The 288,358-nt window shown below is 43.0% G+C and overlaps 2 protein-coding genes and 2 long non-coding RNA genes across 10 annotated transcripts in view; 1 reads left to right on the top strand and 3 right to left on the bottom strand.

The window, feature by feature from the left end:
- The window catches only part of grik2 (glutamate receptor, ionotropic, kainate 2), a 369,970-nt gene extending 364,843 nt beyond the window's left edge, over window positions 1-5,127 (bottom strand). Inside the window, exons 1-2 of one of the 3 annotated variants that reach the window (XM_037784201.1) lie at window positions 4,843-5,127; window positions 1,238-1,630 (exon numbers count right to left, since the gene is read on the bottom strand). In XM_037784201.1, coding sequence (XP_037640129.1) covers window positions 1,238-1,355 — 118 coding nt within the window. In that variant the 5' untranslated portion in view covers window positions 1,356-1,630; window positions 4,843-5,127. The remainder of the gene's footprint in view (window positions 1-1,237; window positions 1,631-4,842) is intronic. The other 2 variants (XM_037784199.1, XM_037784200.1) reach the window with 2 other exon arrangements.
- A 67,091-nt stretch (window positions 5,128-72,218) lies between these two features.
- ascc3 (activating signal cointegrator 1 complex subunit 3) lies at window positions 72,219-278,813 on the top strand. Of its 5 annotated transcripts, none has more exons than XM_037784195.1 (42): window positions 72,223-72,323; window positions 73,131-73,265; window positions 85,327-85,477; window positions 95,647-96,224; window positions 103,503-103,620; window positions 125,316-125,517; window positions 127,099-127,234; window positions 129,775-129,900; window positions 154,774-154,977; window positions 158,186-158,326; window positions 173,349-173,513; window positions 189,758-189,934; window positions 190,602-190,673; window positions 196,296-196,430; window positions 212,496-212,687; window positions 214,312-214,536; window positions 215,444-215,563; window positions 216,206-216,370; window positions 219,255-219,341; window positions 219,618-219,794; window positions 223,387-223,612; window positions 224,685-224,839; window positions 228,307-228,405; window positions 228,521-228,689; window positions 233,900-234,120; window positions 235,019-235,104; window positions 235,197-235,363; window positions 236,603-236,748; window positions 238,758-238,878; window positions 239,988-240,130; window positions 243,980-244,117; window positions 244,556-244,676; window positions 245,189-245,321; window positions 248,301-248,426; window positions 255,269-255,380; window positions 255,482-255,616; window positions 264,028-264,252; window positions 269,211-269,362; window positions 271,232-271,382; window positions 274,810-275,013; window positions 276,288-276,463; window positions 277,527-277,674. In XM_037784195.1, the coding sequence occupies exons 2-42, from the start codon at window positions 73,176-73,178 to the stop codon at window positions 277,672-277,674; spliced, it is 6,615 nt and encodes a 2,204-aa protein (XP_037640123.1). In that variant the 5' UTR covers window positions 72,223-72,323; window positions 73,131-73,175. The 5 variants fall into 5 exon arrangements, with proteins under 5 accessions (XP_037640126.1, XP_037640123.1, XP_037640125.1 ...); XM_037784197.1 differs by having other exon boundaries at window positions 72,296-72,323; window positions 73,135-73,265; XM_037784196.1 differs by lacking the exon at window positions 72,223-72,323 and adding an exon at window positions 72,362-72,508.
- On the bottom strand, window positions 94,715-106,673 carry LOC119496705. The gene is made up of 3 exons (XR_005208782.1): window positions 106,661-106,673; window positions 103,064-103,068; window positions 94,715-95,129 (listed from the first exon to the last, which is right to left on the bottom strand). It is a non-coding gene; the product is annotated as an uncharacterized LOC119496705 (long non-coding RNA).
- Window positions 278,814-280,110: 1,297 nt separating the features above from the next.
- Window positions 280,111-281,359, bottom strand: LOC119496707. Its single transcript, XR_005208783.1, has 3 exons — window positions 281,349-281,359; window positions 281,301-281,307; window positions 280,111-280,570 (listed from the first exon to the last, which is right to left on the bottom strand). It is a non-coding gene; the product is annotated as an uncharacterized LOC119496707 (long non-coding RNA).
- Between the last annotated feature and the right edge of the window lie 6,999 nt (window positions 281,360-288,358).

The following is a 288,358-nucleotide window of genomic DNA, read 5'->3' as shown; positions in this document are numbered from 1 at the left end:
GGATCTGTGCATTATGTGTGTTTGTGTGCCCGCATCACTATATGTTTTCTTGATAAAATACATGACTGAGAGGATAAATTAAATCAAATATTTTACATTAATGATTTTGTTCGTACAGCGTTTTTCCTTCTTTCTGCTGTTCCACTCTGTGGTTGCAGCTCCACTGTGTGACATACAAGTCAGTGGCCTTCACCTCTAGCCAACCGCCAGCCCCAGCATTACAAACGTCCACTTATTCAAACCCACCGACCTTAAATTGCGTATAAAATGATATGTAAGACATCTGGAATATTTCCATTGGATGAAATGGTGGCGCTATGAAAACATGTGGAGCTGGGGTGGAACAATTCCTGTGTAAGCATCATATAGCTGCAATGTGTTGGGACGAACATACCGTATCCCCATATTGTGATGAAATATGTTTTTTGGAAGTAGAAGTGTAAAGAGGAAAATTACGGTTCAAAAGGCCATCCCAAAATTTCCCTTAAAGCATATTCATCACATTTCTGAAATATGGATGAGGCATGTAGGAAGAGTAGGAAAAATTATACAGCTAACTATTTTTAAAATTAAAAATAATTAGCTGTATGAAGCTGCTGTAATAAATAACATTTAACTGTCTCTCTCTGTTTTTCTCATACACACACACACACACACACACACACACACACACACTACCACATTTAAATATACGGTAACACTTTATATAAGGGTACAAATCATATACTTAAGTAATGCTTATTTAATGCATGACTCATGATGATTTAATGAATGAATGCAGGATGTAGCATGAATTCCTGTCGCTAGTTGAGCATTACTTTAGTATATAATTTGTACCCTTATTATAAAGTACTACCAAATATACTGTACACCACACAGACACACACACACACACACACGGGATAGTGTGATGTCTGCAAACCTTTAAAATGTGAAACTTTCCAAATAGCAACAAGTCTCCAGGCTGCCTCCTCACTGATCACTCCTATATTCATCTGTCTTTCTGGCAGCTCTGGATTCTAGCAGTGCCGGTCTGTGCCAACTCTTTGGATACACTAGAACTCTCGTGCTATTGCTCCTAAAACGCCGCAAATACCACTGGGAGCAGCAACTTTCCTACAAGTGAGGAACGGGAGGCAAAGTGAGTCTCCAACAGGTCGGGGTGAGAGCAACGCACTTCGTGGGGACGAAAACACACCAATCAAACTTTTAGGGGGAAAAAGAAGAAGTAGCTCACCAAATCTCAGGACGTGTGGCATCCCATGAGAATATCCCACACAGTGTAATAGCAGCAGTAGAAGCCTGACGGTGCACCTGACTCTCGAATTGAGGATCAGCAGGGAGGTGATCTTCATGGTGCTTGTGTGCTGCACAGGATTTTTATTCCCTGAATCGGTATATTCCCCACAAATGTTTTCTCTTTAACGTGAAGCAAGGCGGCTGAGCACCACCGGCGGGCTGGGCAACGGTTTCCCCACATCCATTTAGCAAAAAAAACACTGCGTGTCCAGATCACTGCGCCAAGAAGAAACAACCCTCCGACTCAGCTGAGGAAGATGATGGTGGAGGTGGTGCTGGTGGAAGTGGCTGGGCATCCATGTTAGGCAGGGCAGAGCACGAAGAGATCCATCTAGTGAAAGACAGGCAGAGATTGGAGAGAGGGGAGGGGGGGGGGGGGGGGGGGGGAGGTGAGAGGGTGAAATCCAGCGTGACCAAGTGAGAGTGTGAGTGAGTGAAGCGGCGGTGAGAGCAGCTTCGCCAGCCCGAGCTCCTCCTGCTGCACTGCCGCACAGTATCTGACGTCGAGCCAACACTAGTAGTGGGGGAGCGCACGGGCTGGATCGGGCATGTTTCTCTGTTTCTCGGCTCCTGCTGACCACACTTCGCCCCTTCATCTAGATCTCCTGCCTCCCGCTCTCCTCCCCCCTTCTCCTCCCCTAATGTCCCCGGCCAGCTAGCCGCCGCTCTTCGCTCTCCCTCAGATTGTCCCTCGGTTCGGTTCAATGGCCGTTTCAGGCAGCGGAGCGCCGCCGTGCACTGCCGTGTAAGAGCCGAGCTATGAATCTGAACAGATCGCCTGTGTTTGATCGCAGTCAGTGAAGCTTGGACTCGTGTGAGGGCTCCGTGAAGCAAAGCTGTCACTGTACACTCAACATGATGAATAGCCTCGGTTGTATTTCACCACCGCTCTCTATTCTCAATTATGACTTTTTGATTTCCCACTTTTCCTGCGACTGAGACTGCTCAGCCTGTTCGATAAGAGCCAACCCAAAAACATCACATTCTAATTTAATGTGTGTGACTTGTAATCGCAAGAAGAAGAAGAAGAAGAAGAAGAAGAAGAAGAAGAAGAAGAAGAAGAAGAAGAAGAAGAAGAAGAAGAAGTGCCTTATCGGCTCCTTTATATGACTATTGAATTACTGACCGCGCTCTGAAAGGCGGAGAAATGTAACTGTCAAATTCTATATTTTCCCACGGGCTGGACTGTGGCCTTTCATCTGATAGTTACAAATAAATAAATTCCATAAGGATTTTATATATACTGTATATATATGGTTTGTTTTACTGGATTTCTAGATATAAAAGCACAGATTTTTGTGTATTATTTCCAAAGTCGCTAAATGTGCGTGCAGAGTTTTCCGCCTAATTCTGGTTGGTTATAGTCTGATGCATCATTTCTAAATCTTATTTATTCAACTATTTATAAATTTATAAAAAAATATATATTTTCTAAACTTCACAATTTAGACAGGGTCAATAATGATATTGCATACATGGAGGTCAAGCTGATTTAAACATTGAGCCAATAAAAAGAGTCTATAATGTAAGTTGTCAGCACTAAATTAATATTAACAGTATTTTCAGGAAAACATGAACAATATCGTCAGCTGTGTTATTGAGATTTAAGAGAGCCGTTTACTGAAGGAGTAAATGGACAATTCACATGTAGGCCACAGCTGATGGAATCTGTTTTAAACCAGTCTTTGCTTTTAGGAGGTTTCAGCACCACAGACAGTGATCCTACTTTAAATATGTCTTAGTATTGAGGGTTTTTCAGCACCATGGACAGCAACTCTATTTTAAATATTTCTTAGTATTGAGGGTTTTTCAGCAACTCTATTTTAAATATGTCTTAGTATTGAGGGTTTTTCAGCACCATGGACAGCGACTCTATTTTAAATATGTCTTAGTAATGAGGGTTTTTCAGCATTATGGACAGCAACTCTATTTTAAATATTTCTTAGTATTGAGGGTTTTTCAGCAACTCTATTTTAAATATGTCTTAGTATTGACGGTTTTTCAGCACCATGAACAGCGACTTTATTTTAAATATGTCTTAGTATTGAGGGTTTTTCAGCACCATGGACAGCGACTCTATTTTAACTAAGTCTTAGTATTGAGGAGATTTCAGCACCACAGACAGTGACTCTATTTGAACTAAGTCTTAGTATTGAGGAGGTTTCAGCACCACAGACAGCGACTCCGCGGCCCCGTATGGCCTGTGTCTTCTGCCAGCTCTCGTGCTCTTGCCTCCTTAATTAGCGGCGGGGCATTCTGTTTGGACCGACTCCATGAGATGATACAGTTTATGCCTAAAGGTTAAATATTGCTTCACTATACCTCCTGCTTATTTGTGGCCACCATCCAAATAACTCCCCTGACCTCTCAACATTTTTGGAAAGCTAAAATGAACTAATAAGTAAAGTGTATACACAGGCTAAATATGATTTTAAAAATGAACCAAGGTCATAATTATAATTAAATAGTGAGGACATTTATAATGGGGTACAGTTCACACCTGCACAACATGCAGCACAACTTACAAGTTGATTTATCGGTTTCTAAAACACGGTTTACTTTGATTTCTTCTATATTAAACGCATATTGTAGAGGTTGTCAGTAGGTTTCCTGAGCCAATATGTGACTAATGAACAAAACGGAAAAACACACGTCTGAGATTGGTTTGTCTCTCCGAGTGCAATCAGTAAATCGGCGCACTATTTTAAGGCGCACAGAGGTCATAATAAGATATCTAATATCTAATATCCAGAACACCAAGCCGCAGTTCGGATAGGCGTGTATAGCGGCCAAAAAGGTACGGGGCGGGCAGGTGAAAAATCACAGTTGGCCCCAGTGCATACACTCATCTGGATTCTTTATATTCAGCTCTTTTTACAGATGGAGCTACAGCTCAACAAATGCCCCTGTGAACATGTGAGAGGGCTTTAAAGCGGCTGAGCGGAGCCCCTCCACCGAGCACCACTGCCTGATGATAAAGTTGATTTAAAGCTAATGTGCTCATCAACTATGGAATGTATATGCGCGGCTCGTCTCTGCGAGTTCCCGTCCAGCCCCGTGAACTAGAGACGTTATCTACGGATCATTCATAAAGCCGATCATGGTGGCATTTAACGAGCCTCATAATGTCTTTCAAGCCAACAGTGAAGGCATCAGCATCAGGAGGAGGAGAAGGCGGAGGGACCCGAAGAGGTGACAAGCGTCTCCAAATAGAGGTCGGGCAAAGACGCGGGAGGTCACACATCTCCCAGGCTTATTAAATCACAAGTCGGAGCTTATTTCTGACACATTTAGCCTAAATGTTATTTAGGTTCTGGGTGCGCAGCTTCAAAACGGCTTTGCCCCTAAACTCACGGATGAACTTCAAACCTACCCAGTGCGGTGCGTAACGGTGTTCTCTGCGCGTTTTGCCGGCTGGAAACGATGTTAAAAAATTCTCCTACTTCGGCCTCTTCTAACATGTTCCTGAAAAGATGTAACTCGCAAAAAAAAAAGAGAAGTAAAACATGCAAATCAATGTAAAGTTTTAAAGAATGGTCTTACCATAGGTAGAGCTGGATCCGGGGAGAGTCACCAGAGCAGCACAAAGAAGTTGATTTGTTTCTGTTTCTGTGGAGGAGCCGAGGCGCTTCCCACGCACTTGCATCTGGTAGCGCTGCTCTGCGCTGCGCTCCGCTCCGGCCGTAGGGGAGACACGCCTCCTGTCGGACGGCAGGACTCACTGCTTAAAGCAACAGGGGGGCACACACCGGACCAGGGGACTCACCGACACCCAATCTGCACTTCTCCCCGGCGGAGGGTCTCAGGTCGGACTGAGGCACACTACAATCCTATTCAGCACCGACAGCCCTGTGGACATCTGCATTCCGAGTAAACAGGCTCCTGGTAGGCTTTACCATTGCAATGCACCATTACAATGTGTTAATCAGAAGCGCTAATTGGGTGTAAAAGTGTCCTACTGTCCATGTACAGACCGGGTGAGCCCCGAGCTGATCTGATCTGTCAGGAATCTGAATAAATACGCCACATTGTGTGATATAAGATCAATGTTCCCTCTATTAGATGAGCTTCATCAAACAGGAATGTGGTCATGCCACAGATTTCATTTTACATATTTAATATAAGCAGAAGTTTAATTTGCATTTGTGACAAGTCAAATAAGCGTTTAAACAGAGTTTACCGGGATGTCCGGAGAGGTTCAGTGTAAATGATATTAAAAGTAACAGATCACATCAGAACCTACTGAACTTGCCTTGGTGAACCCAACTACTTCCTCAGTTCCTCAGTCAGACTGTTACTCTACATAGGACGCATCTGTGGTGAGCTACAGACTGTGAAACACAGTTTATGTAGTGTGTTCGAAAGCAGTTTGAAAACAGTTTACCGAAGTAATGAAGTCAATATTGTGTCAAAAGAGAAGCAAGAGGTGTTGTCAGTTCTCCAAACTGTGTGCAGTTTTAGAGGCTTGGTGGCTCAGATAAAACGTACAGGTGTGAGCACAGCTCCCAGTGCTGGGGGTTTAGTAGTTAACTGTTCTAGAACTATTAATTCATGTTTATATGAGCAGGAAATAAAGGGCCTCTGTAAACCCAGATATATTCTTTCCCATCACTCATGTTCAATATTAAAACAATCTTAGAATGTCACATCCAGAACATTTCTGTAAAAAAAATGAAATAATGCAAGAGAGCTCTTTGAAATGCTAATAACGTTGTATGAATGTTGCAGTTCACAGGTCCCCATATTGTCAGAACGTAAAGGGAACATTATGAGATGAAAACATGCTCAGGTAGCAGAGAATAAACCTGAGAGGAGGATCAATGTTGCTTCTGAAAATGGCTTTTTAATGATCTTTATCAACTATCTGCTCAGTCAGCCGTCTTCCCTCTGAAGACTGAATCAGTGTACACAGGACGCAGGTCATTTTGCATTTGTGACAACAGCAATTCACTCACAGTTTATGAAGTGAATTGGATGCAACCTGTTTTTCAGACTATTTCTTTCCTGTCAGAAGATTTGAAGCAAACAGACGCCAAAGAACATGCATATCAGTTGTACAAGCTGTAAGCAGAGCTGAGATGTTTGCTGGTAAATGATATTAAATGTACAGACTGTATGCCATTCCTTTCTAAGAATGTCACAGTTAGAACATTACAGCATTGTAAAAATAGAACTGATATTTGGGTCTGATCGAAGGTACACACAGGCCTTTGTATTTGAAAGCAAATGCAAATATCAATACGTTGTTGTGTGTTTGTGTACTGATGGTGTTCACAGCTGACAGTTAGAAACTCTTAGAGTTAAAACTTGATTCTTTAACTGTCAACTTTCCCTCAGAACTGTCTTCCTGTTAGGGTGGAAACAACAGTTAGACCATTAAGGGACACCAGAAGCTTCATTCATAGTGGGCAGGGTTAACCTGTTCAGTTTCAGGGATACATTAAAACTTTGGTACATCATCACAACATCCAACATCCAAGAAGCAAGATGATGTCAGAATGACAAAATATGGCCATACAGAGTACAGGGGCAAGGGCACGGACACAAGATGTTTCCTAAAGGGGACATATTATAAAAAAGTGAGATTTTCATGTTTTTTTTATTATAAAGCAGGCTTAAGTTCTATATTAATACTGTGAAAGTATCTAAACGCTCAATCCACAGGGAAATACACACAGCCCGTATTCAGAAACTCTGCATTTGAAGCTGTCAGGATTTCTGTCCATTTGTGATGTCACAAATATACAATATTTAGACCCTTTACCGCAGTTTTAAACATAAACATTCTAAATGTGTCCCAGTTTATTCCTGGTTGCATTGTATGTGAATGTCATCAACACACAGGAAGTACACATGGACCCAAGTTGTTGCTTAGCAACGCAATCCTGTTGCAATTCTGTCGCAATTCCGTCGAAATGCGCTAAAACGGAGCGTTTCAGAGAGAGGGTAAATACAGGCATATTCAGGCCGACAGTATAAGGAAAATAAAGTGTTTTTTTTAACATTACAGCATGTAAACATGTTCTAGTAAAAACACAAAATACAAGTATGAACCTGAAAATGAGCACGATATGGGGCCTTTAAAATATCCAATCATAATGGAGAAATGTTACTTAAAAAACTACGATTTGTTTTGTTGTTGTTTTTTAAACTCAAATAGTTTGAATGGATATAAAATAGAGAGACAACTCTGTTAGCTCCTTACAGTTGGCCAGAAGGTGGCGCTAGAATGCATTTTTTCATAGCCAGCATTAAACTATCAGTAGCTTATATCTGATGATGTGCTGGTATCGCTAGATGAAGATTTCAGTCCTCATATTTGTTAGTGTTTCATGTTGGACTCTGTTATTATGATTTACCTCAAACCACCTGACATACAATATACATATAAATCGGTGGCTAATGTTGTAGGAACATGTGTTATCGCCAGTTCTCCATCACAAACAAGGTGTCCAACTTTAATGGGTTTTCAACTGCAACTTTACTGTAACCTAAATATTACATAAATAGAACACAATTATTAAAAAAGAATTGCTGGAAATGCAAAGAAAATGAAATGTCCCTCCATACTGATTTCATTTCTGTGTGGTCAGGCAGGAAGAGGCAGATGATTGGATAATAGGAAAGCCTAATATCAATACATGAATTAGTCGAACCAATGTTTGTCATAACATGTAAGAAATGTTTCCTCAGAACCAGTGAGAAACTGTGTGGTAAGAAGCGTATCTCTGTTTCAATTAGAGAAGCAGGTGACAATATCTTGACATTAGCTGAGATAATGTCTTTCAATTTTGAATAATCTTGACACATCTTGATTTGCATAGAAACAACTGAAATTATCTCCCAGCAAATTCACTTCTCTTCAGATTCAATGCCTGAATAAGTGGCTTGTTAGGATAGAAAGCCTTTATTTTTGCAGTTCATCACTAAACACGAACACTCCTCTCATTTTTGTTTCAGCATATCGGGCCAATCAAAAGGCAGGATCAGAAATACGGGGAAAAAGTGAGGCCATCAGACAGAAGGAGCTGCAACGAGATCTACAATTTAGTGGTGAAGGAGCACATCCCTGCAGTAATGGAGGCCTGATCTGAAGCCACAGTCTGGATCTGAAATGAAAGGGAGCTTTGATCGCACCCACCCCCCTATCCCCCCATCCCCACAGTGTGCTGCATGAAAAGTTGAATTGTGGGGGCTACAAATAAATAGTCAATGACAGCTCTGTGATTCAACAAGCTCTACTACTCTCACCCACGGGACATAAAAGGGGCTGAAATCCCTGTACACATAAGATAAGATAAGAAGATAAGATAACATAAGCTAAAATAACATAAGACATTTTAGAGATGAATTGTTCGGTGTGACTGGGAGTGAGTGATGTAAATGTGGATTGGTGATGGTTTTTGAGTTGATTTCAAACATATTGTCTGTTCCACAGAGTCTAATAAAGACCTTTTCAAGACAGAATACATTCCTAATGCAGATCCTGCTGTTGTTCTGTTTTTATTTATTCAGGGGGAAGTTCACTGAGAGCTTACACATTCACACCTGGAAGCTGCCCAGTACCACCACAGTCTGATCTGCTGGCCACTGAGCAGCTCCACTGGTTAAGGGCCTTACTCAAGGGCACCTCAGTGGTGGTAATGAGAGCGGGGCAAGCTGCTTTTCACTTTTTTGAAACAGCGACCTTCTCTAACCTTTAGGCCACCACTGCCCCAGGTTCACTTTGTAATGGTGATCTGGAGCACATGGTGAAAAGAGTTTGAGATTAATACCAATAATAATAATAATAGAAAGACATAATTCAGAAATGGGAGATTTTTGAGGAGAGGTTATAATTCTGTCATAAAGGTCAGCATATCAAAGATTGAAGTCATTAATCGAAACAAAGAGTCAGTTCTTTAAAGGTTAACTTTGGTATTTTTCAACCTGGACCTTATTCCCCCATGTTTTTGTGTCTAACTGACTACTAAGGACAATCATTTGTGAAATAGGTCCAGTATTGAGGGAGAGCGCTGCAGACGGCAGCTGTTAAACGAGCTGTAATGTAATTGCTCGAGCAATTCCTCACCGTCACTACGTCCACTAACAGTGTTTGTTTCTGCCACTGACATGCTCACATTGTTATTAGTGTCTGACAACATTAAGGAAAGGAGCCTACAGAGGAATACAAGGTTTTCTTTACCTTTTGCTTGATTACATCTGTCCCTCCTTTTATTTCATATAAGATAAAAGGCCCAGCTTCTCTTCCCTATCCAGTCACACTGCAATTAATATACATGTTATGTCCTGTACATGTAACTGATACAACTGATTGTGTAACCTAGTTTTAAACAGATCAAACAGGAAGTGAGTTCAGTGGGTCATGATGTAACAGCTTCACATACAAATGACCAGGTGCTCCTCAGGACAGCGACACTGAGCACTGAGGACTGACAGCTCTGATAAGATTGTGATATGATCATTAATTAATAAGGCTTAATCGTGGCAGAGCCAGGAACCATTCAACTTTACAGAGTCATACATACATACATACATACATACATATACAACCATGTCATACTAGCTTGTCACTAAGAACGTTAAATAACGCTCCAAACTTACACTAAATGTTTTCTGACTTTCTGATAATCACATGCAGTTTGGGGCAAGTCATAGTCAAGTCAGCACACTGACACACTGACAGCTGTTGTTGCCTGTTGGGCTGCAGTTTGTCATGTTATGATTGGAGCATATTTTTGATGCTAAATGCAGTAGCATTACACAAAACAAAACAATGACAATATCTGTCATTGTTTTGTGTTGTTCATTGATTTACAATAATATATATATATATATACATATGCATTTTTAATCCCATAATCCCCAAAATGTACTCCCAGCTCATGCTAAAGTTCTAAATGTGAAAAGACAAGAAACAGAAAAAGACATGTTTAACTTACTGATCCCACATTGCAATATCACGGTGCAATATTAGCATAAAAAATACTGTATAATGCACATGCCCCCCCCCCCACAAATAAGTATAACATTCACACGTAGCTAGAAAGATTCAGACTGACTGTATTTATCTGACAGCTTTATTTAAAGCTAGGGTTGGTAATGTTGAGAAACTAGCAAGAGTATACACTAGATTGGAAAAATGATCCAAGTGAAAAGCCGAGCCCAGTGTTGCCGACTCTTTTCCAGTGAAGAACACTACTAACCAGGGCCTGAAATTAGCACCCGCCACCCGCCTAATTCAGGTAACTTGTTGGCAGTGGCGGATAAAATCGTCAGGCCATCCACCACTTTGGAAAACACTGGGGATGGGAATAGAGAACCGGCTCTCGTTAAGAACGGGTTCTTAGTTGTTTGATTCCTTGGCATCTCATGCCTCTGTGACTATCACTTCCTCTTTGATGCTTTCCAACAGTTATGCATGCACAGAGGGGAAAAAAAGCGCTCAAAAGCATGGCGTTACTACTACTAAACCTGAGGGGACGCACCCTATTTTTTCCTGCAAATGTAACACTGTGAACAACAAATCTGTGTTGAAATCAACAGGAGGAGAGTTCGTAACGTTAGCTGTTAGCAGCAGGTGGGCAGCACAGTCCTGATTGGATAAATACCGGAGCTACTAACATTAACGGAGGTTCCACTGAGTTAAATTAGCTCTGCTCAGTAAAAATGACCATTGGGTGAAGGTATATTGCAACGTTATCATGATGTGTTGAAATGTAATATCGTAAAATGTAGTTTTTATAAGAAACTTGAATAAATCCAGTTGTTTGACGGAAACGTTTTCACAGTAATATAAAATAGATTATGACCTGTTTAACCTCCTAACACTAGCTCTAAGCAGCTTGCCTGTCATGTTCCTGGGTTTTTGTAGTTTGTTTCCTGTTTTATTGTGAAAATTCACTCCTGTTGTGTCTTGTCTTACTTCCTGCCTTTGTCTGTTTCCCACCTTTTTGTGATTGTCTGCTCTGCCCTGATTTGTTCCACCTGTGTCTAATCCCCCTGGTGTATTTAGTCTGTGTGTTCCCCTCATTGTCTGCCGTGGTTCTGTTGTTCATGCTGCCTTGTTGCTCTTGTGTCTCCTGCTGTCCTGCCAGTGTTCCTCGTGTTCCTCATGTCCTCTGGTTTGTAACCACTTCAGTATTTTTTGTTCTCAGTTTAGTTTTTTGGTGTTTTTTCCTTTGTACTTTGTACTTGTACTGTTCCCTACCTGCATTCTTGTTTTTTTTATGCCTGTTGGATTTGTTTTTGGACTTCAGCGTCACTATTAAAGCTTGCTTCTTATTTGAATTTATCTGTCTGTCCAGTCACTCTGCGTTTGGGTCCACCCTGTAAACCATAACCGTGACATTGCCAAGATTTTTAATCATAGCAAATATTTAAATGATCATAATCATTTGAATTGTATGTTTTTCTGCAAATAACCACTATAGATGACAATAACACAGTACAGTACTGTGTACAGTAACCTCCCTCCCCAGAAAAATAGGGATCTCCCAGAAGCTACGGTGTAATTCCAACACTGTAATCTAGCATGCATTTAATGTTTTTTTATGTAAAATGTATTGAACATTGAATGACATCAGATCTAAAAATGTTATCCCTTCATTTAGCGCAGAGATGTCAAAAGTAGCAGATACAATTTCTGAGTGGCAGACAAAAAATAGAAAAATACTAGCCTGCCACAGTGGCAGGAAGTGTAAAAAGTTAATCTCAGACCCTGCTACTATCTTTTATGACCAAGATTTTATATACAAAGCCTAAAATCAGCTTATAATTGTGACATATAATAAATATATAATAGGAGCAGTTTATCTGCATTAGTACAAGTACTTTTACTCTTGATACTTTCAGTCAATTTTGCTAATAAGACTAACATTATTAATTATTATTAATTTTGAACTTTTACCTGTGATGGGGTATTGCTACAGTACTTCAGGTTGTGAATGCCTGCGCCACCCCTGATGGGAAGATAAATGTTCAGTCCACAGGGGTTGGGCTGCACTGTGCATCCATTTGGATTGATGTGAGCCTGTCAGATGATCACACTGAGTGAGAGGTGTTGTACAAACTGGACAGGTCACCAGTCGATCAAATCACAGGGCTGACACATAGAGACAGATGGACTGTAGCAGGACACCAGAGCACCCAGAGAAAAGCTCACAGGCACGAGGACAACATGGAAACGTCACTAAGTCAGCACTTTGAGCTCCAGGACCTGCTTGCTGTGAGGTTCACCGCTCTGAGAGAGCAACATTCATTTGAATGAAGGGGCCACCAGCAGGGGACTAGAGCCCAGTCAAGGTCAGTTTCACACACAGGACATGTACAGTAAATGCTAACACACACTGCATGAAAATACACTTACATACACACACATGGAATGATTGTGACTCATTGAAAACGGTTTGATTCCTTCTTCCTTCTCTGTGTGTCAGTGTGATGGAGGTGTGCTGTAGTGGAAATGAAATGCTGCTGGTGTGTATTTACAGAGAGGAATGAGCCAGTTAAGTGCTCTTATTGCACGCCTTTCCAGCCCATCTCTGATTCAGCCGTGTCACTGCTGCAGTCACCAGTGCACTTCTCTCAAGCTGACACCCTGACATGTAAAAACCATCAAGTGTCAGACTTAAAAGGGTCACTTTTTAATATATTCAGCTGCACACAGAATTGGTCCATGGCGCTGTCAAAGTACTCTTATAATTGCTTTAAAAACTCTCACAGCTGGAAGTAGAAACAGAATAGAATCATTGTTTCAACCCTGTAGAGTCCATTCTGCCAAAGACCGTAGCTGAGAGTGATTTACTGTTTCTGAAAACAAATCAAGAAGCTAATGAAGTAAGCAGACCACTAAATGGAGCTGGGATCTTCACAGTTCTTTATTCAATGAAATCGACTTAAATTTCACTTTTTCCAAAGACATTTCAGATGATCCTGAGGCAGCTTTGAGGTATAGATAGCAGGCAGCTGCAGGTTAAATGATGAGCTGAGAACAACCTGCTTCAGAACAAGGCTAAGTAAAGGTCCACATGTGCTCAACCGACGTGAACAGAGATGTTGGGTGGTTCTGTAAAACTCCCGATTTTAATAATAAATCTTTTACATCCAGCGACATTTTTGAAATTCTTTCTTTCTCAAGTATCAGTGCATGGCAAACTAATGATTAAGCTTCGGGTAAAGGAGCAGAGAGTAAACTATGGTTAGGGTTGGACAACCAAACCACGACTGTATCTCATTTACATAATCTGTACACAAACTGAAGTGTAAAAACAAGATGTTGGGCTTTTACAGAGAGTTCATGCTGGGACTATTTTTTTGCGACCAGCAGCCGTGCGCAGTGACTGACTTACTGGACTTACTTAATGGTAACACTAAACAGTACAACAGTAAACACTGTTTATAGACAAGGTAATACTAGAAATGATATCAAAATTTACATAAACTGTCATACTACCATTGCAACTATGGATACTGCTAGAAAAAGATCAAATCAATTTAGCACCAACATCTACCAATGGTCAGTTCAACTATAACATCATTACAGAATCACTGTAAACATACAGTATGTCAATTAAATTTAGAGATAAGTGTGAAGCACTCACTTAGAACAGTCCTTGGAGTATTCTCAGGTAAAGTACAACGAGCCATCATCAGTAACAATCTGGCTGTAGGTACATTGGAATAACTAATCATGCTTTTGCTGGTGTATCGTGCAATATTCATGCAAGTATAAAAGTAGGGCTATTTTCAGGGCACTCTGTCTTGCTTGTTTGTTTTCCTTCTCACATCAGTGAATCCACGAACTATTCTGAGATTTGGATGCCAATTATAGTTCAACATCAAAGTCCAGTTTGCTGAAATGATGACATTTAGGAATGTTGCAGCAAAAGTTAGAATGACTCGCTGTCCTGTTCCCCTATTCATTCCATATGAAGAACGTATATCTGGTGTGTCTCACACAACAAAGACAGCATCCATTCATGTCCTTGGAGTCAGGCCTGTCCCCGCTGACTGTTCCAACATCTAACAGCAAACTCCTGATGACACTCACGTCTGTGCTTGCGGCGACACCGTACTGTCCCCAACACTGGGCTTTTATAGCCCATCAGTGAGGAAACAAATACTCAGTGACCATATAAATCAGCCCCAATACTGAGGTAAACAACTGTCTTTCTTCTCTGGAGGGTTTCTCAATGTCACTGCAAATTCACTGCCAAGTCATCTGTTCAGAGCCTCCCAGACAGTTTTGATATTTTGATAGTTTGTGGGTTTACTGTAATGCAGACTGAGGGGTGTCAGTTGTCTATGGAACTAGAATAAAACCCCAGTAGACTCCCCTAGTGAGTACAGTATCTGTTACATCCCACAATACCAAAGAGTTTGACTGGAGCATGCACCATGATGATGAATGTGCTGTTTTAAAGCATTACCACTCTTGTGTTGAGGATCATTTTTAACCAGAATTAAAATTCAACAGGAAGATTAAAAGAGAAAATGTTGTTAAATGTATTACTTAGGATAATCAGGTCATAATTAAATGTGAAAAAGAAAAGGCAAATTGGACATTGAAATGACAAACTGATATTGTGAAATGGCAATTCCCCGTTTGCTAGTTCCCGCCCCTCAAACGCAGACAGGCCAATCATAGCGTAGCATCGGCCAGCTTCGACCAGGTTCCGACCACTAGCTGGCTCTGCTCCATTTCAATCGATGGTCATGGTTAAAGATGCTAAATTCAAAATTCAGAGCATATCTACAATTGATATGCTCTGATATGATGTGTTAGCATTTGGTTCAAAGCACTAATGTGCCTAAGTACAGCCTCACAGAGCCACTAGCAAGGCTGTAACTACCTGTGTTTAAGGTAACATTGCTTCCAATTACGCCTGTACCAACTTCTCCTTGAACTTTGCTCTCCATGCTAATAAACTACACAATAAACAAGATGACATTTGGATTGAGGGAAGAATATGACACTGATTGGCATACACAGCACATGTATGTACCCGTTCATTCTTAACATGAGAGCGAGTATACAGAGTTTCCTAGATGCTGTTGTTGCATTTCACCTTTATTACGCACAGGATTTATAAGATCTAAGATCTTTTTCATATGGAGTCCAAGCAAATTGGACCATCACATATAAATGCTATCTCTCTCTTTCTTGTCAATCTGGTGGTCTCTCCTCTCTTATCATAGGTGGTAATGAGGCCTGGAGCACAGCCTTGGCGATTACAGGAGGACCTGAACACCCAGAGCCAGAGAAAAGATTACCTTAGAGAAATTCAGGATGAAAGGCTCTCGCTGCCCCCACACCCCCACCCACACCATTTTAACACACAACACCAACATCCCGGCCCCTTCAGCCAAAATAATTATGTGAAATTGCAGGTTGTGAAAAATATATTTGTGTTGTTGCTGATTGCAGACATGTCATGTCATTTCAGGCACACAACACTCATTTCGTAAAGGCAAATCAGCAGACAGACAAATAGACGGTGCTTTGGGAGTTGAATTTCAGCTGATGAGTCACTGCCACTGAGAATACAAACAGTCTCCTCCTGGAGTCAAATCTTTTGTTCTGTTTCAAAGCAAACCCAGACCTGCACTTGACAGGTGTGTAAGTGGTAAACTGTATGGCTATGGTTGTCTATGAAAATGTTACAGGGATTTTATTTTTACATATACAATAGTGAAATATTGTAGCTAGCATGGCAGTCAGACTAATATATAATTGTACTGATATAACAGATCAATAATGGTGTTGGTTAAGAATCCCCAAAAATAATATGATGGTTGAAGATGTTGCTTGTCAGTCTTTTGTGTGGCATCCACACACGTGGCAAGTCTCTGCTGCTGCTGCTGTCAGCCCTTTCTTTCTACATAGAGTTTGCTTTTCATAATGGCCATTTCATTTCATTATAAATGTCATTTATGTTTATTTCAGACAGTAAAAGGTTAAGAAACGTGTGCTCATTTGTAAATAATAGTAATAATACACAATTAAAACCCCATACTTTATTCATTCATGGAGTTGTGCAAGTCACTGCATGTTCTACAATACTGTCCTGCAAATATTTCAGAATAAAAGCCTTGTGTTGACAAATGAAGGAATTCTGTCCACAGAAAAAACGCTTAAGGGCTTTTATTTTGCTTGTTTAATGTGTCTGAATGTTGGATTGCTTGCGTTGCTTGCTCTCATGCACTCAACTGTGAAGGTGTCTAGCAGTAGCTGTGTGGTGTCATCAGATATCCAGATGACTAAAAAGGATGTTACCTCCAGCGTTTTCTGATCCGCCACCTCTATGGCTGAGGTTTGGTTAGTATCTGGTTACAGTGAGGGAAAGATGGCGGTCACGGTTAAAAGAAACCAGTTTTGACTTTTGGTGGGAGACGAGCCGTCACCACCGTCAAAGTCAGACACCCAACCGTCCACCACGACCTCCTCCTGAGGAGTTTTTGTGGCCCTGTGTCAATGTCCCACTATTTCCACTACTGCTTCAGAGAGACAACAGTCACTACGTTTCACTTATTCACTGGTCCCACTAAGGTTGGAAGCTTTTTTTGCAAAGAATACCTGGCCAAGATGAGAGGATAAAAAGTTACTGAGAACACAGAGAGTTTAAAAAGGACTCATTAACCATATCATTTACAATAGTTTTCAGTTCAGCCAGAGATATCAAATTCCTCAAATTCAGTTCATTTCGCAGACTTTTCCAAGAGGCTGGAGCGGAAAAATGAATCTCTGTTCTTACATCAGGACCAGACAACAGATACTGCATATGACTTGTGATCTGAGATAATGATCACAAGATGAACTCTGTGAAATACGTTTGTAGATACTGTATATAATGTCAATTTGCCCAGAGTGGCTTTAAGAATAAAAATATATGATTGACTCAGTCAATGTAGGTAGACAGCAGAGTGTTTTCATTTGGTAACTCATTTCAGCATGCTGTGATAAAGTCCAACATGTGAAGACACTGCTGATGCATTCAAAAACCACACCATAATGGAGATCAGTGTTAAAAATGCACAATGGAAGAGTTAAATCAAAGTGAAAGTAACACAGGGCAGCTCCAGTCACCGTCAGCCCCCTGCCTGCTTTTAATCTGATGGGATGATCTCTGTCTGTCAGCACACACTAGTCAGTGTGTGAGAAACAATGTCCATGTGGACCTGGATGGAAAACCTGGTGGAAAGTGCAGCTAAATGCTGCAATATCACAGATGTGTTCACAAGTGAGGGACAAAAAAAACATGTAGGCAGGACAACCTCAGAACATCGTAATATCACAAGTGCCTTCTCTTTTAGAAAACACTTAATCGTGACAAAGGAAAGTGGGAGATGTGAATGCATGGAAATAATAATAAAATAATGATAAATAAAAATAAAATAATATTGAAAATAAAGAGCTGTAGGAGCTCCCTGTCAGGTGGAAGTACCTCCAGTTACTCAGAGGTAAATTCACAAAAATGGTTGTGCGGCTTTTGTGGCCACTAAATCTGCACGAATAAGACAAAAAGAAACTGTGTAATTCTCAAAACACCAACAAAGGGTGAAATGCACCTCTAACTACGGTGCTCCTGAGCTATTTAACTATTTAAATTAGGTAATATACAGATATTTGGCGCAAAATTGTCCCCTTTCTATGCAAATTAGCCTCATTGCTAAAACTCCAATTCACAAAGATCAGCAATAATAGCCACATGCAGGTTCACATCTTTGTCACCTTTTATTTTATTTTTTTTTACCCCTGATGAGTTTGCACCCCTGTTATACTAGAATAAAATAATAAAATTGAATAGAATTCTACCTTATTAATACCCATGGGGAAATTGATCACAAACACACAGCCGTAACCTGTAGAGGCCTGAGGGCACAATGGCAGGAGCTTACATCTGAGTTTGACTCTGACAAGCTTCTGGTTACCAGCTGTCATTTTGTCAGATTTTTGTGCCATCAGGCCATGGATTTATGATCTGAGTCTTCTCATCTCCAAACTGAACATTAAAGGGACTGTTTGTAACTTCGTACACGTATAAATCATTGTGGGTCGGTGTCCCATGCGCGCTCGCGTGTGGCTACGCTGTTCAGACTCAGACTCCAACACAAACTGCAGTGAAGCACCAAAACCTCTTGGTTGTATCTAGTGAAGCCCGTCTGTTAAACAGTGTTGGCCGCGGTCGGAGGACGCAGGGGAGACCGTAGCTTTGGTTTCCAGGACCGGAGTCTCTGCTGTACTCTGCTCCTCTGCCTGCCTTCACTCACACACCGCGCTCATTCTCACTCTTTCGCTCCACCTCACGTGCATGCTGCTCACTCCACACTGCAGAAGAGTTAGTTTAGCTCTGAGAATATCTAGTGAATGTTCAGTTGACGTTTGTGCAGAAATAACTGCTGCAGCTCCTCCAGACCAACAGAGGTTTCCCGTGTCTTGTGAAGTGACGGGGCTCCGCAGAGAGAGACATTATCGTCTCTGACCAAAACTCCAGCGTCTCCCCTGTTCCCTCCGGCCGCGGAGGCTGAAGCAGGAAAAGCCAACACTAGGATCAGCATTGATTCATGGAGAGACCTTCGTCTGGTCAGCTAACATTACTGCCAAGCAGCTGAAATATAGAGTGATATTATGCTTTTAGCTGATGTGTGTCGCCTCACTGTTTTGAGCGATGCTATGTCTATGTAGAGCGAGCACAAGCGCGAGCGCGAGCAACAGGACGCTGACTTTCGTTGACTTAATGGCCACAGGTGTTGCTGTTAACAAGACATTTCTGATTCTTACAAACAGTCCCTTTAATGATTCTTATCTCTGAAACAGATCACATGTGCCCTCCTCTCCTGTGACATGAAATACAGTGTCATGGTATTTCCATCCACAGAGGTCATAGAAAACAGCCACTCGCTCCTCATCCGCTTTCATTTCTACCTGAGGATAAAAGATTGTTCTGATTGTTAACTTTCAAGTACCAGAGTTTGATAATATGCCCCAACTTTGAATGATTGAATTTGAATTTGCTCACTGAGTCTGAATCTTTTAGATCACTTACTGTATATCTTTACACCGTGTCCTAACTGCGACAAAATCAGCTTGATTACACTGTTTTCTTTTTGTGATCTATTTCTATATATACTGGAAAAACAAAGTTCGGAAACTTGTATTTGGTGGAATATTTCTCTGTTGTATCAATGCTAATGGTCATTGTATTTTACATCGTTGGAAAGCCTGTTTATTTACCTTCGCAATGATGTCCAACTTGTAAGGATCATGCATTTGTGGGATGAGCAGCACAGCTGATTATGTGGGTAGCGCCCAAGAAAAATTTGCCAAAATGCTCTGCCAATGGTAAACAGTGTATTCTCATAAGGCTACCAGGAAGCCTGCAAGCCCTTCACCGTCAGGCCCGTTTGCGCTGGTGTCGACAACACAGACAATGGAACCTGAACATGTGGGGGAATGTCATGTTCAGTGATGAGTCCAGGTTCTGTCTGCCAAAGTTGGATGGCAGGGTCAAAGTATGGAGACGACGTGGAGAACGCTATGCTGATTGTTGCATCGATGGAGTAACAGCTTTTGGTGGGGGCAGAGTCATGGTGTGGGGCGGCATCTTCCTCACTGGCAAAACAAGGCTTGTCATTGAAGGCCATCTCAATGCAGGGAGATATCGGGATGAGATTCTGCAGCCAGTGGCGATCCCATATCTCCACAATCTGGCACCTAACTTCATCCTCAAAGAAACAACGCTCGCCCCCACAGAGCCAGGGTTATCACAGACTACCTCCACAATGTGGGAGTAGAGAGAATGGAACGGCCTGCCAGGAGTCCAGAGCTCAACCCAATTCAACACTTGTGGGATCAGCTTGGGCGTGCTGTACGTGTTAGAGTGACCAACACAACCACACTGGCTGACCTGCAATGAATCCTGGTTGAGGAATGGAACGCCATCCCACAGCAACGTGTGACCAGGTTGGTGACCAGCATGAGGAGGAGGTGCCAGGCTGTTGTGGCTGCGTATGGATCTTCCACCGCTACTGAGGCTCCTGACGGTGTATTAAATGAATAAGGTGTAAAATAGCCAATATGTTTTGTTTGTTCCTTGTTACTGATAGAGAGTTCAATCATCCAATCCACCAAACAACTCAAAACAAGAGTCAACACCAACAGGAGAATACACTGTTTACCATTGACGGAGCATTTTGGCAAATTTTTCTTGGGCGCTACCCACATAATCAGCTGTGCTGCTCATCCCACAAATGCATGATCCTTACAAGTTGGACATCATTGTAAAGGTAAATAAACAGGCTTTCCAACGATGTAAAATACAATGCCAATTAGCATTGTAACAACAGAGAAATAATCGACCAAACACAAGTTTCCAAACTTTGTTTTTCCAGTTTATATATTATTTGTGGAGTGAACTGGCCGTGAGTTAGGCTGATGCGACGTTTTGAGCTGAACTTCTGTCAGACGCCCTGTTCCTATTTTTCCTGTCCCTGGCGTTGAGGACGCCGCTACATGGACGATGAACGGCTGATTAGTTTAGATAAAATGAGCCGTCAGCCGACAGCGGGAGGAAACCGGGTTAGTTGTCCTGGATGTAGATGAGGATATTACCTTGATTATTGTCACTTTGAGCACAAGCATTGATACTCGTAGTAATGTGTGTAGTGTCCACCAGAGAAACATTATTATGAGTTACCTGATGTCAAGAATGTAACAGCCCCCTCTCTAATGGTTCAAACTAAACACAAACACACAAAAGAGACAACTATGGAACTATGGGAATATGAGCCCTCACTACAGTATTTCAGTACGAAGCCTCGTTTTGATCCGCTCCCGTTAAACGTTTGTGTTTTTAATCTAGCGTTAGCTTAATAAAAAAACTGAGAGAAAGTTGGCCTACAAACTGGGTGTATTAAAACACAACAGAGGACCAAGAGAGTCAGAAAAGCATCCTGTGATCCTCTTACATCTCACTTCTTCTACCTGTTTGGATTATTTTGTTCAGTATTGTTGAAAACACAATGGACTAATGTTACACAATACAGCAGGCTGAGCAAGGACAAGAACATCCACATTTAGTTTTTATTAACTTTATGAAGACATCAGTGATAATGTGAGATTAATGTGTTGTTTAACAGCCTGTTTACTGCATCTCTGCACCTGTCTGTGTCACTGCCTGTGGCATCTTGTCCCAGACACGAGCAAGACGCACGTTGAGCTATATTCTATATCATTTCTATTAAATATCATAATATAAAACATGTGTTTTCTGTTTCAAAAGTAGGCTACAAACATAGATAACAAGTACTACTAACCAATCTTTGAAATGGTTACTTCTCCAGCTCCAGTCTGATATGGAGCACACAGCTGATATGTACGTGGTTTGCTTACATGACGTAGAACAGAAGTGCATAATTTAACGTATTCAGTGTGGACAGAGAGCGTCCGATGCTGCGTGATGCATCCAGTTAGAACACGGTGTTAGTCTCGGAGTAGTGACCAACCATCTTGAAATGAATGAGGGTTTCCTCTGTTAGCACGTCATCGATCCCTTCCAGGCGGCCAGTGACTTCATTGGCCCAATCGTCCTAGCGACCCTGTGCTGTCTTCAGCCAGCTTGTCTTCATTCCATCCACAGTCAAATTATCAGGAACTCTGTATCTCTCTCTATCAGTCTCTCTCAGGGAGTGGAGAGGGCTCAATACCAGATCATGTGATCCCATCCCATACTAAATGTGACTACTTATAATAATAACTGTATTGATTCATCACTACCCATAAACCCATCACATACAATATCACCAGTTGCACGGATTATTGCTGTGCATATGATTGTTACACCTTTCAACCTAACCTGGATGATTTGGGAAGAGATGAGCGGGCTTTACATTGTCATACCGCAGCTGAACAGAACAGAAACTCGTAGAACTGCCTGCAGTAGATGCACCAGATAAAATGTGTCATCTCTTCATCTGTGGTGACTCTTTCTCCACATCTGCTGCACCTACAATAAATGAAATGTGAATTATTCTATAAGTTTTTTCACATGACATATCACCAGTATTTTAAAGTCGAATGTTCCGGTCAGTGAATCATTATTCCCTGCTCAGTAAAACAGGTCACACTCACCAGTTGACATCGTGGTGACCTTGACAGACTTGTTGTACAAATCACGTTTATACTCTAAGTGGTATGTCAGCCTTATGATAATCCATGCCTCCTTCATCCACTTCTTCATATGCCAACAGGTTGGGGTTGGGGCCTTTAGGAGCTGCCTGCGAGAGCTTCTGAGCTGGCGTCGTCAGAATATGTCTACGTCCATAATGTTAGACTGTAATGCCCCACAAAGGAAAAAAACTACAACAGTTACCAGGAATAATAAGTAGTTACCATAGCAAATAAATTAGTAAATAAAATAATAAAGCTGCCTTTTTTTTGCACCCAACAATATTTAATCTCACAAACAAAAAGGGTTTGCGACGAGCAGGAAGAGTGGACGTTTCCACCAAGGAGTAGTTTTGGTACAAAACAAATGCTCGCAATCGATTCAGAATCATGAAAAAAAAAAAACTAGATTGACCCTTGAAGCTACTTAAGGCAGAATCATACTTTACTTCTGAGTATCCCAACTTTCAGCAGCTGTCACGGATTACCCTACAGGGGCTGAAATGTGTTAGTAGTCACCTTTACAAACACATTTGTGAAGAAATTTCTTGGTACGGATTTGTTCTCTAATTTTAGCAATATTCCCTGACTATAAAGAGAAAATGAGGGCAGGAATATAGCTCATTTTAAACATTTGACATTGTTTTAGTGGTCAGCTATGAGGGTTAGCAAATGTTAGGCTTTGGTAGGCTTTTCTGCCCTTCAACACTGAGCATCTCACAATAAACTGTATGTGGAGCATTGACACATGGAAATTAAAACAACTGTAATAACTACAAAAGACTTGATTTGTGTAGACCATCAACAGCCCATACTGGAACCTTGGCCAGCAGCTCTAGTTGCACAACCAGCCACTTGTCAAGTACAATGTTCATTCATGTTTCACAGCGAGGTGTAGCAGTCTACATACATTGGCATCCAGGAGCAGGGAGAGGTCACGCAGCCGGCGAGGAATGCCGTGCCCCGTCCCTCTTTGATTACCAATTACTGCTGTGTTCTCCAGAGGAGGTTCAAGCCGAGCAGCCGGCTCCATCTTAATGAGACAGAAGGCCACCGCTATGCATCTGACGTTAGCTTTCCAAATACCAGAGCAGATCAACCACACAACCCGTGCTTTGTCCCCAACTGACAATATCAAGCAGCCACGGGATGAAATGCAACCGAAAAAGGGAAAAGAGTGAGAATAATAGAGGAGAGGTGGGAAAAGGTTGAATGGAGAGAGACAAAATGGACAAAGAGAAAGATGCTGTTACCAGCGTTACCTGTCTTCATTTGTCCCCTGCTCTTCCCTCTCATTTGTGAGGAATCAAAGGTTTTTGCTGATTTATAATTAGCTGACCCTGACACTAATTAGAAATGCTCTGCACGTTGCCACTTCAGATTAGAGTGAGCTGAATATTTCTCTACTGTGGTCACCATGCTAATAAGTGGAACAAGACTTTGTTAAAGAGCAGTTCTGCAAGCTCATCAATATGCCATCAGGAGAAGTCATCTGAAGAGTGACCCAGCCGCCATGTTGAGACCAGTTGATGAAATAGCACCACCAGCCGGAGCAAACATTCTCATTCTACAGCTAAACAGTACACTACAACATGTTCAGGCATTACAGTAACAGAATATTGATTCATATTTAATCAGTACTGCCTAGTTTGACTGTTTGATCAGAGTTTGCGAGTGATTGACAGCTGCCTCCGTTGAATGAACAGCCAATAGGAATGCTCTCTCTCTGAAATGACCTGTGATTGGTCAAAGTCTCCCGTCACGGGCTAGATTTTCTAAAGCCTGAAAACAGAGCCATGAGGAGGAGCAGAAGTCTAGTTTTCTCTCAGAACACTTGAATTACAATATGCTGAAAGGTTATTATGGGATTTTTGCCCAATGTTGCCAAAAATATACTGACTACTGCAGGTTTAAGTCTTTAAATAAAGGCTTTATTTATAGACTTTATATACATATATTGAACTGTTACATAGCCTACATATTTGACTGCGCGCGCGCGCGCGCACACACACACACACACACACACACTATCGCTCCGTCTTTTTCTCTCTGGCATTTAAATACTTCTCTTACTCTTGTGATAAAAACATTGACCTGAAGCTGAATTATGAGTTCTGTAAGTAGTTGTTGAATAAATAATAAATATAGCAACTTCTGATCAACCCAGATCAATTTCAGGATTAAAATAACAACTTCCGATACAAACCACACCCACGTCCTGTTCAAACCCCGCCCACTCTGAGTACAGATACTGATACAGATAATCTAGTTGGATGAACAGATACAGGTTCAGATAATGGTATACTCACTCATCCCTAGTTATGAGTACACCATCCAGATACTTACTTACTTATAGACACTTGTGTATATCACCTGCTTGGTGAAGTCTGACAAGATGATCAAGTTTGGGCAGAGTCTTGTGTGTATGATGTGATCGGGGAATTTTTGTTGTTTTCCGAGATCCACTCTCAGCTGCCAGTCTGGGGCTGTGGACAGTCGGCATGGTCTTGTCTGTGGTAGGGAATGGGGGTTCTCTCCAGCCTTGAGGAACGGAATGGTTTTCTTCCTGGGGCTGTGTTGCTGGACTGAATGGCTGTGGTGACTGTTTCTGCAACTGCCTTGAGCACCCGGTCGTGGCACCAGCGATAACGTCCATCAGCCAAGGCTTTAGGGCAGCTGCTGAGGAGATGTTGAAGGGATCCTCTACCAGCACACAGAGGGCAGGAAGATGGCTCAACTTCGCCCCATGTTTGAAGGTCTACCAGACTTGGTAAGGTGTCATAGACCGCCTGGACCAGGAATCTGATGCGGTAGATGTCAGCCCGCCAGAAATCCGACCAAGTGATCTTCCGCTTCAGTGTGTTTTCCGACCTTGTCCAGGCTCCTTGCTTACTGAGTCCCACCATTTTACACCTGCACGCACTTCTTCCTGGAGGAGCTGTTGTCGCTCCTTTCCTTTTGTGTTGCTGATCTGGCAGCTTGGAAAGTAGCCCAGGCGTGATCGCCCTGTTGCCACTGTCACAACAAGGGCCTTCTGCCTTAGCCGTGCCTCCGCCACCTGCAACTCTCTAGCAGCACTCCACTTTCTGCCTGTGCGGACCTCTATGCCAGTTGCTGCTACTTTGGGGTACCTGGAGTCTCTATACTGCATGGCTTCTCTTGTTCGTTTCTCCACAAATTCTCCTGAGAGGCCGCTGAAGGGGAGCTGTAAGGTGTTGGTGGACCCATACAGAGCAGCACTGCTTAAGCTCCTTGGCAAGCCAAGCCACCTTCGCAGATAGCTGCTGATCTTCTTCTCCAGAGCTTCCACAGTTGTCATGGGAACATCATACAGTAGCAGCGGCCACAAAACCCTGGGCAGAATGGCATGCTGGTAAATCCACGCCTTGAAACGACCAGGCAGCCCAGATTTATCTATCTTGGCAAGCCAGGCCTCAAGGTCACTGCTGGTTTTGTGGATGGCAGCTGTGTCCTGCAGTCGAAGAGTTTCCCCAAGCTCTTGACTGGCTGTTCTGACAATGTTGGAATGATTGTCTCGGAAATTGTGAAGCGGAACTTAACAACTTTCCCTTTCTTCAGCACAAAGGACCTTGACTTTGATGGTTTAAAACTCATCCTTGCCCATGAGATGAGCTTCTCAAGTCCTTGTAAGATCCACCTGCTGCCAGGGACTGATGATGTTGTAACAGTCAGATCGTCCATGTAGGCTCTGATTGGTGGCTGCTGCACGCCAGACTTTGTCAGGGGTCCTCAACACACTGACTTGACCACCATATTCATGGCGAGGGCGAAAAGGATGACTGAGATGGTGTAGCCAGTTATGATTCCCTTCTCAAGCCTTTGCCACTCTGATGTTGAAGATCAAAATGTTACTCTACAGTAATCCAGAATGAGGTTGTAATAAACAGTAAAACAACATAACATGGAAAAATGTACAACTTCCAGGTTTAAAGTTGAGTCACAGACACGCTGAGCTTCAGTTTTGAAGTGAATCCTGCTGTGTACATACCCTCGTTGAGAAAGACTTTTCCAGTTATTTTAGGGACATTTCAGTCCAAAATACATGTAACCCAATGGGAACAGAACAATACAATGTTACCAAGTCGGCATCATGACGTATGCACAAGGATAAAATGTCACAATAGCCACAGGGCCAAAACATATGCGGAAGAACTATCTCTTTGCTTTGCTTCTTACATTGCCAAAATAACAATAACATTTCACCATTCATCTAATTCATCTTCTCTAGGCTATCCAATGCAGCACATTAGAAAACCCTTAAAACATATGTATTTTCTCAGTTTCTTACTCTGACTGATGGGAGTAAGCCAGTGGGCAACCTCCGCGTCTGAAAAGTGAAGCCAATGCCAAAGTGCCTTAAACCTGCATTCTTTCTACCAGCCAGCAGGGGGCGACTCCTCTGGTTGTATGGAAGTCTATGAGAAAATGAGCCTACTTCTCTCTTGATTTATTCAATTCAATTTATTTTTATATAGCGTCAAATCATAACAGAAATTATCTCAAGATGCTTTATAGATAGAGCAGATCTATGACCGTACACCATAGTTTAGAGACCCAACAAGATCCACCAAGCGCACTGTGGCCAGGAAAAACTCCCCGATTACTGGGAAGAAACCTGAAGCAGAACCGGGCTCAGGGTGGGCAGCCATCTGCCAAGACCGGCTGGGGAGAGAGAGAGAGAGAGAGAGAGGGGCAACCACAATAATAGCCCAGCAGCTGTAATAACTAATACAAATAGGACTAATAACAAAAACCAATAGTAGTGGATGTAAAAGAGTGATAATACAACTATCGGAATTAATATCATTGGGTCGTCCTCAGACGGGCTTTCAAGCGGAGCTTCCAGCTGTCTCAGTCCTCCATACATCCGTCTAGCTCGCCAGCACTGTCCAGCATCTCTCCTCAGTACGTCCATGTATGTTGGTGTGGGACGTCCCTGTGATCGATGCCCGTGCGTTGGTTCCCGCAGCACCAGCATGCTTGCTGGGAGTTTTTGATGTCTTTGGCAGTGACCGAGAAGTCTCATTCTCCAGGCTGCCACTTTGTCACTAAGTGTTGGTAGTCCCTCGTTAGCCTTGGTAGTCCCTCGTACAGACGGAATTAATGAATGATGGTAGCAGTTGGTGTCAAGCAGGCAGCGGACGCGGTAGCAGATGCAGCCACAATCCCGGTGACATCCAGATCCAGGTAAAACCCCGCTCCAAGTGTACCCCTGCTCCAGGTATAACCTCGCTCCAGGTATGACCCCGCTCCATGGTTACCTGCGAGACAAGAAAACACAAGGACTCCGGGGAAGAAATTAAGTTAATAACAATGAATGAGACATGAATATATCCAGAAGGAGAGAGGAGCTCAGTGTGTCATAGGAAGTCCCCCGGCAGTCTAGGCCTATAGCAGCTTAACTAGGGGCTGGTCCAAGACAACCCTAACTATAAGCGTTATCAAAGAGGAAAGTCTTTAGCCTACTCTTAAATGTGGAGAGGGTGTCTGCCTCCCGGACTGAAACTGGGAGCTGGTTCCGCAGAAGAGGAGCTTGATGGCTGAAGGCTCTGGCTCCCATTCTACTTTTGGAGACTCTAGGAACCTCAAATAACCCTGCTGCATTCTGGGAGCGCAGTGCTCTAGTGGGGTAATAGGGTACTATGAGCTCTTTAAGATATGATGGGGCCTGACCATTTAGCGCATTGTAGGTGAGGAGGACCTCAGTAAATATTGTGAACATGAGTTTATGGTCTCAATCTCTAGTTTCAAGTCTCCTTCAATACAGCATGATGTTCATTTAGTAAATGATGGTCCCATTTAGAGTCAGATAGACCATAAAGCAGGGGATGCTTTAGGGCAGGGCTACCTTGTGATTGACAGGTCGCTACCACAGCGTTGTCTGGTCTCGCAGTTGTCCGTGTTTCTGTTTTACAACTTATCTCCTTTACAGTGTGTTTTCAGTTCATCAGAGTTAATTATAACATTTAAGGTTGCCTGAAAATGTCTTATTCAGCATTCAGTTGTACTTAGCTCCACCCTCTCTGTTACTTCTGGTTGCAAAGAACCAAGATGGCGACGGCCAAAATCACAAACTCGTAGCTTCAAAACGGCAGTCCACAACCCAGTGAGTGATGTCACAGTGACTACATCCTCTTCTTATATATGTCTATGGATTATGCATGAGCACACAAGAAGAATAGTTTTCATTATTTTAATGAGATTTCTGTGTAAGGGATTTACAAATGGAACAGGTTTGGTTATTAGCTAATTTAATAAATAATATTCATAGAATTATTATTATTAATAAGAATTATTAATCAACATTAATAATGAACGGGGCACCACCCTGGAATCAGGGACCAATAACCAAAACGTTAATCCAGTCTCAAAAGGGAAATATTCCCTCCAAAGGCCAGTATTTTAACACTACTTTACACTTAGGAGGTGAATAGCGAAGGGTGAATCCGAGCACTAACTCTCATAACCAGCTGTTATTACAATATGAATGCACAATAAACACAGACAACTGCTATTTAAAATAAGACCATTTATTTAAATACAGTAATCTTAATCAATAATAAACACTCTAACAACATTAATCTAAATCAATATTTATCACAGCAGTAATTACTAATTAACAACACTTAATAAACAAATGGATGTCCTACAATGCAGCTCTAAGCCCTAAACTAGAATTAAACAAAACACAAAGCAAAAGAAAATGTGTGTGCGGGAGAGAGAGAGATGTGTGTGTAAGAGAGAGAGATGTGTGTGTGAATGCAAATGTGTATGTGTTTAGGTGTGAAGGAAGAGTGTCTATGTGTGTGTGTGGTGTGGGAGGAGCAAAGGACGCCCTAAGTGGACGTCACCACGTAAGCGGTTACGTCACGTAAGGGGGGGGGTTTTGCTCGAACGTTACAGATCACGCACAAACGGGGGTGTGAATCCCACGTGTCCTGTAAGGTAATGGGTGTGAGCCTATGTGAGGAGGCGTGTCTATGTGTGTGTGTGTGGTGTGGGAGGAGCAAAGGACGCCCTCAGTGGACGTCACCACGTAAGTGGTTACGTCACGTAAGGGAGGAGTTGCTCTGGTGGCGGAAGCGCCACGGAAATTACCGACTGCGCACGAACGGGATTTGATCCCGCGTGTCGGCAAAGTGTTTGTTTGTGTGTGGTAGAAGTGGAAGAAAAGAAAGGCGGGGAGCGCCTCAAAACAGTATCACAGTCAAAACAGTAAAACAGTAAACAGTAAACACCGCAGCAGCAGGAATCCTAACTGCCGCGCGAGAGATGTACTAGCTGGGTTATTATTACTCAGATGCTCGGCCGGCAAACTCACGTTAGTCAGCCGTGCACTGGTCTTTTAATAATAAACTACAGCTACAGATCTTCACGTTTGGCAGGAGCTAACACAAGGAGCACACAGTAATCAGACAGTCAGCAACAGTAAACAAAGCAACATAAACAAGCAAAGCAGAGCAAAGCAAGTTAAATAAACAAAACAAACAGACGGACTCGGCGGTCCGTACGTTCAGTATAAATCAACAATAGTTATTAACTTATTGGAATATACAATCTCACTAGTCTCTGCCCAGACACAAGCCTCTTACTTGAATCGCTTCTTCGGAGCGATAGTGGAGTATATCGTCGTTAATTGGTCCGGCGGCGTCGCGCTGGCTCGGACAATAACGGGCCGTTATGATGCTCGTCAGCGGGGGAAGAACGGCAGGGCTGGCTCTCCATGTGGCAGCGGATGGAAGCAGCTGATGTGAAGACGGCGGGGCGATCGTCTCTTCCTTGGTGAAGGACGCGGATCCGGGTCTTCCTTCTATAGGTATGGTGGTCTGGACGTCTGATGACCGGCGGGCTGGACCTCCGTGTGGCAGCGGAGGGGAAAGCAGCCAGAAATAAAGGAAAAGGCGGTGCGCTCGTTTCCTTTGATGAAGAACGGTTGTCCTCGGCTTCCTTGGTGAAGCCGGGCTGTAGTCTTCCTTCTGCAGGGATGTGGATCAAAGTCTGATGGACACAACATTATCTTAACTCGTCCAGCGAGGTCAGAAAATGTGGCTCGGTCTTTAGGTGAACGCCGCAGCGTTGGGTACCTCCTGTAGCAACGTGAGTCGCAGTGGAAAGGGGGTGAGATTCAGGTGAGCGTGCCTATATCTCCTGTGAGAATAGTGGGCGTTTCACCGGAAAGACCCCACATTTCCTGTTAGCCTCATCCAATGGGAGCCCTTGTTTGGGTTCAAAATGAAATTTCACATGTAGATGCGAAATTTTAAGAGCTGGGCAGTTAGGTCCCCTGCTGTGATCAGGTCTCTGGTTTCCCATGTAGGCCAAGGCTCTTTGTCTCGTGAGGTCCCTACATCTGTATTTCTGTTCTTTTGGAAAAAGTTGATGTCATGTATTTCCATGCACTAATCAGAGCAACACTTTAATCAAAATGTGATGAAAGTTGTGAGGTTGTTAGTTTATGTAGCCAGTACCAAAAACAAAACACACCCACAGAGTCCTGATGAAGCAGCTGAGCTGAGTTTTTGAGTGTTAAACTTGTGGATTTAGAAGAGAGCTGGATACAGCGTTCGTCCCAGTGGCCTCTTACAGTAGGCTGTTCCACCAGTGTAGAAGAGACATCTGTAAAACAGTTTGTTAGGTTTTGTTTTTCAGGTTGGACCCCAAAGCAGAGACTGGCAAAGGCAAGTAAAAAATTAAACAAAGTTTATTTGCTAACAACTAGGAAAAACCCCAAGCAGGAGGTGCAGGGGGCTGGCCGGCTCGTGGCTAGTAGAGAATGGAACACGAGGACCGAGTGTGATAGGTAGAATTTGATTGAAGAAAGCTGATCAGCTATAAATAAACTTCTAGTAATAAAAACAGTTATAGTGACATAAAAGATTAATTCATTGTTAAATGGGTCATAAAAATAACTGAAATCCATGAAGGGTTAAAAACATTTAAAAGGTTTGAGTGTTGAAAATAACGTATTTTTAAAAAGATTAAAAACACTTTAAAAACATTATTTTGGTTAAAACCTCTTTAAATGTCAGAATATCTCCTGTCAGTAGCTCATCTGGGCTCTACCTGCTAAGTCTGTTCTGAGATTGATTAGTGATACCTGCCGAGGCCTGAATGGGAAGCTCGCGACTACAGTGCCTCATTCTCATGAGACTGCCAGAGAGTAGGCATCGTGTCACGAGTCTCACTACAAATATTCCCCCATTCAGGTACAGAAATACGTATTTCATACTCAAAACGTTCAGATATGTTTACTAAGCTGTTGAGTTCTGTTTTATTAATATGCTAACATAATGTGGAGTGTTTTGTACGTTTTATTGTCATTTTACGAGCGTGAAGTGAAATACTGTTCAAGCTAGTTAGCTCTGTTTGATCTGCCGCTTTAATAGCGCCACAGGATGGCAGTGTGGCGCGACTCATCGCGTGTGTATGTGTGAAGACATACAGGTGCAGCTCAAAAAAATAGAATATCGCGAAAAAGTTCAATATTCTTCGTCAGTTATTTAAGAAAGTGAAAATTTAAGATATTCAAGACTCATTACACAAAAACTAAAAAGTTTCAAGCATTTTTTCATTTTCATTTCAATAATTACAGCCTACAGCTCAAAAAAGAAAGAAAAAGGTATCAATCAATACTTGGTATTGAGTGAATAAATGCACAAATTATTGCATCAATGCGGCGTGGCATGAAGGCGATCAGCATGTGGCACTGCTGAGGCGTTATTGAAGCCCAGGTTGCTTTGATAGCGGTCTTCAGCTCATCTGTATTGTTGGGTTGTGTGTTTCTCATCTTCCTCTTGACAATACCCCGTAGATTCTCTATGGGATCCAGGTCAGGCGAGTTGGCTGGCCAATCAAGCACAGTAATATCATGGTCAGCAAACCAGTTAGTAGTAGTTTTGGAACTGTGGGCAGGTGCTAAGTCCTGCTGGAATAGGAAATTGGCATCTCCATAAAGCTTGTCAGCAAACAGAAGCATGAAGTGCTCTAAAATTTCCTGGTAGACAGCTGCATTGACTTTGGACTTGATAAAACACAGTGGACCAACACCAGCAGATGACATGGCACCCCAAATCATCACCGACTGTGGAAACTTCACACTGGACTTTAAGCAAATTGGATTCTGTGCCTCTCCACTCTGCCTCCAGACTCTGGAACCTTGATTTCCAAATGAAATGCAAAATTGACTTTAATTTGAAAAGAGGACTTTTGACCACTGAGTAATGGTCCAGTTCTTCTTCCCCTTAGCCCAGGTAAGATGCTTCTGACGTTATCTCTGGTTCAGGAGTGGCTTGATACTAGGAATGCGACAGCTGTGTCCGTTTCCTGAAGACGTCTGTGAGTGCTGGCTCTTGATGCACTGACTCCAGCCTCAGTCCACTCCTTGTGAAGCTCTCCCAAGTTCTTGAATCGGCTTTTCTTGACAATCTTCTCAAGGCTGCGGTCATCCCTGTTGCTTGTGCACCTTTTCCTACCACACTTTTCCCTTCCAGTCAACTTTCCATGAATTTCGATAGTGCTTCGATACAGCACTCGACGAACAGCCATGACCAATGAGCTTCTGTGGCTTACCCTCCTTGTGGAGGGTGTCAATGATCGTCTTCTGGACAACTGTAAAGTCAGCAGCCTTCCCGATGATTGTAGTTACGTGTACTAGACTGAGAGATACACTGTATTTCTACTGTACGAATAGTAATTTACTCAAACTCAAAATGAAATATTCTAATATTTTGAGATAGCTTTTTCTTTCTTTTTAGAGCTGTAGGCTGTAAATATCAAAATGAAAATGAAAAAAATGCTTGAAACTTTTTAGTTTTTGTGTAATGAGTCTAGAATATATACAATTTTCACTTTCTTAAATAACTGACGAAGAATATTTAACTTTTTCACGATATTCTAATTTTTTGAGCTGCACCTGTAGTATGAGCCAGTGAAGTGTATATGTGTTTAAACATAAAGATGATGCATTTGTGAGTTAATTATAAAGTGATTGTTTAAGACAAGAAATTGACAGAGGAAATTTAGAGTAATTTATGTCTTATAGGATATTTTTGTTTAATTATTTTTGCTTAGATATTTAATGGTTATTGATTTATAGACTTGTTTGCAGTAATATTTAATCTGTTATATTGAATTTATCCTGTTTGATAGAAAGAGTGACAGATGTGAATTTGTTTATTGTTTGTTTATCTAAAGAAATGTTAAGTAATAGAAGTAATTGATATTGTTAATTTGATCTAGTGTGAAAACATAAATGCAAAGCATTATAAATTATAAGAATTTATGTCACTGTTAATATTGTTTAAGTGAATTAAAGATTCTCATGAGACTACCAGAGAGTAGGCATCGTGTCACGAGTCTCACTACAAATATTCCCCTATTCAGGGCACAACACGAGCACATGGGAAATCTCAGTCACTGGAGACACGGAAGCGGAAGCAACAGCAGCGAGGCAAACCGGAAGATCTGCCAAGAGGACAAAAAACCCAGGTAAGTCACAAGTGAACACCAGAAAAATCTCAATCTATAAACAACACTCAGAAGGAGGAACGTGGTGCACTACCGAACGAGATGGATTTATCTGTCAACGTAGTGGAGAGATGACCAGGCTTTTATGGGGAGGTTGATGAGGTGATAGGAACCTGGTGTGCCTCGTCTGCTACTGAAGGCGGAGCCAGCCACACCCCCTGCCACACACATGCCCTGCCATGAGTAAAATACAGAGGGGAAGGGAACAGAGAGAGCAAGCTACACAAAAATTCAACAACCTAAAACAAAAACTAACAGAATCATCACACAGTTGATAGGACCTTTAACTGCAACGTCAATTACTCTTTGTATTATGACATTTGAGTCCATGGAGGTTTTATATTTGTAAAAGTTTACCAGAGCCTAGATCAGCTATTATAAAGTGGCATCATCCCAATGGAAAGTCTACTAGTACAAAACACTAATGTGTATGAGTAGTGGGCTATAAACTGGGAAACTTTGTTGGCTTGTGACCTCAGTGAGTGGACACCATCTTTGAGTCCAGTTCTTTTAACACATCCCTGGTTTATTCTCAGTAAGTAATAACTAAGGATGTGTTTTTTTTTTCAAAGCCATAACTTTGACTGTTGCTTATTTAGTAATGAATATTTAATGTTAGAGAAGAAAAGTTTTCAGGAGCTTTAAGGAATTTCTATGTATCTGCATACAACTGAGGAAGAATTACTGTGATACGCCAGGACCAGCTTTACACCCTACCACAACGTTGTTCAAAGTGTGAAAGTCACCGCTTTATGGAGTATTTTCATTAAGCAAAAAGGTCGACAGAGACCTTTTCAGTGACCTACATAGTAAGCATGAAGTTATTAGCTTCTGCTACACTGAGAATGTACAGCATCTGCTTCAGCCATTTCCCACCACGCAGCAGGGAAATGATGCTTATTTATTCTACCTTTCATATAAAAACAAGGCCAGGGGGTGTTTGGTTAGCTGAAGCGGTGGCTCAGGTAGCGACTCTAGAGGCCGGCCACGACTGCGTACAAGTAAACACGGTAAGCAGGCAGACTGCAGTTCAAGAGCGAGCACACCGACACTGTTTCTCAGTCTGAGGTGTCCTTTTAAGTACACGCTACGTGGAGCTCACACAACACAGACACAGAGGCTGAATAACAGCGACTACAAAGCAGCCGCCTCGGGAGAACAGGACGACACCCAGCAGTGGCAGAGAGAGGGGCCGAGGCGAGGGAAGGATGAGAGAAAGAAAGTGTTTAGCCGGCCAAAGTGGTGCTCTAAGAGAGAAGGCTTGAAGGACACTGAGATGAGAGTCACCCTGTATTTAGCTAGGAGACTAAAACTACAGAATGGGGATGAGAGGAGAGCAGGAAAGGGATTAAAAGCCTATCGACCGGCCTGTGCAATCGCCTCTTACATTATATGAAGCCATGTTTAATTCAGGCCTATATGCTGTGAACAGGCAGAGATGAGATATGGGGGCAAGGAGGAGGAGGAGGAGGAGGAGGAGGCCAAAATCAGAGGATTGTGCTGGTCATTCAGTTTGTAGATCTAACCACTACAAAGAGCTGCTGCTTCCTACACAACTAGGGCCTGTGTTTATCAAAAAAATATACTACAAATATACTAAAGCCAATTTAGGAGTAAAAAAGTTACTAAGAGTAAGAAAATACATTCATAAAGTGACGCAGAGATGTAGAGAGAGACATATCTCTCTCAGGGCTATAGTTAGTGTCCAAATTACTTTAGTGGAACTTCAACACCAAGACATGTTTGTCTGACTACCATAGAGTTTAATTTCTCTGGTTATTTTATTATATTTTTACATGTTATTGATTTATTTCCCTGTTGTTGTTTTATTTTATTTTCTGCATTTTATCTCCCTAAATGATAGTCTAAATACTATAGCAAAACCTTCTTCTCAATGAATGAATATAACATTAGTATAACATAGCATTTTAGGTTCAAATACATATGATGGCTTTTACTCTTGTGTTTGTACGTATGTTTGTAATAGGGCTGTCAATCGATTAAAATATTTAAACGCGATGTCCATAGTTAATCACAATTAATCGCAAATTAATCACACATTTTTATCTGTTCTTAAATGTACCTTAAAGGGAGATTTGTCAAGTATTTAATATTATGCAATATTATGCAAATGTATGTATGTATATATTTATTATTGTAAATCAATTAACAACACAAAACAATGACAGATATTGTCCAGAAACCCTCACAGGTACTGCATTTAGCATAAAACAATATGCTCCAATCATAACATGGCAAACTGCAGCCCAACAGGCAACAACAGCTGTCAGTGTGTCAGTGTGCTGACTTGACTATGACTTGACCCAAACTGCATGTGATTATCATAAAGTGGGCATGTCTGTAAAGGGGAGACTCGTGGGTACCCATAGAACCCATTTACATTCACTGATCTGGAGGTCAGAGGTCAAGGGACCCCTTTGAAAATGGACATGCCAGTTTTTCCTCGCCAAAATTTAGTGTAAGTTTGGAGCGTTATTTATTCCTTACGCCCGGGCCAGACTGCCCGTATGAGCAGTACCTGACGGCTGCCTCGTTGAATTGCTGCGTGTCTCACGCGTGTGGTCTCCACACCGGCTGTGTTTCTGCTGCTGCTGTCAGCCCTTTCTTTCTACATAGAGTTTGCCTTTCATAACGGCCATTTCATTTCATTATAAATGTCATTTATATTTATTTTAGACAGAGAAAGGTTAAGAAATATGTGGTAATTTATAAATAATAGAAATAATACACAATTAAAAGCCTGTACTATATTCATTCATGTAGCCCTGTCAGTCCCTGCATGTTCTACAACACTGTCCTTCACATATTTCAGAATAAAAGCCTTGTGTTAACAAATGAAGGAATTCTGTCCACAGAAAAACGCTTGAGGGCTTTTATGTTGAAATGATAGCAGGAAGTGTTGATTTAAAAATAAATCTTTACTATTTTTCATGTCCGTGACATATTCTACAGATACAGACATTAAAACTGTAGTAATGTTGCTGATATGATGTCAATATACTGTCAATAGATCACTTTCACTGTCTGTTGTTGCTCTGAACGCTTGCAGTAAAATAGGCGAGACCTCGGATCTCTAGAACAGACACAGCTGACGCAGCCGAGCCGCGCTGCTCACGTGGGCAGTGTGGCTGCTCTAACCTGTTAACATGGACGCCGAAATAAAAGAACAACAGGTTCTGCAGGCTCCACGCATGTCTGGCCCAGCCATTAAGTTTTCTAGTTTGATATGATACCAGTATCTTCACTCTCGCTTTAAAACTGAGCCTGTTACAACCTCTGAAAGATGGATTGTGTTAATGCGTTAAAGAAATTAGTGGCGTTAAAACTAATTGGCGTTAACTTGTTATTATCACGTTAACTTTGACAGCTCTAGTTGCTACGTTTTTTTTTGTGTTTCACTTTTGGCAGTTTGACACATACAGTCCTCCTCTTGTCCTTAACTTTCCTCGTCTCACTCCCTATTGTCTCCTCTTCACTACGTTTCCATTTCTTTTCTTATATAGGGCCCTTCTGAGGGTTTGAATTAGCATCATACTGCTCCAGAAATTGCTCTGACAAGAGAGCAGCATGTCACCCTGTGATTATCCTTTCATGATTATGGCAACTAGGGCTTAATGGTTCTCTGGAAATAGCCACTATTTGAAATGTCCACAAATATCTTGAGCTTAGTACAGCTGTAATAATGAGCCTAACCGTAATCCCAAAAGGTCCACTGGTACAGATTCTGTTTTTCTTTGTGTAATTACAATTCACCTCCAGGCACAGAAAGTTTGCTTTGGATGAAGGAGTAAGATCACTGATCAATCCTCCACAGATATCCTTGTATTGACGTAACAATGGACTCAGTTCCAGACAGAGCAGAATATCAGTCAGTGACAATACCCTTTTAGTTGGCAGGCAGCAAATCCTCCAGTCAAATGAAGGTTAGATGCATTACACTGGAGCTCCCCAGTGCATGAGCAAAGTCAACTGCTGGTGTTTAGAGACAAATGTAATACCTAACATTTGATCCAAACTCAGTAAAATGATTATAGACAGATTATATTGACTTCCTTCTTATATGATACTGACCACAGCAACATTAACTGTCTATAAAAGCCTGGCCAGGAACAAACTTTCTTTGCATGTATTGTTTATTTGAAGTGAGTTTCCCTACTATGTGCTTTTTTCTCCGTGTTGCCCCGGGCATGAAAGGTTTGGACACTCCTGGTCTAGGTATTTATTTATGCGTTCAAAGACTTTTCTTTGCTAGGACTGGGGTTGGGACATTATTTATTGATGGGGCAATGGAATTTGCAGATATGCTGCAGTTAAAAGTAAATTTCAAATATTAAATGCCTTCGACAAACATCTCTACTGATTCATTACCACTGCTACACACAATAGATTCAATTAGAAGAAGACGAACTCTATTAATTCCTCTTGGGGAAATTCTGTTTTATTATTATATTTATTAAAGGTGCTAAATGTGAAATTGGGAGCAGTTCTATTGCCTCCACACAGCTCTCAACATGGCAATGACTGAGCCGGCGGTTGGCAGCTAGCAGTGCTAAGAGAGCTAACAGTGTTAACCTGAGGGGGAACTGGAGAATCTTAACAGATGTGTAAAATGTGAGAGAGCCCACACATAATGACATGTTATGATCAATTTAAAAGTTTTGTTCCTATAGTGTGTGGAGAGAAACAATTTGGCCCAAACATCCAAAACACCAGAACAGATTAATTCATCAACAACAAGAGTCACACTAAAAAATAAAACAGAAATCTCACAAAATGTCTGGCGATAAAACGTGACTTTAGTGTAAATAAACATGGCGGACGACAGGCAGTTACTACTACGTTATGCTTCGCGTTTAGCATTAGCACATGCATTAGCACATGCATTAGCCGCGGCCGCCATAACGGCGATGGTTGTCCTTCCTTCTTCAGTCAGCTTGGTTCTCTATTGGCTATCGTTCTTTACCACGTGACTGCGTCATCGGCTGTCCTCGGGGTTCCCCACACACAACAGGACATCAAATCATAGTAAATATTGAACATGTTTAATATTTACGATTTGAAATCGGTGCGACCAGGATGGACTTCAGAGCAGATCCGTGGATGTAAAAAAACACTCTTAACATACCTCACACCACAAGAACATCTGGTAACATAATCTGTAGAACCATCAGAAAATCATGGCTTTACTGACGATTGCCAGGAGGGGGGAACCGGGCCAAAAATCGGCTTAATTCTTGTTTAGTGTGTACCTGGCATCAGGCTTAGAACATCAATGGGCTCCTGAGTAAGCTTGAACAGGAGAAGGTGTTGCGATGGAGAAAGACCAAGATATAGTAGTGCTGACAGAGATCACAAGAGCCTGACTGAATGATGTCCCTCTTGTAGTTAAAACAGCCATAAGAGCCGAACAGGGGGAGTGGCGGTTCTGTTCTGTTCTGAATCCAGCAGGACAGCCCTGTCTAGTAAAAAATACGGCCCCATACAACTAAACTGTATTCTCAGTTATGTTTGGAGGGAAACGTATTTTGTTGCAGATTAAAGTGACGTGGTATAATAACGTTACAAACTAACACAGGACGTTCCCCCAAGAGGCTGCTGTTCATGCCCAGTGGGAAACTGGAAGTCAACGTACACTTATTATCAATAATACAACATACGTAGTCATTTTAAGCCAATCCATGATGTTTTTTTACTAAACCTAAACAGGAAGTTTTGTTTCCTAAACCTAATGAAGTGGTGATGTTGAGTTTTTTTGTTTTGTTTCAATTAACCACGTGTTTAGACATACATACTAATAAGGATGCTGAAACAAGGATGTAGAGAAGATGGTTTCCTATAATGGCGTCATGTTTTAATGCTAATGGTTGTCATTTTGGCAACATCAAAAGGAAAATTCACTGAAAATACTTGAATACCTTGAAGCTTATTGTAGGGACCCAGCATCTGGCTGGTTTCAAGTGACCTCATGACCTCAGTAACCTGATCCTTGACCACAGGACTCATCTCAATCCTCATTGGCTACAGTAACATTTCACACCTAGGTGTGAAATTCACACAGAACAAAACCAGAGGAATGTTCTTTGTTCCTCCTCTTTCGACTCTTTCTGCTTCACCTTCTCATCCAAGCTGACCTGCTGGAGGTGAGATGCTGCGCTCCAGACCGGAAGCAGCTCTGCTCTCTGATTCTATGTCCTGTTAGGAAACAGACATAGCCACAAGGAACCAAACGGCAGAAGACGCGAGTGCTCTGCCCTTTTCACCAGCTAACTTCAAGCTATCAAGCTACTGGAGAGTTAGCACCAAACTAACAGCAAAGACGACCTCTTTGACTTGGAACCACAACTTCAACACATGGAATCACGAACCCTGTTCTTCCATGGATCGGTAACGTACTGGGCCTTAGCATTAGCAATCGCACAGGGCTGAGCAAGATTGTCCAACTTTGATTTCTAGAAAGTACTTGTATTGATTTGGTTTAATGTTATTCATTGAGTTTGACTGCGGTGATTTATCTGTATTTGATTTTTGGGTAACTGGCTTCGCCACATCTGATGTGTTTAGTTTATGCTTCACATAGACAAGGTCTTGCATGCAACTAACCATCTTTTCTAACCCACTGCATATCTAACACACATTAAGATCACATACAGAAACTGTGAATTAGTTAAACATAAACATACAGCTTCAGATAATCTTAACCCCCACATCACCCCCCTCTCTGTCCTTCTTCTCAGAAGAACAAAGAGGTCATGTGGTGACATGCTGATGGCCATCTTTGATTCCGCCATCTTTGATTCAGCCATCTTTGTAGTTTTACAGTGCCCGCCATTTTGTTTGTAGGCCATACAGACATTTTGAGACAAGAACCCATCTTGTCTCCCCCCCCCTCTCTCTCCCTCTCTCTCTCTTACACACACACACACACACACATGCTTACACACTGTGTTTGGTTTGTTTAGTTTAGTTATTTAGTTAGATTAATATTGTGTTTTGAACCTTTATTATCTTGTAAATAAATGTTTGTGGAATATACATGCTGGTCTCTTTAATGTTGCACAAGAGTGAATAATGCCAACCTCTGCTATGTCAAGAACTCCGATATCCTTCAACCTTTACTATCTATTTTGGTTATAGTTATTAATTTAATTATTAATCAATGTTCCAAATTGATAGTTTAGCATATATAATGAGACTATATTAACGTTTTGGTCATTGGTCCCTGATTCCAGGGTGGTGCCCCGTTTATTATTGATGTTTATTGATAATCTTTATTAATATTAATAATTCTATTATTATTTATTAATTATTTTGCTAATAACCAAAACCTACTACAGTAGAACCCCTACATTATTGTAGAAAACATTGTGTAAAGAAAACCAAGTTCATGGGTTCTGATGGAGATCAGAAGGAAACTGACTTTGATTCTGTTACGTTCTCCGCCATTTAAGGTCCAGGGGATGGAGGGAGTAACTAAATAAATTTGTAAACCCAGGAATGAGAGACGCTGGCAACAGGATTGTGTGAAAAATAATCATACAATTTATTAATAAAAAGTATGATAACAAAAATGTACAAACACCAAATGAAAACTACTCTCTAACCAAAAACGGGAGGTAAGTACACAACTAAATAATTATGGCCGTAACCAAGAATAAAACAATCAAATTAAAGCTACTGCTTAAAACTGCAGCGCAAAGCAACCCGAAGGTACTCAACTTAAATCAACTGCTCCACAGACGCAAACACGCAACACACAGTCTCGGAGATACCGCAGATTGGCACTGGGCAACTTCTCCTCCATTCTCCTGCTCTTTTATACTCTCCGCCTTGATTACTGATCAACTGCAGCCGTGTACTTCCCTGGATTGCAGCTGCACAGGGGAGGAGGGCGGCACTTGAGGAGACAGAGGAAAGGGCAGAAAAACACAACAAACATGCAACACAGCACGTAACAGATTTTTTTGCAGGCATTGTGATCTTGGTCTTATCTTTACCTTCCATGGAAGTACCCTGATCTCACTGACACTACATGTAGAGGAAAAAGCAAAACCAACTCACCTTTTTTGACAATAAATTACGACACACACCATTTGTCATTAAAGAAAAGCTGCGTTCTCTTGTGCTGTTTTGATTGGATGTTAGACTTCAATTGTCTCTAAAATCCATTGAGACTCTCTACATGGCAGGGGTAAAAGCTTTGTGTGGAGTGAGGACCTCCACACCCAACTTGACCTGTTTATTAGAGGCAGAGCTTCCATCAGTGCAGTAGTACGAGAAAAACAAACCTATTTAAGAGGAAGATTGATATGCATGATGATCTGTTGGGTTATGCACTCAGAATCATGTCATGAAGTGACAGATTATATCAGTGCTGTCCGAGGTGAGATGATCAACTACTTAAAAAAGGTGCAAGAAAGGAGGGAAGCAAATATAAGACATATTGTAGCTGAACCCTGAACTAACTATCCATCCGCCATATACAAATAGTAGATCATATATTGAAGATTATTTGGGAATTACATTTACAAGGTTACGCCTGTCATCACACAGTTTGTATATTGAATTAGGAAGATTGAGTCATATCCCACCTGAACAAATCTGTGCACGTGGCACTGGCACACAGAATAAAATACATATACATTATTAGCCTTATGAGATCTATTCATGAGAATATCAAACTGATTCTTAAATTCGATATCCCATTCTGCCCAAGCTTGTTTGTTCTGAGTGGTCCTCTCCCTCTAAAAGCCCTCCTTGCAGCGCAGGCGGACTGGGTCCAGACATCCCTTAGGCTCATAGACACAGAGTGGAAGGCGATCACCCCACCACCAGCAAGGGTGTGGTTCTAGTTCTGGCTTTCCATTAACTACGATGTAAACCCATCCGCAGCAACAGTAAACACTCAGAGAAAGTGCACCGGGAGTGACTGTGGTGATGTAGTTTAGAGAGCTAAAAGACACACATAGGATGGGTGGGAGGGGAGTTAGGTGGGTCCAACAAACACAAGGCTTTCTTCAGCTGTTTGTCTCCCATGTGTCACATTACAATCAGCTGTTCGTTCATGTCCCGTGTTCAAACGTTCAGTTTCATTTTCACTGTTCAAACGTAGTAGTTTTAAGCCCAACCATGTAGTTCTCTCCTAAATCTAACTGTAGTGCTTTTGTTGTGTAATCCTAAAGTGACGCCAAGGGGCGCCACACCAAAGAGTGGTATGTAAGGAGTTGGGATAAGAATGAGTTGTCCGCAGATATGATATTGGCTCAGATCCCTAAAGCCTCATCCATACCGGAACGTCAGGAGCGCGTGGCGGCTGCGTAACCTGTTGTTTTTTATTTCAGCGTCCGTGTTAACAGGTTAGAGCAGCCACACTGCCCGCGTGAGACGCACGTGAGTGTCAGCTGCATCTCTTCTAGAGAATAGAGGTCTCGCCTATTTTTGACGCGTGCCGCTCGCGTCTCACAGCAGCAACAGACGTTGATCTAGTGATCTATTGACTGTATACTGACATCATATCAGCTACATTATTACAGTTTCCATGTCTAGACATCTGTAGAATTTGTCACAGACAGTGAAAGTGATCTATTGCCTGTATATTAACATCATACCAGCAAGAATACTACAGTTTCGATATCTATCAGTAGAACACTTCCTGCTTTCATTTCAAAATAAAAGCCCTCAATCGTTTTTTCTGTGGACAGAATTATTTCATTTGTTAACACAAGGACTTTATTCTGAAATATGTGCAGGACAGTGATGTGGAACATTCAGTGACTTGGAGAGCTCCCTGAATTAACAAAGTACAGGGTTTAAATCAACACTTCCTGCTTTCATTTCAAAATAAATACTCTCAAGCGTTTTTTCTGTCGACAGAATTCCTTCATTTGTTAACACAAGGCTTTTATTCTGAAATATGTGCAGGACAGTGTTGTAAAACATAAAGTGACTTGGAGAGCTCCATGAATGAATATAGTACGGCGTTTTAATTGTGTTAATATTATTTACAAATTACCACACGTTTCTTAACCTTTCTCTGTCTAAAATAAATATAAATGATATTTATAATGAAATAAAATGGCCAATAAAAGGCAAACTCTATGTAGAAAGAAAGGGCTGACAGCAGCAGCTGCAGCAGCAGAAACGCAGCTGGTGTTAACACCTGACACATGAATCACGGAGCCACCACGCCACACAGCCGCCACACGCTCCTGACATTCCCTGTGTGTACCGGCGTAAGAATCATCTCGACCTGTGACATGTGATACTCTATGACCTCTTCATCTGCCAGTATTTTCAGTGCTGTTTACCAATGAAGATATTTATTTTCTATTGACTTCTTTTTATCAATCTCAGTCTCAGTTGTCTAGACCTAAAGGTCAAGCATATAATTGTGTTACCTTGTTTGTATTGCATGTGTCCTGTCTCTCACTGCCGTAGAGTGTATCTGATTTGTTGTCCCATCCTGTTCAAAAAGAAAAACAAAAGTGTCTTTGTGTGTTTTTGCTGGGATTGTATAAGGCAGTAGTTTTAGGGTTTGAACATCTTTCTTCCTACAAAGGGGGAATGGCAGAAAAAGTTTGAGTTTGACTTGTATAAGGCCAGTGTGACCCTGTACACTCTGTATTTGTCACAGTTCTACATTATCAGTCACCTGCTCATTTCTACATGTCATCCACCTCCCATTCAGTCATTTTCCATTCACCCTGGTTTTCCTGCTCCTCAGCTTCAGTCAAGCCCACCTCATCAAGGCAACTCTGTTCACCTGATCTTCATTGCTCACAGCCAGTATATACTGTATATACTCCAGCCTCACAGATACACTTTGCCAGTTTGTCCCTCACCACCCATTCAAGACTCTCCAGCACTTCGTTCCAGACTGATTTCCTGTTGCCGACCCTGCCTGCCTCTGACCGACCTGCCTCGTCTGATTCTCTGTAAACCCACCAGTCTTTTGACCCCGACCGTGAGATCTGCTTCTGTATTCTTGGTTCCTGTTTGCCTGTGGCTGCTCGGTGTTCCCGTCCGACGACGACGCTACAGTGTGAGTGTTCCCGTCTACTTACCTGTGGTTCCCGGAGGTCCAGAGACTTTCACCATTTCACCACACTCGTCATCATGTGTGTTCTGTGAGTACCTACCTGCTGGCTTCCTGATCCTCTGCCTGGCTTCGATTTACCTTCTGCCTGTCCCCTACTTTTTCGTCTGCTGGACTGTTTGCTGACCTGGTTTCAGATCCTCGGCCTCCACGACTACGTCTCCTGCCTGCTCCTCTACGGTACTGTATCTTTACCTGAACTGAACTGTGTGTGTGTGTGAGGGCAAACGTCACCGCCCACTCACCTGTTTCTCGCTCCAGTTCGGCCTGATGAGCCCACCGGGTAGTCAGAGACTTTGTTGGATTGTTAAACTGTTCTGTGTGCTGCTTTACCTGCCCTGCTGTGTAGCTACAGAGTTTACAGTATTACTTTGTGTCACTTAAAATTCCAACTACATTTCTTTTCTCCCTGCCACCTTTGCAAAACACGTCCCAACGCTAAGCGTTGTACAGGCAACAGACCTGTAAGTTGGTTCATGTTCCACTCCCTTAAACATTTATGATGCTGGAAATGGTCATTGGAAGAACAATTTTGTTTTCAAAGTGAGTTATACTTGCAGCAGTTAAAAGCTAACAGCCCTATGGGTGTACATTTTATATATCTTCATAAAAGTTAGAAAAGAAAATCAGATCAAATGACTCACACACGCACATTCACATCACTCTAGAAGATATTAAAATATATAAATATATACTCAGTCCAAAACTGTTATACTATTACCACTTTCCATGTCAAATTTGAATTCTAGTAACAAGAGCAATGTTGGGGAAAGGATTCTTTCAAGTTTAATCTAGTTTTATTATATTTCATAGGCATGTGATACACTTTTCATACAGTAGAAGAATTCTAGTATTTTCTGTTTTTGGAAGGAGCAGGGCTTCACAGTGATGGCTGCAGGGAGAAATGCCAGTTGTCTATCTAATTGGCAGGGGTATTTTGTTTATGCAGATGGGAGACTCACTGTGACAACTGATGCATGACCGTTGCTACATGAAACATTATTAATCTAGAATAAATTCAGTCTTGTGTTCAGTCACTCACATTACAAATTTGTTGCAGGAGGAGTACACATATCTGAGGGCCAAATTATATGTTGAAATTGATATTTTTGTGATTGACAGCTGTAAATTGTGCTCAGTTGCACAGCAGTTCAGTAGTTAAGTCAAATATAAAGAAAAGAAACTATAGACTGTATAAAACCCATGTGTACTCAGTGTAAAGCACAGGTAGGTTTACCTGCTGGGCATTTCTGCTTGACGCACCTCCGACGGTGCCATTGTGCCGGCTGCAGGGTTGTCAGCCGGGAGCCACCCTTCACTGATGTTTCACTCCTTTAGTCCATTTAGAACATCTCGAGGTGGTGGAGCAGCGGCAGGGATGTCTCTCTGCAGCCGGCCTTAGGATCCTTGTTTTCCCCACGCCTTGTCCTTTCTTCAAAGCCAGAGCCAGAAGCTCCCTTGTTCTGCCTCCTCCACCAGGTCTTTGAGAGCCTTCTTCAGCCTGGAGCCTGTGATCCCCAGCGACTTAAGGAGCCGTTGGGTGGATGTTCCAGTGTAGCCTCTGCAGCCAATCTCCACTGGGTAGATGAATGCCTTCCACCCTGCCTGTGAGCACACAGCTGCCAGCTGTGGTTACTTCTCCTTCTTTCTCTCGAAGGCAGCCTCCTTCCCCTCTTCCCATGGGACAGTCAGCGCCACCATGATGACCGCCGTGGTGGGGGTGGACCAGAGCACGATGTCAGGCCGTAGGGAGGTTGTGGTGATCTCCTGTGGGAATTTCAACTGGCGGTCGAGGTCAGCTCTCATGTTCCACTCGCCTCCAGGTGACGAGAGACCACTCCCTCGTGTTGCAGCTCTGAGCCTAGCCCCCTTGTCTGACAAACCGGATCAGCTGCTGTGATGTTACTGGGCTGGCCCCGTTTGCCTCCAGCCTGCGTGCCTCCAGGATTTCTGCTAGCTTATGCAGGACTCGTCGTGTACCGGCCCTGCGCCAGGGCTGCCTTGCACCCGGAGAGGATGTGCTGTAGTCTCGGGTTCTTGGAGTTGCAGAGTTGGCAGTTCTCCTCTGAGCCATACCAGAGGTGCAGGTTCTGGGGACTGAGAAGGGTATCGTACGTGGCCCTGATCAGCAAGCTGAGCCTTGCTTGAGGCATCCTCCACATATCCGCCCAGGTAACAGCCCTGTTAATTAACGTCTCCCAGGTTGTCCATCTCCCTTGCTCAAAATGCTAATAGAGTTCAGTAGTAGAAGTTACACACTAGTAGAGGTGGTAGCTACCAGCTCTTATTTTGTCAATGCAAAATGATTTTATCATTAACAGTTTGCCTATTTGGCCTTTTTAGAAAAGAAGCTTTGAGGTTGTGTTTTAACGCGTCCCCTAGTGTCCTCGCCGGACCTGGTGGACATGTATGGCTGGATTTAACATTATAGACATGGCCACTGATTATTTGTGTAAAAATTTAGCCACAAATTCACAGACCGACCAAACACGGTCCAGACATATACTCGGTTTTGACCGAATCTTGATTGAAACTTGACCTCCCTATATAAAATGACCTGTGGTGACCTCTAGGATAATCACAGCCTCATGAAACTTTACAGCGACAAACTAGAGACCTAGAGCATTCAGAGGATGGATGGATCAAATTAGAGACCTAGAGCATTCAGAGAATGGATGGATCAAACTAGAGACCTAGAGCATTCAGAGGATTGATGGATCAAACTAGAGATCTAGAGCATTCAGAGGATGGATGGATCAGACTAGAGACCTAGAGCATTCAGAGGATGGATGGATCAGACTAGAGACCTAGAGTATTCAGAGGATAGAGGGATCAAACTAGAGATCTAGAGCATTGAGAGGATAGAGGGATCAAACTAGAGACCTAAAGCATTCAGAGGATGGCTGGATCAAACTAGAGACCTAGAACATTCAGAGGATGGATGGATCAGACTAGAGACCTAGAGCATTCAGAGGATGGATGGATCAGACTAGAGACCTAGAGTATTCAGAGGATAGAGGGATCAAACTAGAGACCTAAAGCAGTCAGAGGATGGCTGGATCAAACTAGAGACCTAGAGTATTCAGAGGATAGAGGGATCAAACTAGAGACCTAAAGCATTCAGAGGATAGAGGGATCAAACTAGAGACCTAGAGCATTCAGAGGATAGAGGGATCAAACTAGAGACCTAAAGCATTCAGAGGATGGCTGGATCAAACTAGAGACCTAGAACATTCAGAGGATGGAGGGATCAAACTAGAGACCTAGAGCATTCAGAGGATGGATGGCTTTCCTAGCTAGACTGACAATAAGGGGGTTTCTGAGCAGTTTACACAACACAAGTGTTCGCCATCCAATCACAGAAAAATGGTTAAAGGTCTTATTGATAAAAGTTTTATGTAGATGAATATTTTTTTTAAATAATACATCCACAGAGCCTTTAGAAAGGTGACAAATAAAAATATGGCTTATTATGTTGGTGAATTAATCATTTTAAGAATTTTGGTGGGTCCAAAATTAATGTTTTGTTTATATCTGTGGAAGATATTTCACGTTTGGTTCCCACTTCTAACAAGGCTTTATATGGATATGTAACTGGCCTAATGTGTTAGCTTGATCCATTTAGTGCTTGATGAAATAAGTTCCCAAAAGGCTATGATTGGCCCGATTTAAGGAATTGAAAGTGCTGATAATATAGTCATTATGAACCCAAATGGGACCTGGATCTTACTTTTACTGGACCCACACAGTTACCCCATGCCTACGTGTTATCCAGCCCTTAGTGTGCTGGCAGGGAAGTGACACATTTAAACTGGAAAATTCAGTATTCATAATGTGAGGCTGCCCTGGTACAGTGGCACTTTGGGCTAAATGTTAGTGTCAGCATGCTACCATGCTTATAATGACAAAGATGGGGCTAACTGAAAAGTTAAGGGGATCACCAAAGTCCTCTGGGGACCATGAGCATGAATGTCTGTATACAATTTCACAGCAACCCATTAGTTGCTAAGATCTTCAACTTCAATCTTGTGGGCTGACCAACTAACCACTAACATTGAAATCCCTAGAGCTGCAAGTGTAAAATTAGCATCCTGATGGTTTAATGCAAGTGAAAATTTCAATAAAAGGCCCCATATTGGCACAATATCACCCCCATGTATTGGTTTCACCATACAAAACAGAGCATTTTGAATGCGTGCCTTCCCATGGTCGAATGTCAGTGATATTTTGAATCTTTGTAAATTGTGGTTTAATGAATGACTCAGACATTGCTTTGATTGTGCAGTCTGTCTGAATCCCAGCCAGTATCGGGCAGTGTGGAGTGGGTGCACCAGCCTGCAGTTGATAGTGTGACTGCTCTCTCTGTGGCAGGTGATGGAGTGTGTCTTACCTGTGACACGCAAAGAAAGCAATTGTGCCCGTTGATGGATGAAGTTTCTCAGTGCAGTGGTGTCTGGCTCAATCTGTTTATTTAGTCTCTGTCAAATTGATCATCTGAAAATGCAAACAGATTTCTCCTCAGCAATACATTGCTATTAAATCACAAGCACGGTGACTAGCGTCACAGCGCTACCTCTGCTTTCAGAGGCAGTCACGCTAAATATGTCAGATAAACTGTCACAAAAGATAAGCACAGAGAAAACTTCTGATGCCAGGCTTTTTGTCTTGGCTGCAAATCAATTACATTTAAGGTCATTTTGAATACATTTTTTTCTCCTTTGGCCATCCATCAATCAAGATCTTTGTTTAAACTGGGCAGTAACGCAAACAGACCTCAGCTGCAGGACACCAAGGTCATCATGTCCTCTATTCTTCCTGGAGATTTGGGGTTTACAGATATAATATGCAGGGTTTTCCTAAAAAAAACAATGTATAGACTGATACTAAAATAATCCCTCTCAGTCATCACTTATGAACAACTAGGAGAACCTGCAGCCCTCTGCTTGGATTTTCTCTTTTCTTCTCATTTGCTGTGTTTGGGACGTTTCAGGACTTCAGCAAACAGCCTTTGGGCTCCATGTGGGGGTGTAACCCCCAGCCAATAACAGAGCGCAGGGTGTGCAGCCCGTTCAGGTGGTCAAATACCGCTGCTTTGTCACGCCCCTCTGTGTCTGATACCGAGGCACAAGTCCCCCTTTAGATCTGTCAGATACAAAGTGGCCGTATTTGACAGATGAGGACGGGTTGTTACGTCGTTGCCAACGAACCCACTCTATAGAGCTTTCTAGCCTCGTTTAGCTCGTTGTTTTGATCACTGTTTTTGTTAATTCCCAATGCCTCATCAACCTGGTGAAACAGCAGCAGCAGGCAGCTGTTTTGAGTGAAATAGCTCTGATAAACCCACTGTACTCTAAATCTCCTCAGCAGCTCACAGCAGATAGACAGTGAGACTAGCTGGTGAACATAGTGGAGCATTTAGCAGCTAAAGACACAGATATTTTCCTCAGGAGTTGGTAGAGACTAAACCAGAGCTAAAAGTAGAGTGAATATCGGACTGACTTTTATCTGGTGGTCAGAAACACAACTCCAAATGATTGGAGCTAATGCTGCTCTGTGTCTGCTGGATGCGTATATTCAAAATGACTTGCTCACGTTAGCCAAGCCATAAGAATTACCGGACCTTTGCCCATGAGACCAGTGTCCATGTCCCGTGTGAAACCAGAAGTCAACGTTGATTTATTTGTCATGTAACTTCCATACTAAAGTTATGCCATTTCCAGTGTTATTTGAACCCAAATCATGATCATTTACGACACCTAACTAAGTCGTTTTTGTAACGGAAGTTCCCCACTTAAGTTTTGCCACTTCCAGTGTGGCGTAACTGAACCACAATCTTTATCTAAACCTAACTAAGTCGATTTGTTGCCTAAATTTAATCAAGTTGATTCCTGTGAAGATGTACGTTTATTTTGAAAAGACTGGAGCGGGAAATTGACGCTGGACATTCATAGGAAATCACACGAAAAATGAGGAATAACTTCTGAAGATATCATACGAACTGTTGTATGAGAGTACGTAGAGCGGAGTGGTGCTGCAGCTGTGATGGCTGTGTGTGAGCAGCAGATGGCAATGAGGCAATGTTTTGGCCCAAAGTGAGAGAGGAAGCATCTTGCACAAGGGTGAGATGTCCATGTAGGTTGGACAGAAATACCTTATGAGTAAATGAAGGTTCCTGTGATTGTCCATAATCAACATCAAGCCTTTGAGAGGAAGGGTTAAAACCCTACCTGTGAGGGTTTAACCCTTCCTCTCAAAGGCCGTCGGCGTGTGATACCGACACACAAGGCACCCTTTAGCATCGGTATGAGATGCACCAGGCTTTCCATTAACTTCTTTCCAGGCTTGTAAAGAACTTTATTTTTTGACCATACCTCCCAGCCTTACTTGAAAGCTCAGAAAAAGCTAAAAAGTGGATGTAGAATAGGAATTTCATGCTTAGACACATGTGGACATACTTCTGGCCATATAGTACATTTCACTGTTGTAGTTTGTTTGGTTTCATAAACTGGCATTCTATGTCGATGAGACTAAACGGAGAACAAAAGTGAACTTCAATCAAGTGGTGATGTACAATACAAAAACCGGCCATCAAATATTCTTTGTCCTAAAAGGCATATATTTTGACCTTGCACACTGTACTTGAGTTTACCCCAGTCTATAGACTGCACCAGAGGCCTGTACTACGAAGCGAGTTCAACATACCCAGGGTATCTTCTCCTTATCTGGCTTAACTTACCCTAACAACAAAGATCTCGCTAAGCGGTCCTACGACGGTGGTTATCAACTCGGTAAGGTTTCTCAATCTGGATATGAGCATGTTCACATAAATGGGGCGGTGTTTGTAGCATCTGACCAATCACAGACATGGACAAGTCTACTTTCAGCAGAGCGCCATATTTTACAAACCAAGAACAAACTATAATATCAGACAAATATGAAGAAGTTAAACACATAATCACTAATAGTAACACAATTGAGGCTGCCAAATGCAGGAAGAACAGCTGGCAAAAGAAAATATTGCCGATGTGTGAATGTGTAAATTAACAGACTTTAACGGAATACTCAAAAGTCAGATATAGTCGTCTAGATGGGGCAGTGATATATAAATAGCTATTACTAGTGTAATGGGTGAATGGATTACACTTCATTATGTCCTTAAACAACAATGTTGCGTGTGTGACTATTTCAGCCTTCTTTCAGCTACATCTCCGTCTCCGGCGGTGTGAAACTGACTTGAGTGCAAGTAAATTAATGAATATAAAAACATAATTCAAAGCAGTAAACACCCACAGCATACAGTAGTAGTACAGTAGTCCACGAACAAAACCTTGCACCTTAAGGCCTATAGCTTTCAGTACACAGTATATGATGTGTTGTGTAATTGATCTTCCATTTTGGAAGACTGAAGATATGATTTCCCTTATTGAAATGTCTGTCGTTGGAGGCTGAGCTAAATTAAGAATACCTTTGTCATCCCGTGTGTCTGTGATGAGGACTGAGCACCAAGAGTCTCCTCACAAAGCTTTGGCACACTGAGTCATATCGCATTGCCTTCCTTTTTATTTTACTGCACTGATTGTCATATTAAGTTCTATCTGAAATAGATTTTCCAATATATTAAAATATCCTCCAGTCGAATCAAGTGCTCCCACAGAGAATTCAATTTGGAAACTAAGAGCCAGGAGTGGGAAAAAAATCCCTCTTCACAGAGAAAAAGTGAATAATTCAGAGCCCATTCTTTTGAACAAGCTGCCAACAAATTACCGAGAGTCCAGAGTCAGAGAGAATTAACACACACACACACACACACACACACACACACAAAGATGCCCCCAAAGATATACAGCATTTGTGCACATACAGTAGCATAAAACCTGGTTGATGTTCAGCATTATCACCTTTACTTCATAGTTCAGCTGTGATAAGTGATCCGGTATCACAGTGCAGTACTTTGAATGTGTTTTTGTACATTACCTAAATGACCTAACAGTATATGGGATGCTGCTGACTACAACCATGTAGAAGAGGAAAATAAATGAAACAGAAGAAGCTGGATGATACTACATTCCTCTACACGCACACAAACACACACACACACACACACACACACACCTTTTTACAGTAAGAGGATCAGGTGAGGCCAGATGTGACTGATCCACATCTGATTCAGTTTCATTGTCGGTGCCATTATTCAATTCTGTGTTGTGCTGTCAGTTACACTCGTCCAATCACAGCAGTCCAATGACTCAGTTCTTAGGACGGCAGCATCCCTGGTCTTGTGTTGCCTTACATAACAAATATCCTATTGAGTTCTATGCAGTTTTTAATTTGTGGACTGATATCAGATGGACACTCAGTATTAGCGGATATTCTCAGTTATGACACTAAAATTGGTACCAGGTTAAAACAAGTTGGATTGGTATACATCCCAAAGAAAATTTAAAAAAAAGTGTGATTCTGTTTTGTTTTTTTTTAAATGAATTGGTTCTGATCTAATCTAGATTTTATGCATGTAAAATGACGATTATACTACACTATTACTACTATTTTGTTGTTGTTGTTTTTTGATGGTATACCTGGTTATACAGACGTAGGCAAAGTTGTTGGTAACGTTCCGTTAAAGAGAGAAAAACCCACAATGGTCACTGAAATAACTTGAAACTGACAAAAGTAATAATAAATAAAAATTCACTGAAAATGAACTAATGAAAATCAGATATTGTTTTTGAATTATGGTTCAGCAGAATCATTTAAAAAAACAAACTAATGAAACTGGCCTAGACAAAAATGATGGTAACATTAACTTAATATTTTGTTGCACAACCTTTTGAGGCAATCACTGCAATCAAGTGATTTCTGTAACTCTCAATGAGACTTCTGCACCTGTTGACAGGTATGTTGGCCCACTCCTCGTGAGCAAACTGCTCCAGCTGTCTCAGGTTTGAAGGGTGCCTTCTCCAGACTGCATGTTTCAGCTCCTTCCACAGATGTTCAATAGGATTTAGATCAGGGCTCATAGAAGGCCACTTCAGAATAGTCCAATGTTTTGTTCTTAGCCATTCTTGGGTGTTTTTAGATGTGTTTTGGGTCATTATCCTGTTTGAGGACCCATTACCTGCAACTGAGACCAAGCTTTCTGACACTGGGCAGCACATTTCGCTTCAGAATGCCTTGATAGTCTTGAGATTTCATTGCACCCTGCACAGATTCAAGACACCCAGATGCCAGATGCAACAAAGCAGCCCCATAACATAACCGAGCCTCCTCTATGTTTCACATTAGGTACAGTGTTCTTTTCTTTGGATGCTTAATTTTTGCGTCTGTGAACATAGAGCTGATGTGACTTGCCAAAAAGCTCCAGTTTTGTCTCATCTGTCCAAAGGACATTCTCCCAGAAGCTTTGTGGCTTGTCAATATGCATTTTGGCAAATTCCAGTCTCGCTTTTTTATGATTTGGTGTCCTCCTGGGTCGTCTTCCATTAAGTCCACTTTGGCTCAAACAGTGACGGATGGTGCGATCTGACACTGATGTACCTTGACCTTGGAGTTCACCTCTAATCTCTTTGGAAGTTGTTCTGGGCTCTTTGGTTACCATTCGTATTATCCGTCTCTTCAATTTGTCATCAATTTTCCCCTTGCGGCCACGTCCAGGGAGGTAGGCTACAGTCCCATGGACCTTAAACTTCTGAATAATATGTGCAGCTGTAGTCACAGGAACATCAAGCTGCTTGGAGATGGTCTTATAGCCTTTACCTTTAACATGAAGGTCTATAATGTTCTTTCTGATCTCCTGAGACAACTCTCTCCTTAGCTTTCTGTGGTCCATGTTCAGTGTGGTACACACCATGATGCCAAACAGCACAGTGACTACTTTTCACCCTTTAAATAGGCAGACTGACTGATTACAAGTTTGAAGATATCTGTGATGCTAATTACAGGACACACCTTAGTTTAATATGTCCCTATGGTCACATTATTTTACATCTTTTCTAGGGGTACCATCATTTTTGTCCTGGCCAGTTTCATTAGTTTGTTTTTTAAAATGATTCTGTTGAACCACAATTCAAAAACAATATCTGATTTTCATTAGTTCATTTTCAGTAAATTTTTATTTATTATTACTTTTGTCAGTTTCAAGTTATTTCAGTGACCATTGTGGGTTTTTCTCTCTTTAACGGAACGTTACCAACAACTTTGCCTACGTCTGTATATAGTCCTGCAGTAACCCATTTTTGCCATTACTCCCCATCACCTGACCTCCCCCGCCTGCCTGCACACCTGTTTCCTCTTTCTGCATCAGCCCTGCAGTGTAAATAGTGGCCCATTCCCATTCACTCTTTTCCAGATTTCCTTACCTTTCCAGCCATCTGTTCTGTCTGTTTGACTTTCCCTGCATGATCCCCTGCCTGCCCATCTGACTTTTACCCCTCAGCCTGACCCCTTTTGGATAAGTCTATTGTTTTTATCTTCCTGCCTGGTTTTGACTTTTGCCAGACCATGAGTAAACGTGAACATATCCAGTCCGTCTCCTAATCGTGTATCTGGGTTCAAAGCTATTTCTCTGCTGAGCTGTTACAGTACAAACTGGCCAGTAAGGACCCAGAGGACTCCAATCCGGTGCACAAAACAACTGGCGGTACAGGCCCATCTCTGATCTGTGGGCAGATCCAGCAGCTCTCTGTCCAGGGCCAGTGTCCATCTCCGGCAACCATGTTGTCTCAACATATTCAACTCTTCTCTGCTGGTTCATCTAACACAACGACAGAAGCTATGCCAGCTGACGCTAAGCTAACAAAGGTTACATGTAATGTAACATCTCTCTGTTAACGTAACGTTAACTGGGCATTAGCAACAATTAGCTATGACAAGAACTTCCAAATCCTTCAACTTTAGCTATTGATGATTTTTGGTTATAATTATTCATTTAATTATTAATAATTAATTAAAAGTTCCAAATTGATAGTTCAGCATATTTTATGAGACTATTTTATGGGACTACATTAATTGATTTTCTCTTTGTTACAAAGAGTGGTGCCCTGAGGTTGATTTGATGCTAATTAAATAATATTATTCAAGATATTTAATAATTATCTTGCTAATTACTGATTACTTTTGATAGCCATTTAAATGCCTTTTTGAGCTATTGCACCCACATAATTTGGCGCCCTGTTATTATTGATATATATTGATAATTGTATAAATATAATTTTTATTGATATTAATAACTATCTTTAATATTTGTGAATAACCAGTCGTGCTCATACCTGCATCGCCAGCAGCTTGGTGGAAGCCCCCTTCAATGTCCACACCTCCCAGAATCCCCCTCCCCGCTTTGTGAGCTTCATGGTCCCCATCTCCAAGGTGGTCCACCTGGCTGCAGAGTCCCCCAACAGCCTTGTTCCATACAGATCCATCCAACCCCCCATGGTCCCCATCTCCTTTTTTATTATTACTTTTTAAGTTAAAGTGCAATACAAGTGGGCAAAGTGAAAACAAATAGTGCATTACACGCAACCTACAAATAGAGCAGTACAAGTGATCGACATGGAAAGAAAAAAAACAAACACAAACAAACACCTGATATAGCAAAGGACAAACCAGTGAACTAGAATCACATTAGTCAGAAAAGGAAGTGGCAACAATGACTTGAGACAACAGCATCCAGATAACAACAACAACAAAATAGGGATTCAGTTTCCTTATTATAGTACGCTAGTGTTAAGTTGTGTGTGCGTGTATGTGTGAGTGTGTTTGTGTGTGTGTGTGTGTGTGTGTGTGTGTGTGTGTGTGTGTGTGTGTGTGTGTGTGTGTGTGTGTGTGCGTGCATGTGTGAGAAGGATATAGTAGAGAGAGATGACAGAATAAGTGGATAAATAAGTGTCAGAATAGAACACAGGGGGTTGGGGCACAGCAATAATCAAAGGTAAATGGGAAGAGAGAAGTGAAAGTAATTAATAAGTGAATAAATAAACAACATAGCTACAATGCTCTTGAAAGATATCATTGGTTGGTCCCTGAGGGCCGAGGCGCCGGGGTGGATCTGGGAGTGACCAGGACAACTGGGCCATGGAAGACTTTTATGTATCTATTTATTACTTCTTTCTTTTTGTCTGCTTGATTAATCCATTTTTTTTGTCCCTTTCCCCTCTTTTGCTCCTTCACCTCTTTCTTTGATGTCCTCTGCTTTAGGCCGTCTCTAGGCCCATAGGAGGGGGCTGGCCTGTTGCGGGTCAGATCTACTTTAGAACAGCCCCCACCCCTACAGGAGGGGACTGATCAACTGGGTCTGATGAGTAGCATTTATCAACATGATCCACCTGGCTGCAGGGTCCTCCAACAGTTTTGTTCCATGCAGATCCCCCCCCCCCGCTCCTCCCTCTCCTGTGATATGCTATTCTAATAAAGTGTTGGGGACGCAGATAGGAGCTAGTCTAGTTCTTAGAAAATATGAAAGATAATTATTAATATCAATAAAATTCATATTAATAAATTATCAATATATATTCATAATAATGGGGCACCAAATTATGTTGGTCCATATGCACAAAAGACATTAAAATTGCTATCAAAAGTAATTAATAATTTTCAAAATAATTATTAATTATATTGAATAATATGATTTAATGTATATCAAATCATCCTCGGGGCACCACTCTTTGAAAGAAAGAGAAAATGATAGCTAATTAATACAGTCTTATAAATAAGTAAAATATACTGAACTATCAATTTGGAACTCTGATTAATAATTAAATCAATAACTATAACCATAATTCACCATATCAATAGCTCGTAAAAGTTGAACGATTTTGTGGTTCTTTCCGTAGCAGAGGTTGGCATTATTCACTCTTGTACAACATTAAACAGACCAGCATGTATATTCCACAAACATTTATTTACAATATAATAAAGGTTTAAAGTTCCGGTGTCAAAGGATGCAGTCTTTGCTGTGTTCAAATGCTGTTGTGCAGATTGGAGGGAAACTAGTCACTAACTTGCTTTGTTCCTGTGCTTGTTAAGTCAGCTGGCAGACTTTGTTGTAGCCCCGGTCGCTAAACTTGTTACTAAACTTGCAGGCAGGCCTTCGGAGAAGAGAAGAGAAGTTCTTGTGTTTCTATGTCTGTTGGTAACAGGACAACAGCTTCTGGTCTGGAGGTGAAGAGAAGAGAGAGAGAACAAAGGAGTGCCCTTTGCTTTTATTGAATCCATTTTCACACGTAGGTGTGAATGAGTCATAAGCTACAGTAACCATGGTTACTGAGTCCATGGGTGGAGGTTAAGGACTCAAGGATCCCGGGAAGCGTAGTTCATTGTCATTGCCACCATCTTGAATGGTGAGTTCCAACAAATGGGTAACTGAACCACTTTAATCGTACCTTGAATGTAATAACTAGAAGTGCAACGGACAAACCAACAAACCAACGCTGGTGAAAACATAACCTCCTTCCTAGGCCTTCGGCTTTGGCGGAGGTAACAATTCACTGCGGCTCATTACGATTCATGGTAATTAAACCACTTATGTCCACATTTCACATCTGCAAACCAAGTATGTTCATTTTAACAATGTAAATGCAAAATTAGTTTTTATGTTGTGATAACTTTAACATGTGAATCTGAGCAGATTGGATACTACTACTACTACTACTATATACATTACTGTAATGGAAAACCAGGAATGCTTTTTCCTGTTTCCTTGGAGATACTTGGTTTTCATTGGACAGCGACAATATGCAAGTATGATAATAATGTATGTATTCATGAATATAATACATATGTATGTAAACTAATGAACGTTTATGAGAGGATAGTGGAAGCAGAGTGAGTACAGTAGAAGAAACAGAGGCTGTGAAGCCGCAGCAGCTTCTGGTCCAGTTACCTTGGAAGGAGGAGATAGTGAGATACTGTATCAGGGTCTTCTGAGATGTCAAGAGAGATGGAGACACCAGGACTGAACTGTTCTCAGGCCTGCTTCTTTTTCTTAGTAAACACTCCAATGTGTTGACAGTTTGCCTATTGTTTTGATCAAATCTTGAGTTTGACATTCCAGAAGAAGTTTGAATGTGATCTTATCATCAGTTTTGCAAAGTCCTCTCTCTATGTCTATTTCTGTAGATACTTGACTTTGTTTGCCATGTAACCCTTCAATAAAAAGAATTAAAAAGAGAATCAAATCATGATCAGTTCTCCACTGGTTCAATCCAAACATTCCGGACCAGTGCATTGTATTTAAGGAGAAACTATATCATTGTTCATGAGGATTTCCTGTCCTCAACAATTAAGAAGAAAATGGTATTTTGTATGTCTCCTATTGTTGACTGTGATCTTTCTTTGTGTGTTGGGTGTTTCTATTATTTTGTCCACCCCATTTATATCAATGAGGGTAAGCTAAATAACAAAAACAGCTGTCAGTATAATGTAATACAGTTCCACAGCACCCCACACCTCCACAATGATCATAACTGTTGGGATCAGACTGCATTCGTTTTAGCTAGGTGGACCTAATGAACCGCTAACCGGTGTGTGTGTGTGTGTGTGTGTGTGTGATTATATATGACTAAAAACTGAAAATATATGGGTGTGAGAATATAGTGTATATGTTTATGAGTGGATGAAAATGTATGAGAGAAGAGTGTGTATGTGAAAAATGAAAATACATTAACATAAAAGTAAAGTCTATATGAGGAAAGGAAAATGTATGTAGAAGAAGAAGAAGAATGTGAGAGGCCCAGAATGAATTATGGCTGAACGACCTGTCATACATGTGGCCAGACACACACTTACCCAGTTCCTCTTGCACACTATGTTGTTCAATTTGTCATGCATGCATGTATGCACACACACACACACACACACACACACACATGCACACACACATCCATAAATAGACAGTACACATACTGTAAAGAGTTGTAGGGAGTGTGTGGCAGATTGGCTGCAGTTTTCAGGGAGGTGAGTTATTAAGATGTATGTGACGCTGGCTGCACCGTGGGAGAAGGTCTTCACCATGGAGCTCACTTCAAAATGTGAATAATTAGGATGGATTTCCGCCTTGAGGGAGAAGCCGGTAGCAGCATCCTGGAAGCACATTAGCAGGGTGTCGAGCAGCCTTCTGACAAAAACAAATGGCCCCCGTATGCCACAGGAGATACCGAGGAGCTCCTTTATTGTTTCTGCTGAGAGCCAGAAGTGCTTCTCAGTTAGACTCTATAGCACCAAGTCTCCTTTAATGTGCCCACATACCCTGCACGCCCTGCACACAGCGCTTTGTGTCTGCGGGACACAGAGAAATAATAGGACTGTACAGTAGGCAGGACTGTAAATACACACCACTGGAAAACTTTGCACCTGGAAATAGACACAATTTTATATCCGCTTGTTCTCATTATTATTGAGCTATCTAGGATATCTAGTACTGTACAACAACTGGCTAGATTGACATGATGTTTGTTTCAGAGGATGATTTCAGATGACCCCCTCAGTATTTTCAGGGTTAAGATAGCAGTTTTGCTCGCCCAGTGGCTGTAAATAGGAAGACTGCTTTGAATTTTGATTTTAATGACACTTTACTTGACACATTACTTCCTTTCGGGACTGTCGCGGGGTTCTACTTTAAAACGCCGTGCAACATGAAAACACTGGTGTAGTCGGAAAACGTTGTATTAGTCCCTTTTATGATGTCGGCCTCCCAAAGTGCACTCAGTGCTTAATATTTACAAAAGGTGAAAAAATAGAAAATAAGCTATGTACAAAAACATCAAATAGCACTGAAAATTTAGTTTTTCAATAACTCCATACTTTTCTGTCAGAAACAGGCAAAAAAACAATCCAAAATGCAATCTGTACATTCACTGAGTGTTACCTTCTCTGTAACCACTTCAAGATAAGACTGACTTCACCAGGCCAAGATGACCCCCTTTTAAACTAATAGCCCCTCCCCTGGGCGTATTACTTACATAGAAAAATAACAATTAACAACATTCTTCAGCCGAGAAGATATTTATATCCCCTTTAACCTAGGCATATTTTACATATAAATTCTATACCTCTGTCTAATCATTCCCCCCCAACCAAAACAAGTCAATTTGCAACAAAATCACAATTAAAAATAATAAACATATTTAAACTGATCACATGATCTCAAAAACGCGCGAGATCGCCTTTTTTAATGGGGGGACTTGTTACGGCCCTGTTTCGCTCGTCAAACCCATGAATGGGACATGACAGGATGGACAGGCAGCGTTTCAGCAACTGGTGAGTGAGAATAATGTTTGTGTGAATATATCCGTATAGGAAACAGCAGAACAATCAAGTGTGCACCTTTGGTCGCATTACTGACAAACAGTTTAGGGGAGAGGGATATGTCGCGATGTATTTTAACTTCGGAGTGAATCAGGAAGGGAGCGGAGAAATGTTTGGCGTGTGTGTGTGTATGTGTGTGCTGCCTGCAGCCAGTGGGCCAGCGGCAAAGAAATGTTGGTGTGCGGCCTGAGGTGATGTGTGTGCGCTGCCTACAGTCAGTGACGGCTACTCCGTCACAGGGACCCCCAGGACAAACACTGTATTCCAATGCAAACATTACTGGTAGTTACACTACAGATAATAATGCTTTCATTCCCAAGTTTGGCACAGAGCAAGGTTATTATTTCCAATGAGCAGCTGCACTCTTTTAGACAACTGCACAAGAAATGGTAAATGGTAAACGTACTTGTATTTATATAGCTCCTTTCTAGTCTTCTGACTAGGGATGTCCATAACTAACCGTTTAACCATTAACTGACATTAAGTATTTTAACCAATTAACGCTATCAGTTAAAACGGTTAAAAGAAATGCTAATAATTAACTCCAAAGCTGAGCGGCTCAGAGGAGCGGCTCGTCACTTTAAGGAGAAAAAGCTGGTCCACCTTAACAGCCCACCTTAAGAGGCGGAGCCGGAGTTGCAGGATACAGGAAGTCGGCTCCAGTCTCTGGCTCGCTTGAAAGGAGTGAAGGAATTTTAGTTTCGTAGAATTTATTCATCGACAAATTAACTGTACACACACTGCTACACCTACGTTCACAGCTAGAACACCACCAACAACCTCACACTCAGACACAGCCGGGCAGACACACAGCTGACAACCTGCTAAACTAAACTAAATTTGCGGTGGAGACTTTTACTGGGAAAGTGGCTGCATGTCCGCGACACTACACGCAGCATCGTAGCTGCTAAGTTAACGCTCCCGGACGCTGAACTGGAGACTCCCGTCAACCAATATCTGTTGAGCTCCTGCAGCTGGTACACCGCTGCATGCGAGGCACAAATGTTGTCGGTTAACGGTTAATAATCGGTTAACAAGGGTCGGTTATCGGTTAAGAACATTTTTCAAAATGAGCATTCCTACTTCTGACCACTGAAAGCTCTTTACACTACATGTCACCCATTCACACACACATTCATATACTGATGACAGAGGATGCCATGCAAGGAGCCAACCTGCCCATCAGGATCTAATCTAAATACACGTTAATACACTTGCTTGTTTCTTGCTCAAAGACACTTCCACGTGTGGACTGGAGGAGCTGGGGATTGAACCGCCGACCTTCCGATTGGTGGTCGCCCGAGTTCTTACATCTCACTCCTTCCTCCACCATCTGCAAAACATTTGTGCCATTCTTTGGGGACACGAACGGCCATAAAGACCGTCGCAATCTAAATCTTATCCAGATCTGGAATATCCCCTGAACTATATGGCGGGCATTCCTTCTACATCCAAGCAGCCTCCTCCATTTCTAGTCATGGAATCTGCGTCCACATCATTAAACGTCTTAGCCGCCGGTCCTCTCCAGCATACCTCTCATACACCCGCAATGATTCAAACGACATCGGAAACGCTTACACAGAACCTTTCCTCCCGAGGGTTACTCTTACCTTTCCTCCCGAGGGTTACTCTTACCTTTCCTCCCGAGGGTTACTCTTACCTTTCCTCTCGAGGGTTACTCTTACCTTTCCTCCCGAGGGTTACTCTTACCTTTCCTCTCGAGGGTTACTCTTACCTTTCCTCCCCAGGATTACTCTTACCTTTCCTCTCGAGGGTCACTCTTACCTTTCCTCCCGAGGGTTACTCTTACCTTTCCTTCTCAGGATTACTCTTACCTTTCCTCTCGAGGGTCACTCTTACCTTTCCTCCCGAGGGTTACTCTTACCTTTCCTTCTCAGGATTACTCTTACCTTTCCTCTCGAGGGTCACTCTTACCTTTCCTTCTCAGGATTACTCTTACCTTTCCTCCCGAGGGTTACTCTTACCTTTCCTCTCAAGGGTTACTCTTACCTTTCCTCCCGAGGGTTACTCTTACCTTTCCTCCCGAGCACTCTTAGGGGCTTTGAGACGACTATCCCTCTCTGAGTCTTGACTCCCCCGGTTCCCTCCGCCTCGAGCCGACACCGATCTATCGTCACTCTCCTCCATCCATCCTTCTACAACACCTCTTCCCCTCATCATACACCTGCAACCCTTCATACGTATCCCCTCAGCCCCTCATCCCTTCATCCCTCATCCCCTCATCCCTTCATCCCTCGACCCTCATCTCTTCATCTCTTCATCCCTCGACCCTCATCCCCTCATCCCTTCATCCTTCTACTCTCAACCTTCATCCCTCATCCCTCGACCCTCACCCGTCATCCCTCATCCCTTCATCCCTCGACTCTCATCCCTTCATCCCTCAACCCTCATCCCTTCATCCCTCGACCCTCAACCTTCAACCCTCGACCCTCACCCTCATCCCTTCATCCCTCAATCCTCACCCTCATCCCTTAATCCCTCGACCCTCAACCATTCATCCCTCGATCCTCACCCTTCATCCCTCGACCCTCACCCTTCATCCCTCGACCCTCACCCTTCATCCCTCGACCCTCATCCTTCATCCCTCATCCCTTCATCCCTCGACCCTCATCCTTCATCCCTCATCCCTTCATCCCTCGACCCTCACCCTTCATCCCTTGACTTCCATCCCTTCATCCCTCAACCCTCATCCCATCATCCCTTCATCCCTCAGCCGTATACCTTCATCCCTCGACCCTCTTCCCTTCATTCCTCGACCCTCATCCCTTCATCTCTCAACCCTCATCCCTTCATTCCTCGACCCACATCCCTCCACCCTCATCCCATCATCCCTTCATCCCTCACCCTCATCCCTTCATCCCTCCACCCTCATCCCTTCATCCCTCAACCTTCATCCCATCATCCCTTCATCCCTCGATCCTTACCCGTCATCCCTCAGCCCTTCATCCCTCGACTCTCATCCCTTCATCCCTAGACCCTCATCCCTTCAACCCTCACCCATCATCCGTCATCCCTCATCCCTCGACCCTCATCCCCTCATCTCTTCATCCTTCTACCCTCATCCCTTCATCCCTCGACCCTCACCCTCCATCCCTCCACCCTCATCTCTTCATCCCTCGACCCTCATCCCTTGACCCTCAGCCGTCATCCCTCGACCCTCATCCCCTCATCTCTTCATCCTTCTACCCTCATCCCTTCATCCCTCGACCCTCAGCCTTCATCCCTTGACCCTCATCCCTTACCCTCACCCTCATCCCTTCATCCCTCAATCCTCACCCTCATCCCTTAATCCCACGACCCTCACTCTTCATCCCTTCATCCCTCGACCCTCATCCCTTCATCCCTATCCCCTCATCCCTCAACCCTTCATCCCTCGACCCTCATCCCTTCATCCCTTGATCCTCACCCTTCATCCCTCGACACTCACCCTTCATCCCCCATCCCTTCATCCCTCGACCCTCACCCTTCATCCCTCGACCCTCATCCCTTTATCCCTCGACCCTCATCCCTCGATCCTCACCCTCATCCCTTCATCCCTCACCCTTCATCCCTCGACCCTCATCTCTTCATCCTTCTACCCTCATCCCTTCATCCCTCGACCCTCACCCTCCATCCCTCCACCCTCATCTCTTCATCCCTCGACCCTCATCCCTTCATCCCTCGACCCTCAGCCGTCATCCCTCGACCCTCATCCCCTCATCTCTTCATCCTTCTACCCTCATCCCTTCATCCCTCGACCCTCAGCCTTCATCCCTCGACCCTCATCCCTTACCCTCACCCTCATCCCTTCATCCCTCAATCCTCACCCTCATCCCTTAATCCCACGACCCTCACTCTTCATCCCTTCATCCCTTCATCCCTCGACCCTCATCCCTTCATCCCTATCCCCTCATCCCTCAACCCTTCATCCCTCGACCCTCATCCCTTCATCCCTCGATCCTCACCCTTCATCCCTCGACACTCACCCTTCATCCCCCATCCCTTCATTCCTCGACCCTCACCCTTCATCCCTCGACCCTCATCCCTTCATCCCTCGACCCTCATCCCTTCATTCCTCGACCCTCATCCCTCGATCCTCACCCTCATCCCTTCATCCCTCACCCTTCATCCCTCGACCCTCATCCCTCAATCCGTTCATCCCTCGACCCTTCATCCCTTCCTCCCTTGACTCTCCTCCTTTCATCCCTCGACCCTCACCCCTTTATCCCTCAACCCTCACCCTTCATCTCTCGACCCTCACCCTTCATCCCTCATCCCTTTATCCCTCGACCCTCATCCTTCATCCCTCGACCCTTCATCCCTCAACCCTCATCCCATCATCCCTTCATCCCTCGACCCTCACCCTTCATCCCTCGACCCTCACCCTTCATCCCTCATCCCTTTATCCCTCGACCCTCATCCTTCATCCCTCGACCCTTTATCCCTCAACCCTCATCCCATCATCCCTTCATCCCTCGACCCTCACCCTTCATCCCTTATCCCTTCATCCCTCGACCCTCATCCCTTCATTCTTTGACCCTCATCCCTTCATCCCTCGACCCTCATCCCTTCACTCCTTATCCCTTCATCCCTCGACCCTCATTCCTTCATCCCTCGACCCTCATCCCTTCATACCTCATCCTTTCATCCCTCGACCCTCATTCTCATCCCTTGACCCTCATCCTTTCATCCCTCATCCCTTCATCCCTCGACCCTCACCCTTCATCCCTTATCCCTTCTTCCCTTCATCCCTCATCCCTTCGACCCTCACCCTTCATCCCTTCATCCTTCGACCTTTACCATTCATCCCTTCATCCCTCCACCCTCATCTCTTCAACCCTCGACCCTCATCCCATCATCCCTTCATCCCTCATCCCTTCAACCCTCGATCCCTAGCCTTCATCCCTCACCCTCATCTCTTCATCCTTCGATCCTCACTCTTCATCCCTCCACCCTCATCCCTTCATCCCTCACCCTTCATCCCTTGACCCTCATCCCTTCATCCCTCGATCTTCGCCCTTATCGCTTCATCCCTCGACCCTCACCCTTCATCCCTCATCCCTTCATCCCTTGACCCTCATCCCTTCACTCTTCGACCCTCACCCTTCATCTCTTTATCCCTCAACCCTCATCCCTTCATCCCTCGACCCTCATCCCATCATCCCTTCAACCCTCGATCCCTAGCCTTCATCCCTCACCCTCATCTCTTCATCCTTCGATCCTCACTCTTCATCCCTCCACCCTCATCCCTTCATGCCTCATCCCTTGACCCTCATCCCCTCATCCCTTCATCCCTCGATCCTCGCCCTCATCGTTTCATCCCTCGACCCTCACCCTTCATCCCTTAATCTCTCATCCCTTCATCCCTCGACCCTCATCCCTTCACTCTTCGACCCACACCCTTCATCCTTCGACCCTTAACATTCATCCCTTCATCCCTCCACCCTCATCCACTCATCCCTTCATCCTTCAACCCTCATCCGATCGTCCCTTCATCCCTTGACCCCTACCCTTCATCCCTCACCCTCATCCCTTCATCCTTCGATCCTCACTCTTCATCCCTCCACCCTCATCCTTTCATCCCTCGACCCTCCCCCTTCATCCCTCGACCCTCACCCGTCCTCCCTCATCCTCCCTCCTGACCCATTCCTCCTACATCCTCCTTGCTCCCCTCCATCTCAGTATGTAATAAACTATTCCAGACCCATACCCTTACTGGCGTGGTCTTTTTTAGTGAATATGCATACTAACATGCTAAACTGTGATGTTGAACATTGGAAACATTTTCCCTGCTAAACAATGGACCCTGCAGGTGCCAAGCAATCTGGAGCGGATCGTGTGAAGAGAGGTTTTTATATCAAAGAGAAATTTTAAAATGATTTAAAAAAAAAACATTTGTTCAGTTTGCTGTTTGCAACAATCCCCAGACAAAGCATTTTATGGTGACTAACAACAATTTCAACTCTTGATTGGATACAAATGTGTATTATTACAGAATAAACTGCAATGATTATGAATATAACAATTTTCAGCATAATAGCATGTAAATATAGTGTACCCAAACCTGATTGCAGAATTCATTATTTGTCATTAAATTTCTCATTCATTTTTTAACAAAATGATGTCCGTTTGTTTCCAATGTAACCACTAACTGCTGAGCTTATATTAGCACTGCATTTCTTAGTTCAGTAATGCTCTATACATGACATGTAGATCCAGTGGTTTTTCTTTGCAGTTTGGTTTATATTACTTTGTCTTTGCCCGTGGTAATGTCATCCACAAAATATTCACTTGGAATGTGGTTTATGTTGGATACAACAATATCAGGGTGACAAGTCAAACATGAGAAATTCACATAGATAAAACTCAAAGTGATGCATTGTATTTTACAAGTCATGCCCTTTAGTGTGGCCTAAGGGACTTGTGTATGTGTGTTGTTGTCGTGTATGTGTGTGTGTGTGTAAAGGAGAGAGAGAGAGAGAGAGAGAGAGAAAGAGACACAAAATGAGAGTGAATCATTCTCTCACTCTCACTATTCTCTGAAGCAGAGCTCTCTTGCGGCATACCCAGAGTTCAGTGGACACCACTCATGCATACAGTGCATGAAGTGGCGTGTGTGTGTGTGTGTGTGGAGGGGGAGGGACCTGGCCAAGAGGACAAATCGCAGAGAGGAATAAAGCAAATGAAGTGAGAGAGTTGATAAGACACCTTCTTCTCAGGTTGAAGTCACAGTAGGTGAGTTATGAATTACAATGAGGTTGACTAATTGAATGCAGATTAAAGGCTGCTTTTAAAGGACACATGTCATGCTCATTTTCAGGTTCATACTTGGTTTCTACTATAACATGTTTACATGCTTTAATGTACAAAAAACACATTATTTCTCTCATCCTGTCTGTCGGAATATTCTTGTATTCACCCTCTGAAACGCTCCAGTTTAGCTCCCGTCTCTTTAAGACCCCTTCCTGAAAAAGCCCAGTCGGCTCTGATTGGCTTAGAGAACAATATGGTTCACCTTTGTAAAGGTAGTTCTCTCCGCTGTGGGCGGTATATTCTAATGAGGCTGCATGTGACATAGTGTGACATAGGAAGGGGAGCCACATCTGATTGGCTAGTTGAATCACGTTTCCTGATCTAGACAGTGGGTTGGTAGAGACTCCAGATACCTATAGTTTTTCACGATATGTCCCTTTAATCATCAATGTGTGGCAAAATACATTATTAAAGGATATGTAGCATCCTTTGAGAATCTGAAATGCATGTTACTAAATATCTGCTAATGGCCTCTATAATTTGCAATGTTTATTACATCCCACAGTATGGATGATCTGCCTGTAAGACAATGAGAGATATGGCCCTATTTTCATGGTGGTGCAATGACCAGCACAAGCAGCGCTTCGACAGTCTGGCATTTTCCTGATCTTCTTAATGGCTTTGTCCGTCTATGTGGTATTTTGCGTAGTGCAGAGTGCACGATGCTCAAGTGGGAGGAGAGGTGTAAACAGGTGGTTGGCGGTGCATTCAGATTAAGCACCACAAAGTGAATTATTGGTATTTTGGTGGAAAATGGGTCTTAACCTGAGAATAGCCATCTCAGAACCACGCCCGTTCCTGACAGTGTCAATCTGCTGATGATTTTGTCAACAAGAGCAAACTTAATGGAAAAAGTATCCGCACAGTAAATAACAGTCAAATCTGTGCAGAAATCTTTTTAATAAGCAAGCTTTCGGGCAGAGGCAAGAACAGGTAGCAAGTGAATATACAGTAGCAGTATCGACAAAAGCACACAAAACAGCCTACTTGTGTGCAGCAACAACAGAATAATGCTCAACACGTGAATAAAGTCATTTGACAGTACAGCCAGGGATCAGCATGAAGAAACATTTAATGTAGATAAAGCAGGAAACATAAATTAACATGAGTGATTCTTACAGTGTCTGTTATTCACACTTGCTTTCATTTTCCACCAAAATACCATTGTCAAACTATATGAAAAATGTCTCCTTCAGTTCATTAAATCCCTGCAGCCAGAAGGCAGCAGAACAGATAGGCTACGTTGATAACTCTGCAGCCTGTGATTTGAGAAGTGCTGCGTCAAAGCGCAGTGCCATTACGCACGGCTACACAGATGGCAGCGAGCTACCTGATCAGGCGCAATGTGTGTGTTCTATGTGTCACAGCCTCCTTTCTTACTTAAAGGGACTATTTGTAACTTTCAGAAATGCTTCTTAACAGCGACACCTTTGGCCGTGAAATCAACGAAAGTCAGCATCGAGCTCGCGCTTGCTCGCTCTAAATATACCTGAACGAGCATCGCTCAAAACAGTGAGGCGACACACGTCAGCTAAAACCACAATATCACTCTATATTTCAGCTGCTTGGCAGTAATGTTAGCTGACCAGACGAAGGTCTCTCCATGAACATGATTTAGATCTGATCCTAGTGTTGGTTTTTCCTGCCTCAGCGCAGGCTGATGCAGTGGGGCTCTGCGGCGTGTCTCCCTGCTCTCTCCGCCCACAGCCGGAGAGAGCAGGGAGACACCGGCACCCGGTAGGTAACGAGACGGTAATGAGACGGTAACGAGACGGTAACGAGACGGTAACGAGACGATAACGTTACTCGCTGATGAGCTCTGTCACTTCACAAGACACGGGAAACCTCTGTTGGTCTGGAGGAGCTGCAGCAGTTATTTCTGCACAAACGTCCCCTGTGCATTCACTAGATATTCTCAGAGCTAAACTAACTCTTCTGCAGTGTGGAGTGAGCGCGCGTTCACGTCTAGAGGTGGTGCGAGCTGAACGAGAACGCGCGCGCTGTCTGAGTGATGGCAAGCAGGCAGAGGAGGAGAGGTAGCGGACACATGCGAACACGCATATGCGAGCGTGCATGTGTGGCGACCCGCTACATTTACACACTTAAAAAGTTACAAACGGTCCCTTTAAAAGAAAATCAGTGCCTCATGTTTTATTCTTGAAATGCATTACGAAGCAAACGCAGCTGTCACATTTTAAAATATGATGTGATCATGTAGCTACAACATGAGACACAGTAGAATTATGACTGAAGTAGCGTTGGATTGATGTGATCAAATAAACAGCCTCACCAAACTTTTTTATAAATTAGTGGCAACGCTTTAGAATACGATACGCAACATAGGCCAAGGCGTAATTCTTCCCAGTTTACAGTAAACATTTTACACTAATGGTGTAGCCTGAGTAGGCCTACAGTAAGCCCTACGTAGGCTGCAGCATAATTCTTCCCAGTTTACAGTAAACATTTTACACTAATGGTGTAGCCTGAGTAGGCCTACAGTGGGTCCTACGTAGGCTGCAGTATAATTCTTCCCAATTTACAGTAAACATTTTACACTAATGGTGCAGCCTACGAGTAGGCCTACAGTAGGTCCTACGTAGGCTACGAGGGAACAAGATGGGAAGTTGGGGAATAGGGGGTTGCATATTGTCTACTTCCACTTAAATGATTGAATACCGTAGCGGGTACTGTATATGGGTCACAGCTTGCTGTCTGCAATAGAAATGCTCCCAATCTTGTATTGAGCTCCTTTAACAATAGCTAGCCGAAGGTAAATGGTAAATGTTTGTCTTCCAACCACTCAAAGTTTTTACACGTCAGCATTCACCCATTCACACACACATTCATACACTGATGGCAGAGGCTGCCATGCAAGGAGCCAAATTGGGTTTTCTGCCAGAAAGTCCTTACTAGCAGAAAGATTTAGTAGTAGTAGTAGTAAGTAATAGTATTAGTAATATAAAGAGTGACAAAGTATGTGCAGGGAGTAGGTCGTGGTGGAGTATTGAGTCAAACTCAGGATTTTCACCCACAAATCTCATAAAATGCCTGTTTTTACACTTGACTTATTATTTTCTGTTTTTTTAAAAATTATTATTATTTTCAGTTTTCAGTTTGGTTAGGTTTAGGCAACAAAACTACTTGGTTAGGTTTAGTAAAAATAGGCTACAGTACTTACACACATAGTATCTAATATGTGCCCGCGGGTCGGCTGCAAATAGCATATTATGGGAGGAAAATACATTTCATGGCAACTCAGTGGATTTTAATATTTTATGTTAAGTGAAGAGTTTGATCTGACAGTAAAGATATAGTGCTGTGGATATTTATTGTCCTCTTTCATGAAAATTCACCAATATACTTATAAAATACCTTGTCATGAATTAATATGTTGGTGAGAAATTCTAAATTGCTGGTAGCATAAAGTTCATCATGAAACCAGATTACTATCCCTGCACAACCCTGCTCTGTAAAACGACTGACAACATCCTCTGTGGATAAGGTATTACAACATTCATGAAAAACATTTATGCAACATCATCTCAGCATATGTACCGTATATGACTGCAGTATGTTCAACAGGTAGGGGCCTACTGGCCTACTGGCCTGATCATCAGCAGCAGTCGCTCTCAATAACTTTCATTTTCTAGCACCTACAGCACTTTGTGGTTGCGCTCGTTATATCCACCGGGGCGCTCGGGCTGTGTGGAGTTAGTAGTTTTAAGGATTGTGTAAAAGGACCCTGGGGCTGCGAACAACTCCACAACACGGAGAAGACTTCGACGCGCAAAACCCGGTTTTGGTGGCACCGCATCAACTCCAGCAACCACTGGCGTTCCCTGTTTTCATTTAATACATTCATGGTGTAGCGGCTTCGCCTGTCTGCTTCCGGTGTACGCCGTTTCACTGTGTGACGTAACACTCCTGTGTATACATGGGTAATGTAGTCATTTTAGGCTGAATCGAGACATGTATTTGTCGTATAAACTACAATACCCATAGTTCCTAGGTTACACGCGACTTCTGTTGACATCTGCCGGTAGGCCAGTCTCACGCGCCTCAGAGTCCACTCTGCGGAAGCTTCTGAAGGTTCAGTACACTGTTGACATATAGTTTATATATATATATAGTTTAACATCTCCTCATGGTCGCTGTTCGTTCATATGAACAGTTCCTCACAGTGCCAAAGCTAACAGTACAGTAATACAGTGCTACGGCTAGGGAAGTGGAAGGCAGCTAACATTAGCTAGCAACAACACCGACTCTTCTCCAACGTTAGTGAGCATCTTTCATGTTCTCATGTTTGAAGTTAGTAAAAGTGGCGGAAGATAATCCAATCTTTAGTATAATAATAATAATAATAATAATAATAGTAAGTCATGGTATATTAGCTCTGTCGAGAGAATGACGTTAGGTGGTTAAAAGCAGCTAGTTTGATCACATCATTGCATACTAGAAGATTCTGTTTTTCAAGATGATTTGGGGTCTTGGATGAATCGATAGTATCCAGTCTTCAATCTACCAAGCAGTATTTGTGTCCCAAGTCATGCGACGTTTATTCCAGATATCCCAGTTACTCTTCAACCAACACAACGTGAACTCTCCTCCTCGCAGTGAGCCTTCCAGCTAGTCCACTCAGATCTTTAACTCATGTTAGGTGTTTCTGAGGGGTTCATTGTATGCCAAATACAACACAAGACCCCAACGATATGTAACGTGCTAATCATGTCCTACCTTATGTGTGTGACTCTCGTTTAGAAAGACAACTTTAAACTGACAGCTTTTTAGCATGTATTTAGATAGACACGTGCTGTGAAATTGATAGGCTTGTCATGTAGAAACCATATTGCCATGAAAGTTCCGTTCACTATTTGTAACTGTATGTGTCTGCCATAGAAAGAAGCTGGAGAAGGCGTGTGTGGATGAGAGCATCAGAGAACAATGTCTCCTCCCCGTCTCACAGGTGCACTGCGCTCCTTCTCCAATGTCAGCAAGAAGGAGGACTTTACTGAGCAGCTCTATGATCTGAAGGTGAGGCCAGCTAGTGGATCATTGGGAATTCATATTGTCACAACATTGATTTCAACGTTGAGTTTAGTTTGCAACCCCCCCAAAGAAAAAAACAACAACATAACGTTTCACAGCAGTACAGTGTTGTTTCTTTATTCTACTTTTATGTTAAAATTCTGTTCCACCACTAAACAGCCACTGGATGTGATGCTGGAATTTAATTTCTCCTTGCAGGATGGAGGTAACCAAAGGTGTATGAAATTGATTACATTCACCATTATACCAATTTATTCAAACATAATCTCTTAGAAATATATGACAGGAATTGTTTCACTACTCATTGCTTGCTCATCTTTGCTTGCCCTTTACCTCACCATTGCAGGCAATGGCTAATGTTGAGGTGTTTTAGGAATAAAGAGATATGATAAAATCTCAGTTGACAAATTTCTATTACCTCACAATATATGTTGTGATATTAAATACCAACCCTAAACTGAAGTACATCAAGTTTTTGTAGTTCTGAAAAAAGAGCTGAGGGAGAAGTTCAAACCCTGGCTCCTTCCTCACCTCCCCACAGTTGACCAATCGCAGCGTGAAGTGGGTGTGAATGTCGGATCGTTGGTTTGGTAGAGTTACAGAAATGGTCAGACACAGACCCCTCCACACAGGTGTGGGGTTTCTGAAGCCATTCAAGCATCGGAGAAGTAGTTCAGACTAGGGTTGAAAAGGGTTGGAAATATTCTGGAAAATTCCTGCTGTTGGTGATCGAAATATATCAGACACTAAATGTATGCCAGATGTCTATTGAAAAAACTCCTTCTCTCTTAGATGCCTGAAGTGTATATAAAGCTCAACTCATACAAAACTGTGTCAATACTGGATTTATTATCCGCTGCAGGGGATCATGACAAAAGAGATTCTGCACACCTGTTAGTGACTTTATCTTATTTTTCTCTGAATTATTATACACATTACAACGTGATGCATTTTCCAGCCAAAGCCAACAGTCTGCCACCTCTATGAAGTCACACACTTAAACTCTGAACACATGTCAAAGCTAAAAGACTAATGAGCTTTAAAAATGTTTGCACTCTTCATTAAACTTGTCTTAAGAGAGATGAACGTAGATATAAATATCTATGGACTGGAGACACATACATTGCAGTACATAAGTAGCCACAATGCATAGACAGCTAGCGCTATTTTACACAATAACATGCTGAGATTAATAACTCAGATCAATCAGCTGGTGACTAGTAACTGTCCTCGTACAGTCTCTCCACCGTTTATATGTTGTTACCTCTGATTGAGGGCTGACTGCTCACTGTGGGAGGAGTTTTGGTCCTGCTGCCCTCTGTGGAGGGAGTCAGTGGCAGACTAGCGTATTCTGGATGGTGAGTTTTAAGATGAGCGGAGATTTGTGGCATTTCCATCTTTAGTCCTGACTTGTTTATCACACAGTTTACAAATCACTTCATTCATTCATGTTCTCCGGCTCTCCTTTTTTGTTTGGATTAAAACTAAAGAATAGCCAACGACCCCCTTCTCCCCCTCAACCAGTGTGCAGGAGACCAGAGAGAAAGACGTTGTGTGTTCAGCTTTCAATACTTTTGTAGCTTCTAACTGAATCTCCTGCTTCCTGTTTGTATCTCTGCTTTATTTTACCGTTTCGCTTTTCAGCTGCATAGGAGTCGTGTTAAGTTGCTGCTGATGAAAACCCAACATTTCCTCATTTTGCTGCTTCATAATAAAAGCTTTTAAATAACAAAATAACAGGGGACTTTTATTGTGAAGAATAAACAGTAGGAAATTAAATGTGTTTATCACCGGTTTACAGCCGCTCCTTTGAGTAGAGGGTAACTGTTGTAATGGAGACGTAAACTCCTGCCGTGACACGGGGACTTGGCTTGTGTCTTGAGGAGTTGTAGCATTTATTCACCGACAGTCTAAACTATACACACTGCTACGCTACCGCTAGTTACAGCTGACTTCATCTCACCCCCACTCCATCACACACACACGCTCCCTCTCTCTCTCTCTCTCTCTCTCTCTCTCTCTCTCTCTCTCTCTCTCTCTCTCTCTCTCTCTCTCTCTCTCTCTCGACCACAAACACAGACACTCGCTAACGTTAAGCACACAACCTACGTACTGAGTTATTCCTTAAAGCAGTTCGCTACTTGTATAACATCTTTTAGTTTAAAAAAACATCTTAAAGATACATATTTCCCCAATGCTTTGCCCCGGCAGGGAGTCATTTCAGGCCTGATTTTATTGTGAAAACTTGATCGTATATTTGTGAATGCTGCCTGATAAAGCCTGATGGAGATCTCTCTGACATCAAACTGGTGCTTTGTTAAATGTATTGGGAGCTATCGTCAGAGTGTGCATATGCTGTTTATTTTTTTTTATTTTTAAAGTTATTTTTTTGGGGGCATTTTCCATTTTTATTGAGAGGACAGTGGATAGAGTCTTGGAAAGGGGGGAGAGAGAGAGTGGATGCGGAAAGGGCCACAGGCCGGATTCGAACCCGGGCCGCCGCAGTCAGGACCAAGCCTTGATACATGGACGCCCGCTCTATCAACTGAGCTAACCCAGGCGCCCTCATATGCTGTTTATTTATTACTATTAGTATTATTATCAAAAATGTTAGTAGAATGGGTGTAAGGGTATTTGGTGAACATCAGACTGTTTGTGAGGAGGAGGTTTGAGCGCCGCTGCTCTCCTTTCAGCTCAGTTTTCTGTCCTGTATCTTGTACCTGTCACACAATGTCCACTGCTTGCCGATGGACAATATCTGGGTGAGGTTCTTCTGGGTTTGGTCCATTTTTAATGGTTTGCTTTCAGAGGTTTTTACCTGTTTCATACCCTTTTTTGGCTTTTGCCATTTTACCACCTTGCCAGTCATTATCCCATCTTGCTCATATCCTATCTTTTCACTCCATGTCAGTGATTTGTTTCTCAGATGAGTTGCTTCTTCCTGAGACTTGAAATGAAATTGGGAGCCATATTCAGCCGTTCACTTTTACCAGGCTCACCTCCAGTTAAATCCTCTCAGCATAAAAAGTGCTTCTCCAGGGAAAAGATGTCTGAAGTCACTCTGAGATTATCTCTCAGCTTGTGTTGGAGATGCGGATTGTAATGGAGTCATTGTGTTAATGCTTCTCCTGACCTCAGAGCCTGAACTGTCAGACCTGCTCAGATTTAATACCTCAATGCTTTAATGGCAGAACATAAAAAACGTTATTCTTATTAACACTGACTTTTCTACAGAACTACTGAGGATGCATGTGTAACTACAATGTGAAAAGCACATTATCAAAAATAGCATCATTTCAGTGTCAGTACCAAAAGTCAAGTGTTGTATTAGGCACTGGTATGAAAGATGTTCAAATGACACACAGCCCTTCTTCTGATAATGGGCCTCCCCTCCTAAGTGAATCTGTTTACTTGTTAATTGTTGGTTGTTTGCTGAAAAAAAAAAAGTTGTCCTTGTTTTTGCACAAGCGATTGCGCTACATGACTCCATACATCTATTAATGGATAATATAATACTGGATAACAAATATTCAGTGTCAAAGAAATTCTATGGCTATTAGTTGACTAATGCCCGGGCCACAATGCCTGCCTGAGCAGCACGTGGTGGCTACCTCACTGAACCGCTGCGTCTCTAATGCGTGTAGTGTCCACACCGACAGCGTTGCTTGTGACAACACCGGTGTTACCGATTACACTGGACCTTTTACAAAAAAAGATGTGGTCAATATGAGTAGCGCGCTTACTTTGATCTTTAACGTTGGATGGCGGTGTGTCTGGGCTCTCTGTTAGAGCTTTCGCTGCGAGGCTGCAGGTTTCCACCCGGCGCTGCCCCGCTGCGCACACCGGCTGGGACCGCTCCATCTTCCTCATGGCGATTACCCCATAAACATTATGGTTCCCTTACAGCATTGGGTTTATATCTGGAATATTGCCAAATAGGCGCTTTTGCTTTTCGCTTCGACACCAAATCCTCTGCCATCGTTTTGTCGAAATGGGTTTTATTTCTGTAAAAGAAGCAAAATGACGGTGGGTACGTAATGTAATCGGTGTGTGCCCGACCACCGTGTAACACCGGTACAACCGACCACCGCAGCAGGTCTACTAGGGATAGAAATTTTAAGCCCTTTCCTTAATCAATCATTGGTAACACCAATGATCAATCAATCGATTAATCGTAATTGCATTTTTTTTACAAATTGTGCGTATACCACACAATACCAGATGCGTTTTTTTTCCTCAATCAAAGCCTTATTTCCACATAAACAGATTGAATATCAGATTACATGCGGAGCGCGCTCATAAAAGTAATCTACCCTAACATCCTTGCCTAGTTTTATAAGAGCTGCTCAAAAACAACTAAATGTAACACTGCAACAAGAGAGTAGAACCTAACAAATATGTCAGACTCACAGTGTCCCGACGGTGCTATTAGATTGCTGCTAGACTGCCCCGTTTATACAGATAAGGGATGCTAATTTAGACTTTTTTTTTTAAATTGATAACTGACCGATTATTAACCATTACCCGACAAGATAAGTGTGGCACGAACAAGTGTTGTATGAGCAAAACAGATAACCTAGTCTCCAGATCACCCGTCCGGGAGAGTTAGCAGCCACGGTGCTGCGTGTAGTGTCGAGGATACATGCGGCCACTTAACCGCACTATTTAGTTTAGTTAAGAGGTTGTCAGCTGTGTGTCTGCCCGGCGTAATGTTAGCGAGTGTTCAACAGACCCTGTGTGTTTGTGCTACGTTCACAGATGTAGTGTTGCTTGTGGCTTCTTGCCCTCGTGCCCGCCGTTGTCAAATACATACGGTCTGTCAGCGCTGCCTAATGTTAGCGAGTGTCCGCCAGACTGTGTGTGTGTGGCGGCGGTGAGTGTGGGTTTGTCGGTGGCGTTCTAGCTGTGGACGTTGGTGTAGCAGTGCTGTGTGTGTACAGTTTATTTGTTGGTGAATAAATGCTACAACTGTTTAGCTCAAGACACGAGCTGACTTCCTGTATCTGCAACGCCGGCTCAGACTCTCTTAAGTTGGGCTGTTAAGGTGGACCAGCTTTCCTCCTTTAAGTGACAAGTCGCTCCTCTAAGTTTTGTTCAGCTTTTTAATTAATTATTAATATTTGTTTTAACCGTTTAACCAATAGCATTAATCGGTTAAAATTCCTAATGTCGGTCAACGGTTAAACGGTTAATTATTAACATCCCTAATGCAGATGTGTACTGGTAGAAAACAGTTTTTGACCACAGTGAATGTTGTTTTTGAAAAACTAAACACCAACAAATATGGCTTAAAGCGATGACAGCGCAGGGCTGACAAACTAAAATCACAAAGTGCTTTACATTAATAAAAATAATACATCAAATATTAAAGGGACTGTTTGTAACTTATTAAGCATATAAATGTAGCGGGTCGGCACACATGCGCTTTCGCATATGCGCGCTCGCGTGTGGCCGGAGCCTCGTCTCCGCTGCCTGCTTACCTTCACTCAAGACAGAGCGCGCGTTCTCGCGTACTCGCTCCACCTCTAGACGTGAACGCGCGCTCACGCCACACTGCAGAAGAGTTGGTTTAGCTCTGAGAATATCTAGTGAATGTACAGGGGACGTTTGTGCAGAAATAAATGCTGCAGCTCCTCCAGACCAACAGAGGTTTTCCGTGTCTTGTGAAGTGACGGGGCTCCTCCACGTGTTACGTTGTCGTCTCGTTACCGACCGGGTACCGGCGATAACGTAACTCGTTGAGGAGCCCCGCTGCCTGAGCCTGCGTTGAGGCAGGAGAAGCAAACACAGTATCAGCAGTGATTCATGGAGAGACCTTCGTCTGGTCAGCTAACATTACTGCCAAGCAGCTGAAATATAGAGTGATATTGTGCTTTTAGCTGACGTGTGTCGCCTCACTGTTTTGAGCGATGCTCGTTCATGTCTATTTAGAGCGAGCAAGCGCAAGCTCGACGCTGACTTTCGTTGATTTCAAGGCCACAGGTGTCGCTGTTAACAAGCATTTCTGAAAGTTACAAATAGTCCCTTTAAGAGTCGCGATGACAGCGCAGGGCTGACAAACTAAAATCACAGCAAAACAAACAAATGAGGACAGAGACACATAAACAAGTAACACATTCAGAAAACAGTCAATAAAAGGCCAATAAAAGCAATAAGTAAAATGGAGCAGTTATATATAGTCTAAATATAAATGTTTTCAGCTGCTTCATAAAAATGTCACAGGACTCTAGGGAACGCAGCGATAGGGGGATGGCATTCCATAATTTGGTGCAACAGCTTGAAAGGCACGGTCACCTCGGGTTTTGTAGTGGTTTGGGGGACTGCCAGTAATTTTTGGTCAGAAGACCTAAGAGCCCGATTTTGTGTGTACGGGAGGAGGAGGTCAGTGATATACTGGGGTGTTTGACCATGCAAGGCTCTAAAGGTTAGAACCTTTTTTAAATGGATGTGAAATTGCATTGGAAGCCAGTGCAGAGAGGATAAAATAGGGGTGACATGGGATCTCTTGTTATGTCTAGTTAAAAGCCGAGCAGCTGCATTTTGGACCGATTGAAGACGATTCAAAGAAGTTTGATTTAAACAGGTAAAAAGAGCGTTACATTAGTCTAAACGAGAAGAAATAAAAGCATGAATGATCATCTCTATCTCAGCCTTGGTCACCAGAGATCTTAATTTAGTTCCTCAGTTGGAAGAAACAAGAGCGAATAAGCTGGCTGACATGATTGTCCAGCGACAGGGATTGGTCAAATATGACACCTAAATTTCTGAGGTTAAGCTGGACACAAGCACTTAAAGACCCCATATTCTGCTTTATATCCGGAATAAGATTTTCAGGAGCAATTATACGTGCTTCAGTCTTTTTTGAATTTAGCTGAAGGTAGTTGTCAGCCATCCTGACATCCAGACATTCGATTAAAATGGAGAGTTGGTTTCTCTCCTCAGGTTTAAAAGAACAATACAGTTGAATGTCATCGGCATAAAAATGGTAAGAGATGCTGCTATATTGGCTAATAATCTGTCCAAGAGGCAGTATATATAAAGAAAACAACAGAGGACCCAGAACAGAACCCTGTGGGACACTGCATGACAGAGGGGCTGTGTCTGACCCACTGAGACCGAAAGCTCCTATCAGCAAGATAGGATGAGAACCAGTCCAAGGCAGACCCAGAAATACCCACCTGCTGGTTTAGCCTATTTAATAAAATAACTTGATCGACGGTATCAAAGGCAGAGCTGAGGTCAAGTAACACCAAAAATGAGCATTTCCGATCATCTGCATCCATCATAATGTCATTAGTGACTTTAATAAGAGGTGTTTCTGTTGAGTGCAGTTTACCAAAACCCGATTAAAAGGGGTCATGCAGGCTACGTGTGTCTAGGATAGTTGTAAGCTGCTCGGCGACAACTTTTTCCAACAGTTTGGACATAAGAGACAGCTTGGATATAGGCCTATAATTAATTGGGAGGGAAGGGTCTAAATTTGTTTTTTCCAACAAAGGCTAAACAATGGCATGTTTGAAATGGCTAGGGACAGAGCCAATTGAAAGGGAGAGGTTGATCATGGCTACAGTAGCGGGGCCAATTGAGTTAAAAACATTTAAAAACAAAGATGAGGGAATAATGTCAGGGGGCCAGATGGAGGCTTAATTTTGTGCAATAATGTAGTGATATCTTCCAAGGAAACAGGAGAAAAGGAGTTCAGGATTGTCGAGCAGGAAGCACCAATGGAGTGATGGATTGATGATGGGAGGATGTTTGCTCTGAGATCGCTGACTTTTTCCACAAAACATTTAAGAAGGTTATTGCAATCAGTATTAGAGAACACCGGCATTTGTGGGGCGGTAGGAGAGACAATAGTGTTTATAGTCTCAAAGAGAAATTTTGAATTTATCTTTTAACTGAAATAAGATTGGCAAAATAAGTAGACCTAACAGCCCTCATCATTTCATTAAAATTGATTGAAAGTTCTTTAAGATGCAGCCGATGGACATCTAGTTTGGTGGCTTTCCATAAGCGCTCTGTCTTCCTACATTTTCGCTTAAAACTGCGGGTTGACTCATTAATCCAAGGTGAGGATTTGACATTGGAGACTTGTCTGGATTTAAAGGGAGCCACTATATCCAATACAGAGGAGCATTGTTCTTTAAATAACTGGACCAAGGTCTCCACATCAAAACAGTTTAACAGCACATCAGGGTCAAACATAGCTGTGAAGTTTTCAGCTGTGCTATGGTTAAAGATGCCTTGCGCCTGCAAGACAAACGTTTATCGGGCAGAAGTTCCAAATTACAAGAAACATCAAAAAGAACACACTTATGATCGCTGACAAGGAAATCTGCCAGGCTAACATTACCAATAGTTAGACCATGTGAAAAAACTAAGTCCAGAGTATGCCCCGCTGTATGTGTGGACCCAGAAACATGTTGTACAAAGTTAAAAGACTTAGTAATATCTAGAAATTCAGATGCAGCCTTAGAGGTAGCATCATTAACGTGAAAGCGTCTCGAGATAACTTCTGTTATGATTTGACGCTATATAAAAATAAATTGAATTGAACTGAATTGAAAGTTAAAATTACCCATTACAGGTACTCACTCTCTAGAAGTGGGAGTCCTGTTTTATTTATCAGAGCCACGCTGCCAGCTAGAGCCATGGCGGAGGCCTGATGCACAGATGCAGCTCCCGACGCTGCTCACTGAGCGTCTCTGTCGGGCGCATCACCTTCAACATGTGGGTTCGGGGAGGCCACCTGCACCGCCTCACCCAGCGCCCCCTGGTTGCAAGTACGAGTCATTAAAACATGCTTTGAAAATACACCATTCAGCTGATATTAGGGATGTTAATAATTAACCCTTTAACCATTAACCGATAATAAGAATTTTGACCAATAAATGCTATCATTTAAACGGTTAAAAGAAATATTAAAAATGTATTAATAAGGAGAAACTCAGAGGAGCAGCTTGTCACTTACAGGAGAATAACTGGTCCACCTTAACAGCCCACCTTAAGGGAGCCTGAGCTGCTGGCTGGCCAGCAAGACTCAGGAGCATGGCTCGGGTCTGAGGAGTTGTAGCATTTATTCACCGACAAATAAACTGTACACACACTGCACTGCTACGTTCACAGCTATAACGTTACTGATAACTTCATACTCACCATCGTCACACGCGCTCTGTCTCTCGCTAACATTACGCTGGGCTGACACACAGCTGACAACCTGGAAGCTAAACTAAATGATGCGGTAGACACTTTTACTGGGAAAGAGGCTGCATGTGTCCACGACACCTCACGCAGCATCATGGCTGCTACAGTAACTCTCCCGGACAGGTGAACTCTCCCGGTTGTCTGTTGTGCTCAAACACTGTAGCTGGTGATAAATGATGGTTTAACCTGTTTGTGTATCGGCTTATCGTTGCAGCTGGGCGGCTTGTTAGACACTACAACCACAGCACTTATGCATAACCCGGTTAATAATCGGTTAACTAGGGGTTTGTTATCGGTCTGAAAAAGAATTGTAAGTGAGCATTCCTAACTGATATCTAGAATGTAATTACACGTTGTTTATATTTCAGATTTTTATTTGATAGTAGATGGATTAAATTTCATGTGCTCGATCAAATTCGATCATCGATTAATCGTTAACAGCCCTATATACAACACTTTACTATCGTTTGTATTTTCACAGTAAAGGTTGTTTTATCACAGTGACGGTCTGTCAGCTCGTTGAACGGACGGTGAGAGTCACTCGCGATGCTCTCAATGAACCATTCAACATTTAGGCTACTTCTAGCAGGTATTAATAATCTAGCTGGTCGTACTACTATTCCAGTTGATTTACTCTGCTTGGTAACCATAGCAACCTCTCACCACATCCTCTATTCAACGTCTGACACAAACAGACCTCTGGCCTCGCCTTTTATTACTTGATCAAAATGAATTTGTGTGTATAAAAACATCACAATGCAGATTGAAGAAGCAGTCACACACATTGTTGTTTTGAACTTATTAATGTAGATATACAGTATATTTCTCTACACAGTTCTTGTAAGCTACTTTTATTTCAAATATTCCCTTTGAAAACCTTATGAAGGATTTGTCAATTTGCCATTGCACTCTTCTTTGAAATTCTCTTATGACTTTTGAACTCATATATATAAATCTACTAGTAGTTGATAGTTGCTGTGCACTTGATTTGTTCAAGCTTTTCAAAACATTAAAGGAGTTACCAGAGCACTCCGACACCTGTTTGTATGTGAAGCCTTCTCAACCTACAGTTCAAATAAATTGCTTTGGAATACATTTAATACAAAATTCATTGCAATGCAAATTTTAAGCAAAAAGAGCTCTGATATCGGCAGATATCCAAATTCAGGTATCGGAATTAGATCGGAACTGAAAAAAGCGGATCGGTGCATCTCTATTCATTAATGAAGCCGTACAAGTCACTGCATTTTCCACAACACTGTCCTGCAAATATTTCAAAATAAAAGCCTTGTGTCAACAAATGTAGGGATTCTGTCTATAAAAAAAATATTTTGAAAAAGAAACAGGAAGTGTTGAGGTAAAAATACATTTGTAACTGTTTTAAGAGATGCAGCTGACATGCAGCCGAGCTGTGCCTGAGCCGCGCAGCTCAGGTGGGCTGTGTGGCTGCTCAAACCTGTTAACATGGACGCCGAGATAAAAAGGAAGAGGTTCCGCAATGTACACGCACTGGGCATATGCTGTGGCCGCCTAGAGAGAAAACACTGCACCCATCGTCTTCTTTTAGTGCGCTCCAACTTTTTTGTGCGTCTGCTCTGACCGCTTGTAGTTGAAACTGTTGAAACTTTAGTTGAACTTTTCAGAAAGGTGCTGGTGTCGTCACCGACGCTCCTTTTCAGGCAATCCTCCGGTTGATGCTCATGGTGAAAAAACAATGTCAAACAAAGATAATAGCCCAAATACATAATTTACAGCAAAGGGGTGATGCTAGTCTATCACACAATGGCAGTTAGAGTGGTGATATGTTGTCAAGATATTGTTGTCATAGAAACAAAACCCACGCGCAGTGGGAATGCTTTTTGATGAAGGCCTGGGTTGAAGCGCTCCCCTTTTCTGCCTGAGAAAAATGCCATATTGACACAAATGGTTAACTGTGATAATACTAACTAAACATCTATCCTTAGAAGTTGTCATGTTAGACATGTTTGAATGAAATCAATACATTAACACAAATCATATGAGACCCAACTTCTATTCCTTGGAGCCCCTAACGTTTCAGTCCCATCAGGGGCTCTCTAGGTTTGTTGGGATGAATATCTGCCCTCAATGACAACAAAGCTCAATTTTATAGGGGCGTATTAGGAGCACTCCACCAATTTTACACATTATGATCAGTGTGTACCACTCAACCTGTAAAAGCAGTTATGTAATGTATTCTGTGGCTCTGGATGACCTTTGTCATGTCTGAGAAAATAACCCTGATGATGTCACCAGGTTCTGTTTCAAGGTTTTAACAGAAAGCCAGAGGGGTGTAGAGTTTAGTGAAGACTTCAGCATTTACCAGGCATTGGGGGTCTAATGAAAAGAGGCTATTGAGTTGCATTACAGGAAAGCATCCAGTGTTTTTGAAGCCTGGAATTTGCCGGCTGGCTAACACCAGCTCATTTACAGAAATGCTGCTGTGCCTTGTCCTTATGGATAAAGACATGAAATGAATGAATTAAGTGGGATAAACAGCAACAAAACTTCTTCAGTGTGATCAAAATGATGTACAAGAATCATTTTGGGTTGAATACATGGCACAGAAAGCAGGTGTAGTCTGGATTAATTTGACAGGAATACATGTCAGATGAACTACACTATCTCACTGACTTATCACACTGACAGCACCACGTCCTGCTTTGGTAAAATATCTGCACAATACATTGGCAAACTGTCGGGGAACATTAGTCTTATCCAAGGCTATGTGGGCCATTAGAAATGCCTGTGATTGTAAGAGCACTAAGTGCTGCTGTTCTCCTTCTTGAAATGTAATTGTATTTCTCTCTGTCGCTCATGTTAGACCAAACGACTGAAGAGACAGGAGCTGTTTGCCAGAGAGGGTCTGACGTGGCAGAAGATTGTCCATTTCTGCTCTGAGCATCAGGACAAAGCTGAACAGCAAGCTGCCAGTCAGGAACTGAAGAGCCTCCTTCTGGCAGCCAAGGAAATTGGTAATTAACTCCTCAGCCTCAAATCCATTTTCATTTCTTTCAATCTATTTTCATATGTTTGTGTTTCACTTTAACACGGTTAAAAATAACAGACTGCCGTTTTCTGTTTTTAGACTGCTTGATACACTTAGCAGGTGCTGAAATGATCATGTTATTGTTTTGTGCCTCTGGTAGATCGGGATTAGAAATCATTGTGAGTTTAAAGGAAGAGCACTTTGTCTGGCTTTAATAATGGTCCACTTAAAAGGACAGGTCACTCAAATTACACATGAGATTTATTTTCTATATGCTCTGGAAAAATCATCTCAGATTTCTAACTATATTTTAATTATTATGTCTAAGAACATATGTTAGGGCTACGAACCTTTGTTACGACTCGTACTAGTCTATGTTTTCAATGATAAAATTCAACACTGGATGCTGAACTGCAATATAATAGGCTAGTATAACTTGACATCTAAAATATGGCAATTTGTTGATTAAAATAATCAATTTAGTCAAAGACATTGAGGAAAGCAGCAAGATAACATTTAGAGAAGGTGCCCAAAGATTCCCTGGCCTATGCTACACATCAGGCTAGTTGTTCATTTCTTATGTCCACATATAGTATATATACATATATATATATATATATATATATATATATATATATATATATATATATGTATATATACTATTTATATATATCTTAGGTGGGAACCTCCCTATGATATGCCAAAATGAACTAAATGGGTATTTTTTCTGTAAAAAAAGCAAAACGATGGTGGGGTGGTGTGTACGTAATGTAATCGGTGTGTGCCCGACCACCGTGTAACACCGGTAACACAGACTACTGCGACAAGCCTAGTGCCGATTCCATATGTATTGCGATTTTACAAGTATTGCGATTCGATATTACGATTTATTGTGTGTTTGATTTTTCCCTCACAGATTAGTGGTATTTTCTTTTTAAATTATAAGGGACATGTAATGTTTTATACATATGTTGAATATAATCCAATCAATCTTATTTCCATAGATGTATTTTGTATATACAGTTCCTTTTGTTAACACCTTATTTTGAAAAGCGGACGTAGTCCCACGTGTCTACTTCCTCTAACTTCTCCAAGGTGGTCTCTAGCTCTCCAGTCAGCTCTGTTCTCTTTATCCATCCATGGTCAGCTCCATCGGGGCCATTTGAATGCAGAGAACACAAATGTCAGTATATGGGTGTTCTACAGTCGTAGCGTCGGCCCATTTGACCACGGAGAGGAGAGCGACGGCCGGCTCCACCGCCACGTTACCGCCATACCATAACGTTTCCTGTCCGTGACAGAGTTAGCATGCAGCTTTAGCCATGACGTCTAGCTCTGCTTTTCCTGTCAATGTGTGAAACCCAAAGTGTTTCCATCCTTTACTGGATGTGTAGTGTTTACCACGCTGGATTTAACATGGGAGGGTGCAGGTCGTATCCACGCTGACCCTCCAACGTTTTATACTTTCTAGTTTTGGCTAGCTGCTGCTGGCTACGGTTTGTTTTGGTTGACGGATACGGAACAGATATGATGTCACATTACTCAGACTACAACAATAAATGCAGTAACTTCCTTCTACCTCCACATAGACTCAAATGAAGCAAATATATCCATTCTGGCATTAATGGATCAATTTCAAATTTGAAAAAAAAAAACAATCTTGATTCATAGGTCAATTGATTTTTTTCCCCACCCCTACAAGAGCTAATGGATTTAATTGGAAAATATTACAAATAAGGTGCTTGTGTTTTTCTCAATGCAGATGATGAGATTGCACAACAATTTAAGAAGTTCTTCTTTTTTCTCTCAATTAAATTGTTTTGATATTTTTTGGTCATAAATTATATTTGTTGAGGTTTTAAAAAGGTCTTAAAAAGTATGGAATTTTAAATTAAAAATGGTGCAAGAACGCTGAGTTCCTATGAAAACCTCTCAGGGAGGTCTCAAGATTGTCCAGAATAACTTGGACATTGTTTCTACAATGAAGTCTCAGAGACAGACATCTCAAAACCTGTACAAATAGAACCAAAACATCCTGCGTGACAATCAGTATGTGATTTTCATAGTTTGGGCGAACTGACCCTTTAACACTTAAGTGAAAGCAAAGATGTATGTTTATGTCTTTTGGTGTGCAGAGCTATTATCTGGTTCATCATTGAATTAATGGACAATACTGATACATTCACCTTTCTTTTCACTTTCCCATATTTAATTTAGGTAATATGGGTATAAAAAGCCTCATCTTCTTATGTTATAATGCCCCAAGCCGTGTCTAGCAAGGTCACATTGTCCCAGTGTCTCTACCATTAAGCGAGTGAGTAAAACTGATATGAATTATTGATAAAAGGGACAGTATGTTATAAACCATTCTGTTTAAAAAAGCACTTTCTTTAAAGGGTGGAATCTTTTAAAAGATCATCAGGGGTTTTAATTATGTCTGATCTATGTGGACACTCTTGGCATCCAGTAGGTCTCTGGCACTGACCCACTCTCTACTCCCAATGTTTAACCCATGGGAGTGAGACACACATTTCTGCAACTTACAAAGTGACAGTTGAGTCAATGATGTTAACCAGAAACCCTATTAAACCTAAATTATAACGGTGCACTTGACATTTGGCATTAGTAATGATCTGGTAACAACCAAAAACATTGGATTGGACATTGGAAAAGGAAAAAATAAAACTAATGTTCCATGTGTTGATATGTTACAAACTGCTGAGAAAATGAACTTGACGTTCTATATACTGTAAATACCAACCTTTGAGTGTCAGTGACCTACCTTAAGCCGTAGACACACATGGAACGTCAGGAGCGTGTGGCGGCTGCGTTACCTGTTGTTTTTTTTTCGGCGTCCCTGTTAACAGGTTAGAGCAGCCACATTGCCCGCGTGAGACGCACGTCTTCTAGAGAATAGGTCTCGCCTATTTTTGACGCGTGCCGCGCGCGCTTCACAGCAGCAACAGACAGTGAAGGTGATCTATTGACAGTATATTAACATCATATCAGCAACATTAATACAGTTTCCATGTCTAGACATCTGTAGAATATGTCACAGACAGTGAAAGTGATCTATTGCCTGTATATTGACATCATACCAGCAAGACTTTACTACAGTTTCGATGTCTATCTGTAGAAAATGTTACGGAGATGAAAAAAAGTAAAGACTTATTTTTAAATCAACACTTCCTGCTTTCATTTCAAAATAAAAGCCCTCAAGCGTTTTTTCTATGGACAGAATTCCTTCATTTGTTAACACAAGGCTTTTATTCTGAAATATGAGCAGTCAGTGCTGTGAAACTTGCGGTCACTTGGAGAGCTCCATGAATTGATAAAGTATGGGGTTTAAATCAACACTTCCTGCTTTCATTTAGAAATAAAAGCCCTCAAGCGTTTTTTCTGTGGACAGAATTCCTTCATTTGTTAACACAAGGATTTTATTCTGAAATATGTGCCAGACAGTGTTCTAGAACATAAAGTGACTTGGAGAGCTCCATGAATGAATTTAGTACGGAGTTTTAATTGTGGATTATTACTATTATTTACAAATTACCACACGTTTCTTTACCTTTTCTGTCTAACATAAATATAAATTATATTTATTATGAAATGGCCATTAAAAGGCAAACTCTATGTAGAAAGAAAGAGCTGACAGTAGCAGCAGACACGCAGCTGACATGCAGCTGAAATGCAGCCGCCACGCGCTCCTGACGTTCCATGTGTGTCCACGGCTTTAAAGAGAAGTAGCAACATGTCATGATTACAACAGTAGGACTTCATTAAAGTGTGTTGGACATAAAGCCAATATTGCCATCATCTGAGGTATTTCATACTCAAACATTTGTTGAAGAATCATGCAAAAGCATATGTAATGTTGTACAACCAACATGTGTTGGCTGATAACGAAGAAAACATGACATTTATTGTGCTAAATGAAGAGTTGTGATTCTTAATTAAAAATCTTGAGCCTCGCCACATGCACACGCTGCCAACAGAAAGATCTGTCCACATCAGCACAAGAAGTCAGTGAATTTGTTTCAGAATGCGTCTACAGCCTTGAACTTCAGCTCTTCCAAGCTGCAGAGCAGGTCTGTAGAAGAGGTGGACGTCTGAAGTACAGAAGGCTTACAGATAATTCTTCCAGTCTACCCACAGTACAGTATGCTGTATATCTGCTGGATTAAGAGTTTAAGGAATTTTAGTAAAAAGTTGGTATGGCTCCAGGAAAATGCTTGAGTATGAATCCCATTTCTGCTTGGTGTCCTTAAAGGAACACACCAAAGACCTTTTTTCACAGCAGATATTTTGACTTGCCATACAGTAGAAGGAAAAGCACAGGGGAAATTAACATTAATTACATCAGAGCACATTGCCTTGCCATGTTGGATGTAGTTCCCTATGCAGTTAGCCATGATGGCTATTCCAGGGGACTACTGTGTTTGTTTGCTTTTGGTCAGACTCAGAGACAAGCGTTTGAAATGATTTATATAAAATGTATTTGGAAAGCTGTTTGACCCGTAGAGGCATGGACTCCACTAGACCTCTGAAGGTCTGCTGTGGTATCTGGCACCAAGCCGTCAGTAGCAGATCCTTTAAGTTGTCCAGCACATCCCACAGATGCTCGATTGGATTGAGATCGGGAGAATTTGGAGGCCGAATCAACACCTGGAACTCGTTGCCATCCACATGATGTATAAGAAAACGTGATTCATCAGACCTGGCCACCTTCTTCAATTGCTCCGTGGTCCAGTTCGGGTACTCGCATGCCCATTGTAGGCGCTTCTGGCGGTGGACACGGGTCAGCATGGACACCCTGACCGGTCTGCGGCTACTCAGCCCCATACGTAACAAAATGCTCCTCACTGTGTGTTCTGACACCTTTCTATCAGAACCAGCTTTAACTTGTTCAGCAGTTTGAGCTCCAGTAGCTCTTCTATTGGATCAGACAACACGGGCCAGCCTTCGCTCCCCAAGTGCATCAATGAGCCTCGGGTCTGACCCTGTTGCCGGTTCACCGGTTCTCCTTCCTTGGACCACTTGTGGTAGGTCCTGACCACTGCAGACCGGGAACATCCCACAAGAGCTGCAGTTCTGGAGATGCTCTGACCCAGTCGTCTAGCCAGCACTATCTGGCCCTCGTCAAAGTCTCTCACATCCTTACGTTGGCCCATTTTTTCTGTTTCCAAAACAAAGTTCAAAGTTCAAAATGTTCACTTGCTGTCTAATATATCCCCCCCCACTGTCAGGTGCCATTGTAACGAGATAATCCATGTTATTCACATCACCTGTCAGTGGTCTGAATGATGTTAATGTGATGGCTGATTGGTTTATATTGTTATGCACCAGTCCTTGTTTCCCCAAATCTCTACAACGGACCCCAGTCACACAGCTGCTGGTCAGTAGATAATCATGTTCCACCATTTGGGTGAGGAAAAACAAGCAAGAGGCCTTCAGCGAATCAAAACCTTCAACAAACAGTGACGGGACCTACAGCCAATCAAACTACTTCAAACAACATGACAAGAGACACTATGTCTCATCATACCATATGGAGATTTCAATTTTACATCCTAGTTTTTGGTGATGTATTCAAAAATGTGTTGAGAGACAACACATTGAATGGATTTTTAATAGATATATTGCAAAAGTTCAACATCCGCTCTAGATGAATATCATAAACAGCTTTATCTAAATATTTAATAAGTAGAGGTACATTACAGAAAACACCTCAAGTCATAATCTATATTCAATCCATGAGGTGACGGGTTCTCAGACGATGGATCCAATAGTGTTCCCTCCTGGAAAGTAAAACTTCCAAATGACCTCTTCTTGGGGGGAGTGATACCTCCTCAATCCCAATATATCTTAGAGAGGAAATAGAATGATAAAATTCAACAAAATGTGCTGCTACTGGATAATTGATGTTTTTACATCTATGTTCAGCGATATGAGTTTTCAGTGCTCTAAACGTCTTTCCAACATATGACTTAACACAAGGGCAAGTGATGAGGTAAATGACAGACTTAGTGTGACATGAAATAATTCCTTTTATAGAGATCTCTTTACCCATGTGGGATGCTTAAAACTGTTCCAACAGTAAGTATAATTACACTGACTGCAGCAACCACAGTGGCGGTTGCCTTCAGGGATAGGTGCTAAAGTAGCTTGAGCTGGTACTGATTGAAGAGACGGTAAATACAAGTGTGTACCAGGTGGTCTCTCGGGTTTTTACTTTTTTTATATACCATGAGAAATCGTTCTGTGAATGCATCATTGAGTTGACAACAGAGGCAGCGTCTGGACTGATGTATTGTATCGTCTTTGTTGAAAACAGTTTTCCATTTCCTGTCAAAATCCTCAGTTTTCTGGTTTCTGTTTTTTATCTGCAACACTGACTAAAAGGAAGACTTTTGTAATGGTAAGGGATGATCAGAGTCTACACTTAGTAAAGTATTTCTAGCAGTACAGATCTGTATATAATGTAATATTCTCTCTAATGATCCATAAATCTAGAAAATGGATGCGTTTGTAGTCATAGTGAGATCCATTTACAAAGATTTAACATATTGCTTGGCCCCTGAATATTACTCTTTTGGAAGTTATGCTACAGCTTGCTACAATGACTTTTCGGTTGCTTTTTGATTGCATGGTCCTAAAGGTGTTTCCTAGCAGTTGATTTACACATTATTAAAGTTTTTACCAGTTTTAATGGTGCTGTCTGATTTAATGAATGACTAGTTTGAAACTAACAAATAGTCGCTAAGAATTTAGGAAGGCCTTAACACACACCCTCAGTGGTGGATATAGGAATAGCTGATGCAACCCAATCCAGTTCATTATATCACCTGCCCTTTCTCAGATGCACAAAGGTAACACTTTTTCAATTGGTGTGTACAGTCAGTGCAGTACCCATAATGTTTATCATGTTTGCAAGCAACCATTAAGTACTTGCAGCCATTAATGGGACATGGTAACCCAGGTAGGCTTACAGCTGGCAGGACAATGCATTTTTCCCAGTCAGTACAAAATGCTAGTTCATAGTTTTAATGGACGACTGTACAGCGACTACTGGCACAGACCGGATGTCCATATAATTTGCTCATAAATGTGTATTTAACAATACAGAGATAAATGTGTGTTTTTTTAGAAGTATCATCTCATTTGAAAATGCTCCCCAACAATTGCAAATCTGGTAGATTTCCTCCAGAAACAGGTGTTTGACAGCATGCTTTACATGCTACAATCCTCCCTCTACCACTTCAAGTGTTAGCTCAAGTTCATGAGTCAGTTATGGAGCTCTCTCATGAAAGCCTGTGAAGATTTTCATTTGGTTTGCTTTCCTCTCCGTTTATGGCAGTATATTTTCTTCTCATTGGCCAGTCAATGTAACAATGTTTGGTGTTGTGATGATCCACCAATGCTTTATCTGTTGAACCTGCCCTCAGACAATGCGGCTGGATCCAAATAAAAAGTAACTCTTAAGCACACTCTGGAGAGGATGAAAGCAGCCATTCTGCTCTGCTACGTGCAGCAACCAGTCTGATGCTTTTAGACTATTTTAATTGGTTTAAATCCCTTTCATCTGTTTTCACTTCTCTCTGCCTCTCCAACCTTCCTCACTCTATTCTCCCTCCGTCTCTCTGACATTTTTTACTATAATTGGACAATTACTCTGTATTCCTTTTTGTTAAGTGCAGTTCTGGTTAAGCATGAATTGTTTGGAATATTATTTAAATAAGGTGCAGGGACCCTAAATTGTGAGCTCATGCTGTAGCCGTTACTGCTCAGAGGAATGGTTGCTGATTCTTCTCTGAAGCTATGAATAGTGTGTACAGCCCAGATTTAATGGCCATGCAAACAGCACTGTTGTTATACATATATACAGTATGTATATGTGTGTGTCTGTGTGTATTATCTATGTATTAGGGCTGTCAAAGTTAACGTGATAATAATGCGTTAACGCAAAGTCGTTTTAACACCACAATTTTTTTAACGCATTAACGCAACTTGCAACTTTTATTTGACCTCTTAGAAACCCGACGGGCCGACTTGTGTTTGGTGGAATATTTCTCTGTTGTTACAATACTAATTGGCATTGTATTTTACATCGTTGGAAAGCCTTTTTATTTACCTTCACAATGATGCCCAACTTGTAAGGATCATGTATTTGTGGGGTGAGCAGCACAGCTGATTATGCGGGTAGCGCCCAAGAAAAATGTTCCAAAATGCTCTGCCAATGGTAAACAGTGTATTCTCATAAGGCTACCAGGAAGCCTGCAATGACTGCCCTTCACCGTCAGGCCCGTTTGCGCTGGTGTCGACAACACAGACAATTGAACCTGAACATGTGGGGCAATGTCATGTTCAGTGATGAGTCCAGGTTCTGTCTGTGAAAGTTGGATGGCAGGGTCAAAGTATGGAGACGACACGGAGAACGCTATGCTGATTGTTGCACCGATGGAGTAACAGCTTTTGGTGGGAGCAGTGTCATGGTGTGGGGCGGCATCTCCCTCACTGGCAAAACAAGGCTCGTCATCATTGAAGGCCATCTCAATGCAGTGAGATATCGGGATGAGATTCTGCAGCCATATCTCCACAATCTGGGACCTAACTTCATCCTCCAAGATGACAACGCTCACCCCCACAGAGCCAGGGTTATCACAGACCACCTCCACAATGTGGGAGTAGAGAGAATGGAACTGCCTGCCGAGAGTCCACACCTCAACCCAATTCAACACTTGTGGGATCAGCTTGGGCGTGCTGTACGTGTTAGAGTGACCAACACAACCACGCTGACCTGCAACAAATCCTGGTTGAGGAATGGAACGCCATCCCACAGCAACGTGTGACCAGCATGAGGAGGAGGTGCCAGGCTGTTGTGGCTGCGTATGGATCTTCCACCGCTACTGAGGCTCCCGACGCTGTATTAAATAAATAAAGTGTAAAATAGCCAATATGTCTTGTTTGTTCCTTGTTACTGATAGAGAGTTCAATCATCCAATCCACCAAACAACTCAAAACAAGAGTCAGTACCAACAGGAGAATACACTGTTTACCATTGGCAGAGCATTTTGGCAAATCTTGGGCGCTACCCACATAATCAGCTGTGCTGCTCATCCCACAAATGCATGAATCTTACAAGTTGGACATCATTGTGAAGGTAAATAAACAGGCTTTCCAACCATGTAAAATACAATGCCAATTAGCATTGTTACAACAGAGAAATAATCCACCAAACACAAGTTTCCAAACTTTTTTTTCCCAGTTTACTTAACAAATCTCCCTTTAGGTACATTTTGAATGGATAAAAAATGTGATATATATAATCAAATCATCACTGCATTGCAACTCAGGAACCTGGGCGGGAGTAGCTCAGTCCATAGGGACTTGGCTCGGGAACCGGAGGGTCGCTGGTTAAAGTCCCCACAAGGACCAAGTACTGAGTGTGAACTGGTAGCTGGAGAGATGCCAGTTTGCCTCTTGGGCACTGCCGAGGTGCCCTTAAGCAAGGCACCAAACCCCCAACTGCTCGGGGCGCCTGTCAGGGGCAGCCCCCTTGCTCTGATATCTCTCCATTAATGCACGTAGGTCCTGTTTGTGCATGTGTGTGTGTATTTCGGGCCTGTGTGTACTATGTACTGTGTAAATAACAGAGTGGAAAATTGAATTTCCCCTCGGGGATCAATAAAGTACCTTTCTTCTTTCTTCTCTTCTTCTTCTATTTTTTTATTTTGTAGGTCCCAAAGTGAGGAGGAAATATGTTCTCAGCTTTGAGTTCCATTTTTAAAACCAAAATACCAAATTGTTCCAAACTATTGACTCTGAAGTAGGATTCTTCTTTAGACCTCTCAACCTGGCACAAAAGAATACTGACAGCTGGTATTACAGTTGCTAAAAAGATGCTGATAATGCGCTTTTCCTTCATCTACTTTCATTTCATCATGATGCATACTGTACGTAAGGGATAATTTACAGTGAGCCGGTCATTGTTGTGAAAGAATCCCCGACAGGGCGATGCTGTTAGGGAAAGGCTGAGAAGAAGCCACAGAGGGAGGCCCCATGTGTGGGTTTGCCAAGAGCCCACAAATCACTAAATCTGCCTGTGGCTGCTGCAATCAGGATCTCAAAGTGTAAACAGGTTGTTTTGTTTTACAGTGGGGACTGAACATGGTCAGGCGGCCATCCAAAGTGCTGCTGTCTTTCTGTTTGAGACCTTCCACAACAAAGACCATGTGGGCACAGAGGAGACCCGGGCCATTAAACAGATGTTTGGCCCCTTTCCATCATCGGCAGCTGAAGTCTCCTGTGCCTGTGTCGCTCGGCTGGTGGCTCCACTCGGAGACTCCCGAGTTGAGAACTTTATCCAGAGCCTGTGCTCCCGTAACGACCCCCAACGAGGCTCTACTTTTGGACGCAATATCGCCTTCTCGTATGACTTCTATGCACTGGACCCGCTGGAGGACCTGCCCTGCTCTGGCATCCAGGAGGAGGACGTGAGTCTCGACTTTATCAACTTCCTCAACAACCAGCAGAGCGGGAGGAAGGTCGCCAGTGAGGAGGGGGTGTCCAGCTCAGGAGGGTGTCTGAGCTCTGGGGATGGAGGCATCCTTAGAACAGAGGTGGAGAAGTATCTGAATGGAGGCAACATGATCTCATCCAGCCCAGAGGAGCTGTGCACCTCCCTGTTTGAAATGCTGGCCTCTCACAAGAGCGACGATGAGCTGCAGAATGAGGTATGTGTCACTGGGAAATGCAATCTAATATAGAGATACTGTATCAGATAAGTTATTCCTGGGAATCATTTTACACATGTTAAACACGCTCAAATGTGCTTAGTGCGGCTCACACCTGTTTTATCTGTAACATTGAAAAAAAAAAACATCATAGCTTAAATCAATTCCTGACACAGAATTTACACGACTTACACAGGGGTGTAGGTTTTTACTAACTTTTTTTTAATAACAATAATCCTTTATGTTAACATTATTACAAACTGGAATAAGTGAATTGAATCAGAATCATAGATAAAATAATCTTGATGGGAAAGAAAGATGGCTGTACCAAAGTATGCTTTTGGCTGAATATTCCAATTTTCAAAATGTCTGTGTTTTAATTTGTCATGTGTTTGCGCTTCTTGCCTTTTCCTATCTATAGATATATTTGATTTGTTTTTACATTTTATTAATGTCACTCATCTGCCCAGTTACAGTCCAGCCCAGCACACCTGCAGAGCAGCAGCTCCACACTTAATCAAGTCTCATGTTCTACCTGTAAGACTCACCTTTTAATGCCTTTGCTCATTATCTGTGATGTGAAAACATCAGATTTCCAGGCAGTCAGAGAAGTAAAAAGTGTGTGCTCTGGTCTCAGTTCACTTCTAAAATCTCCTGGCTGATTGGCTGTGGACAGCCCTGTGTGGACTGCAGTGGAGGAGTTTGTACCAGGGTCTAGTTCAGAAGTGGTTTAGCTAACACCATGGCTAACAACGAGTTGAGAGAATTGGAGCAGCCAACAGAAAGGAGACATGCTGCCCTCTGTTTCCTTCACACCTCTCTATTTCCATTACAGTTAGTTTTGCAGTCAAGTAGTTCTGTCTAAGTCTTGGTTTGTAAAGGTTTATAGCCGTGCTGTTATCCTTTGTTAGTGAACAAACCTTGCATTGATTCTGGAATCATCAACGTTGAGGGGGCAGCCCTCCTTCTGATAAAGACCTTGGGAAGAACTTTAGGGATCAATTTGAAATTGAACTTAAAAATGAGGAATCAATTCTTCACATGGTATTTCTATGACCTGAAGTTTGACCTGTCTTAATGGCCCCTATTGATTCGGTGACCTTGACCTTCAACAGCAGGTCTTCTGGGTTTGATCCAGATGCTGGACTTATCATGTCCTGGTCATCCTTGGCCTTTACCTCCAGACCTTTTTAGACATCCAACGTCCTGCCTGGCTTTGACCTTCATTGGTAATAATGTACCTTTGGGGTTATTAGCAACTCAACAACATGAACACATAAAAGCAGAGTTCAACCTTGAAGACAGTGTCGAGGATAGAAAGGTAAGATGAGATGGTGTTAATACTCTGTGGGGAGTGGGCAGTGAGATGGGCTGGGGCTGGATAGAGTAGGGCTGGGTGCTAATTCAATAATATTAATCACTTCACATATGATCATTTTATTTATCTTATGAGTTATTTTACATTGTCTAATTATTCCAAACAAATGCAAGAAAAGAAAAAAGCAGAACCAGTTTTCTTGGCCAAGTACGTGTACATGCACAAACAAGGACTTTGACTCCGGTAATTTGTGTCTCTCTTGATGATCTTGCATCTTGAAAAACTGAAGGGATGCCAGATATTTATAAGTATAACATGTTTATATGTCTTTGGGTGAGGCAACGCTGACAGTCAGCAGCTCACAAGGAAGCTTTCAGACTGGAGAAAATAATGGAAGGACAAATATGTTTTGCCAAATGTGAGTTTAAAAAAGGACAGCTACCAATAAAGCATTGCTTTTTTTATACATCTGCATATGCTCGAAAATGACACTACAGTATGATCAGTAAACATCCTGCTGGATAGAGAGGTTTAGAGGAACAGTAAAGCTAAGAGAAGGCTGCCTCTTCTGTTTTCATCTGCTTCTACCACCATCATCTCCCTGTGTGAAGCAGAGAGAACAGACAGATAGACAGACATATAAATGAAGGTCAGGCTCAGGATCACTGTAGACCTTGAGACCTCCAGCAGTTATTTGCCATCCTTTACATTTACTTATGAATTAGGAGAGTGCTCCATCATTCTGTCCTCCTGCATTTTCACCCACTTCCATTCTCTGTCTCCCTTTTACTCCAAGGCTGTTATATTGTCCATATTGTTCCTCTGCAGCATCTCTCTCTCTCTACAAAGACATAGAAGTTGTGCAGAATTGTACAACTTCAGCTGGTTACAGTTCGTTCCAATGTTTCTCACGTAGCTGACATTTGGAAGCGAACTCTCCCACTGACATCTTTAGATGTGGAATTCCCTGTGTGTGTGTGTGTGTGTGTGTGTGTGTGTGTGTGTGTGTGTGTGTGTGTGTGTGTGTGTGTGTGTGTGTGTGTGTGTGTGTGTGTGTGTGTGTGTGTGTGTGTGTGTGTGTGTGTGTGTGTGTGTGTGCGTGCGTGCGTGCGTGCGTGCGTGCGTGCGTGCGTGCGTGCGTGCGTGCGTGCGTGCGTGCGTGCGTGCGTGCGTGCGTGCGTGCGTGCGTGCGTGCGTGCGTGCGTGCGTGCCTCTGTGTGTGTGTGTGTGTGTATGTCTGTGTGTGTCTGTGTGTGTCTGTGTGTGTGTGTGTGTGTGTGTGTGTGAGACAGAGAGCACCTGCAGACTCTCCATGCATCTCCCTCTGTGTGACTCCAGAGTCCCCAGTAGAGAGTAAAGGTGTAAACTCGGTGCCATTAGAGCTGAGAATGGAGACAACCTGCTTCTTATTATTTCTCATTGCTGACCCTCCGTTGCTGACTGGGGTTGGGCGATCGTTTGCTATTTCATATCGGCCAATCGTGGTTATTCGAGATCGTCTATAGGCAATCTGACTCGCCGCGGGGTGGAGGGAGGTACATGACTTTAAATTTCCGTAGAGGAGCTGTCCTCCGTAGAGGGGGGAGCACAGTGAAAACAACAGCAGAACCCGTGACCGGCTACACCTTAAGCTACGACACGTCAAGGCCCTGTGATGGAAAAGGCCTATTTGTTGTTTGGAAGGGTTGCAATTCCAATTTTTTATTACATATATTTGAGTTTGGATGCACTTATTATAAGTTGTGTTGGACAAAAGCATCTGCCAAATAAGAGTCAGGTAATGGAACCTCATCCTGACTCCTGACATACTGTATAACATTTTAAAACATACTGTAGCTAACATGACAATTGAATTCTAGTTCTGCTCTCAGCAGATATTATCTGATATAAGCCACGATTTTGTTCATTTTTACTACATATATTGTTGTAAATTGTGTTGCATCTGAAATATTTGAGAAGTTTGGCTCATTTTGTTAAATGATCGGAAATTAAAGTTTTTTAGGAAAATCTCATTTGTCAGTAACAGCTGATCTACACAGGCTGCATAGAGAAAGCAGCATGTCAGCCTCCATCATGGTCCCACTGGAAGTGTTCGGCCACAGGACAGCTGTGGACTCAGGAGCACTCACAGACCAATACACAACCACTGTATTATGCACAGAAAAAAGCAAGTGAAGCCTTCATAGACAGTTCTATTGATTAATGGACTGATTGATTAGTGTCCTGTGTAGAGCGTCTCAACACTGAACAGCTGGTTGCTTATATTTAGACATTTAACATTTGAATCATCTCTCTTCTTTTGTTAAACCAAAACAAGAAAAAAGGGCTTCTAGCGGGGCAGTTAAGCATAACAACTGTGAATTTTGCGATTAAAAGCAAAAAAAATTGGTACAGATGTAGGTTTTCTATGTTATGAAAACATATTGATATCGGGGCGTTGCCAATTTGGCCCCTGAGGGCTGTGGCAGCCATTTTTCAAAATGGCTTTCAAATAGGCGCTAAATATTCCTAAATGTTGCAGAGAACTGATTTTATGAGTCTTGATGATGTCGAAGGTGTGTTCAAGCTGATCAGATTGGATGTCAGAAGATCACAGGCAGGTTTCTTTACTTCTTTATTTTTTAGGAGTGCTTGTTGAAAGCTTTTAACCTGAGAAAAAACACAAAAACCAAATAAAAGGAGAAAGGTCACTTCAAGGTCAAACTTTACCTGCTTACCTTCATGATAGAATGACAACCAATACACCGTTAGAATGGCAAGATCTTCAGCTTTTCATTAGTAGTAAAATCGAGAGAGATATTGCTGGATACATTTCTGGGTCGCCAGTAACCTCCAATCACAGTTAAAGCGATACTGAACTTTGATAGAATCATCTCTCAACATCTGATCTAATCAGCTTGAACACACCTTGGACATCATCAAGTGTCATAAAATCAGTATTCTGCAAAATTTTGGAATGTTTAGCGAAATATGGCTGCCACAGCCCTCAGGGGCCAAATTGTCAGCGCCCCGATATCTATATCTTTTCACAACAGAAACCTACATCTGTACCAAATGTATTGCTTTTATCGCAAAATGCACAGTTGTTACAAATATCCGTCCGTCCGTCTGCCCATTCTTGTGAACGTGAAACACATAGAGGGAATTTCTTCATATTTGGCACAAACATCCACCTGGACTGAAGAATGAACTGTTTGGATTTTGGTGGTCAAAGGTCAGGGTCACTGTGCAGGCTGAGTGAGTTGGACAAGGGCTTTAGCATTGTGTGTATAAGATATGTTAATAACTCATCACAAAGTGTTGTAATTACATTTTGGCATGTTTAGTCAAAAGCCTAGTTAGTTTCCTCTCAACTCAAGAAATATTAAGACATTCAAATATGACAGTAGTCAGCTCTGTAACCAGCATCTTGCACTGAGGGACCTGTGGATGAGCAGAGACGTAGCCCATTATTTATAATAAATGCTCTGTTTGAAAAGGTTATTCATATATTTATTTTTATACTGTCATAATGAGATTCCACACTGAGTTTTTGTTATTATTGTTTTCCATTTTAATGTACTTTATGCCTAAACATTTCTTTTCACAAACACTGGCCAATGCATGGTAGAAACAAAACAGAAAACTTTATTTCTACGGTAACACACTATCGTACACAGCACAACGCAGTGACATGTGACCTCTGCATTTAACCCATCCTCAGCATTACAGCTCGGACACACCAGGAACGTCAGGAGCGCGTGGCGGCTGTGTTACCTGTTGTTTTTTATTTCGGCGTCCGTGTTAACAGGTTGGAGCAGCCACACTGCCCGCGTGAGACGCACGTCTCAGCTGCGTCTCTTCTTGAGAATAGAGGTCTCACCTATTTTTGACGCGTGCCGTGCACGTCTCACAGCAGCAACAGACAGTGAAGGTGATCTATTGACAGTATATTATCATCATATCAGCTACATTACTACAGTCTCGATGTCTATCTGTAGAATATGTTACGGAGAGAAAAAAAAATAAAGACTTATTTTTAAATCAACACTTCCTGCTTTCATTTCAAAATAAAAGCCCTCAAGCATTTTTTCTCTGGACAGAATTCCTTAATTTGTTAACACAAGGCTTTTATTCTGAAATATGAGCAGTCAGTGCTGTGGAACATGCAGTGACTTAGAGAGCTACATGAATTGATAAAGTATGGGGTTTAAATCAATGCTTTCATTTCGAAATAAAAGCCCTCAAGCATTTTTTCTGTGGACAAAATTCCTTCATTTGTTAACACAAGGCTTTTATTCTGAAATATGTGCCGGACAGTGTTCTAGAACATAGAGTGACTTGGAGAACTCAATGAATGAATTTAGTACGGGGTTTTAATTGTGGATTATTACTATTATTTACAAATTACCACACGTTTCTTAACCTTCCTCGGTCTAAAATAAATATAAATTATATTTATAATGAAATGAAATGGCCATTAAAAGGCAAACTTTATGTAGAAAGGCAGGGCTGACAGCAGCAGCTGCAGCAGCAGAAATGCAGCAGACAAGCAGCTGAAATGCAGCTGGTGTTAACGCCCGACGCGTGAATCACGCAGCTGCCACGTGCTCCTGACGTTGCTTGTGTGCCCGAGGCATTAGGGGCAGTGGGCTGCTGTGAAGCTCCCAGGGAGCAACTCGGGGTTCAGTGTCTCGCTCAAGAACACTACGACATGTAGACAGTAGGAGCCGGGGATCGAACCACCAACCTTGTGATTGAATGATGACCCGTTCTACCTCCTCTGCCACAGACGTCCAAATCCTAGTATATTGTGCCTCGTCATATGGCGTATCATGAATGTAACTGCACTGAATATTTGAATACTTATTAAGGATCTAAGGTGCATTTTTCCAAGTTGGGTTTCATTTTGCACTGGTCTGAGGACAGATACAGCCCTGCCCAGTGGGGACTCAGTTCAGATAATGCTTTAGTCGTTCCATTTACTGGCTGAAAAACTGAGTAGGCAAGGCTGAATATTTAATCACCGATGAAGGAGCAGAGGACACAGACATTTACACTCCTGACCTATGGCCTTGCCGATGTGGAGTTATTATACAGTTAATGCTTTGGAGCTGGGCTTGCCTGCAGGATGGTGGACTGTACAGAATCCATCTGAAGGAGAAACTCTGCCTCTCCGTCCCAGCGGAACCCACACCTAATCAGTCAACTCCAAGGACAGAATTCATGAGAGTTCATTAAAAAAAAAAAATCCCTTTGAGCAAGTGAAACCCTAGCCCTCCCTAACACCTCCCACCCAGTCCTGGCATACAGTCCACCCAACTCTAATAAAACCGAGACATTCAGGGAGACCGATAGAAGTTTAGAACAGATAAAAAAGAGACCACCGAGGGAAACAAAGATAACCCCAACAAAGACGCTGGCTGACCTGACATCAAAGTGTGTCTGTTGTTTTAGTTCCCTGCTGTGCTAACTATTGCCTTCCCAAGGGAGGACAGACTGAAAGAGCAAGCCGAACCTCTATCCTGAAAGGAGAGGTAACAAATACTGCATTGTTTTACAGGTTCAAATTACACACCCTGGGCCTTCAGGTCTACTATTTTCCAATTAGAGAGCACAAACTTGATCATCACTTCCGTCTCACAATGATATTGATGACTGTCTGTGCAGCGCTGTCCCCACTAAGGTTTTAATTGTGTGCTGCTGCTGCTGCTGCTGCTGTGCACAGGATATCTAGTTGTTGTTGTTTTTCTGTCACTTGCTAAGTGCCAGGTGGCTATGTTTGGGAGGCTAAGCGGCAGAGCATATTCTGTACCAGGCGGATGGTAATTACCAGGTGCTCAGCCTTGGCAGTAGCAGTGTGTTTGGGGGTATTGGTGAGCCATAGGATGTGTATACATGTTTGGATGTGTGTGTGTGTGCGCAGTGGTATGTTTGCTGCTGCTGTAGATGACTGTATTTTTGACACTCTCTCCCTCCAGCTGTTCGAGCTGTTGGGCCCAGAGGGGCTGGAGATGATCTCCACCCTCCTCCAGCGAAGGGCGGCCATCGTCGACTCCCTCCTTAGCATCCCACCTGACAGGACTGGCTACCCACCAGGTGAGACGGCCCCATGGCAACCAGGTCATCTCCATGGTAACACAAACTCCCCTTGGATTGACTATTTGAAATAGTCATGAATACCAAATATACATTTATGTAGATAAAAGAAAAAAAAAGAGATTCATTTGAGCTGTACAGACTCGCTGCCTGAAGGTCTGGAGGTTATTAATGCATTTCTCTTTTTCTATTGTCATACAGAATCAAATAATAATTTGTGTATGTTCTAGCTTGGCTGCCTAGACCTTAAAGAGGAAATGAAACGTTTAACCAAGTTAAGCTGGTTTACTAAATGGATTTCCACTCTAATGAACTATAATATAACAAACATGACAAATGTCAGCGTTTAAGAGAATAAAGAAGATTTGTTTCATCTTTTGTGACAAGAGAGCTGCCATGTTGTAGTCCTCTAGTCTGTGACGTCACAAGGTTGGTTGGCTCGGCTGAGCGAGGGGACAGGACGGGGGATGGGGAGACAGAGACAGGTGATCAGAGAGCGGAGAGGACGGGGGATGGGGAGACAGAGATAGGTGATCAGAAAAGGGAGAGGACGGGAGATGGGGACACAGAGACAGGTGATTAGAGAGGGGAGAGGACGGGAGATGGGGAGACAGAGATAGGTGATCAGAAAGGGGAGAGGACGGGAGATGGAGAGACAGAGAAAGGTAATCAGAGATGGGGGAGGACGGGAGATGGGGAGACAGAGACAGGTGATAAGAGAGGGGAGAGGACGGGAGATGGGGAGACAGAGACAGGTCACAGAGAGGGGAGAGGACGGGAGATGGAGAGACAGAGACAGGTGATCAAAGAGGGGAGAGGATGGGAGATGGAGAGACAGAGACAGATGATCAAAGAGGGGAGAGGACGGGAGATGGAGAGACAGAGACAGGTAATCAGAGAGGGGAGAGGACGGGAGATGGAGAGACAAGAGACAGGTAATCAGAGAGGGGAGAGGACCGTAGATGGAGAGACAGAGAAAGGTAATCAGAGAGGGGAGAGGACGGGAGATGGGGAGACAGAGACAGGTGATCAGAGAGGGGAGAGGACGGGAGATGGGGAGACAGAGACAGGTGATCAGAGAGGGGAGAGGACAGGAGATGGGGAGACATAGACAGGTGATCAGAGAGGGGAGAGGACAGGAGATGGAGAGACAGAGACAAGTGATAAGAGAGGGGAGAGGACGGGAGATGGAGAGACAGAGACAGGTGATCAGAGAGGGGAGACGACGGGAGATGGAGAGACAGAGACAGGTGATCAGAGAGGGGAGAGGACCGGAGATGGAGAGACAGAGAAAGGTAATAAGAGAGGGGGGAGGACGGGAGACTGGGAGACAGAGACAGGTGATCAGAGAGGGGAGAGGACGGGAGATGGGGAGACAGAGACAGGTGATCAGAGAGGGGAGAGGACGGGAGATGGAGAGACAGACACAGGTGATCAAAGAGGGGAGAGGACGGGAGATGGAGAGACAGAGACAGATAATCAAAGAGGGGAGAGGACGGGAGATGGAGAGACAGAGACAGGTAATCAGAGAGGTGAGAGGACGGGAGATGCGGAGACAGAGAAAGGTAATCAGAGAGGGGAGAGGACCGGAGATGGAGAGACAGAGACAGGTGATAAGAGAGGGGAGAGGATAGGAGATGGGAGACAGAGACAGGTGATCAGAGAGGGGAGAGGACAGGAGATGGAGAGACAGAGACAGGTGATCAGACAGGGGAGAGGACGGGAGATGGGGAGACAGAGACAGGTGATTAAAGACGGGAGAGGACGGGAGATGGAGAGACAGGTGATCAGAGAGGGGAGAGGACAGGAGATGGGGAGACAGAGACAGGTGATCAGAGAGGGGAGAGGACGTGAGATGGGGAGACAGAGATAGGTGAACAGAGAGGGAGAGGACGGGAGATGGAGAGACAGAGACAGATGATCAGAGAGGGGAGAGGACAGGAGATGGGGAAACAGAGACAGGTGATCAGAGAGGGGAGAGGACAGGAAATGGAGAGACAGAGACAGGTGATCAGACAGGGGAGAGGACGGGAGATGGAGAGACAGAGACAGGTGATCAGAGAGGGGAGAGGACAGGAGATGGGAGACAGAGACAGGTGATCAGAGGGGAAAGGACGGGAGGTGGAGAGACTGAGACAGGTGATCAGAGAGGGGAGAGGACGGGAGATGGAGAGACAGAGACAGGTGATCAGAGAGGGGAGAGGACAGGAGATGACTGATTTCTGATAGCCCGTTGACTGATTTCTATGTAAAGGACTAGGGATGGTTTTTCGGGGAACACCCAAAGGATGTGACGTCTATGAGCACTCCCAAGTGCCTTGCCTCTCTTCAGCTCCCCTATAGCACCAACAGTGGGCATCTGTAACGTCAGCTGTTTCATTCAGACTCCCGGGGCTGGTCTGACTGGTAAATTGGATGGCTTGTCGTTTGCAAATGAATTTATTAGCAAACGATAAAAAGCAACCAACGCCAGATCCATGCAGCGGAGCTAAGTTACAGCTAGCAGGCTAACCTTAGCTTGCTTGCTTGCTAACATTATTGCTAACAAAATATATGATCTTTTTGAGTGGATATGTTAGTTGGATAGCTTGCCAAATTACATAGATGGGGAATATGACTTGGCCAGAATTTGTATTTATTTATTTATTTTTTTGTTGCTTTAATCCCTGTATACTCGACTCTCGCTCCGTTGCTGTTGGTGCTGACTGGGACCCCGCAGGTGGGTCTTCCAGCTCCGACATTTCATTTGCTCTTGCCTTGGCTGGAAGAAATATGGTCATATGAGTTGAAAAAGAAGAACCTGTCTGGTAAGATCTAGACAACCAACCAGTTAAACACTTTATTTACCCAGCAGATGAATATGCTCATTCACTTTGTATTTGTTGCCACAATTGTAACATTGGCTTTACATTGTGGAACCCAAAGATTATACAAAATGTTCGTGGTCAGCTCAAGTAATCACGATCAGGCGAGGCGATGATGTAATAATTGCGACAAGCCTACTCATGAATTAGAGAAATGATAGAACATCATGCCATACTAAGAGTGAAAAAGGCTGGCACGTGCATGGTGTTGCTAAGGCCCAAATAAGCACAGGCTCTTGTGAGGAATAGGCTTACATTGGTTTTTGCTATAGTTATCAGGCTCTCCCAGCGGCTTAAAGCTGAGCTTATTGATTTTGTATGAGATAGTATTTCAGGAGGCTTGATAGTGAGCTGTACTAAAGCAGCCCACCTATTGATGTACCTGCCTTCCATGCCAGTGTCATTTAATGCCTCCGTGCCGGCGACAGCTGCGGCTGGAAGCATGATGTTTTTGGGTTGTCCATTCATCCCATTCTCATGAACATGATACCTCAGGAACGCCTGGAGTGAATTTCTTCAAACTTGGCACAAACGTCCACTTGGACTCAAGGATGAACTGAAGATTTTGGTGGTCAAAGGTCACTGTGACCTCACAAAACACATTTTTGACCTTAACTCAATAATTCATATGCTAATTATCCCAATTTAACATGTCAAATGTCTAATAGGATGAAATGATGAGGTGATGACATTTAAACTGCAACTCAGCTGGTTGGCGGTGACATACAACTCTGAGGCAGTAATTCTAGTTTTCATTAAATGCTGTCCTCCATCCTGAGCCAGCATTGTGTCTCGACCATGCCCCCAGGAGGAGCGCTGGGCTTTGAAGCAGATTTTACATAGTGCCCAAACAGGGGTACTACAACTTCTGTGTCTGTCATGTGATGCATTGGGCCCAAAAATACTTGTTCCCATAGACTTACATTGGGAAAGAGACTTGTAGCTCAGAGGATAGTTTTTTTTTTTTTAGGTGAATCAACTTCCCAGTATGAACACTTGAATAGCCTTTATTTAATCATTAGGTCCTAAAAGTTATAAAATGCATGTAAAATATTTTATTTATATGTTATTTCCCTTCATCGGTTCATGTGAATGAGCACCAGACCGAGGCTGGACCGAGGGCAGTAGGCGGGGCCCAACTGATGCGGTAGATCGCTGGAAGATCCGGGTAAATTTATACCCGTGCGCCACTGAGCAGCTTTCATAGGAATGAATGGGGCCCTGACTCCGAGGCTGTATCCAGCCCTCTTTATACATCCGTGGTTCCGACCCCCTGTTTCCTTCATCCTAAGGTGGCAGGTTTTCCTCTCCTCCATGTGTAGAGCGTACGTATTTGAAGATATTGGTGGAAAGATGGGATGGATAATATTTCATTGCTAGAGCTCTCTTCTGATCCATATGCACGGTAGATATCAAAGAGCGGCTGAAGATTAGAAGAGAGAGCTCCTGCTTTGTCAGAATAATCCTGCAACTATTTAAAGTCATACGAACTCATCCTTCAGAGGTTTTGGAGTCATTTGAAATTCACAAATACAGATTTTAATGCTGGGTGTGAAACAGTGCATGAGCTAATTAATGAAGACTAGTAACTCTGTCAGGTTAAATCATTGATGTATACCATCGACTCTAGTTCAGTTGTAATATTAGACAATGAAATCATTAGTGTAGCCCAATGGTGTTAAGTCTATTTTAAAGGGTTAAAGTCAGGCCTCAACAGAAGAGCTCAATCATTATGTCATGAATTAAATCTATTCAAGTCAATAGCTAATATTTAAACATTCAGATGTGTTAACTTATTATGAGTGTTGAAAAAATGTAAAGGTCCTTGTTGGATAATATACATCTGTCTTATACACATACTGATGACAACATTTTATTCTTAAAGGGACGCTGTGGACTTTTTGACAATCAGTGGTGCTTTTCATGTTTATGTGAGCAGGGCCCCGTTTTGTCCTTCACGCACACAAGGATGCACATGCATCGACACAAGCATACTGTATGGTTGACATGATACACACAGTAAGTGGCTGACACTAGAGCTAGACCAATATATTAGCTGATATTAGCTTACAACAGAGGTTGATACACAACAAGAAATGTCACCACAGAAATGCTAAATTATGTTTAAGGTCATTTAAAAACAGTATCACAAGCACATAGTTTGTCCACCAGAGGACTCTGATTTTTACACCGCTCACTACATATATTGGTCACAAGTCTTTGAAAAATCGAATATAAAGGATCCTTACCAAAAATGTATGTTTATGTTATGTGCTTATGAAAAAAAAACCTACTTTCGTTAGATAAATCATTATTGGATTTTTAAACTCTCAGATATCAACGTTGGTTTCGGCTGAACGTTCATTGACTGACATTTTCTGAGTCTATATATATATATATATACATATATATATATATAAACTGGAAAAACAAAGTTCGGAAACTTGTGTTTGGTCGATTATTTCTCTGCTGTTACAATGCTAACTGGCATTGTATTTTACATGGTTGATAAGCCTGTTTATTTACCTTCGCAATGATGTCCAACTCGTAAGGATCATGCATTTGTGGGATGAGCAGCACAGCTGATTATGTGGGGAGCGCCCAAGAAAAATTTGCCAAAATGCTCCGTCAATGGTAAACAGTGTATTCTCCTGTTGGTATTGACTCTTGTTTTGAGTTGTTTGGTGGATTGGATGATTGAACTCTCTATCAGTAACAAGGAACAAACAAGACATATTGGCAATTTTACACTTTATTCATTTAATACACCGTCAGGAGCCTCAGTAGCGGTGGAAGATCGATACGCAGCCACAACAGCCTGGCACCTCCTCCTCATGCTGGTCACCAACCTGGTCACACGTTGCTGTGGGATGGCGTTCCATTCCTCAACCAGGATTCGTTGCAGGTCAGCCAACGAGGTTGTGTTGGTCACTCTAACACGTACAGCACGCCCAAGCTGATCCTACAAGTGTTCATTTGGGTTGAGGTGTGGACTCTTGGCAGGCCGTTCCATTCTCTCTGCTCCCACATTGTGGAGGTAGTCTGTGATAACCCTGGCTCTGCGGGGGTGAGCGTTGTTTCTTGGAGGATGAAGTTAGGTGCCAGATTGTGGAGATATGGGATCGCCACTGGCTGCAGAATCTCATCCCGATATCTCCCTGCATTGAGATGGCCTTCAATGATGACAAGCCTTGTTTTGCCAGTGAGGGAGATGCCTCCCCACACCATGACACTGCCCCCACCAAAAGCTGTTACTCCATCGGTGCAACAATCAGCATAGCGTTCTCCACGTCGTCTCCATGCTTTGACCCTGCCATCCAACTTGGGCAGACAGAACCTGGACTCATCACTGAACATGACATTCCCCCACATGTTCAGGTTACATTGTTTGTGTTGTTGACACCGGCGCAAACAGGCCTGACGGTGAAGGGCAGTCATTGCAGGCTTCCTGGTAGCCTTATGAGAATACACTGTTTACCATTGGCAGACCATTTTGGCAAATTTTTCTTGGGCGCTACCCACATAATCAGCTGTGCTGCTCATCCCACAAATGCATGATCTTTACAAGTTGGACATCATTGCGAAGGTAAATAAACAGGCTTTCCAACCATGTAAAATACAATGACCATTAGCATTGGAACAACAGAGAAATAATCGACCAAACACAAGTTTCCAAACTTTGTTTTTCCAGTATATATATAAATATATATATATATATATATATAGAGAGAGAGAGATAGATAGATATATGTATGGCTCCCTCCTATGTCTATATATATATATATATATATATGTGTGTGTGTGTATATATATATATATATATATATATATATATATATATGTGTGTGTGTATATATATATATATATATATATATAATATGTGTGTATATATATATATGTATGTGTATGACTCCAGTCGTGGGCGTCCTGAGGTTTAGGCTCCTGTGCTTCTCGCTTGGTATGGAACTCAGTGGCATCCAAATCATCCCTCTGAAACTCTGAAGGTGGTGCTGTGGTGTCACAATGATGTCAACGCTAGTTAGCAGCACAAGCAAGATTATGAAACTGGGTGTAGTTTTTCTTAAAGTCTTGAGTTAAGTTAAGTCCTATAGTTGATTATAGTTCATTTTAGTAGTCAAAGAGAAGCTGCAGACCATCATGCTGGTTTAGGGTCCTATACAGTTTAGACTGCCAACAGACAACTTCAGTTGTATCAAACTTCTCAATACTTGATGCATTTGTCATTAAAACAAATGAATCTGGGACACATCAGCAAAGATGTGGTTAATATAATATACTGTATCTTTGAAATATATGGGCCAATGATTGTGTATATTTTAGTCGGTAGAAAACAAGCTTCAAGCCTCAGCTCATGTTATTCCCATTGTGAAGAACTTTTGATCAGCGTTAAAAATTTCACTTGCCAGACAGCTTTTGAGATTAGTGTTGCCTTGACGACTGAGGGTAAAGTCAGGAGGGGTTAAAAAAAGACTGATTAAATTTTCCACTATTTGCATGCCATCAGGAAGAGTGGGATTTAGTGGGAATGCCTGTCTCTTGCTGATTAGCTTTTAAATTGCTGTTTGCAGCTTGGCACTTGCATGTTTATCAAAGAACAGATTCTCTTGGTGGCTCTTTTCCACATTTCAATGGCTGATAGAGGCAGTGGTATGTGGAACGGACAATTAAAAAGACAATATGTCTACATATCCAAAAAGTTTAGAACAGGTGCTGGATACATCAAGGGCTATGCAAGGCCAAAGTACAATAACATGTATATACTGCAATATATTAATCTCTACTGTATGTCTTCCCCTTAAACGGTGATCACCTCATTCTAACCTCATGCTGTCAGTTAATCTGCCCTTCACTGCTGTGTCATCGTACACAGAGCAACACAAGACAACTGTATGGAGGCCTGACAAACCTCTAACTGCAGACCTACTGTACATTTAATGGAAAGAGAGACGGTGATGGAAAAGCAACATTTTCTGACGGTAAACTGGATATTCAAGACATTTGAAGACATCAGCTCTTAAGTTAGGCTCTAGGACATTGTTATGGTTATTTCTCACCGTTGTCTGATGTTTTATACAGACGTGGACAAAATTGTTGGTACCCTTCCGTTAAAGAAAGAAAAACCCACAATGGTCACTGAAATAACTTGAAACTGACAAAAGTAATAATAAATAAAAATGTACTGAAAATGAACTAATGAAAATCAGACATTGCTTTTGAATTATGGTTCAACAGAATCATTTTAAAAAACAAACTAATGAAACTGGCCTGGACAAAAAAATTATGGTACCCTTAACTTAATATTTGTTGCACAACCTTTTGAGGCAATCACTGCAATCAAGTGATTTCTGTAACTCTCAATGAGACTTCTGCACCTGTCAACAGGTATTTTGTCCCACTCCTCGTGAGCAAACTGCTCCAGCTGTCTCAGGTTTGAAGGGTGCCTTCTCCAGACTGCATGTTTCAGCTCCTTCCACAGATGTTCAATAGGATTTAGATCAGGGCTCATAGAAGGCCACTTCAGAATAGTCCAATGTTTTGTTCTTAGCCATTGTTGGGTGTTTTTAGCTGTGTTTCTGGTCATTATCCTGTTGGAGGACCCATGACCTGCAACTGAGACCAAGCTGTCTGACACTGGGCAGCACATTTCGCTCCAGAATGCCTTGATAGTCTTGAGATTTCATTGCACCCTGCACAGATTCAAGACACCCTGTGCCAGATGCAGCAAAGCAGCCCCAGAACATAACCGAGCCTCCTCCATGTTTCACATTAGGTACAGTGTTCTTTTCTTTGGATGCTTCATTTTTGCGTCTGTGAACATAGAGCTGATGTGGCTCCAGTTTTGTCTCATCTGTCCAAAGGACATTCTCCCAGAAGCTTTGTCGCTTGTCAATATGCATTTTGGCAAATTCCAGTCTCGCTTTTTTATGATTTGGTGTCCTCCTGGGTCGTCTTCCATTAAGTCCACTTTGGCTCAAACAGTGACGGATGGTGCGATCTGACACTGATGTACCTTGACCTTGGAGTTCACCTCTAATCTCTTTGGAAGTTGTTCTGGGCACTTTGGTTACCATTCGTACTATCCGTCTCTTCAATTTGTCATCAATTTTCCTCTTGTGGCCACGTCCAGGGAGGTTGGCTACAGACCCATGGACCTTAAACTTCTGAATAATATGTGCAACTGTAGTCACAGGAACATCAAGCTGCTTGGAGATGGTCTTTTAGCCTTTTTACCATTAGCTTTCTGTGGTCCATGTTCAGTGTGGTACACACCATGATACCAAACAGCACAGTGACTACTTTTGACCCTTTAAATAGGCAGACTGACTGATTACAAGTTTGAAGATACCTGTGATGCTATTTACAGGACACACCTTAGTTTAACATGTCCCTATCGTCAAATTATTTTCAATCTTTTCTAGGGGTACCATCATTTTTGTCCAGGCCAGTGTCATTAGTTTGTTTTTTAAAATGATTCTGTTGAACCACAATTCAAAAACAATAGCTGATTTTCATTAGTTCATTTTCAGTACATTTTTATTTATTATTACTTTTGTCAGTTTCAAGTTATTTCATTGACCATTGTGGGTTTTTCTTTCTTTAACGGAATGGTACCAACAATTTTGTCCACGTGTGTATTTGAAATGATAGTAGACAGGTTATTTGATAATAACATAGTTGCAGCCCTTGTAGTAAAGTTGAGTACTCTTCAGAACAGATAAGAAAAAGCAGTAGCACAAGCAAATAACAAAATAAAATAAAATAACACTTTTCACTTTGAGTCATTTTATTTTATAGTTCCATTATTTAGTTTAGCTTGTAATCGGGAGTCTTGAAGTCATTGAGGTTTTCACACTACATGACTGACCGCTGACGGGGGGGCACACACTACAAGATAATCCCTGATGAGTACGTCTGGTCTCCAAACTACATTTGTAAATGACGTATACCTGCGCAGGCTGTTCTCACTGTTCGTTGTTATACTTACGAAAAGTAATGCACTGTAATTCATATACATCATCACGTAATTGTGAACCAGGAAGTATAAAGAGCGACAAACGCTGCATAGGGAGGAGGTCGGGGTGCATGGGTTGGTCAAAAGATACCGGACTTTCAACCACGAAACCGGGTTTCATGTCAAGTTTATTTATTTTTCACGTAACTTCCGTACTGAAGTTATGCCACTTTATTTACAGTTATTTTTAACCCAAAACACCATCTCTTCCTAAACCTAACCAAGTTGTTTCCTGTAAAGATGGAAGTATATTTTGGCCGTAGCTCCCTGACAGAGTCCCTGACAGGTGTTGATGCTGGATATCTGGGATGTGTCTGCAGTGCACCAGAGAGCCTCGCGGCTCTCGTCTTTCAACAGTTCACACATAGCGTTCCAGCGCAGATTTGCGAGCGCCAAGACAATAGCGATTTGCCTCTGATCTGGGGCTTTTGTCTGGGAGCTCTAATAACTGTTGGTGATTGGAGAATCAGGGCTAAAGCTGTAGTGTGAACTAGGCATAAGGTGGAAGGTATCAGTTGTCGCGAGAAACCCACAGAGAATTATCACCAATGTTGAAGTTCCACTCAGCTCTATGAAACTTTTTAGCTCTTTACCTCTTCGAGCTTTATCTCTCAGGTGTTAATGTTACTCCATACTGGATGAGTGAATAGAATAGGCAGCTTTTGCTAACATAGCAACGGCATAGCAACTATACATTTTATTGTAGTAGTCTGTTTACTGTGTTGTTGCAGCCCTAGCAGAGGGAGAGCCGTTGTCTAGGTTACAGTTGTGTTGTCTCGCGCTCTCTCTAAAGCAGCACGGAGACACACAGAGAGGTGGAGGTGGAGCCCACTGGGATGCTGACTGGTAGAAATAGCCTCCCATTGAGTGTTTGTGTGTACAAATGCCTTTGACTGGGTCATTAAGCATATTTTTTTTTCTGTTCAAGTGTTGTACAGTAGGTGTCGAGGAATATGTGACGAGAACTATGCAGAAATAACTTTCCCAGACTTGATGTACCGTAGCAAATGGCTCTGCCATGAATTGAACAGGAATATGATGCCGGTGCTTCTCCGACAAGCATTTTGTACCGTTTCCGTTTCCTCAGGCCGTGATCAGAACATAGTCTTTTCTCTGCTGCTCAAGTACAAACTCCGCTGACAGCTCTGAGTGTGACAACAACTACCAGAGAGAACAAGAACTCAGAGTGTTGCATCATCCTCATTGCTAAGAGAGTTTGACTACAAGGCTATTATAGTCTGTTTGGCTGCCTGAAGTACTCGGGTCATTCATAGAAGTCAGTACTCAAACACTTTCACTTTCTTCACAATTACAGGACTTAAATGTTGGTGAGAGTTATATATTGAAATTATTGAACCACACTTTGAGCAGACATTATCAGAGGGTGGATTATGGAGTGCTTTGTGATAGCAAAAATATATAATTAGCACTAGAGCAGTTGTTTAGCTGTAGCTGCATGCATTTTTATGTTAATACTATGTTTATATATACCACAAATGTGCATATTTATGCGCTATTCTGCAATTTAACTCAGGGATTAGATTGCCAGCCAATGTTTTCTAGTCTCACTAGTCATCACCTAGTCTTGTAGGAAGTCTTACACTCAGTAACTGCATGTTCACAAGGCTAATGAGGCTGTGCAATAATTCAAGATTTTGTTGACATATTTGAGTCAAAGGTTTTTACTGAGGGGATTAGTGATATCTTTTTATCACTCCATAAATCAGAAAATACTGTCAACAACCATAAAAAAATAATTTCATTGACATGCTTTAAGGAATAAAATATTCTATAAATCAGGCTCTGAATGTTATATGAACAAACCCCCTCAGTCCAAACCTTCAGAATATAGATAGGAATGAGAGTGGAAAGTTTAGTGGATGTGCTGCTGAAGTGGAGATTTCTGGCTCAGAGTCAAAGAAAAACCTCATTTTGACAAAACGGCCTTTAAAGATATGGATTGTAAAGTTCCATACATTTTACAAGCCACACAGGTGAATAAGGTAAAACATTTAATCAACAGATATCACCTTGAAACTAACCCAGTTCATTACTTACATTAAAGGAGAACTACGGCCATTTTCAAAATTCATACATGTTATTCATATGGTTTAAGCAAAAACATGAACAACTCTCTCCCAAATCCACAAACTAGAGTGCTGAAACTCCAACTAGTGATGTCATCGGGTATAAAGAGTGGAACTGTTCTATAGACAATGAATGGGGAGAGGTGTTCTAGAGGACACTGAGAGCACCCAGAGGAACGTTCTGAGTATATGGGAACATTTTGTGTTTCACAGCTGACAACACTACAGTAGAATAAAGAGAAAGAAAACCTCCCATTCATTGTTCTATGGAGCAGCTCCACACGTTATACCCTATGACATCACCAGTTTGAGACTTACTTCTCTGGTTTCTGGCCCCGCCAGCGCCCTGCCAGTGCCCCGCCAGTGCCCCGCCAGTGCCCCGCCAGTGCCCCGCCAGCTCTTTTCTGCCAGATTAAAATACTATACTGACACACGTCCTTAAGTGGTGGACACACTACCAACGTCAGGAGCGCGTGGCGACTGCGTGGCGTGTTGTTTTTTATTTTGGCGTCCATGTTAACAGGTTAGAGGGGCCACACTGCCCGCATGAGACGCGCGTCAGACGCTATTCTATTTTATAGAATAGAAGGCTCACCTATTTTTCACGGGAGCCGCGCGCGTCTCAGCTGCGTCTCTCAGCAGCAACAGACAGTAAAGGTGATTTAGTGACAGTATATGGACATCATATCAGCAAGACTTTACTACAGTTTCCATGTCTAGACATCTGTAGAATATGTCACAGACAGTGAAAGTGATCTATTGACAGTATATTAACATCATACCAGCAATACTTTACTACAGTTTCCATGTCTATCTGTAGAATATGTTACGGAGATGAAAAAAATGAAAGACTTATTTTTAAATCAACACTTCCTGCTCCGGTTTTTCTGTGGACAGAATTCCTTCATTTGTTAACACGAGGCTTTTATTCTGAAATATGTGCCGGACAGTGTTCTAGAACATAAAGTGACTTGGAGAGCTCAATGAATGAATATAGTACAGAGTTTTAATTGTGGATTATTACTATTATTTACAAATTACCACACGTTTCTGAACCTTCTCTGTCTAAAATAAATATAAATCACATTTATCATGAAGTTAAATGGCCATTAAAAGGCAAACCCTATGTAGAAAGAAAGGGCTGACAGCAGCAGCAGAAACCCAGCAGACACGCAGCCGACACGCAGCTAGTGTGAACACCAGACGTGTGTATCACACAGCCAACACGCCACGCAGCCGCCACGCGCTCCTGACGTTGGATGTGTGCCCCAGACTTTAGGCTCTACAGCATCGCCCACCACAGGATTTATAATAAACTGCATAAAACTTGAGCGTCTGTGCTTTGATCACCGTCTTCCATTTTTATAGTGCCCACTGTCTGCATTTACTTTGGTGAAAGTAATGCAAAGGTAGTGTAATCAGTAACACATTACTCTACACAGACAGTAACAGTGTAAAGTACCTTATTACTGTCAAATAGAGATGTCCATAATTAACCATTTAACCGCTAACCAACATTAAGCATTTTAACAGATTAACGCTTTCGGTTAAAACGGTTAAAAGAAATGTAATAATTAACTCAAACGCTGAGCGGCTCAGAGGAGCGGCTCGTCTCTTTAAGGAGAAAAGCTGGTCCACCTTAACAGCCCACCTTAAGAGGCGGAGCCGGAGTTGCAGGATACAGGAAGTCGGCTCCGGTCTCTGGCTCGTTTGAGCGGAGCGGAGGAGTTGTAGTTTCATAGCATTTATTCACCGACAAATAAACTGTACACACACTGCTACACCTATGTTCACAGCTAGAACGCCACCAACAACCTCACACTCACCGCCAACACACACACACGGTCTGTTGGAAACTCACTAAAGTTACGCAGACTACGTGTGCGGCGGCGAGCACGAAGCCTCCGGCAATGCTAGAGCTGCTAACGTAGCACAAATACACACACTGTTTGTTGGCCACTCGCTAAAGTTCCGCCGGGCAGACACACAGCTGACAACCTGCTAAACTAAACTAAATGTGCGGTGGAGACTTTTACTGGGAAAGTGGCTGCATGTCTGCGACACTACACGCAGCATCGTAGCTGCTAAGTTAACGCTCCCGGACGCTGAACTGGAGACTCCCGTCAACCAATATCTGTTGTGCTCCTGCAGCTGGTACACCGCTGCATGCGAGGCACAAATGTTGTCGGTTAACGGTTAATAATCGGTTAACGAGGGTCGGTTATCGGTTAAGAACATTTTTCAAAATGAGCATCCCTACTGTCAATGAAAGTAACTAGTACTATGTAATGTATTACATTTTGAAAGTAACTTGCCCAACACTGGTGGTAAGTCGCTACTATATGTTGACTCTAAAAAGACCGCTCTTAAGAATCCTTTATTGATGTTAAAGGTGTGAAAACACCTTGAAACCATCTTGTAAGCAAACCAAATCTTATTATGGAGATGCTCCTTGCAATGATTATGGCACCAGGATCACTTGTGGAAATGAGAATCCTGGAGATTTGGAGGCAATCACTGTTGGAGACGCATAACAAGGCACAATAGCTCCCAGAGAGAGGGAGAGTAAAGGATGGGGAATGGTTCAGGCAGAGGAATTGGTGCATAGAGGGTGACAGAGTTAAAGGGTTTGGGAGTGGGAAAGGTAATGGGAGGGAGGGTAAGAGTGACAGGAAGAGGGGAGCTGCTACAAGGAGAGGGAGGCTGTGCAGCAGGTAGAGCCGCTAGACGAGATAAAGAAGAAATCATTCAGTCAATCAGCCCGGGCCGCGGTGCAATCATCACATCTCATCTGTTTTCAAGAGCAATTCTGCCTTTTATTGAGCTGTTGTGCCTCAAACAGGGAGGCTGCAATGGGGAACATTAACCCGTGCAATGCCACATGCACTTGCATCTGACATCAGTGGGCAATCCAGATTACTGCTGAAATCTGAATCTGTCTGACATTGGCTGACCTGACGTTGTTTTCTCAATGTGAACACTTCTGTTGTTCACCCAGAGATAAAGACTCATTCAGAGCCTGGAAACTCTCACAATATTAGATTATTATTATTATTACATCAAACATTGTTCATGGACTGGCAGCTGCTTATTTCTCTCTTAGATGTTATTTTGGTTATTGCTATTTTTAAATCGTTTTGATTATTATTTTGTTGCTGTGTATTTGTGACAATTTAGTTTTTGTTTCCATGGTGGGCCATTATTTTATTATTGTTTCATATGTGGAACCATTTCACTGATGTTCTGATACGTTTTATTGATACTGTTTGATTTTATAGTTTTTTTGTCATTGTTTCTGTGTGGACCCGAGGAAGACTAGCAACAACTGGAATTAATGGGGTTCCAAGTACAATTAATAAATAAAAAGAAGCAATGTATTAGACTGCAAAGGAATGTAACTGACAGAAACCAAAGCTTGCCAGCACTAAAACAACATCCAGCGTATCATCAAGAGTTGGACTGATGAATCAGCTTATTGGCTGATATTAGCTTATTGCAGATATATCGTATCGGTGTCTCAAAGCGGAGTTAGATCTGGGGGAGGATGAATGAGCGGGTCTATGTTTTATTTCACAGGCATTTTATATCCCACAACAATGACCATTTCACAAAGTCCAATACCTATTAGTGTGTACGTTAAATAGGTAGCGTGCACTCCTCTTGGTAGGCGGCGTAGTACTCTCTGTGTGGCTGTGATCCGCATTTTAAGAACAATGTGTTTATCCAGCTTCCAATTTGAGGGCTGCGGCGGGGAAAAAGACAAATAAAACCAAAACAAGAAGTGGATGCAGTGAGCAGGCAGTGCAGGCGCAGCCATCCAATGATAGAGGGTCAGAGGACGACAAATATCGTGGTTGGCCCAGACGCAAAGTGAACTTTGTCGCAAAACTTTCAAACTTGGGACAATAGGTTGTAAAGCACTGGAATGCACATGAAATCTGAAAAGCACAAGCGCTGTATGCTAGCATTGGAAAAAGTAGTATGTCTGTGGAGTCGTTGGTTGCTGCTGCTATCGCCTGTGCGTACTACAGAAGATTTATCTTCCGCTCTGGCAAAGCCTTCGAGCCCTGCTGCCAGTCACTAGACAGCATTCAGCACCTTTCCTCCTGTGGGTTCTGAATGCAATAAGTCGACATCACTCGTACACACAGGAAATGTTTCCTGATACTGACAGTGCAAAAACAATCACCTGTGGGCGTTTTATTTTCGTTAATGAGAAGGCAGTTATGTTAGCTAATGTGCACTGAATATTTCATTAAAGGGACAGTTTGTAAGAATCAGAAATGTCTTGTTAACAGCGACACCTGTGGCCGTTAAGTCAACGGAAGTCAGCGTCCTGTTGCTCGCGCTTGTGCTCGCTCTACATAGACATGAAGGAGCATCGCTCAAAACAGTGAGGCGACACACGTCAGCTAAAAGCACAATATCACTCTATATTTCAGCTGCTTGGCAGTAATGTTAGCTGACCAGACGAAGGTCTCTCCATGAATCAATGCTGATCCTAGTGTTAGCTTTTCCTGCCCCAGCCTCCCGACCACGGCCGGAGGGAACAGGGGAGACACCGGCACCCGGTTGGAGACGATAACGTTTCTCTCTGCGGAGCCCCGTCACTTCACAAGACACGGGAAACCTCTGTTGGTCTGGAGGAGCTGCAGCATTTATTTCTGCACAAACGTCCACTTTACATTCACTAGATATATTCTCAGAGCTACGAAGTGTTCTGCAGTGTGGAGTGTGCGCGCATGCACGTGAGAGTGGAGCAAACGAGCGCGGTGTGTGAGTGAAGGTAAGCAGGCAGAGGAGCAGAGTACAGCAGAGACTCCGGTCCTGGAGACCAAAGCTACGGTCTCCTCCGCGGCCAACACTGTCTAACAGACGGGCTTCACTAGATACAACCAAGAGGTTTTGGTCATTCCGTGTAGTTTGTGGTGGAGTCTTGTCTGAACAGCGTAGCCACAAGCGAGCGCGCATCTCCTCCAGTAATTCAACAAACAAACAAACAAACAATTGTACAAATAAACAAGTAAGGTGGACTAAAGAACATCCACATCAAGGCTCTACCTAATTCTACTATGTTTTGACAGAGCAATACATACATCACTAAGTACAAAAGAGATAAAAATGACCCATGTAAACACAAGGAAATCAATAAAACAAAAATATTACATATAAATTATATCAGCAAAAATTCAAGGCAACCAGGCCTCTGTATCCCCCCCACCCGCCCTCCTAGAAACTCTAGAGAAACTCCTAGAAAGATCTCCATATTTTCTCAAAGGTAGAGTATTGTCCCTTAATTGTCAGGGCAAGAGAGAGTAATAGACCCTCGAGCCACATCCATAGGCTTGGTCTGTTAAATGATTTCCAAAGCTTGGCTATGGTATGCTTTTCTTGTAGTAAACAAAAGACAGTCATTTTCTGATCTGCATTGCTCAGTTTACAATTAGCAGAAAAAAATCCAAGGATACATAGTTTAGGACACACCGTCAACCTCACACCTGTAACATATGAAAGAATATCCAGAAAGCTTGGATAATTGGGCAGTTCCATAGGCAATGAAATAGTGTGCCCTTTGTTCCACATTTACTACACAAATCAGGAATATAGGGATTACATTTATTTAACAGGATTGGTGTTATATACAGTCTCATTATCCATTTATATTGTAGAAGTTTAAAACAAGTATTTATGGATTGTGTTTGAGCATTTAGGCAGACCTGTTGTCAGTCCTCGACTGTAATCTCATCGTTTAGGTCCTCACACCACGCAAGTCTTTTATTTTCTGAGGAGACCTCGGAGCTATCCATCACTATTTCATAAAAGTGAGAAATCTGTCCTCATGGAGTTTTGGTTCACTGCTATCTTTTCAAAGGAGGTGAGAGTAGGTAAGATAGAGAGTTTTGTGTTTTAGATATGTTGCTTCTAATCTGCAGGAACTTAAAGAAGTGTTTCAAATGAATGTCATATTTTTGTCTCAAATCTTCAAAAGACATAAGAATGCCACTATCAAACAGATCTGCAATTATTAGTAAGCCTTGGTTGGCCCAGATTTTGAAGCCCATATCTCTCGTTCCAGGTGTGAAGCCACTGTTACCCCAGATTGGTGTAAATTGTGACAATACTGGGGTTTCACCCCGATATTTATGTACCCCAAGCCATACCTGTATTGTATTGTTAACAAATGGATTATTTGTAAATTTCTTTAGTTCTTTTAGTTTAGCAGAGTACAGATATTAATTAAGTGGTAGATGAGATGTAGTACACTGTTCAATGCTCACCCAGGACCTTGGTGGTACTAATGAAAACCAACAGGAGGCTGTTGAAAGTTGGGCTGCCCAATAATACCACTGAAGGTTAGGAAGTTTTAATCCACCTCTTTCATAGGTAGGTATAGCAGTGATAAGCGAAGCCTAGATCGCCTGTTGTTCCAAATAAAATTACAAAACATGCGTTTCATTCTTGTGAAGAAATGAGCAGGAGGACTAAGGGGGATGAATGAAAGAGATAAAGGAATTTTGGGAGAACATTCATTTTAAGAATATTAATACGTCCAATCATAGAAATTGGCAACATTGACCATCTATTAATTGATTCGGACCCAGAGTCCACCATTGGATCATCATTTTCTGATATTAAATTTTCAATTTTAGGGCTAATTTTTATACCTAGATAAGTGAAACTATCTGAGACTATTTTAAATGGTGTTTGTACAGGCGGGTTTAACCTCTCAGAATATTTAAGGAAAAGAATGGCAGATTTGGATTCATTAACTTTATAGCCTGAGAAACTACTAAAGGCTTGAATAGTATCAAATAAATTATGTATAGACCGTTCTAAATGCGATAAAAACACTACAATATCATCAGCATAGAATCCAATTTTATGTTCATGTATTATATATCTTAATACCAGTAATACTTTGATTATTCCTAATAGCAATTGCCAAAGGCTCCACTGCCATCACGAATAATAGTGGCGAAAGGGGGCAGCCTTTGCGGGTGTCCCTGGAGAGGTCCAAGGGTTTGGACAACATATTATTAGTCGTCACAGATGCTACTGAATTGTTATACAATACTTTAATCCAATTAGAGAAGTAACTACCAAAACCAAATCGAGGAAGTACATCAAGAAGATGGCGATGTTCGACTCTGTCGAATGCTTTTTCCACGTCCAACGATAATACTTGTTCTCTAATAAGTCTTTTCGTGAATAATATTTAAAACCCTTCGGACAATGTGGAAAGCTTGGCGTCCCTTTACAAAGCCATTTTGATCAGGATCAGAGAAGAGAGGCAGGTACTTTTCAAGCCTACGTGCTAGTATTTTGGCAGTAAGTTTCGCATCTGAATTTATGAATGAAATTGGTCGATTGTGTGATGTTGGTGATTTCCCAGGTTTTAATATTAGGATTAAAAGAGCATTTCGCAAAGATGGGGGTAATTCACCTAATTGAAAGCTAGGGCTGCATCTAACGATTATTTTTTTAACGATTAATCTAACGATCATTTTTTCGATTAGTCGATTAATCTAACGACTAATTCATCAATTATTCGAAATAATTTTTTTTATAAATAAATATCAAAAACTTGACTCATTATTATTTCAATACTTTATTCAAATATCTTCTCTTATAAACATATACATAAAACAAGAGTATTATTATGGCATTATTTCACAACAAAAAATAGCCCAGTCTTTACTGGTAATCTGTTTTCAGTCCAACATACAATTTCTCCAAAATAAAATTAAAACAAGAGCTTGTATTGTAAATTCATGTAAAAGGAATAAAGTGCAACGTTCTTTTTGTGGAAAAAGTCCTCCACTCTGCTTTGTCTTATCCTGAAAAAGAGACACAGAAAGCCTTTAGAATAATGATAATAGTGGCACATTTTAAAACAGGTCTAATTTCCACAGCACTGTTGTGTTATGACATTAGGCTAATAATAATAATAATAATCCTCATCAGTATTTTTACTTAAGTACTTAACTTAAAACTTTAAATGGTTTAGAAATGGATTTATTTCATCACTGTAATAATATGCAGTTAAGATAAACACTAGCAAATGTACTTTTGCATCAGTGTGGAGCAAGAGAGAAATAATTGAAACTATTTACAGACTAACAGTCACAGACTGTAGAACAATATGTAATGTTACTATAAGCCATTTTCTCACTTATACATCGCCGTTAAAGTAAACAGAAAATATATAACGGACGAATAACAACGTTAGATGACACGTGGTGTAATGTTACGTTACGTTACGTTACGTTACGTTACTATAACAGTGGTCCATAAAATACTTTTAACATGGTGGTGATGAAGAAACATTTTAAAAACAAACTTTAAATGACTACTGCTAACAGAAACACGCCCGCGTTTTAGACAATCTTAGTAGATCATGCCTGGGTGATGAAAAAGTAAACAGGACTTACAGTGGTGTCTTGTTGCTGTCTTCTTCACGCAGCGCTCTGGGATGCCTTCTTGTCAGGTGCTCGTGCTATTGTGAAGTTACCTTAAATAAACTTAAGTAAACTTACAAGACAGGGTTGATTCTCCTAAATGTCTCTCCTTAACAAATACACTTCCAGCGGGTTACTATGTTAGAGTGAAACATTGATGGACTTTTTCACAGTCTGTTAACTAACGTTATCGTTACCCGACTTTCTGCTGACGAACTCGCCGGATGAAATCCTCCACCTCTGCGGGGGTATGGAGAAGGTGTCGACTGCCCCGATGAAAAATCCTCATTTTAGCCAGAAAGATTAGTCCAAAGTCTAGGATTAATTCCCGAAGCTGCCGCTTCACACCGTCATAAAGTTTCCGCTGTTTCTGTACCTCTGCTGACAGGTCTGGGAAAAACATGATGTGGTTGTTCCGATACATCACATACACCCGTTTGGCGAGCTGCTCTCATCACCCGCACCTTGTCTTGATAGTTAAGGAACTTCATGATGAGAATTCGGGGGGGATGCGTTCGGTGCTTACCGGCCTGGTAGTCTGTGGGCTCGTTCAATGATGACGGGCACCTGCACTTTGTTTTGAAGAGCAGTTTCCCTGCTAGAAAGCAGAGAAATGTCGTCTTCAGCTTTGCTAATGCGGGTCTCAGTGGAAGTTAGCCTCTCAGAGAAGACACCAGTTGCTTCTTTTATCTCTTGATTAGACGAGACAGCTTCACGTAGTTGAGTGGAGAAGTCTGATCTCATGGACTGTATGGCTGCTAGAATGTTGGCCCCGTTAGCTTGGCAGCTAACGTTATCTTCTTCCTCCTCCGTTTCGCCATCTAGTGAGGGCCGGTCCATGCTAACGTCATCTTCCTCGTCAACTTGGTCCGTTATTTTTCGGCCTGTTTTTTTGTCTGTTTGTCATTTTTACTTTACAAAGTGTTTAAGTAACAATTCTGAAGCATTAAAAGTTAACTGGGTGACATATAACCGCAATGGAAGTGCAAATTTAAACCCAGTTGGTCGGAGCTCAAACTGGTGCTGCTACTCAGGTAGATGCCATAACCGGAAGCCTCATTAACAGGGTATACTCTAGTCTAGGTTGTCTTTTTATTTTAATAATTTTTCCTTTTAGAGGTATTAAAAAGGTTTGATAACCCGGGTGTCTTGATAGTCATGGGACTTCCATTTAAAGAAATATAATGATTTAATCCTGTCTAGAAATGATGTAGTAACATTTAGCCTTTTATGTACTATGGATTTCCTCCAGATGTGAGTCGAAAGGTCAGTGGAGAAGTGACCAAGCCCACCTTTGGGTGCCAGGTGACCATCCAATCAGAGCAGGAGAAACAGATGATGAAGATGTACCGCAGGGAAGAGAAGAGAGAGAGGAAGAGAGGCAAAGGAATAGATGACAGCGACTCAACAGATGCTGTCATGACCTTCGACCCTAGAGAGATGAGAACCCAGAGGTATATCATCTCTTCAAACCTTCTCTCGGTCCTTTTTCCCTCATTTGTTCTGTGTTTGTCCATCTCCACCTGTGGCTCAGGTATCTGCACCAAAACCGAGAAGCTTCTGCATTTTTCATGACAACTTGGCTCGAACTTTACAAAATAAAATAAAAAGAAAAGAGCACAGCGACACTGCAGCTCGTCACATCTTTTTTTGTAGAGGATTTTACTGAAAGTTTAATTTCAGAGGATGAAAAAAAAAGAGCAGCGATCTGTTTAATTAAAAACTTAGCATGACCAAATCCAGCCCAGCGTGAAGGAAAAGATTAGCAAAGAGGTAAGCCACTTTAGGAAGGAGCATAATGCCTCACATCTGTGCCTCTCCATGTGAATCATCAACTGCACTATTCATTCTAAAGCTAAATATGGATGATACCAGGGTCCATGTATGGAACTGAGTCTCTGCAGATGTGACACTGTGCTGATGATTTTGTTTGAAATGACATTGGCATTTATTAATTTCCTCCTTTGTCCTTATCTTGAAGTGCTTAAAGCTAGGGTAGGTAATGCTGACAAACTAGCAAGAGAACACTAGATTTTAGAAATGATCCAACCAAACAACCCAGCCCAGTGCTGACTACTCTTCCCATGACAGTAGCTAGCAGCACTAGCTCCATATGTCCCTAAATATAGAGAGAGCATCACCAAGTCATCAACACTGACAGTCCGTCCCTTCAGACCTCCCTCCAAAGACACTCCCCCAACACTATCATTAGGTAGGTAGACAGGTAGGAGGACAGGTAGATAGACAGTCCGTCCCTTCAGACCTCCCTCCAAAGACACTCCCCCAACACTATCATTAGGTAGGTAGACAGGTAGGAGGACAGGTAGGTAGACAGTCCGTCCCTTCAGACATCCCTCCAAAGCCACTCCCCCAACACTATCATTAGGTAGGTAGACAGGTAGGTAGAGAGTCCGTCCCTTCAGACCTCCCTCCAAAGACACTACCCCAACACTATCATTAGGTAGGTAGACAGGTAGGAGGACAGGTAGGTAGACAGTCCGTCCCTTCAGACATCCCTCCAAAGCCACTCCCCCAACACTATCATTAGGTAGGTAGACAGGTAGGTAGACAGTCCGTCCCTTCAGACCTCCCTCCAAAGACACTACCCCAACACTATCATTAGGTAGGTAGACGGGTAGGAGGACAGGTCGGTAGACAGTCCGTCCCTTCAGACATCCCTCCAAAGACACTCCCCTAACACTATCATTATGAACGTAAACAACCAACAAGACTACTGTTAGAACTCACAGCTGTCAAGCCAGCAGCTGGTGGAAGACTGATGACACGCAGTGAGTGCACGCAGGCATGTGTGTAGACCAGCAGGTAGCCTGTATAAAATCTGAATCAAATTATTGGACAGGCTTCTTACAGTCCTGCTACACTCACAGATAGAGATTTCTTTTCATATTTTGGTAATTTCAACAAATATAACATGTTTTTGAAGAACCCTACCAACCATACCTTTGTTTATCCTATCCAGATACTTTCTTTTATGTGTTTTTCATGTTCCATGTGTGTTGGGTTTGATTGCACAGGGAGCAGGCCCTGCTGACTGCACGACGTGAACCTGTATGGGGCAGAGAAAGAGTGTATGAACGTATTCGATATCCCAACGTCTATGACTGCTACGCAGAGGCCGCGAAGATGCCTGCGTTTGTTGGAGGAGCCAGGGTGAGGCTTGAATAACTAGTAACACACACATTACCTAATATAACCTAGTAACACACACATTACCTAGCATTACCTAGTAACACACACATTACCTAGTATCACCTAGTAACACACACATTACCTAGTATTACCTAGTAACACACACATTAGCCAGTATTACCTAGTAACACACACATTACCCAGTATTACCTAGTAACACAGACATTACCTAGTATTACCTAGTAACACACACATTACCTAGTATTACCTAGTAACACACACATTACCTAGTATTACCTAGTAACACACACATTACCTAGTATCACCTAGTAACACACACATTACCTAGCATTACCTAGTAACACACACATTACCTAGCATTACCTAGTAACACACACATTACCTAGTATTACCTAGTAACACAAACATTACCTAGTATTACCTAATAACACACACATTACCTAGTATTACCTAGTAACACACACATTACCCATAAGCTTTTACTGGTATCTTAGTTGTCCATCTCTTAAAAACCACAACCTCTTATCTGTTTAATGTTTGGTTGTATCTTCATTTTATATTAATTCACTTTATATATAAACTGGGAAAAAAAAGTTTTGAAACTTGTGTTTGGTGGATTATTTCTCTGTTGTTACAATGCTAATGGTCATTGTATTTAACATCGTTGGAAAGGCTGTTTATTTACCCTCACAATGATGTCCAACTTGTAAGGATCATGCATTTGTGGGATGAGCAGCACGGCTGATTATGTGGGTAGCGCCCAAGAAAAATGTTCCAAAATGCTCTCCCAATGGTAAACAGTGTATTCTCCTGTTGGTATTGACTCTTGTTTTGAGTTGTTTGGTGGATTGTATGATTGAACTCTCTGTCAGTAACAAGGAACAAACAAGACATATTGATTCATTTAATACACCGTCAGGAGCCTTAGTAGTGGGTGGAAGATCCATACGCAGTCACAACAGCCTGGCACCTCCTCCTCATGCTGGTCACCAACCTGGTCACACGTTGCTGTGGGATGGCGTTCCATTCCTCAACCAGGATTCGTTGCAGGTCAGCCAGCGTGGTCTTGTTGGTCACTCTAACACGTACAGCACGCCCAAGCTGATCCCACAAGTGTTGAATTGGGTTGAGGTCTGGACTCTTGGCAGGCCGTTCCATCCTCTCTACTCCCACATTGTGGAGGTAGTCTGTGATAACCCTGGCTCTGTGGGGGCGAGCGTTGTCATCTTGGAGGATGAAGTTAGGTCCCAGATTGTGGAGATATGGGATCGCCACTGACTGCAGAATCTCATCCTGATATCTCACTGCATTGAGATGGCCTTCAATGATGACAAGCCTTGTTTTGCCAGTGAGGGAGATGCCCCCCACCCCCACACCATGACACTGCCCCCACCAAAAGCTGTTACTCCATCGGTGCAACAATCAGCATAGCGTTCTCTGCGTCGTCTCCATACTTTGACCCTGAACTTTGGCAGACAGAACCTGGACTCATCACTGAACATGACATTCCCCCACATGTTCAGGTTCCATTGTCTGTGTTGTCAACACCAGCGCAAATGGGCCTGACGTTGAAGGGCAGTCATTGCAGGCTTCCTGGTAGCCTTATGAGAATACACTGTTTACCATTGGCAGAGCATTTTGGAACATTTTTCTTGGGCGCTACCCACATAATCAGCTGTGCTGCTCATCCCACAAATACATGATCCTTACAAGTTGGACATCATTGTGAAGGTAAATAAACAGGCTTTCCAACCATGTAAAATACAATGCCAATTAGTATTGATACAGCAGAGAAATAATCCACCAAACACAAGTTTTTCCGAACCTTTTTTTCCCAGTTTATATATAGTCCTGATATCTCAAGAATGCCTAGTGGAAATTTTTTCAAATTTGGCACAAACGTCCTCTTGGACTCGGGGATGAACTGATTAGATTTTAGTGGTCAAAGGTCACTGTAACTTCATAAAACAAGTATTTGGCCATAACTCAAGACCTCATATGCAAATTATGACAATTTCACAGAAATGTCTACCAGGATAAAATAATGAAGTGAGGACATTTTGGACAGATGTGGATGTAAACTGACACTGAGAATGAGACATACAAGCATGAGGCGATGATTCTAGTGTGCCCCATATAATCCCTCCCTCTTTACTGCTCTTTACCCAGTCTCCCAAAGTACCACAAAGCATACTATGCTCATAGTAATTCATATCACAAACCACAGTACCATAAAGTATAACAAAATGTAGTACAAAAAACACATCCAGCCATGCCATGCATATTGCATTGCTACGTAATTGGGCCTTTACATGGAGTACATCATATTTATATTTAAAAAGTACTGATTAGATGGTCCAAGTGTGTTTGAAAAAAAGATAGTGAGAAATATAGCTGAATAATAATAGTATATTTTGTGACTTTGAATATCCTTTCCGATTGTTTTTTTAAGATCCAGTTATCTTAATCTTTAATCCAGAGTCTCTGAGGCTATCTGTGAGCTCTGGACTTCCCTCATCTTGTGTGTGTGTGACATTCAGATGCTGCTACCCGAGGGAATCCGCAGAGACAACAGTAAGATGTATGAAGAGGTGGAGATCCCACCCACCGAACCCATGCCGATCGGCTTTGAAGAGAAGCCCATCTACATCTCTGAACTAGATGAGGTAGGAGCCACTGTGTGTGTGTGTGTGTGTGTGTGTGTGTGTGTGTGTGTGTGTGTGTGTGTGTGTGTGTGTGTGTGTGTGTGTGTGTGTGCGTGCGTGCGTGCGTGCGTGCGTGCGTGCGTGCGTGCGTGCGTGCGTGCGTGCGTGCGTGCGTGCGTGCGTGCGTGCGTGCGTGCGTGCGTGCGTGCGTGCGTGTGTGACATCTCTGAGGTCAGGACGGGTTAGTCTAAACAATGAATATGCCTTTATTGACTTTGACATACTAGATTTAGCAGATCTAGTATTATTATCACTGTGATTATATAGAAACATAAAACACTTGGCTCTCGTTTTCTTTTTCTGCCTCGAAGCTCCGTTTCATTATGGAACCATTATACAGTGCACACGTCCATGGACAATTATTGCTTGTTTTCACATTTGTGTTTGTGTGTGGATTAAACCAACAAGATGAACATGTTAATTAGTCCAATTTAGAGGATTTTTAATATTTGGACAGAGCTGGCTAGCTAAGTGTACAGATAGGAGAGCGGAATCTATCTTCTCATCTCAGGCTTTGCAAGAAAACCAACAAGCATATTTCCCAATATTTCAAACATTCCTTTAAAGGGACTATTTGTGACTTTCAGAAATGCTTGCTAACAGCGACACCTGTGGCCGTTAAGTCAACGAAAGTCAGCGTCGGGCTCGCGCTTGCTCGCTCTACATAGACATGAACGAGCATCGCTCAACACAGTGAGGCGACACACGTCAGCTAAAAGCACAATATCACTCTATATTTCAGCTGCTTGGCAGTAATGTTAGCTGACCAGACCAAGGTCTCTCCATGAATCACTGCTGATACTAGTGTTGGCTTTTGCCAGGGCTGGTGCCAGGGCTGAAGCAGGAAGAGAACGTTATCGCCTCCCGACTGCGCCCGCAGGGAGACACTGGCACCCGGTCAGAGACGATAACGTTTCTCTCTGCGGAGCCCCGTCACTTCACAAGACACGGGAAACCTCTGTTGGTCTGGAGGAGCTGCAGCATTTATTTCTGCACAAATGTCCACTTTACATTCAATAGATATTCTCAGAGCTAAACTAACTCTTCTGCAGTGTGGCGTTAGCGCCGTGCTCGTCTAGAGGTGGAGCGAGACAGCGAGAACGCGCACTGTGTGAGTGAAGGCAAGCAGGCAGAGGAGCAGTGACTTGGGCGCATGGGATCCCGACCCGGTACATTTATACGCTTAAAAAGTTACAAACAGTCCCTTTAATACAGTAGTTCGTAAGCTTCTAAAGTCCGAAAACGTTGAAGCAAATGTTCGCTTCGCCATCAATTTACAGAAAACGGTCAATATTCTAAATCTACACAGTTGATTTCTCATCTCAAAAATTCTCAGAAGTGAATTTAGTGATGAAATAGCTACGAAAAATGTTTTTGTCTCCTGTTGTTGTTTGTTGTGACCATAGACCTGTACCGTTCCAGCGCTTTGCATTGTGGGATACAGTACGCGAGGTAGACTGGTCCGATGCATACTGGAGATTTTTTCCAAATCCGTACGACATCCGGGTCTTTATGGCGTACTGTAGATTTAGCTTTTGTTCGCATATACTGCATACTACATAGTAACACACATACATAGTATGAGGTTGTACTACTAGTATAGTATTAGGTTTCGAGTACAGCCTGTGACTTGCCCCAAACTGCATGTGATTATCATAAAGTGGGCATGTCTGTAAAGGGGAGACTCGTGGGTACCCATAGAACCCATTTACATTCACATATCTGGAGGTCAGAGGTCAAGGGACCCCTTTGAAAATGGCCATGATAGTTTTTCCTCAACAAAAGTTTGGAGCGTTATTTAACCTCCTTCGAGACAAGCTAGTTTCATATGGTCCTTTTGCCATGTGACATCCTATTCTGTAAATCAATAGAGCAGATTCAGAAACTAACATCAGTGTGTAACATTGCGTTAGTCCAAAACCAGCTCTGCCCCGGCATGCCGAATGACTGCTAGATGATTTGCTCTCATCTGTGATATTATTGTAGTGATATTATTCACTGCTTCTGCAGGACGTGAACATCATATGGATACATTACAGCGCCCTTGTTCTCACCCCCATGCCGTGCAATGCGTTGGGAAAACCGCAGCCACAGCTACACATGCAGTCAACAACTGGCAGCTAAAGCATGAGAACTGAGAGGAAGAGGGAGGGAGGGAGGCAGTGAACAAGGTTACTGTAGTTTATAATACTGCAGGACAGTGAGGATACAGCCATGTGAGGATCAACCGATGCACATTCATTCCCAAGGTTCATCCACACACAGTGTTAAACATATTTGAATCATTTATATATATTTAATTTCCATTGCAGTTAATCACTAGGCTTACAGAAAACACCCCCGCGTCCATGTGTGAATCACCTGTGTTTTGGAAGTGTTGATGTGGAAACCTTGTTGTGTGTATTTTTTGGATGTTATGTGTTGTGATATTTCAGTTGAATCTTATTTAAAACTTTGATTACTTCCACATGTTGAAAGCTGAGCCCACATTGATCCGATAAGGGATTTGATGAGCAGGTTCCAGGCTTTAGATTTGATAGAATACTTTCATCAGCATGTTGATGTACATCTGTATGAACAACAGGCCTACATGTCAGTCTGTTGAGCTGCCAGGAGAGTCTGCTGATGCCCCGGGCGTGTATATGCTCCCTGTTATCCTCCATCCCAGTGAACAGGAGAGGACTGTGGCTGTGATGGCCACTGAGTGATGTTCCTCCTTAATGGAAGCGCTGTAGCTCTCAGCCGGCTGTCAGCCGACACAATGACCCGTCAGTCTGACTGACACCTTGACTGACAAACCCACACTCATATTGGTATATACACCCCCCCTAGCCTCTGGCAGCCTTTACACAGCCACCTCTGGGCCGTATTAGGGGGCAGCAGGCTGGAAAAGCAGGAGTTGGGTCTGCTCCGGCCCTCGGGGAGGAGGTATGGCAGGAGGGCGGAGGATACTCCACACACATCATTGTCTTTGAAAGGCTCTGCTCCCATCCTGTCTGCTGAAGAGGACTTTGTAATCCATCATTACTGCATCACTAGTGAGGATGCAGCAGTGCCAAAGGTCAGCCCTTCTTCTCTGAGTCTGGCCTTCTGTTGATGAAGGCCCTAAAGTACAATATCCGTAAAGCTGCAGGAGACTAGTGTACCTGCTCACCTCTCTTAACCTTCCTGTCACTCATGCTAATGGACATCATAATAAACAAGATCTAGCTTTGGTGTGTGTGTGTGTGTGTGTGTGTGTGTGTGTGTGTGTGTGTGTGTGTGTGTGTGTGTGTGTGTGTGTGCGTGCGTGCGTGCGTGCGTGCGTGCGTGCGTGCGTGCGTGCGTGCGTGCGTGCGTGCGTGCGTGCGTGCGTGCGTGCGTGCGTGCGTGCGTGCGTGCGTGCGTGCGTGCGTGCGTGCGTGCGTGCGTGCGTGCGTGTCTTGTACCATGACAAACTGATAAACGGATGGTTTAATCACATCTACACTGTTGCTCTTGATGCTTTCACAGTTTCTGATACTGGCTCAGGTGTGTGTGTGTGTGTGTGTGTGTACACACACAGAGTGCTGAGGTCTCTTCAATGCCTGTCATTTTCAATCCTCATCAGGGTGATCTGTGAGGATTTGACCATTAATCCTTCCATTCGGCTCAGGGATGTGTCCATGGAGAGTGTTATACAGTCCAATAGCATTCTGTGTGTTTATGTTTGTGGCTTCATTCCATTTTATTTAGATCTTTTGTTTCTAGTGCTGACAACTTTGGTACAGTAAAAGTCACTGTAAAAGGAGCAGAGAGCAGGGAGCAGGGAGCAGAGAACAGGGAGCAGAGAGCAGGGAGCAGAGAAGAGGGAGCAGAGAGCAGGGAGCAGATAACAGGGAGCATGGAGCAGGGAGCAGAGAACATGGAGCAGAGAACAGGGAGCAGGGAGCAGAGAACAGGGAGCAGAGAACAGGGAGCAGAGAACAGGGAGCGGAGAGCAGGGAGCATGGAGCAGAGAACAGGGAGCAGAGAGCAGGGAGCAGAGAACAGGGAGCAGAGAGCAGGGAGCAGAGAAGAGGGAGCAGAGAGCAGGGAGCAGAGAACAGGGAGCGGAGAGCAGGGAGCATGGAGCAGAGAACAGGGAGCAGAGAACAGGGAGCAGAGAACAGGGAGCAGAGAACAGGGAGCGGAGAGCAGGGAGCAGGGAGCATGGAGCGGACAGCGGTGCGGACAGCAAGAGCAGAGAACAGGGAGCAGAGAACAGGGAGCATCGAACAGGGAGCAAGAGCAAGGAGCAGAGAACAGGGAGCGGAGAGCAGAGAGCATGGAGCGGACAGCAGGGAGCAGAGAACAGGGAGCAGAGAACAGGGAGCAGAGAGCAGAGATCAGGGAGCCGAGAACAGCGAGCGGAGAGCAGAGAACAGGGAGCAGAGAACGGGGAGCAGAGAACAGAAAACAGGGAGCAGAAAACAGAGAACAGGGAGCAGAGAGCAGAGAACAGGGAGCAGAGAGCAGAGAACAGAGAACGGAGCCGAGAGCAGAGAACAAGGAGCAGAGAGCAGGGAGCAGAGAACAGAGAACAGGGAGCAGAGAACAGAGAGCAGTGAGCAGGGGGCGGGGAGCAGAGAGCAGAAGAGAACAGAGAACAGAGAACAGAGAACAGAGAACAGGGAACAGAGAGCAGAGAACAGAGAACAGGGAGCAGAGAACGGGGAGCAGAGAGCAGAGAACAGGGAGCAGAGAGCAGAGAGCAGGGAGCTGGGAGCCGAGAGCAGAGAGCAGAGAGCAGGGATCAGAGAGCAGAGAGCAGAGAGCAGAGAGCAGGGAGCAGGGAGCAGGGAGCAGTCCCTTCCCGTAGGGAGAGAGGGTGCAGTGGAATCTAACAATAAATAATAGTATCAGTAAGAATCTAAGGGTGTTTCACATGCACCTGTAGTTGGGTTCACGTGGTCCGGATCAAGGGGAGAAAATTATTAATTGTTGCATTTTAGCTCTGGTCCGGTTCCTGTTCACAATGACTATTAACAAACAAACCAGAGTGAACAGGACATTCTACAGACTGACTGGCATCCTGCACCATCAGGACCCATGAGAGGAAATCAAATTCTGGTGATTGACAGAAGTTTATGCAGCACTTTAATGCTTCTGGTGTGTATATTTATGTTCTTTGATTAATAAGTGATTAATAGCATTATTAGTATTATTAGACTGTAAATTGATTCATCATGTTATGGTGAATATTAGTAGAAACAGGTCTGTCCCATATACATGATCTTAAATGCAGATCAATAAGATCACTTCCTGAACAGATTTCATGAGCAGCAGATGGATTTATTAGTAGTTTACCTTCTGAAATCCCATATCTGCTTTCATAAAATCCTGTGGTTGGTTCGTTTGCTTTCATAACACAAACAAACCGCACCAGAGTCCACTTGGAAGCGAATCGAGATCCACCTTTTCAGGCGGTCTCGATTCTCGTTTGGTCCGCAGCAGGATTCGATTGACAGCTTTCACACCTGCCCAAACAAAACTGACCTGAGCTTGTTTTAAACGAACCAAACATGGTTAGGTGTGAGATAAAAGCGTTCTGGGACCAGTTCTACTGTTTGGGTATCGCTTGGTTTTCCATTAATTGGGATAATTTGGGATAGATTAAGGAGATGCACCTTTCTCCAGGGAGCTCATAAAGGAAACACAACTATTAATGAATATCACAGGAATGATTCTACTGTACATACATTTAGTTCTATCAATTAACTGTTTTTGTGCTGTCTATCACCCATTCAACCATGACTGGATTCATCTCCTAGCTTCTCCTGCAAAGAATTCAACTTCAACAATCTGAATAGGAGATGAAGTGAATTCTCTGAGGCTCCATCTCTGTCTTCTCTCACTTTCTAAAGGGCTTATCTCTTTTTCTCTCCGAGTCTCTCCCTAGCTCACTAGCAGTTTTCCCTTCATCTTTGAAAGTCCCTGTATAACTGATATAGATTGATATGGAACCTCTTCTGCTGAGCGATGTGAATTAGCCTCAGTCAAGCAACGGCTCTATTCATTAACTTAAGCCTGGGCAACTCTGGAACAAAGTGCCTCACTCCTCTAAAGCACCGGCACACAATGCCTAATAAGTCTTTACGTGCTATTAGGAAGGCTTTGAAATGCAGGCTGAGAAGTCTACCGCTCCCCCCCCCCTCCTCCTCCCGTGTACACTGAGTGCCGATTGTCATTTATTGAAAGCTGTAATGGGAAACAGGGCTGTGCGAGCCTCTGTACGCCTTTAATAGCTCTTTGAAACATTAAAAGTGGGGAATTTATTAGGGTGCTTTTTAACTAATGAATCAGGGTCTAGGCGTCCCACGCATGCTACTGTGGTAAAAGCCTTCCTAATTTATCCGAATAAATATGTTACTCAGTGTGTTGTGAGTGAGAGCAAGTGCCAGGCTTTAGTAGTGCTGATGGACCAAACACGCACAGAAATGTACATTACTGCTAGCACATTGCTGAAAGCAGAATGGACACTGGGACTTGACTATAGACAGAAGCCTTAACAGCACACAACTGAACTACTAATTGATAGGGATCCACTCAGGCTGCTAACACATTCTGAGACATGTCCCATTCCACAGGGAAACAGTGTGTAGAGGGAGAAGGATTAAGAGACACAGATCGCGTCAGTCTTTAGCTGCTACAGGAGAGCCACAGTGGCCATGGGTCAGGTCCCTCCCCGTTTGTTCTGTATATCTTTCAGCTCTGCACTTTCTTAGTGCACCATTTTCTTTCTCCCTTATCAACAGATATAGTGTTTTCATTCACTAGTTAATATCTACTTTCCCATTCTTTTGGCTGTGTTAAGTTGCCGTCAATGAAACCCAAAACTTCCTGCAAAAAAAAAAGATATTGGTCGACTTATTGAAATTCAACCTAATCTTCAACCAATCGACCAGAAAAAAACCTGCTCCACGTTACTGTAGATGAACTAAATAGCCACATCGCACTGAGTGACCTCTACCTGGTTGACTTAATTAATTATAAATAAACTTAAAAAGTAGACCTGTAAATCAATTCAAATATTTAATCGTGATTAACCGCAAATTAATCCCACATTATTTATCTCTTCAAAATGAACCTTAAAGGGAGATTTGTCAAGTATTTAATCCTCTTATCAACATGGGAGTGGACAAATATGCTGCTTTATGCAAATGTATGTATATATTTATTATTGTAAATCAATTAACAACACAAAACAATGACAGATATTGTCCAGAAACCCTCACAGGTACTGCATTTAGCATAAAACAATATGCTCACATCATAATATGGCAAACTGCAGCCCAACATGCAACAACAGCTGTCAGTGTGTCATTGTGCTGACTTGACTATGACTTGCCCCAAACTGCATGTGATTATCATAAAGTGGGCATGTCTGTAAAGGGGAGACTCGTGGGTACCCATAGAACCCATTTACATTCACTGATCTGGAGGTCAGAGGTCAAGGGACCCCTTTGAAAATGGACATGACAGTTTTTCCTCTCCAAAATTTAGCGTAACTTTGGAGTGTTATTTAACCTCCTTCACTACAAGCTAGTATGACATGGTTGGTACCGACGGATTCATCAGGTTTTATAGTTTCATGTGATACCAGTATCTTCACTCTAGTTTTAAAACTGAGTCAAGTCGCGTTAATGTGTTAAAGAAATTAGTAGCGTTGAAACAAATTAGTGTTATCGTGTTAATGACAGCCCTCATAAAAAGCTATTTGCAGCAACTATTTAATGATAACTGACTCCAAGCTGACCAGCGCACACCTGCCTGTATTCATATTTATATGATTTATGATAATAGAACGAGACGTCGAAGCTGCAGTTGTATATATCCACCGCACCCACCCAACCCGTTATTAGAGCCGTCAAAAATGGACAAAATTGACATTTGTATATTTGTTCTAAAAAAACACGTAGGTTTGAACTCTTCAAATATCTATTCACATTCAAGTTTAGAATATTGGTTGACAGCCGTACCCGTTAGAGAGCTAATTCACACCGCTCAACCCGCAAAAATACCGTTACGCATTAATGAACCGATCCCGACCTGCAAACTGCCAGCTTTATGCATTATAGTATTATAGCTACTGATATATAGAATATATACTCTGTGTATACAGTATATATGTTATGGGATTCCATTGATTGCAGTGATTCTATTCTTTTTTTAATCATTTAGCTTAGAGCATTACGTCCCTCCTTCTCTTTTACGTCTACCTTATCCACCTCTCAGAGGGGAAGGTTGATATGTCCAAACATGCGGGAAAGATGCAGTTGGATGTGTCGAATGATGTCAGCTGATGGTAATGGGTGAGCAGGCCTGGTTCTGTCTTCATTCCAGTATGTTCCACCATCACAACCCTCACTCAACACTTCCTTTGATTCTCCGGGCTGTTGACAGCTTGCCCTCTCCCTTCCTGTGCAGGAAGCAGCCAGTGTATAAGCACAGGCCTGCAAAGATGAGGCAGAACTGAACAGCCCTCCATCCATAATTAATCCACCTTAATTGCATTTCCTAATCCAGTTTTGATGTGGCTCCCCCACAGCACACAACTATGGCTCTGTGTGTTTGCTTAGACTTGCTAAGCACAAGCTGCAAGTCTTCAAGGCTTCTTTGAAGGATTCAAGGGTTCAAGACTTATACAATCCTCTCTGATTGAGAGGCAGTAGATCACCTTAAAAATCAGCCTATTGTCTGTCAGCCACTGAAAACAGCTGTTTGCATTCTGCTTCTTTCAGTCCATAATTAAAGTACCAAATCCACCATTCCACTTTTGATTTTAAGGTCACGATTTGAACTGATTTTGGATTTAAACATGCCACTGTCATTTACACTTTACAATTCTTCTTCAAAAAAGAAAACTCAACTCCCTTTTTATATAGAAAGTGTTTCAAAAATGAGACTCCAACAGTCTACAATATAAAAGGCTGCATGTCATTAATATCAGTATCTGTGTGACCCCCCTCTGCTGGTTTATAGATTTAACCAGGAGTCAGAAGGCTGTTACATTTCTGGAGTCCAGCTGTATTTCTCATTGGGACATACGAGAGTGGGCGGGGCCAGAGAGAAAAATAATAATCGATGATGCTACTTTTGATTTCGATGGTCGACATCGGAAGCTAATTTCTGGTGATTTCAGATTTTGAATCAAAATCATGACACCACTATAAAGTACACGTGTTATGTTTAACTTCATTTGTACATCTTGGTGCCTGAACTTAATTTAGTTTTTCATCTAAATTTAGTCTGTTGATTATTATTAGTTTTAGTCCAAGCAAAAGAAAGACACTAATTAATATAAAATGATATGTTTTATTATATACCATAGTATTTGGATTTTGCCATGTTTTTTTTGTCAAGTGGTAAAATGAGTAGTTTCCTTTATCAGGCAGCCTGAAAGTTTGAGTTTAGTTTGGTTTTAGATTTTCCTCTGTAAAAACAGTACTATTATTCTAATATCAATTATTATTCAATCATGTGAAGAAAATTGAACCAACTGAAACACATCTTTGAGTGATCAATAACACTGGAAACTATATCATTGCCCACATCTGCAAAAGTAGGCTGTCTCTTTGTAAAAGCAGAGAGGAAGGACTCTCTAATGACCTGCAATAGCCGCTGGGATAATCAGCTGTTGCAACAGATTTGTTAGGATGTCTGAGAGTTGTTCATTCAAATCTATTGACAGTTATTATAAGGTGTCCCTATTATTTTATCCGTAATGATTTGTTATATAATAATGTGAATGAACTCTGAGCTCCTACTTTAGTTATTTACAGGTGAGGTTTCTACCCGCTAAACGGGGAGTATCCCTGGCCACAGCGTACTCCAATGCAATGCTCTTGGTGGGATCTCTTGTTGGGTCTCTGAACTATAGACTACGGTCTAAGACCTGCTTTATATAAAAAGCGTCTCAGGATAACGTCTGTTATGATTTGGCGCTATATAAAAATAAATTGAATTGAAGTTGAATTGAGGTACAGGGACCATCAACGATGTCCAAGCAAGACCGCTGCTTTCAAAAGAATGGTTAGAGTAAATATATATTTATGGTGAGTGCATCAAAATACCCTCCTACCCTATACAATAGGTCCACAACATTTACTCCTGGGTAGAACTTCTTAAGTCCTTTCTTACTAGTAACAATACATTTTTAGAATCTTGAGAATGGCAGCTTTTAATCTTGAATAATAAATTAATCAATCAATCAATAAATAAAAAAAGTATTAAAGCATTAACGAGGCCTGAACAGTTAATCACTTTTATATTAAAGTAATAAGTAGTGTAATTTGAATTGTAACAGCCATGATTTAACTATATATTACATTAGTAACACTGTCTTACAATGCTGTAGGAAATGAAAGTGTCTCTGGCAGATTGAATTAGCTGTTGCTAATTAAGGTGTTAATGATGCCGATCGGCTGAAGTACAAAATGATGCTCTTGGTTGTTGTATAGTTCAATGCCATTGCCTGCTGGTGTCTGAGTTATTTACACTCGGACAAAGAGGTTGTTCTTGAGAAAAAGACAGTATTACCATATAACATGATGGAAAAGTACTGCAACCTGCTCATGTACGGCACGCCGGGCACCACGAGGTGGCAGCGCCATCACGGTAAACAGTAACCTGCCTGCTGGTGGCGATATCGTATAGCAGTATAGAATTTCAACAATATTTAAGAAATATAAATAAACATGCTGTGACTTTCTGAATCTATTTTATGTTAATAATAAACATGTATAAGACAGGGAAACTGTGTCAGACATGACTTCCTTCGTGTCCATTGGAATGAAGAATTTTAGTGCATGTAGTCACCGTCATCCCGCTCACAGGAGAACTGTGGCTAGCAACAGGCACGGCATTATGTTTTGGTAGCTAGCAAGTTAGGTAAAATAAGTTATAGTTAATTCCATAAATACAGTACTAGGCTTTTGTTGATTAATTAGAGCATGGACGGGAATAATCCGAGATATGTTACTGGTGGGCTGTTCCCAGGAGGGGGATACCTCCGGTTCTGAGAAGTGAAGCCAATGCTGAAGAGCCTTAAACCTGCATTCTGTCTACCAGCCAGCAGGGGGCGACTTCTCAGGTTGTATAGAAGTCTCTGAGAAAATGAGCGTACTTCTCACTTGATTTATTACCTCAGTAAACATTGTAAACATGAGTTTATGGTCTCAATCACTAGTTTCAAGTCTTCTTCAATATAGCATGATGTTCATTTAGTAAATGATGGTCCCATTTAGAGTCAAATAGACCATAAAGCAGGGGATGCTTTAGGGCGGGGCTACCTTGTGATTGACAGGTCGCTACCACGGCGTTGTCCGGTCTGGGAGTTGTCCGTGTTTTTGTCTTAGAGCTTTAACCCTTTCACAGTGTGTTTTCATTTCATCAAAGTTAATTATAACGTTTTTTCGCCTAAAAAATGTCTTATTCAGCGTTCAGTTGTACTTAGCTCCACCCTCTCTATCACTTCTGGTTGCAATTAACCAAGATGGCGACCGACAAAATGCAGAACTCGAGGCTTCAAACTGTAGTCCACAAACCGATGGGTGACGTTACGGTGACTAGGTCCACTTCTTATATACAGTGTACGACTGTAGCTGCTGCTCAAATCCTTTCATGGATTTCTCTGTTCAAGTGGACAGCGCTTGAAGACAGAAGAAGTCAGAAAGGTATGACACAGTGTTTATTAGGATCAAATAGATTCAGAAAGTCACAGCATGCTTATTTATATTGCAAATGTTGTTGAAATTCTATACTCCATTCATATCGCCACCAGCAGGCAGGTTACCGTTTAGCGTGATGGCGCTGCCACCTCGTGGTTTCCTGGTACGCAATATGCGCGTAAATGAGCAGGTTGCAGTATTTTGTCCATGATGTTGTATAGCCTCCAGAATAATTGATGCTTTAAAAAAGGTCTGTTCTCGTTTAATTGGACTTTATTTTTACAGAAAATGTAAACATTTCTTTTGTAGTACTATGTACACCACATATACAGGCCTGGAGTTCATTTCAAATGATTCAAATCACATTAACAGTAACATAGTTATTATTAATGTTTCTTTATTTTAAGATGTAAATGATGAGCTGTATGTGAGATGAGGGTGGGCTGTACTGTGTTTGTTGGAGGTTTTGGGGGGGTCACAGTGTTTCGGTGCTTCTTCAGCAGGTGCTTATGGATGAAATGATGGATTACCTCAGTCTTTACTATCTCCATCCTCCTCCCTGCTTCCCCCCCTCTCCTTCCTGCTGCTGATGTTCTGTAGGGAAATGAATGGGCCTCCTGTTTGCTGCATCCGCATCTCACTCTGTCAAACTCCACCGTACATCTGGTGCGAGGGGTTGGTGCTCATGTGTGTGCATACGTGTGCTCAGCGTGCGTGTGAATCCATAGGATTGGCTCTGGGATTTACAGTGTGTGTGTGTTTGGCCAGGTCATTTAGTACTCTGCATGCAGGCTTGGAGCAGGCTGATAAGCTGTTTGCAAAAACTGGCAATTAAAAGTTGATCAGGCTGTCAATTCAAATGGAATGAAATGGAACCAGAAAGTAATTAAAAGGATGGCATGAAAATGACAACAATTATATCTCTTAGCTTCCCATTACCGATGCACAGAGGAATTTAATTAGTTTAGGAGCTCATATAGTGACTCATACAGTAAACACACAATAACAGAAAATAGCAGCCTTCTTTCTGCTTCCACAGACTGCTCGTCTCACTTTCACTACTAAACCTACAAACAGGGAGGCCAATGGCTATGGACAACACTGTGTTTAGCTGTGGCTGTTGAATCATTAGTGCAATCTATGTGGGTCCAATTAGTGTGTTTTAAGTGGCTGGTGGATTGGTGGGATACTCCCAGTCCTCCCAGTTTGCCCATATGGCTGTAGGCTGTGTATCCGCTGTGTTAATGAGCCTGTCAGCTTCCATCCCACTCAGCGTTGGCCAGAGATGGGCTGATGGGCCTTTTCTCATGCACACAGTATGTACTGCTTACACTTTCTAGACAGCATACAGAGCTACCTCCCTCAGTCTTCTGTGTGTATTTCTTTATCCAGAAACATTCAGTCAATCTCCTCATACACAGCCAGAGAGTATCTTCATAGTCCTGGAGCCAGCTGGGTTTTAGAGATTGGTTCTGCCCCAGACTCAAACAGCTGCTCTCATTAAAAACTTTATTTAACTGTGCCGCTGAAAGGTTGACCACAGATGTGTATGGTCCTATATTAGCCAGCTGGGCTCCGCAGAGCTTTCGCTCCATGTTTTAAATGCTGGGCCCTCGCTGTAAATGGGGGGATGCTTTCGGCTGAATGCAGCCGGGAACATTCAGCTGCAATGATCACGATTGATTTGCAATAAAGTAGTAAGTTGGTTGTCATAACTGGTCCATGTTTTAGTGGGTTTTGGTGACAGGCTTCACAGGTGTGATTGTAAGGAATCACTAAGCTACTGGAATGGTATACTTGAGTGTGTATCTGTGGAGAAGAGAACAGATGAGCCCGTTGACTCTGGATGTGTTCTCTTTGAATCTCTACTTGATAGAGTATTCTCTGCATCGGGCCTGATGACGTCAGTTTGACTTTGTGTGCCTGACAGAATGTGATAGTGACGAGGTACAGTCACTGACTGATCAGCTGGGTAATGTGCTATAAGATAAGATAAGATAAGATAAGATATTCCTTTATTCGTCCCACAGTGGGGAAATGTGCAGTGTACAGCAGCAAAGGGGATAATGCAAAAAACAAGATGCATCAGCTAACACAGTAAAACAAATAGCTAAACAAAGTGTAACGAAATATGAACCATTTAAATAGAAGGAAGTATAAAAATATGAGCAGTATATACAGGATTGACAATAAACAGACTATTAACAAAATTGCACAAGTGGAAAACCTCACTACAGCATAAAAGATGACAAAAGAAAACACTATTAGACCTTTTGTGTACATACTAGGGGTGGAACGGTTCACAAAATTCACAATTCGGTTCATATCACGGTTTTCGGTTCGGTTCGCTACATTTATGTTACCGCCAGGAGGTCATGTTCTAATTTCAACATGCTTTTCATTTATTTGGTAAAATAAGTTAACAAATGTTTGCCTTAACAAAAGTACGGTTTACATAAGGAACTAGGGATGTTCATAATTAACCGTTTAACCGTTAACCGACATTAATCATTTTAACCGATTAACGCTATCTGTTAAAATGGTTAAAAGAAATGTTAATAATTAACTCAAAAGCTGAGCGGCTCAGAGGAGAGGCTCGTCTCTTTAAGGAGAAAAGCTGGTCTACCTTAACAGCCCACCTTAAGAGGCGGAGCTGGAGTTGCAGGATACAGGAAAGGTGTGGCGGCGGCGGTGAGCAAGAAGCCTCCGGCAATGCTAGAGCTGCTAACGTAGCACAAATACACACTGTTTTGTTGGCCACTCGCTAAAGTTCCGCCGGGCAGACACACAGCTGACAACCTGCTAAACTAAACTAAATGTGCGGTGGAGACTTTTACTGGGAAAGTGGCTGCATGTCCGCGACACTACACGCAGCATCGTAGCTGCTAAGTTAACGCTCCCGGACAGTGAACTGGAGACTCCCGTCAACCGATATCTGTTGTGCTCCTGCAGCTGGTACGAGACACAAATGTTGTCGGTTATCGGTTAATAATCAGTTAATGAGGGTCGGTTATCGGTTAAGAACATTTTTCAAAATGAGCATCCCTATAAGGAACATAAACACTTCTTCATGTCAGATCTTAACTGAAAGAATCATCTTCTACAGTCATTAGTACAAACAAAAAATGCAACTTTGTTATTTTCATATAAATATGATGTAATTATAGACTAAGGCCATCAACATAAATTGAAGCATAAGCTCAACCAGAACTTTACTAAAAACAACAACAACAGTATAACATACAGTATGTCTCAACTCCCTGATTATCAGTTCTTAATTGAAAGATTAGTTTTTGCACTCATAAAGTGCAGTATTTGGAGGAATACGGTTGGATTTCTGTACCACTGTGTTATTTAAAAATAATTAATAAATATAAAACACATTACAGGGATTGTGCTGCTGGAATTACTGTGTTGCTTAAGTGTCGGCGAGAGGGAATATTATAGCGCGGCTCAAGTAACGTTACGTTAATCATATGCTGAAATCCAGCGTCCTCCACGACTGCATAAGGCTGCATATCTTTCACTATAAACCTCCCCGATGCTGTAGTTGTGTTTTTACCCTGTCTGAGTCTGAGTCTGAGTCTGAGTCTGAGACTGAGTCTGAGTCTGAGTCTGAGACTGAGTCTGAGACTGAGTCTGAGTCTGAGACTGAGTCTTAGACTGAGTCTGAGTCTGAGACTGAGTCTTAGACTGAGTCTGAGTCTGAGACTGAGTCTGAGTCTGAGTCTGAGACTGAGTCTGAGTCTGAGTCTGAGTCTGAGTCTGAGACTGAGACTGAGTCTGCTCACACAGTCGCCGTTTTATCAACCACTTTTTTCCGTCATTTTCATGTTAACACTAAATCCATAATGCTCCCATACAGCAGAGCCAAACGATGCTGGTGGATCCTCTAATTGGACTTTATCGTGTCTACTCGCCATTTCCTAAACTGTCTGACAGCTGCACTCGCCACTTCATCCGTGAAGGGGTCTGGGTCACGCTTCATCAACACATGCGCAGTAAAATCTGGTTTGCACTCGCCGAAATTGAGCCACTAGCAACGCACGACCGCAGCTCCAGTTACACTGCGCATGTGTTAAACCCCGTACCTCAAGACCCATGTCCACCCGTGACCCAGCCACCTTCAATAGGCCTTGATTTGTAGTGTGACAATAAACGGGAGCCTAACTCTACATGAAAAAAATACACAATCGGCCTCATAACTTATTTCAAATGAACCGAACAATTCATACACGACCCGAACCGTGACTAGAGAACCGTGACTAGAGAACCCAATGGTTTGGATTTTTTACCTGCACCGTTCCATCCCTACTGCATACAGTGAGCAATAATACTAACTACTCTTACTACTACTACTTTCACACAGCCTCAACAGATCTGAAAGATTACAAGATTTATCGCCATTTTCTCACAATCCACACTGTACATGTTAGTTAGAAGGCCAACCCTCTGGTCATTGTTGATGGATCAGTTGTGATTCTGAGACTTCCAGCATCCACAGCTGAACATGTTTGTTAAAGGTTGGTCCAAATACCAATATACAGGCATGAGATATTCTATTCTACTCTATTTCCAAACCAATACTTTTGTGAATATTATTTGTTGTTTTTTTCTGTCAACAACAACAAACTCTGGTAAAGTGCTACTGATCAAACCCCCCCCCCCAGTGTCCTCTCTCTACTGTCTGCTACCACATCAAGGCATGACATACCGGATCGTTCTAAACATTGTACTCACCACAGTAATCACTGAGGTCTGGGAACACGGCAACGAAACACAAGCAGTCAGATGATCAAACACATTATCTAAACCACTTTATCTGGAGGTCCAACTGAAAGTGAGTGTGCCTGAAATGTTGGTAACAAGCCCTCATTGCACATACAGTACAGCAGGTGGAAGTTGAAGCAGGACTTGATGGACAACAGACAGTTTGGGTAGTCATTTAGTTTTTTATCTGTCTGATCGTCTGAGTGCTCGTTTGATCGCCCCCCCCCCCAGATTAAAATTGATCATAGTTTTCTTTAAATGATTAAAACTATACACCAGATGAGAGTATTTTGCTCTAACTTTATGCTACATTCTCTGTTTTAAAACACATTCAGTATTAATTCTACTGGAATCCATATATATCTATATATATATATACTGTATATATTTATATATATATATATATACAGACGTAGGCAAAGTTGTTGGTAACGTTCCGTTAAAGAGAGAAAAACCCACAATGGTCACTGAAATAACTTGAAACTGACAAAAGTAATAATAAATAAAAATTCACTGAAAATGAACTAATGAAAATCAGATATTGTTTTTGAATTATGGTTCAGCAGAATCATTTAAAAAAACAAACTAATGAAACTGGCCTGGACAAAAATGATGGTAACATTAACTTAATATTTTGTTGCACAACCTTTTGAGGCAATCACTGCAATCAAGTGATTTCTGTAACTCTCAATGAGACTTCTGCACCTGTTGACAGGTATGTTGGCCCACTCCTCGTGAGCAAACTGCTCCAGCTGTCTCAGGTTTGAAGGGTGCCTTCTCCAGACTGCATGTTTCAGCTCCTTCCACAGATGTTCAATAGGATTTAGATCAGGGCTCATAGAAGGCCACTTCAGAATAGTCCAATGTTTTGTTCTTAGCCATTCTTGGGTGTTTTTAGCTGCGTTTTGGGTCATTATCCTGTTTGAGGACCCATGACCTGCAACTGAGACCAAGCTTTCTGACACTGGGCAGCACATTTCGCTCCAGAATGCCTTGATAGTCTTGAGATTTCATTGCACCCTGCACAGATTCAAGACACCCTGTGCCAGATGCAACAAAGCAGCCCCATAACATAACCGAGCCTCCTCCATGTTTCACATTAGGTACAGTGTTCTTTTCTTTGGATGCTTCATTTTTGCGTCTGTGAACATAGAGCTGATGTGACTTGCCAAAAAGCTCCAGTTTTGTCTCATCTGTCCAAAGGACATTCTCCCAGAAGCTTTGTGGCTTGTCAATATGCATTTTGGAAAATTCCAGTCTCGCTTTTTTATGATTTGGTGTCCTCCTGGGTCGTCTTCCATTAAGTCCACTTTGGCTCAAACAGTGACGGATGGTGCGATCTGACACTGATGTACCTTGACCTTGGAGTTCACCTCTAATCTCTTTGGAAGTTGTTCTGGGCTCTTTGGTTACCATTCGTATTATCCGTCTCTTCAATATGTCATCAATTTTCCCCTTGCGGCCACGTCCAGGGAGGTAGGCTACAGTCCCATGGACCTTAAACTTCTGAATAATATGTGCAGCTGTAGTCACAGGAACATCAGGCTGCTTGGAGATGGTCTTATAGCCTTTACCTTTAACATGAAGGTCTATAATGTTCTTTCTGATCTCCTGAGACAACTCTCTCCTTAGCTTTCTGTGGTCCATGTTCAGTGTGGTACACACCATGATGCCAAACAGCACAGTGACTACTTTTCACCCTTTAAATAGGCAGACTGACTGATTACAAGTTTGAAGATACCTGTGATGCTAATTACAGGACACACCTTAGTTTAATATGTCCCTATGGTCACATTATTTTACATCTTTTCTAGGGGTACCATCATTTTTGTCCTGGCCAGTTTCATTAGTTTGTTTTTTAAAATGATTCTGTTGAACCACAATTCAAAAACAATATCTGATTTTCATTAGTTCATTTTCAGTAAATTTTTATTTATTATTACTTTTGTCAGTTTCAAGTTATTTCAGTGACCATTGTGGGTTTTTCTCTCTTTAACGGAACGTTACCAACAACTTTGCCTACGTCTGTATATATATATATCACAATAAAAATGTATCCAGACACAAACGGACACAAATACAGAAGGTTTATCAATTATTTTGGTTTTGCAGATTTTCATTAAGATGAAATGGTTATTTCCTACTGCCAGAGGACACCGTTGAACAGAATTTACTGTAAGCAGGTTAGCATCTGTGATGGTTAGGAACAGTGAAGGACGTGCTCATTGTGCTCATTGTGCTCATTGTCATTAGCCAAAGTCCTTCCAAGTCATTAAACGAAAATATGCTGCAAATGGTATTTTCATAATTTGATATTCACCTGGATTGATCTTTTTTTGTTTATTTTACATACATTTTAAATTCTACATTCTAAATAGATAGTGGATTAGATTAATTTACTATTTTTATATTTTTATATTTTTTTTTTAGTAAAGACTAAAAAGAGATTTTTAATAAAGATTATCTGGCTGCTGAAATTCTTGATTAGCAGGATTTTGACAAGGGTTGGTCCTAAATACAGCATACAGTATATGTTAACACCTGCATGATGTCCATTGCCGTACAGTAACTACCTCCTCACAACACTGACATCACACCCTGGAGACTAGTTTGGGCAGGCACAGCTGGATCTCCGATTGGAAGATGTGTGTGCATACATTACCATAACAATGAAGCCAGAGAGGTTTTAAAGAGAGAATAAAAAAGCACTGAAGATTTCCAAAGATCATTAAATGATGGCAACTTTCTATTTACAACATGTGTGCTTTACCTCAAGGTGAATACTGGGGCAGGCATACATTTACATGAATTAGCATGCTTAAGGAGTGTGGGGACACCGGCTTTTCGTTACAAACAGACAAAGTCGATAAATCAAAATGAGGGCCAGCCGCTCAAGTGATTGTTGTGCCTCTCCGGTCACAGGAATGAGTGTGCAGAAGCCTCGCAAAATAGGGTGAAGCTCAGTGGTCCATAATTCAAAAATGAATATTTATAAGTAGGAGCTCAGTGGACTTAGCCTTGAGGGAAATAATTGGAGGAGACTGGAATCACATCCCTGTTCAGAGAGAGTAGGGGAAGGCCTGCAGTCATTGTGAAGAGAATGTGCTTCAGTGACATCCATACTGTACCTTAACTTGTTTAGTTATGGGAGGAGTGCACTTAGAGCGCTGTGAGGAGTTTGAGATGTTTTCAGACATTTGGTAATTCTCAAAACGGTGAGCTTGACTGTGTTCCCACTGCAAGCAGCTGATGTTTGGCCAGCTGTAGCCTCTGCATAAAGCTCCAAATACATCAGCTAAGTAAATGAGCCATCAATAACTAATTGCGTGGAATTAATCACGCATAAATAGAAAAAAGAAAATCAGGACTCCAGACTAACTTTCTCCACTAGGAGCTCACACAGAATCTAAGGAGAGCCGGTCCAGAATCAGTAGCATCACTTAAATCCCTTAAATCAGACATTCCTGTCTTTATAATGTCTGAGCCACAAAGACTCATTTCTGTGTAAACGGTAAATCTATGAGATCACCTGCTGCTTCTTCAGCAAACGTCTGGATTCACAGCCTTAAAGAGAGGATTCATATTTAATCTATACAGATGAGACAAACCATTAACAGAGAGCTGGAATTGACATGAAGGCAAGCGAGCAGCCAAGAGGACGGACAGCAGATCTCTTAGAAAGCTGTATAGGTGCCATGGCTATTGTTGCATATTGTCATGAAAGCCTTGCTTTAGCTCTCAGCTAACACAACGGTGGAAGGATAGAAAACTCTCCCTCAAGGGTGAAACATAGAAATGACACATGTACAGTTGCACTGTCTCCAAAAGTGGTGACAAAATGCAACTTAATGGTTATTAAATGGCTTTTGATGTCTATAACAGTTTATCAGTGGCATAAGCAACGGGTGTAATCGTTTTTATGCCTCCGCGCTAGTGACAGCCGTGGCCAGAGGCCAGATGTTTCGGTTTGTCCGTCTGATTCTCATTAAAGTGATATCTCAGGAACGCCTGGAGGGAATCTCTTCAAATTTGGCTCAAACATCCACTTGGACTCAAGGAGGAACTGATTAGAATTTGGTGGTCAAAGGTCAAGGTCACTGTGACCTCACAAAATGGGTTTTGGGCCATAACTCAAGAATTCACATGCTAATTCTGAGAATTTCACACACATGTCTAAGAGGATAAAATGATGAAGTGAGTACATTTTGGACAGACATGGATGAAAACGGTAACTTGACTGATTGGCGAAGGTGTACAACCACGAGGCGGTAGTTCTAGTTCAAACATTATTTCTGAGCTGTTTGATTGATCATTAATATCCTTTCAGGTCATATCTGGACACAAGTGGAAAGCTTTGAATGGCTGTAATCAATTTGTTGTGCGTTTGCATTTCCAGTGGAGGTGTTGTCTGAGCATGGACATCAAATGTCCATACAGTCTGTAGCCAACTTCCTGTTGAGCACACACACCTTAGTGGAGCTTCAGAAGGTGTTGGTTTTATTACTGGCGGTGGGCGTTACTGCTAATCTAACTATGGCGTGTATACATAGGTGGCTGTGCCAGGCCGTTCAGCCATACAGCACCTAGCTGTAACCACAGCCGCTGTGCACTGCTTCCAGCTAAAGTGGACTCTAATAAAGTTGCTCTTTGATGCATTAATAACCTCCTCCTTCCCACTGGGCTGTGGGGCCAACTTCCGAACAGCGCCCCGCATATCCTCGGCTGACATACACTCTTTAATTATTTCTTTCTATGAGTGTTGGAGCGAAACGAGGGGAAGAGGAAAGTGATGACATACTTCTAATGAATCCTTGAATAAATAATACTGCTGTCTAAGCTAAAGGCATCCTCAACCAGCCTTATTAGGAGAGAGGTGGAGCGCAGAGGAAGTGGGGGAGAGGGTAGATTGATGGAGAACAAATTAAAAATGGATATGGAGGTAGAGAACACACCTGGAACTACAGTGACCTCTGCTGTATGATATTCCACCGCAACCTGGTTACATCATTGGCCTCTGAATTTAGCCGTTACTGTAGTTTCATTCTCAACGGTGGTCCCGCTAGTTTACTAGAGCGTCGTTCATTTCAGTTACTGTACCTGCATGGCAGCAGATCCATTTCCACCGGTCTCATATTCATTCTCTGTTTCTGCTTCCTGCTTGTGTTTCTCTACTGTTAACTGTTACAGGCCTCCAGTACATCAGAAATACCAAGAAGTTAAGAACAAACAGGTGTACATCAATGTGTCCGATTGAGTTGAACACCACAGGGTACACATATATAAGAAATGACAAAATGTCACATCCATATCTTCTCATATGGATGATATGTGATGGAAGCATATATAGATTCAAAGTTTATTTCGCCAACATCTCAGAAATATAAATAAAGCTTTTTTTTGGTTCTACAAATCAACTCTTCATGTTATTATTGGAACGGAATTCTTTTGAACATTGTTCTCACAGTTCCCACTCTCCCTCTATTGTGTTCCTAATGAACTCCACTCATCTGAGCTGATGCAAACATCACAATGCTTTTAAATGTGTGCAGTTTGCTTGAGAAGAGATAAAACACAATAATCCATCTGAAGATTTAATGATACAATTGCCACTTTCACTGCAAACAATCAGTTTTAAAAATATTTGGTTACTTGGAGAGATGTTGACTGATGCTGCAGTATAATCAGCAGCCTGTTTGCCTTTTATAACCATGTGTCTATTTGGCTTCCATGAGTGAAAGCATATCAGATCTCCCCTCAGCGCCAGAGGAGCCTGCATACTGTGAGCTGCAGTGAACACTACTTCTATTTCATATTATTTTGTATCTGTTTAAATCAATATATTTGTTCCAAAAGTGGATGTTTCTCTGTAGAAATCTGAAGAGAGCCCTTATTCTGCTCAAAGCTAATGTTTCGGCATCCCCCATCCATCCATTCTCCTGTACACACGTGTGTGTGTGTGTGTGTGTGTGTGTGTGTGTGGCACCAACTGTCCTTCACAGTGGCCATTTCTCTACTTATCAGAGGCAGTGTGAGATTGAGGGCCATCACCCACACTCTGTTGCCATAGTGAAGGCAGACGGAAGGCAGCTTGACTGACAGCTGATCCCACCACACACATTTCTCCTCCTTCAGGCTCCTTGATGCTCCTCTTTCTGTGCAGTCACATCATACATGGCTCCGTCACTGACACATGCTGTAGCTGATCACCTGTCTGCCTCTCATGTCGGCCCACTGGGTAGAAGACTCCGCAGTGTGTTTTTGTCACAGAAGAAGCCGTCGCCAGTGGGCAGCCAGTAGTGTTGAGCTGTGTCACCGACTCTGCCGGTCAACAATAGCACTGATCTCTACCCCAGTTTGTTGTAGTGCCCCAAAATCGTGACATAGTTCACAGTAGGGCTGCACAATTAATTGAATATTATTATATATGGCGATCACGATTCTTGCTCCCCACAGTTAGATCAACATGATCGAGTGTGACGTTGACATTTAAAATGTGTGCTACGCTCATGGAGAACTACACTGCATATCAAATCAAGCGCTTCCTAAACTAAGAGCCAGCCACCAGGGGGCGGTCCAGATGTTTTGACTGTGCTTTTGGGGAGCCGTCATGCCGCTGTGTGCGCACCCTGCAGCGGCAGCCTGTAGGAAACCTTCCTGAATGTTGCGGCTGCAATCCATAGCAGACGAGTAATATACTGTTTATTGTGTAATACAACAAAGAGCAGACAGGCAAAATGAAAAAGCACTGAATTCAGGTGAAGAAAAATCTAATTTTAATACAAAGATTTGTACATTAGCAGGAATGCAGCACAGCGTAGAAGTGAAAGCAGTAGAAGGTCAAAAGTTTGGGTTCAGTTTTATTTAGCTTCTCGGAGATGGACTGTGAATAAGGAGCGGTCTGAATTTAATGCAAAGATTTGTACATTAGCAGGAATGCAGCACAGCGTAGAAGTCAAATTAGTGCTCTGTTTATTTAAATGTGAAAGTGCAATAAAAAATATTTTGTCCCTAAAATCTATGAATAATCGTGATAAACAATCGTGATATCAATATTGATCAAAAATAACTGTGATGTCATTTTGGCCATTAATCTTGCAGCCCAAGTTCACAGCACTCAACACTTTTAATAATCAATTCAATGTTTAAAGGCACAATGAGTAAACACAACATTCAAAGTTAGCCCCCCCCCTTTTTCGGCGCTGTGTCTGCCATTTTCTTAGCTTCCTCTTGGATGCGTGCTTACGATCTTTCACCTGATCGCTACGATTTTCTAGAGGTTGACACCCAGAAACGTCCTGAACACAGCAACGTAAGAACCTCCAGGCAGAGGGCTGCAGATACAGACACCACCACGCCCCTTTAGGGGGTCAGAAGGGATGATTGAGAGGGATTATATACTGCACATTGTTTTTTAGGAAAACCCTGCTCTGATAAACAGTGTGTGTATTTGTGCTACGTTAGCAGCTTTAGCATTGCCGGAGGCTTCTTGCTGGCCGCCGCCGCCACACACACAGTCTGTCAGCGCGACGTAACTTTAACGAGTGTCTGTGTGTGTTGGTGGTGAGTGTGAGGTTGTTGGTGGCGTTCTAGTTGTGAACGTAGGTGTAGCAGTGTGTGTACAGTTTATTTGTCGGTGAATAAATGCTACGAAACTACAACTCCTGCGCTCCGCTAAAGCGAGCCAGAGACCGGAGCCGACTCCCTGTTTCCTGTTACTCCAGCTCCGACTCTTAAGGTGGCCGTTAAGGTGGACCAGCTTTTCTCCTTAAAGAGACGAGCCGCTCCTCTGAGCTGCTCAGCTTTTGAGTTAATTATTAACATTTCTTTTAACCGTTTTAACCGATAGCGTTAATCAGTTAAAATGCTTAATGTCAGTTAACGGTTAAACGGTTAACTATGGACATCCCTATTATGTATTGTATTTTTATATAAACACATGCTCTGTTACTCGTCCATCAAACATAAAAGCAAGATATATTACTTATAAAAAATCCCTTAATTATTACATGATATGTATTACAGATCTTTGTAATGGACTTGCATTTATACAGCACTTTTCTAGTCTTCCGACCACTCAAAGCGCTTTACACTACATGTCAGCATTCACCTATTCACACACACATTCATACACTGATGGCAGAGGCTGCTAAGATGCCAACTTTGCCCATCAGGATCTAATCTAAATACACATTCACACAAGGCTATGCCTTCGGGAGTAATTTGGGGTTAAATGTCGTGCTCAAGGACACATTGACATGTGACCCGGAGCAGCCGGGGATCGAACCACCGAGCTTCCGATTGGTGGACAACCTGTTCTACCCTCTGAGTCACAGCCGCCCCATAATATGAGTATATTTCAACTATTAACCCTTTCCTTCCCTGACTGTTTGCTCAGATCGGGCAGCTGGTGTTCAAGGGGATGAAGCGTCTAAACAGGATCCAGTCTCTGGTGTTCGAGACGGCCTACAACACCAACGAGAACCTTCTCATCTGCGCTCCAACTGGAGCCGGCAAGACCAACATCGCCATGCTGACCGTCCTCCACGAGATCCACCAGCACCTGCAGCCTGGGGGTGTCATCAAGAAGGATGAATTCAAGGTCTGACGCTGACACGCACACGCACACACACTGGGGATAGGGTGGATATGGATGAGTTTGATTACATATTACACTGGTTGTTTGTAAGAAGTCTTCTACCTGGACTGACTGTAACATGTCCGCCTGGCTGTCACAATGTAAAAGAGTTTCAGTGTAATGTTTAAGACTGTCTGTGATACTTGCTTAATATCTCCAGTGTTACTGAGAGTCTCTCAACATGCCTCATGGAGATTAAGCGTGCTCCTCGCTGGGACTCACACACCCCATGCAGAGATTCCGATTTGATCCTCGGAGCTTTACATGCTGGGAATCAGGCAGCGTTTAAATGGGAGCTTTCTGCTAGTTTAGAGTGGAGGAGAGCTGGATTTCCTTGATTGTGTTTCCTCCGAGAGGCTTCGTGTTTTGCTGATTTGTGCAGCGTTTTTTTTCAGTTAACCTCAATGGTGGTCTTTACCAGTATTTGGTTCTTAAGTATTTAATTGTGTTTTCTTCAGTGTAAAATTATCAGATTTATTAATCTAAACTAATCTACATTTAGCATTCAAACATTGGCTAATAATGTTAAACCCAAACTAAAACAATGAATGATAAACAATGAATAATGCTCAACATCTTCCAAGTTTCCCACTACAAAGAGAAATACCAGGTTTGGAGTAGATATTCTACAGATCAGCCTACCTACCTGTCTGCCTACCTGCCTACCTGTCTGTCAGCCTACCCACCTGTCTGCCTACCTACCTGTCTGCCTACCTGTCTGCCTATCTGTCTGCCTACCTGTCTGCCTACCTACCTGTCTGCCTACCTGTCTGCCTATCTGTCTGCCTATCTGTCTGCCTACCTGTCTGCCTACCCACCTGTCTGCCTACCTGTCTGCCTACCCACCTGTCTGCCTACCTACCTGTCTGCCTACCTGTCTACCTACCTGTCTGCCTACCTGTCTGCCTACCTGTCTGCATATCTGTCTGCCTACCTGTCTGCCTACCCACCTGTCTGCCTACCCACCTGTCTGCCTACCTACCTGTCTGCCTACCTGTCTGCCTACCTGTCTGCCTACCTGTCTACCTACCTGTCTGCCTACCTGTCTACCCACCTGTCTGCCTACCCACCTGTCTGCCTACCTACCTGTCTGCCTACCTGTCTGCCTACCTGTCTACCTACCTGTCTGCCTACCTGTCTGCCTACCTGCCTGCCTACCTGTCTGCCTACCTGTCTGCCTACCTACCTGTCTGCCTACCCACCTGTCTGCCTACCTGTCTGCCTACCTACCTGTCTGCCTACCCACCTGTCTGCCTACCTGTCCACCTACCTGTCTGCCTACCTACCTGTCTGCCTGCCTACATACCTGTCCGCCTACCTACCTGTCTGCCTGCCTACCTACCTGTCTGCCGGCCTACCTACCTGTCTGCCGGCCTACCTGTCTGCCGGCCTACCTACCTGTCTGCCTACCCACCTGTCTGCCTACCCACCTGTCTGCCTACCTGTCTGCCTACCCACCTGTCTGCCTACCCACCTGTCTGCCTACCTGTCCACCTACCTGTCTGCCTACCTACCTGTCTGCCTGCCTACATACCTGTCCGCCTACCTACCTGTCTGCCTGCCTACCTACCTGTCTGCCGGCCTACCTGTCTGCCAGCCTACCTACCTGTCTGCCTACCCACCTGTCTGCCTACCTGTCTGCCTACCTACCTGTCTGCCTACCCGTCTGTCAGCCTACCCACTTGTCTGCCTACCTACCTGTCTGCCTACCTGTCTGCCTACCTATCTGTCTGCCTACCTGTCTGCCTACCTACCTGTATGTCTACCCACCTGTCTGCCTACCTGTCTGTCTACCTACCTGTCTGCCTACCTGTCTGCCTGCCTACCTGTCTGCCTACCTGTCCTACCTGTCTGCCTGCCTACCTGCCTGCCTGCCTACCTGTCTGCCTACCTGTCTGCCTACCTGTCCGCCTACCTGTCCGCCTACCTGTCCGCCTGCCTACCTGTCTGCCTACCTGTCCGCCTACCTACAGTATATCTTCCTACCTAAAGAACACATACAGTCCGCTCTGGTATGTCCTGAGCTGATCCACACAATCAGGATTGTGGCCAGTTCAGTCATTTTAATGGATCGTCCCAGTTGTACAGTATCCTGACTGCTATGTATTGTTAGTGTACTGTGGTGCTGAGGCAGGTCTGTGATGTGACGTAGTGGTAAAGCAAACATCCTCACAACTGTCATCACGTTTTGCTGCATGAAAATACATGACGTGGCCTTTTTCCCGCCCACTTTAAACCGGTGAAAAGATAAAACAGCATAGACAGCATATAAACTGTTATTATTATTAGTAGTAGTAGTATTTTGACCACATCACAAACTGATATCTAGGTTTTTGAGGGGCTTTAATGCAGAGCTGTTCAGCTGTCAACATTTAAAATGCTTTACTGATTTGAAAGTTGTCCCATTGTAGGCCAAGTGTGCACTGTGCACTGTGCACACTTGTATTGTGTAGGCAAAAAAGATACTCCATATTAAAGGACTCAAATGGGAGTTAAAAAAAAGCCTGATTGAGAAAGCCTTCCGTACAGTATCTCCATTTCACCCAACCTACATTCCTTTGGTTCTACCTCAGGTGTGTCTGCCTTCTCACCTGACCATTAGATAGACTGCTTCCATGTGTGCGTGTTGTTTCACTAGTTTATTATGAATACCTTGATTTTGAAAAATAGAAGACGACAGTGGTCAAAATTAAATGCAGCAAGAATCGGTAAATAGGATCTAAAATATATGCACACAAAGTCAGCTATTGGCAGTGTAGTCTAAAAATATTGGTTCGCCTTCATAAACCCATCGAGTCAAATCCTAACGCACACGCAGATAAATAATTCAGACATCCAAAAGGCTTTGTTCTCTTTCATGAAGGCTTACACACACACACACACACACACACACATGCTCACGCACGGCGTTGCACAGTTCCAGCCCGTGACGAAAGCCAGTTTTCATACATCACCATTAAACTTTACCATGCAAGTGGCTGGCATCATATTTTTCAATAAATTGTGATTTGTGCTGGTTGCCAGGGAACAAATGATCCCGCCTGTGTTTGCTCATTTATCACCACAGTGTCCTTCCAGTCCCACTCTCCTGTACCCCCCCCCCAAACACCCACCCCTATATGTTCTCTGTCCCACAGTATTCATCTCTTTGTCGCTCTCCCTCTCCCTGTAGATCATATATGTGGCTCCCATGAAGGCCTTGGCAGCTGAGATGACTAATTACTTCAGTAAGCGGTTGGAGCCACTGGGCATCACTGTTAAAGAACTCACTGGAGACATGCAGCTAACCAAAGGAGAGATCCTACGAACACAGGTACGCATGCACTCTCTCTCTCTCTCTCTCTCTCTCTCTCTCTCTGTTCAAACTAAGGGTCCAAAAAGCAGTCCCTCCTCCAGGTTCCCTCTGCTCCAGATGGATGTTCTCTAGCACCCCCAAGTGGATTGAATTGTGACATTTATTGGAGAAATTCCATCATTTATTTATTCTCCAAAATGCATCAGTTGCATCAGCCAGTTACTAGTCATAAGTGTAATTCAACCAGATGTCTAATTGAATTGTTATCAACTGCCGAGCTATGGATTTACAGTTGCTTTCAAACAGAGAACAAATGATGAAAAGGCCTGCTATAAACACTCGGGAGTGAAAGTCAAGTCCATTTTAAGGGGCTTCACAATCTGTACAGCATGCAACACCCTCTGTCCTTAGACCCCCCCAAACCCACCAAACAATGGGGGAAAATGGAAGAAACATTCAAATTCATTTTATAGATAGATTGTAAATATAGGAAGAATATGGATTCAGGAGGACATCAAGCGACTTCCAGGTGTCACCAAACTCATAGGACCTGAACCACATGAGGACCTGGGAGGAAGAGGGTAGACTACACAAACACACAAGTGGCAAAGCTCAAGCACAGCATCCACACAGATAGGAGAACAGAAACAAACACAAAGAAAGAGAGCGAGCGAGAGAAAGACAAGGACAACATGCACACAAGGGACAAAGAGAGAGACAAGTGGAGAGGCCGAGGCTCCTGGAGACAAAGATCCAGATCCAAAACATGTGGAATGAGGCACCGACGGCCAGAGGAGACCGAAAGGTCCCAGGACGGCCAATAGATAGAGACACAGCTTGGACGCTCAAGTGCTTGTGGGACAGAAACAACAGAGACATGCAGACTAAACAGAGTAACTGAGACTGAGAGGGACCTGCCGGAAGGATAATGACAACAACAAGGCCTGAAGAAATCAAAGAATAAGCAACTAACTGAAAGTTTACAGTCAGATGGTCTGATGTCAGCAGGGAGGTTATTCCAGAGGAAGGGGACACAGGACTGGACAGGACAAAGGAAAAAGCCCTGCAGCCTGGGGACAGACAGGAGCCCTGTATTTTGAGGGCGGAGAGCACTGGATGGCTTGAAAGCTTGTTGTTTAAAGGTATAATAATAGAATATGTAACCGAGAGGGAGAGAGGGAGAGAGAAGCAATGGTCTATAGAGTGAATGAAGAGAGGGAGCAGCGTAAGTGAGAAAAAAGAAGTGAATCAGAGAAATAAAATGTTTTTTTTCTGATTGTTTCACCACGGTTACGTGTAAAGCACAAATAAACACACCCACACCTCCACACACCTCCACACAACCCTCTGAAGGTGCCACGTTGGCGGATTTTGAATGAGTGCAGCCGGAGGGCAGACTGTCCTCTCTGCTCGGTGTGTGTGGTTCAGCGCCGCTCTCGGTCAAACTGACACACTGAGAGGCAGAGGAGCAGGGAGACGCTGTCTGGAGCACACGCCGACACACCCTCACTCCCAACTCGTCAAATACCGCCGCTCGGTCAGTGCCGACACACGGGGTACCCCTCTTGCGTTACTTTGGACAGACCAGGGACGGTGTGTCAATATACGCCCGTTTTATTCATAGTGTCCTTTCAAAATAAACTTGTGTTTTTACAGGAAGTTTTGTACAGGGGTTTATTTATTGTTCTTACATTGATCATGTCTCTATACAAATGTCACTTTTAGGTTTACAAAGTGTCAAAGAAAAGCCCAAACGTCCAAAAGAGGCTCCATATTTCAGGAGCACTGTGGGTTATATAAATTGCTTTGAGTCAGAAAAATTCTTCAATCCACAAAAATGATTCGGCCCAGAGCAGCCATCGTTTAAGTGTACCAATACAACCAACTTTACTGTCTGCCATACAGTTTTGGAACGTCGGAGGACATCTTGTGCTGTTAAGCGTCTTCGAGTTCCTGAAAAGCGCTATATAAGTCAAATTTATTATTATTATTATTATTATAATGATGATCCTCTGGAGCACTTCAGAAGTGAAACAAAATGGTTTTGGATGAGCCAAGTTCTGAACACACATGAAACCCAGAAGCAAAGGCTACTGAAGTAATTTCATGCAACACCTCCACTCCCTCTGTGAGTAAGCCCATACTTCTTATGGATCCTGCAGTCTTTCCTCCTCCTTCCAAGTGACAAACAGTGCCATGGTGAGCTGCCGCAGTCCTTCTGAAGTTCCTGGAAAAGGGCACATAACACACAGATCATAGTATCACTGACACTGCCACGAGCTGTTCCTATATATACTATACTGCTGGGATAGAGAACGTCTGGAGGGAACTTCTTCTACATTTTGATGGTCAAAGCTCACTGTGACCTCACAAAACATGTCTCGAATGGAAAAGAGAAGAAATTAGCGTACAATGTCCTAAAATGTACAGTGTAGGTTTTCAGCTGCACAATATTAGATTTTTACTGATATCCGATATGCTGATATTTACCGAATCATTTTGATGCTTATATACGGAGATATTTTTTTCCCCAGCTGATTTTGAGAACATCAAGTCTCTCTTGTAGTATACTGTTCACAGTCCAGCCATATACGAGGTTTCAACCTGGTCTTGTCCTACATTCTGTAGAATTACAGATTTATTTATCTATCACTCAAGGTCACATGTTCAAAGCAGCACTTTTATCTACACTTAGTAGTAGTTACCATGGTTACAGTTTAGTAAAGACAAGATCAAATAGACACTTGATCAGAAGGCTGATAGTGTCTGTGCTGGTATCAGAATGAGAAGAGGAGCTGGTCAGGGAACTGAACAGAGACTGGAGGGACAACTTGTGCTTTGCTTCTTTTATCATCAGAGGTTTTAAACGTGACGGTTACCAGTTTCTAAACGTGCCACAGCACCTTTGCAGATCATGCACTCATGTAGTTATTGACACAAGAGATCTCTTGTCATGTTATGCCTAGTTCACGGTGCATGTCTTTAGCCCAGGATTCCACTACAGTTTTTGGAGTTCCCCAACTAAACCCTCAGAGGCAGATCTGCGTTTGCTCTGCGTTCGGTAATCGGTGCTCGAGCGCTATGTGTGAACGGTTCAAAGACGTGAGCCGAGAGTATCGCTGATGCATCGCAGATATCCATCAGGCTGAATATCTGGACCTGTCGGGGGTCTGTCAGGGAGCTACAGCCAATGAGAGCGCAAGACACGGGTTGAGGGGAAACCTGGGGGGGGGGGGTCGCAAGACACGGGTTGAGGGGAAACATGGGGGAGGGGTCGCAAGACACGGGTTGAGGGGAAACATGGGGGGGTCGCAAGACACGGGTTGAGGGGGAACCTGGGGGGGTCGCAAGACACGGGTTGAGGGGAAACATGGGGGAGGGGTCGCAAGACACGGGTTGAGGGGAAACATGGGGGAGGGGTCGCAAGACACGGGTTGAGGAAAAACATGGGGGAGGGGTCGCAAGACACGGGTTGAGGGGAAACATGGGGGAGGGGTCGCAAGACACGGGTTGAGGGGAAACATGGGGGGGTTGCAAGACACAGGTTGAGGGGAAACATGGGGGAAGTGGCGCAAGACACGGGTTGAGGAGAAACCTGGTGGGGGGTCGCAAGACACGGGTTGAGGGGAAACGGGGGGGGGGGTCGCAAGACACGGGTTGATGGGAAACATGGGGGAGGGGTCGCAAGACACGGGTTGAGGGGAAACATGGGGGAGGGGTCGCAAGACACGGGTTGAGGAGAAACCTGGGGGGGGTCGCAAGACACGGGTTGAGGGGAAACATGGGGGAGGGGTCGCAAGACACGGGTTGAGGGGAAACATGGGGGAGGGGTCGCAAGACACGGGTTGAGGAGAAACCTGGGGGGGGTCGCAAGACACGGGTTGAGGGGAAACCTGGGGGGGGTCGCAAGACACGGTTGAGGGGAAACCTGGGGGGGGTCGCAAGGCACGGTTTGAGGAGAAACCTGGGGAATGGGTCACAAGACACGGGTTGAGGAGAAACCTGGGGGGGGTCGCAAGACACGGGTTGAGGAGAAACCTTGGGCTACAGGGGGTCACCTGTAGCAGGAATTTAACTGCATTTGTTATATTTACAAGACGGAGCAAAGTTGTTATTGCACCTAAAAATAGAAAAATATTAAATACGTGTAGAAACAAGTTATTTTGTCAACAAGCACAACTACAAGGAAAGTTCAGCAGATTGCTTGAACAAGAGAAAGTGTGTCTAGTGAGTGGCGTAACGTTATTTATCGTGTCACTACTCTCACGTGTGCTTTCCTGACAAAACGTTGTTTGTATACCAGACGTACTTATCAGGGATTCTTCCTGGTGACACATCTCGTAGTGTGAGACCCTGTCGCCTGTCATGAAGTGTGAAAACCACAACGATTTCATTTAAACAATATTCAGGCCCTTGTGAAGAGTAGAGAAGTGAAATACAAACAGAGAAGTAGAGATCTCCTGAGCCAATCTTAAAGACTTTAATGGATCAAATCCAATCAAATGCAGATCCATTCTGTGCTGTGTTTTGTCCACCTCTCCCTTACAACAGACAGGCTCTACAGTGTGACAGTTAATCCGGATGTCTGAGTAAGAAGTAGAGTATTGCAAATGTTAAAAATGAGTCGGGGGCAGTGTGAATGACTCGGGAGTTTTCAGAGTCGGATAGAGAAAATACATGGATTCACTAAACTGTAACAAATCTGTTATCTCTCCTCTGTTTCTCATCAGCGAAGAGCATTGTACGTACAGTATGTACAGTGAATGTATCTCCTAACAAGTACTGTGTGTGTGTCACAGTCTGATATCTCTTCTTCCTCTGAACCATAGAGCTCCATTGTTGTTAAAAACGCATCAATGAGCCTCACTGTGTCACTGGCTGACATCTTCCTTCATCACCATGAACACACACACTGGACTTTATTCTGACTCAACCCCACACACACCGTCCTGCTGCCACTAATACTCACTAGAGCACCAAATATGGAGTAATCCGCCACTGAAAATAGTCCCCAACAAAGAAACTATTTCCTCCTGAGTAATTCTTGCTTCAGACTACTGTGACCAGCTGTTTTGGGGAAAATACAGAGCATATTTATTTATTTGCTGACAATAACAATAATATAGAATAACAGCAGTTCTTATAGCTGAAGTAGGTAGATTGGAGCAAATATGATTTAAAAAAGTTATTTTTATAAAACGGTCGCTATATCGTGACAGTAGTACATGAAACAGGTAACCTGAAAAAAATCATGTCCCTCTGTGTCCTCCGGTGCTCCTAACGGCATCTGCAAGATTTTACAGACTGGAGGAAAACAAGCAGTAAGAGCTGATCTGAGGTCTGCTGTCCATCTGCTGTCTCTGAGAGCTGTCTGTCATTCACTTGCGAACTCCAATCAAACGGTCAAACTAGGTAGCGCTGATCAAATATGAATCAATATTCTGTTACGTTAATGCCTATTTCTCTCCTCACATGTTCTCAGAATCATCTTGTAGAGCACGGTTTAGCTGTAAAATGAGAAAGTTTGTGACGCCGCCGCCGCCATTGTGAAATCTGGTGAAGGAACGCCAAGTTCCGGTCACATTACCGGAGCACAGCCAATAGGAATGCTCTCTCTCTCTCTCTCTGAAATGACCTGTGATTGGTGAAAGTGTCCTGTCGCGGACTAGATGTTCTAAAGCCTGAAAACAGAGCCATGAGGAGGAGCAGAAGTCTAGTTTTCTCTCAGAACACTTGAATTATAATATGCTGAAAGGTTATTATGGGATTTTTGCGCAATGATGCCAAAAATATACTGCCTACTGGAGCTTTGATGCATGGTGGTGCAACCAACTTAGTAAATGGTCTGGGAAACTCCATGATACATTACTGTCTTTAAATGAGGGATTAACCTATACAAAATAATAATAATGGTTGAACTATTACGTAAATTAAAGCTTATTATGCATGGACAATTATCCTACAGAAATGATACCATTATGAGGGCCAATACAGATGTAAAACATTTTCTTCTCAGTCTCCTGAATAGGACTGTCCAACCACTCTTTAACAGTGTGCCTCTTTTTTAAGGAGCCTAAGTGATGAGAATAATTGCATTCAGTTGTTGAGTTCACTTTGTCAGTCAGTTAGTTTTATTTCAGTTGAGTGTCAAATGGGTTGTTCAGGTACTTCAGTACTGAGCAGCAGATGAAGTACACATTTTGTGTTTTTGTGGGGTTTTATTGATGGAACGTGTGAATTGAACCTTACGCGGCCCGTCGGGCCTAAGTTAACTCCCCGCCGGGCTCAGTTGCATCAGGTTTTTTTTTGTTGTGTTGTTTTTTTAAAACTAAAATGTGTTATACAAGTATAAACTCCTTTGTGGAGTGGGTAGGTTGTGTGAGTAAGGTTAGTGAGTGCATAATCGAGAGAGGGAGTGACAGTGTATGTAAAGGTAGCAGTAACGTTGTAGCCGTGAACGTAGCAGTGCAGTGTGTGTGATGGTAGCAGTAACGTTGTAGATGTGAATGTAGCAGTGCATTGTGTGTGATGGTAGCAGTAAAATTGTAGCTGTGGACGTAGCAGTGCAGTGTGTGTAAAGGTAGCAGTAACGTTGTAGATGTGAACGTAGCAGTGCAGTGTGTGTAAAGGTAGCAGTAACGTTGTAGATGTGAACGTAGCAGTGCAGTGTGTGTGATGGTAGCAGTAACGTTGTATATGTGAACGTAGCAGTGCAGTGTGTGTGATAGTGTGTGTGATGGTAGCAGTAACGTTGTAGCTGTGAACGTAGCAGTGCAGTGTGTGTGATGGTAGCAGTAACGTTATAGCTGTGAATGTAGCAGTGCATTGTGTGTGATGGTAGCAGTAAAATTGTAGCTGTGGACGTAGCAGTGCAGTGTGTGTAAAGGTAGCAGTAACGTTGTAGATGTGAACGTAGCAGTGCAGTGTGTGTGATGGTAGCAGTAACGTTGTAGATGTGAACGTAGCAGTGCAGTGTGTGTAAAGGTAGCAGTAACGTTGTAGATGTGAACGTAGCAGTGCAGTGTGTGTGATGGTAGCAGTAACGTTGTATATGTGAACGTAGCAGTGCAGTGTGTGTGATAGTGTGTGTGTGATGGTAGCAGTAACGTTATAGCTGTGAACGTAGCAGTGCAGTGTGTGTGATGGTAGCAGTAACGTTGTAGCTGTGAACGTAGCAGTGCAGTGTGTGTGATGGTAGCAGTAACGTTGTAGCTGTGAACGTAGCAATGCAGTGTGTGTGATGGTAGCAGTAACGTTGTAGCTGTGAACGTAGCAGTGCAGTGTGTGTGATGGTAGCAGTAACGTTGTAGCTGTGAACATAGCAGTGCAGTGTGTGTGATGGTAGCAGTAACGTTATAGCTGTGAACGTAGCAGTGCAGTGTGTGTACAGTATATTTGTCAGTGAATAAATGCTACAACTCCTCAGACCCGAGACAAGTTCCCGTGTCTTTCTTGGGGTTAGCCTCTAAGTTGGAGACAACTTAAGGTGGGCCGCCGGGCCGAACAACTTTTCTGGCGGAAATCCTGTTGGAGAGAGTGCCAGAATTTCCTTTACAGCTGTAGGAAGAGGATGGATTTATTACAATGAGGCCAAAGAAAGGGGGATGAAAGCTGCGGTTTGAGCACATATTTAGTGAGAGAACCCGGCTCCTCCAGCTCAGGGGGAAGCAGAGATTGGTAGATCCAGCCTGAAAGACTGGGAAGGTTGGAAAAACATGCATATCTGTTAAATCCAAAAGAGTTGGATTTGAGAGATTGCACAGCTTAGAGTCAAAGTTTATAAGCCTGTGGGACTTGTGAATAGAGAAAAGGAGGTTGGGGTTGGGTGTGTGTAGGGGGTGGTGGCGGCAGGAGGTGGGGTTTATTTCTATGAAATGAGGCCAATTCCAGCTAATCTGAAGGTGTATTAAAGTTGCATTTCTGTCAGGTCATGTGAAAAGATTTCACAAAGAGAATGATTAGTCAGATTCACTGCAGCTCTGCAGCACTCCTCTGTCTCTCTTTCACTTATCCTCCTTCACTTTTTCCCTCTCTCTTCCGTCCAGTCGGCTGTTAGTGTCGGTACATTTCCACAGAGCGTTTGAGTGAACAGGGCTGTCCACGTTTAACAGGCCGAAGTGATGCCACGCACTGTAACCTTGGTTGTCTCCTGTCTCTCCTCAAAGTCCACACCACTTCTTTCATCATGCCCTTTTGATGTAAATGCTAGAGTGGGGGCTCTGGCATGACTTCAACCACTCACAATGTGTATGAGGAGGGAAGGAAGGAGAACTGAAGCATCAAAACTCCTAGTATTAAGAGCTTATCTAATGTCAGGGTCATTATACAACACGTTAGTGTGAAAGGAAAAATATAACTAAAAATAACACTTTTACACGTTACAGAGACACACGGTAAAATAATACTTTAACACGTTACAGAGACACACGGTAAAATAATACTTTAACACGTTACAGAGACACACGGTAAAATAATACTTCAACACGTTACAGAGGCACACGGTAAAATAACACTTCAACACGTTACAGAGACACACGGTAAAATAATACTTCAACACGTTACACACGGTAAAATAACACTTCAACACGTTACAGAGACACACGGTAAAATAATACTTCAACACGTTACAGAGACACACGGTAAAATAACACTTCAACACGTTACAGAGACACACGGTAAAATAATACTTCAACACGTTACAGAGACACACGGTAAAATAATACTTCAACACGTTACAGAGACACACAGTAAAATAACACTTCAACACGTTACAGAGACACACGGTAAAATAATACTTCAACACGTTACAGAGACACACGGTAAAATAACACTTCAACACGTTACAGAGACACACGGTAAAATAATACTTCAATACGTTACAGAGACTCACGGTAAAATAATACTTTAACATGTTACAGAGACACACTGTAAAATAATACTTCAACACGTTACAGAGACACACGGTAAAATAATACTTTAACATGTTACAGAGACACACTGTAAAATAATACTTCAACACGTTACAGAGACACACGGTAAAATAATACTTTAACACTTTACAGAGACACACTGTAAAATAATACTTTAACATGTTACAGAGACACACGGTAAAATAATACTTTAACATGTTACAGAGACACACTGTAAAATAATACTTCAACACGTTACAGAGACACACGGTAAAATAATACTTAAACATGTTACAGAGACACACTGTAAAATAATACTTCAACACGTTACAGAGACACACGGTAAAATAATACTTTAACACGTTACAGAGACACACTGTAAAATAATACTTCAATACGTTACAGAGACACACGGTAAAATAATACTTTAACACGTTACAGAGCCACGTGCTCTTTGGTGGATTATGTGTTTTCAGAGTTACAGGAGATGCTTGGACAGATTCAGAAAAGATGGTGAATCGGTAATCAGAGCTGCGCTGTTAAAAAATAAAGTAAAATTCACAAGCGTTCTTAGTTGAATCTGTTTTTTGCAGAAAAGTTAGGGGGGATTTTTAAAAGAAAATGCAAGCTCTCAGAAAATATGAAAATCAGTTTATTCTCACAGTGACCAGATCACTAATTGTTGGAAGGAATGAATCCTGTTAAAAAATGTGTTTGAGTGTAAACTCAGCAGAAACAGACTGCAAAAGAAGGCAAACTCAGTAGAGCTAAGAATCCTAATAAATGGGTTCATGTGCCATCGGTTTATTTAAACAGGCTACTATGGGCCGACTGTACCTCTCTACCAGCCTATCATGACTTAGTTTTCCTGTATTAAAATGTATTATTTTATTCTTCCCACTCCTCGTAATCTGCTGAACAAAATAGAGCAGGTATCATTGTAATGACATGTTTTCTCATACAGTATTTAGGTAATAGTTAGTTGTCCTCTCTGGAGGACTGAAGATAAGGACACACACTCACACACCTACACTGTTTTACATGACAGTGCTGCATTGAGGAGATTTTCGTTACAGTTTTGCCTTGACAAGCCGTTAGTTGTTCACATATCACAATCTAGTAAATGTCTTTCTCTAACATCCCCACTCCATCTTCCTCCCACCTACCTCTTCCTCCCACATCCTCCTCTCTTCATGGCTGTGATAGTTACCATGGAAACAGAAAGGGTTTGGAGGGATGGTGCCATGTGGATGCCAGTGTGCGGGTGGGTGGTATCCTGGGACTTCCAGGGCCCTCTTCCTTCTCTGTCCAGAGAGGAAATATCAGTTAATGGCATCCAAGAAGGAGCTGCCTCACAGCCAGACAGTTCCTGGTAAAGGGAAAACGAGAGGAGTGAGCGCGTCACGGTTCTTTGTAAAGTCAGGTCACATGCAGAGACTTTGAAATAGCTGCTGATGTGTTTCAGCCAATTTTGTCCTCTTAATGTTGGGTTTAAAGGGAAGAGCACTATAGAAAAAAACTGGAAGTGTGAAGGCAACACCCCTAAAAGGCAACTGAAAATCAGTTATTACTAGTCCTTACTGAAATGTCAGGCTGTATGGAGCCACCACACTTACTGTAAACATCCAGAAAGTTAGCGCGGTCTGTCATGGCCTGTGTTATGCAAGGCTGCACACATCCATGCTGACACCACTGAGCTAAAAGCTCATCACTTGCTCTACACTTATTAAATGAACATAAAGAGTGTTAAACGTAAAGGGAAATTCTGCCATCTATGGGGATGTTCACTGTTACCTCTTTTTTTTTAAGCAAACTTACTAATTTGTACTCTTGAATTACTTCTTACTACTAATAACTGTCATGGTGCAAGATGAAGTAGTCCCTTTCTATCTAGACGATGTGTTTCCACATACAATATCTTTGACTGCAACCATCAGCTTTTCCTCCATTTAGTTTGAAGTACGTAGTAGAACCCCGCTGTGCTTCCATATCACGAAGAATCAACGCAAACGTGATTAGTTGCTTCGTCACGCCGCTGGGTCATACATTCCACTGTTCACGGGTTCAAGGATAAATGGACTTCCAAGGTTTGATAATGTTTTTAATGAAATAAATGACAAAATACACTATCTCTTTCATCAGGACATCGTTTTGCAGTTGTTTTTGGCATCATTTCCCTGATGTTGGGTCCTTGAATGCACCACTAATGATCTTTAAAATGGCCTCTTGCAGCAGCAGTAGCACATGACGTTAATGTAAATGGGACCAAAAGAGAGGCATGGCTATGATGGGTTATCCATCTCTAGCCGTTTCCACGTCTCTAGAGGTTGATTGTTTATTGCTTTCTGAAGTGAAGTGAACAGTGTTGGGCTCAAAAGTAGGAAATCAATCCAAAAACATTCTGGCATGCTTTGAAAAATCTCCACCATCCTGAATTCATACCAACTTTCTCTTTCTCCCTCTCTTGCAAACATATGCAGGTTTCCACCATGCCTGGCGCTCTTTACTTTAGAATGAATTAATGAAAAGAGCACTTCTTACAGGCTGTTATGTTGTTTTTGTGTATGTGTTTATGAACCCTTTCTCTGATTAAATTGTCGCTTTAAGAAACGTTAACATCTTGTATGAAATACTAAAAATCAGTGGATTTAGATGATTGATTTCAGTCCTGCTGCGATCGACTGATAAACGGGCTAAATAACACCATTCAGCCAAACAATGGCTTGCTTTCTCTGCACCTCCTTGTGTGTATTTGTGAGGCAATTAAGAAAGCACTTTGGCCTGTGCTCCATTTGCCAGAGCCTCCATTTAGATTAACCAGTAGCTCCAATTAGGAGCGGGCGCTTCCTTTTCTGTGAGCACGCCAGCCTCTAATGGCTGGATAGATTGATTTAAATGCAAACTAGAGAGGATTTAATGAACTGCTTTTACAGAACGGCTTTAATAGGAATCTGCACACCCACAGACAGGTTGCCAAACAGTTCACAGACCATTAATTATGCATTGTAGTGTTTTTCTTGAAAAGAGAGAATAAAATTGCACTTAAATTATAGGCACTAAGCAACGCGTAAAGACAGTGTCTGTTGACATTTGATACAGGTGAGATGTGTTGATACTGTTGACTGTAATAAGTCTAAGAGGGCTGCCAAAATAAAAGCAGATACATTGGTAAGTATGCAGACTGTTGATCGTATCTAACAAAACACCACAGAATAAAATATGATAGTTCTTGTGGATGTAGTGGATCATAGCCTGACATCTGGTAAACACAGTAGAACTAATGTAACCCAGCATACCCAATGTGAGTAATGTTATACGCCTGTTATTATGGCGTTATGATTTAGGTGCTTCTATCTGCATTGTAATGAGCGGAGCTATGGGCAATTGGGCATTGATGAGCCATGAATCTGACAGCGTTCTGGAGGGATGTTGCTTGTGTTGCTCTGGGTTTTACAGTCTGTGTCATTCACTAAGTGAGCAGGAAATTTATCTCAGCAATAATCTCTAAAATAATCTCAATATTTTGGGTGAAAAGAAATCTAGGATACATAAACTTCTGGCAACATCACGCTGTTACTAGTGCTAATCTATTTTTGGACATCCTTTAAGGGTATTCAGGGAATTTAATATTAGACTTCTTTCAAAATCTGAGCAGCTGAGGCTGAGATATCCCAACTTTGGTTTAAAGGATAGGGTCACGTTTTCCTTAAAGGTATAATATGTAACCGTCTGTTGGAGAGAGAGAGAGAGAGAGAGAGAGAGAGACCTGCGATGGTCGAGCGAGGTATAGAGTGACTGGGAAATGCTGCACCATGGGGATGGTTCTGTATCCGCAGGGTATTACGGTATACCAGGATATTTATAAAAATCCCAACGATGAATGATTGTCCGACGGGCCTGAGTTGACTCCCCACCAGTCCGAAGCATCGGGAGATTTTGAATAGCATTTTTAAGATTTGTTCTAGAAGTAGGTATAACTCAGTGCATAGGTTGTGTGAGCAACGGTAGAGAAACTGTGTGTGACGGTGAGTATGAAGCTAGCAGTAACCTTACAGCTGTGAACGTAGCGGTGCAGTGTGTGTACAGTTGATTTCTTGGTGAATAAATGTTACAACTCCTCAACACCCGAGATAAGTTCCTGTGTCCTGCTGGCCACCTGCTGACTAAAGTAAATGGTAAATGGACTTGCATTTATACAGCGCTTTTCTAGTCTTCCGACCACTCAAAGTGCTTTACAATACATGTCACAAAGTGAAGGGGGTTAGCCCTGAAGCTAGCCACAACCTCAGCACAGGCTCACTTAAGGTGGACTGACCTTTAAGGTGGACCAGTTCATTTTAGTGACAAGCTGCTCCTCTGAGTTTTGCTCAGCTTTCTTTTTTTTTTAATACCGTCATATACTGAAATGTCAGGAAGGTATGATGGTATGAAAAAGTGGATACTGCCCAAGCCTACACCACCCTCTCAGTTTCTAACACAAGTGTTCTCTTGATGTTAAAGGCCTAGCTGAGATAACCTTCAGGGTGATGTCATCTATTCACACTTCACAGAGCTCCTCCAGAGCTGTGTTACAGGCTACAACTGTTCTGACAGACCGAGTAGCACCAACCATAGTGAACTAATCTTAGTGTGTAGCACCCGTCATAGTGAACTAATCTTAGTGTGTAGCACCCGTCATAGTGAACTAATCTTAATGTGTAGCACCCGTCATAGTGAACTAATCTTAGTGTGTAGCACCCGTCATAGTGAACTAATCTTAGTGTGTAGCACCCGTCATAGTGAACTAATCTTAGTGTGTAGCACCCGTCATAGTGAACTAATCTTAGTGTGTAGCACCCGCCATAGTGAACTAATCTTAGTGTGTAGCACCCGTCATAGTGAACTAATCTTAATGTGTAGCACCCGTCATAGTGAACTAATCTTAATGTGTAGCACCCGTCATAGTGAACTAATCTTAGTGTGTAGCACCCGTCATAGTGAACTAATCTCAGTGTGTAGCACCCGTCATAGTGAACTAATCTTAGTGTGTAGCACCCGCCATAGTGAATTTTAGTAATCTTAATGACATATTCTTCTGTCTGTTCGTCTCCACGCGCTACTGTACACACACACACACACACACACACACACACACACACACACACACACACACCTCTACACACAACTAACAGCAATATCCGTCTGAGAATAACTAACCAAAATCAATGTTGAATATGAATAATTAATAATGTTGTGGGATTATTCCTTATTTCATGGGCTATTTTGGGATTTAGACATTTTTATTGCATACAGTACTTATATATAAAAAAATAAGAAAAAAAGAAAAAATCAAAGCATTCGAATGGTGATTTGAAGGTTGATTACCATGGCAACGGTTGAAGCTTCGAAGCATTCAGGTCAGCCCTACAGAATATTGATTGAACTTGTCTGGGCTGTGGCTCAGAGGTAAAGCGGTTCGCCCTCCAATCGGAAGGTCGCCGGTTTGATCCTCCAGTCACATGTTGAAGTGTCCTTGAGCAAGACACTTCACCTCAAACTGCTCCTGAAGGCTGAGCCATTGGTGTTTGAATGAGTATTTAGATCAGATCCTGATGGGCAGGTTGGCTCCTTGCATGTATGAATGGGTGTGTGAATGGGTGAATGCTGACATGTAGTGTAAAGAGCTCTACCAGAGCTGTAACAGGGATTACTGATGTGTACAGATACAGACCTCACAAGCAGCACTGAAATGCTGTGAACTGTTACAGAAACTGAACACATCAACTTTAGTTTACTATGACAAATGAATGGAGATTCACTGCCGTTTCAATGATAAAAGTATTGCTGGAAAATGGTGATAAATAAGGCGATAACATGCACAGGGACACTGTAGATCCAGGTCTAACTGGCGACTGGTAGATGAATGTAACAGACACACTGTCAGCTTGACGTTGACATGATTAGATCCGTATTCCTTCTTTCTAGTCTCTCTTTATTGGTATTGAGAGAACATTTCTTCTGTTTTCTTTTGTTGTCTTTTATTGTATATTCTCTGTTCTTCTATTTAATCACTTACTTTTGATAGTGATTTGTGTTGAGTTAGTGTCAGAAAACCGGTGTCCTGTTCCTAATGTCTCCATGTGTGCTTCCAGATGTTGGTGACGACTCCAGAGAAGTGGGATGTTGTAACCAGGAAGAGTGTTGGAGATGTGGCTCTCTCCCAGATCGTACGTCTCCTAATCTTAGATGAAGTTCACCTCCTCCATGAAGACCGAGGACCAGTACTGGAGAGCCTGGTGGCCAGGACCCTCAGACAGGTTAGTCCTGCTCCCTCTCTGTTTCTCAATGTCTCTACAGTACAATGATTTAATAACAAAAAGGCTCATAACTGAGTTTCCAGGGGCAGACAATCAAAAAGGCGGGAAAACACACAAAGACAGGAAGTAAAACCAAACATGACAGAAGAGGAGAGTGACTATCAAAATAAAACAGGAAACAGCCTACCAGAACCCAGGACCGTGACATTTCGTGCTTGTGTCAGGTGTCTATTTGGGTCTTTGTGTCCACTATAATTAGAATATTGCAGTCATCTCTTCATTGTCATTTATACAGTTCTGTTTGTATGCAGATGAAACACATGAGATACAGATTGTTAACTGGTGTACTTTAAACATGAATCCAACTGGAGTTGAATGTTTCCCCCAGCTCTCTATCACAGAGCTGGGCCATGTCTGCTGGATTGCAGACTAGTTGGACTCAGGGCTGCTAGTCACTGTTTGACATATTTGATACTGGTGTACACAAGTCAAGTCAATTTTATCCAGTACCACACATTGTGAAGCCCTGCACTGATACCATAACAATATTTTTACAAATTATTGGAACTATTGTTCCAAAACTTAGAGCATGATTCTTCATTATTTTGATACTCGGTACTACAGATACATACATCAGTACTCAGGAAGTATTGAGGGTAAATACCCAGCGCTACTTGGACTATTGCGCTGAAGATGCTTCTTTTTTCGAGCCAGTATATTTCTGCCAAGTTGCACTTTTTATTCACTTTTTATGTGATGAGCAACATTTCAAGCACAAGCAGACAGAAAGACAGTAGCCTAGTGTTCTTCTCATCATCATCTCCCTATTGCATTTACGGTTCCCACATTATTCACAAAATGTCCCCAGAGCTCTCCGTTAAACACTCGACTGAAGGCTGGAAAATGAGACACAGAGGGAGAGACACAGTCTGTGTGTGAGGGAGAGTGAGTTTAAGGAGCTGGGGGAGAGCGAGCAATTAGTCAAACTATGGACTTATACACTGTATTTATTCATAATCGTATTAATTGAAATGTTTGGTTGTATTTGTTCCGTGGATTATATGTATTAGATTTCTAAGTGTGTCTTGAGTCCAAATAACATGTCATCATAATATATTGTCATATTACTACCAGGTGGACATATGTTGATGTTGATGATGTCTAAGTACTCAAGTACTGTACTTAAGTAGAATTTTCAAGTACTTGTTCTTTGGGTATTTCCATTTTCTATTATTCTACTTCTACTTCACTACATTCCTGAGAGTAATACTGTAATCTTTACTCCACTACATTGATTTTACAGCTGTGGATGGTAGTAGCAGGTTACCTTTCAGATTAAAAGTTTACCCGTAAAACTGATGATAAGACTGTGAAATACTAACCCCTGGTTCTCAACATTTTTGTGACAAAAAAGTCTGTTTAAGGCTGTTTGGAGTGTCTATGAGTTGTTTGCAGTTTCATCAAAGACACATTTCCCCTCTGAACTTTAAATAACTATCTGAGACCCAAAGAGGTCAAATTATTACCTCCGCCAAGGCCGAAGGCCTAGGAAGGAGGTTATATTTTCACCGGCGTTTGTTTGTTGGTTTGTCCGTTAGCAGGATTACTCCAAAAGTCCGTGATGGATTTGAATGAAATTCTTTGGAGGGGTGGGGTGTGGCACACTGAACAATCCATTAGATTTTGGTGGCTATCCGGATCATGATCCGGATCCAGGAATATTTTTAAGGATTCCGATTAGCCAGAACATTAAGACCTCTGGGTATAACACATGCGCAGTGTTACTGATGACGCGTTGATGACGCATGACCCTGACTCTTTCCTTCAGAGAGAGAGACAGAGGGACGGGTGGGGGGGGCAACTGTAGATTCAGCGTTTTTTCACGTTAAATTCGGTGAAATTACTGTTGAGTTGGACCAAAGCACACTTGGTGATTGTTGGAAAGAGTGACGACGACGGTTTAGGTGAGTTTTATTTAGTTTCTGTCCAGTTTGAATGAAGTGTTTTACGATGCTCCGCTACGTACAGCTGATCTCAACATAAACACAAATACACGTAGATGATGGTGCAAGCTGCACGGAGAGGCGGGGCAATCGTACTCGGGCATCTTGCCTGAGGTCTGCGCTCTCCGAGTGCCATTCTATTTCCAATATTTCACAAAAATCAAAGATTATAAATAAGCCCAGAGATGAAAACAGATGAGTAGAGCAGAATTTCTTCTTTCCTCTCCCATTAATCATCAATCAATCAATCATCAAGGGGCCCCACCCCTTGGTTGAGAAACGTTGGACTGAAACTATCAAACAGTATGTATACGTAGTAGTTAAAACTAGCTCCAGCAGTGAAATGCTGCTTATGCACTGATGCATCAGTATTAACAATCTAATAATGTCATACATAATAATACAGTATGTCAGTCACAGGGGCAATTTTTACTTTTGATACTTTAAATATATTTTGCTAATAATACTTATGTACTTTTGCGTAAATAGAATTTTATACTCGGGACATAAACTTTGTAATGAAGTATTAATACATTGCTGTATTAGTACGTTCACCCCTGGTATTAGAGGGGTACATTCAGTATCTCAACAACAGCTTTGTGAGCCCAACACTTCTGGTTACCTATGACATGGACACAGCGAATTACCTGGATGTCTAAGTGGTTAGAAATGGTAGCTATTTGTTTTCCGATTTTTACACAAAACCTACAGATCCAAATTAGCTCCTAATATGAAAACAGTTTGCATTCACCCTCTGTCTGAGGGTCTGTCTGAACAGGGTTATAAACAACATTATTTGAATGATTCAGTTTTAAAAGTTGAAAACAGCACATAGTAGTAACACATATCCATACGTTAATTGAAAGGGTTCATCAGGGACACACCTAGTGGGAACTTGTAAGTGTGGAAATTGTGTCAATAGCAAATTTACAAGGAACACTAAAAGTTTTACTCATCCAGACAGTGGTGAAATTCTAAATATAGATTAAAGCTGCGAGGTGATGAAGGGGCCCTCGCCCCTTGTGCACGTCGGGAGTACTGGCGGGACGCTGGTTGAAAAAATCGCGATACATAGGTGAAATGATCTTTTTTTCCCACCTCTATCCACTATGTGGCGCTAGAGAACACACACACAAATTCTATGCTATGTTGCTGTATATCATGTGTAGATCACACCACGTAAATCTCATGTAAATTGGATGGTCATTGTCACATAAAGCTGACTTCCTGTTGTCACTAGGTGTCGCTATGACTACAACCCAATATGGTCATTTGAAATTTGGGGCAGATTGGACAATGTAAAGTCCAGTTACAACAGCTTCCTGTGTCAAAGTAAAAGTTTGCATAAAATACATGAAAAATGCACAATATTGAAAATGGCCGACTCCCGGTTGGGTAGAGCTAATGAAAGTCAACGAGAAATATGTCTGAAATGATGAAAGAAATATTGGTACCAAATTTCATGAATATCGGAGTAACTATGTTCCACTTAAGGCCTTCCACGCATTAGGGGGCGCTATGGAGCCCACTAAACATGCATGAACCCAATCGCTGTATGTTCTCACAATGTTTAATAATAATAATATTAACTTGGATTTATATAGCGCCTTTCAAGAAACCCAAGGACGCTTAACATAGACATAAATAGAAAGACACAACAAACGGAACATAGCAGTAGCTAGAGGCCATAGGCCTTGGTGAAGAGGTGGGTTTTAAGAAGTCTTTTGAAGCTGTCCAGAGATCGTTGCAGAGCTCTATGGGGAGAGAGTTCCAGAGGGTGGGGGGGCTGTCACACTGAAAGCTCTGTCCCCAAAAGTTTGCATTTTTGTGTGGGGGATGGAAAGCTGACCCGTGCCTGAGGATCTCAGGTTCCGGGACTGTGTGTATGGTTAGAGGAGGTCAGATAGGTACTGAGGAGCCAGGGCATTGAGGGATTTGTAGGTGAGGTGGAGGATTTATAGGTGATGCGGGACTTGACTGGGAGCCAATGGAGGTGGATGAGAGTTGGGGTGATGTGCTGCCAGGGCTTGGTGCGGGTGAGAACCCTGGCAGCTGAGTTTTGCACATACTGGAGCCTGTCCAGGGCTTTGCTGGGAACCCCAGACAGAACTCCATTGCAGTAGTCCAAACGGGAGGTGACGAAAGCATGGATGAGGGTTTCTGCCACAGAGTCAGAGAGTGATTTCCGGAGACGGGAGATGTTTTTTAGGTGGAAGAAAGCGGATTTGGTGATGAACCTGATGTGAGACTGGAATGAGAGAGTCGGGTCCAGGATGACACCCAGGTTGCGGACTTCAGAGGATGGGGAGAAAGAACAGCCGTCAACGTCCAGATGTAGATCTCCAATCTTCCGGAGCAGGGCCTTGGGAGCCACAACCATGAGCTCGGTTTTGTTGCTGTTGAGTTTTAGGAAGTTAGATGACATCCAGATTTTTATTGCATGCAGGCTTTTTACACGTGACTGTGGGGGGAGCTGGGTGGATGGTTTAGTGCCAAGATACAGTTATGTGTTGTCAGCATATGAGTGAAAGCTGAGACCGTGGTGGCGGATGATCTGGCCAAGGGGGAGCATGTAGATGGTGAAGAGGAGGGGTCCCAGCACAGAGCCTTGAGGTACACCATGGTTGACTGGGGCCGGGGTGGAACTGGAGACTCTGATGGTGACAAACTGTTTTCTGTTTGTGAGGTAGGACTGAAACCAGGAGAGAGCTGAACCGGTGAGGCCAAGGTAGTCAGATAGGCGGGTGAGGAGGATGGAGTGAGAGACTGTGTCAAAGGCGGCTGAGAGGTCCAGGAGGATGAGGATGCCAAGAGCTGCTGATGGATGGAGTCAACTTTGTCCTGGAAAAAGTCCAGGAACTTAGTGCAGAGGTCGGGGGCACCTGAGGGGAGGGGGGGATCGAGGGGGCGAAATAGCCGGTTGATGGTGGTGAACAGCATTCTTGGGTGGTTTTGTTGGTTGCCAATTCGGGTGGAGTACTGTGTTTTGGCCTGGGAGAGAGCTACTTTATAGGCCCTCACATGCTCTTTATAGGCCTCAAGGTGGACAGTGAGGCCAGATCTTTTGTAGAGCCTCTCCAGTTGACGGCCGGTGGTCTTTTGGGTGCGGAGTTCAATGGTGAACCAGGGGGCGGGACGGGTGTAGGAGACAGTCCGGGTTTTGAGGGGGGCAAGGGAGTCAAGGCTGCCGGATATAGTGGCATTGTAGTGGGCAACCAGCCCATCAGCAGAGCTGTTGTGGGGATCTGAGGCCAGATGGGTCGGTATCAGGTCGTTCAGAGCTGGTGTACTCACTATCTTGATGTTCCTGTATGAGATGGTACGTTTTGTGCGCTGCCTGGGCAGGGTGACATGAACAGTGCAAAGAACAGCGAGATGGTCTGAAACAGCGAGGTCCGGGCACTGCAGAAAGGAGGGAGTTGTGCCAGTGGAGCACACCAGATCCAGTGTGTGGCCTTTAGTGTGGGTGGGACCTTTAACATGCTGTGTTATGTTTAAACAGTCCAACAGTGACAAGAATTCAGTGGCAAACGAGCAGTTGGTGGAGTACACATGAATATTGAAGTCACCGAGCAAGAGTGTAGATGGAGACATGGAGCAGACAGAGGTGAGAAGCTCAGACAGCTCAGACATGAAAGTAGTGGAGGCTTTAGGTTGGCGGTAGATGAGGACAACCTGGAGCTGTGTAGACCCAACCAGAGAGAAAGTGATACTCAAACGAGGTGACATTGGGTAGTGGGAGTTCTTTAACCAGGATGTCAGCTCGATGTATAACAGCCAGCCCGCCGCCACGACCCATGGAGCGAGGCTTCTGTATGTAGACATATCCAGGGGGTGTGGCTTGATTAAGTGCCATGAAATCCTGTTGATTTTGCCAAGTCTCAGTTAGGCAGAGAAAGTCGATTTTCCTGTCAGTGATGATATCATGGATGAGTAGTGATTTGTTGTTAAGTGAGCGAGCATTCTGCAGCATAAATGTTGCACTGTTGTTTGTGAATGCTGGGCAGGCGGTGTGGAGGGAATGACACTGTCAACACAAACCAGGGGCCTCAGATGATCAGGGTGCACACGTGTGGTTTGTTGTGATGACGTTGTAGCTGCGTGTTGGAGCGCCTGTCAGACAGTACGGAGGGAATACCATTATCTAAGTAGACAAACTTGCACCGGGAGGCTCTATGGACATAACGGGGGCGATGTAGGAGTCCGAGGGATTTAATGTTAGCGATGCAGTTTGGAGTGAAGTGACAGAAGAGGTCCAGGAGTAGCGTTGTTGAGTATTTGAAGAACACCATAGCTGCAACAGTGGAGCGCCGGCTAATTCCCGGAGCCGCAATCCGTGGAGGAGGCTCCCAGCCTCGGACCGCAGCAGCAAGCAATGTAGCCAGAACACAATGTGGATAGTCCTGGAGTCGTGGCATGGAGATGTCCAAATGTGAGAAGCGGATTGACGTTGGATAATCCACAGTATGTTGAAAGCGCCGATGGATCGCTTGGTCGGCAGAGCTAACAACTGACCGGCGGCTAACAGCTAACAGCTGATCAGTGGAGAAGGTGAGCACACAGAGCCAAATATGCACAATCTTCGAACAGTTAGCAACACCAGACAGTGAAGTGTAGAGACAACTTATAATGATAACTTATTCCTACATGCAGTGAATATAGGCACAGTTTTACACAAAAAGCGAAGTTTTGCTACGGGTATGAGAAGCGGCGACATACACGCCAGCGTCCTCTCAATCCGGAATCACTATCTCTCTCTCTCTCTCTCTCTCTCTCTCTCTCTCTCTCTCTTACAGGTTTTGATATATGCGCCAAGTTTCGTGAGTGTTCGAGTATACCAAGGGAGACAAAAATGAGTTCAAAGGCTAAAAGTAATTAGGGGGCGCTGTAGAGCCGACGTGCCACGACCAAGCCCAGTTACACCACCAAATCCAAATAATCACCAGTCTGAACAAGGGTGCAAAGTTTCATGAGTTTTGGTGCATCCTAAAGTTCTCAAACATGTGTTCGTAAAATGAAAATGAACACGCAGAATCCAACATAGTTGACTTCCTTATAGGTGAAAAAATTTGGGAAAAAATTAATATGTTTTTGAAAATGAGATCAATGATTTCCACCAATCATCCCCTCTCTCTCCCCCCTTTCACAACTATCACTGTCACTGTGGAATAAAGGCAAAAACGGCAAAAAATAATCCTAAAAATAAATAAATAAATGCGACTCAGCAGCAGAAGAATAATAATCTTTACAAAAACAACAGATTTCCTCAAACTTCTTACCAGTGACATCATTGGACCTCTGTAGGGTGACCAGATCCAGACAACCAAATGTGGGACAAAGAATATGTTTGTGTGGGACAATGTGGGACACGTTACCGAGGCTGAGAGGTAGTCTACAGTCTAATTTAAATAATAAACATGTCTATTCTGCCCCTTATCTCGTAACATCTCTATGTTTTAGTGCCTGAATGCATCCAGAGATCGGCACATCTCTTCTCTCTTTTCGAGCCACACGTTTCTTATGAGACTCACATGAACTGTGTCGCTTCCTGTCGTATTCCCCCTCAGTGTGAAACTGAATAATAACTAATTTCACAAAACACTCTGAGAATCTCCTTCCAGCGGCTTCTAAATACTTCCAACAGTTGTTGTAGCTGCTCTTCCTTTCCTTTGTGCTAGTTTCCATCATGTTTCTCCTAAATCTGCAGAGCTCGGGACTTTGCTGTGACTCCATCTTCTCCGTTGGGCTTTAGCGTAGCTAAGACGGTGGAACAATAACCTGAACTTGACCCACGTGTGCTCAGTTTGACAGCAAACACAGCGCCGTGATGATGACAGCCTTCCTGCTTTCTTCACAGCCAACAGGACAAAAGACCGATTTTTAAAAAGTGTCTGTCCTGCAACGGTTTGACTTTTGAAAACTAGAGCCGATGAAAATGTGGGACATCGTCTCTATATGTGGGATGTGGGACAAGGGATGAAAATGCTGTGCATTCCCTCGTAAAGTGGGACACCTGATCATCTACAGCTGATAGGGACGGCGGTGTCGCGGAAGCATAGCAGCACCCTCTGGTTCTCCCCAGGTAAACACTGTTAGCTCCGTCAGCACTGTTGCCGCTGTTTTCACTGTTAGCGCTGTTAGCACCGCTAGCTGCTAGCTGCGGCTCAGCTGTCACCATGTTGAGAGCTGTGTGGAGGCAATAGAAATGCTCCCTATCTCCCATTTAGCACCTTTAATGATAACATTGTAGATATCAAGGTCATTCTGGGACAAAGAGGGAGTCATATTCAATTCCTTAGGAAACAGAAAGAGGCTTTCTGGATTTATAATCTCAGAAGGATCGGAGGGGAATAAATGAAGATTTCAGCAGTAGATAGTTCTTTTATTTTGTAATTTTTATAGTTATTTAATAAAAGAGAGTTTAGTAGTTTCTCCCCTGTATTATAAGTGTTTAATGTTCTCTGAGATCTTAAAGTCTGTCCTTATTTTGGTAAAAAAAAAAAAAGATTATGTGGTAACCTTTACTGATTATGAAATATTTGTTGTACTTTTATGTCCAGTGTAATCGGTAACACCGGTGTTGTCACAAGTTTATCAACCGGAGGGAAAATTTCCTCACTGTCACATCCCTACCAACGACCATTACAGGCATCGTAAGGTACCTTCGGTAGTGTAGAAAAAGAGTAGCGTCACTTTTTTAAAATATTGGCATGGACTTGGTACCGAAGTATCGGTTCTCGTGACATCCCTAGTCTACTAGTACAGTAACAACAGCACACTCTTGCTGTTAGTCAGTTAGTATTACAGTAAAGTTGTTGTTTCATATGAGCACAATGTCTGCCAGTAAAGCAACAACAGCACACTCTTCCAAATGACAGATCATAGACAGCATGAGTCGTGCCCCCTCGGCACCATGCTGCTGCAGGAGGAAATAATCAGTGCACTGTCTGTGAAGCTGATTTTCCCTGATGATGACTGACAGGTGTCTGTGCAGGAATCAGCCAGGATATTTTAGATGTGAGAGTGATTATGTGAATTCAGACGGGCAAATAGAGAGAATGAGCCTCGGCGTCCCATATCCCCTTCTGTTGAGCTGCTGTCATGTGTCAGTCTGTGGAAGGAAATGAATAAACGGAGAAGACGTAAGAGATGTAAAGGGTTATTTTTAGAATGAACAGACCACCATGGACTCATCCAGGGCATCATGCTCTGTGAATTACAATTTGACCCAGAAAATGTCTCTATAAATGTCCATTTTGTCTGTCCTTGGCTCTGAGTGATATGACTCAGTCTGTTCCCGGTTCATGAAAGCCTTTAGACGTCTCTCTCTAATCACCAGGGACGGTGTGTCTCTGTAGGATTAAGACTCCCATTCTGTGTAAGCTAATTCACATCAATGTGCACACTCTTTGACTCAGATACTATATATACAACGCAGTTTGTCTTCTCTCATAACACATCGATGATAGGGGGAGTAAAGATGAGGCAGGATTACACACAATGGCACTTTGGCAACTAGGAAAAAGCAGCCATCCCTATGCATGTATCTTATGTACGATTATGGCTATTTATAGCAACTCTTAGAGTTCATAACACATCCACCAGACCTGCGGACCATCATCGGTAGTAATATCTCATCATCATTATCACATTTCATAAAGGTAATACATGTGGATTTAGTGGTCATATTGAATAGTTTATAAACAGTTTTACTGTACAGGATAGAATGAAATAAAGGGATGTAACAGTGCTTTTCACTAGTAGGAGACATGGTTAAAGGACTAATAAATGAGGGTAGAGAAAAAATTGATTGAATAAGTTTATGAATGTGCTTTTGACTGCTGATTGTTATATTATAGATACAGTATGTGGTAGAATGCAAAGCTACGGGTGTAAATAAATCAATAAAAAGTTAGTATAAATGTCCCAGTGAAATGTGTGTGTAAAGTGATGAACCAGCTGGAGTGCTCCTCATTATGAGAAGTGTTGAGAATGCATGGATAGCAGCTGTAAGCCAGAGGACTGGGACCAGAGAGAGGGAGGGAGGCAGGGTGAAACAGAGGGATGAGCTGCTGTGCTGTGCAGCGACGGAGACCTCTCGGCGGGGTTAACCACAAGGTAATTGAAAACTGGTCCGTACATGTGACCGCTGTTTACTCGGTTCACAGCCCATTTATCTGCAGGTTTAGCTGATATTACTGAAGAAGGGCTGACTGGGCTCTTTTTACACCTTAACACCTTTAGAGGTTGTGCTGCAGTGCACAAGTTTGAAGCCTCTTGACTGTGTGTCTGTTAGCCAGCAGACTGCATGCCGTCAGTGTTCAGAACACAGCTATAACACTGGACTTAACTATTCAAATGCTAATAAACACTGAGGCTTCACAGCACAGTCTGCAGTAATCAGAGCTTCTCTGTGCTTTGTTTACATCGCCGGTCGGCCGCGCAGGCTTTTAGTGCATGTTCGTGCATGTGAGCGTGCCCAACTGGCTAGCTCACGGCCGCCGCTCTGCACTGTGTTCATATGTCGCAGGGTTGTAGTGCCCACCCTCCGGTTCCCCCCAGGTTAACACCGGTAGCTCCATTAGCACCGGTAGCTGCTAACCGCCAGCTCAGCTGTCGCCATGTGGAGAGCCATGTGGAGGCAAAAGAATTACTCCCAAACTCTCATTAAAAAAAACAAGTGTGTAGAATATAAGTTGTTGTAGCAGCAAAAAGTAATGTGGTTCAGTGGCATTAGACATACAGATTAGAAACTACATTTACAGGGTGCAATGTGTGTGGTTGCTGAGAGCAAGAAAGTCACTTTTTCCTTAAAGGTATAATATGTAACCGTCTGTTGGTGATTGTAAACACATCACATTCAAAGCTGGCCCCTCCTCGACAGCTCAATATGAGAGAGAGAGAGCATAAAACAGAAGGATGGAAGGGGGAAGTAGGACAAAAAAGAAAATAGAACAAGGAATGAATAGAGGGGGGTGGGGGGGTAAGTCTGTAAGAGGTATAATTAATATGATGATTCCAAAGAAGATAAAATAAAAATAATGGGATCGGTGAATAGATTTTATTATTTATTATATAGTAGGCATTAAAGCAGTAGTTCCCAACCTGTGACCCCTACAAGGGGCCAATATGATGATGATCATTTCCTGATAGTCTCCTGGAATGAACTATGTCATTTAGCACTAACCAAAGGGACAATTGAAATTTCCGAAAAGCAAAATGTTCAACATCAAACAAGTAAATAGTCATTAAGTAATGTTCCTCAAAGTCAGTCTTTCAATACTTCCTGAGTTCCCTACTCTGAACGTGGCTCTCAGCCCTCAGCCCACTGGTTCATACCAAAGACATACATCTCACAAATATACAGTTTCCTTTGTTGTGAAGTGGCTCAGTAATCTCTTAGAACATCTGGTCTCTGTAGTTTTTATCAAACATTACCCAAAAAAGGAGAAATAGTGCCTTTGTTTGGGACTATTTTCAGTGGCGGATTACTCCATATTTGGTGCTCTAGTGAGTATTGTTGTCAGCAGGACGGTGTGTGTGGGGTTGAGTCAGAATAAAGTCCAGTGTGTGTGTTCATGGTGATGAAGGAACATGTCAGCCAGTGACACAGTGAGGCTCATTGATGTGTTTTTAACAACAATGGAGCTCTATGGCTCAAAGGAAGAAGAGATATCAGACTGTGACACACACACAGTACTTGTTAGGAGATACATTCACTGATGGTTGATGAGAAGATCATTCAGATAGAGGAGAAGATAGAAGAAGATAGATATACTGTAGAATATGATTAGCCAGTTTAAACATGTTAGCTTAGACTGTATAGCAGGTATGGGGAAAGGGAGCACTGAGTCACTCTTTTAAGAATAACAAGCTCGTAGTAGAGACTGGTTTAACCTGAACTAATGCTGCATCTGCTGCCGAGGCTACAGAGGATTGTGTCTCTCTACGTTGGTTCACCATGTAGGACCGCTCTCTCTGCCACTAATCGCATGGAAACGTGAAGGGATGGAAACAGAAGCAGCATGTTTGTCTTAGTCTTTGTGTGAGAATGTGTAAAGAGCTCCTCGTCCACCCTCCTACCGAGGGTGCTGGGTGCCAGCAGCACGCCTGGCAGACCTCCCCCCTCACCCCTCCTTCATCTCTCCCTGTCTCATTATTACCACACCTGACAGACTGCTATAATTGATTGTGCTGAAGGAATTACGCCGACTGCTTGTGATGCACGAGGTGCTTAAGTTCACGTCTTCAGACACATTAATATGGAAATCCCTGTAAACTAAATGATATTTGTCCCCCTTTTTATGTAAATGTTTTAGAACCAAGCCAGTTATCACTTTGATGTTTTACTTGGAAGAGCTTTGGTTTGAACTACATTTTCTTGGCCGGGTGTACTGCTACCAATTATGTTCTGCATTCAAGATAAAGTCCCTCTAACCTTTATTACAAAGGCCTTTAATGTTGCTCTGTTGTGGGGCTTCTTCTGCCTGGTTTGGTATTTAAGGAGCATTTGTGCTCAGCTTACATAAGGCATGCCTTTTATAGTGAGGTGCTTGACTATGATTTTATTAATGCCCACAAAATGGCCATAACTGCCCTTTTTATAGGGTTGTTAATGACAGACGTACAGTATCAGGGTGTCGAAACACACTCTGGTCCATATTATCTGTATTCTTCCAAGTCAGATCAAGTCAATTTTATTTGTGTAGCCCAAAATCACAAATTAGCCTCAGTGGTCTTTATAATCTGTCCAGGATAGGACACCCTCTGTCCTCTACAGTGAGACCCTCTCACAGTGTTCAGTGGGAGTTATAAGGCACTAGGGATGTCATGAGAACCGATACTTCGGTACCAAATCGATGCCAAAACTCTAAAAACGTGACGGTACTCGTTTTCTACAGTACCGACGGTACCGTACGATGCCTGCAGGGTCCGAAATGAACCCCCGCCAAGCGCCAAATACGGCTGCTTCTGTCCTCTGCTCTTTGTGTCGGAGTTTGACACACACAACAGCGCCATGCAGCAGCGAGATCCAGAGATGCAGAGATCCTCTATATTCGAGAAGATGATTCACTCGTGGGGGAGAAAACTGAACCGAACAAACTGAATTTCTATCTTTTGTTGCTTATTGCTTTGCTTGTTTTTTTTTATTGAACTCTGGACTCTGTATTTCCGGTGAATGTTATTGGGACTTGCATTTGATTATCTTACACTTAACTCCCCAGATCCACTTAGTTTGAACCAATCCAACAGCATCCAATCAGGTTTCAGGAGAAAACCATGAAGAACTAACGTTCTGTTACTGAGCACCAGTTGGATCCAGTTACTCTGCTGTTAAAATCACGTTACATCTAGCTTGTTTAGGACTCGACATCTGAGTTGGGACTTGAGTCACAGACTTGAGACTTACTTGTGATTTGTAAAACAATGACTTGGTTCCGCCTCTGGTAGCCTATAGCCAGTGAAATGTCACCATGTCAGTGAATTTAAACTACTGCTTGTAATCTGAGGATAGATATAGACACATGTACACATTACATGGGATTTATTAGTTTTTTACCGTGGTATGGAATTTGGTATCGAGAATCGTGGAAATTCACTGGTATTGGTATCGACTAGTAGATTTCTGGTACCGTGACATCCCTATACGGCACTGCCCAGCCCAAGACACACCTTCTTTAAGGCACACTAACTAATCATGTTTGGATGTAAACAATAGATTAAATGAGCATAGCATTGAGCATTTAGTAAAGCTCAAAGTGATGACTCAACAGAGACTCTGCAGTTCCTTTTAGCTCCACAGACATGTTGAGCCTCTTTTAGTCTGTTATTTTGGTTTTCCAGCCTGACTCAGGTCTCATTTACAGGCAGCTGTTTTCAGTGAATAAGCTCTGATAAACCCTGGATGTGTAACTAACGTTCTAAAGTGTGTTTTCAGCTTGTTCATGCAGCTGTAGGATACACTACCTGTTCTGTCATAGTCTCAGTTTACTGCTAATGTCTTTAAACTGGGCACAGTTCACAGCAGCGGGGGTACTCACATCCCTTAGTATCAGCAGTAGGATCATGAACAGACCCTGTCCGTGGTATATAATTATTACTGATGCATTAACATATAAGCAGCATTTTAATGTTTTTTGCTGGTCGAGGTGGAGCACATTTTTACAATGTCATATATTTTTGTACAACAATGGATCATATTTTATTATATTAAATATATATTATTGTTTTCGTTAGCTTAGAATGAGCCGTTTGTATCTCCATAGGGAGCGGGTCCTCTTCATGGAGTCCTCCATGTTACACCTCCATGTTTCTGCAGTTATTCTTTGATTTTTGGGTTACTGGATAATAAATGTACTAAATAATTCCTGACAATGACAAATATATTTGACTTCAGGACGTCTCCGATTACATACATGCTGAAAATCAAACATTTCTACTGGATTCATTTAGAGATTTTACAAAGTAAAAGTCCCTAGAAGTGGATGATTCAATGTTTTCCCTTCATGGTCTAGTGTTAAAAAAGTTAACAACAATCACAATAAATCAGAATATAGAATTGCAATACTTAAAAATCACAATACATATCGAAACAGCACCCAAGTGTGGTGATAGTATCTGATCAGGAGATAGGTGTACTGTATGTAGAGGCAGTAATCAGCTGTGAGTGTGTCGGTATCTGACCTGCTATAAAGGTTCAAAGTATCCAGCATCATCAGGTGTGCATGCACATCCACTGACGATTACTACTCCTGCTTTTCTGTGGTTTGATGTGAGCATTTCTCTGTAGCTTTGTGAACTATGGATGTCAGTGTGAAGCCACAGAGGACTTCACAGGTCACCACAGTGTCTCATTTTAATATTGTGACCTATTCATTTTGTTTTATTCAGCTCATTACCCGTTCTCCCTGGGGTCATTATAAATTCAGCTGTTATGTTTCTATAACATGTTGTGATGTCACAAACTTAAGTGAGACGTGGATTCTTCATCTCTCGTACAGAGAATCAGTTCAGCTCATAGTTGCATCCAGTGAAAGGCGCTGTAGAGGAAGCAGAGACTGCAGACTGTTTGACTCTCTGGAGGTGAACATGATGCACATCTGCAGTGTGGAGGTTGAGCGGTGGAGGTGTGAGTGTGTAGTGCAGGCCCGGTCCGCTGGCAGGGATTGGTTGGGTCTTATCTTGATGGGATGGTTTGACAGGTACTGCATCACATTAAAGGCCTTACCAATCTTCCCTGTCACATCCAGCAGGAGGCTCACAGATAGGGCAACCCCCACCCCCCCACCACCCACCACCCACCACCTCCTAGTTTTCCTTCCTCTCACCCACGTTGATACACAACATATTGGATTTTCTTCAGGTTTCAAAGACACAATAAAGACATAGAGTACATGAACAAGACCATTTACTTTGTCTCATAAGTCAAAGACAAAGACCTCGACGCCTCCACCAAGCAGGTACAGTATGTTAACAGTGGCTCAGAGGGCAGGAGTCCTTCCCCTCTCCTGGAAGACGTTGTTGGTTGCTTAACAGCAAAGATAATGAGTGAATTAAATACTGCTGAGGACATTAAAAAGGGTGTTTAGTCAGCGGCGCGATGGAGGGGTTTTAAAGCACGTGGGGATGGACTGTTGGTCCAGTGACAGGTTGACGATGTCAGTCAGGACCTCAGTCAGCTGCCCAGCACAGGCCCCGAGCATGCTGCGCAGGACGCCATCAGAGTGTGAGGGACTGGCGGTCTGCAGGTGGCGCAGCCTTCATGGCCTCCTCCTGGTTATCCCTGTCCCATGTGAGCTTACAGCAGCCAGAGTTGAGTGGCAGCTGGCATGATGGGAAACCTTCTGTCATACGTGTGATGGCACCAACATACGGGTGCTGAAGCTAATTTAGATTATATTTGACTTTTTAATATTAGTAGTGGATTACCACAGACTCTAATACAATACATATAATGTACTAATACATCAAAAAAACAACAGAAGTTTTCGATTGTCTCTTCAGTTATGGATAGTCAATTTGATCGTCAACACCAGTACACATGTAATCCAGGACATCTACAGTATAATGTCCATGATTGTGTGTCTTAGTGGTGGTGTGTAATGAACAGTGTCAGTGCAGGTATTTTACTAAATGTAACTTGACCTACAGGTCACTTCATCAAGGTCATTTGAGTACTGCCTGGATGAATGCATACATAGGATAGAGTTTGGTGACACTGTGTTGTTGTCTGGTGGTTAGGTGGAATCCACCCAGAGTATGATCAGGATCCTGGGACTGTCAGCCACCCTGCCCAACTATCTGGACGTGGCTGCCTTCCTGCATGTCAACCCCTATATCGGCCTCTTCTACTTCGACAGCCGCTTCAGACCCGTGCCGCTTGGACAGACCTTTGTTGGCATCAAATCCACGAACAAGGTAAACAAACAAAGATGATGTGAATGTATATACTGACCTGTAGGACCGTATGATTAGTGCAGTTGAGTTCTTCAAGGTGATCCATGCATACAACATACAGTATGTGTAACAGCTGCAGAACTCAAACTTATGAGACGTCTCCACAACCAACTATCAACAGAAGAGCCTGACTGCTACTACACAGACCTTATTTAGAACACACAACAACCACAAATCACCACATCATTGTTGAGCCTCTGTTTAGTGCAACATGCACAATGTGGTGTTACATCATGGTAGAATGGCCACTTTGGAACCTTTATTGAGCTGATAACATGAAGATATTCAGGTTCTGGTGTCACCAGGCAAAGCTTCTAGCTGCTATGGACAAGTATGAACTCTCAACTCTCAAACAGGACTTTGGTGATGTATATTTACATGTCTGCTTGTATTACTGTTGACGTCATCACTTGTATTCCCTACAGAATGTTACAAGTCAACCACCATTGGTCAATCAAAAAGGGAGTGTCAGTGTTAGTAAAAGTAGAGGTTTGGTTTAGTTTTTAATGTAAGACCAGAGCATGCACAGTATGTAGGTTACAATCCATTAGTTCTTCTTATTAGAGTTGAGACGTCGCCTGTAACCACTTCAGTTAGATGGTTTATTGTGATTGTATTTCCTGTTCAGATCCAGCAGCTCCATGACATGGAGGAGGTCTGTTACAACAAAGTTCTGGAGCAGGTTAAAGGCGGTCATCAGGTAAGGCCTCGTCTGAATGTTGGAACCCTAAAGAAAGAATATTATAGCAGAATATTCACTAAATGTCACAATGCTATGCTAAAATAGGATTAGAGAGGTTTATGTTATCAACAAAGCTGCTAATTTCTAGCCGACAACTGTGGACTTTGTCAGCTGAACTGATGCTTGTAGGTAGGGCTGTCACAAATTAGAAATTATAGTCGACGATTAATTGCCATTTCTTTTTCTGTTCATTTTATAGCACACATCTAAACGATGCCATCATTGGCAAAGGAGTGTTAATTAATCCTCAGATTACAGATCACATGTTTCACATCTGTCTCCACTGCACAGATTCCTTTTAAATAGCTTGTTCTAAAACTGTTGTGTAGGTCGACCTGATGTAACGAAAACGTGGTTCAAAACATTTCATTGATTGAGAAGGACGTTTGATTTTATCTCCAGAAGATAATATACAATGGGGAAATGAGTGTTAACCTTGGGTTGACACAGGTTTCTTACGCCACACAGGTCACACTGACTTCTCTTATAGATTTATTAATCCACTTTCCCTCATACAGAAATAAATTTGGTGGAAACCAAAAATATTTTTGACAGAAAAGGCTTCCATTCATCTCTGTATATTCCAAACGTGCACAACACAGTCAGAAAACCGTGCAGCCCCCCTCTGAGCCTGCAGCGACTCGGCAGTCGGTCCTGAAGGGACACGCCTGTATTTCTCTATTTATTTTGCATTAAAGATAACAAACAATTAAAGTATAATTGTATAATAATTGTATAGGGCTGTACCGAGTAGTTTGACGCTTCATTCATAACGTTGAGCATGTCTGTTGGTTCTGTTTGAAGCCGGTATTTCTGCCCAGTTGCAGATAAAGATTAGGCTCCATTAATCAGTGTTTCCCCTGTATTCACTCTGCAGCGCCGCACGCCATCATTTATGTGTCTCACTGAGAGACGGCGCAGAGCAGAGGAGAGACAGGTGGAGTGAAGATAACGTTGTCGGTACCGGTTACAAACCGGCTCGGTAGTGAATATTAGGCTATACTCTCTGTAGAATCACATCCCAGTGGTGGCTGTGTAAGATTGTTTCCGGCTGGTGTGGTGCAGATGCCTCCAGTAACTCCAGGGCGTTGTCAAGTCCAAATTTATTGAAAAAAGAGATATGAAATCATTTCTAAAATTCCCTACATGTTTTTATATTACAAAATATTTTGCTTCAGTCCGTACTTGGCGGCATTTAGCCTTCCAAAAACAACATTTTCACTGCGGTCGAAAAACAGTTTTCTCTCCCGCTAGCCGCACACAAAGGGAGGCACTGACGAGTTCTATTCATTAAGAATCCCCTCTAAACGGAGCACAATGTCAGACTGAATGAAGAAGTGAAAAATGAAGGAATTCTGTAGGACCTTGTCCTTGTCCTATTGTCCTGTAGACCTGTGTTCCTTATGTTACCCTGACATTGGGCTCACATGTTTTTGAGTTGAAATGTGCCTGTGGTGTACAGACTCAATCTATTAGTGCAATAAATGAGAGCGGATTATCTGGACTACAGTCGTACCCCCTGAACAGTTCCCCGTTCCCTCTAAATGACTTTATCTCCCTGATTCAATCTGCTCAGTGAAACCTGCATCTCCAGCCTTTCTACGGACTGTGACCTTCCTTTATTAATAAGGTGGTGGTTTGAATTTCCTTTATGCATTTCCTTCATACGTCTTTATGCTTTTACTGTAAAATGTTCGGACTCCAACAACTTAAAGGGACAGTTTGTAAGAATCAGAAATGTCTTGTCAACAGCGACACCTGTGGCTGTTAAGTCAATGAAAGTCAGCGCCCGGTTGCTCGCACTTGTGTTCGCTCTACATAGACATGAAGGAGCATCGCTCAACACAGTGAGGAGACACACGTCAGCTAAAAGCACAATATCACTCTATATTTCAGCTGCTTGGCAGTAATGTTAGCTGACCAGACCAAGGTCTCTCCATGAATCAATGCTGATCCTAGTGTTGGCTTTTCCCGCCTCAGCCTCCCGACCGCGGCCGGAGGGAACAGGGGAGACGCCGGAGTTTTGGTCGGAGACGATAACGTTTCTCTCTGCGGAGCCCCGTCACTTCACAAGACACGGGAAACCTCTGTTGGTCTGGAGGAGCTGCAGCAGTTATTTCTGCACTAACGTCCACTGTACATTCACTAGATATTCTCAGAGCTACTAACTCTTCTGCAGTGTGGAGTGTGCGTGCATGCACGTGAGAGCGGAGCGAGCTGAGCGAGTGAGAACGAGCGGTATGTGAGTGAAGGCAGGCAGAGGAGCACAGTACAGCAGAGACTCCGGTCCTGGAGACCAAAGCTACGGTCTCCCCCGCGTCCTCCAACCGCGGCCAACACCGTTTAACAGACGGGCTTCCCTAGATACAACCAAGAGGTTTGTGTTGGAGTCTCGTCTGAACAGCGTAGCCACACGCGAGCGCGCATGGGACACCGACCCGCAATGATTTATATGTGTAAGAAGTTTAAAGAGGCACACAGTTTACTTTAATACAACTCTTTCCCTTGAAAACATTTCTTTGAACTTTTTCATGGATAGGACCTCCTGCAGTAAATCTTATTTTGTGAACCGTTTGTATTGAACATCTGCTATCTAAAGTGTCTGAATCCTTATCTCCCCCAGTGTTACCCTCCCCTTCCATCCCCCTTCCTTCCACCAGCCTCCCCTCTCTCTGCTCCCTCTCTGCAGCCTCAGAAGGCCTGTTGGGAGGAGGAGAGTTGTGAATTCAGACTTTACCGTTTAGCTCCCATCTGCTACAGGAGTTGAACTCCCTATTGACCACGGTTGTTATCCTGTCTGCATCAGTTTATTGCTAGTGTTCACACATACATACACACACCCTTTTTCTAGTTTTTTTTCCTTCTCTCTTGCCTATTATCTCCCTCAGAGACACACTTAAAATGAGTGCTGCTGTAGCCCTTGAGAACTTGTAAACCAGCTTAATTCTCCTGCACCACTGACAACTTTCAGTCCCCCTGGTTGAAACTATACAACGGTCCAGTCCAGCCTGTGAGGCCACAGCTCAGCTGGGGAGGCCCTTTCTTTTTTCCGATTATTAAATTGTCAAGAAGTGGCTGTGACATATATTATTTTCATCTGGGAGGATCTGATGGATGAAATTTCCTTTATGATTTTCCTACCCCCCTCCTGGTGGAAAGCATGCTGCCAGAAAGAAGTTTAATAAGCTGAGAAGCCGGCGGTTACTGCCGGCAACGCTTCACACAGCTCAGTGGTGCTGATAAAACACCTTCAATAAATAACATTTGCTGCAGTGGTCTCTTCGGACCCACTGTGTTTGGAGCACACACACAGCTGGCTGCTGCATGTGTGTGTAGTCATGCAATAGAGTTTGGTCTAATAATAGATGTCCATACCAAAAAGTTATAAAAAATACTAGGGCTGTCAGAGTAAACCTGATAATAACATGTTAACGCAAATGTGTTGTAACACCACTAATTTCTTTAACATATTAACACAACTTGTGATTTTGAGGTTGTAGCGGCTCAGTTTTAAAGCTATAGTGAAGATCCTGGTATCATATGAAACTATAAAACCTGATGAATCCATCGGTACCAACCATGTCATGACGTGTAAATAACGCTCTAAACTTACGCTAAATTTTGGTGAGTAAAAATTGTCATGTCTATTTTCAAAGGGGTCCCTTGACCTCTGACCTCCAGATCAGTGAATGTAAATGGGTTCTATGAGTACCCACGAGTCTCCCCTTTACAGACATGCCCATGTGATTTATGATAATCACATGCAGTTTGGGGCAAGTCATATTCAAGTCAGCACACTGACACACTGACAGCTGTTGTTGCCTGTTGGGCTGCAGTTTGACATGTTATGATTGGAGCATATTTTTGATGTTAAATGCAGTACATGTGAGGGTTTCTGGACAATATCTGTCATTGTTTTGTGTTGTTAATTGATTTGTAATAATAAAATATAAACATACATTTGCATAAAGCAGCATATTTGCCCACTCCCATGTTGATAAGTATATTAAATACTTGACAAATCTCTCTATAAGGTACATTTAGAACAGATACAAAAAATATGTGATTCATCCCGATTAAATATTGTAATGGATTGACGGCCCTAGAAAATACCTAAAAAAACAATGTCCACAGGGTCTTTCCTGGCTATTTACAGGTAATTACACCATAGGTGGGGCTTTTTTATCATTCCACTTATTTTGTCAGTTTACACGATGGGTTCATATCAAATATTCCATCATTTTCTCCTTACACCATTTTCTGTATTTTCAATATATATTTTAAAAGTCTAATGTCTATATAATGTCTGGATATTAAATATGAATCTGCAATTTCCTTTAGTGGTCCCCGTAGTAGTGACTAGTTTAGTCAATATTTGAGGACTATCAACACCTTGCTGTGAAGCCTCCCGAGGATGTAATAGGAGACTCTTCATGCCGACTGATTACTACTACTACTACTACTACTCACTCAGTGACCCCCTTTACACCTTCCATTAAAATGCATTTTGGGTGATCTGGTAGCCATTGGATAGTGCTTGACGTTTGCGGGCCGTCTCCCCCTAAAGGGCGTTGTTTTCAGGCTGATGTGTCCATGAAATACGCACCACCTCTCCTCTCTTAGCCCGGCTGCTAGCCTGTGTGTAGTGCAGCCTCCGGAGGCTTCCTCTCAGCCCTTTCAGAGCGATCGGATCTCAGTGTGGACACATATTAATACCAGGTGTAAATCTAATCAGGTTAAATCATATCTAGATACAATCTGGATACGAGACGCATTTTATTGCCAGGTGTGAAGGGTCAGGAAGTCAGGGACAGACTTTATACAGCATGTTTCTGCAGCCCAGCCAATGAGCTCACAGTATGTACAGTAGAGTATATTAAAGGAAAGGCTCACTGGATTGGTCTAACTCAGACTGCTGAAGCTTCATATCAGCTTCACATGACATTTGAATATATTTCTTTACAGAAGGAGGTCTGTGGATTCTGTCTACCATCACTTCCATTGGAGGCATGTTAGGAAGGAAACTCTCTCTACTATATGGGCTTCTGACTGTTGTTTTAACATAGACTTAAACACGTGTGAATGGACCTACTACATCTATAAATATAGATGTGGTGAGCATAAAAGTGTCCATATAGAGACGCATCATCAATGAAAGGAGAAACCATAACTGATGCTGATGTTTCCATACAGATCACTGAACGGTTGGAGGTGTATGAAAATACCATCATCAACTATCTTTTGAAAGAATGCTGATCATCCCTCCAGTAGAGTTCCACACACTCAAAGAATCTATGACGAGGAGAGCTGAAGCTGTTCTATAGAACAACATCTTAAGATACTTTGTGTTGGGTTTTAATTTGAATCTGTCACCCATCTGTATGTCTGTGGGTGACTGGTTTGATAATACAAGTTCCAACAGCACCAGCACAAAGGCAGACTAAACTAAGGGAGGAGCTCTCCTCCACCGTCTGACATTTTAGACCAGATAGATGATCACAGCACCAGCTGAATGTCTCTGTGGGATTATGTTGAATGCATGTTAGGAACCTCTTCACCTTGTATCTCTGTGTGCCTCAGGTGATGGTGTTTGTCCACGCTCGCAATGCCACAGTGAGGACGGCCATGGGGCTGATCGAGATGGCAAAGAACCATGGAGAAATATGCTTCTTTCAACCAGACCAGGGATCGGACTACGGCCAGTGTGAGAAACAGGTAGAATCTCTGTTTAATCCCTTTACAAGCAGAAAAGTTATCAATATATATTAACGGTGTTTAGCAAGATTGTTCTCCTGTACTCATCTAGAAAAGTAGATGAATTCCTTATTCTATCGGTGATATTTAGACAGTCTTCATAGTAGGCTTGTATATGATTATATATGATATGAACACAGTTAGCGCTGTCAGGGTATCAGATGACATATTTTGGACTTCCCAAATAGTAATTTAGCATGTTCAAAGCCTGGAAGATAAATGCCGGGGCAAATGATACCAGAGGTTGTGGTGTGTGTGATGCTGGCTGCCAACTGTTTTTTATTTTTCAAGACAAAAATATGCAGAAAACTAAATTACACAAACAAAAAAGTGAACTGGGTCAAAAACAGCAACCAAAACATAACCTTGAGGTTAAAACACAAAAGGCTCGGTCACACCACTCTTTATACAGTGATAATCGGTTTATTTCAATGGAATTGCTCTGTCAAGTAAATCTGTGCAATTTACTCAATGGAGCTGTAACTTTAGTGAACTGTGACACACAAATTTGTGCAGCTGCGTTAGCAAACCGCCCGGGCAGCGCTGACCTGAAGCTGTCATGGCGACATTTGAAAACGCTGCTGACCCCGTTTTAGTTTTAGAACTCCGGGGTTGCCTTTTAGTCTGGACGGACAGAAACAGAGACCTTTGAACACGACGACGCAGACGCCCACGTTCTCTTCTTGATTGGGTCTCATCAGTCATGACACATCCTTCCCTGATTCGTCACGCCCCATCACATGAACCTTTTCCAGAAGAAAACAAACGACATCAACCTCGACCACCGGCGGTTAATTCAACATGTATAAGGAGTTACAGGCGTTGCTGACCTTGTTGTCTCGGCAGTTAAATTCTGCATTTTATAAAGCTACTACTAAGAAAGCTATTATTGGAGCGCTTAGCATCAACTCTGTGTCCAGCACTGCTTTCTGTTTACACCGGCACACACATGCCCAGTGTACGTGAATGGTCATGTGATATGCGTTTTCAGGCGTGGTAGTATGGACGGAGATTTATTCTAAAACAGCCCTAAAACGCTCATCTGGACAGAGATGGTCGTAGATGGTCGTAGATCGACGTAGATGGTCGTAGATGGACGGAGATGGTCGTAGATCAACGTAGATGGTCGTAGATGGTCGTAGACGGTCGTAGATCGACATAGACGGTCGTAGATGGTCGTAGATGGTCGTAGATGGACGGAGATGGTCGTAGATCAACGTAGATGGTCGTAGATCGACGTAGACGGTCGTAGATGGTCGTAGACGGTCGTAGATGGTCGTAGATGGTTGTAGATTGACGGAGATGGTCGTAGATGGTCATAGATGGTCGTAGTTGGTCGTAGATGGTCGTAGATGGATGGAGATGGTCGTAGATGATCGTAGATTGACGTATATGGACGGAGATGATGGTAGATTGACGTAGATGGTCTTAGATGGTCGTAGATGGACGGAGATGGACGGAGATGGTCGGAGATGGACAGAGATGGACGGAGATGGATATAGATGGACGGAGATGGTCGTAGATTGACGTAGACGGACGGAGATGGTCGTAGATAGTCTTAGATGGACGGAGATGGACGTATTAGTGTAGATGTAGCCTTACATTACTGTCCTGTTGGGGTAAAAAGTGCTCCACAAGAAGGCATGGCGTATAGCCAGAGACACACTAAACTGAATCTCTTGAATAAACTTGAACTTCTTGTCTGGTTAGAGACATACTGTAGCTAGCTTGCTTGGTGTGGTTGGCTACTGCAGGCGTGTTTACAGCTGGCTAGTGTTTTAGTGGTTAGCTTGCCATCTACAGAAGTTTGTCAACTAGCTCCAAAAGTAGTCACTAATGAGCATGCGGTTCAGTTCAGCTCAGCTCGTTACACATTAGAACGGTTATTTCTGCGTTTCCATTAGCAAAAGTTGTGGATGATACCAATAGAACCACTCCATTCTTGGTACCACTTCGGTCGAGGTTCCAAGTGAGCTGAGCCGATACTAGAAGGTGGAGTTAAAACACTGCAGACCATTGATTGGTCGGAGGGAATCGTCACACAGGACATCCTGCACAAACCGGACATTTTAAATAGCCAAGCCACCGTCAATAGCAACCACAATTTTTAATTCACTCGACCCAGATCTTAAAAAATGGCAGTTCGCAAAACTACACCGTACACTATTGACAAAGTGACGATCCTCTGTTTGGTGGCCGTTGACGATGATGTCACGGCAGTTTCACGTGTCGCTGATACGTCGATGAACTGAGAATCCCGTCTCCACTGAGGGGGTACTATCTGCAGTGGAAACACAGCTAGAGAAAAGGACCTGTTACCAAAACTGAGCCAAGCAGAGCCGTACCGTGCAGTGGAGCTTCCAGCCACACATATTTTGGAAGGATGTGCATGTAAATCTCGCTGTGCTGCTTTTTGGAATTTTGGAATTTGTCCGTTCCGTCCCCCATACGATGTGACACACCAACAAAACCAGAGGAAGACAGCAGCAGAATTTAACATAAAGCCAACAAACAATGATTGATTTTCATTTGTTTAAACTTGTATTTATTCAGACACTAACCTGCTCCACATGTTTACACTGAGAGTCACACAGTATCTGGTTGTGGAAACTGAACTAACGAAGCCAAAAAGAACAGATATGACGACAGAAAAGAGAGCAGTGGATCCTCTGATTCACACACAGCTCATCGTTACTGTCACTCCGTACACACAGTTGTGGTGCTACAGTATATTGTATGTGTGGGCAGGCATGAAAGCAGGAAACTGATTGTGTGTGTGCGTGTAATTAATGGTCTCTGTGCTGTGAGAGTACACAGAGGTGGAGCTGTATTCTCCCTCAGAGGATGGTCAGTCAGACTCCAACTCCCATATTTAAATGTGCTGCAGCAGAAGGCAGAGTGATAAATTTAGTAACCTTTTCCTTCGTTCCCCGGGGCTGAGCTAGGATTGATGCGCCTCTAATCTCTCCTCTATTTAAATGGGATATGTATACAAATCAGATCACTTTTCATGCTTTCTAAAAGTGGAAATAGAGACAAGAGATTACGTTGGGGGACTAAAAATGGTACGTTGTGGCCTGGTTAGTCTTTGAAACAGCACTTTAAAAGCAGTATCTGTACATGAATGAATCTTGTTGTATATGCACTAACTGTACATTACTTCACTCCTATAGCCCGTCTGCCTGTGTCCCAACATAATGAGTATTATCCACTCCATTAGCCCGTCGGTGAGTGTTTGGGTCTGGAGGAGGCATCGGGCTGATTCCACTCTAAGCCCACACAGAGATAATGCACTGCTTATTTGCACTCTGGAAATTGCCCCACATTAATATTTATAGGTGTTTTTTAATCTCCAATATGCATATGCAGTGAAATAAAGCACCTCTAAGGTCAGTCATATAATTTAGCATTTATTTATCCAGCTTTGAAAGTCAGAAGTGATTCCACGATATTCTCTCTCTCCTAATGTTATTTAATTGGCTTAATCTCAGGGGGTTGGAGAGGCTGTCAATCAAGCTTAGATATCTTAATGCACCCACTCTAATCAATTCTTGTTAAATACAGTTTTTGGTGAGCCAACGATTATAACGTGCTGTTGAGTAAAATAATGAAAACGCTCAGAAAGTGCTCTCGAAAAGGGCATTTCATGCAACAGTCCTACAGTTCTGCCTTTTGATCATAATATGGACACTATATTGATTTATTGATTTATTTATTGCTATTAAAAAGGTGTGTTCTAAAGAAAACTGTGTGTGTGTGACAGGGGAACAGTGCCTCTGATTCTGTGATTGTCATTTACAATTAACATGAGAAAATCCAGGGAAGGCTGTGTTGTTGAGTGTTGCTGGTGATCAGTCAGATGTGCTGAAGGTCAGCACAAACCCAGAGTTTGTCCCGTGAGCCTGATTTACATTTAATCAACTCTGTGGGACAGAACTAACACTGTTAGGAGAAATGTACACTTATTATGGACTGTTATAACAATATCTTTTTTATATCTCTTTTTATTATAATATCTTTATTTGATATGTATATAGGGCCTGTTCATTTAAAACAGCCTGTTGCCGAACATCGGCAACTAATTACTAATTACCTATTTGTAGGAAACATAATGCCACCCGGATTTTGTTTTTAAAAACATGATAAGGAAATTCTGTTCAAATTCCAGTGTAATGAAAGTAAGACGACATTTACAGTAATTGTAGTGTGATTACTTTGTAGTACCACATTACAGTACACTGTGGGGGGGGGTAATAGTGTTGGCAGTTAGGGGTGCGTGATGAATTCCACATTTACATGTCTGTTGTTTGCCTTGTGGTTGACAGCTTGCATGCTTGATGATGTAAAGATTTAAATTACCAACAAAAAAAATAAAGATCTCATAAAAGTAACCCTAGCAAATACAGCTGCAACGAACTACTATTTACATTATTGATTCTGACAAATATTTTCTTGATTAATTGTTAATTAATAAATGATCAGAGAATGGGGAAAGATATCAATCACAATGTCTTAAATCCTAAGGTGATGTCTTCTGAATGTTTCCCAACCAACAGTCGCCTAAAGGTATTCAGTACACTGTCACCTGGGACCTAAAGGTATCCAGTCCACTATCACCTCAGACCTAAAGATATTCAGTACACTGTCACCTGGGACCTAAAGGTATCCAGTCCACTATCACCTCAGACCTAAAGATATTCAGTCCACTATCACCTGAGACCTAAAGGTATTCAGTCCACTGTCACCTGAGACCTAAAGGTATTCAGTCCACTATCACCTCAGACCTAAAGGTATTCAGTCCACTATCACCTGAGACCTAAAGATATTCAGTCCACTATCACCTCAGACCTAAAGGTATTCAGTCCACTATCACCTGAGACCTAAAGATATTCAGTCCACTGTCACCTCAGACCTAAAGGTATTCAGTCCACTATCACCTGAGACCTAAAGATATTCAGTCCACTGTCACCTCAGACCTAAAGGTATTCAGTCCACTATCACCTGAGACCTAAAGGTATTCAGTCCACTGTCACCTGAGACCTAAAGATATTCAGTCCACTATCACCTGAGACCTAAATGTATTCAGTCCACTATCACCTGAGACCTAAAGATATTCAGTCCACTATCACCTCAGACCTAAAGATATTCAGTCCACTATCACCTGAGACCTAAAGATATTCAGTCCACTGTCACCTGAGACCTAAAGATATTCAGTCCACTATCACCCGAGACCTAAAGATATTCAGTCCACTATCACCTGAGACCTAAAGATATTCAGTCCACTATCACCCGAGACCTAAAGGTATTCAGTCCTCTATCACCTCAGACCTAAAGATATTCAGTCCACTATCACCTGAGACCTAAAGGTATTCAGTCCTCTATCACCTCAGACCTAAAGGTATTCAGTCCACTATCACCTCAGACCTAAAGGTATTCAGTCCACTATCACCTCAGACCTAAAGATATTCAGTCCACTATCACCTGAGACCTAAAGATATTCAGTCCACTATCACCTCAGACCTAAAGATATTCAGTCCACTATCACCTCAGACCTAAAGATATTCAGTCCTCTATCACCTCAGACCTAAAGGTATTCAGTCCACTATCACCTCAGACCTAAAGGTATTCAGTCCTCTATCACCTCAGACCTAAAGGTATTCAGTCCACTGTCACCTGAGACCTAAAGGTATTCAGTCCACTATCACCTGAGACCTAAAGATATTCAGTCCACTATCATCTGAGACCTAAAGGTATTCAGTCCACTATCACCTGAGACCTAAAGATATTCAGTCCACTATCACCTCAGACCTAAAGGTATTCAGTCCTCTATCTCCTGAGACCTAAAGGTATTCAGTCCACTATCACCTCAGACCTAAAGATATTCAGTCCTCTATCACCTCAGACCTAAAGGTATTCAGTCCACTATCACCTCAGACCTAAAGGTATTCAGTCCACTATCACCTGAGACCTAAAGATATTCAGTCCACTGTCACCTGAGACCTAAAGATATTCAGTCCACTATCACCTGAGACCTAAAGGTATTCAGTCCACTATCACCTGAGACCTAAAGGTATTCAGTCCACTATCACCTCAGACCTAAAGATATTCAGTCCACTATCACCTGAGACCTAAAGATATTCAGTCCACTATCACCTGAGACCTAAAGGTATTCAGTCCACTATCACCTCAGACCTAAAGATATTCAGTCCTCTATCACCTCAGACCTAAAGGTATTCAGTCCACTGTCACCTGAGACCTAAAGGTATTCAGTCCACTATCACCTGAAACCTAAAGGTATTCAGTCCACTATCACCTGAGACCTAAAGGTATTCAGTCCACTATCACCTGAGACCTAAAGGTATTCAGTCCACTATCACCTCAGACCTAAAGATATTCAGTCCACTATCACCTGAGACCTAAAGGTATTCAGTCCACTATCACCTGAGACCTAAAGGTATTCAGTCCACTATCACCTGAGACCTAAAGGTATTCAGTCCACTATCACCTCAGACCTAAAGGTATTCAGTCCTCTATCACCTGAGACCTAAAGGTATTCAGTCCTCTATCACCCGAGACCTAAAGGTATTCAGTCCACTATCACCTCAGACCTAAAGGTATTCAGTCCACTATCACCTGAGACCTAAAGGTATTCAGTCCACTATCACCTGAGACCTAAAGGTATTCAGTCCACTATCACCTGAGACCTAAAGGTATTCAGTCCACTATCACCTCAGACCTAAAGGTATTCAGTCCACTATCACCTGAGACCTAAAGGTATTCAGTCCACTATCACCTGAGACCTAAAGATATTCAGTCCACTATCACCTGAGACCTAAAGATATTCAGTCCTCTATCACCCGAGACCTAAAGGTATTCAGTCCACTATCACCTGAGACCTAAAGGTATTCAGTCCACTATCACCTCAGACAAAGAAAAACAGGAAGTCAGAACTAGTGACATAAACGCTTGATAGATTATCAAAATAGTTGCCAATTAATTTTCTGTCAAAAGATATATATACAAAACTATGTATTGATACTACTGACAAGTATTGTCCTTATAGCCAAAACCTGACATTATATATTTCTCTGTGCCGTAGCACCCCCCCCATAGGTATTATAACAGCTAAAGCTATAGATATGAATCACAATAAACATAGTTTATGATCTGTTAAATGTAAATATGAAGACGTAGCTAAATAAGTGTGATGGTGTAAATCACATCATATTAATCCCAACCTACAGTAAGTGCAGGGAACCTCTGCCTGAAGCCCCCCCACCCCCACAGAGTATTGTATTCCAGAGACCGTTTGACTTTCATTTGCTCCAACTCTGACAGTCCAGCCTCCACCTTCCTCTCCCTTCTCTTCCCTTCACCTCCCCCCCCCCCCCGTCTCCCTCCTTTTTTAATATCCAGTTCTCGGAGATGAAACCATGTGACTTGTTCCAGAGGAGAGAGGAGCTCTACTGTGGAGGTTAAGAGACACCTTGTGGTCCCATGAGTCCATTACACAGTGATGTTACGGACCTATAGGTTACTGTTGAGGGCTGGGAAGCACCTTCAGCACTAATGTACGGTTTCAATGATGGCCATTCAGGGTGTGCGGTGTGAAAGATTAGTCTATTAAAGTTGGGACCAATATAACTTAAGAAGGAGTGTTAAGTTAGTGTTAACATACTGTAAAGGTAGAGAAAGACAGTACAGATAAACTGACACACCTTCATCTGTTCTCTCTCTTTAAACTCTCCATCTCTGTGGTCTTTAGATGTGCAGCTTTCATGTCATTTTGTTTGACAAGACACACCGATGCAGACACACTGGAGCCTCCAGGGACTCCACAGCAACACCAGCGGAGGCTCATTAATGTCTGTGTTTGCTTTCATTGGTGCTATTTTTACAACTCTAGTCCACCACCGGTCCTTTCACTGCGTCAGATCCGTGACAACCTGTCACCGTTCCAAACCAGCTCCGCGGTACACCGATCAACAACAATGAGCGGCGACTCAAAGGCTGCTGGAGAACAGGAACGACACAGCGGAGAGACGAACACACGTATCATAAAAATGGCTGCCTGAAATAGAAGCGCGGCTTTGTAAAACATCGGGACAGTGTAAAGAAAACGGAGTGGATCTCCATCCAGTCTCACTCTTCTGGTATTACCAGTTCTCATGGTCGTGCATAGCAAGTCCATCTTCCTCTTGAATTACTTCTTCGTCAGCATTAAATCGGCCGGTCCACCCACCATGTTCAAGAACACTCGTATCATAAACACATCAAGACACGCATGCAAACAAACATGGCCTCTAACATTACTTGACATATAATAAGATAAATATTGTTAAACTTTAAAAGTAGCCTCCAACACTATTCAGGCCTTTCCATGGCTTCTTTCCAATACTGTTTAGAGATAGTTTGACGTCATTTTGTGTGCTTTACAAACAAGTTGAAAACAAGTTTACAGCTCATTTCTGATCCATTTGGTACTTCAGTTGTTTTGTATGCAGCCCACCGTCTTGTCTCTATGTTGTATCTATAATTTCTTTCTGAATATCTGTATATTAACATAAGACGACCATAGCATCCCCTCTTCTGTTTCATAGGCTGCGTAGGAAAAGTGATGTAGACAAACGAGATAAACTACTCTTGAGGCACATTATGTTAAGTCCAAATTGAAAAGCATCACTAAATATTAATTTAATTTCAATTATCAATAAATACAGGCATTTATAGCTCAATTTCATGCTTAAGAGATGTAAGCATAGCAGACCTGCCCTGTAAAGGTAGCAGAGCGGATAGAGGAGCGTTTGCATCCAGCTCCTGTGGATTCTGGACTCTGATGGCAGGAGATCATCTTGGAAATGTGGCACAGCAACGTTTGGGGACATGGGGACATTTCTGTGGCTCTTCTTTAGCTGCTAACCAGTCAAACTGCATTGTGGCCAGAGGCATTATGTTTTCAGGAATTTCTTCAAATTTAGCTCAAACACCAACTTGGACTCAAGGATGAACTGATTTGATTTTGGTGGTCAAAGGTCAAGGTCACTATGACGTCACAAATCACGTTTTTGGCCATAACTCAAGAATTAAATAGCTAATTATGACAATTAGACACAAAAGTCAAATAAATGATGAAGTGATGACATATTGGACAGACATGGATGTGAACTGCAACTTGACTGGTTGGCAGAAGCATCCAACCACGAGCCAGTAATTCTTGTTTCAGATTTTTAACGGTTCACAGTAGGTCCAGCCTACTGCAATATGATTGAAGCCAATTAAATACTTAATAAGTAGATATTTGTTTTATCTGTTAAAAGGTTTAAGAACTACCATTAATCTCCCACACTGATATCTCCTGACGCTGGAGCCCTTCTTTAATCCCATTTTAATCTCCCATCTTTATGTTGAGCTGACAACATTGAATAATTTAACATCTCCCCACCTATAGATAGCAACATTGAATATTTTAACATCTCCCCACCTATAGATAGCAACATTTCATAATTTAACATTTCCCCACCTATAGATAGCAACATTTCATAATTTAACATCTCCCCACCTATAGATAGCGACAGAGAACAATCTCTTTAGCCTTTCAGTGCTTGTCAGAGATGTGCAAAATGTGGCACTTACAACAGATAAATACGGACTAAACTCATTCACTACATCAGTAGAAAAATACCTCACCACACTGTAAAAAAAAACATCTTGATGTGAAATGTTTAGTGGTAGGTTTGGTAAATATCCACCTTTGATGGAGCTGAAACAGAATGGAATATGAAGAGGTAGAGGCAGATAGTGATAGAAGAGTGGTGTAGAGAGGTTGTGAGTGGAAACTCATCCTCCCACTCTCTCCTGCCTATCCAGCAGTAACAGTCAGCCTCTCTGAGCACTAAACATTAGGACTATCAAGGGCCACTAAATGAAATCAACAATTAGCCATCCTGCGTCAATCTAAAAAAGGAAATGAATAGTTTTGGTGCTCATGACAGTCAGTGTTGGTAGGGATGCCACCTATGTGGCTCTCTTCACCAAAGAGCTCGGGTATCATTGCCACATTTTTGGTGTGATTTTACACTTTGAAATCTCAGCTTTGAAGCTGTAATTTGCTGCTTGTGTGTCTCCTGTACACTATTACTCAAAGGATCAGGGATCCAGGAGTATGTAAAAGCAGTTACTTACACCTACGTCTATTTAGTGGTCCTTAGAGAAGGTTTGACGACCTCTTGAATAGTTGATTTCAGCTCTGCTGTTGGCTGTTCTTTACATAGTCACAGCGACGGCAGACGGTGAGTGGAGCTGGCAGCTGGCTGTCTGTGGACACAGTGAGCTCTGCAGCAGGAGCAGCAGCGAGTGGCAGGGCCTAATGGGACCTGATCAGGAGCTTAGGTCACTGCCATCTCAAATACAGCCATGGCACAGCAGACATCAGCGCTAACTCACCTTAGATTAGAGGCTGGAAGCATGGCTGTAACACACTCTGACACCTCAAAGCAAAGCCTCAGCCACAGCATTTCAATTACCTACCTTCCCTGGCTCCTGTGGGTCTCAACCCGGCCCCGAGGACTCCCACCAGGCCACAGTTTGCCCTGCTTTTAGGACATATATAGATTCAGACAGCATAGTAGAATTGCTTTTTGTTCTAATGTGTCAATTTTATGAAATTATCATCTGAATAAATCAGTGCACAATGCGTGGAAGGGTACCAGCATAACAAATAAACTGCCACACAATAGTGTAAAAGGTGCCAAAGAATATATGTGTGAAGTGTTATAGGTCGTAAGTTGTTACAGGTCGTACGTTGTGTCGTCTGACCACGTTTCTACACACCTGTTCTGAATGTCGAAGGTAGGGCGGGAAAGTGGGCCTTCACAGAGAGACTGGATGAGTCATACATACAGTCATACATCCTCAAAGGCAGACATTCATTCAAACTGAACCGATTCAGTCTGAACTAAAGGTGAAGCTTGTATAATAAGCAGCACCTCGCATGCTTCCAGCTTTGCACCATGGAACGGAAATGGCAGTGACCATCGGTGGGATGCCAGTGAGGGATCATGCCCTTGAATCAGCACTAGCGTCTCATACTTGTTGGTCTGTGCACACTGCCTGATTCTGTCTACACCCCAATCAGTAGCAAGACGGTAATGTTGGGGCAATTGGTCAAATTGAGGGAAAAATGTAAAGCTAACATTAATGTATGGGTAACATTAATGTATGGCTAACATTAATGTAAGGCTAACATTAATGGAAAGCTAACATTAATGTATGGCTAACATTAATGTATGGCTAACATCAATATATGGCTAACATTAATGTAAGTCTCGCATTAATGTAAGGCTAACATTAATGTAAGGCTAACATTAATGTATGGCTAACATCAATATATGGCTAACATTAATGTAAGGCTAACATGAATGTATGGCTAACATCAATATATGGCTAACATTAATGTAAGGCTAACATGAATGTATGGCTAACATCAATATGTGGTTAACATTAATGTATGGCAAACATTAATGTAAAGCTAACATTAATGTATGGCTAACATTAATGTATGGCTAACATCAATATATGGCTAACATTAATGTAAGTCTCGCATTAATGTAAGGCTAACATTAATGTATGGCTAACATTAATAATAATAATAATAATATATTAAATTTATATAGCGCTTTTTAGGATCTCAAAGACGCTTTACACATTCGGGGGGAAAAAACGGTGTGAGACAAACAGTAGACGAACGACAAAAAAACAGGCGACATACACAGACACACTCTCATACAAACACACGGACAAATAGGTAGGGGGAGGGGGGCCGACAAGTAAGCAGAGGAGAAAAGATGGGTTTTGAGGCGGGACTGGAATATGGCGAGGGAATCGGAGTCTCTGATGGGTTTTGGGAGGGAGTTCCAGAGCTTGGGAGCTGCCCTGGAGAATGCTCTGTCCCCAAAGCTGCGGAGGTTGGACTTGGGGGTGGAAAGTAGACCAGCTGAAGTGGATCTGAGGGACCGTTGAGGTTGGTAGGGGGAGAGGAGGTCAGAAAGATAGGGGGGGGGGGGCAAGTTGGTGGAGGGCTTTGTAGGTGAGGGTCAGGATTTTGTATGAGATCCGGTGGGAGACGGGGAGACAGTGAAGATCTTTCAGGACTGGAGTGATGTGATTCCATGATTTGGTGTGGGTGAGGAGTCGTGCAGCTGCATTCTGAACCAGTTGGAGTTTATTGATGGAGGTGTTGCTGATGCCATAGAGGAGTGAGTTGCAATAGTCAAGGCGGGAGGAGATGAAGGCGTGGATGAGTTTCTCTGCTGCAGGGGGTGTGAGGGAGGGGCGGATCTTTGCGATATTGCGAAGGTGGAAGAAGGATATTTTGACCAATTGGCGGATGTGGGGCTCGAGGGAGAGGGTGGGGTCAAATATAACACCAAGGTTACGTGCCTGGGGGGAGGGGGAAACAGAAGTGCCATCGATGTTGAGTGTGAGGTTGTTGGTTTTGGTGAGGGTGGATTTGGAGCCGATGAGGAGGAGTTCTGTTTTGTCGCTGTTAAGTTTAAGAAAGTTCTGTTGCATCCAGGTTTTAATTGCAGAGAGGCAGGAGTTGATGTGGGAGAGGGGTGGGTTGTGGGGGGTGTTGGTGCTGAGGTAGATCTGAGTGTCATCAGCATAGCAGTGGGAGTCCAGGTTGAAGTGGCGGAGGATCTGACCGAGGGGGAATATGTAGATTATGAACAGGAGTGGACCGAGTACAGAGCCTTGGGGGACACCTTGTGTGACTGTGGATGTGGCAGAGGAGTTGTTGTGAAGGGAGATGAAATGAGATCTGTTGGTGAGGTCAGACCGGAGCCAACTGAGTGCAGTACCTTCGATACTGATGTCTTGGAGTCTGGTGAGAAGAATGTTGTGACATACGGTATCGAAGGCTCTACTCAGGTCCAGGAGGATGAGGATGTTGAGGGCTCCGGTGTCAGCAGAGGTGAGGAGGTGATTGAGGACTTGGAGGAGTGCAGTTTCTGTGCTGTGGAGGGGGCGAAAGCCAGATTGGAGGGGTTCAAACAAGTTGTTGGAATGCAGGTGGGATTGGAGCTGTGTGGAGACGAGGCGTTCGAGGGTTTTGGAGAGGAAGGGGAGGTTGGAGATAGGGCGGTAGTGATTGAGACAGGAGGGGTCCAGACCAGGTTTCTTGAGTGTGGGGGTGACAGCAGCAGTTTTGAAGGCTGAGGGGACAGTTCCGAGGGACAGTGAGGAGTTAAAGAGGTCGGTGAGGTAGGGGCATAGGACAGGGAAGCAGGACTTCAGCAGGGGAGTGGGGAGGGGGTCGAGGGAGCAGGTGGTGGGTTTGGATGTGCTGATGAGTTTGGCAATGGTTGCTGAGTCAACAGGGTCGAACCGGGAGAGGCGGCGCTGGGGGGGAGGGGTCAGGGGGTCCAGAGGGATGGAGAGAAAAGGGGTCGGTGTGGTTGCTGCTGGGTCAGACACGGGGAACAGTGAGTTGTTGATGGTGGTGATTTTGTTGCTGAAGAACTGAAGGAATGAGTTGCAGAGGTCGGGTGAGGGGTCAGAGAGGGTGTTGGCACGGGGCTTGAGGAGAGTGTTGACAGTGGAGAAGAGGGTTCGGGGGTTACGGCTGAGGTCATTGATGATGGTGGAGAAGTAGTCAGATTTGGCAGCAGTGATGGCGTCTTTGTAGGTGATGAGGTGAGATTTATAGACTTCGAGGTGAACAGTGAGTGATGTTTTTCTTCAGAGGCGTTCTAGTTGGCGGCCGGTCTGTTTGAGTTTTCTGAGATGGGGTGTAAACCAGGGGGAGGAGGTGTTGAATGAAACAGTTTTGGTTCTCAGGGGGGCCAGTGAGTTGAGGGAGGCAGACAGCGTGGCGTTGAGGTGGTTGGTGAGATCAGGTGAGGTGGGGGGTGGGTCCAGGTGGAGGGCAGTAGATAGCAGGTCGGAGAGATGGAGGGGATTGATGGACTTGGTGTTACGGAATGATATGACTCTGGGGAGTTGCAGACGGGGTGTTGGGGAAGGGATTGTGAATTGGATGAGTTTGTGATCAGATAGGGGAAAGGGGGATGGGTGGATGTTCAGAACCGGGACGTTGACAGAGCAGATGAGATCTAGATTATGGCCTTTATTGTGTGTGGGGAAGGTGATGTGCTGGGTGGAGAGGGAGAGGGGTGAGTAGGGTTGATGGTACCATGGTTTAGCAGGCGGGTTAGCAGTTAGCAGGCGGTGAGTGGGACGGTAGAGGCAGCACAGGGTAGTGTTAGACGGGGGGGGGGGGGGGGGGGGTACTCACGATACAGATGTATACAGATGATGAGGAGAACAGCCAGATGATTATTGTAATTCCAGTGGTGGAGTGTCCGGGAGGAGTTGAGGGGGACAGAGAAACATGCAGGGCAGCTCCGCTAGCGAGTTAGCAGCTAATCGGCTAGCTAGCGAGGAGAGTGGAGCGAACGGGAGCACAGGGAAAAACCAAAAGACGGAAAACAAGAGTGGGAACGAGACGGAATACAACAGAACTCAGGAGAACAGTGAATAAACAGCAACAAAACAAAACAAGACGAGAAGAAAGACAGCTGACAGAGGGAGAAGTGGCAGTCAGGAGACATTAACATTACATTAATGTAAGGCTAACATTAATGTTAGCCTTACATCAATGTAAGAGTGTTTTCCAATCCACGTACTTCCTGAAGTACACTTCAATGTAGTGCACTATGTGCACTCTGTACTTACTTGAGTAGTGCGTAAATTTCAACGGGGTAGGATCGTGTCAAATCGAATACTCTGCGTCGCACTGGCCGGAAGTGACGATCGCAACATTTCACCGCGGCTAGCTACCCGCCAAATTATCTGCCAGCTTTGTTGAAGAAAAAAATGAAAGCAGAGTGGAAATTACGTTTCCAACGTCGTCGCCTACTCCTACGATGTGTCCTCCTGTTGGCTGAAAATGCACTGGTATGTTTACGTGTTGTATTGTTTTATTCTGTTATCTACGTATGTTTGAATAGTGGTCGTGGCTCCGCCCCTTCCGCTACGTAGCCAAGATGGTGACAGTTGAGTGTGGAAAGTGTCCAGCATTCCACACTCAACGATCTGACCGTTTTGAGTACAACATCCGGGTACTTTGAGTGCACTGCATTTTGCCATACTTCCCAGTGTGAACGCACTTATGCACTCAAAATAGTAAGTGTAAGTACAGAAGTACGCGGATTGGAACACCCTCTAAGTCTCACATTATTGTAAGGCTAACATTAATGTATGGCTAACATCAATGTATGGCTAACATCAATGTAAGGCTAACATTACCTGACAATGAAGTCACAACAGCAACTTGTCTGGTAGAAATAATTTCCTTTCAAGGCTAATAATAAACTATATGTTCTTTTCACATCATATTAATAATATAAAAATATTGACTTCTTTGGTATTTTACCTCATTTTCAGTCAGTCACAAGCATACCTTCTGCACAGTTGGTTCCTTAAAGTCTCAGTCCTCCATCTTTATCCACAAGGTGTGCATACAGATCCAGACAGTCCCTCAGACGGTGTGTGAGGCAGACAGCTGCTGGCAGTAATGGGCTTTCTCTTTGCACTGCAGAGGAGCGCTGGGCACTGACCTCTATTTAGATGCCCAGAGAGGGAGATAAAGTCCTGTGATGAGGACTCCCCTCAAGCCGGCCAGGTCACAGCCCTACTGTCAGTCACCAGCACACATCTCAATCTGACTCACTGTGTGTGTGTGTGTGTGTGTGTGTGTGTGTGTGTGTGTGTGTGTGTGTGTGTGTGTGTGTGTGTGTGTGTGTGCGTGCGCGTGCGTGCGCGCGCGTGTGTGTGTCTCTGAGCTGCAGATATTCTTTGAATTGAAACACTTGTGCATTTCGTTACAATGAATCTCCATACCCTGGAGTCCTTTTGTTTCTGTGCAGTCCACCAGGACATTGAACACCCAGAAACCCAGTGCTAGTTTCTTTCCCTCACATTCCGTCCTGTTTTTAAACTGACCTCTCTCACCACCTCTTTCAGATCCAACGCTCCAGAAACAAGCAGATGAAGGAGATGTTCCCAGAAGGCTTTGGGATCCATCATGCTGGCATGCTGCGGTCTGACCGCAGCATGATGGAGAGCATGTTCTCCAAAGGCCTCCTCAAGGTGCTGGTCTGTACTGCCACGCTGGCCTGGGGGGTGAACCTGCCGGCACATGCAGTTATCATCAAGGTGACTTTCTCTGTTGTGCTTTCTTACTTGCATCTTGAGTCTTTTGCTGTCTTTTTTTCTTTCTTGTATTATCTGTGAACCAGCCTGGAACCAGCCAGGCAAAGTTAACCCCTTCCCACAAAGGCTCCAATTACTTTCTGGTAATGTCATTTATTGCAAGTTTGGTTGGTAATATACACCACTGATGCAATATATGAATGTAATAGTCAAGGGCCTTAAAGTGGCTTCTTAGTTCTTACAGGCTCTCAACCCCGATTCCATTCATGTCTACGAAGACGTGAATCTTTAAAAACAACTCACAAATAACGGCTGTATATCTATTTTTCAACAGCTAAACAGCCACTCTAGTCTTTAACAAGCTCTCAAACAGGAAGAAGTGGTGTTAGTGGCAGCAGCTGCAATATATTTCAAGGTTTTTATAATGCATTATAATCAGTGTTATAATATATTATAATATGATCATTGGTTAATCTAAGTGGTCATTGTTTGCTTTAAGTCAAGTGAAAAAAGCAATGCAAGAACAACAGACAGAATGTTGTAAAATTAATTTTTACTTTACAAACAGTGACCACTTAGAGTCAGTGAGTGACCAGCAATTATGAAGTATTATGATACTTGACCTTATAAGTCATTATAAAATTATTTATAATGTGTTATGATTATTGTTATAAAGCATTTTGAGACACATAAAAATAACATTAAATACTCATAGACACTGTCCTGGATGCTTTAAAGCCATGTATCCTCTCCGGTCTGCTGCCATCTCCTCGGTTTGGTGACATCAAGTTGAGCAGTGTCTGCCAGCCACACATCTGGCTCAAAGGTTACTGTTACTGTCGGTTGGTAGGAATCCCCTTTGTAGTTGAGTTGAATGTGTTTCTGGAACAGACCGAACTCATTTAACGTCTTCTGGACAACCATGTGCTTTTAAAGGTTCTCTATATGATATCCAGGGCATTAATGTAGCAGCAAACACGTACTGTCTATGTGAAGATATAGAGGAGTAACACGGTCGTAAGCCTTCTCCAAATCCACAAAACATATGTAGACCGGATGGGCAAACTCCCATGACCCCTCCAACAGTCCCGTAAGGGTAGAAAGCTGGTCCACTGTTCCACGGCCAGGACAGCACACCCTCTGGTCCCCCTTTTCAAAAAGGGGAACCACCACCCCGGTCTGCCACTCCACAAGTACTGACCCCGACCTCCACACAACACTGTGAGCCAAGACAGCCCTGGAGTGCTGCTTGTATAAAACGGTTTGGTACTTTAACTAACATAGCATGAAATCTTTAACTTGCATACAGTTACAGTAGCATTAGTTTGTGTGCGCATGCTTTGGTATAGTTTCTGATATTCAGACAGATATTTGTAATATTGTATTGTAATTATTCCAAATTGAACTTTGAATAGATTATTGTCTATTAATTATTTACAGCATTAGATATTAAGCTCTCCACTTGTTGTTGCAGTGCAGGTGAATAATTGTAGTTATTTGGTGATTCATAGCATATTTTAAATGAGCAGCTTTTTTACTCATATGTAATGAGATATTGGCAGAAATACATTTTCTTCCGTATGTTTCCAGTCCTCTGATCCACTTCTGTTTCCTGTGTCTATAACAGGGCACTCAGATCTACGATGCCAAGCGTGGTACCCTGGTTGATCTGGGCATCCTGGACGTCATGCAGATTTTCGGGCGTGCAGGTCGTCCCCAGTTTGACAAATACGGTGAGGGCACCATCATCACCACCCACGACAAGCTGAGCCACTACTTGACCCTGCTCACCCAGCAGAACCCCATCGAGAGCCAGTTCCTGAGCAGCCTGGCCGACAACCTCAATGCTGAGGTCAGTCTCTATAAGCCCTGTTTAGACAGGACTAATATTAATCTTTTCTTTATTCTGCCAATCCAGATGCTAAGTTGCTTTCTTTCTGAAAAGTAAAGGCAATTAAAGGCAAAATAAAGGGTTTGGAAATGCATTGAAAGTTCAAGTTTTGCTGCATCAGGAAGGGACAAAATGTGAGTGTCATCATCGTGTATGATGTCGGGGGAAACTTAATGAGATCCCCTGTAACATTGACCTGTGTGGGAACCATTCTGAATTACCTTTGTTTTATTTATTACTGTTGAGTAAGTAATCTAGTTTGAAATCTTTGTAATCAACATATGTATTAAACAGCCGCTGTAATGTTGTGTCCACCATGTGATGTACTAATATGTATCTTATTGATTATGAGTTTATGAGAACTGTAATGTGTTCTGGCCCCCCCTATGGCAATAGAAAAGGAGGAGTCACCTCATGTCTTGATCATAGTGTCCTTCAGTACTAACGGACTGAGGTCTTTGATTCCTTTATCAGATCATATAAGACATCACTGCGTTGCACATCATGCAAAACAACAATCAGCAGGAAAACAATGTACTGTACCTCCAAAAAATTAATGAGTGAAAACAAAAAAAAAAGGCAAGAACCTGTTCAAAAACCGGGGCTATAGTTTTCATGCTAATTGTTGATTACATGTCATGCCCTATGAATTATGTCGTACAGTATATATACTCTGATGAAGGCTTCATGATGAAGCTCATGGGCGGACTTGTCAGTCCATTAGTGCAAAAATGATCCTTATTGTGTTTTAATGATAACAAACAGGTTGATTGTACTGTGCATGCAGCTGATCCTCCTGGAGTGTCCACTAGATGGTGACAGAGACCAGTGATGGTAGTAGCTTCTCTCTTCTCTCTCCTGGATTCAGATTGCTCTGGGGACAGTCACCAACGTGGAGGAGGCAGTGAAGTGGCTCAGCTATACTTACCTCTATGTTCGCATGAGAGCCAACCCACTGGCATACGGCATCAATCACAAGGCCTATCAGGTTAGTCATCCAGAGACTGACCTAGTTTATTTTGCCTGCATGGTGGTGCAGTGGTTAGCACTGTTGCCTCACAGCAAAAGGGTCACAGGTTTTTCCCTTGGGGTCCTTCTGTGTGGAGTTAGCATGTTCTCCCCGGGTTAGCCTGGGTTTTCTCTGGGGTCTCAGGTTTCCTCCTACAGTCCAAAGACATGCAGGTTAGGTTCATTGTTGACTCCAAATGTCCCGTAGGTGTGAATGTGAGTGTGAATGGTGGTCTGTCTCTATGTATCAGCCCTGTGATAGTCTGGAGACCTGTCCAGGGTGTACCCCGCCTTCACCCAATGTCAGCTGGGATCGACTCCAGCCCCCCCCCTGCAACCCTGAATGGCTTAAACAGTTACAGATAATGGATGGATGGATGGATGGATGGATGGAACATTCAGTAAATGATATGAAATTAATTGATGACATTTCTAAAAAAAAAAAAAACATTTCAAAAGCAAAAACAAGTAGAGTCTTAGAAAGAAGAGACAAACCATACCATTAACAACAACAGAAAATCAGAGAATGTACATCACTTATATAATACGTCTAATATTAAAATCACATATACTAGAATGTGATTGGTTGATTAAAAATTAAGCATTTACATTTTTTTTCCAGATGGATCCTTCCTTGGAGTTGTACAGGAAGGAGCTTGTGGTGGAGTCGGGAAGAAAGCTGGATAAGGCCAGGATGATCCGCTTCGAGGAGCGTACCGGATACTACGCCTCCACTGACATGGGCAGGACCGCCAGCCACTTCTACATCAGATACAACACCATAGAGGTACTGTAGACTACCTACTACATCAGATACAACACCATAGAGATACTGTAGACTACCTACTACATCAGATACTACACCATAGAGGTAGACTGACTACTACATCAGATACTACACCATAGAAATACTGTAGACTACCTACTACATCAGATACTACACCATAGAGGTACTGTAGACTACCTACTACGTCATGTACTACACCATAGAGGTACTGTAGACTACCTACTACATCAGATACTAAACCATAGAGGTAGACTTACTACTACATCAGATACTACACCATAGAAGTACTGTAGACTACCTACTACATCAGATACTACACCATAGAAGTAGACTGACTACTACATCAGATACTACACCATAGAAGTACTGTAGACTACCTACTACATCCGATACTACACCATAGAGGTACTGTAGACTACCTACTACATCAGATACTACACCATAGAGGTACTGTAGACTACCTACTACATCAGATACTACACCATAGAGGTACTGTAGAGTACCTACTACATCAGATACTACACGATAGAGGTACTGTAGACTACCTACTACGTCAGATACTACACCATAGAGGTACTGTAGACTACCTACTACATCAGATACTATACCATAGAGGTACTGTAGACTACCTACTACATCAGATACTACACCATAGAGGTACTGTAGACTACCTACTACATCAGATACTCCAACATAGAGGTACTGTAGACTACCTACTACATCAGATACAACACCATAGAGGTAGACTGACTACTACATCAGATACAACACCATAGAGGTAGACTGACTACTACATCAGATACTACACCATAGAAGTACTGTAGACTACCTACTACATCAGATACTACACCATAGAGGTACTGTAGACTACCTACTACATCAGATACTACACCATAGAGGTAGACTGACTACTACATCAGATACTACACCATAGAAGTACTGTAGACTACCTACTACATCAGACACTACACCATAGAGGTACTGTAGAGTACCTACTACATCAGATACTACACCATAGAGGTAGACTGACTACTACACCATAGAAGTACTGTAGACTACCTACTACATCAGATACTACACCATAGAGGTAGACTGACTACTACATCAGATACTACACCATAGAAGTACTATAGACTACCTACTTCATCAGATACTACACCATAGAAGTACTGTAGACTACCTACTACATCAGATACTACACCATAGAGGTACTGTAGACTACCTACTACATCAGATACTACACCATAGAGGTACTGTAGACTGCCTACTACATCAGATACTACACCATAGAGGTAGACTGACTACTACATCAGATACTACACCATAGAAGTACTGTAGACTACCTACTACATCAGATACTATACCATAGAGGTACTGTAGACTACCTACTACATCAGATACTACACCATAGAGGTACTGTAGACTACCTACTACATCAGATACTACACCATAGAAGTACTGTAGACTACCTACTACATCAGATATTATACCATAGAGGTACTGTAGACTACCTACTACATCAGATACTACACCATAGAGGTACTGTAGACTACCTACTACATCAGATACTGCAACATAGAGGTACTGTAGACTACCTACTACATCAGATACTGCAACATAGAGGTACTGTAGACTACCTACTACATCAGATACAACACCATAGAGGTAGACTGACTACTACATCAGATACTACACCATAGAAGTACTGTAGACTACCTACTACATCAGATACTACACCATAGAAGTACTGTAGACTACCTACTACATCAGATACAACACTATAGAGGTAGACTGACTACTACTTCAGATACTACACCATAGAAGTACTGTAGACTACCTACTACATCAGATACTACACCATAGAGGTACTGTAGAATCACTACTACATCAGATATTACACCATAGAGGTAGACTACCTACTACATCAGATACTACACTATAGAGGTACTGTAGACTCACTACTACATCAGATACTACACCATAGAGGTACTGTAGACTACCTACTACATCATATACTACACCATAGAGGTAGACTAATTACTACATCAGATACTACACTATAGATGTAGACTAACTACTACATCAGATACTACATACATAGAGGTAGACTAACCTGGGAGTCTTCTTGTACCTTCGGTTTCTATTATCGTGTTAATGTGGCTGCTCCGCATGCTGTGCCAACAGCCGTCCTATCAATGGCTTTAATTCCTTAGTGCAGTAAGCATTCCTTGTGACCTTGCTGGTATAAGTCATCCAGTGCTAAAGCACCGCCCTCTTGCGGTCAGGAAGAATGAAATAGAACAAGAGTTACAAATGTAACTACGGTTCTATGAATTCCGGGTGACCGCCAGAGTTGTCTGTCACTCGGAATCTGGGCGAGAATCTGTATTAACAGATTGCGTGATGACTTTATGTGATGGTTTTATACTGTTGCGTGCGCCCTACGTCATCACATGGTCACAGGTGACTCTGTTAGCATAATGACTCGACCTGCGCGAGATGGAGATATCCAGTACCAAAGCACCGCTTTAAGAATTTATAGAACCTCTCGGTTTCATGATTGGACATTTTTCTTGGTGTGATTGAATGCTGACCAACTAGACTCGGGGTCGGAACCAAGAAATATAGATGATAAAATTAAAGAAGCAACTTTAGCAATTATGGAAATGAATAGCATTTGTAAGAGCTGATGGCAAGACCACAAACACAGGTAACACCTTTGCTAATGAAAGAAACATTGTGTGTTGACCACAGCTAACTGATTCATCATTGTTCAATTCTTGTGTATTTACACCATATTTAGTGTTGAACACTGCGTCAGACATAATGACTTGTCCTGGTCAAAACTCAATTAACTTCCTTTTCCCTCCTTCTGTGTGTTCAGACTTTCAATGAACTTTTCAACTCTCAGCGAACAGAAGCTGACATCCTCAGTATCGTGTCCAAGGCCGAAGAGTTTGATCAGCTTAAGGTGAGAGGTCATCATGTACAAGCTACAACAACGGCTGTCAGAGCTTCAGTCTGGCACTGAGATTCCACCAACATACCTCCATCTATAGTCCAAGTTACTGTATGTTCCAACATAGAAGTTGTAATTATAAACCTGTAGTCACCCACCAAGCAAACTGATTATTTATTAAGTCTGCATTCTATGTCTACCCACAGTATGGTGTTGTACTGTACTTATCCACAAAAAACTCCATTATAACATGAAAATATCAGTGCATCATGTTGGTCTTGTTGGCAGGTTCGTGATGAGGAGTTGGAGGAGCTGGAACAGTTGCTGTGTAACTACTGTGAGCTGCCGGCTGCAGGCGGGGTGGAGAATGGTTACGGCAAGATCAACGTTCTGCTTCAGACGTACATCAGCCGAGGAGAGGTGGACAGCTTCTCCCTCATCTCAGACCTCTCCTATGTGGCACAGGTGAGGGGAAAGGAGCAACACATTCATACACACTACAAGATCAAATAATAGGTCCGGTAATAACTTGCAATTGATGAAGTTACTGTAGCAGTTTTAAATTGAGTTATGTGTCTTGGCCACTTCGATGCTACATTGTATGTTGTTTTTCATAATAAGTGGAGGTTATAGGTTATAGGTTATAGGTCCAGGTTAGAGACAAACTCAATGTGCTACTTGTATTAATTACAGTTCTTTTGGACTGAGATACATACTGTAGACATACTTCGGATTTGACTGTGAAACACAACTTGGTGCTTAGTGCTGCTAATGATTATTTCCATTATCAATTAATATGACAATTGTTTTTTCGATCTAGTAATCCTTTTTTTAATAACATTATATAAATAATATTGGAAAAATGCCCATCACAAATGATTAATATTGATCACTATCATTGTTGCTGATTAATTGTATATGTATATATATATATATATATATAAACTGGAAAAACAAAGTTCGGAAAACTTGTGTTTGGTGGATTATTTCTCTGTTGTTACAATGCTAATGGTCATTGTATTTTACATCGTTGGAAAGCCTGTTTATTTACCTTTGCAATGATGTCCAACTTGTAAGGATCATGCATTTGTGGGATGAGCAGCACAGCTGATTATGTGGGTAAAGCCCAAGAAAAACTTGCCAAAATGCTCTGCCAATGGTAAACAGTGTATTCTCATAAGGCTGCCCTTCACTGTCAGGCCCGTTGGCGCTGGTGTCGACAACACAGACAATGGAACCTGAACATGTGGGGGAATGTCATGTTCAGTGATGAGTCCAGGTTCTGTCTGCCAAAGTTGGATGGCAGGGTCAAAGTATGGAGACGACGTGGAGAACACTATGCTGATTGTTGAACCGATGGAGTAACAGCTTTTGGTGGGGGCAGTGTCATGGTGTGGGGCGGCATCTCCCTCACTGGCAAAACAAGGCTTGTCATCATTGAAGGCCATCTCAATGCAGTGAGATATCGGGATGAGATTCTGCAGCCAATGGCGATCCCATACCTCCACAATCTGGGACCTAACTTCATCCTCCAAGATGACAACGCTCGCCCCCACAGAGCCAGGGTTATCACAGACTACCTCCACAATGTGGGAGTAGAGAGAATGGAACGGCCTGCCAAGAGTCCAGACCTCAACCCAATTCAACCCTTGTGGGATCAGCTTGGGCGTGCTGTACGTGTTAGAGTGACCAACACAACCACGCTGGCTGACCTGCAACCAATCCTGGTTGAGGAATGGAACGCCATCCCACAGCAACGTGTGACCAGGTTGATGACCAGCATGAGGAGGAGTTGCCAGGCTGTTGTGGCTGCGTATGGATCTTCCACCGCTACTGAGGCTCCTGACGGTGTATTAAATTAATAAAGTGTAAAATAGCCAATATGTCTTGTTTGTTCCTTGTTACTGATAGAGAGTTCAATCATCCAATCCACCAAACAACTCAAAACAAGAGTCAACACCTACAGGAGAATACACTGTTTACCATTGACGAAGCATTTTGGCAAATTTTTCTTGGGCTTTACCCACATAATCAGCTGTGCTGCTCATCCCACAAATGCATGATCCTTACAAGTTGGACATCGTTGTGAAGGTAAATAAACAGGTTTTTCAACCATGTAAAATACAATGACCATTAGCATTGTAACAACAGAAAAATAATCCAACAAACACAAGTTTCCGAACTTTCTTTTTCCAGTTTATATATATATATATATATATATATATATATATATATATATATAGTATATTAGGGCTGTCAATAGATTAAATTTGATTAAATTAATGGCGATTAATCACACAGTCACACATTTTTCCATCAAAATGTATGTATATATTAATTATTGTAAATCAACTAACAACACAAAGCAATGACAGATATCGTCCAGAAACCCTCACAGGTATTGCATTTAGCATAAAACAATATGCTATATAAAGATATACCCCTTCTCCTCACAGCATTTGCTGTTTAGTGTTTTCGTTTGTGAAGTGGAAAGTAATTTATGATTCTTAAAAAAAATTGTAAAATTCAGATTGGTGCTTGATTATGATGATGTTTATCCTTTTTATCAGAAAGAAGTGTCTAATACAACCCTGTAACTGAGACTTATGTCATGTATTTCCACATTTGTAGTAGTAATAACACTATGATACAGCTGATATGAGGAGAACCCTGAAGCTCACTGACACACCCTTTTCCAAGCTGACACAGAACGGGTTAAAGACAGTATGACAATGATATGGGAGTAAATCCTTTTTTCATTTGAATCCATACAAATAAATTGAATTGAATTGAATACAGTACTTCAGCAAACAAGCAACACAACTTCATTAGGTATCTGGAAATTGATATATTTATAGGCACATATTTCACACTTGCACCAAAATCAAATGTTTCCACCTACTTTCCTCATTCTTCATCTCCATCTTTCCAAAATGTCCCACAGTACTGGGAATAATAGGCAGATTTCCTCTATCCAGTGGCCCATACTGGTACACCCACAGTGACACACACTCTCACTGAGCAGTGGCTTAAGCAGTTGTACAACTATAAATGGTTCTGTAGACAGACTCTTGATCCTCTCTTTCAGGCACTGATACTACTACACGGATGCGATCTAACATTGTTTCTTCAGATTTAGAGCACTTATATACATGATGTTAACAATGCATACCCACAGACAAGCAGCTGGGACAAGCGTCATTGCTCACATACTTGCCTGCATACTTTATGTGTACCTGGAGGATTAAAAAGTGTATCCTGCCACAAGCTGCCAGATCAGGGCTGAATCATTACTGACTGACATCAGGCTATCTTCTTTGTGAGATCCTGATGTTGCACAACATAAACATTACAATATCTAGCAACACTCCAGCAGGGTTGCTCTATTGGTCATGTTGAGATCACGACAGAAAAAGGACAAGAAAATAGTAGTAGTGGCGCCGAAGCAGCTGGAACTCTATTGAAGCGTTTGATAGATGGGAACCGGTCGTACACTGGTTACTGGTACTGGTTACTGCAGTGGGAGACCGTAGAAGAGTATGAACAAGGATTAGCAGGATCCTTGTTGGGTGCATCTGTTCTCCCCAGACTCCAGGCCTCCTTGTGTCCAGCCAGACCTCTCGGTCTCACCTATCAAACAGAGCTCAGACACATTTCAATAATCCCCCTCTGGAGCGTATTCAGACCTCACCAGACAATCAGATCACATTAACACCTGACCAAATCAATCACAACCTCGCCAGACTTGAGCAGTCTATCAGCAAGCAACAGTGCCACCTGACCTCTCCTCCACAACTGACATGAGCAATCCATCAGTGCACAGCTGTGACCAGGACCTGGACGTCTGAACCCAGCCAGACCTGCTCCTGCTCACACATGATTAATCACCAGTATACAGCATCATGTACCCTACAGCTGCTGCCACTGGCTGCTGCTCCAGTACAAACGTCTCTCACTTGTTTAAGTTTACTGTCCAAGCTATTGCTGTCTGTCATTACAGCACTAATACGTGATATGATTCATCTTTCTTCCCTTCTGCTGTCGTCCCTTCTCACAGAATGCTGCTCGGATCGTCAGGGCCTTGTTTGAGATTGCTCTGAGGAAGCGATGGCCGGCCATGACCTACCGACTGCTCACCCTCTGTAAGGTGATCGATAAGCGGCTGTGGGCCTTTGCCCACCCTCTCCGCCAGTTCCCCAACCTGAGCCATGTTGTACTGAACCGCTTGGAGGAGAAGAAGCTCACTGTGGACAAACTGAAGGAAATGAGGAAGGATGAGATCGGTAAAAACACCTGATATTCAGACTGTATAAATGATTCTAAACTACACTCAAATACAGAATTACAGCACCCGGATGTCAGGTGTAAGTAGGACATCTACAGCAAAGAGTAAAGAAGCAAAGACATGAAACTGGTGCTTTTTTTTTACAACAGCCGATAGATGGCGCTGCGTCAGCGCTGCCGCCATTTTGGCTTTTTGTAGGCGGAGGTTTTACTGGCGTCCGGTAGTCGCCTTCAGTCCAAAATGGCGGAAGCGTAGCTCTGCTGCTGGGCGCTGATGTTGCAATGGAACAAACAATTGGCCTTCACTTCTTATCAATATACGTTCTTTGCCAGGATGCAGAATACCAATACCAGGGCCCTGGCCCACCTCCGTGGATCAGGGCCCTGGCCCACCTCCGTGGATCAGGGCCATACTTAATGTCATTAATTACACCTGTGTTTACCCTGCGATGACAGATCAGAATGGCTGCTGGGAAAAAGGCCTATTTAGTGTCGGGGGCCGTTATGTACCTCAACTGCAGGAGAAAAAAGGCCTCTATTTGGAAAAGGCTTATATTAGTAATAATGCTGTTTTCTGATAAGCTCCTGTTTTATTTTAAACTCAACACTTTCTCCATGTTTACCTGTTGGCTCGATACATTCAGGATAATGTACATTTTCACAGTCATTTCATACACCAGGCTGGCTTCATGTGAGGCAGTCAGTCATGAACTCCAGTCAGTTCTACTCTGTCGTTTTTAGTTCTGTGTTAAGGTTCCGTCAATCGACCCAACATGTCTCAGACAGATGTTTCAAATGCAAAGCCTTTCAGTGGCTCACAGCGTCTAATCTCTAATGTGAAACAGCTGCAGGAAGTCTTGATTTTCATTGACAGTAGCTTAATAGTGATTGGAATGTACTCATGAATGACAACAGTATATTTGTTAAAAAGAGAAGCCAGAACAGCAGACGATGGCATTAGTGCTGTAGAAATGTATGAATTTAGTTATTTGAATATTGGCTTTTATTTGTGAATTTGCTGTAATCTGTATGAACTACAACACATGTTAACGCCAGGTGTATTGTTCCCAGGTCACATGCTGCACCATGTCAACATCGGCCTGACAGTCAAACAGTGTGTCCACCAGATCCCCTCCATCACAATGGAGGCCAACATTCAGCCAATCACACGCACCGTCCTACGGGTTCGTCTCGTCGTCACGCCTGACTTCCGCTGGAGTGATCAGGTAAACATGGACGACGTGTTCTGTAACCTGAGACCACACTGCTGTTGTCTGCTCCTCTTTAGGTTTTATTATATTTCAAAGTACTTTTCACCCCAAACTGATGTTTTGAAGCTCAACACAGCTCATAGTTTAGACAAAAAGTGCTTAGAAATGTGGAGATTTGGGAGCTTTTGTTTGGCTACAACAGCAAAGCTTCAGTTCTTAAAAAAACTATGTTAACATTGTATTGTGTTCAAATGAATCAATAAAATGAAATAATAACACGGTAAAGTATTTTTATAATTGCAAGATGTGTACACACCTCCAATGAATCACATGTTGTAACTAGGGCCGTCAATCGATTGAAATATTCAATCGCAAATTAATCACACATTTTTTATCTGTTCTAAATGAACCTTAAAGGGAGATTTATCAAGTATTTAATACTCTCATCAACATGGGAGTGGACAAATATGCTGCTTTATGCAAATGTATGTATATATTTATTATTGTAAATCAATGAACAACATAAAACAATGACAGATATTGTCCAGAAACCCTCACAGGTACTGCATTTAGCATAAAACAATATGCTCCAATCATAACATGGCAAACTGCAGCCCAACAGGCAACAACAGCTGTCAGTGTGTCAGTGTGCTGACTTGACTATGACTTGCCCCAAACTGCATGTGATTATCATAAAGTGGGCATGTCTGTAAAGAGGAGACTCGTGGGTACCCATAGAACCCATTTACATTCACTGATCTGGAGGTCAGAGGTCAAGAGACCCCTTTGAAAATGGACATGACAGCTTTTCCTCGCCAAAATTTATTGTAAGTTTGGAGCGTTATATAACCTCCTTCATGACAAGTTAGTCTGACATGGTTGGTACCGATGGATTCATCAGGTTTTATAGTTAACTATGATACCAGTATCTTCACTCTAGCTTTAACAACTGAGCCGCTACAACATGAAAAATCACAAGTTGCGTTAATGCGTTAAAGAAATTAGTGGCATCAAAAAATAATTTGCGTTAATGCGTTATTATCAGATTAACTTTGACAGCCCTAGTTGTAATATATAATAATGAATGTTTGAATGAATGAATAATATATATTGATTGAATATTGATGTCACAGTTGGTCTACTAGGATGACTTGGGGTGGAGTAGTGAAATCCCCTTCAAATACAGAGATTGATGAATAAGCTGCACATGGACCTGTTCCAGTTTAGAGCGCCACTTAAACACAGGCATGTACCAGCCAGCAGGGTGTTTAAGGACACCTGTGTGTTGCCCTGGAGGTTCATGTGTTAGTATGCTGCAGAGCGTCAGCAGGGTGAGCTGTGCTGTGCTGTGCTGTGCGGTGCGGTGCGGTGCGGTGCGGTGCGGTGCGGTGCGGTGCTGTGCTGTGCTGTGCTGTGCTGTGCGGTGCGGTGCGGTGCGGTGCTGTGCGGTGCTGTGCTGTGCTGTGCAGACCCAATTCTTTGATGTATCTGTAAGTGGAACAAAATAGAGCAGTAGTATAGTTTAAAGTAGGGATGCACCGATGCCACTTTTTTCAGACCGAGTACAAGTACTTACATTTGGGTACTGTCCGATACCAAGTACCGATACCAAGTACCGATACCAAGTACCGATACCAAGTACCGATACGAGTACTTCTCTGTACCAAAAGACCCTCATTAACAGCCAGCTGGAGGGTTTGAGCGACACACGGCAGGCTGGGGAGTCCCGCATACGAGGCGGTGCGCCGCCACCGGCTCTAGGTCGGCTTGGAAAGGCTCGGGGCGAAGGTGCTTCCCGGGGCCGTGGCCCGAATGTCACCGGGGCAGACTGTTCTTAGTGCACCCCAGCCGCGTCATGCCCCCAGGGCGGGGCTCGGCCCACGTAAAAGACACCAGGGGTCTGCAGCGATGTCTGCAACCCACCCAACCAAGGAGTCTAACGCACGCGCGAGTCAGAGGATGCAACAAAACCCTGTGGCGCAATGAAAGTGAGGGTCGGCGCCCACCACCGGCCCGCCTCGCCCGCACCGTCAGGGAGGTGGAGGTGGAGCGTGAGCGCGTGCAATAGGACCCGAAAGATGGTGACGAGAGGTTAACGTCACGCTGCCGTAAAGTGGTATCGGTGCCGTTGTATCGGAACTGTTTTGCGAGTACGAGTACATGAGCACAGTATCGGACCCGATACCCGATAGTACCGGGTATCGGTTCATCCCTGGTAGAATAGTTTAAAGGGATTATATCCTCAGCAGAAAGTAGCTCTAACGTTGTTGACTGTGTAACTGGGACCTTGCTTCTGTAAAGACACGTTGATGTTGAATTTATTCTGAATATATGTAATGAAAGGCCTTCCTCGTCCTTTGTATCGGCTGGTAGGCAGAAATCTCAGAGACCGTTCAAAGCCTGAACAGATCAAACCAAAACCATGTGGAGAACTAATCCGGTAGATATCACTAGTGTTTGTGGGATGTGTGAGAAGCCACCGTTACAGTAGTAGTATTCATACCTTTAGTGCAACATAGAAAAAAGGTTTAGAATTGAGGCATCCCATCACACAGAGCGAGATGAGGTCAAGAGGTCGTGTCTCCTCCTCTTTTCTCTGTTGAGCACCCCCCCGCCCCCCATATGCACCAGAACTACTTAGTGACACAGCCAATGTAGTCATGGTCACATGTTCACAGTGGAGGAATGAGGGGTTGCTCCCTCTACCTCCTTATTCTTCCAGCCATGGAATCTCCATCTGTCCTTGAGAGCCTCCAGGCCTCGCCAGCATGTCCCACCTCAGTGGGCAGATGGGCCAGAGGGGATCATGGGAAGCTTAGTTCGGAGTTTGTGATGGAATCTGAGCAGAATAGGAAGCTCATTGTAGCGGGGCTGAATATGAAGATGAATGTTTATGTCCGATTAGCGATGCATGCTCCAATCATGGGAGAGTGGTAATGGTAGACCGGCCGGCTTAGCCCTGATCCGGCTGCAGAGCCACGACACATGTACCGACACATGAGCCGCCTCCCTGATGGCACCCAGGAAAACATACCACGCTGACACATTATGATAAATACTGCCATACCCCTGCCAGCAGTGTTTTTTGTTCTTCATTAAGATTAATACAAGATAGTTATGATGTATTAAGATCAAACTGCCAGTGGTTTATTTAGAAGGAAATGCTCAGTGCTACATTAAGTTTTTACATTAAAATGTGATCTTTTTCATGACCCCAAATTCTAAATGTTCACTGTTAATTCCTCCAAATGTAAATGTTAACCAGATGAAACAACGTACCGCAGAGTTGAATCAACATCTAATTGATATAATGAGATTATTATAGTAGTATGATAGCAGGACTCTTCTGGTCCACTTTGTTTTGTTGAAAATGGTTGAGTTGTGTATTTTTGTGTTTTTAATTGAGTTGGTTTTATTTGAACCCCACTTAGGGGTGTGACTGTGACTGTCTGATTGAAGTGTTCTTTCCCTCAATGACTCAGGTCCATGGCTCGGTGGGGGAGCCGTGGTGGTTGTGGGTGGAGGATCCCATCAATGATCACATCTACCACTCTGAGTACTTCCTCCTGCAGAAGAAACAGGTTCCTTTTTCTTTTTCTTTGTGATCTTGGACCTCGGTTGACATGAGGACAGTGTTCCTGAGAGGATCCATCATGACTGATGTGTGTTCTTGTGTGTGTGTGTGTGTCCCTCCAGGTGGTAACAGAGGAGCCCCAGCACATAGTGTTCACCATCCCCATCTTTGAGCCGCTGCCCTCCCAGTACTACATCAAGGCAGTGTCTGACCGCTGGCTCGGGGCCGAGGCCGTCTGCATCATTAACTTCCAGAACCTCATCTTACCCGAGAGACACCCCCCACACACTGGTACGCACATTTATGATGTGACAACAGGGATCTGACTTAACTTGAATTGAGTTTAAAATGCAGTGCTGATCCTTAGTCTGTTAGTCTGTTACCGTTGGTGGACTGGTCGACACTGTTGATTGTTTCCAGCTGTCAGATTCCAGTAGCTGCAGTCCCTCATTAAGAGCCAGACTGAGTACTGCCTACTCACAACTCAGACCCTTTACTTCACAATTAGTGTTGCACGGGATACCGATACTAGAAAGGTAGCGTAATACGCTGCCGTTAAAAACGGTACGATACCCCATTTTATTAGTACTGGTGCATGAAGAATGAGGTGTGAGTATGTGACAGCAGGATGTATAGAGAGAGCTGGATCCAGCGTTGGAGGCGGGGCCCGGTCATTCCTCTGAGAGTGTCTCAGTGGAGAATGAAGCTTAAATCGCTCGACTTACGAGTGGAAAAGTACCCGGATCTTCTGCTGATCTTCTGCCGATCTTCCGCATCCATTGGGCCCATGAAGCAGGCACAGTAGCTCGGTCACATGATTCAGTCACGGGGTCATAGCCGTCACGCTGTCGTTACGGCTTGCTAACTCCGCCTCCCAGCCTTCGCTGCAGCCTCGGTCTTGGTCTCATTCACATGAACGGAGGAAGGGAAATAACTCTGGATTCAGCTGGTAGTGCATTTTACAACTTTTAGGACCTAATGATTTAAATAAGGACTATTAGAGTGTTCATACTGGGGAGTTGATTGACCTCAAAGTAAATGATCCTCTGAGTTACAGATTTCTCTTTACCAATGTAAGTCTATGGGTAAAGTCTTTTTGGGCCCGATGGCATCACGTGACGGACAGGGAAGTTGTAGTACCGCCGTTTGGCCTCTACGAAAGTTGGGATCAACGACCGGCGCTCTTCCTGGGGGCTTGATTTGCAGCGCTCTGCTTTAGAGGACCCCATCAGGATTGGGATCCACGGGAGCAGGCAGATAACTTGACTGCTGGTGGAGCAGGCGGTCAAAAAGTAAACTGTAGTGATAACCAGAAGGATGGAGTCAACAAGCAGGTCATGAATCTCTCACTCTGAGCTGGTGTCTCTATCAGCAGAACTCCCTTCAAAAAAATCAAACAAATAACAGCTTCGTCTGATTACCGATCAAATGTACCGATAACATTAGATTCACCTTCTTCTCTGGATTTGTCCATCTCCTGTAATTCAGCAAACACTTGTTAAAGTATTATTTTACCGTGTGTTATGCAGTCCAGTGAGAATGAACACAACACAGCTCTGCCTACAGTGACTGTGGTGTCTTCCTCATTTTAACAGATTTTCTCTCATCAACTTCTCACAGAACTTCATCTGAATTTATTATCATTTTGTGGGTTTCTGCCCCTCGCCGTCTCCCGTACTGCAGTACTACTCTCTACCTGAAGTGTCACTGATGCGTCGACGGGGGCGCTGTTGTACAAAAAATGATTATTAAACATTAAACACTATTTAAAGGGACTGTTTGTAACTTTTTAAGCGTATAAATGTAGTGGGTCGCAACACATGCGCGTTCGCATATGCGCGCTCGCGTGTGGCCGGAGCCTCGTCTCCGCTGCCTGCTTACCTTCAGAGCGCGCGTTCTCGCGTACTCGCTCCACCTCTACTAGACGTGAACGCGCGCTCACTCCACACTGCAGAATAGTTAGTTTAGCTCTGAGAATATCTAGTGAATGTACAGGGGACGTTTGTGCAGAAATAACTGCTGCAGCTCCTCCAGACCAACAGAGGTTTTCTGTGTCTTGTGAAGTGACGGGGCTCCTCCACGTGTTACTTTGTAGTCTCGTTACCGACCGGGTGCCGGTGTCTCCCTGCGGCTGCCGGCTGCGGTCGGGAGGCGATAACGATAACGTAACTCGTTGAGTAGCCCCTCTGCCTGAGCCTGCACTGAGGCAGGAAAAGCCAACACTAGGATCAGCATTGTTTCATGGAGAGACCTTCGTCTGGTCAGCTAACATTACTGCCAAGCAGCTGAAATATAGAGTGATATTGTGGTTTTAGCTGACGTGTGTCGCCTCACTGTTTTGAGCGATGCTCGTCCATGTCTATTTAGAGCGAGCAAGCGCGAGCCCGACGCTGACTTTCGTTGACTTAACGGCCACAGGTGTCGTTGTTAACAAGCGTTTCTGAAAGTTACAAATAGTCCCTTTAATAAGTGATATCTGGCTAATGTAAAGTTAACAATCAAAAGAACAACAAACTCGAGTATAGGGGACATCAGATTACTGCATACAATGTAATTTTTTTAATTAATACATTTTAACATATTTCATTAAAAAATAATTCCATTCCGTAGATCTATTATTCCGTTAATTTTCCTGATGTTTTAAGTTTTTGCTGTGGAATCATTTCAGTATCGATATTGAGATATTTAGGCAGGGTATCGTATCAAAGTCATAATTTTGGTATTGTGACGACACTAATCACAATGTAAAAATGATCCATTACAAGTAAAAGCCCTGCATTTAAAATCCTATGGATTAAATTATTATCAAAAGTAAAAGAAAGTAGTGAAATGTGAAAAACCTCATGTACATCTGAAAGGGTCTTTATGTAAACTATTCATCTGAAAAGTAACAACCAGCTGTTTTCTTGACACTATGGTCTTAATAATGTAAACTACACATTATAAAGTTTATAAGATAACGGTGGTATTTTGACCAGTTTGGTTGAATGTTGTGAGTTCTTGTCCTGCTGTTAGTTAGTAGTTGGCTTTTCTTTATAACTGCTGACTGTACATTTAGATGGTATGGACCTAGTATAGAGGATATATTTGTTTGGAACAGGTGACCTACCTACCTACATACCCTACACATTGCACCTTTAAAAGGAGACCTAATATTCCCTTTCTTTTAGTGTGTTGTATAGTTTTTTGTACATGTTAAAGGTCTGCAAAGTTACAAAGTCCAGGCCAAAGGGAGTTCCTCTCCCCCACAGAAACACTACTCCTGAAACACCTTGATTGACGTCCTGCCTTTTCTTCCATAACGTGGTGATGTCACCAAGTAACACTTTGCTCAAACAAAGCTAGTTCGAGTGGAGCTGGAGCGTAGTCCAAAGAATTTAGTTCGGTTAACCAATTACAACAGTGGGCCAGCTGACCAATCAGAGCAGACTGGGCTTTTTAGAGGAGTGGGGCAGTAGTTTCCTTGTTTCCTGGTGATGATTCTACAGGATATGCACTAGAGTTTGACGTGCCCAAGCATCCAAAGAGTCACAACTTTTACTTCTTTCCATCTGTTTATTTTTTATCATAGATAATTACATTATCCAGCTTAGTCTGCCTATGGTGGAAAACATCTGGTTGCTATAGTAACGCGTGCTCTCGCTGAGCTGCCAATACAAACGGATGTGTAACAGATTTCTTTGTCACATGAGACGTTTGTTACTATCGCATAACTCAGACATAAATTGTTGGACTAAACTAGAACAGACATCAATGATGGATATGTAGTGAAAGAAACCGAAGCTCACACTAAGATCTGATACTGGTATAAGCCAAAAGTGACTTGGCCAAAAAACACTAACTATAACTTACAGTCTGCTTAAAACACCACAAGATGGCTTAGCTCTGTGGAAGCTGCACGGAGACATCAAAAGCCCATGTAGACTGGAGAACAAAAGCATGTAATCCTCCAATCCTCCACTCATTCACTCCTCCAGCCACCTCATTATTTCTGACCACATTTCCTCAGTCAGCACAGACACTATTACAGCAGCTATCAAGGAGGAAGGCCACAGCACAGAGCAGATCAGATCACAGGCTGAATGAAGGGAAGGGCTCTCCAGTCTTTCATTAAGAAAACGCTCTCTTACATAAAGCTCTCAGTTTGTCATCTTCTGTTATACATCAAGAACATGAGATCACATCAGGACATATAATGCCTTCAAAGAACTCGGGCATCAGATATAATATATATATATATATATATATATATATACATATATATATATATATATGGTTGATTATTGTTAACATTTAGAAGACTGTACAGTAAACAGAACAGTACTGTTTTTCTATTCCATTTCTGTGGATGTTGATAGAGAAAACACTAATCAGTGTTTTCATCTGAGCGATGGTTCAAATGTAATATGGAAGTCTACTGTAGGTCCTCGTGATGAACCCATAGAGAACTAGACGGGCACTGGGCCACGCAATGTTAACAAAAGTGAAAAATAAAGGATGTATTTGCTCCAAAATGTAATGGCTTCTTCCTTGGCCAATGCTACATCCTTCTACGAGCTTCATGGAAGTCGGACAAGTAGTTTCTCCATCATCCTGCTGACTACCAGCTGTTATTGTTGCTGCGTAGCGTACTCTCTGGTTGTTTCAGTTAGTTTAAGTCTAGTTCTCCGGCTTCTCTTCTGCTCTGTCATATGTTTTATATGATGAAGTTGATCACTTGTATTTCACTGTTCCTTGTTCACGGTTTGTTTTCAGGCTTCCACTGCACCATAAAAGAAACAAAAGGACTATGAAACAAACCGAAGTGAAAACATGACCTCCGTGGTGGAGGTCATTCATGTCATATTTGAGTTTCTGTAATTCCCAGTTTGTGCCTTTTAGATCCATGTCAACATTTACAACTGGGAAAACTCTCTGACGGTTCACATATACCTGACCTGCTGCTTTTTAATACTGAAGTGCCTGAAAACCAAACAAACATGGATACCTCATGTCAGTCTATTCTGTCTTTTTGTGATATGAGAGGCGTTTAAAGTCCATTGGAAAGCTCAGAATTTCTAGTTTCCAACGATACCAAGCATGCTGTTGTAGAATTCTTATATCTACGAAGTTTATTTCTGTACGACTTTATTGTTCAAATACTTCATAATAAGATATACTGTAGTTTGGACTACATACATGTGGTTTACAGATTCTGAAAGCTGGAGGCCTCAGCTTTTCAAAACAATAGGGCATGCATACAGTAATCATGGCTGCCCCGGGTCACATGTAGATGTGTCCTTGAGCAAGACACTTAACCCCAAATTGCTCCCGAAGGCATAGCCATCGGTGTGTGAATGAGTATTTAGATTAGTATTTAGATCAGCCTCTGCCATCAGTGTATGAATGCTGACATGTAGTGTAAAGCGCTTTGAGTGGTCGGAAGACTAGAAAAGCGTTATATAAATGGAACTCCATTTACCATCCAGACTGATTTTCTCCCGTTCCTCTCTCCATCTCAGAGCTGCTGGACCTGCAGCCGTTACCGGTGACAGCTCTGGGTAACCGGGAGTACGAGAGCCTGTACAAGTTCACCCACTTCAACCCCATCCAGACGCAGATCTTCCACACGCTGTATCACACCGACACTAACGTCCTGCTGGGGGCGCCAACGGGCTCTGGAAAAACCATCGCAGCAGAGATGGCCATGTTCAGGGTCTTCAACATGTACCCGACCTCTAAGGTTTGACCAGCTGGCTCCGTCTGGCTCACTGCTCATATCAAGGCTTGAGGTTCTGTGTCTGGAAGGCGCTGATTTGTTGCAACAGTAGGCTAGTTAGTTAGTTAGTTCGTTGGTTGGTTGGTTAGACAGACATTTAACAACAAAGTGCTCCACAGCAGTATTCCATTTGACGTTTCACAAAGTCACATAAAATCTACTGTGGAACTGCAGTTTGGAAAGATGAATAATTCATTTCATAGGGCTAGATCAGCACTGCTACTCATACCATTCCATGTTAACAAAATCTGAATAAATTGTGAATACAAAGAAGAATAAGGGGAAGATTGTTCTTAAATGGCCTCCTGCATGAGGCCCATTACCGTTATCTGTTTGTAAGCTTGGTTATTGTTCCCTGTTTTTTGCACTAGCTTTTTCTACATACACACGCTCATGGGTGTGCATTGCTCGTGAAGCTTAACAAGGACCTGCTCATCAAAGAAATGTCTCCATAGTCCTACGAGTGGTCAAACACAACGGTAGCTTTAACATGGACAATCGTGTCAGGGATCCATCGCTTGGTTTTTCAGTGTCCTCTGATAACTTACCTAGAGGTTGTGTCTGTCATGGGTTTCCAAAGGCCTGGTGCACCAGCTTCAGGGTAACTCAACCCATTTTATGATTTTTGAAGCCTCATTATAACCTTTTTAAAAACACAGGTTATATGTTAAATTGTATGTTTAGAAACACAGTCAGTTATTTCATTCACTGCTGCTGCAGAGCAGCCACCGTCTGAAGAGATGCTCAGAGGTGCTCCAACATGGGATGCTGGTAATATAGTTCCCATGTAGTTCCATCCGGGGGAACCTGGCAGTGTTTCTGTCCAGTGACTGACTGTTTGTATCTGTTGCTGTGTGTTCAGGTGGTGTATATCGCCCCCCTGAAAGCCCTGGTCAGAGAGAGGATTGAGGACTGGAAGGTCAGGATGGAGGAGCAACTGGGGAAGAAGTAAGTGAAAACAGAGACACTACACTAGAGGATTTAGTCCAATCTGGCCAACGATGATGAGCAGGTGTTTCCTCATTCCTATCTGTGTGCAGAGTGGTGGAGCTGACGGGGGACGTGACTCCAGACATGAGAGCTATAGCTCAGGCTGACCTCATCGTCACCACACCAGAGAAGTGGGATGGAGTCAGCAGGAGCTGGCAGAACAGGAGCTACGTTCAGAAAGTAGCCATTCTCATCATCGATGAGATCCACCTGCTGGGTAAGAGTCCACAACAGACCTACAGAGTCCACAACAGACCTGCAGAGTCCACAACAGACCTGCAGAGTCCACATCAGACCTGCAGGCCTCTCTATCAGCTGGTTACGTCTTCTAGATCTCTTCTTTTTCTTTTTACTTGAACTCTTTAATTTACAAAAGAGTTGAAGTAAGAAGAAAAAGAAGACATTTAGACGACGTAACCTGCTGGGTAAGAGACCACAACAGACCTGCAGGACTCTCTATGGACCGCTTACGTCTTCTAAATCTTTTCTTTTTCTTTTCACTTCAACTCTTCTGTAGATTAAAGCTGGTGGACAATTTGTGCCAATATTCTTCAATTTTGTTTCTGAAAAATTTGATTTGGACAATTTTGTTAACAAATATAACTTTTCAGTCTGACCAAGCCAGCAGAGGTGCAGCTCAATATACGTACAGTATTTACAAGATCCTGCAAGAGAAAGAGAGACTGACCTCAGTAGCTAATAAAAACTCATCTTTGTGCCTGTTTTGAAAGGTGCTATATACTGTAAATGAAGTCGTTATTATTATTAGTATTATTATTGTTGTTGTTGTTGTTGCTGTTGTTGCTGTTGTTGTTGCTGTTGTTGTTGTTGTTGTTGTTGCTGCTGTTGTTGTTGCTGTTGTTGCTGTTGTTGTTGTTGTTGCTGTTGCTGTTGTTGTTGTTGTTGTTGTTGTTGTTGTTGTTGTTGTTGTTGTTGTTGTTGTTGTTGTTGTTGTTGTAGAGCCTGCAGATAACAGTGCAGTGTCAGTTGGAATAAACTGATATATACTGTAATTTTAAATGGGACCTGTCAAAGTGTGAGTAACAGGGCTGTAACTAGCATACCGGGCATCCCTGGATAGGCTGACGTTTAATATTGTGTATTGTACATTGGCTGAGAGGCGGGTACTTCCTGGACGGGTCACCAGACCGACAACCATTCAACCATCATGCTCACATTCACACCTACGGGATATTTAGAGTCAACCATTAACCAGATGAACCTATCCTGCATGTCTTTGGACTGTGGGAGGGACCCGGAGGACACACGAGGGGAACCCAGAAGTGTCTCGCTGTGAAGCGACGGTGCTAACCACTGCACCACAAAACATACATGTTTATACAAAACATATACAAAATCTTCTGCATGTTACTGTCTATCAAAGGCTAATGTAACTAACCTAACTGAGTCTTCCATAAACACTGTGATAGGACTGTACCGTTGTGTCTGTTTCCAGGTGAGGATAGAGGTCCGGTGTTGGAGGTCATTGTGTCCAGGACCAACTTCATCTCCTCTCACACTTCTAAGAGTGTCCGAGTAGTGGGCCTGTCCACAGCTCTGGCCAATGCTCGAGACCTCGCTGACTGGCTGGGGATCGGACAGGTCAGATCTCCATCATCTAGTCTTATTCCAGTCCATAAATATCATCACAACATGCCAATACTCCGTCAGTGTATTGGTGTTCCCCTCTGACTCCTTGTCCTTTGGTTAGATGGAGGATCATGTTCATAGTGAGCTTGGCTTTGTGTACCAAGAACACTGCAGCAGTGAAGCCAGCCAGAAATCACATGCTTTGTCTCGCTCTGTATTTCTATGGTTCATTTGTCGCTGCCTCTTCTTATCTGATGAATGTACATAATAATAGCACTTAAGATAAACAGATACTTTTGGCCTGGAGTAAATGTTGTAGTTTATCTCTATAATGGTCTGTGTCTGGATGCCATGCTGAGGTTGTAATCATGAGGAAAGACTGCAGTGATGCGGATGGATGAGAGAGTAGCATCTAAATGATCCAAAGAAGACGTACTGATATGTTTTTATACTGGATATACTGACGTACTGATATGTTTTTATACTGGATATACTGACGTACTGATATGTTTTTATACTGGATATACTGTACTGATAGTTTACACACCTCCATGGAGTCTCATGTCAGCTGCAGTCTGAGTTTTCCAACATGAAAAAATGCATCACAGCAGATTATTGATCCCTTCTTGTTACTGCCCATTCAGCATATGCTAGTAATTTCTCTCTGGTTTTGAGGGAACTTTGCTTCGGCCAGTCTTTAACATTTGACAGATGAGGATGAGGTTGAGCGAACAAAATGCATTTTATATTTTACTGTCCTTTTTATCATCATGATGTTTGAGGGGAACTTTTTCCTAAAAGTCTGTCTGACATGACGGATGAATGTTGACAACAGGACATGTTTACATACCAGGTGTCAGTTTTTGTTAAATGATCACCGTCAATGTATAATACGAGAGCATTGTATCTGTATTAGGGCTGTCAATCAAAAAAACATATTTAATCACGATTAATCGTAAATTAATCACATATTTTTTGTCTGTTCAAAATTAACCTTAAAGGGAGATTTGTCAAGTATTTAATCCTCTTATCAACATGGGAGTGGACAAATATGCTGCTTTATGCAAATGTATGTATATATTTATTATTGTAAATCAATTAACAACACAAAACAATGACAGATATTGTCCAGAAACCCTCACAGGTACTACATTTAGCATAAAACAATATGCTCCAATCATAACATGGCAAACTGCAGCCCAACAGGCAACAACAGCTGTCAGTGTGTCAGTGTGCTGACTTGACTATGACTTGCCCCAAACTGCATGTGATTATCATGAAGTGGGCATGTCTGTAAAGGGGAGACTCGTGGGTACCCATAGAACCCATTTACATTCACTGATCTGGAGGTCAGAGGTCAAGGGACCCCTTTGGAAATGGACATGACAGTTTTTCCTCGACTAAATTTAGTGTAAGTATGGAGCGTTATTTATCCGACAAGCTAGTATGACCTCCAGTATCTTCACTCTAGCTTTAAGACTGAGTCCGCTACAACCTCCGAAAGATTGATTGCGTTAATGCGGTAAAGATATTAGCTGCGTTAAAACAAATTTGCGTTAACGTTATTATCACATTAACTTTGACAGCCCTAATGTTTAGTTTGTTAAGTTTATATCTGATACTGTATAATGTGTTTAGTAATTACTCCTAAGATTATGATGAAGATTATGAAGTTTCTTTTCTGCCGCTGGTCAATATGTCATCTGGTAATGTGATGATGTCACAGACACATTCAGAGAGAAAGGTTTAGCCAGGCATTAAAGATGTCTGTAGACATGCAGCCATCCTCAATACAATACAAACCAAATAATGCACCAAAGTTCAGTATTCACACAGTGCTCCATATCGCCTTATCACAAAATAACACAGCCGGCACATCACAGGTGGACCAGCAGAGTCCAGCAGTGGCCTCCTCAGTGACTCTGACACACAGTTTACATCACAGCCAGATGGGGCTTCATGTTACCAGCTGCTCACATTAAATCTGCCGCCCCCCCCACCCCCTCTTCTCTGTGTAACAGGTGGGTTTGTTTAACTTCCGTCCGTCTGTCCGCCCTGTGCCACTGGAAGTTCACATCCATGGTTTCCCAGGACAACATTACTGCCCCCGCATGGCCACCATGAACAAGCCTACCTTCCAAGGTACAGCTCCACCTTCACATGTTCACATGTTCACATGTACACATGTTCACATGTACACATGTACACATGTTCACATATTCACGTTCACATCTTCACATGTCCACATCTTCACATGTTGACATCTTCAAATATTCACATGTCCACATCTTCACATGTTCACATCTTCACATGTCCACATCTTCACATGTTCACATCTTCACATGTCCACATCTTCACATCTTCACATGTCCACATGTTCACATGTTGACATCTTCAAATATTCACATCTTCACATGTCCACATCTTCACATGTCCACATGTTCACATGTCCACATCCTCCCATGTCCACATCTTCACATCTTCACATGTCCACAGCCTCACATCTTCACATCTTCACATGTCCACAGCCTCACATCTTCACATGTACACATCTTCACATCTTCCCATGTCCACATGTTCACATGTCCACTTGTTCACATGCTGCATGCACATTCATACATGAGTTAATTTGATCTGTTGTAGGTAAAGTTACTGCTGCAACTTTACAGCACTGTTCAAAGTGATCTGAACTTTCTTAGAGCTATTTAAACTTTTAGGTTATGCAACATTATCATAATAATAATAATAATAATACAAAATGCCATTCCTGTGTGTATTTCAGATAAATTCAGTGGAGCAAAGTTATCCATTGTTAAACTTCATATTCCACATGTTGAGGTTTTCTGAGTTTGAATCTGTACTACATGGTGATCCTTCTTCAGCTTCTGTTGACTAAACCAAGGAACTACTGGGCTCGGGGCTGAGGACCACAGACAGGGCAACATTATGTTAGAGACAGGCTAACACATTGTTGGTTTAAAATAACACCAGCCTTATCCTCTAAATATCTGTGTGTGTGTGTGTGTGTGTGTGTGTGTGTGTGTGTGTGTGTGTGTGTGTGTGTGTGTGTGTGTGTGTGCACGTGTGCACGTGTGTGCGTGCGCGCGCAGCATCCACCAGAGATGGTAGTTTGAAACACGTGCATCATAGCACCCAAAATAATCCTAAAAGGGTTACTGGAGCACTGCCAAACATACAGTGCACATATGTAGAAATGTACATGCGTGACCGTTGCATATACATCTTTACAGCGATACGCAGCCACTCCCCAGCCAAGCCGGTGCTGATTTTTGTCTCATCACGTCGGCAAACTCGACTGACTGCCCTGGACCTCATTGCCTTCCTGGCCACAGAGGACAACCCCAAACAGTGGCTGCACCAGGACGAGAGAGAGGTAAGCTAATAGCCTGAGCAGCAGCAGCAGACTCATTCTTCTGTCAGTGTCTACTCACTATGCCTTCAGGCACAGTGTTGAGAGCGGGTGTAGTTTGGTAGAAAGAAAATAGTCCCATCTCTACGGCCGATACCTCCAACACTCGGCAACTCACACCAGAACAATCCAGATTGATAAATAGTACTACAAGTGAGAGGAAAAATGTGTATTTTTGATTTTGGAATGAACTGTCCCTTTAACACCTCTGAGTTTAATATGTAAGGAGAAAGCTCTGTGATAAACAACATGAGGTTCAGGGAGTTTGATGATGAGTGCAGAGAGCCGACACACTTATAATGTGTATTTCCATGGATGCCCCCCCCCCCCCCTCCTCTTCCCCCCACCCTCCGATCTTGCTGAATTGTGCTGATGCTCCATTCCTCTGAGTAAGTGCTGGTTTAAGTGTAATTACAGATGGAATTCAACCCAACTTGTGCCAGAAAAGCCTGTGTCATCCTCCATTATATTGTCTGTGCATACCTTAGGATCAGTTTAAGATAGGAGCAGTGACTCCTGTGGGTTTACATTTGAAAAGTATGCTAATATTATTACAACACTCTGATATGCAGTCCTCATAGAGGTAAGGTAAGATAACTGTAATCATCTCAACATGCACGTCTAACAGTGCTGCAGAGAGAGGGAGGTAACTATCTACTGGTTTTACTATCACGTGTTGTGTAATCATTAAAACTCATCTCTGTCAGACACATAGGCCCAATTCCAAACCACCCCCTACACCCTCTCTCTACCCATTTCCACTCCGTCTGCGCGTTCGCGTGGAAGGTCCGCCATATTTAGTGCCTTTCCAAACCAATTAGCGGGGAGTGGAAGTAGGTTATAAAACCCTCTAACAGCGAGCCTGCACCGATGCCGACTTAACCAGCTGCCCTTACTGACAACGTGCAACGCCGTTTAGTGTTCGTCATGGAACACGTTCCAATGTAAGTTCCGTGCCACCACCGTACAAACATTTACTGTAAACTGTTTAAATTTAGGGTCAAATAAACCCTTGTCTAGACTAGAAAACGGTAGACATGTTCATTAGATTGTAAATTGTTGTATATTGTATGTATGTATGTATACAGTATATATATATATATATATGCAATTATTTAAATGCAATAATTTGGTGCAATAATTCAGCTATGCATTAATCTGGTTTACTCCGGCATTAACACTGCATTTATTTATACAGTACATTTAAACTAATATTCTTATTTTACACTATTCTTGAATTTTTATAAATGCATGCATTTATATTATTTGCATAGACCCTTTTTTCAGCAGTATTATCATTTCTATATTTTTATATATTTATATTTATATTTATTTTCTAGAACGGGAGCAAAACATAACTCAATTTCCCCCCTGGGGAGAGGGAAGTTCATCCCGAAGTGGCTGCTGTATTGATACCCTCCACCTTAAAGAAGGGCGCTTCATTCAGCTGTGAGTGTGACTACAAACAGAGTGCACTCCACCACGGAGTGGGAGGGTGTAGGGGCCGGATTGGAATTGGGCCACAGTCACCAGTGATTGACTACAAAGTCGCCATGTTGCACCTCCATGTTTCTACAGTAGCCCAGAACCGACAAACCAAACTCTGTTAACTTTTCCTGCTTGGGCCGGAGTCGATTACGTTACTCACTCCCGTTGCTGCTGCTCTCTCTATCTCATGCTTCACCACTCACTTCCCACATAAACACACACACTTCTCTAAATGACCTACGCTACTCTTACAACAACTCTAGAGAGGAACATTCACGTTTTCCCGTCGGCCGCCGTAGCTCTCCAACCTGTTGGCTAACCGGAGAGGCTTCAGTTGGTTGCAATCTGCAGCCTCACCACTAGATACCACCAGATCCTACACACTGCTCCTTTAACTATGGTTCCATCTGTCTAAATTCACTTTAAGTTAGTTTAAAGTTGAGTCTCCAGAGCATGCGCTACATGGAGATTGGGATTGTATAATCAGTATTTTTGAGATTCTGGAATACTGTAATTTACATAAACAAAGAAATTGGTATAGCATCACCGAGCTCTCCATTGGCTCATACTGTACATCTTGTGTATTGCTCTGTGGCACAAAGGCCCACTGTTTTCTAGCTCCATGCAGGTTGAGGTTTGAGGGCTGATCTTTTAGAGGAAAGTATGTCCAATCTGTGCTAGAATTTGGCAGACATAACAAAAGGCTTGTAGAAAAATCCCTTCCTGGCAATCATTTCACTCATCACCTTCTCTGTTTCCTCTGAGTATACATGGAGTAGCATTATTTACTCAACTATGATATGTCCAAGTTTAAAGATGATTCATGTGGAACTGTTACAGAGTTGAACCCTGCAGATAAACTGTCTCAATGCAGATATGTACTGTCTTCTAACATGGGCCCAGTCTCTATACTGTAGGTGTGTGCACGGCGTCCCCGGCCTCTGTGTGTGTTCCGCTGACAGATGCTGTTGCCTGCTGCTTCTCTGCGCTGGCCCGTGTAGCAGCTCAGCTCCCTGCTGTTTGACCGACAGGCTTCTGGCGATAGCTGCTTAACTCTCACCGGGGGTCACCCACTGCCTCAAATCCCCTCTCCCACCTGACAGCTCTTTCTGCCTCTGCTGCTGCCCCCCCCCCCCCCCCCTCCCGCTCTCTTCTCTCAGGGCTGGATATTCACTCTCCCTTACACTCTCTCACTTAGTACCTCACATCACATTTTTCATTGATGAGTTGGAGTATTTGAACGATGCATTGTAGTTTGTATAATTGATTCTAGAGAATCAATAAGGTGGAAGGGGCGGGGGGGATACTTTTTGTTTAATATGGATATTCTTCTTCAGGTGCTCCGAGCTGCTGCATTGCTTGATTTTACTGGTACATACTGTAGGCTATCTCACTGAAAATTGTCTTTATGATTGTATTTTTTTTTTTTTCATTTTAAATCTTCAAATTATCTAATTTTCAAAATACAAAGAAAAGAAATAATGAGGACAGAAGCCGACTGTTGTGTCCATCTCTGTCTCTTCCTGCAGCTCTGTCTCAGTTTACTCTGGCAGAGCACACGTTACTCTCTTTTCCCTTCAACCCAGAGACTGTTTGTGTTGGCTGGAACACATGAGATCAGTATAATGCCAGACTAGATGCCCCAATCCTACTGGAAGCAGACTCTGTGACTCTTTATATTACACATCTATCTACAGGTGTCAGATCACAACGACGTGGAACATTTAGAGAACAGAGAACAACAACTGCTGTTTTACAGTAAACCCCCATAAAACCATTTATGCCATGCTAAACTAACCAGCTGCTGGCTGTAGCGTCATGTTTACAGGACCAACATGAGAGTGGTATCAATGTTCCTGTCCAACTCTCAGCAAGTAACAAACATGTTTCTCAAATGGAGAGCTCCGGCTGTACGGCCATACTTGGTGTAGTAATAGGGGCCGGTCTACGGCCATACTGGGTGTAGCAATAGGGGCCCGTCTACGGCCATACTTGGTGTAGTAATAGGGGCCGGTCTTGACATACTTGGTGTAGTAATATGTGCCGGTCTTGACATACTTGGTGTAGTAATAGGGGCCGGTCTTGACATACTTGGTGTAGTAATAGGGGCCTGTCTACGGCCATACTTGGTGTAGTAATAGGAGCCGGTCTTGACATACTTGGTGTAGTAATAGGGGCTGGTCTACAGTCATACTTGGTGTAGTTTACAGTGTCATGGTCTGGCAGGTCAGCACTCAACTGTGACATTCATGACACCTGTCGGTCAGTTAGTAATGGGATTGTGTCTGTCTGTCTATCATTGCCTCTGCTCTGGTTCGTCTCTAGATAGAGGCTATCATCGCCACAGTAAGGGATTCCAACCTGAAGCTAACGCTGGCTTTTGGGATCGGCATGCATCACGCAGGCCTGCATGAGAGAGACAGGAAGACTGTGGAGGAGCTGTTTGTCAACTGTAAGATCCAGGTAGGACCTCCCACTGCACATCACACCTGATCTGACTACGTGACTTACCTCTAAACAGCGTTGTAACCTTGATAGACGTGTCGCGCTGTTCCATTCATGACGTTCTATTGCAGAAATGGTCAGTACTGTGCTGGTTGTCAGTTTAAAACGCTGTCCTTGGTCTAAAAAAACATGTGAAAGTTGTTGTGTGTACTTCAAATATTCCCATTTCCCTTGAAAAGGGGACGATGAGGCTGTATGCAGACAGCAACTTACACACTGATTGAATGATGACCGATCTGTAATGGATGCGATAGATACACTGCGTGTACATCTTACCAATATTCCCATCTGTTCCTCAACACTTAAATGACTCATGTTATACTATTTTATGAAATCATTTTAAATGTATTTAACTTGTGTGTCATGGTTCCAGTAAGTGTTCACGCCTGTCCTCAGGTTCTGATTGCCACCAGTACTCTCGCTTGGGGGGTGAACTTCCCTGCTCACCTGGTGGTCGTTAAGGGAACTGAATACTATGATGGCAAATCCAGGCGCTACGTGGACTACCCCATCACAGGTACACAGTCAGGTGTTTTCTCATGGCTCATACAGTACAGTGTGTTTGAATCTACTGTGATCAATAGCTTAGAGCAGGTGCCGGTCTAATTTATGTCTATTTCACCCCGGGGGCTCCGATGAGAAGCAGTGATGACAGAGTATGCTGTTAAACTGTTTTCTAAAGTTGAGCTCATGATGTGGTTTTTCTCTCGTGCACGCGTACCATGACTCAACTCCGAATGAGGCTGCTACACACAGCTAAGGACCCAGAGAAGACCCAACAGCACTACAGGCTGCCCTAACTACGCCTGGCTGGGGAATTTAGTACATCTACCATAACAGAATACATGTGTTCATTATAAGTGTGTAATGTGAGCAATGTAATGAATGATCCCTTAATGAAGACTGAAGGGATCTGATTGATCTCATTTATCTAAACTGTGGAAACAGACTGAGGGAAACAGTCTCATTTTAAAAACATTAAGCTCTGGAGAATTCTGAATGAAGTCCATGTCTGTGCTGTGTGTGCAGATGTTCTACAGATGATGGGGCGAGCAGGTCGGCCTCAGTTTGATGACCAGGGCAAGGCGGTTATCCTCGTTCATGACATCAAGAAGGATTTCTACAAGAAGTTCCTCTATGAGCCGTTCCCCGTTGAGTCCAGGTAACAGTCATATGTCTGCTGTCTTCTCTCATCAGGGGGGGGATGTACATAGAACAAGATTTAATCTGTTCCTGTATGAACAACATAGTATTCACTGTCACACTGTTGGGGCTTGACCTTAAAGTGACAGTGGGGAAAAACTGCCGACTAGCTTGTTGCAAAGGAGGTTAAATAACGCTCCAAACTTATGCTAAACCTTCGAGGTGAAAAACTGTCATGTCCATTTTCAAAGGGGTCCTTTGACCTCTGACCTCCAGATATGTGAATGAAATGGGTTCTATGGGTACCCACGAGTCTCCCCTTTACAGACATGCCCACTTTATGATAATCACATGCAGTTTGGGGCAAGTCATAGTCAAGTCAGCACACTGACACACTGACAGCTGTTGTTGCCTGTTGGGCTACAGTTTGACATGTTATGATTTGAGCATATTGTTTTATGCTAAATGCAGTACCTGTGAGGGTTTCTGGACAATATCTGTCATTGTTTTGTGTTGTTCAATGATTTTCAATAATAAATAATCTAATAATTATTTCCAATAATAATTTGCATTTTATTTTACATGGTTGGAAAGCCTGTTTATTTAACTTCACAATGATGTCCAACTTGTAAGGATCATGCATTTGTGGGTTGAGCAGCACAGCTGATTATGTGGGTAGCGCCCAAGAAAAATTTGCCAAAATGCTCTCCCAATGGTAAACAGTGTATTCTCCTGTTGGTGTTGACTCTTGTTTTGAGTTGTTTGGTGGATTGGATGATTGAACTCTCTATCAGTAACAAGGAACAAACAAGACATATTGATTGATTGAATCCACCGTCAGGAGCCTCAGTAGCGGTGGAAGATCCATACGCGGCCACAACAGCCTGGCACCTCCTCCTCATGCTGGTCACCAACCTGGTCACACGTTGCTGTGGGATGGCGTTCCATTCCTCAACCAGGATTGGTTGCAGGTCAGCCAGCATGGTTGTGTTGGTCACTCTAACACGTACAGCACGCCCAAGCTGATCCCACAAGTGTTGAATTGGGTTGAGGTCTGGACTCTTGGCAGGCCGTTCCATTCTCTCTACTCCCACATTGTGGGGGTAGTCTGTGATAATCCTGGCACTGTGGGGGTGAGCGTTGTCATCTTGGAGGATGAAGTTAGGTGCCAGATTGTGGAGATATGAGATCGCCACTGGCTGCAGAATCTCATCCCGATATCTCACTGCATTGAGATGGCCTTCAATGATGACAAGCCTTGTTTTGCCAGTGAGGGAGATGCCACCCCACACCATGACACAGCCCCCACCAAAAGCTGTTACTCCATCGGTGCAACAATCAGCATAGCGTTCTCCACGTCGTCTCCATACTTTGACCCTGCCATCCAACTTTGGCAGACAGAACCTGGACTCATCACTGAACATGACATTCCCCCACATGTTCAGGTTCCATTGTCTGTGTTGTCGACACCAGCGCAAACGGGCCTGACGGTGAAGGGCAGTCATTGCAGGCTTCCTGGTAGCCTTATGAGAATACACTGTTTACCATTGGCAGACCATTTTGGAAAAAATTTCTTGGGCGCTACCCAAATAATCAGCTGTGCTGCTCATCCCACAAATGCATGATCCTTACAAGTTGGACATCATTGTGAAGGTAAATAAACAGGCTTTCCAACTATGTAAAATACAATGCCAATTAGCATTGTTACAACAGAGAAATAATCCACCAAACACAAGTTTCCAAACTTTTTTCCAGTTTATAACCCTCATAATGTACTAGTCTATAGATGTGTTCATCAAAACATGAACGTGTTGCCAAAAACAGGTGATAATACAAAATCTAAAAATATAATGGCATATAATGCAGTGAATGTGCAGAAAGTTTTAAACATGAGCAGACATTTTGCTGAAACACATATGACCTACTAAGGTCCAGGGGGTTATAAATGAATTCAAATGAATTGATATACAGTAGGCTATTATTGACATGAATAGGTGCCACATGCACATTTAAAGAGGTTACTTACTTCTGCAAACAAAAGAGGAGGTAAGAGTGAATCATGCCTACAAGTGTGTTGACTCAGCAGAAAAACATTAAATCATGATAAATCTACAGCAGAATACATATTTGCCTCAGCATTATATTATATTATATCTTGAATTGTCACCTTTCAATAATCTCTTCTAAAACTGGGCATATATCACCAAGTACAATATGAGTTTTCATATAGTTTGTGTGTGTGTGTAAAGTCGCTGCAGTGAACCCTGTACTGTCAGACTCACCTGGCACATCTTCACCACCATAGTTGTCTGATTGATAGCTGTCAGTTTCACCAGGTTTCACGTCATTCAGATGCAGAGAAACAGTGGGTTTACCTCTAACGGCCATGAGCAGTTGTGTTACCAGCATTATCTTGGCCTGTAGTCTACGCACGTTCACCAGAGTGTTAATTATCTCATCATTACTAAGGATTGCTGACACTCGATTTCGTGCTGACTCGCTCATAGTGTCACACTTTTTGCAGCAACATCCGTACGGATTAATCACATCGAAAGCACAAGATGGCGGCAGCGCCTCGATGACATCAGATTTCATTTAATATTTTCAATTAATATTCTCACTTGTCATTTCATATTTTCAGGTTTCATTCCATATTCTCATGTTTCATTTAATATTCTCAGGTTTCATTCTATATATATATATATATACAATAATGTCCTAAACGGCATGCCATATTTTATATATGCAGTATATATATATATACATATATGTATATATATGTATATATACATATATGTATATATATATAGCAATGGTCTGCTATACAGAAATAACAGACCGCAGAACGCCGTGATTGACGAATCAGAATCGAGTATTCAACAACTAATCCATTAATGGGCTAATCTACTTGGTGGTACAGACTTCTATCTGTTTGTATCCAGCTGGACTAGTTGATATCATGTTGTAAGTCTGTGTGTGTTGTATGTTGTATCCCCAGCCTCCTCAGTGTGCTGTCAGACCATCTGAATGCTGAGATTGCTGCAGGAACCATCTCATCCAAACAGGATGCCATGGACTACATCACCTGGACCTACTTCTTCAGAAGGCTGGTGATGAACCCCAGGTTAGGCAAACGTGCTCACACCACATATCATTACCATAAACTGTGTATAAAGATGGACAACATGACAGCTCCCTTAAAGTGAAGCCAAAACATCTGGATGTTCCTCTGCTGGCTGGCTGCAGTATAGCTCATAAATCCCGCCCCCTACATGTTAGCAGATGGGACATGGGCCAAACCAAAAAGTCAAAGTGGACGTCAAATACATATTTCCAAAGATGGTTTCTGTCATTTTAGGTAGATGTGATCACGCTGATGGATGTTCAAGTGTTCACTTCTCTGATCGGTTTGGTTTTAATGAGTTAGTTGATGCTATAAAAGGGAGTGAGACGTCATGATTGACAGTTGTGATTGACAGCTGTGATTGACAGCTGCCAGTGAACTAGTCGCAGCCGAAGGTTCTGAATTTTACGAGAGAGGAGGTATAACTTTAACTTTCCATAACCGTCACCAGTCTGAGTAATAGAACATGCATCAGTTTGATCATGAATGTATTAATAGAGATATTATGGTCAGTTGTTGTGTCTTTCTAACGTAGCAGCTAGATGGCTCACGCTAACAAGCTGCGACCCTACTCGGCTTGTGATTGGCTCAGGCGGGTGTGTGGGCGGAGCCTCGATACCGCGGCTCCAGCCCCCCCCGATCACTACTACGTAGACTCTGGCTCCAAATGACGTCAAAATGTCAAGATGGCGGCTCCTGTATCTGGATATTTTGGCTTCACTTCTGTACAGTGGGAGGAAGAGGAGAAGCGTCGTCCATCTTTATAGTATATATATATATATATACACAGGTATATACTGTATATATATATATATATATATATAGTCTATGATCATGACCAACTGCAGCAGATCATGCAGTTCAACACTAAAGCAAACACACATGCACACATTCTTGGCGTACTCTCACAACCTGGTTAGAAGAGTGCCATTTTCTTCAGTCAGACATCTGCTGTGTAGACAGAGACCATTCCAGAACATTCCAGCCTGTTGGTATTTGCACGGCTGTCATCCCACATTTACCATTCAGTCCCTGACTGAGGCCTGCAGTAGGGTTGGACCAGTACAGGTCGGTGGAACCAGACACTCATCATTATGGATTCAAGCTGGGGGTCAATATTCAATGAGAAGGATTTAGTGTTCCTCCAGGATTGGTGGAAAGCCTCATACTGCATTTATGCTCATCTTTTGGCTGGTGCAGACCGTGTAAACACAACATCCTGGTTTTAAAGGTGGACCACAACCGTTGATATGATTCCACTCTGTATCGCTCCAAACTCGAATGTCTCTCGCCATCAGATGAAACTCACTAACACTAGTGAGACCAAGGACAGGAATACTACTGCAGCTACCACTATTACAAAGACTATTAGTGGATGTATTATTACTAGCTTTAATATTATTAGTATTATTAGTAATTAGTAATAATATTATTATTATTATATAACAATAATTGGTACTGTATTATCATTTGATATTCATAATAGTACTATCACTCAAGTATCACTTAATCACTTGTCAGTGCTGACATATCTGCAGGCCCTTAAAACATGTAATTACATTCCCATCCATCCATTTTCTGCTGCTTATTTGGTGCTCAGGTCGCATTGGTAGCAAGCTAAGCATAGTAGACCAGACCTTCATCTCCCAAGCTACTTCCTCCACCTCTACCTTGGTTATTCCAAACCACTGCTAGTTCAGATGGGCTATATTTATATACCAGACACTCATGACCATAGAGACAGTGATGGTTGAGACATTACTGTCTCTGCTGCACCAATCTGCCTGTGGCCTGCTGAAATGTAAAGATGTAAAACGTAAAGAGTTTTATGAGAAATGGGGGAATCCACAGTTTTCTGGGATACCATGGCCTCAGATTTGGAGGTGCTGATTCTCATCCCAGCTGCTTCACACTTGGCTTCAGAACCATCCCAGTGTGTGCTCAGGGTCACAGGTCGATGAAGACAACAGAACCACATCATCAGCAGAAAGCAGAGATTCAACCCTAAGGACACAAAACTGGATGCTCCTCACTCCTCAGCTGCACCTCAAGATTGTGTCCATGAAAATCACAAGTGACAGCCTCGGCAAAGCTCAACACCAACCGAGAACAAGCTGGAGGTACAAACAAAGCTTTTATTGGGGTTACACAAGGACCGGATGGCTTGTTGCAACATCCCCCTATCCCATAATCTGCAGCAACCTGCACACAGTAACCATGGCCTAAGTTGACAATGAATCCCATCATTGACAGGCTGGGTCCTGATAGCTCGTCCCATTTGGGATCCGATTCCCAGTTGAAAAACATATCTAGCAACAGTTAGCTTGTTGTAGCAGCAGTGAGCTCATAAACATCAAAACAATATTTTCTTTTGATAAATTTGATATGTTTCCTTGAATCTTGTATTCTAAATATAAATGAAACAATAAATACCAAACCAACAAAAAACAAACCAACAAACCAACCAACAAACCAACCAACCACCCAACAAACCAACAAATCAACAAATCAACAAACCAACCAACCAACAAACCAACAAACCAACAAATCAACAAACCAACGCTGGTGAAAACATAACCTCCTTCCTAGGCCTTCGGCCTCGGCGGAGGTAATAAAGAAAGTAGAGATACTGTAAGTAGCCAACTAGTGTAAAATAACATGACGCCATGGGTTGGTTTTTGTCCGGCCGCCACTCTCCTACCCATAGTGACTGTATATCAGTGGAGAGTGGCTTTGACTAGTTCTATAGATTCTTTAATAATTGGCATAACATCAAACATACAGCAAAGAAAGAAAAATACAATACGTGGGTGTAGCAACATTCCCACCACGAGATGGACTGACTGTCCTTGTCCTGTATTACACCACTTGCACTTGGAGTTGACACTAAGTTAGACCCACAGACCTTCCATTAAATCAAAACTGAATTTGGTTCCAGTATGACAAACATATTTAGCTTTTATTGCTCTTTAATCAACAGTTCTCTTAACTCCAGCTTCATGTTACATCAGATGATAGTCGGTGTCTTAAATTAGTGCAGATCCCCGGACACCGTTATCTCCATGCAGCTGTGTTTTCTATGTGAACAGCTAATCTATCACGGGGACACGGGGACACAGGGTCCCATGGGTGTAGTTAAAGTCTGCAGGCTGGCTCCCTGTGCCATCAGGAGCCTAATGGTGATGATGCTAATGGCCATGACTTAATCAGACAGCCAGTGCAGATCTGTGAAATGTGTTCAGTAATAAACACTTTCTGTGTGCTGTTAACATGTGGAGCGATGGGAATGAAAGGAATACTTAACATTAAGCATACATTAGATGTGACCATTACACATCTCAACTGCTGCTCCGGTGTGATTAAACCTCCCTGCTCCTGACTGCAAAATAAATGATTCTGTAGGATGATCATGAACACATCATTTGTTTTAATGGAATATGACAAGTGGGCGATTGTTTAAAGGTTTACATTCATTATGCAGACAACTGTAAAATGACCTTCTTCTAAACCAATCTTCTAATCCGTGGAGGGAGACCTCCGTGGCCAGAGACCTCCGTGGCCAGAGACCTCCGTGGCCGAAGACAGCCGTGGCCGGAGACAGCCGCGGCCGGAGACATCCGTGGCCGGAGACAGCCGTGGCCGGTGACAGCCGTGGCCGGAGACATAATGTTTTCAGGTTGTCTGTTCGTCCGTCCCATTCTCGTTAAAGTGATATCTCAGGAACGCCTGGAGGGAAGTTCTTCACATTTGGCTCAAACCTGGATTCGAAGAGGAACTGATTCGAATTTGGTGGTCAAAGGTCAAGGTCACTGTGACCACAAAATGGGTTTTTGGCCATAACTCAATAATTCATATGCTAATTATGACACTATCACACAAATATCTAACAGGGAAAAACTGATGAAGTGAGGACATTTTGGACAGACATGGATGTAAACTGACACTTGACTGGTTGGTGGAGGCGTACAACCACGAGGCGGTAATTCTAGCTTTACTTTTCTCTACAACTTAAAGCTCCACTTGGGTATAGTGTTGTTGTTGTTTTTTTATTTCAACATTTTTAGTCTCTTTTCATGACCATAGGTGGTTGATTCCCCTGGCTCTCAGGGTAATAACCCATTTTATTACCATTTTCATTTTCTTTTCTTTTTTATTTAATTTTTTTACCAACAAAACAAAACATGACATGGAGGCAACATATACTTTGGATCAATTGAGGAACACCAATTATTTAACATAAACTGCTATCATAGCATAGACATATACTGTATACATTCAAAATGTAAATTTTGTATATACCCATTCTTCCACGCAGCCACAAAACAAGAGAGAGCCTGTAAGAAAACAAAACCCTGAGGAAAAACAAAGCAAAAAGATCTTTTTCTAGGCAAGGAGCTAGCACCAAAAATACATTGTTTTGGATCTATTGCTATTTTATTACCGGGAAATTGTTCTGTGTTTGGACAGAAGACCAGACCAACATGGACAATTTGAGCTTCAGACTGAAGAGGAGCAATGCAGATTCCGTCCAGGTCATGGGACAGTGAACCAGCTCTTTACTTTGAGCTGCTCCACTGAGATCTTTCTATTGCAAGAGTGCTGGAGGGCTCATGAGAGTTTGCCAATCCAGTGTACAAGTATTAAGTGGACTTCACATTGAAAGGAGTCAGTTGAGGTGGTTTGGGCGTGATCCTGATCATCCCTAGACGCATCCCGGTGGAGGTATTCCAAGCACATCCAACTGAAAGGAGACCGGGGGGGAACCCTAGAGCAAGCTGAGTGATTATAAATAGTATCTGGCCAGGGAAGGTCTTGGTATGCCCCTGGGGGAGGTGGAGGACTACTGGGCTTTAACTTAGCCTGCTGCCACCACAACCCGGACCCAGATACGTGGTGGATACATGGAAATACCAAGTAGAGATTATCAAAATACTAAAAACGTGTTCCATAAATATTAAAACCTCTTCCTTTTAATTGTTGAAAAGATTCCATTGTATCACCTACAGAGCCTGGTTTTCTTGTTCTCTTATTTGACGTGCACACACCATGCACAAATATTGTCATTATGAGCTAATGAGGGATGTCTTTGATTACTTTCTGCTGAGCCTCATGTGGTAACTCTTACTTAGCTGTGCTGAGCATGGAACCGATTTTGGCTGGCCACTGGTTGTCTTATTTCAGGTAATAATTTCAGGCTGTGGCTTTTCTTCACACCACAACAGTGTGTAAACTCTAACCAGCAACAATGCAGTAGTGACAGGCCATTTTACTGCACCATTTCACCGTTATCTGGGTTCTACATTAGGCCCTAATGAGTTATGTTACATCATTGGGGAGAGAAAACCCCTGTCAAGTCTCTTCTCTTGGTTTTCAGTCATATCCTGTATTATATCATATCAAGGCAATCACTCTTTATGATATTTTTTTGTATAACTGACTAACTAGTACAACTTGAGGATGAACCCCAGTTCACACCGGAAAGTGGCACAGTGAAGTTAATTCAATATACTATATTACTGAGGAAAGGAAGATTGGAGATCGGCTGGTAGCTGTAACCTGGTGAACTAATGCTGCTGACGAGCTAACTGTTGATATGCTTGTCAGCTGGGAATATGCTAGTAAATTTCCAAGCTAGCTAGCTAGCTTGCTAACTGATAAGACAATAAACTCACAGTTTATTAAGGAGATATATTTGTACAACGTATTGTTGAGCCATTACTGTCTGCAAATCCTGCCTCTGCTGTGGAGCAGGTAATTCTTCCACTGAGCGGGGTTATGGATGGTTTATCGCAGCTAAAATAGGCTACAATAGCTCCCTTTGTTTTGGGCTCTCCATTAGAGTAGTACCAATACCGATACCAGTATAGGAATGCGTTCTATACTGCCCAAAATTCGGGATTGGGTATCGGCGAGTATGCCAGTCTATGTAGGCTGGATGGAGGTATCATGGCTTCCACTGGCAACTACTGTTTTAGAGCAGCGAACAACAGTGTGGTGCTAGTGGGGAGTGCAACGGTAACGGTAGTCAGAGCGAGGAAAATGTCAGCAATTTGGTAATATTTCAAAGTGGAGAATCCAACAAGTAAAATGGCGATATGGACAGTATTTAAGGCTTCTGTTTCAAGGGGCACTAGTGTCAAAAACATTTGAAGACGCATCATGGGAAAGAGCACGACGACTTCACCAAGGCAAAGGGGGGAAAAAGGACGAATCGCAGCAGCAAACGTTGGAAACAGTATTCCAACGACGAGATAAATTCCACAAAGAAAGCCCAAAAGAGACGAAGATATATCTCACTGGTATGGGATCGGAACATCTCTACTCTCCATTCCCTCAGTGCAGCTATGGCAAGACAGTTTGACATTGGCTAACCCTGCAAATTCATGTGTCCAGGTCCACCAATCTTGGGTCTATAGGAAAGGTTTGATCAGATTTGCTCAGATTGAAATGAACAATTTTGCTTGAAAATGCAGCTGTTTTATTGGTGTGACTGCGCCTTAAACACTTCTCCAGGTTTCAAAAAACAGTATATGGTGTTTACATCCAAAACACTTAACCAGGATACTCTATGTACCCACAGTCAGTGGGAGTTCTGATTGAAGCAGTGGAATTCACTGTACAGCATACTGTATGTGTCTGCTAGAACCCGTCCATCAGTATGTATGTCTTCTTGAGCCTCCCTATCCACAGGACAGTGGAGGATCAAAGCGAGCGTGAAGTTCTCAGTTTAACTGAGCAAATACACAACTGTTTACGGCAAACAGCTTTCTTCTTTATTTTTGCACAAGGTCATTGATGTTTTTTTGTAATCACATTATTTTCCTGTGTCCTGTGTTGTTTAGTTATTACAGCCTGGAAGACATTAGCCATGAGTCCATTAACAAGTACCTGTCGAACCTTGTGGAGAGAAGCCTGCGAGACCTGGAATGTTCTTACTGCATAGAGCTAAAAGAGGTGTGTGTGTGTGTGTGTGTAGTGTTGTAAAATGACACAGATTTGTTTAACATGGGATCAACCTTTGGTTTATCAACCTGTTGTCTCCATTACTGCTCCAGGATGATCGGACCATTGAGCCTCTGACTTATGGTCGCATCGCCTCCTATTACTACCTGAAGCATCAGACCATCGGCACCTTCAAGGAGCGACTGAGGGCTGAGCTGCCCATCCAGGACCTGCTCTCCATTCTGACGGTGAGTTTCACACTGTCAGTTCTTCTATCACTACTCACTATGCCTTTTTTTGGTATATACACACGTGGACAAAATTGTTGGTACCCTGCCGTTAAAGAAAGAAAAACCCACAATGGTCACTGGAATAACTTGAAACTGACAAAAGTAATAATAAATAAAAATTTACTGAAAATTAACTAATGAAAATCAGACATTGCTTTTGAATTGTGGTTCAACAGAATCATTTAAAAAAACAAACTTATGAAACTGGCCTGGACAAAAATGATGGTACCCCTAGAAAAGATGTAAAATAATTTGACCATAGGGACATGTTAAACTAAGGTGTGTCCTGTAAATAGCATCACAGGTATCTTCAAACTTGTAATCAGTCAGTCTGCCTATTTAAAGGGTGAAAAGTAGTCACTGTGCTGTTTGGTATCATGGTGTGTACCACACTGAACATGGACCACAGAAAGCTAAGGAGAGAGTTGTCTCAGGAGATCAGAAAGAACATTATAGACCTTCATGTTAAAGGTAAAGGCTATAAGACCATCTCTAAGCAGCCTGATGTTCCTGTGACTACAGTTGCACATATTATTCAGAAGTTTAAGGTCCATGGGTCTGTAGCCAACCTCCCTGGACGTGGCCGCAAGAGGAAAATTGATGACAAATTGAAGAGACGGATAGTACGACTGGTAACCAAAGAGCCCAGAACAACTTCCAAAGAGATTAGAGGTGAACTCCAAGGTCAAGGTACATCAGTGTCAGATCGCACCATCCGTCGCTGTTTGAGCCAAAGTGGACTTAATGGAAGACGACCGAGGAGGACACCAAATCATAAAAAAGTGAGACTGGAATTTGCCAAAATGCATATTGACAAGCCACAAAGCTTCTGGGAGAATGTCCTTTGGACAGATGAGACAAAACTGGAGCTTTTTGGCAAGTCCCATCAGCTCTATGTTCACAGACGCAAAAATGAAGCATCCAAAGAAAAGAACACTGTACCTAATGTGAAACATGGAGGAGGCTCGGTTATGTTCTGGGGCTGCTTTGCTGCATCTGGCACAGGGTGTCTTGAATCTGTGCAGGGTACAATGAAATCTGAAGACTATCAAGGCATTCTGGAGTGAAATGTGCTGCCCAGTGTCAGAAAGCTTGGTCTCAGTTGCAGGTCATGGGTCCTCCAACAGGATAATGACCAGAAACACAGCTAAAAACACCCAAGAATGGCTAAGAACAAAACATTGGACTATTCTGAAATGGCCTTCTATGAGCCCTGATCTAAATCCTATTGAACATCTGTGGAAGGAGCTGAAACATGCAGTCTGGAGATGGCACCCTTCAAACCTGAGACAGCTGGAGCAGTTTGCTCACGAGGAGTGGGACAAAATACCTGTCGACAGGTGCAGAAGTCTCATTGAGAGTTACAGAAATCACTTGACTGCAGTGATTGCTTCAAAAGGTTGTGCAACAAATATTAAGTTAAGGGTACCATCATTTTTGTCCAGGCCAGTTTCATTAGTTTGTTTTTTTAAATGATTCTGTTGAACCACAATTCAAAAACAATATCTGATTTTCATTAGTTAATTTTCAGTACATTTTTATTTATTATTACTTTTGTCAGTTTCAAGTTATTTCAGTGACCATTGTGGGTTTTTCCTTCTTTAACGGAAGGGTACCAACAATTGTGTCCACGTCTGTACATACTGTATGCTTTCTGTATGTGCACATTAGTGAAGTTGTGGTTTTTGTGTTGTTGGAGCTGTAATGAAATGGTTAAAACTGTTGCTAAATACAATGCAGAAATATGCACATATCTAGATTTCGACCATGTAGGCTACTAGCTTAGTCCAGACTTTGTTGTCTTGTCAGGCCAGTGATAGAGGGTTTGATCACTTTAACTGCATTGTTTTCTATTGGAATGTCCTTAACTGGCCACGAGTTATGCCATCACTCGCTTTGAAAGCACTGCAACGGACAAGGAAGTGAAGTTGAAATGTAATGAAATGAAAAGGAAAGTTGGTGAAGTTGAAATGAAACGATACCTTCTCTTCATTACAACAACCTAAATAAGGCTGGAGATGAACGCCTGAAAGTTTCCTACTTTCTGTTGGCAGTAGGGATGTCACGATACCAGAAATCTAGTAGTCGATACCAATACTAGTGAATTTCCACGATTCTCGATACCAAATTCGATACCACAGTAAAACAAACGGCTGTACACACACTCACACACACTCTCTCTATATATATCCTCAGATTGCAAGCAGTAGTTTAAATTCACTGACATGGTGACAGACCATTACCCATTAAATATTTATTTAAAATGCTAATGTTATATTTTAATGACAATAAAAAAAGCACCACTTTTCAGAGATTTAGCAATAAACAACAAAAGATAGAGGTTCAGTTTGTTCAGTTCAGTTCAGTTTTTTCCCCAAGGAGTGGGTCCTCTTCTCAGGCGAATCAATGAAGGATCTCTGATCAGTTTTTCAGTTAAGTTATTTCCACAGGAGTGAATCATCTTCTTGAACAAATGAATAAAGGATCTCTGAAAAAGTAAACAAACCCAACATCTCGATGGCGCTGTGCGTGCGTGCGTGTGTTTGTGTGTTGGGCTCCGACACACATACTGTACAATAGAGCAGAGGACAGAAGCCTATGGAGAGTTGCCCTTCAAACGGAAAATCCACCAGCATTTGGCGCTTGGCGGGGGTTAATTTCGGACCCTGCAGGCATCGTACGGTACCTTCGGTACTGTAGAAAACGAGTACCGTCACGTTTTTAGAATTTTGGCATCGACTTGGTACCGAAGTACCAGACCTCGTGACATCCCTAGTTGGCTGTATTGTATAATTTCTAGGGCTGTGAAAGTTAATGCGATAACACATTTAATACATTAACACAATTGATCTTACAGATGTTAAAGCGAGCTAGAGAGAAGATACTGGTAGCATATGAAACTAGAGAACCAAAAAAAATACATCGGTACCAACCATGTCATACTAGCTTGTTGAGAAGGAGGTTAAATATCGCTCCAAACTTAGGCTACATTTTGGTGAGGAAAAACTGTAATGGCCATTTTCAAAGGGGTCCCTTGACCTCTGACCTCCAGATATGTGAATGAAAATTTGTTATATTCTTATTCCGATACAAGATACATCAGGGAACGTTAATGCTCACACACACACACACACACACACACACACATACATACTCTCTGCCGTCAAATTAGCACCTTAGTCTGAGCTTCATTAACTCTCCTCATTCTGCTGCTGTAGTGTGATACGTCGGCCTCTTCCTTTTACTGATTGACCTTGTGCATCCCTGCGGCAAGGTCATCCACACTCTGGCTTGAGATTGGTGGGGTCAACACGAGACATGGTGGTTTCACACCTTTCACTGAGGGGGGTTGGGTTTTTTAGCACTGCCTAATGGGTTTATATATCAGCGTAAATATATATATATATCTATCTGTAATTATTCATATTACATTTCATCACTTTATCAGTTCTTTTTAGGCTTTTAGACCATTGAGTTCTAAAATCAGATTTTATAAGAGCAACAAGTAAAAGAAAATCAAGTTATTTTTGGTAAAAGTGCAGTGATCTTTTGTCTTGTTTCAAGATACTGACACTAATTACTTCTGTCAAGAAGGTTATTTCCTTGGTGGGCAATATATCGAAGAAAAAAAATGAATATATAAACATATAAAGGAACAGTGTGTATTTAGGGCGCTCTATTTGCAGAAATATGATTTAATACTAATAAGTATGTTTTCTGTAGTATATAATCACCTGATTTGAGGAATTGTAGTGTCTTTGTTAGCTTAGAATGAGCCGTTTATATCTACAGAGGGAGCAGGTCCTCTTCATGGAGGCCTCCATGTTTCTACAGTAGCCCAGAACGGACAAACCAAACTCTGGCTCTAGAGAGAGACTTTCACGTTTTGGCATCGTCCACCGTAGTTCTCCTACAGATCACGTTTGGCACACGGGAGAAGTTTCAGTTGGTCAGTCTGCAACCTCACCACTAGATTCTGCCAAACCCTACACACTGCACCTTTAAATACAGAATTAAATACAATTTGGTGTAACATTAGGCCACGTGCCAAATAACAAGTGATTCTTTTTTGGTATTCGGAATCCAAGAATTTTAATTTTCCTGATGAACTGCTGCACTAATCTGAATGAAATGAAGGCCACATGTATTCCTGGATCATCTGTTACCATGTTTGTGTTGATGCAGATCTGAACAAATATTTTCTATATATGTATGTATATATATATATATAAATATATACAGTATATACAGTATATACATGTGTGTATATATATATATATATATATATATATACTAAGTAATTTCCTAAACCTGTAGTTTTTAGCAAACATTACTGGAACAGTAGGAAAAGGTGCATTAGGACTATTTTCAGCAGCAGGTTAATTCCGTATTTCCACTGCATGGTACAGCTCGGCTCGACTCAACTCGCTTGGAAACGCTCTTTTTTGTTTGTGGATAGTACCTGATACCTGGTACTTTTATTGTTACCACCTTGGTCGTGGTGCAGATACTAGAAGGTGGAGTTAAAACACTGCAGACCACTGATTGGTCACAGAGGATCGTCACTAGCGCGACACAGGACATCCTGCACAAACTCGCCATTTTTAAATAGCTAAGCTACCGTGACGCAGTTTATTTTCACTCGACCCAGATTTTTAAAGATGGCAGACCACAGAAACACGCCAAGTACAGACGTTCCTCTGTTTGGTTGCCGATGACAGGATCCATCAGGAGAGCGAACGCACTGTGTTTGTGTTGCGTTGAAGATGATGTCACAGCAGTTTTGCGTGGCGTCGATCGCTATGGCGATCGGCTAAGAATCCTGCCTACACTGAGGGGGTACTATCTGCAGTGGAACATGAACACCAAAAGTGGATACTTGCAGTTTTAATAGTTTTTGGACAACAATGGAGCTCTATGGCTCAGAGAAAGAAGAGATATCAGGCTGTGAGACACACACAGTACTTGTTAGGAGATACATTCACTGTTGGTTTGGCTCTGCACATGGGATTAATCTGCAATATGAAAAGTATAATATAAATGTTTCCTGTAGTTGGAATTTAAAGATGGCAGTGGGCCTTATCTCACCCCAAAACATACAGTAAGTCACAGAACACTGATCTGTCATTTTCTTTATGTTGTGACCAAAAACACATTTTTACAATTTCACACTAGAGATGTATTTATTACATCTTGATTAGCTTTTACATCTTGTATTATATTTGTAGATGTACAGCTGGAAGTCCATTCAGTGGTTGAACCTGACTTGGTAATGATGCTTACATATGGAGGGGAGGCTACTCTAAGACACTTAACATCACTCTCCTTTGCACACATGTAGTTGGAAGCAGACCAAAGCATGCCGTGCCGAGCTGCCTCCCTCCCCAACAAGCTGCGATACAATAGGCCAGTCACCCCTCCGCCCTGTCCACTCCCCCTCTTTTAGCTACAAAGCACTGGCATGCTCCTCCAGTTCCCCCTAATTGTTGCAGTGTGGCCACTAATGAGCAACACCCACACCTCGCTGCACCCCCACCTCCCACCCCCACCTCACCTTACTGAGCTCTACCATTCAGCCCGTCTTTGTTCTCTACTTCCTGAGACGCCACTGTTCTCACAGTGCACTCAAACATACAGTATAGCATCAGACATAAAGTCTGTCAAAGAATACAGTCAAACGTGTTGTCATATACAAATATACATACCAGGACATCACGGTGACACAGAGACAAACACAGAGTCCTATCAGTGCTGCATGTCTCAGTACCGCTGTAATGAAACTGAGCTCACCGAGTCCGACCGGACGAGAAACACAATGTCAGACAGGTTGGAAACAGTCAAACTGATTTAGGGGAGACAACAAATGCAAATGATGCCATTATTTATCAGCCATTCATTAGGTCTGATGTTATAGCCAATCAGAGGCAGTATCAGGAATGGGGATAACAATATTTTTATTAGATAAAAACATGAAGTGAATTTTGGAAATTATTAAATCTCTCTTTTTTCAATAAATGTTGACTTTTGGACTTTTGGACCGAAATGATTACGGAGCGAGACGGACCACTCGCTCTGTGTGTGTTTAAAAGAGAGTAGGGAAGAGAAGATGTCACAGATGTTTCTGTAAGTTAATAATGTTAATAATAATTCAAACGTGAATGTTATGAATGAAGCTTTGAACTACTCGGCACGGCCCTACTTCATCATATTTTCTTTAGATCACCTTCAGATGAGCACGTTGTCCTGTTCGTCTCCGAAGCATCGGTCCTGTCCACCTGTCAGATATCTGTCCATTCTGTAAACCTGCAGACTGAACACCACTGCTACCATGGATGTATTTTGATTAATTGCTGTTGATTGGGTAATTAATTAATTGAATATCAGCACAAAGTAAGACAAAGGAAAATCAAGAGGCTTTTCTAAAATTAGGGCGATAGTAACACGTTAACACATAATCGTTTTAGGCCACTAATTTCTTTAACGCAATTGATCTTTTGGAGGTTTTAGCGGCTCAGTTTTAAAGCTAGACTGAAGATACTGGTATTATATGTAACTAGAAAAACCTGATGAATCCATCGGTACCAACATGTCAGACTAGCTTGTAGTGAAGGAGGTTAAATAACGCTCCAAACTTACACTAAATTTTGGTGAGGAAAAACTGTCATGTCCATTTTCAAAGGGGTCCCTTGACCTCTGACCTCCAGATCAGTGAATGTAAATGGGTTCTATGGGTACCCACGAGTCTCCCCTTTACAGACATGCCCACTTTATGATAATTACATGCAGTTTGGGGCAAGTCATAGTCAAGTCAGCACACTGACACACTGACAGCTGTTGTTGCCTGTTGGGCTGCAGTTTACCATGTTATGATGTGAGCATATTGTTTTATGCTAAATGCAGTACCTGTGAGGGTTTCTGGACAATATCTGTCATTGTTTTGTGTTAATTGATTTAAGATAATAAATATATACATATATTTGCATAAAGCAGCATATTTGTCCACTCCCATGTTGATAAGAGTATTAAATACTTGACAAATCTCCCTTTAAGGTTAATTTTTTTTTTTTTTTTTTTTAAGTTATTTTTTTGGGGGCATTTTTCCATTTTTATGACAGGACAGTGGATACAGTCTTGAAAGGGGGGAGAGAGAGAGTGGATGCGGAAAGGGCCACAGGCCGGATTCGAACCCCGGGCCGCCGCGGTCAGGACCAAGCCTTAATACATGGACGCCCGCTCTACCAACTGAGCTAACCCAGGCGCCCTTTAAGGTTAATTTTGAACAGATACAAAATGTGCGATTAATCATGATTAATCATGGACAATCATGCGATTAATTGTGGTTAAATATTTGAATCAATTGAAAGCCCTATCTAATATATAACATAACCAGTTGTGTGATCTTCGGACAAACTGCAGACAACATAAGTGCGCTCACATTTTGGGAAAGTTTGAACATTAAGCCAGTTCACAACGTCTGTGTGTCCTCTCTTCTTTCATTCAGTAAAAGTGAATGTGTTTTAGTAGCAGTTGTTCTGTGGTCCTGACCCCCACAGTAGGCCTCAGCTTGGTAAACCTCCCTCCCTTTTCATTTGCCTAGCTTCACTCCTTCTGTTTTCTCTCTGCAGTTAGTGCTTCAAAGCTCCAGTCTCTCCCATTACCTCCCATTACCTCCCATTACCTCCCCCCTTACTATCAGAGGGTGTGAGCCGGTGTGGAGTTGTTGCTTAAAGATCTATAGTCTCTCTCTCCAGCACATCCATATGCAGACACAACGGCACTGAGAGATAAATCACTCTTCCTATCCCTCATCCCACCCCCACCCTGCTCAGGTCCTTTTTCAGCTCCTAGCTGGCTCAGTCGGTGATGGATGGAGCTTTAACAGTCCGGGCCAGGGGGAGGCTGTGACAGATGCCCCCCAGCACAGCCTGTTGATGGGACTACATTAGCCCAAGTTGAACTGAAGTGAATTAGAGGAGAGGAGCCATTCGTGTCCGTGCATCTCTCTGTAGAACAACCACAAACAAGGCGCAACACGCCGCCTCAGCACAAAGAGGAGATTGATGGACCATCATCAGTCTACCACTGACCCAGTGCATCTCATTGTGTCTCTGTTGTTCAGTATGGAGCATTCTCAAGAAGAAATTTACTTCAAAGAATTTGAATAATTCAAAATATCATCCCAATCCTTGGTAGATTTTTATAAGCAGGTGTGCTGGATTTCCCCCCGACCCTGCAGTTTGTGGGGAAGGGGAACAGCCAGAAGAGCGGGGTGGTAAGTGCAGCTGTTGGGGTACAGATGATCCCATTAAAAAGGTCTGACCACAACATGCTGGAGACTTCCTGTTTCACTTTTGATCTTTGTCTCGCAGGATGCAGAGGAGTATGCCGAGCTGCCCGTCAGACACAACGAGGACCAGCTGAACAGCCAGCTGGCTCAGCAGCTCCCCCTGAAGGTCAACCCCCACTCTTACGACAGCGCCCACACCAAGACCCACCTGCTGCTGCAGGCCCACTTCAGCCACGCCCAGCTGCCATGCAGCGACTACACCACCGATACCAAGACAGTACTGGACAACACCATCCGAATCTGTCAGGTAGGACTCACCGGGCAGCTGATTCACAGCTGTGATAACATTACATTCATTTAGCCGACGCTTTGTCCACATCCACTTACAATAAATGATTTCAACAATGTGGATGCAACCCAAGAATCAAACAAGTACATCAGCTCGAGCAACTACACTGAACTGCTTCAAGTGCTGCATTTAGATGCAGTAGGATACAGAGATGGGCCACAGTGCAGTCAGAAGAGTTTTCTGTCTGTGATGGGAGATGTGTAGAGTTTCCCGATGTCAATGGGGAGTTCGTTCCACCATTGTGGAACCAAGACGGCAAACAGTGGTAAATGGACTTGCATTTATATAGCGATTTATGTATCCGACCACTCAAAGCGCATTACACTACATGTCAGTATTCACCCATTCACACACACATTCATACACTGACGGCAGAGGCTACTAAGGTGCCAACTTTGTCCATCAGGATCTAATCTAAATACTCATTCACACACCGATGGCTATGCAATTTGGGGTTAAGTGTCTTGCTCAAGGAGAGGAGCAGCCGGGGATCGAACCACCGACCTTCCGATTGGTCGACAACCTGCTCTACCCTCTGAGCCACACAGCCGCCCAGTGGAGACTTTGTTAAGCGGTAGCTGGAGTAGCAAGCCGCGAGGCAGCAGAGCGTAGTGGACAGGCTAGGGTGTACGGTTTGAGTATGTCCTGGATGTAGGATGAGCCATTCGCAGCATAGTATAGGCCAGTACCGGTGCCTTGAATCGGATTCCAGCCTCCAGGAACCAGTGCAGCCAGCTAGTGGGTAGCGTGGGAGAAGCTGACGACCAGCCGGGCTGCTGCTTTCTGAATGAGCAGCAGAGGTTGGATGGCACGTGCAGGCATTGAGTGAATAACAGAGCCAAGTGTCTTGGTCTAAATAGAGAAGAGGATGGGACCAAGAACAGAACCCTGAGGGACTCCAGTATGGAGGCTACCGGTACGAGGGACACAGATTCCTTGAGGTAGGATGTGAACAGTCCAGTTGTTGGAGGGAGACGAGTATCTGGTGGCTCAGCGAGTCAGACGCTGAGCTGTGGCCTTGCACTGAACTGATTGGCTCAGAGAGAGTGTAACCTCTGTGTTAAGGTACTCAGGGATCTCTGCAAGTTAAAATTAGTCTGCTCACATGATCTTTTTTATTTGAACCAGTATGAGTAACTTTTGTGTTCTAACATCCTAGTTGGCAAAATACCTGGATTTGCTGCAATGTACAAAACATCAGGTAGCAGGCTTCTGACTTTTAGCCAGCTGACCGTCACTGTCTCCGGCCGCCATGTTGCAGTACTCTAGCCTATGATGTCACCAGGTTGGTTGGCTCGGCTGAGTTACGCAGATACAACGTTAGAGACCGTGAAAGACAGAGTCTGAGGAGACACGGGACAGAAGAAAACAAAGAAGGGGCACAGCAGCCATTACAAAGGCTGTTACTGCCAGCGCTGGCTGAATTAGAGTTGCTGCGGCTCGGCTAACTGAAGGTCTGTCTCCCAGCGCTGCCACTTTGGATTGAGTCCAATAAACAAACTATCAAAGCGTACATAGAACATACAGCCCCTGGTTAGTGTCACAGTAACACACAGATGACTTAAGTAAACTTTAGGCCAACTTCACACGTGAAGATTATTAGGGTTGAGGAAAAGATACCGATTCACCTATGTGTTGCGATTTTTTTAATTTATTTTTGGGGGTTTTGAAATAAATGTTTTTAATGCCATAATCCATATATTTGCTTATTCTATGCGGAGGAAGAAGGAAGTTATCCCTTTTATTGTTGTAGTCTGAGTAATGTGACATCATATCTGTTCCGTATCCGTCAACCAAAACAAACCGTAGCCAGCAGCAGCTAGCCAAAACTAGAAAGTATAAAACGTTGGAGGGTCAGCGTGGATACGACCTGCACCCTCCCATGTTAAATCCAGCGTGGTAAACACTACACATCCAGTAAAGAATGGAAACACTTTGGGTTTCACACATTGACAGGAAAAGCAGAGCTAGACATCACGGCTAAAGCTGCATGCTAACTCCGTCATGGACAGGAAACGTTATGGTATCGCAGTAACGTTGCATTCGAGCCAGCCGTCACTCTCATCTCCGTGGTCAAATGGGCCAACGCTACAACTGTAGAGCACCCAGATACTGACATTTATGTTCTCTGCATTCAAACAGTCCCGATGGAGCTGACCATGGATGGATAAAGAGAACAGGGCTGACTGTTATATTTGACTTCAGGACATCTCTGACTACATACATGCTGAAAATCAATCATTTCTACTGGATTCATTTAGAGATTTTACAAAGTAAAAGTCCCTAGAAGTGGATGATTCAACGTTTTCCTATGGTCTAGTGTTAAAAAAGTTAAACACAGTCACAATAAATCAGAATATTGAATCGCAATACTTGTAGAATTGTAATACACATCGAATCGGCACCCAAGTATGGTGATAGTACGGGATCAGGAGATAGGTGAATCATCCCAGCCCAAAAGACTATAAGATGGCAGTGTGATTTTGACCGGCTCTCAGAGTGGCAGCAGTTTGGTTGAGTTTTGCATGTTCTTGCCCTGCTGTTAGTAGTGGTCTTTTTATTTTTATAACTGATGACTGTACATTTTGACTGTATGGAGCCAGTAGAAGAGGTTTGTTTGGAGCACATGGCCACCTATAAGGAATGTGAATGTGGTCATAAGAGGTTTTACTAAGTAGGATCATTCACCAGAATCTCTTCCCAGGAGCTGATGAGCAGGAATCATATAACAACTGGCTAACCTGACGAAGCCTGTGGCACCATGCATTGGTCACACAGTTAACTAGTTATTTCATAAACACATTGATGAAGACTTTTGGTGTTGAGGGTTTTACTTTTGTCATCATAAAAGCTCCACTGTATATCCAAACTAAAGGCTTTTAACAGAATAGAATAATACATTTAGAAGCATAGAGAGCGTTAAAATAACAGCTCCGAGTCATTTAATGATAGCAACGTGATGTAAAAAGGTTAAAATGGAATACATTTGAATTATGTGTTGCACATGAAAAGAGAGCACATGTTGAGGGGCAGGGCTTTGCTGTATATGAAGCAGAGAGTAAGGGGAATGTTCAACATTAGTAGGTGATTTGTAGCTGAACTTGCTGATCCATCTCATAAATAACATGATGCTCAAAGGTTAGATCTAACACCCAGGGTTCTCCTTCCATAAGGGCTCGGTTCCTCAGTGGAACAACACCATACTTACTGTAGCGCCTGGTCTACATTATGTATTAGAGCGTAGAGTATAACACTGATAACAGCGCTATAACTTTATCCATCACAGACTGTCCATGCAGGTTATCTAGTATCTGAGGTGTGGTGTACCAGCTACCAGCTGCTGTTTACTTGGGTTCTTTCTATGTACTGTTTGAAGTTAGGACCATGTCTTACCGTCTGTAAGCCATTGTCCACAGCTCAGTGTGTGTGTGTGTACATGTGCTTGTGATTTTCCATGCTGTGTATCTGGCAGTGATATTGCATGGCTCATGGATGTGGTTACTTCTCTGGCGTCCTGCTGCTACCGTTTACTAAAAGGATTCTGTTCTTCAGCCTCTTTATGCCTGTTTTTATTGAATGAGTGTGTATTTGTATACACATACATAACGTGAACGTATATTTGTATTGATACTTACAGTGATATGTGTATATTTGTATACATAAAGTGAAAGCAACTGTTGGATTGTCACTAAGTCTCGGGTCTCGGGTTGGGCTTCATTTCATCTCTGACTGTCAGTTAGGTTCACAGTGGCTACACTCCGTCTCTTCAGCATATCTAGCTGAAACACATGATGCGCATGAACTCAGAAGATTGTCACAGTCGGAGACGGAAAGAGCAAAAATGATTGATAAATTATATCCAAAAAAAAAAGACGTCCCAACCCGAAGCTTTACACAACAAAATGAAATGTCCTGTGCAGAACTCAAAACGTGTGGACTAAACACCCTGCAGGGTGACTTTGCTTGATATGGCATAATGATGAATATCTGTATAGTCTGGGGAAACTAAACACATTAAACATGTTAGAAAAGAAGTGCTGGAAACGTGTGAAAAAACTTTGAACGACATAGTAGTGATCTGTGGAGTTACACCGTTAAATCATGGCATCCTCAGCATAACCCCCCCCCCCAACACATAACAATACTAGAGCACATAGCATGAGTGGCTCCCCCACTCAATCACTACTTACACTCCCCACAGCCAGTGGTGCACTGTCCGTCTAGCATACTGGGACTAATCCCAGCGGGCCGTCCGGTCCCGTCTGTCTCTTACCGGTCCTCTCTGTGTGCCCGTCATTCAGGGTGCGTATGAGAACGTACTGCGTTCCAGGACTGGGCTCACTGGCCAATCACGGCCAAGTTAGTCAGACTAGTGCTGACATCATAGGCTGCGTAGCCGACTCCGTCACTACTGCTGTAAAACAGAGGAAAAATAGTTGTGAGCAAAATGACTGGTTTCACTGTCAGAATCTGATGGATTCAGTCCGATAACATTTGAAAAGTCTAGAAGAGCTGCACAATTTAATTATTTATCCCCATTCAAGTTAGCATAGAGCTAACAGGAAGTTAGCCGGCTTGGCTAGCGGAAGTCTCTGGTGCGTATGCTCTGCCCATAAAGCATTAACATTCTGTAAAAGTATCACGCAGCAGTGGGACGGCCAACAGGTGGTATATACTGTAACTGTACATACTGTATGTAATCACCCCTCACCTGTGATTGGCCGTGGTCTCAGCGCCTTCAGCGGACACGCCACCAACGCTTCAGAGCAGAGAACACTGGTTATTTTTTCAACATTTTCAAACATCATTTTATATACTAGCCTGTGTGGTTAATAAAACGTGTTTCTGTGGTGTTGCAAACTCAGAAGACATATGTATTTATTGTTGCTTGCTTTAAGTTTGTTTCTTGTCCTCAGGCGATGCTGGATGTAGCTGCCAACGAAGGCTGGCTCGTTGCGGCCATTGGTATCTGCAACCTGGTGCAGATGATCATCCAGGGCCGCTGGCTGCACGACTCCTCCTTACTGACGCTGCCACATGTAGAACAGCAGCACCTCTATCTGTTCAGGTATACAGGCGTTTCATTTAATGGATTGATTCGTGAAATAGACACAAATTTCACATTTTTGTCATGATGGTCAGCACAAAATCAGTTCTTGTAATCCACATAACTGTGATCCGATAAGTAGAGAGAGCTGCAAAACGCGGCGTAGGGAGGAGGTCGGGGTGGACGGGTGGGTCCAACAACACCGGACTTTTAACCAGGAGACCGGCGTCAAATGGAGACAAGTCAAAGTTGATTTAACTGTCATGTAACCTCCGTCCTTCAGTTACACAACTTCCAGTGTTATTTTAACCCAAACCACCATCTTTTCCTAAACCTAACTAAGTAGTTTTATTTTGAAAAGACTGGAGCGGAAATTGACCCGTGTATCACGTGTTGCTGGACGTTTGTAGGAAAACGCACAAAAAAGATGTGCTGAGCATCACGAAAAAAAATGGCAGATTGGTGTCCATGTACACGAATTAAACAGATTACATTCTGTGACTATTTCACAAAGTGCCGTGAGGCTGTGTTCAGGTACATCACTTCTCCACAGCTACAGCTGTACGGCCTGTACAGTGTCGCTAGCTCTAGTAGAGGGCTAATCTGTTTCCTTGTTCTCCCAGCTGTGCTCAGAGTCTGTGAACATCACATGTCATCATGTTCCTTAAATATGTGGTCGGCTTCTTCACACGTCCTCTACAGACTCCTCTAGGTGTAGAGGCTTTCACAGCGGTGAGGTCTGGCTGCTGGAACAACAAACAGGACTTTGATTAGACATTTTTAACCATTCCCACCTTTTGGTATGGAACTCAGCAAACACAATCATTTACATCGTGAAGCCCCCCCTCACCGCTGCACACACACACACACACACACATATACAGTAGGACCTTATTGTTCACAGCAAGCTGGGAGACTTTCTCCATGCACACACCATAAGGACGACCATGCCTGCATCCCCCAGCGTTCAATCATTTGGTACAAACTCAATGATGCTGTCTCTAAAAAACTCATGTAACAGGTGCCGGCAATCTCCAGCCGACCACACTCACATGTTCTGGCCTGCCAGAACCTCAATACATTTTGGACCGAGATCTTCAACACACTTAACGTAGCATATAATATTACTGTTATCCCCGGCCCTCTCTTGGCTTTGTTCAGAGAGCCCTTTCAGCCCAATATTTCTAAAGACATGCAACATGTTCTCGCCTCTACCACCTTGTTGGCAAGGCGACTTATTCTGTTTGAATGGAAACATATTCTACCTCCGACGCACAATAGGTGGGTGAAAGATATGTTACTGTCCATTGGTTTGGAGAAACTTAGATTTTCCCTTAAAGGTTCCCTCAATTCTTTTGAAAAGACTTGGAAACCTCTTCTAAACCATATTGAATCTCTGACCTCCTTGCCTGGCTGTGACGACTGAGCCTCCTTATTTGTTTTGTTGGATTGCTGTTGTTATTTATTTTTTTATTTTTTTTAATCCCAATTCTTTTTTTATTTTTTTTGCTACTTTATTTATTTATTTTTTATGCTTTTTTTAAATTTAAATTTATTTTTTTTACTACTTTATTTTTTATCTAATTTGTTTTTATTTTATTTATGCTTTTTGTGTGTATGTGAATGTTGTATGAGTTTTATTATTTCATGTGTCCAGTGTGTTTCTAAGTTTGGTGTAATTTCTGCCTTAAGTCTTATAACTATTAGTGTTATGTTGGTTATTTCCTTTATTGTCGGGGGTGGGAGGGAAAAATGGATGAAAAATAGAAGACTACTTGCTACTGCTGCTCTATTATTTATATGCCTTGCAATGTTCTTCCTATTAAAAAAAAAAAAAAATGATGCCGTCTCATGACCAAGAATGTGTCCCTTCCCTCTCTCACTCCTCAGGAAATGGGCGAACAGGAAGGGGAGGAGCAATGTGGGGGGCTTCAACGGGCCAATCGAAGGACTTCCTGAGCTGATCGCTGCCTGCGACGGAAAGGAAAGTGTTTTTGCTGCTATCGTTGGCCAAGAGTTTCAATCAAGTCAGATTGCCCAGGTAAGATTACAAATATGATCACACATTGGGAGTATATATGAAAGTCCACCAGAACCAGGAAAGTCTGAACTTTGGACAAAGTTTTATCCATCCCTTATTACTGTAGGAAGTTCTACAGAACGGAAAAACAAAAACAGACATTTAACAAAAATGATCTTCAGAATGGACCTACTCACACATGTATCACACACACACACACACACAAACACACACACACACACACACACACACACCATTATCAGTGATGTGCCATGAGCAGTCTTGCCACTGTGGTCCCAGATACCTCCAGGATCCCCAATCACAGCTCCATTGATGGGGTTTACAGCTGCTATTGAAGTGCTAATTGCAGCAGTAATGAGAGTGTCCGGGCACGATGGCAGGCTCCGTGGCTTCACCCAATCAGTGTCCCCGCTTTCCTCCTACCCCACCTTTACTCCAGCACCGCCCCTACCCCCCAGAGTGTGGCGGCCTCTCTAATTAAATAATTAGATGTGCAGCAACGTTCCTGTCTGACTGGCCCAGGGAGAGTAATCCTCACATAAATAGCTTTTGCCGGGTGAATCAGAGAGGCTTTTCTCCTCCCAGCCCTCTGTACACTGACACACACACACACACACACACACACACATGTCACTTTCTCTGTGCCTTTATCTTTTCCTTGTCTCATGTCTTCCTCATGCTGGGGCTGTTGGGTTGAGCCAAATGTTAAATTCTCTATAGAAAGACTTAAGAGGAAGCTAAGAAGCTCAGAGCAGGAGCAGTGTCTGTTAGAATGACTTCCTGTACAGGAGCTGACGGATCTGTCTATCCGACACACACCCCATCTTCAAACTCTCATCTTCTTTTTCTCTCTCTACTTCCTGTCTGAGCACCACTGGCAGGTCATATGAACAGGGGGATGTCTCATTTCTAAAGCTTTGACTTGTGCATGTGCAGGGTGGGGAATTAACATTGTGTTACTATGATAATAATAATAACTATTATTATTATACATTTTATTTGTAAAGCGCTTTTCTAGACCCAAAGTACCAGAACTCAAGATAGAAAAACAAAAGGTTTAGGCGTTAAAGCACAGCAGTGCAGGTAGAGTACAGGCAGGGTAGCAGAGCAGAGTTCTAACAGGTGAGGTTAAAGGGGAACTTCAGTACTTTTCAACATGGACCCTATTCTCCCATGTATTTGTGTCTAAGTGCGTTTTCACATTAGGTACGATTGATCCGTACCGTGCCCGAGTAAAATTGCACCCCCCCCCCCCGCTCAGCTTTCACATTAGTAAAGCTGTTCTGTACTTGAGTACACTTGCGTCATCATCCACATGTATTTGTTTATGTTGAGATCAGCTGTTCTAGTGGCGGAGCATCATAAAACACTTCATCCAACCTGGATAGAAACAAAATAAAACTCACCAAACTGCTGTCGTTAGTCTTTCCAACAATCACCAACTCTGGTTTGGTTGAAATAAACTCTGATTTCACCGAGTTTGATGTGAAAACAGGACGACTCCACACGTTGTCTCCCCCCCACCCCGTCTCTCTCTCTCTCTGCCCGCTGAGCAGCTGAGCGTCTCTCGTTCTTCGGAGACAGACCATTAAATCAGCTAAATAAAATAACAAACCTCACTCAACCCCATCGCCTACTATTTATATTTGAAGGAACCTCTCGCCGGGCTTCCTGCTGTACCATCCACGACCGTACAGTTCAGAGGATGAGATCAGTGCATGCTGCCGCAGATACAGACGTACTGTAGATATGAAACAGTTTTATATGTGTACAGATTTCGGAGGAGACTGGCGGCTTTGAAAAAAGCCTGCCCTTTCACAACTACTCGCTGACTGCTAACGTTACTCACGTTACTCTCGTTACTCCCGTTACTCTCGTTACTCACGTTACTCACCTTACTCACCTTACTCTCGTTACTCACGCTACTCTCGTTACTCACGTTACTCTCGTTACTCACGTTACTCACGTTACTCACGTTACTCTCGTTACTCACGTTACTCACCTTACTCTCGTTACTCACGTTACTCTCGTTACTCACGTTACTCACCTTACTCACGTTACTCACGTTACTCTCGTTACTCACATTACTCTCGTTACTCACGTTACTCACGTTACTCACCTTACTCACGTTACTCCCGTTACTCACCTTACTCACGTTACTCACGTTACTCACGTTACTCACCTTACTCACGTTACTCTCGTTACTCACGTTACTCTCGTTACTCTCGTTACTCACGTTACTCACGTTACTCTCGTTACTCACGTTACTCACCTTACTCACGTTACTCACGTTACTCTCGTTACTCACGTTACTCACCTTACTCACGTTACTCACGTTACTCACGTTACTCACCTTACTCTCGTTACTCACGTTACTCACGTTACTTGTTACTCGCGTTACTTGTTACTCGCGTTAAATAACGGTCCACTTCTGTGTTTTGGTACGGTCAGCTTTCACACCTGATGCGAGCCGTACCCGAGTCCACATGATCCGTACTCCAGACCACCTTTAGAAGTGGACCCGGGTACGGATCGACGAACAACTGTTGTTGTGAATTATGTTATTCTAAGTGTCTGACAACAGCATGGAAAGGACCCTACGGATAAATAAAAACCTCTTCACTGACCTTCCTCTTGATCCGGTCTGTTGGTTATTGTGTCCAGGTCCCTCTCAAGGAGAAGTCTGGTGAAATCTGAATATCTGTATACTCTGGCTCAGATAAATACCAATTCAAAGAGCTCATCCACATTGTGGAAATCATCTAAATATTCAGCCATGACATTGAAAATCTTTGAGATAACACTAAGCTACTCTTTCCGTCTTCCAACACAACAAACACTCACGTTTCCACCGTGGATGTGTTCCACTATTCCACCGTTGTCTTCCAGCAACACGCCACCTCTCCAGATTTCACAACGAGACTTCTCCTCGAGCGAAACTCCTTCCATGATGTCAGAGACGTAAAATAACAATCAGAGCCCGTCATGGTAAAAACCAGCACTTTTAGTGGACGTAGATGACGCTGCCAGCTTGCCCCAATAGGATTACATTGCAGCCTGTGAGCAGCTGCTGTCTACAGTGTTCTCCCTCAATACTGGACCTGTTTCAGAGATTGTCTCTATTAGTCAGTTACGCCCAAAACATGGAAAATAGGGTCCAGGTTGAACAAGACTCTAAACCCAGTAAATGTGTTTATATAGATGCTTCCTCCTAATCCGTCATCTCTGTCTCTGTCTCACTGTCACTCTGTCACTCTGTCACTCTGTCACTCTGTCTCTGTCTCTGTCTCTGTCTCTGTCTCTGTCTCACTGTCACTCTGTCCCTCTGTCTCTGTCTCTGTCTCTCTGTCTCTGTCTCTGTCTCTGTCTATATCTATGTCTCTATCTGTGTCTCTGTCTCATCACCATGTTGTCTCCCCCTCGTCAGGCCTGGTCCTTCATCAGTCACCTCCCAGTGCTGGAGGTTGAGATGAGCATGAAGGGCTGGTGGGAGGAGAGCCAGCAGCAGACGGAGCGTCGCCTCCCAGCGGCAGGAGTTAACCTGAAGGAGAGCAGCTGGCTGGATGTCCACGCTGATCAGGAGTACGTCCTGCAGGTGTCCCTGAGACGCATCAACATGGGCCAGCAGAGGGTCAGTATGCTCATACCAATACTGAATATACAGTATGTAATATATTCATAAAACACTGAATAGTATGAATCAAATAGAATATAGTTAGTATAATTGCTCTGTAGGCTCCTTCACTTAATGTTGTCAGACACTAATAACAAGGTAAGCCTGTCAGTGGCAGAAACAAAAAGGTTTAGTGGACGTAGTGACGGTGAGGAACTGATCACATTACAGACTGTTTCACAGCTGCTGGTCACAGCGTTCTCCCTCAACACTGGACCACTTTCACAAGTTGTCATCAGTCACTTAGACACAGAAACATGGTAGAATAGGGTCCCAGTTGAAACACACCAAAGTTAACCTTCAAATCTGAAACTAATTCAGTAAGATTTGGTTGAATTTGAAAATTGACATTGTCTGCACACGTTGACATTTTTTATTCTAAACCATTTATTCTCAAACCTTCTATTTTATTATTCCTTCTTATTTTTTGAGCCAAAATGTCACTTGCTATAATAAATAGTGGAGCTGTCAATCGATTAAAATCCATCACACATTTTTTATCTGTTCAAAATGGACCTTAAAGGGAAATTTGTCAAGTATTTAATACTCAAATATGCTGCTTTATGCAAATGTATGTATATATTTATTATTGGAAATCAATGAACAACACAAAACAATGACAGATATTGTCCAGAAACCCTCACAGGTACTGCATTTAGCATAAAACTATATGCTCCAATCATAACATGGCAAACTGCAGCCCAACAGGCAACAACAGCTGTCAGTGTGTCAGTGTGCTGACTTGACTATGACTTGCCCCAAACTGCATGTGATTATCATAAAGTGGGCATGTCTGTAAAGGGGAGACTCGTGGGTACCCATAGAACCCATTTACATTCACATATCTGGAGGTCAGAGGTCAAGGGACTTCCTGACAAGTTACTATGACATGGTTGGTACCGATGGAGTCATTAGGTTCTGTAGTTTCATATGATACCAGTAGCTTCACTCCAGCTTTAAAACTGAGCCACTACAACCTCAGAAAGATTGATCGCATTAATGTGTTAAAGAAATTAGTGGCGTTAAAACAAATTTTCGTTAACGTGTTATTATGGCATTAATGTTTTAACATGTTATTATGGTGTTAGTGTTAGCGTAGCATAGCATAGCATAGCATAATACAGATTCTGCTGAACCTCCCTGCCAGGTAAAGGCAGCTCAGCTGAGATCTCCTAATGAAGTGAGTAAGGTGCTGCAGCCCCGTTTACTCGACAGTGTGTCTGTTCTTTCAGAGGAAGCAGGACAGTAAGGCCCAGGCTCCCAGGTTCCCCAAGCTGAAGGATGAAGGCTGGTTCCTGGTCATGGGAGAGGTGGATCGCAGGGAGCTGCTGGCTGTCAAACGTGTCGGATACGTGCACCACCGCACAGCTGTGTCTGTGGCCTTCTACACACCAGAGAAGACTGGGAGGTAAGCAGCTGTACACAAAGGAAACATTAAGCCATACACAAACACAGGCCTTCCCCGTACACTCCATATAAAGCGGCTGTATGCCAGTTTCAGGTCAGACAAGTTCATCAGCCCGTCAACCACTCTGGATTAGTAGCAAAACATAGTCGTCACAGCTTTATACTCAAACACTTTCACATTTATTTAACGATTTAAGACAAGGCTGCAAGTTCTGATATGGTCCCTACTGGTCAAAGAACTCATGGAATATGATGAGAGGTTGTCATTTTGATCAAGGACTGTGAATGACATTATAAAGCATATTTTCACCAGAAGATAGAAGATAGTTTGTTCCAGCTAGTTTCAGATGCACCTGCCTCATCATAATGGGAACTAGACCAAGTCCCATGACAACACAAAGACAGAGTGTTAGTCCGTCTCTCAATACCTCCCCACCCTGACTGTGGCTCTCAGCCCTAAGCTCATTGGTTCCTACTGAAGATGAACATCTTTACAAATATGTAGTTTCATTTTAAAAAATAAGTTCTGTAATTTCAGCAACAGCTGGCCACAGTAGAAAACTTTACTCCTTTAGTCAGTATCTGGAGTATGTGGGGTTGAGTCAAATGGGATTTATTGACGATGAGAGAAATACTGAATATCACCAGAGTTATCCTTAAACCAAACAGATTATACTCTACCTGTAGCAACCAGCCCCGTGCATCCATGCTTATGTTCTACCAGAGCAGCAACCAGCCCCGTGCATCCATGCTTATGTTCTACCAGAGCAGCAACCAGCCCCGTGCATCCATGCTTATGTTCTACCAGAGCAGCAACCAGCCCCGTGCATCCATGCTTATGTTCTACCAGAGCAGCAACCAGCCTTGTGCATCCATGCTTATGTTCTACCTGTAGAAACCAGCCCTCTTCTACCTGCTGCAACCAGCCCCGTGCATCCATGCTTATGTTCTACCAGAGCAGCAACCAGTCCTGTGCATCCATGCTTATGTTCTACCTGTAGCGACCAGCCTTGTGCATCCATGCTTATGTTCTACCTGCTGATCCATGTATGTTGTGGTTCCAGGTGTATCTACACACTGTACCTGATGAGTGACAGCTATCTGGGCCTGGACCAGCAGTACGACATCCACCTGAACGTCACACCGGCCAGCATCACTGCTCAGGTTAACACAGAGGTGTCCGACTCAGTGACTGAGCTGTCCCTCAGCTGAGGAACACCGTCAGAGATCAACAGATCAGTGGGATAACTCTGTTGTGAGTGTCACTGATGGACCCACTTTGTATCAGCTTCCCTTATCTACACCGGCTTCAGTTCTAACATTCACCTCTTACTCTAAACTTCTGTATTGTGACTGCATTGCATTCTGGTCAATTGAACCTACTCTTAGTTCAGAAAAAAGAACATGTGTGTCTCTTCTACTGTGGATTTCTCTGATTATTTAATATCAGTGTGAAATGGCGGTCTTGAAGAACTTCTTGTGATTCGTTCAAAGAGAAAAGTCTTGCCCACAAAAATGAATATTTGCCTTCATCGTACTCGTTCAACGTTTCCACCCTGTGCATTCAAATCACAAACCTCTCTGTTTCCATGAGACAGCTGGCTTCCACTGGGGGGTTTCTAACACCCTCCACTGTCATCTGTCCTCACCAAGTATATCAAGAACTAGGGGGTTTTCTGAAATATCTGAAATATCCCAAGAAAACAAGAGAGGAATAGACCCCCACATCCATGAACTAAACCACTGTGGCCTTATGGGAAAAAAAGCACAGGTTGATATAGATGAGACAGTGAGACGTCATACTGGTCGGGTTGAGGCTGGGCTTCAGTGAACGGAGCCTGTAATTCTTGTGACATATATGATAATATAATAATAAGAATAATGATAATAATAATATACAAAAAGATGGGTTTGGTGTGTTGAACTGATTTAGAATCAGAAGTTAGTTTCAGAATCTTAATTGAGACATTGATCCAAAGGTCAGACTCACAGCATGCAGATACTGTTCAATGAGAACTGGTCCTTTAATCTGCCCATCAGAGCCGATTCACTGCAGGTCAAACAGGCTTCTTCTCTCTACAGGGGCTTCACTCAGGAGCTCCAAACTGTCACATCTCCTCCTCCTCATCCTCCTCATCCTCCTCATCCTCCTCTTCCTCTCCTCCTCCTCCTCCTCCTCTCTTCCTCCTCTCCTCCTCCTCTCCTCCTCCTCCTCATCCTCCTCATCCTCATCCTCCTCATCCTCCTCATCCTCCTCTCCTCCTCCTCCTCCTCCAGTTTTGAATTGTGTATCAGTGAGTTTGTCTACTGCTGAATGTGGATCAGCTTCTAAATAAAAGCATTGTTTCTCACACCGTAGTTGTTTTCATGTTTTCATGCCTCCACGCCAGAGCCGGCCGTGGTCAGAGACGGCCGTGGATTGGGCCTTTAGGTTTTCAGGTTGTCCGTCCATTCTCGTGAATTCATCACATTTGGCACAAACGACCACTTGGACTTGAGGATGAACTGATTAGATTTTGGTGGTCAAAGGTCACTGTGACCTCACAAAACAGGTTTTTAGCCATAACTCAGGAATCCATATGCTAATTATGTCAACATTTTACACAAATGTCTAATGAATGATGAAGTGATGAGATTTTAGTCAACTTCACTGGGACATCACACTGTAATGTTCTGCATAACCACCATTATTCATAACTCAGACGCAAGATCGTGACCACGTTGCACATTTGGTTGGATACTGAGTTGGTGACACTGATCTTGGGTGGCCATCTTGAACCTGTGCTGATTGTATAAATCTTCTGTGTGGGAAGCATCCACGTTTTAGAGTTGATAGCTTGTTTGCAGTAACATCCATATTTGAAGCATTGTCTTCTTGTCCTGGCCAGTAAACACACTAACTACGATATAAACCCATCTACGTCATTATTAGACACTCAGAGCAGCTGCTCCAGGACTAGAAAGATTGTAATGTCCCCTTAGGGTGGTGGACTCTCATCCAGGAGGCCGCTGTTCATGTCCAGTGTCAAAACAACGTGTTGTTCGTCTTAGTGTTCACAACGTTAAGTTTCATTTTCACTTTACAAACGTAGTGTATATATATATATAGAGCTGTATATATATATATATATATATACAGCTCTGGAAAAAATTAAGAGACCACTTCAAAATGATCAGTTTCTCTGGTTTTACTATTTATTGGTATGTGTTTGAGTCAAATTAAAATGTTTGTTATATTCTATAAACTACTGACAACATTTCTCCCAAATTTCAAATAATAATATTGTCATTTAGAGCATTTATTTGCAGAAAATGACAACTGGTCAAAATAACAAAAAAGATGCAGTGTTTTCAGATCTGGAATAATGCAAAGAAAACAAGTTCATATTAATTTTTAAACAACACAATACTAATGTTTTAACTTAGGAAGAGTTCAGAAATCAATATTTGGTGGAATAACCTTGATTTACAATCACAGCTTTCATGCGTCTTGGCATGCTCTCCACCAGTCTTTCACATTGCTGTTGGGTGACTTTATGCCACTCCTGGCGCAAAAGTTCAAGCAGCAAGGCTTTGTTTGAGGGCTTGTGACCATCCATCTTCCTCTTGATCACATTCCAGAGGTTTTCAATGGGATTTAGGTCTGGAGATTGGGCTGGCCATGACAGGGTCCTGATCTGGTGGTCCTTCATCCACACCTTCACTGACCTGGCTGTGTGGCATGGAGCATTGTCCTGCTGGAAAAAACACTCCTCAGAGTTGGGGAACATTGTCAGAGCACCAAAGAAGCAAAGAAGAGCCAGGCTGAGGTTTGTACTTGGCTTGATTCACAAAGACAAATTTGCCCGATTCCAGCCTTGCTGAAGCACCCCCAGATCATCACCGATCCTCCACCAAATTTCACAGTAGGTGCGAGACACTGAGGCTTGTAGGCCTCTCCAGGTCTCCGTCTAACCATTAGACGACCAGGTGTTGGGCAAAGCTGAAAATTGGACTCATCAGAGAAGATGACCTTACTCCAGTCCTCTATGGTCCAATCCTTATGGTCTTTTGCAAACCTGAGCCTGGCTCTTCTTTGCTTCTTCGGTGCTCTGACAATGTTCCCCAACTGAAGTTAGGTCCCAGATTGTGGAGATATGGGATTGCCACTGGCTGCAGAATCTCATCCCGATATCTCACTGCATTGAGATGGCCTTCAATGATGACAAGCCTTGTTTTGCCAGTGAGGGAGATGCCGACCACCAAAAGCTGTTACTCCATCGGTGCAACAATCAGCATAGCGTTCTCCGTGTCGTCTCCATACTTTGACCCTGCCATCCAACTTTGGCAGACAGAACCTGGACTCATCACTGAACATGACATTCCCCTACATGTTCAGGTTCCATTGTCTGTGTTGTCGACACCAGCGCAAACGGGCCTGACGGTGAAGGGCAGTCATTGCAGGCTTCCTGGTAGCCTTATGAGAATACACTGTTTACCATTGACGGAGCATTTTGGCAAATTTTTCTTGGGCGCTACCCGCATAATCAGCTGTGCTGCTCATCCCACAAATGCATGATCCTTACAAGTTGGACATCATTGCGAAGGTAAATAAACAGGCTTTCCAACCATGTAAAATACAATGACCATTAGCATTGTTACAACAGAGAAATAATCCACCAAACACAAGTTTCCAGACTTTGTTTTTCCAGTATATTATCTGAACCTAACTAAGTACTTTTGTTTGAATTCTGTTAAGCTGTTGGCTGGTCATGAAGGAGGTTAAATAACGCTCCAAAGTAACGCTAAATTCTGGAGAGGAAAAACTGTCATGTCCATTTTCAAAGGGGTCCCTTGACCTCTGACCTCCAGATCAGTGAATGTAAATGGGTTCTATGGGTACCCACGAGTCTCCCCTTTACAGACATGCCCACTTTATGATAATCACATGTAGTATAAATGTGTTATTGTCTCCTATTCTAAAATGGTGTATCTGAATATTTCTGCTTCCTGGGGTCCCTAAACAGTCTTGAATTCCATAGATTGGGTCTCATTGTAAAGCTGAGACTCTTGTGGATCCAATGAGCCCAACTGGGTTCATGTGTGATGATGTTAGTCCCCATCTACCTCAACTCGCCATCCAATTGCCGAAAAACTTAATCCTTGCAGAAATCTCCAAATGTTCAAAGTTTTTGATCCCAAATCCCAGAGTGTCTTAATGTGGTATTCTGGAGGGATTATTGATCTTGTTTATCAGTTCTCCAGTGGTATGGTATCAACCCAAAGACATATGAGACATAATAGAGCATGGGGATGAGCATCATATACTTCTATCACCATGTTCTACACTTTATACACCTTCACCATTTCATTCATTCATTCATTCATTCATTTATTGATTCAAACTTATATGATGTACACCACATCTATGTGACATCTACTGTTGACCTGCTATCTCCCTCTAAAGACCCCCTGACTCCCTGGACCCCCCTAAAGACCCCCTGGACCCCCCTAAAGACCCCCTGACTCCCTGTACCCCCCTAAAGACCTCCTGACTCCCTGTACCCCCCTAAAGACCCCCTAAAGACCCCCTGGACCCCCCTGGAAACCCCCTGACTCCCTGTACCCCCCTAAAGACCCTCTGACTCCCTGTACCCCCCTAAAGATCCTCTGGACCCCCCTAAAGACCCCTCTACCCCCCCAAAGACCCTCTGGACCCCCCTAGAGACCCCCTGGACCCCCCTAAAGACCCCCTGACTCCCTGTACCCCCCTAAAGACCTCCTGACTCCCTGTACCCCCCTAAAGACCCCCTGACTCCCTGTACCCCCCTAAAGACCCCCTGGACCCCCCTAAAGACCCCCTGACTCCCTGTACCCCCCTAAAGACCCCCTGGACCTCCCTGAAGACCCCCTGGACCCCCCTAGAGACCCCCTGACTCTCTGTACCCCCCTAAAGACCCTCTGACTCCCTGTACCCCCCTAAAGATCCTCTGGACCCCCCCTAAAGACCCCTCTACCCCCCTAAATACCCCCTCTACCCCCCTAAAGACTCCCTGGACCCCCCTAAAGACCCCCTCTACCCCCCTAAAGACTCCCTGTACCCCCCTAAAGACCCCCTGGACCCCCCTAAATACCCCCTGGACCCCCTAAAGACCCCCTGACTCCCTGTACCCCCCTAAAGACCCCCTGACTCCCTGTACCCCCCTAAAGAGCCCCTGGACCTCCTAAAGACCCCCTGGACCCCCCTAGAGACCCCCTGACTCCCTGTACCCCCCTAAAGACCCTCTGACTCCCTCTACCCCCCTAAAGACTCCCTGTACCCCCCTAAAGACTCCCTGGACCCCCCTAAAGACCCCCTCTACCCCCCTAAAGACTCCCTGGACCCACCTAAAGACCCCCTCTACCCCCCTAAAGACTCCCTGGACCCCCCTAAAGGCCCCCTGTACCCCCTAAAAAAGACTAAAGCTGGTCTATGTGGGTCTCAGTGGGTCGGTGTCTCAGTGGGTCGGTGTCTCATGGTCGTGTGTCTACGCTGTTCAGTCTCAGACTCCAACACAAACTCCAGTGAAGCACCAAAACCTCTTGGTTGTATCTAGTGAAGCCCGTCTGTTAAACAGTGTTGGCCGCGGTCGGAGGACGCGGGGGAGACCGTAGCTTTGGTCTCCAGGACCGGAGTCTCTGCTCCTCTGCTCCTCTGCCTGCCTTCACTCACACACCGCGCTCCTTCTCTCTCTCTCTCTCCACTCTCACATGCATGCTGCTCACTCCACACTGCAGAAGAGTTAGTTTAGCTCTGAGAATATCTAGTGAATGTTCAGTGGACGTTTGTGCAGAAATAACTGCTGCAGCTCCTCCAGACCAACAGAGGTTTCCCGTGTCTTGTGAAGTGACGGGGCTCTGCAGAGAGAAACGTTATCGTCTCCGACCAAAACCCCGGCGTCTCCCCTGTTCCCTCCGGCCGCGGTCGGGAGGCCGAGGCAGGAAAAGCCAACACTAGGATCAGCATTGATTCATGGAGAGACCTTCGTCTGGTCAGCTAACATTATTGCCAAGCAGCTGAAATATAGAGTGATATTGTGGTTTTAGCTGACGTGTGTCTCCTCACTGTGTTGAGCGATGCTCCTTCATGTCTATGTAGAGCGAACACAAGCGCCAGCAACAGGACGCTGACTTTAGTTGACTTAACAGCCACAGGTGTCGTTGCTAACAAGCATTTCTGATTCTTATAAACAGTCCCAATAAGTAAAGACAGCATGTTTCTCACTGAAAATAATTCACTGGAATCAAACAATATACTGTAGTATACAGTATATAATATAAAACAGTAGTATACAGTATATCATATATATAGTATATGTATATCAGCCATTCTCAACCAGTGTGCCGCGGCCCACCGGTGTGCCGCAGAGCGCCATCTAGTGTGCCGCGGAGGCAGTGGTACTAGATTATTTTTGTATTATTATTTAGCAAAGTGAACAGGTAAAACCTAAAGGAGGTAAGATGCCAGCTGCCGTAAAACCAAAGCCTATTGAAGGAGGCTGAGACACGGGCGGACACGGGTTTTGTATTGGGTATAACACATGCGCAGTGTAACTGGAGCTGCGGTCGTGCGTTGCGATCGGCTCAATTTCGGCGAGTGCAGAGCAGATATTACTGCGCATGTGCGGTACCCCGAAGGCGCGTTGATTAAGTGTGACCCAACCTCCTTCAATAGGCCTTGTGTAAAACACCAAACATCATCAGGTAGAGACAAACCTGTTTGCCACTGTTAGCTAGCTAACGTTCTCGGATGCAGTGAGACAAAATGGATCGGTTTTTAAAGCGAAAAAGTGATGTGGGAGACAACCCTGCGCCAGTAAAAGCTCCGAAGCGTGTGGTGAGGAAATACATGAACGTGGCTGTGAAAACTGTTAACTATATTCATACCATAGTCATTACAGCTGACAGTGGCATAACACATATCTACAGCCCAGTTTATTATTTGTTGTATAAACATGTTAGGTTTTTTACTCATTTATTTGGGAAGGTGGTCCTCGGAAATGTTTTGACAATCACAAGTGGGCCTTCAGTTGCAAAAGGTTGAGAACCCCTGCAGTATATAATATAATACTGTAGTATACAGTATATAATATAATACAATATAGTGATAACTTCTGTTTGGCCAACAAAAACACTTAATACCTTTTATTAACATCATTCAAAGTCTTCACTATATTATATATGATGTGAGTCTGGACAGGCGTGGATGTAAACTGGAACTTGACTGGTTGGCGGAAGCATACAACCACGAGGCGGTAATTGTCCATATTTGGCAGTACCGGTCTGGTTCAGCTGGGTCAGATCTCTAAGACACAGGTAGCAACCAGCCGCTGGGTGGTATGGACCATAGCAAGTCAGTCCTCACAGCAATTAGCATTACAACACATTGTGGGATCAATAATCAGTTTATAGTACACAGTGACCTGCCTGTTTAACCCAGTATGACCCTTTATACCAACAGATGACCTGACATCCAGAACCTTTACACACCCTCAGCACCACACTGATGAACACAACTACACACAGTCCATGGTACAACTGGAAGCATGTTCATGTGTGTAGGCCAACAGCACACAGCCCTGTGGCCCTAGAGGCCCTGAAGCCCTAGAGGCCCTGTGGCCCTAGAGGCCCTGTGGCCCTAGAGGCCCTGTGACCCTAGAGGCCCTGTGGCCCTAGAGGCCCTGAGGCCTTAGAGGCGCTGTGGCCCTAGAGGCCCTCAGGCCCTAGAGGCCCTGAGGCCCTAGAGGCCCTGTGACCCTAGAGGCCCTGAGGCCTTAGAGGCGTTGTGGCCCTAGAGGCCCTGTGACCCTAGAGGCCCTGTGGCCCTAGAGGCCCTGTGACCCTAGAGGCCCTGTGGCCCTAGAGGCCCTGAGGCCTTAGAGGCGCTGTGGCCCTAGAGGCCCTCAGGCCCTAGAGGCCCTGAGGCCCTAGAGGCCCTGTGACCCTAGAGGCCCTGAGGCCTTAGAGGCGTTGTGGCCCTAGAGGCCCTGTGACCCTAGAGGCCCTGTGGCCCTAGAGGCCCTAGAGGCCCTGTGACCCTAGAGGCCCTGTGGCCCTAGAGGCCCTGTGACCCTAGAGGCCCTAGAGGCCTTGTGACCCTAGAGGCCCTGTGGCCCTAGAGGCCCTGTAGCCCTAGAGGCCCTGTAGCTCTAGAGGCCCTAGAGGCCCTGTGGCCCTAGAGGCCCTATAGGCCCTGAGGCCCTAAAGGCCCTGTGACCCTAGAGGCCCTAGAGGCCTTGTGACCCTAGAGGCCCTGTGGCCCTAGAGGCCCTGTAGCCCTATAGGCCCTGTAGCCCTAGAGGCCCTAGAGGCCCTGTGACCCTAGAGGCCCTAGAGGCCTTGTGACCCTAGAGGCCCTGTGGCCCTAGAGGCCCTGTAGCCCTAGAGGCCCTGTAGCCCTAGAGGCCCTAGAGGCCCTGTGGCCCTAGAGGCCCTAGAGGCCCTGTGGCCCTAGAGGCTCTAGAGGCCCTGTAGCCCTAGAGGCCCTAGAGGCCCTGTGACCCTAGAGGCTCTAGAGGCCCTGTAGCCCTAGAGGCCCTAGAGGCCCTGTGACCCTAGAGGCTCTAGAGGCCCTGTAGCCCTAGAGGCTCTAGAGGTCCTGTAGCCCTAGAGGCCCTAAAGGCCCTGTGACCCTAGAGGCTCTAGAGGCCCTGTAGCCCTAGAGGCCCTAGAGGCCCTGTGACCCTAGAGGCCCTAGAGGCCCTGTAGCCCTAGAGGCCCTGAGTGATATTGTGCTTCCATGCTGCGTATTGTCAAACAAATGTTTAATCTGTCACTAATCATTTATTTATTTTAGGATTCATCTACTGATTTATTTTTGCTATTATATATCAGTCTATAAACAAATCAGAAAATGGTAAAGAAAATACCATCACAAGATCCTCCAAGGTGACGTCGTTGTCTGTTGTCCAATCAAAAGTCCAAAACCCCAAAATGTTTAATTTACTTTTATTTAAGATCAAGAAAAGCATCAAATCACACAATAATAGCGGTGTAATAATGTATAACAATGATTGTTACTTATGATATAATGATCTGTTCGTAGTCAGATCTTGTGTTGTGTTCATGCTGCCGTCCAAAGAGACACTCTGGGTGTTACAGGGTCACTGTTACATACCAGTAATATTGATCAAATAACAGTGAAGCTCTGATGTTTAACAATATAAGCTGCTTGTTGTGATCCTTCCTGACTGCACGCTCACTTCATCATATGGAATAATATGCTCGTCATATTTTCCACAGTCTCAGTCTAATTACCAGTTTACATGTGGAGTTGAAGCGAAGGTTAAACCAGCGTCTATACAGCATGATCTCCTCACCGCAGGCTGGATCCCATTACCGAGGGGGGGGAGAGCCCGCTCTACCATCATCATCATCATCATCATCATCATCATCAGAAGAGGACGGCAGCCTGCTTTCCAACAGCTTGAACACTATGAACCCTTCCAATGATCTGGTGAATCATGGAGACACTGTGAATTCATGTATTCATAATTCCTTATGATCACATTTATAAGCTGCTGTATAAAGGTCGACTTCAGGACGCTTAATATGAAGCCACTAGCACTTCAATGAACCAGAGAAACAGATGTGGCTGATGTTTTCCTCAGGTGATAGTTACAATTACAGAAGGCTTCTCTATGTACCTATCAATAGGCCTGTAGGCCTGTTGGCCTGTTGGCCTATTGGCCTGCAGGCCTGTTTTGGCCTGTATACAGTCCAAAGAATTATACTGTAGGGCTGTAGCATGTGTTTTCATATTATGGGCCATATATTCTATAAAGGCTATTATTTCTTGTCTGTAGGCCTGTTTTGGCCTACAGACATGTAGTGTAAAGCGTTTTGAGTGGTCGGAAGACTAGAAAAGCGCTATATAAATGCAAGTCCATTTACCATTTAGACCTGTTTTGGCCAGTTGGCCTGTTTTGGCCTTTTGGCCTGTTTTGGCCTGTAGGCCTGTTTTCCTGTTTTGGCCTGTTGGCCTGTTTTGTGCTGTATACAGTCCAAAGAATTACACTGTAGGCCTGTAGCATGTGTTTTCACAATGGACTCAAGATATTATGGGACATATATTCTATAAAGGCTATTATTTCTTGGTAAATTGTAAAATATATAAGACAGAAATATATATACAGTATATACAGTATATATACTGTAAATTGAAACTGAACCTTTGATTAGGCTCCTCCTGAATCATCAACCTGAACAGTTACAGCGTTAGTCTTTAGTCTAACAGTTTCATTTCCACCCCAATAGAACCAACCGAGCAACTACAGACAATAGGCCTGTACAGAGGCTGAACATCTGCCTTTACATTTAGAACAAGTTGATTTCAGATGTAGGACGTATGTATATCCTACATTGACCAAGTGTCCTATAGCCTACATAGAACAAATGTCCTAGGCTATATACCCTACATAGACCAAGTGTCCTATAGCCTACATAGACCAAGTGTCCTAGGCTATATAGCCTACATAGACCAAGTGTCCTATAGCCTACATAGACCAAGTGTCCTATAGCTTACATAGACCAAGTGTCCTTTCGCCTACATAGACCAAGTGTCCTAGGCTATATAGCCTACATAGACCAAGTGTCCTATAGCCTACATAGACCAAGTGTCCTAGGCTATATAGCCTACATAGACCAAGTGTCCTATCGCCTACATAGACCAAGTGTCCTAGGCTATATAGCCTACATAGACCAAGTGTCCTATAGCCTACATAGACCAAGTGTCCTAGGCTATATAGCCTACATATAATAGCCTAAAGCAGCTGAATGAGCAGGACACCGCAGGTTAGAGGATGTTGGGGATCTGCTCTTCTCTGCCTTCACACAGAATCATTTAGGCCTTTGCCAAACTCCATTAGAAAATGTGTCA

Source organism: Sebastes umbrosus, chromosome 11 (genome assembly GCF_015220745.1).
Source record: "Sebastes umbrosus isolate fSebUmb1 chromosome 11, fSebUmb1.pri, whole genome shotgun sequence".
In the NCBI taxonomy this organism is placed as follows: domain Eukaryota; kingdom Metazoa; phylum Chordata; class Actinopteri; order Perciformes; family Sebastidae; genus Sebastes; species Sebastes umbrosus.
This window is presented reverse-complemented; position numbering and strand designations above follow the sequence as displayed.

Excerpts from the sequence above, each read along its gene's own strand:
- ascc3 (XM_037784194.1), top strand. The coding sequence starts at position 73,176 with ATGTCTCCTCCCCGTCTCACAGGTGCACTGCGCTCCTTCTCCAATGTC. Across the intron at positions 73,266-85,326 it reads AGCAGCTCTATGATCTGAAG|ACCAAACGACTGAAGAGACA; the intron begins GTGAGGCCAGCT and ends CGCTCATGTTAG. Across the intron at positions 255,617-264,027 it reads ACCTGCTCTCCATTCTGACG|GATGCAGAGGAGTATGCCGA; the intron begins GTGAGTTTCACA and ends TTTGTCTCGCAG.